General features: G+C 38.4%; 1 protein-coding gene, 1 long non-coding RNA gene and 2 pseudogenes across 2 annotated transcripts; 1 reads left to right on the top strand and 3 right to left on the bottom strand.

The window, feature by feature from the left end:
- Positions 1 to 59,108: 59,108 nt before the first annotated feature.
- LOC137246562 (uncharacterized) lies at positions 59,109 to 60,271 on the bottom strand. The gene is made up of 3 exons (XR_010951557.1): positions 60,009 to 60,271; positions 59,536 to 59,935; positions 59,109 to 59,477 (listed from the first exon to the last, which is right to left on the bottom strand). It is a non-coding gene; the product is annotated as an uncharacterized lncRNA (long non-coding RNA).
- Positions 60,272 to 64,896: 4,625 nt separating this feature from the next.
- On the bottom strand, positions 64,897 to 260,800 carry LOC137245942 (importin-11 pseudogene; annotated as a pseudogene).
- On the top strand, positions 179,461 to 190,469 carry LOC137247289 (DNA-directed RNA polymerase II subunit RPB1-like; annotated as a pseudogene).
- A 1,737-nt stretch (positions 260,801 to 262,537) lies between the features above and the next one.
- On the bottom strand, positions 262,538 to 265,299 carry Impbeta11 (importin beta11). Its single transcript, XM_067772872.1, has one exon. The coding sequence runs from the start codon at positions 264,850 to 264,852 to the stop codon at positions 262,603 to 262,605; it is 2,250 nt and encodes a 749-aa protein (XP_067628973.1). The 5' UTR covers positions 264,853 to 265,299; the 3' UTR covers positions 262,538 to 262,602.
- Between the last annotated feature and the right edge of the window lie 23,059 nt (positions 265,300 to 288,358).

Genomic DNA, 288,358 nt, shown 5'->3' with positions numbered 1-288,358 from the left:
AGTAGGAAAACTAGTCCGTCCGACCAAAAGTATAGCGCTTACGAACTTGAGGTCTTAGCGATAGTCGAGGCTTTAAAAAAGTTAAGAATATATCTGCTGGGATGTAGATTTAAAATCATAACTGATTGCAATGCGTTTGCAATTACAATGCGTAAGGTTGATATTCCTCCAAGGGTAGGAGGTGGGCAATGTTCTTGCAAGAATTCGATCATCAAATCGAACATCGTTCTGGTTCACATATGAAGCATGTAGATGCCCTTAGTAAGGTATATTGCTTACTTATTGAGGATTCGCTGAGACATAGATTGAGGAAGGCGCAGGAAGAAGATAGTTGGACGAAAGCAATTAGAAAAATTTTGGAAAATAACACATATGAAGACTTTTATTTTTATATTGTAACGAATTTACTTGCAAATCCTCTTATTTTCAACATTCTGCTAAGTTCGAATTACTAAACTGTTGAATAAATAACTCCAATATTTAATAATGCAAAACGGCCTTTATTAAAGTACTTCACAATAAATAACACTACTATTGCCCGACAGATAGCGTACTTAATTCAAAACTGATTTTAGCGCCTCTATCTGTCGCTGACTTTTATACTCTTTAATTTCCTCGTTCGCATCTTCTAGGCGCTTCCATTTCCAATCTACTAGTTGGTTATCAGCTATCAAATTTCTCAGCTGTAACTACAATTGCACGATTTTTTAGCTTCTCTCATTACATACTTTCGGGAGTATCTCACATATATGCATGTGGTTGTGCGTTGCTGCTCAGCTGCATATATGTACATATGTGTAGACATAATGATTGATTCGTTTCTGTAGATACATAATGATTGATTTATGGATGTGCATACAAGGCGCTACTTAGCATCGGCTTAGAGATGGCAGTACCCCTCAGTGTTGATAATATTCGTAACACTGCCCTCCACCTAAGTCTGATCGTCCCGATCAGACAAATCTCTCGATCTAACCGCTGCTAGCCTCTCCAAATGAACCACCCTTCTATTTCATGGTTTCCCAATTATTTTTATGCGGTAGATGACATCACTGATCCTTTTCACAACTCTTTACGGGCCTTCCCCACTGCACCGATTTTTGGATGGAACACCTTTCCGCCGGTGGGGGTTGTATAGCAGTACCAAATCTCCCTCCCGGAAACGTTCCGAATTATTTTCCTTATCGTACCTGTGTTTCATCTTACTACTCATTATCCTGGATCGTTCCCTCGCACTCTGTTGTTTGGCCAATGAACTACTTCGTAGAGCTTGCGCTTGACGGATTGGCTTCGCATAATCAGTATCGTTCCCACGTTTCACAACAGTAGTGCGCTCCGGCTTGAAACTACCCTCGCATTTTTTCTGGAAAATTCGCTGCTTCGTTTTTGTGCGTCCATTAGGTTGTGTCAATGCCAGTTTTTCTCTCGCAGGTACTTTTGATTTTGCTTTATTTGGCCCATTTGATCTATCAACTTTTGCCTTTGACTTTCGTGGTCTTTGTTGAGTCTTCTTTACCAGTACTCAATTACTACTGAACCCTTTCTGCAAACTGAAGTTAAGTGGTATATCCTGGTTCTTATAACGCATCACCCTTCTCTGCATATCGATCTTGATGTCATGGTCAACCAAGAAGTCCACTCCCAATATGACTTCATCAACGATCTCCGCCACAACGAATTTGTGTAGAACTGTGACCTTTCCAATCAAGACTTCACATACCACTTCTCCCTGGACTTGGTTATACTCGCCAGTGACCGTACGCAACCTTGCTACAGGTAACGTTTTTACTCTCCTGTTGACCAAGTCAGATCGAATTAAGGAATGAGATGCGCCCATATCTACAGTCAGTACACGTTCTTTGCCATCCACATTCCCTCTGACGGTAAGACTGCTCGATTTTCTACCAATTTGCGACACAGATATCACAGGACATTCATCATACGTCATACTCGCTCTTGCTCATCCCCTCCAGCTTTGTTATTAAGACCACTAGGATCAAGATCGCAGTGACGTGCAATGTGACCGGGCTTCCCGCATTTGAAGCATTTGATAACTTTTTCACTCCGCTTTTGCGATCCTTTCAGCGCCTCCAATATTGCGTCTACCCGCTCTGGCCTTTCTACTTCCACACGGCGTGCTTTGAAAACAGGCTTACGCAGAAGTGACGCTGTTTCCTGAATCAGAGCATGTGATACCGTTTCTGCGAATGTTGGCTTTGGGTTTGCGCATGTAGCTCGCTTTGTTTCGACGTCCCGTATGCCATTTATAAGAATTCATTCATTCATTCATTTATTTAATGCACATATAAGACATGGTATTTTACTTACTTACTTACTTAATTGGCGCTTAACCGTCTAAACGGTTATGGCCGTCCAACAAGGCGCGCCAGTCGCTCCTTCGCTCCGCCAACCGGCGCCAATTGGTCACACCAAGGGAGTTTAAATCGTTTTCCACCTGGTCCTTCCAACGGAGTGGGGGCCGCCCTCTACCTCTGCTTCCATAGGCGGGTTCCGATAGAAACACTTTCTTGGCCGGAGCATCATCTTTCATTCGCATAACATGGCCTAGCCAGCGCAGCCGCTGCGTTTTAATTCGCTGGACTATGTTGATGTCTGCGTATAGCTCGTACAGCTCATCATTAAATCTTCTTCGGTACTCGCCATCGCCAACGCGTAGAGGTCCATAAATCTTTCGAAGAACTTTTCTCTCGAACACTCCCAAAGCCGCTTCATCTGCTGTTGTCATGGTCCATGCTTCTGCCCCATATAGCAGGACGGGTACGATAAGTGACTTGTAGAGTATGATTTTCGTTCGCCGAGAGAGGACTTTACTTTTCAATTGCCTACCTAGTCCAAAGTAGCATTTATTGGCAAGATTGATTCTTCGCTGGATTTCAGTGCTGATGTTGTTGCTAATGTTGATGCTGGTTCCCAAATAAACGAAGTCTTTTACTATTTCGAAATTATGGCTGCCAACAGTAGCGTGGTTGCCAAGGCGCATATGCGCTGACTCTTTGCTCGATGACAGACATGGTATTTTACAGTGTCATATTTGAAATGTTTACTTAATACTAGTTCAAATTTATTACTTATTTATATATTTAATATTAGTTACTGACAGAGCAAGATTCAAAAAGTGAGATGAAGTAAGACAAAATCATAGATATTTTTCATAAGTTCATTAACAAAGGATCTGGTGTGCAGCTAATTTGAAGCGCTTAGGATTTAGTTCTGACTTTACTTTATTAGGCAATGCATTCCACAATTGCACAGCTCTAACGAAAAACATTCTGGATGTCACCGAGTACTTAAAGTGCGGTATAATAAGGTTGCAAGTACGAGTTGACAGCGCAAACAAAAGCTTCGAAAACAGACATTCTGTACATTCGAGTAAATAATTTTATGTATAAAAAATAGTAGACGGCGATCAAAGAACGAAGATAAACTACATTCAAGAATCGTTCTTGAGAAGCTGGAAATATGATCGTATTTCCTTTTAAGAAAAATATATCTGGCGCAATTATTAATTATAAGTTGATATTTCCTCATGGAACCTTTATCAAGGCAACCATATATCAGCTCATGGTACGATATTATTGGCAGTAATAGAGTTTTAACAAGTTTAAGCTTGGTATCTTCACTAATAAAATTGGCCGTTTTCCATAAATGTCTCAATATATAATATAACCTACTAATTGATGAATTTACATGATCAGCGCAAGTAAGATGCTTATTTAATATGAAGCCAAGCGTTTTAACAGTCTTCTCAAATTTTACAACATTCCCATTAAGTATTATTGGAGAAACGTTATCCAAATTATAAGAATAATGAAAAGTGTTTTAGATGCATTAAGACAGAGCTTATTATTGTTAGACCATTGATTTATAGCTTTTAGGTCTTCATTTATTCGACAAACAAGATCCTCCACTAACCCCAGAGGTGCCGAGAGGTATACTTGCGCATCATCAGCATAAAGATGCATAGATACATTTTGACAACATTTCTCTATGTCATTTATATACAAGCTAAATAAAATTGGACCAAGAATAGAGCCCTGAGGTACACCAGATTTCACCGGCAATGAGCTGGATTTACTATCTCTACACACTACCCTCTGATACCTGTTTGTCAAGTAGCTATTTATGAGCCTTGCAGCATCCCAACTGAAACCAAAGTATGTTTGAAGCTTATGAATAAGAATTTTGTGGCAGACAGTGTCAAAAGCCTTGGAGAAATCCAACAGTGCAAGAATTGTCAGGTCACCGTTATCAAAGGAAGGCCGTATATCTTCCATTACCTTAAGCATAGCCGTTGAACAGCTATGAACCCTACGATAACCTGATTGGTTTTGTGAAAGCAGATTTTCTTTTGTCAGATAGTTCATAATTTGGCTCAATAAAAGTTTTTCAAAAATCTTTGATAGACACGGAAGAATACTGATAGGCCGAAAATCAGATGGTTGGGAGGCATTAACTTTTTTCGGAACAGGTACAATATTAGATACTTTCCAAGCATCAGGAAAATTTAAGGAAGTTAGTGAAAAGTTTAGAATATGTGTAAAAGGCGCAATAAAATAAGGTAAAATTAATTTAATGAATCTTAAACTGATCTTATCCTCTCCCGTAGCGTTCTATTTTATTGAAAGAATGGCTTCTATTATTTCAGCCTCAGTTATATTTGAAAAATTAAATATTTGACCAGGATCATTAGAAGAATCCTCACTCGAGTATATATATGGATTATCCCCTTCTGGTAATTTCACAGCAAAGAAGTCATTCATAACATTGGCCTCCCTGGTGATACTAGTAGCTCTATTTCGCAATACTTTGTAAGCCTGACAATGTTCGATTTTAGACGTTTTTTTCCAAAGCGAATGGCTTTTATTTCTTGCGTTTATAGCCTGAAGTACTACGCTATTGAACTATGGCTGTTTATTATTCTTAACCTTAATTTTTCTAAGTGGAACATATTTATCGAACAAGTAATTAACTAAGAACGAAAAATATTCAACTTTATCATTAATATCTGCAGAAAACCAACAGTCGTTCCAAGGAAGTGCAGATGCTTCAGTGGCTAAGCCTCTGATATTTATTTTCTTGAAGTCTCGAAAATTTATGTAGTTTTCTGAAACATTAAATTCTGAGTGCATAACTAAATTATAGCTTAGAAAAATTCAGTCGTGGTCGCTAATACCACTCAGGGAAATTTGGTCAAAATGTAAGACATTACTCATATCAGAAACGCAAAAGACGTCTAGTAAACTTGGTCTACAATGGGGACCAAAACGAGTAGGAAGCTGGTTTACAACTTTAAGCCCTAGGCCTGACATATCTTCAAGCAAGTTTTCGGAACGATCATTTTCAACAAGCAAATCTATATTTAAATCTCCACACTGTAGTATATGTTCGTAAGTGGCACTATATTTATGTATACATTGAAAGAGGTTATTTAAGTCATACGACTTATTTGGATTATACACGCATACAACAAGGCAACGCTCGTAATTATTGTAAAATTCCACCATCAAAAACTCTACAGGATCGGAATTATCTGATTTATTTATTATTTTACACTGCAACGTCCTCTTGTGGTATATCGCAATACCTCCACCTCGCTTACCTTGCTGTCTGTCATTTCTAATCACACAATAGTCAAGAAACTGGTTATCATTATCATTCATGTCATTTTGAAACCAAGTTTCAGTGACACACAGAACATCAACACTCACAGAGCTAAATATGTGGTTCAAATAATCAAGCTTACATTGATTCAGACTTCTAGAGTTGAAATGGCAAAGCTGAAATCCAGGGTGACAATCACTCAAAAGCTTAAATACTATTTTAGTGTTGAGTTCGTTAGAGCCGGCAAATGAACTATTTGAGTTCATAAACATATCTATGCACTTCAAATTGCCAACATAATATAATACATGCTAGAGCAAGAGCATTAAAAAATAAGTATGGCAGCGAAAGAAAAAGAAAAAATGAAAAGTATACATTAAAAAACCTTAGAAAATAATAGTAAATGGTTACACACCTTAGACTAACGTTAAATTCTAAACCAATAAAACAATATATATATTTCATTTTCATTATAAACTTCTTAGTTTCAGGTGCTTAAAAGTGAATCCACTTCCACTATGGTGGTCACCAGTTTAGGCTCTTCATTGGGCTTCAGTCGTACAAGCACTTTTCCACGTATTGAAAACACTGATGCCAAGTGCTTCTTTCTCTTCATTTCCGTCGCATACGACATTACTTCTCTTAATCTCTTTGGTAAACTCTCATGTAAATATATAGATCCGTAGCCAGGTACATCAATATCAAACAGCGCAAGCGATCTCTTATTTTGTTTGCAAAATGCAGCAAAAGAGGTAAAAAATTGGTTTCGCTCACGCGCAGAGTGTAGTTTCACAACAATAGGAATGTTGCTGTTTATATTATTTTGCATTCTGTTTTGCTTTTTCCGTAACCTAAAGGCAGTAATGGTGGTGGACTTAGATTTATTGCTTTACATATCTTGGCAAATAAATCAGGCAAACTCTCTTCGCCAGCATACGGAATACCATTAATTATCATATCAGTGGCGACTGCATTGCTCTCAAGCTCGTTAAGTTGACTACGTGCAGCCACAATTTCACCGCGCAATGTCATAACCTCACTATTCATATTTTCTAGTGCAGTCACCCTACCTTGAATTGTTGTTATGCTCCGCTTAAGGTTAGCAGTCTCCGCAGTCAACTCACCTATTTTCTGCATTACCCTCTCTTCGAAATCGTTTATTGTTTTTTTCATTATTACCGTCAGCTCTTCAATTATTGCGACTCTTTGCTCATCCATTATGCGCTCAAATCTGCCATCCGCGAATGTCGTTTTTGGTGTTTTTACCGGAGATGCTAGCTTACGAGCTGGATTTTTGCGTGAGTTGGACATGATGAAACTTGTTTAATTTTAATTTCACTATATACTGGAATCGCTCGAAAGAGACGGGTGAATCAGATACTGGCAACTGTATACAGGTGTAGCACCAATTTTTGGAAATTATTTGTATGTTTTTTAGTGGAAAAGCGAAAAAATTTTAAGAGCACCACACAAACACGTCTTACTCACTCATTCTTCTGCCAGTAAGCGTTATCAAGCTCTGAATCTTTAGCCTTTCAGTGTATTCCACGGGTGCGACCGCATTTGCCAAATGAGCCAACCTTTCAGCATCCGAAGCAAACTCTTGCAAAGTCTCATTCGCTTTTTGGTGACGGTGTTGCAACTCAAGTTGGAATATCTGTTTTCTATCCTCGCTTGCATAACGTCTCGCGACAGCGACCATCAATGCTTCATAGTTGTTCCGTTCTCCTTCGGGAATCGTCTGTAGGATTTCGGCTGCTGGCCCCTTCAATGCTACGAATAGAGCTGCAACTTTATCTTCAGCATTCCAGTTGTTCACTGCTGTGGTGTTCTCAAACTGAATCTTAAACACCTGGAAAGGAACAGAGCCGTCAAAATATGGAGTTTTTACCTTCGTATTGCTTGCTGAAATAACTGGCCGATTTAATTGCAACTCCTGTATACGACCTCTCAAAGCATCCATCTCGGCTTCGATTTTTTCCTCAAACTGCGTTATTTTCTCGTCCATACGCGCTTCGAGTTTTGATGATATACGCTCCTCTTGCGTTTCGAGTTGTACTGTTATGCATGCCTCTTGTTCTTTCAGTTTTGTTTCCATCTTTGATGTTATTCGTGTCTCTTGGGATTCCATCTGTGATGACATATACGTTTTCTGTTCTTCCAGTTGAGTTTCCATCTTGGATGTTATGCTTGTCTCTTGCGATTCCAGTTGGGATGCCATATATGTCTTCTGTTCTGCCAGTTGAGATGACACTGTCGATGTTTGGGCAGATATTGCAGCTAAAATCATGTTCAAGTCTGTGCTCGTAACTGTCTGTGATGTTTCATTTTTTTCTTCAATTTTTGTTGTCTCATCGACATCAAGATGAAAGACATACTCTTCCACGTTAATTCCTTCTGCTTCCATTGCCTCTCGTAGTCGTGCCTGAAGTTCAAATTTAATGCCGGTTGTATTCAATCCACGGCTCCCCAACTCCTTCAGTTGCTGGATCTTCAATTCACTGAAATTTGCCATGTCCTCGTTGTCCTCTGGAATTTACTCAACAGTTCCTCTTCTGACACCAATTGTAACGAATTTACTTGCAAATCCTCTTATTTGCAACCTTCTGCTAAGTTCGAATCACTAAACTGTTCAATAAATAACTCCAATATTTAATAATGCAAAACGGCCTTTATTAAAGTACTTCACAATAAATAACACTACTATTGCCCGACAGATAGCGTACTTAATTCAAAACTGATTCTAGCGCCTCTATCTGTCGCTGCCGTTTATACTCTTTGATTTCCTCGTTCGCATCTTCTAGGCGCTTCCATTTCCAGAATCTACTAGTTGGCCATCAGCTATCAAATTTCTCAGCTGTAACTACAATTGCACGATTTTATAGCTTCTCTCATTGCATACTTTCGGGAGTATCTCAGATATATGCATGTGGTTGTGCCTTGCTTCTCAGCTGCGTATACGTACATATGTGTAGACATAATGATTGATTCGTAGATACATAATGATTGATTTATGGATGTGCATACAAGGCGCTGCTTAGCATCGGCTTAGAAATGGCAGTACCCCTCAGTGTTGCTAATATTCGTAACAATATGTTTCATGGAATATTGTACAAAGATCCATCGAGAGAGCTCGTTGTTGTGCCAGAACAAATAGAAGAGGAAATAATTAAGTTAGGTCACAGGCAGGGTCATTTTCCTGCACGAGAGACATAAGAATGTATCGAGAAGTTATATTTCATACCGAAACTAGCCCCAAAAGTTGCAAAAGTAATGTCGTGCTGTTTTGAGTGTATTGTGGTTAACAGAAAAGTGGCAAAAAAGATTTCTTATTACCGATTGATAAGGAAGATGAACCACTATGCACTTTGCACATTGATCATGTAGGTCCGATGACGTCGACGAACAAAAATTATAACTATATTCTTATTAAGGTGGATAGGTTTTCGAGGTTTGTTTGATTATATCCAACGAAGGATACAGGTGCTTCAGCAGTCGTAGAAAAATTAAGGAAGCAGGCGTGCGTATTTGGTAGTACAAGGAGGATTATCACAGATAAGGGTTCAGCTTTTACTTCTCATCTATTCAGTGACTATTGCGAAAAAGAAAATATTCAGCATTGCCTTATAGTAACACGTGTTCCTCGTGGGAATGGCCAAGTTGAAAGAATGCATCGCATTATAGTTCCTATGTTGGCTAAACTTTCTCTAGAACATCCAGAACAGTGGTATGAATATGTTGATCAGGTTCAACAGTTTGTTAAGCACGAAATATTCACTGTTTAGAATTCTGGTTGGTATTGACATGCGTATAAACAGTATACCAGATTTTAATGAGTTTATGAAATATGCAGTTGTTGATGATTTAGATCATGAGAGAAATGAAATAAAGAAACAAACTAAGAAAAACATACAAAAACTTCAGCAAGAAAATCGTAACAATTTTAATTTGAAACGTAAGGATGCTGAACAATATAAAAACGATGACTTAGTCGCAATCAAGCGAACTCAGTTCGGTGATAATCTTAAATTAAAAGCAAAATACTTTGGTCCCTATAAAGTTTTGTAAAAGCTTAGTCACGAAAGATATGAAGTAGAGAAAGTAGGAGAGCATGAGGGTCCGGGTTGTACGTCGACAGTGGCGGAGTTCATGAAGAGATGGGGTTCGGCAATAGGGACGAATGCATAGCCAGAACGTCCGAATGTAGGATCATACATTTCGGACAGAAAGGCAACCCGATCTCGACGAATCTACTGAACATAATACCATAGTATTTTAACATGGTAGGTTTTATATTTTATAATGTAACGAATGATTTGAATCTATAAAAAGAGGATTTTGTGTAATTGCGTTTCAGTTTTTAGAATTTCAGGCGAATCTACTGAACATAATACCTTAGTATTTTAACATAGTAGGTTTTGTATTTTATAATGTAACGAATGATTTGAATTTATAAAAGCAGGAATCTGTGTAATTTCGTTTCAGTTTATAAAATTTTGCAAAGCATTTAGATATTAAACTCGTTTCTTTGTAATAAAATATGTAACTAAATATTCACATAAATAAATACTGGCGGCCACCGTGGTGTGATGGTAGCGTCACACCGTAAGCCCTGGGTTCGCACCCCGGGCAAAACAACCTCAAAACTTTAGAAATAAGGTTTTTCAATTAGAAGAAAATTTTTCTAAGCGGGGTCGCCCCTCGGCCGTGTTTGGCAAGCGCTCCGAGTGTATTTCTGCCATGAAAAGCTCTCAGTGAAAACTCATCTGCCTTGCAGATGCCGTTCGGAGTCGGCATAAAACATGTAGGTCCCGTCCGGCCAATTTGTAGGGAAAATCAAGAGGAGCACGACGCAAACTGGAAGAGAAGCTCGGCCTTAGATCTCTTCGGAGGTTATCGCACCTTACATTTATTTTTTTTTTAATATTCAATAAAATAAAATCATTATTCTACACACACACACACATATATATATACATATATATATATATATCCCAGCCAGCATTTTTTGAAAATTTTGATCAAAAAATATTCAAATATCATACCCCAAGATGATTAAAAACGTTCAAATTTAAAAGCATTAGCTGTTCGAAAATTAATGTATCGTCGGGAGAAAAATGTACCATAAATGTGATTATTCTTGAATAATCATTTATAGTTCATATTTCGAAACGCTTTTTGTTCATATTTGATATCATTGTAAAATTGGGCTTTATTTGTTTTAGAGTAATATTTGAATGTTTTTCACAGTCATTTTCTGATCATATTCGTGAACATATTTCAATCATTTTGGTTGAGATTTTTGAATAATTTTTGGAATGCGATTATCATACATTATACCATTAGACAATACAAATAGTTCACAACCTTTGTATTGTCTAATGGTATAATTTGTATTTTCTGGGAAGCCGATGGTGGAGAAATGGTTGGGGACATCTTTTGTTAGGAGCAGTATATACATTATTTCTTGTCTTGAAGAATACAATTTTAATATATTTTTTCTGAACTTCATGATTGAAAAAATGTGTGTATGTGAAAAAAATAAGATCTTCAATGAAAAGTAAAATTTTAACAAGTATAAAATTCATTATTCAGTCAACGATGATTGTCAGAAAAGATTCAGAAAGCTGAATGAAAAATGATTAAATTTTGTGATCACCTAAAGTAGACACATTTGATTCAAATATGATTCCAAAATGTGATTGAAAAACTACATTCAGTTTTTGATCATCAAAAATATTAATATTTGATAATTTCTTTTGTTCAATTGTATGATAACTCATTATTTAGTCAGGAAGAGTAATCAAATTGTATTTATATGTAGGGAAATTCAAAATTTAATCACCTAAATGCTGAGTGGGATATATATATATATATATATATATAGTAAGCTGGGTTGATTTGCATTGACGAAAGTTAACCCATATCGCGCCATCGATTTTTCGATAGATTTTGGGCTCAGGAAAAAAGTTCCACTAAGCATACCCAAAAAAATAATTTTCGAGCCTGCAAAGTTTGAGTTTTTTTACTTTTTTTCTTTGATTTTTAAGCTTTTTTTCATGACCTACTTAAAAAATTTTCATTTGATTTTAAAATATTCATGTATACCCAGTCCGACTCAAAATTGCCCGCTAAAAACTTTGCCGATAACAGTTTTTTAAAAAAAAATATTTTTTGGGTTTTAAGGATTGTTTTGGTGAAAAAATGTATTTTTTCGCCATTTTTTTTTAAGGGTTTCTTCAGAAACGTGCAGAAGTGTTGCCGATTAAAACGAATTTGTCTCATTGTTCCTATCCCACTTAAAATTATGCGAAAAAAGCGTTGGCATTAACAGTTTTTAAAAAAATTTTTTTTTTGGTTTTTGGGTCTTGTTTTGGTCGAAATCGATTTTTTTCATTTTCAAGGCTCCAAATCATTTTTTATGTATATGTGTCCGTTAGACCCACCAATAAGTATACCAAAATGAGCAGGGGACGAGCTAAGTTGATTCAGCCATGTCCGTCTGTCCGTTTGTTTGAACTAGTCCCCCAATTTTTGAGATATTTTGATGAAATTTGGTAAGCAGGCATATTTTGATGGGGGATTTGACATTTGTCGGAATCGACCGGATCAGACCACTATAGCATATACCTCCCATACAATCCATTGTTCAATAAGAGGGTTTTCGCCATTTCTGCCTCATTTTAATAGCTAGCAACATCAAATTTTACCACAAGCTTACGTATTGGGCATAGATTGTTGTCTGAAAAAATCATCAAGATCGGACTAAAAATCGATTTCGACAAAAATGATGAAAATCATCTTACCTGAACAGTCGGTTGTATGGGATATATCGCCCGTTCCAAAGTAAACAGATGTAACTCGAAATTTTCATTTTTTTAGATATTCTGACACATTTTGATAACTGGCAGAGGCCATCTTATGTAACAGTCATTGAGACAAAAATGGCGGAAATAGATTCCTTTGCATCTTTGTATTATAAATTTTCGCAGCTAACCTGTTAATTGTAAACTGATCGAATTCAGCGTTACTCCGGCTATGCTCTTTGAATATGTTTTGATTTTTTAGTGTAAAGTGAATCAAGTCGAAATAAATCTTTAGTTTTCGATAAATTATGGTATAATAAAGTAAAATTTGTATTATACTTCAAAATCTTTCAACATTCATAGCTAAATACTAAGAAACTCAAAACTTAACAAACATCAAGAATTATTTAAATCGATATCCAGCTGTTTTACATTGGGAAGAGGTAAATACAGACAAATCCATAATTTTTAAATAAATATGGTGCTTCATTTCAATTAATAAATTTTATTTATTATAATTTTATAACCGAAAATATAGAAGTTGAAGTGATGGGCGCTCAGCATATTAAAAGCTTGGTTCCTCAATATGAGGTTGATAGTAACTTATCAGAAAACGAGGAAGATCCTAAAGAAATCACAGATGTTTTTAATATCTCTTCTTTATCTAGTACCGCATCTTCTGAAGATGCTGATAACGTAAGTATACGATTTACATAATGCTGTATCTATTGTACAACAGCGTACTTTAAGAACTCAAATACTCGACCTACACGTCAAAAAAGGTCGATTTTAAAATTTCAAGCGTCTCCTGTATACACAGATGAAAGTGATGCCGATCTCAGCGATGCAGATCCAACTTTCCAATGCGCGTTTCGTAGAAATAACTATCTGTTTTATCTATCTTCTTCTTCAGTGAGTTCAGATGAAGTCATTTGCTTCAACTCAAAAAAAAAATCAACTATATATCTCAGCCCTTAAATTGGAAACAGAATAAAATGAAAAGCTATCGTAACAGAGGTAAATCTTATGTATCCAGAGCTCAAAAAATCGTCCCGGCACGTTGTAATCCGGCACACCATGTAATCAAAAATATAGATTTAAATGTTCTGAAAAAATTAGCATCGAAAAATTTTGGGATTTGAGTGACTTATTGAGCAAAGGACTTATTTGCTTTCGTGCATGATCGACGTTAGCCCAAAATATAAGTATTCAAATGCCAAGCAGCCAAGACAAAACAATAAAGCATTTTATTTCCTAGTAGATAATAAGAATATAAGAGTATGCAAAACATTCCTTAAAGCAACTTTAGATATTTCAGAACGTATGATTTATACAGTTCAAGCAAAGTCGAAGGAGCACGTATTGGATCTACAAGATATGAGAGGAAAATCTTGCAGTTCCAAGAACCCTCAACTGACTGAGGATATAACAGCGCATATAAATTCAATTCCTTGGATTGAAGCGCATTACGTCAGAGCCTCCTCGTCTTAAGAGTACATATATGGTAGTAAAACTATACAAGATTAATTTAATGATTTTAGAAGCCAGCAATACGATAATTTAAAAGATCCTGGATCATATCAAAAATACTATGATATTTTTAAAACCAAATTCAATATTGGTCTTCATTACCCCAAAAAGGACCAGTGTGACCTTTGCGTGTCTCGAAATAATAGGAAACTTGATTTAAATGACGAGCTAGAGGAAAAAGATTTAAGCAGGGATGAAAAGCTAAATGATCGTAATAAAGTCAACAATAACTTTAAAGTAGCTGTGTATGATTTAGAGACAGTATTGCAATGTCCGAGAGGATAAACTTCTTCATTTTACTACAAATCAAAATTAAATTGTTACAACTTGACTGTGACAGAACTAACAAGAAAATAATCCAAAGCAGCATATGAAAACGTACATTGTTATTTTTGGTCAGAAAAAGATGCAAAGCGAGGAGCTGTTGGGATAGGCTCATGTGTATGGCATTACTTGAAAGATTTAAGTGATCAAAGCGAAGACCAAATTGATGTGGTATTTTACTCGGATAATTGTTGCGGTCAAAATAAAAACAGATTTATAGCTTTGTATTTCTTTGCTGTACAAAACTTAAAAATTAATAGTATTACACATAAGTTCTTAATCAGAGGTCATACACAAAATGAGGCCGATAGCGTGCACAGCATTATTGAAAGAGAGGTAAAAAAACTTAAATTCTGGCCCTCAAGTAAAGCTTAAATTCAGCATCTCTTTCAAATTAAGATGAAGACATTTTTTAGTTATCTGCTAGTTTAATATTTTGATACGGATTTAAATAATTCTTGATGTTTGTTAAGTTTTGAGTTTCTTAGTATTTAGCTATGAATGTTGAAAAATTTTGAAGTATAATACAAAGTTTACTTTATTATACCATAATTTATCGAAACTTACTTACTTAATTGGCGCTTAACCGTCTTAACGGTTATGGCCGTCCAACAAGGCGCGCCAGTCGCTCCTTCGCTCCGCCAACCGGCGCCAATTGGTCACACCTAGGGAGTTTAAATCGTTTTCCACCTGGTCCTTCCAACGGAGTGGGGGCCGCCCTCTACCTCTGCTTCCATAGGCGGGTTCCGATAGAAACACTTTCTTGGCCGGAGCATCATCTTTCATTCGCATAACATGGCCTAGCCAGCGCAGCCGCTGCGTTTTAATTCGCTGGACTATGTTGATGTCTGCGTATAGCTCGTACAGCTCATCATTAAATCTTCTTCGGTACTCGCCATCGCCAACGCGTAGAGGTCCATAAATCTTTTGAAGAACTTTTCTCTCGAACACTCCCAAAGCCGCTTCATCTGCTGTTGTCATGGTCCATGCTTCTGCCCCATATAGCAGGACGGGTACGATAATTGACTTGTAGAGTATGATTTTCGTTCGCCGAGAGAGGACTTTACTTTTCAATTGCCTACCTAATCCAAAGTAGCATTTATTGGCAAGATTGTTTATTCGCTGGATTTCAGTGCTAATGTTGTTGCTAGTGTTGATGCTGGTTCCCAAATAAACGAAGTCTTTTACTATTTCGAAATTATGGCTGCCAACAGTAGCGTGGTTGCCAAGGCGCATATGCGCTGACTCTTTGCTCGATGACAGCAGGTACTTCGTTTTGTCCTCATTCACCATCATCCATTTATCGAAAACTAAAGATCGCGGGTTCGAATCGAGCTCAAGGCCTAACAATAATTTTTTATCATTATTATTGTTATGATAAATTTTTTCTTAATTGAAAAAATTTTTAAATTAGAATAGAAGAAAGAAAAAATTTAGACAACTGCCAAAGCTCGTTGTATATATCCATTTCGGGAACTGCTAAATTCCTTCATCGGCAACGTTTAGGCGCCGCTGCTATAACCATTCAGCCATCACAGCGGTTTTTTGTTTGTCTTCATTAATCCTACTTCTATTCTGGTTCGTGCCAATTGATATTCACAACACTGCGACATCTGTTGCAGAATGGATGTGAAAATTGGACTTGTTTGATGGCAATGCCGCCATAGTGTCATATTTTATTGACACTTTTTCCCGTGCTCTGGGATGTATTATAACAACAAAAATTGTTAAAACTAAAGATTTATTTCGACTTGATTCACTTTACACTAAAAAATCAAAGCCGGAGTAACGCTGAATTCGATCAGTTTACAATTAACAGGTTAGCTGCGAAAATTTATAATACAAAGATGCAAAGGAATCTAGTTCCGCCATTTTTGTCTCAATGACAATTACATAAGATTGAATATAATGGCCTCTGCCAGTTATCAAAATGTGTCAGAATATCTAAAAAAATGAAAATTTCGAGTTACATCTGTGTACTTTGGAACGGGCGATATATCCCATACAACCGACTGTTCAGGTAAGATGATTTTCATCGTTTTTGTCGAAATCGATTTTTAGTCCGATCTTGATGATTTTTTCAGACAACAATCTATACCTAATACGTAAGCTTGTGGTAAAATTTGATGTTGCTAGCTGTTAAAATGGGGCAGAAATGGCGAAAACCCTCTTATTGAACAATCGATTGTATGGGAGGTATATGCTATAGTGGTCCGATCAGTTCGATTGCGACAAATGTCAAATCCCCCATCAAGATATGCCTGCTTACCAAATTTCATCAAGATATCTCAAAAATTGAGGGACTAGTTTGCGTTCAAACAAACGGACAGACGGACATGGCTAAATCAACTTAGCTCGTCCCCTGATCATTTTTGTATACTTATAGGTGGGTCTAACGGAAAGATATACATAAAAAATGATTTGGATCCTTGAAAATGAAAAAAATCGATTTCGACCAAAACAAGTCCCAAAAACCAAAAAAAAAAAATTTTTTTTTTAAACTGTTAATGCCACCGTTTTTATCGCATAATTTTAAGTGGGATAGGAACTATGAGACAAATTCGTTTTCATCGGCAACACTTTTGCACGTTTCTGAAGAAACCCTTTAAAAATTTTAAATTTTTTCACCAAAACACTCCTCAAAACCCAAAAAATATTTTTTTTTTTTTTCAAAAAACTGTTATCGCCAAAGTTTTTAGCGGACAATTTTGAGCGGGACAGGGTATACATGAAAATTTTAAAATCAAATGAAAATTTTTTAAGTAGGTCATGAAAAACCCCTTAAAAATCAAAGAAAAAAAGTCAACATAACTAAAATTTTGCAGGCTAGAAAATTATTTTTTTGGGTATGCTTAGTGGAACTTTTTTTTCCTGAGCCCAAAACCTATCGAAAAATCGATGGCGCGATATAGGTTAATAAATCGACCCAGCTTAATATATAGCCAAAGCCAATGTGAGATACAAAAACGTGAAATAAATAAGCAACTACTACAAGGCTGTTCGCGAAAAGTCTAAACCCTTGGAGAAATTAGCAAACGACGGAAACTGATAGTATAAAAGCGGCGCAGTCCAAGTGATGTTTAATCAGTTTGATTTTAACGCGCTTCAAATGGACTACGTGAATACATTAAATTGTGAAGATCTACCACCATAATAGTGCTGTTAGCTTGAACTGACCGGTTCGTGAGGACCTCACACAGACTAATAAGTCCGTAGTGTTACTAGAAGTTTGTTTAACGACCAAACTGAAAACCCCTATCAAAAACCAGGCTCCATGTTATGAAATAGCTCGGGCCTCTTGGCAAATATTAGAAGCTTTTCTGGACCAATGCCTCTTGCTACTTCTAGATCTGACAGCTGTATCACTCCTAATAACTGGAGTATTAGCCTGGCAAGTGCAGGGCACGTGCACAAAACGTGCTCGATGGTTTCCTTCTCCAACCCGAACTTCCTAAATCACTGAACAAGCCTAATTTTAAATCATGTGACGCCAGAAGACAGTGTGCAGTCAGAATACCCGTCATGAGTTTACAGCTCTCTCCTTTCAATGATAAGAGTAACTTTGCAAGCCTACTTTGCTATGCGAGATTATTGCCTTAACTGCTGCTTGGCTATCCGCATAAAAGTTGACGTGGCGGGTTAGGTTAGGTAAGGTTGAATTGGACGGTCAATAAAGACATCACATAGACTAAACCATTTCATTTTCGTTATCTTCTATCCCTTTATGACCTTTTCAATGCTTATGTGCTTTCCAGCGCACTACTTGATGAAGTACTGTGTGACTACGGCTATATTTTCTGTAGGATCTATATATTTCTGGATCGAAAACCCGCAGATCCGACCCCTTCCGCTAATTTAGAACCATCGGTATACACTTATATAGCGTGTTCTGCCATTTATGCACCCGGCCCCAACCGTCCGGCTCAATTGTGGTCCCAAGATCTCTTCCGAAGATCAGGCGTGGGACCATATATTCCGTTTGCCCGATATTATCGAACGATGCGCTGCTATGGCTTTGTTGCAGTTGCTAACGTGATATTTTTGGGCATTAGATCTGCAGATAGTATGTGGAGAATGGTCGAGGTAGCTTTAAGGGCTCCCGTTGTGCTAATCATTGATAATCTGCATACCCCCTCAAGTTGTTTGGTATACGTACCTTTTTCTGTGACTGTCCACCAAACAAGGACCCCATAGTAAAATATGGGTTTGACAATTGCCGTAAATACCCAATGAGAGAGTTTGGGTGATAGGCCCCACACGCATACTAGCAACCGCCTGCATGCATAGTGTCGCGAAGGCTTTCTCCCCTCTCTCTTCATCTTGGAGTTCCATGACAACTTACCATCTAACTCATAGATACTTTGTGCTATATTTTTCTTGCAAGGTTACCACTCCAAGCTTAGGCTGAGTCAAATAAAGCACCTTATACTTCCTAGAAAATAATACTAGATAGGATTTTTCGCGTTGGCAGTTAACCCGACTCCAGATGACTTGGCGTGTACATCCCGAAGTGCCTGATCCATCAAAGAGGTGATTGTTGTTGATGAAAGGTCATATGCATATGCCATAAGTTTGACTGGTTCTACGTCGAACCACCTAACCAGTTGGTTGATAAGCAGCGTTCACAGCATTGGTGATCAAACCACCATGCGGCGTACCTCTGTTTACAGATTTTTTTGCCTCGCACATACCCCATTGCGATGTGAATATTCTGCAGTTTACCATGGAACCGATCTCATTTGTTAATGCCGTATGAACTTCCATCGAATTGAGACTGCCCATGATTGTTCGTTTCGGGACGTTCTTGAAGGCTCCGGCAATGTCCAAAAAAACACCTAAAGCATATTACTGGTGTTCCAGGGCTTTCTCTATACTCATGACTACCCTATACGATACGGTATCGACAGATTTTCCGTTGTTGTAAGCAAGCTGTGCTGAAGAGAATAATTCCTCATTCAAATTTCATTTTATATACGCTTCTAGCAATCTCCCAAGGGTTTTGTCCAGAAAAACACCTAAAGCATATTACTGGTGTTCCAGGGCTTTCTCTATACTCATGACTACCCTATACGATACGGTATCGACAGATTTTCCGTTGTTGTAAGCAAGCTGTGCTGAAGAGAATAATTCCTGATTCAAATTTCATTTTATATACGCTTCTAGCAATCTCCCAAGGGTTTTGAGCAGAAAAGATGTCAAACTAAAACGCATGTAGTCTTTCGGGTGCAGATGACTCGTTTTTCCCGCTTTCGATGTAAATACTACTCGTGGCGTTCTCCGGGATTGCGCGACGTTGTTCAGTTTTATGCAACCCTCAAAGATTATTCCAAGCCATTCTATAAACGTTCCACCTGCCAGCTGCAGCATACCAGGGAATATCCCATCTGGACCCGGTGGTTTGAACTTGGCAAAAGTTTTTATTGCCCATTAAATTTTGGTATTTGTAATTAACCCTTGTACCTCTCGCTCCGTATTAGGAGTGCAGATGTTGTTATATAGCTCGTCCGAATCATCTCCTGATGAGAAGTGTGTTCCATGTAGTGCCTCAAGGGACACTTCACTACCGGGTGACCATTCCCCGTGGTCCTTTTTTATCAGTCCCTGGACTGCATCTCCCTTAGATAGAACTTTCCCCAGTCTTACCATTTCACTGTAGAGTTGTATGTTAAAAACCTATTTTAGCTGCCCTCTAAGAAGTGTAATATGTAAAACCAAGGATTAGTTGAAACGCCGATGTGTAGCGTTGAAATGCGATTGTCTTTATTTTAGAATTGTCTTTCCTTTTATATAAAATTATCTATTCTACACATACGTATTTACACTAACACTAATACACTACATTCTTAACATTTACATACTGAGTTAGCATATTAGTTCGACCTAGTTTAACAAATTATAACTGTAGAAATATTTTGGCAGGCGCATTGACGAATTGTCATTGACACACGGTCACGCTATTAACTAATTGGGCAATGCGCCAGAAGAAATGTAAACTGATACAGGTCTTGCTGTCGGCATTAGTACGTGATGTGAACTCCCGCTGCGATGGGGTAAACGAAATGTATTTAGGTCGATATTGTAATGTGAATGCAATATGTGTAGAGCATGCTGCATAGTACTACAAACGTATTGACATAAGGCGGCACCATGCATAATACTACACCATCCACCTTAAAAAAGAAAAAGGCGTGTATGACTTTTTCAGAGTCTTAATGACCCACTTGAGTTTTGCTTGAATTAGAAAAAGATTTTAATTGCTTTTGAGTTATGCTATAACTTATAGCATAGCGGTTACTTGATATGGGAAACAGAGAGTCTGTTTGCATTATTTTCTATTTACATTTGTTTCTAATATGCTGACTTTTTTTTTTACATTGTTTTTTTTTTTTTTTGTTTTTTTTTATGTTTGTATGTTTATAATTATGAGTAATGTTTCGCATCAAGTGTTATCTATTGACATTTGTTTTCCACAGCTGACTTTTAAACGTGTCAACTCACTTAAAAATCCGCTGGTGTTTGCAAATTTATTATTTAATATTTATGAAGTAACGGTAACTTGATGCAAAAATGAATTTCTATATTTATGCAGTGTTTTTTATTGGGTTTATTTGTTTACATTTTTTCGTGTGTGTATATTGACCTTGTTTTTTTTCATATTTGTTGTGTGCTGACTTTTGAATGAGGAGTAAAGTGGAATGCTTTTATTGATTTTTTTTTTTGTTAAATTATGCGAGTTATTAGCATAGTTTTTATATTGGGTTAAGCCTATTCCTAACCGCCTATTCTTTACAAGTCCTAGATTGCAGGCACTGCCTGATAAGTAATTGTCCTAAGTCAATTTTGTAATTAACAATCAGGTTGCTTGTTTTTCTTACGCTACCATTTTTCTATGAAAAGGAGCGCGACATGTCTCATTGTTGCAAATTTATATAGCGCTTCACATATATTTTTATGTGTTCTCTTTGTGACTTTTTCTTCATTTTTGTTGTTCTTATTATTATTATTTTTTTTTTTGTTCTTAGTTTTTGAATATTTCCACTGTCCTAGAATTTCCTATTGCTTCATGACCATCTTTGTCAGGAGCATTCAAAGGAATTACGCAAATTTTGGTTTGCTATTGAACTTAGGTAGTGTTAGTGAGGTTGATTTTACTGTTGTCTGAGACATTTTAATGTTTAAAAGTTTATTTTCAAGCGTTTGTTACTCTTCCTCAAAATCAAATTGAGTTATAAGTAAATATATTTAAATAATAGAATGCTAAAAATAAAATTTCTTAGATACGAGCTTGAACAGGTTTTAATTGCCTACATTTCATTTTATATAATTTTGGAGTATCGTACCTATTGCGACGGTCAATAGTACGATTACGCAGATTAAAACTGCTAGCCAAACATCTGGAATTTTTGGGGTAATTTTTGTGTCTAATTGGTCTGGTTGCTCATATTCAACTATCCTGTTTTCAGGTACTTTATTTTCTGAACTTACTGAATTTTCCTTCCCTATTTCATAAACGGCTAATGCTATCATTATGCCGTGTGCTATCTCAGTCCACCACGACATTTTGAAATTTTCTAATATTATTTTGCCTGCTTCTGCGAGAAAGGGACTAAATTAAATTTTTAATAAAATTTTTGATTTTATTCTTTATCCTATGCATTCCATTTTAATTGTTTATTTAGTTAACATTATTAAAGTCTAAGAATATGTTTGTTCTTAACGGAAAAATTTGTTTAATTTAAAAAATTTTAGCATTTTATTATAATTTATTTTTTTTTTTCAACTTACAAAATATTTAAAAATAAATTGTTATGCCATTTTCAATGATAGCGTTAATATCCTTTTTTTTCTTAAAAAAAAAAATTCTTTAGATTTTAGCATTAAACGTTTTTTCAAAAAGACATTTCAATTTTCTTTGTATTTTCTTTACATTTTTTCGACGTTTTCTTTAAATTTTAGTAAAACATAATTGACTTCAAATTTCAAACTTCCCTTCCATTAAACTAATCCTACTGTGGAATGTTGATTCTAACTTAAACGAAGTTTTTGCTCATGGTTTAGCGTCCCTAAGGCCGCTCAATTGATTCTCAATACACTTATAAACAAGTAAGGAAGGCTAAGTTCGGGTGTAACCGAACATTACATACTCAGCTGAGAGCTTTGGAGACAAAATAAGAGAAAATCACCATTTAGCAAACCGATTTCGCCCATTTTCACAGAAAACAGTTATCGTCATAGAATCTATGTCCCTACCAAATTTCACAAGGATTGGTAAATTTTTGTTCGACTTATGGCATTAAAACTATTCTAGACGAATTAAATGAAAAAGGGCGGAGTTACGCCCATTTTGAAATTTTCTTTTATATTTGTATTTTGTTGCACCTTATCATTACTGGAGTCGAATATTGACATAAGTCACTTTTCTACTGTAAAGATATTAATTTTTTTGTTAAAATTTGACCTAAAAAAAATTTTTTTAAAAGTGGGCGTGTTCGTCGTCCGATTTCGCTAATTTTTATTTAGCGCACATATAGTAATAGGAGTAACGTGCCTACCAAATTTCATCATGATATCTTCAAATTACAGCTTTCAAAACTTTTAAATTACCCTCTTTTAAAAGTGGGCGGTGCCACGCCCATTGCCAAATTTTTCCAAATTTTCTATTTTGCGTCATAAGGTCAACGCACCTACCAAGTTTCATCGCTTTATCCGTCTTTGGTAATGAATTATCGCACTTTTTCGGTCTTTCGAAATTTTCGATATCGAAAAAGTGGGCGTGGTTGTAGTCGGATTTCGTTCATTTTAAATAGTAATCTGAGATGAGCGCCCTGGAACCTACATACTAAATTTCATCAAGATACCTCAAAATTTACTCAAGTTATCGTGTTTACAGACGGACGGACGGACATGGCTAAATGAATTTCTTTTTTCACCCAGATCATTTTGATATATAGAATTCTATATCTATCTCGATTAGTTTATGCCGTTACGGATTACCGTTATGTGAACAAAGTAAATATACTCTGTGAGCTCTGCTCAGCTGAGTATAAAAATTAGTTTTTTCCGCTTGCTGCTGGTGAGGATTGTTTCCAGTCAATTTTTATCCGCTGTGTTGCTAGATGTTCCTTTGTTTGCTAGTATGGCTATGTTTATTCCACTTCGTTTATTCGCCATTCACATTTATTGTTGAGATCATATCTTATTCTTCTATTTTCTTCTGCTACTCGTCCAGTATTTGTATTTTAATATTCCACTCTACTATGCCGCTGGACCTTCAGTCATTAGCTCGATTGTTCCGTCTGTGCCAGGGTTTTTTAACAACTTAGTACCATTTTTGTTGTCTAGATGTCCTGGGTTGTTTACTGCGAAGGCTGGCTTTGCCCGCAAGTATGAATGTTCGCTTACTTTTGAGCGTGTAGATCAATGGAATTGTTACTTTTGCCTTACTGGCAGGACTATTGAACTTTACTTTACTTTTTAGACTTGGCAGGATATCTTCCAGTAGGATCTTTTTAACGTTGCTTGTTCAGCAACTTTTAATGATCGAACTGGCAGGAACTTCCTCCAACTAAATTTTTAGCAGTTTTGCCAATTCCTAATCTAGTCTAGCAGGATATTTTCCTCCAGCAAGATCTTTAGGAGTTTTGTTAATTCCTGATCAAGCTGGCAGGATCGCCTTGTAATATGTAAAAACAAGGATTAGTTGAAACGCCAATGTGTAGCGTTAAAATGTGATTGTCTTTATTTTAGAATTGTCTTTCCTTTCATACAAAATTATCTATTCTACACATACGTATTTACACTAACACTAATACACTACATTGTTAACATTTACATACTGAGTCAGCATATTAGTTCGACCTAGTTTAACAAATTATAACTGTAGAAATATTTTTGCAGACGCATTGACGAATTCTCGTTGACACGCGGTCACGCTATTAACGAATTGGTCAATGCGCCAGTAGAAATGTAAACTGATACAGGGCTTGCTGTCGGCATTAGTAAGTGATGTTGAACGCCCGCTGCGATGAGGTAAACGAAATGTATTTAGGTCGATATTGTAATGTGAATGCAATATGTGTAAAGCATGCTGCATAGTACTACAAACGTATTGACATTAGGCGGCACCATACATAATACTACAGAAGACTTAACTATTTTCTCCATCATTGTGGTTTTGCTTTCCCCTCGAACCTTCTCAGAGGACAAGCTGTGTTATATGCGGGTTTCAGCGCCTTTGATAAGAAGTTGGTGCAATCCTACAACTCCTCTATGGAAGTAACCTCTTTAGACTGCAACAGCCTTCCTATTACACATTTCTGAAATTTGTACCAGTCCGTGAACTAGGGTTTCTAAAGGTTTATCCCTTCTCTACCCTCTTTAGGGGGACGCTGAAGCTAATATATGCATTATCTGAGAAAGATGGCCTGCCAGGGACCCTCCATGCATACCCTGATATATTCTGCTCAGAGCTCAATGTGATATCGAGCACACTTCTTGACGTTTACCCAACATATGTAGGCACCCCTGTTAGTAACGTATTGACCACTCTGTAGAATTTGTTGTTGAGAAGTGACATTTGGTAAACCTATCAAAGTGTCGTTTAAATTGTTAGTAAATGTAGATGTTTTTGTATTATGTTGTGGTGAACGAATCATATTGAATTAAATGAAAAGAGAGTTCACTAACAAACCAGTAAAATAAACTAGTAATTCTATAAAAAGGGAGTTTACAATAATAATAATAATATATATATATATTAGTATACATACATAAACACATATAATATAAATATAACCGTTCACCAGAATACTTGCTGTGAATATTCAGTGTTTTGCTGTTAACGCAATGGCTTTTGATGTTTTAGCTGCTCAACCAGGGAACTCAAAAATAACAGCTGTGTTTATGCAATGGCTTTGTTGAGACTGCGTGTCCTCAATATAGTTGGATGATACAATATTGATGAGTTACGTTGTTAATTATTGTTGTTGTTGTTACTTAACATCGCATTTAATGATAAATGGTACAATTATACACATCAAAGAGCAACAGAAGTAGTGATTCGGATCAGCTTGAAAAACTGCACATTATTCTACAAATTCTTTTTGACACACGTTCAATCCGTATATACGGTCTTGAAGGGAGTTTGTACGATGTAACAAATCTTTTTACTGAGTTGAAATTAATGAAACTTATTGACGAATCTGACTTTCTGCATTAGATATTGGTTCTATATGAGGTAAACGTTCGGGTAACGATATACAAAATTCGTTTTTTTTTTATTGTAATATTTTCTTGGATGCTGTGGCTATATCACTTATGCCTTTTGTATGTATCTTGTATTTTTATTTTTATAAATAATACATAATTTATTGTTTACACTGATAAGTGTTCAGTTGGTTGGGATAGTACTCTATTATAAATATTTGGTATTTTTTTTTTTGCTTTATAACACTGATTTCGCAAATGAACTTATCGATTTCCTCAACATCGTCGCACATTTTTTTAGGAATTTGCTTTTTGAAGTTGTTTTTTTAATTTTTGAATTGCAGTTTTAATAGCTGGTATTTTTTTAAATATATTTTCATTAGTTTGGCCAGCTGCGGCGAGCAAAACTGTGATACAATGGCAGATAATGGCGTAATTGTTCAGTTCTACGTGTCCGAGTGTTTCACCAAAATGTTCATATTTTGTTGATTAAATATTTGCTGTTGAACATAATTGCATTTTCTTTTGAGCGACATAAACCGTCAAATATATAATTAGGCAGATCGCCAGTCTGGTGATTGAAACCACTTTTAATTTTATATATATAGAAACTTTTATTCAATAAAGAATACGCCTAAATGTATGCGTCAATATCTTTTTAAATTTTTCACCATCATGAAAATTTTTGAAATTTGAAAAATCAATATTGAAAATCAAAATATTGATAAAACATTTGAAAATTACAAAGTTCAAAGTAACTATAATACAAAGTTAAATAAAAATAATAAGAACCCTACAATCGTTCCCTCCCCATATGATGTAATGCGTGCCTTCGATTCACGGTGGGCTTCAATATTTCGCACAATACACTTGACAGCCACGCCCACTTTTTCGATATCGAAAATTTCGAAAAATCGAAAAAGTGCGATAATTCATTACCAAATACGGATAAAGGGATGAAACTTGGTAGGTGAGTTGAACTTATGACGCAGAATAGAAAACTAGTAAAATTTTGGACAGTGGGTGTGGCACTTCCCACTTTTAAAAGAAGGTAATTTAGAAGTTTTGCAAGCTGTAATTTGGCAGTCGTTGAAGATATCATGATGAAATTTGGCAGGAACGTTACTCTTATTACTATATGTATGCTTAATAAAAATTAGCAAAATCGGAGAACGACCACGCCCACTTAAAAAAAAAATTTTTTAAGTAAAATTTTAAAAGAAAAGTTAATATCTTTACAGTATATAAGTAAATTATGTCAACATTCAACTCTAGTAATGATATCCGCCCTTTTTCATTTAATTTGTCTAGGATACTTTTAATGCCATATGTCGAACAAAACATTACCAATCCTTATCAAATTCGGTAGAGGCTTAAATTCTAGGACGATAACTGTTTTCTGTAAAAAAAGGCGGAATCGGTTGAAGCCACGCCCAGTTTTTATACACAGTCGACCGTCTGTCCTTCCGCTCGGCCGTTAACACGATAACTTGAGCAAAAATCGATATATCTTTACTAAACTCAGTTCACGTTGTAGCGAACCTCTCCTCACGACGTTGTTCAAATAAGGAAAATTTACCAAGGTTCGATTGGACTGAGGCGAGGTGGCATATCTAGCTATGCTTCAGCTTATCTCAGGAAATTGGGGGTGGGGGTGCTTCAGCCTCTCGCAACGAAGTCGCACAAAAAATATTTAAATATATGCCTACTGTAACAAAGGGGTATTCCACGCGGAATTGCGCCAGCATATTGACAGTGCAAAACAAACAAAGAAAAAAACCAAGTGACTAAGAAAATGAACAAGGCAAGAAAGAAGAACGAGGAACGTTACACCAATCGTCGTTTATGGGGAAGAAAAGCTGGAAGAACTCCCCATGTCTCTACCCACCCGACCTGTTAACCAAAAAAAAAAGTTATGTTCGTCGGTTAACCCTCTTAATACTTACTTCATCTCAGCCACCAATATACCTACATTTCGTCAACGGCCAATAAAACCCTAGAATTCCATCTTTAGCAATTCACAATTTCTCATTTTATTCATAAGAAAATCTTTAACAAAATTTCCCTGCTTCCTTATTACTAGCATTTAATAGTTATCTATCCAAACGAAATACTTTGGATTCAATCAACTTTATCATCATGTTCAAAACAGATAGCCTATTAGTCTAAATATCCCTGAAGATATACGTATTAACAAACAGAAATTCAATATAATTGTATTTGGCTTACTAGAATGTATTTAGAACGTAGGCTAAATATGAGGACGAAGTTGGTTAAGGTTACTACCATAATTATCCTTGTAGTATTTTCCTCAATACACATTTAGCTAACTTGGGTGTGCAAATTGTTGCAACCACGCGATTTTTACATCGACCTACACATGCGATCAAATGCGCATATCAATGTAACGGAAATATCCTGGTTAAAACCCAAGGATTGAAAATTTTAGTTTAAGAGGCTATTGAAAATAATGCCCTCTTGACTTACAAAAAAAAAAAAAAAAACGAATGACATAAAACATGTGCATGCATATGTAAAATAGAATGTGAACGGATTTACTTACATGCTTACTCGGCTACACCATCGATGCGACGTTGGTACCAGCGACGACGAGGATGCAAACGCGATAGGTTTATGCTGTAATCAAACATGCGTGTAGTTGAAGAATCATAATCAATTAGAACCAGAGGTTCTACAGCTAAATAGGTAGACCCGAATTATGCCTGTGTACGTCACATACATACATGTGCATGCACAGCAAACGTTTTGCACACACCCTGATAACTAGAGATGTATGAGGATGCGCTTTATTGCGCCTGAAACTATATCGCGCGAATATCCAAGAAATTGATATAATTTTTACATATGAATTTATATATAAAATTTGAAACTCTTTATCACATTATGATTTATGCACTATTGCTTAACACAATTACTTGACCTTTTTGTATATCAATTTAGGTGCAAGAACCCTAAAATCATCGAAATCACCATAACAGAATGCTATAGCAAATAAACTTCTGCTCAATGAAACTAATCAAACTTTCAATTGTTAGTACATAATTACTAATAGCTATGTACGTCTTAACAGAATTGCACTGAAGCATTAATCATATTTATGTATGTACTAGCAAGAAAAATACGCCTACGGTCCTAAGATAATCTATCAAATCAACATCAATGATATCCCTCCGGGGATATTATAGGTACTTAAAGTCCGATGTTTTGGTCATATCGCAAGTCTGCCTGTATCCATAGAAAAGCTGGTTATCCTTTACCCTCTCAGACGTGTTGATGAAATACCAATAAGTTTCATGTTAAACTCAAGGAGATTCTTATCGCAAATTGACGTTTTAATTAGCTGTTTAAAGGCGGTTGGATGTCAGCCTTTTGTGGCTGCTTTAAATGCACGATCTCTATTCACAGTTTTTATCGGACATTTATGTTTCCATAATTTTGTGCATATGCTATACATGAACGTATATGTATTTTGCAATTTCTCATCTATTGCTTCGTATTTCAAAAAGAAGTGAGTTAGCTGTTGTTGCACTGCACTTTTTATTAAAGTTCGATTAAAGTTTTAATTATATTTATGGCCGGTCGATAAACTAAATATTAAGGTTTTTCTTTTATAGTCTGGTCAATTCCGCGGTAAAGGGCTACTGCCTACACTTCACATTATCTTATCACTCGGGTTTTCTACCGCTTTATTCATAACCGGAGCGACTTTTAATTTCCGATGCTTATCAGGAACTGACTCTGGTTTTTCTAGTCAGCTTCAAATAAGGCTTCATTAATTGTCTAGCATCGATTTATTCTGTGCCAGGTAGCGGTCCACAAGCAAGTTGTTGCTAGACATCGGAATGCAATTTTAAAAGCAAATAAAGGCCATAAGCAAATGTGCAAAAAGTTCACTCGCTCGCTGGATTTAACGGTATCATTATGAACATGTACGTGCATACGTCTGTAAATGCTTATTAGCATCGAGCCTTTAGAGCCTAGCATCGGATTACCGTGCTCATTCGATACTCGAATGTCCCAGTAGGAAATTCTTAGGGTAGTGCGCTACAACGTACTTATCTGAACTCACAATATATTGGTGTAAAAAATGGCCGCAATCCGACTATGACCACGCCCGCTTTTTCGATATCGAAAATTACTAAAAATGAAAAAAATGCCATAATAATATACCAAATACGAAAAAAGGGATTAAACATGGTAATTGGATTGGTCTATTGACGCAAAATATAACTTTAGAAAAAAACTTTGTAAAATGGGTGTGACACCTACCTTATTAAGTAGAAGAAAATGAAAAAGTTCTGCAGGGCGTAATAAAAAGTCCTTGGAATCTTGGCAGGAATACTGTTCGTGGTATTACATATATAAATAAATTAGCGGTACCCGATAGATGATGTTCTGGGTCACCCTGGTCCACATTTTGGTCGATATCTCGAAAACGCCTTCACATATACAACTACCACCACTCCCTTTTAAAACCCTCATTAATACCTTCAATTTGATACCCATATCGTACAAACACATTAGAGAGTCACACCTGGTCCACCTTTATGGCGATATCTCGAAAAGGCGTCCGCCTATAGAACTAACACCCCTCCCTTTTAAAATACACATTATCGCCTTTCGTTTGATACCCATGCCGTACCAACAAATTCTAGAGTCAGCCCTGGTTCACCTTTATGGCGATATCTCGAAAAGGCGTCCACCCATAGAACTAAGGCCCACTCCCTTTTAAAATACTCATTAACACCTTTCGTTTGATACCCATATTGTACAAACGCATTCTAGAGTCACCCCTGGTCCACATTTATGGCGATATCTCGAAAAGGCGTCCATCCATAGAACTAAGGCCCACTCCCTTTTAAAATACTCATTAACACCTTTCATTTGATATCCATATCGTACAAACATATTCTAGAGTCACCCCATGTCCACCTTTATGGCGATATCTCGAAAACGCGTCCACCTATAGAACTTAGGCCCCTCCCTTTTAAAATACTCATTAACACCTTTCATTTGATACCCATATCGTACAAACAAATTCTAGAGTCACCCCTGGTCCACCTTCATGGCGATATCTCGAAAAGGCCGTCTCGAACTTAGGCCGTCCACCTATAGAACTTAGGCCCACTCCCTTTTAAAATACTCATTTACACTTTCATTTGATACCCATATCGAACAAACAAATTCTAGAGTCAGCCCTGGTCCACCGTTATGGCGATATCCCTAAATGGCGTCCATCTATAGAACTATGGCCTACTCCCTCTTAAAATACTCTTTAATACCTTCCATTTGATACACATGTCATACAAACACATTCCAGGGTTACCCTAGGTTCATTTTACTACGAGGTGATTTTCCCTTATTTTGTCTCTATAGCTCTCAACTGAGTATGTAATGTTCGGTTACACCCGAACTTAGCTTTCCTTACTTGTTTAATCTGATTATTGCTATTTTGACTTCATCATAATCGGGTGAAGGAACATTAATTCCATCATCATCGATTGCGGGATAGGGTTCATCATCCTTGGGCTGTATCCATTCAGCAAAGCAGAGAAATATTCCCTCCATAATCTAAGTATTCTCTCGACATCGGCTACCGTACTCGAAATCTTCCGTCTGTCGCCGAATTTTTTGGTAAAATTTGCGGACGTTATTACTGTGGCTAGCAACTCAATCTCCGCACACTCACGGTTTTTTGTCTCTACTTTTTTCTTCCTGTAAAGGCGTCCCTTTAAGCTCGCTTTTAACGTAGCCCTAGGCAGTGTTTTTCCGTTGCAACGCGGCACTCTTCATCGTACCAGTTCTTTTCCCGTAGTCGATGGTAACCAATTTTTTCCTCGGCGGCGCACAGTGTTCCGTGTAGAACAAGCTAGCTGGACAAAAACAAAGTTTTTATTCCAAGAATATTGTAATGAAAAATGAAAGAAAACAACAAAATGACGGGATTTTGCACACATTTGTTTTTTTTCGCTTATTATATCTTGAGTAATTGAAGTAAGTAAGTAGGAGTGGCCGTAATTTGCGTTGATTAATTTACAAAAATAAACATAAAAATAAATGTTTGTGATGAATTCTAAGCTCGAAGGTAAGTTGAATTTTTTAATAGTAATCTTTTCGCAATTAGAATATTTTTAATATATTTAAGATTCCGTTATTAGGAAGAAAAGGTACTTTTTACCTACATTTTTAATTTTAGAAAGGGAAAAGTTATATGTACCCGCGTGTACCCGCGCCAAATTTTACATATGTTGTAGTCCCAAGTCTTTTCTAATAGTCGAAAGAAAAAACAATTGCGAATTCTTTGCACATCTATTTTAAATTTTTTTTTGTAGATTTAGTATTAACCATACCAAGAATGGAGTTTTTTGCAATTTGGTTGAAATATTCGAAAGAATCGAGAAATAAGGAGTTATTGAGTTGTATTTTACTTAAGGCTGATTTAAGAGAAGTAGCTGAGCATTCGATAAGAAATTTAAGCCAACAAATTTCAAAATATTCGTCCAACATTATGAGGAATGGAACAGCTCTGGAAGACATCGGGATCGATTTTGTAATAAAAACTCGGAGTGGCTTTCGGGAACAGATTTCAAGTTTACAATTACGATGGATTCAAGGTTGCCATCAGAGCAACCAGCTTCGCTTTCAGGTAACCCAGGACCCGGAAGACCACAGGAGGACTTTCTGCTTTCCAGTCAAAAGACCAAACGTCGTCGAGTGAACGATCTACTGCAATTCAGAAGTGCTGATGAGTTAGTTTATGCGGCAGAAGTATCAACGCGGATGTCCGGCAACAGGAATATTGCTAATATTATAAAAAGTTCACAAAAAACCACACAAAAAACGACGAACAATGTAACATGTGAGCAAGGTGCAAGATGCTTGAGCAGTGTAGAAGCTTTGGCATACTATGTAGACAGGAAGTCGAAGACTCATGGGTACAAAGCGACTCGGAAGTGGAGTATCAAGGCAGGTCATAAGGTTTATCCATCATTTTATAGTTTAAGAAAAGCTAAGGCAGAATGATACCCAAATCAAAATGGGTGAAACATGTGCTGAAATTAAAGTTCAAGCCGTATTAGATAAAACTGTTGAACGTTTAATTTTAGCAAATCAAGAAGTTCTTGTTAGTTTGTTACCTACATCTGTGTCATTTACTTTAATCAGCAAGTGGGGTTGCGATGGAAGTTCTGGTCATAGTACATATAAGCAAAAATTCACATGCAGTGCTGACACTGATGAGTTTTTGTTTATATTTCTTTCGTTCCTCTTCAGTTACAGGACGAAAAGGGTAACATTGTTTGGCAGAATCCTGGACCTTCTTCTACGATGTATTGTCGTCCAATTAAATTTATTTTCTCTAAGGTAACAAAAGATTTTATTGTTTCTGAAACGAACAAAATTTTAGAGGAGGTAATTGCTTTGTTGCCAACAAAGTACTTTCTCGAAGAATGCGAGGTTTCTGTAAATCACAACATGCTCCTAACAATGATTGACGGAAAAGTTTGCAATGCTTTGACTGAAACTTCTTCCGCACAAAAGTGTTATATCTGTGGTGCCACTCCAAATGATATGAATGATGAGACACGGGTTTTTATGCCTAACCGAGATAATCTTGGTTTTGGCTTGTCTACTCTCCATGCCTGGATAAGATGCTTTAAATGCTTGCTTCACATAAGTTATCGCCTCGAAGTAAAAAAATGGTAACTTAGGAATGAGGCAGATAAAGAGAATGTTAAGCAACGTTCCAACGAAATTCAGAATAAATTTAAAAGTGAACTTGGATTGATATCAACGAAAACCAGGATTCGGCAATATCAATGATGGTAATACTGCTCGAAGGTTTTTCGAAAATTCTGAGGCTAGTGCTGAGATTACGGGATTGGATGTACGCTCATCAAAAGACTCTCCTTCGCGCATTAGCATCTGGGTATAATATCAATATCCAAAGATTTGAGATATTTGCGAGTGAGACTAAAAAACTATACATAGATCTCTATCCGTGGTTTTATATGCCTGCTACAGTTCATAAAATCTTAGTGCATAGTACTGATATTATAAAATCAGCAATTTTACCTATTGGTCAACTTTCTGAAGAAGCACAAGAAGCCCGTAATAAAGATTTGAGACGATTCAAGGATGATAACACACAAAAGCAGTCGCGTGTAGCCACGAATAGAGATCTTATGAATATGTTACTTATAAAATCGGATCCCCTTAGTTAAAAGCTTAAGGAAGACACCCAAGTAAAAATTTAAAAGCCTGACTTCAGAAGTCTTACATTTACTGTCCTCCGATAATGTTGAGGAGTCAATAAATACCCCAGTTGTTTCAAGTTTTCACAGTAATGATGCTCATAACTATTCCACAGGTGACTCATCGAATGACAGTGACGAATATGAATGGTAACATAATTATAAAAGAATACTTACGCTATAACTTTTTCCTTGATCAGTAAGTAGTAAAATAAAGTAAAAAGAAGTAAAATTTTAGAAAAAAATAAGAAAAAAGGCACATATGGCTGAAAAAATATTATACTTGTAATAAATGACCACATATGAAACTGAAAATATCAGAAAATAATTTTGTCCAGCTAGCTTGTTCTACACCATGATTCAATCACAAGAGGTTTGCTCGACAGACACATTTTTTGACAATTGCAGCCATTTTGCTCCCAAATCGAATTGACATCCGTTAACTGTGTTGTTTCTTTGCGAATTTTCGAAAAATATTAGTAGTATAAAATAGGAAGCAATCAGTTTACAAATACCCGATAAGTACTTAACTGCATAATTCCTTAGAACATTTATTTTAATTTTATGATGAATTTATTAACTATGCCATGATCTATAAGTGTTGCTGAACATAGGTTTTATGAAAAGTACGGACACCAAGGGATCGTACACTTTCGTAAACCTATGAACATACGAAACCTAAACCAATTCAAAATTCATCGTTCAACGTCAAAACCTCTATTAAATCAATACACGTAAAAATGTCATTAGTAAATAATGGAGATGCCATAACGAAATGTACTCATTGGGCATGTTAACTTATTCAGGTAAAAGTCTAGAACAGGAGTCTACTGCTAATACGCGTCCAAAAATATCGTGAGAGGTTACCTCGACAAAAATAATCCTAAGGCGAAAAAGAAAACTTGTATCTCTGTCCGGAGATATTTGCAGTTGAAGTTGGCAATTTTCATGTGGTTGTTGTAATGTTTTTGTGCACTGAAAAAGATTTTGTGTACAAAGAGATTTTGCACGCATTTAATTTTGATCCCACCTCATTGGTGGACCGGCCAGGTTAATTTTTTATAAGCCTGGCTGAAGGCCGTCAACGCAACCCGGGGTCATTTTTCGGTTTTTCGTCAGTATCTTTTGAAAGAGCTAAAATTTTTATTTCCGCCTTCGAATTATTGTTATCGAGGTCAATACGCGCCTTTTGACACTTCTCTCGATATTTTTGGGCGCGTATTAAAAGTCGACCTTCTGTTCTATTGATTCCGTATGTTCGGAACATTCGTCTCCTTTTAAGAATTTGGAGAATCGGTTTATATTCGGAATATTATGCATATTCGGACCTCGTGAGGTAGTATCAAATGAACTTATTCCGAATATTCTAAATTAACGGTTTATCCGGAACGCCTCCATGAATATTTAACGGAAAAGAGCTTTCCCAAATTTCGGAATAAAAAGGTGAATACTTTCTGTTTAGCAGGACCGCACAAATGCTTAGCTCTTCTGTCAAAGTCAAGCTAGGAATATAAAGTTCTAAGAATAAGCCATTTTCTTTTATTTTTGTTTTTGTCAGTTCATTGCAGCTGCTGAGTAGCGTATCACCCCATGTCGGCTGCCTGTTCAAACACATGTTATCTCAAAATATTTTTCAAAAATTTCCGAATTCAGGATTTGTCACAAAAACCGCCCTATATTAGAGTTAGATTGAAGAACGCTTCATTTCAGAACGATTTTCATTAACTCCCTCTTATGACAAAATGCATTGAACTTATGCTCATGTAGTTTTGGAAAGAAATTTTGCATTTTTGAATAAAATTCTAACGTACGGTATTCTTCAAACAATTTCTGAAAGAATGACCAAACCAACATAACTTTATCAATTCACGAAATATCCAGTAGAAAATGAATTATTTCCCCAAAAACTTTTGGCATTTACAAATTTATTATCACTACTAATATACTACCAAAGATACTTTTCTACTACAATTTTCACTGAAGGGAATCGAATTAATCCCCGTTCTCCTTACTTCGTAAAAGCAACCCGTCCAGATTTTTCAATGTGGGAGTGTCAAAGATCTGTCATCAGTGAAGAACAAACCTCTAGTAATTGAATCATGGTTCTACACGAAACACTGTGCGGCGGTACGAATTACTCCAGAGATATGCTCACACTGCTCCTGCATTTCGTTGTTGTTTTTTTAACAGTGATTCGCCCCCATTCAATGGCTGCGACAACTCACAAATTGTCATCAAAGTCTTCTAACGCAACTCCAAGGAAACTGGCAGTTTCAACAGGGGCGGGCCATAGGAAGATTGGCGTTAAGAGGCGTAGGTTCCATATTGCAATTGAAAAGATGGTTAGTGTCATGTGGGAAAAAATATTATGTAGGACATACATTACCTATATCGCGGGTGAGGCATGACAAGAGTTTAACCTGTTACAATATCCAGAGCGATGTTGGGCCAGGGTGACTCGTCTCCCTTGGTAGGATGTTGTATATTGATAACAGGGTTCACCGGGTGCGTCCTGGCAAAGGCGTTTACCGATTCTGTGTGGATTTTGTCTAGGGCCTCCTTATGCTTGCCTGGATCAAACTGCGGGGCTAGTTTAAGCAGTTGTTTGCTAGAGTGCCCCGGTTTTTGACAATTTAGCAAAAACTGCCTGTTTAGCATTTCGTTCTGCTCTTTAATGTTGAGCTCTCTGGCCTCACTATGTAGGTGATGCTCAGGGTTCATAAAGAGACATCTCGTGGCTGTTCTGGGTGCAGCATTTTGGCATGCCTGCAGCTTTTTCCAGTGTGTGATTTTAAGACCAGGCGACCAAACTGGTGATGCGGAGCATATGAGCGGCTGGCCAATTCCTTTGTACGTGGCTAGCAACGTTTCTTTATCTTTTCCCCAAGTTCTGCCAGAAAACTACATGAGGATTTTATTGTGGCTTTGTACTTTAGATACGATTTCGGTAGCATGTAGCAATTAACCTTGCCATTTTCCATTGTTCGGGAATGACAAAGAACTTCAAGGACAGGTATTTATTTCGTGAGCGCCAAGATTTTTTAGCATTGGCATGGCTATTCTGTCTGGGTTTGGGTTTGGCCGCTTTTCTTCAACATCTGTGGGAGTTATGGTAATGGGTGACACGTAGTATTTGTGTTTATGTGCCCGTCTGTTTGCACGACGTCTGGCCTTGTCTAGTGAAGGATGCATTAAAAATTGTCGGCAAAAGGCGCATTTCTTCTCCTATAAAGTTTTATTGCCGACAAGGATTTGACGGTTGCCTACAGTTAACCAACACCCGCAGAGAGGGCGCAGTTCTTTAGATGCTCCTCTCATTTACTACATTTGTGTTCATTTGCCAGCCGCATAATATCCAAGTTGAAATTCTTAATATGGGGCTCTCTAGGGGCGAGTTGCCTCAGTAGGTTGCGTTCTCTTGCTAAGTTTGCAGCTTCAGCCGGGAAATGGCGTATGATTTCTGGTAATCTACAGGTCGAAATAAAGCGTACCGATGACTTGTGCTCTCAGGCAGCATTGGTTTTACCCGCACAGAGGCTGGCGCCTACTTTTGCTGCAAGGAGATAGTGATCCGGACATCCTAATCATTGTTAGGTTCTCAGATCGTGCGCATTTAAAACACTGGAGGCATTGTTGCTGTTGTTGTAGCGGTGCTTCGTCCCATCTAATAGGTGCGATCACTCACAAATTGTAATCAATATCTCTTACATGTGTCCAATGAAACTTGAAGTTTCAACTGGATTGGACCAAAGTGAGAGGGGTGCTATAGCCGTTGGTTCCACATTGCAATTAAAGAGATGGTTGGTGATATGTGGGGACACATTGTAAGCAGTACAATCATTATATATGTGGGTAAAAAGGGGTTAGTGCTATATGACTATCCTTTTTACGAAGTTTAAAAAGAATGTTTAATGTTAAATAACGATTTGAGTTACAAAGTTAATTAATAAAATTTACAAATGGTTGAATGTAATATGATACTTAGTTAGTTGCAATATTCAAGATGGTCAACTTTCAAACGCGTCGTTTTGCCGTCGTCAACTAACTATTGCTTCTCGTTTGATCTTTGTTGTTTCTCTTTGTTGCTTCTTCGTGTCGCGTGCAACAAGGTTGCCGAGAAAAGGTCGAGATGTCGTTTAGAAACCCAATCCCACATTCGGCCATCCTGCTGCGCATTCGCCCTCAAATGCACCGTCGTCAGGATCAGAGAAGTTTACCCATGGCTTCATAAATTCGCCGCAAGTCGATTTTTGATTTGGCCCTTCAGTTTTCCCAGATTTTACAACGTCGTAGGTTTCTTTTGGCTTTACCTTTATAACACGGTAGGGACCCAGATATTTAGCTTTTAATTTGAGTCCACCACCAAATTGCGTACGTTTTATTGCCACCAAATCGTCACACAGAGTGACTTTTCACTTTTAGGATGCCAAAATTAATAACAGCCAAACCAATGGAGCAATTCATTTGAAAGTTTGCAGTGTGGTTGCGGATACCTAAATCTGATTAGAGAATAAAAATGGGCGCATTCCGCCCACTTTTTCTCCTTGCCCTCATATAAGGTGAAATTTCACATAATCATATTTTCTACTTTAAAAGCATTTTCCAGTGCGAATTAAAATAAAAATTGTTTGGATTTCTTAACTTTAGCTTAGAGGCTTTTGATTAATATTTGAAAAATCTTATTTTCAAAGAAAAACACAACATAGTGTAACGAATTTGCTTGCAAATCCTCTTATTTGCAATCCTCTGCTAAGTTCGAATCACTAAACTGTTGAATAAATAACTCCAATTTGTAATAATGCAAAATGGCCTTTATTAAAGTACTTCACAATAACAAACTGTGCAACGAATAGCTTGCTTAATAACCACACTGATTGATAGCTCAATGAAACTCTTCTATTCAAAATAACACTGCTATTGCTCGCTAGATATCGTCTTAATCAAAGTGCTTGACAACTCAAATCAAACTGAATTACTTCTTACTCGCCTGCACCGCTTTTATAGTTTACGCTGCATACTTCTAGGCTCTTCGATTTCCAGAAGTTACTAGTTGTTTCGGCTACAAAATTGCCAGCCACAACTACGTGCACAAATTATTGCCCTCTCTTGTGACCACTGAGATAAGATATATGCATGTGTTTGTGCATTGCCGCTCCGCTGCTCGTATACGTACATATGTGTAGACGCAATTATTTATTCGTTTATGTAGATACATAAATATTGAATTATTGATGTGAATGTTTGTAGTTTACAGTCTCTCGCGCGCACATAGGCATATAAGTAGATGCATTTCAGCGAATGTGTGTGTGACATCTCTCTGGGCTGCCTTATATATGTGTATACTTGATTTAATTATTAACGTAAATACTGCTTGGCATGGCCTTAGCATCGCCTTAGTGATGGGATAATTTAGTGATGCTAATATCCGTGACACTGCCCTCCACCTAAGTCTGATCGTCCCGATCAGACAAATCTTTCGATCTAAATGTTGCTAGCCTTTCCAAATGGACCACCTTCATTTTGGTTCGTGGTTTACCGATGGTCTGTATGCGGTACACTACATCGTTGATCCGTTTTACAACTTTGTATGGGCCTTCCCAATTACACTGCAATTTCGGGGACAAACCTTTTTTACGTTGTGGGTTGTATAACAGCACCAAATCTCCTTCCTGAAAACCTTCTGAATTAATTGCTTTATCGTATCTGGCTTTCATCTTGTCACTCATAATCTTTGTTCGTTGCCTTATTAGATCATGTATTTCTCTTAGCTCTTCTTCCAAATCACTAGTGGATTTCCTGACATTTCTCTCCGCATTGGCATCTATCCCAAACTTCAAATCAGCTGGCAGTCTAAGGTCATTGCCAAAAATTACTTTTGCAGGGGTTTGGCCCGTTGTCTCATGCACTGCTGATCGGTAAGCCATCAAGAATAATGGTATGCGGGTATCCCATTCTTTATGGTACTTGTCCACTACTTTCCTTAAGTGCTCCTCCAATGTTCTATTGAATCGTTCTACCATACCATCGGATTGAGGATGCAATGCAGTTGTCCGTGTTTTTCGAATGCCCAATGACTTACACATTTCCTGGAACACAGCTGATTCGAAATTCCTGCCTTGGTCAGAATGTAACTCCATTGGTACACCATACCTTGCAACCCAATTGTTTATAAACACTTCTGCTACCGTTTCCGCTTCTTGATTTGGGATTGGGTATACCTCTGGCCATTTGCTGAAATAATCCATAACTACCAGTACATATTTGTTTCCGCCGTTGCTAGTAGGAAATGGACCGGCGACATCCATAGCGATCCTTTCAAATGGCGCACCTGAGTTATATTGCTTCATCTGGCCATGACTTCGTGTTCTGGGCCCTTTCGCTCTGCTGCAAACTTCGCAGTTCGCAATCCACTCAGTGACCGACTGACGGCAACCAACCCAATAGAATCTCTGTTTAATCTTCTCGAGCGTCTTCGTGATTCCAAGATGACCTCCGCTTGGACCATTATGCAGCTCGCTGAGCACATCAGGAATCCTTTTTCTGGGAACAACTATCAGTTTATTCTTGTATTTACCATCCTCACTCTCCCATACTCGATGAAGGCAACCGGATATTAATTCTAAACTGTTCCACTGTGCCCAATATGACTTCGCAATGGGACTCTCTGCTGACATCTCTTCTCTGTTTGGTCTTTCATTTCGTTCGAGCCCTTGCATAACACGTGACAGATCTGCATCTTCTAGCTGGCACTTTCTTAGCTGTTCCTTGTCCCATTCATCTGTACATGTTATATTCATTAGCCGGACATCTATAATGTCTTCTTTAGCCTCGGCTTTTGAACAGTGCTTGCATTCCAAACTACATGGTCTTCGTGACATTGCATCGGCATTTCCATGGGTACTACCTTTTCGATGCTCAATGGAAAAGTCGTAGCTTTGTAGTCGCTCGATCCACCGTGCCAATTGTCCTTCCGGATTACGGAACTGCAGAAGCCATTTCAACGCTGCGTGATCTGTCCTGACACGGAATCGCTGGCCGTAGAGGTATTTGTGAAAATGTTTAATGCAGTCTACCAATGCCAACAGCTCTCTCCGCGTAACACAGTAGTTCCTCTCTGGTTTTCCAATCGAACGGCTGTAATATGCAACTACCTTCTCCTGTCCATCGACCAGTTGTGATAAAACGCCTCCTATAGCATATCCACTCGCATCTGTATCCAGAATAAATGTTGCTCCTGGAATCGGATATGCTAACATTGGGGCAGTGCACAAACGCTCCTTCAATGTTTGGAAAGCCACTTCTTGCTCCTTCTTCCATTCAAAAGCTTTGTTTTTTCTTGTAAGCTCATGGAGGCTATGGGCTACGCTGGAAAAATTTGGCACAAATCGGCGGTAATATGTGCACAGCCCAAGAAAACTTCTCAATTCATGTAGGTTCTGTGGTCTTGGCCAATCCTTTACAGCCTCTATTTTTTCGTTCGCAGTGCAGATGCCCTCTGTCGTTACCTTGTGACCCAAATAATTGACTTCCTTTTTAAACAGCGCACACTTTTTGGGACTTAACTTCAGACCAGCGCCAGCTATTCTCTGGAAAACTTCCTCCAAGTTCTTAAGATGTTCATCAAAGTTCTTGCCCAATACGATGATGTCGTCCAGGTACACCAAGCATGTTTTCCAATGTAGTCCTTTCAGTACCTGGTCCATGAGTCTCTCAAAAGTAGCTGGTGCATTACAAAGTCCAAAAGGCATCACTGTAAATTGCCAAAGACCATCTCCGACGCTGAAGGCTGTTTTCTCTTTGTCTTCCTCCTTTACCTCCACTTGCCAGTAGCCGCTTTTCAAGTCCAGTGTGGAAAACCATTTCGTACCAGAGAGCGAGTCCAGAGTGTCGTCAATTCTTGGCAATGGGTAGCTATCCTTTTTCGTAACGTCATTCAACTTCCGGTAGTCCACGCAAAACCTCATTTTTCCATCCTTCTTCTTTACAAGTACTACCGGTGAGCTCCAGGGACTAGCTGATGGTTCGATGACGCCGCTGTCGCTCATTTCTTGTATAATTTGACTCACAACTTGCCGCTTCGCCAGTGGAACACTACGTGGAGCTTGACGGATCGGCCTCGCATCTCCAGTGTCAATTTGATGTTTCACAACGTTGGTGCGGCCTGGTTTAGAACCATCCTGGTCAAATATGTTCGCGTACTTTAGGAGCAGTTGTTTTGCCTTACTCTGATATGCTTCCTCTAGCCCCTGCGTCCATGCCGTGATGTCATTTGAAAGATTAGTATTACTAGCTGAAACGTGTTCCTGGAGCTGTTCACAGTTAATAACTACTTCAGCCTCTTGGCATCTTCCCAAAATAGCTTCTTTAGTCAGTTTGAGTGGTGAATTGAACTCATTGAGTACTCTTACCGGAACACGTCCATCTTGTTTTGTCATAGCCAGGGTTTTTCCTACAAGTATGTTCAGTGCTGATTTGTTTGCTGCTTCGACAACCCACAATTTGTTTGTCCCACAATCTCCATCAACCTTTGCCCAGATGACTGCTTCGGATTTTGGTGGTATTCGCTGACTCTCTTCCACCAGCACTCGTTTACTGCTGTAGCCTCTCTCGTAGCCGAAATTAAGTGGTACATCCATGTTCTTATATCGCATCGTCTTGCTTTGCATGTCGATCTTGATGCCCTGGTCGATTAAGAAGTCCACTCCAATTATGATTTCATCAACAATCTCTGCCACTATAAAATTGTGTACTACCGTGACGTTCCCAATTGCGACTTCACATGATACTTCTCCTAGAACCGTGCTGTCTTCTCCAGTGGCTGTACGCAATCTTGCTCCATGCAATGGTGTTATCTTCTTGTTGACTAAATCCGCTCGAATGATGGAATGAGATGCACCCGTATCTACAGTCAGTAAACGTTCCTTTCCATCCACATGTCCTCCGACAGTAAGATTGTTTGACCTTCTTCCAATTTGTGAGATAGAGATTATGGGGCATTCAATTGAGGGAGCCAGCTGTCGCCCCTTGCGGCTGACTCGCTTTAGTTTAACGATTGAGTGGACTTGGAGATTTGCTCATCTCCTTCAGCTCTGCGTTTACGGCCACCCACATTGTTGGAGCTATTGGGACCGGTGCTGCAATGTCGTGCAATATGACCTGGGTTGCCGCACTTGAAACATTTAATAACTCCGGCATTTTTCTGTTGTGATCCCTTCAGTGCTTCCAAAATTGTGTCTACCCATTCTGGCCTTTCTACTTCTACACGATGAGCCTTATATGCTGGTTTACTTAATAGGGAGGCAGTTTCCTGGGTCAATGCATGTGATATCGTTTCAGCAAATGTCAGTTTTGGGTTCGCGTATGTAGCTCGCTTCGTTTCTACGTCTCGTATGCCATTTATAAAACTCTGGATTTTTACCCTCTCGGTGTATTCCACGGGTGCGTCCGCATTTGCGAGATGAGCCAACCTTTCAACATCTGAAGCAAACTCCTGCAATGTCTCATTTGCTTTTTGGTAGCGGTTTTGCAACTCAATTTGGAATATCTGTTTTCTATGCTCGCTTCCGTAACGTCGCTCTACAGCAGCCATCAATGCTTCATAATTGTTCCGCTCTCCTTCGGGAATCGTCTGTAGGATTTCCGCCGCTGGCCCCTTCAATGCCACGAACAATGCAGCAACTTTATCTTCCGCATTCCAGTTGTTCACTGCTGCGGTCTTCTCAAACTGAAGCTTGAAGACCTGGAAAGGAACAGAACCGTCAAACGATGGAGTTTTTACCTTTGTATTACTCGCTGAAGCAGCCGGCCGATTAAGTTGCAATTCCTGTATACGACCTCTCAACGCATCCACCTCCGCCTCAAATTTTTCTTCAAACTGCATTATTTTTTCGTCCATGCGCGCTTCGAGTTTTGATGATATACGCGCCTCTTGTGCTTCTAGTTGTACTGTTATGCGTGTCTCTTGTTCTTTCAGTTGGGTTGCCATATATGTCTTTTGTTCTTCCAGTTGTGATGACATGTTGGTAGATATTTGTGATGACATTTCGAACATTTGTGCCGATATTGCAGCCAATATCATGTTCAGGTCTGTGCTCGCCATTGTCTGCGGTGTTTCATTTTTCTCTTCAATTTTTGTTGTCTCCTCGCCATCAAGATGAAAGACATGCTCTTCCACATCAATTCCTTCTGCTTCCATTGCTTCTCGTAGCCGTGCCTGAAGTTCGAATTTAACGCCGCTTGTATTCAATCCACGGCTCTCCAATTCCTTCTTCAGTTGCGGGATCTTCAATTCACTTAACTTTGCCATGTCCTTGTTGTCCTCTAGAATTTATTCAACAATTCCTCTTCTGACACCAATTGTAACGAATTTGCTTGCAAATCCTCTTATTTGCAATCCTCTGCTAAGTTCGAATCACTAAACTGTTGAATAAATAACTCCAATTTGTAATAATGCAAAATGGCCTTTATAAAAGTACTTCACAATAACAAACTGTGCAACGAATAGCTTGCTTAATAACCACACTGATTGATAGCTCAATGAAACTCTTCTATTCAAAATAACACTGCTATTGCTCGCTAGATATCGTCTTAATCAAAGTGCTTGACAACTCAAATCAAACTGAATTACTTCTTACTCGCCTGCACCGCTTTTATAGTTTACGCTGCATACTTCTAGGCTCTTCGATTTCCAGAAGTTACTAGTTGTTTCGGCTACAAAATTGCCAGCCACAACTACGTGCACAAATTATTGCCCTCTCTTGTGACCACTGAGATAAGATATATGCATGTGTTTGTGCATTGCCGCTCCGCTGCTCGTATACGTACATATGTGTAGACGCAATTATTTATTCGTTTATGTAGATACATAAATATTGAATTATTGATGTGAATGTTTGTAGTTTACAGTCTCTCGCGCGCACATAGGCATATAAGTAAATGCATCTGTGTGTGACATCTCTCTGGGCTGCCTTATATATGTGTATACTTGATTTAATTATTAACGTAAATACTGCTTGGCATGGCCTTAGCATCGCCTTAGTGATGGGATAATTTAGTGATGCTAATATCCGTGACAATAGGTACATATATTTGTAAAAACTGAATCGAAATACATACTTATAAATAAAAAGTGATATTTTAACTGGTATAAAGTTAGACGGTCAATATCGTCGACATGCTCTGGTTCAGATAATAAGCCAATTACTTCACTCGTTAATGCTCGCCGCTTTGACCTAGGGGTTTTCCGCAAACTGTTTATGGGTCTGACGATATCAGCAATCTGTGCAGCAAATCCAAATTACTACAAATTCTTGACTTTTTTGTGGCATATCAATCAAAAGAAATTTGGTCTTGGACAGATTGCACCTCCTTTGCAATTACATATCGTGTTTCTTTTGTAAAAACAGGGCGGCAGTATCTCGTGGAAGATGGAGGAGGATTACTCCAAACTACAACTTTTCGTTTGTTATCCACTATATACATTTGAAGGAGTACTAGTGAAATGAAAAACATACTAGTGTCCGATTTGTTTTCTTCCGAAAATTGTTGTTTATAATTGCATTTGTGCAAGATAAGATACAATCTCCGTAAGCTGTGATCAATTAGGGACTGCAATTCAATTTCAGCATAGGTTTCCGTTACTGTTATGTTTTCAGGATAGCATAAATTCTTTTAAACAGTTATATGAAGGATATATTCTTCTGTTAACTTCTGAAGTGTGCTGCCGGATCAGGGAGTATTCATATGTTGACAGATTTGAGTCAACTATAATCACAATTACTTGGTCTGGTGAAAAACTTCTCTTATTTTCTTCCGATTATCGGGACTTTTTGAGTTCAGTGCCTCTTGATGGTGATGTAGTGGACAACTCCTCAATTATTTTTGCAGAATTTCTTTTCCCTGATGATCGTAATTTCAATTCCGCTGCCATTAACAGTTGACCATTGTCGACATTGTTCATTATTTCCTTAGCTTTTCGTTTTTTTGTGCGCATAGATGACTCAGAGGAGTTTTTTGTTGGCCTCCCCGGCTAACCTAACCACCGGCTTAGGAATATCACGAGAAAAACATGGCTCAACATCAAGCATATAATCTGTAAAATACAGATTTTCTGATAACCATTTAGAGTAGAGAGTAGATCGAAAACAACATACTGTTACGAATATTAGCAAAACTAAGGAGTGCTGCCAGCTCTAAGCCGATCTAAGCAGTGACGTGAATGCACATCAATAATTCAATCATTATGAATCAATAATTGCGTCTACACATATGTACACATTCCGACGAGCAACATTTACATACAAGGCAGCGAGAGATGAGATGTCACACACCGATGAATTTACTTATACGCTTATGTGTGTGCGGGAGACTGTAAACTACAAACACATGCATATACCTTATCTGAGTTGTCACAAGAGAGAGCAATAATTTGTGCACGTAGTTGTGGCTGGCGATTTTGTAGCCGAAACAACTAGTAACTTCTGGAAATCGAAGAGCCTAGAAGTATGCAGCGTAAACTATAAAAGCGGCGCCAGCGAGTAAGAAGTAATTCAGTTTGATTTGAATTGTCAAGCAGTTACGAGTAAGACGATATCTAGCGAGCAATAGCACTATTATTTTGAAAGTCAGTTTCCTTTAAGATATCAGTTTGGTTATTAAGCTATTCGTTGCACCGTTTGAGTGTTATTGTGAAGTACTTAATAAAGGCCATTTTTCCATCATTCAATATTGGAGTTATTTATTCAACAGTTTAGTGATTCGAACTTAGCAGAGGATTGCAAATAAGAGGATTTGCAGAAAATTCGTTACAATTGGTGTCAGAAGAGGAATTGTTGAATAAATTCTAGAGGACAACAAGGACATGGCAAAGTTAAGTGAATTGAAGATCCCGCAACTGAAGAAGGAGTTGGAGAGCCGTGGATTGAATACAAGCGGCGTTAAACTCGAACTTCAGGCACGGCTACGAGAAGTAATGGAAGCAGAAGGAATTGATGTGGAAGAGCATGTCTTTCATCTTGATGACGAGGAGACAACAAAAATTGAAGAGAAGAACGAAACATCGCAGACGGTTACCAGTACAGACTTGAACATGATTTTAGCTGCAATATCTGCTCAAACATCGACAGTGTCATCTCAACTGGCAGAACTGCAGACATATATGGAATCGCAGGAGAACCGTATAACATCCAAGATGGAAGAACAGAAGACATATATGGCATCACAACTAGAATCGCAGGAGACACGCATAACATCGAAGATTGAAGCACAAGAAACGCGTATGGCAGAAATGTCGACACAGATTACATCAAAGATGGAGACACAATTGGAAGAACAGAAGTCATATTTGGCATCTCAACTGGAAGCGCAAGAGGCACGTATATCTGAAATGTCGGCACAAATTTCGGAACAGGTATCAGCGCAGCTGTTTGTGAAACTGGAAGAGCAGGATGCAAAAATTTTACAACTCGAGGACAAAATTGATGCCGAAATAGAAGCGTTAAAAGGTCGTATGGAGCAGTTACAACTAAACCGCCCAGCTGTTTCAGCGAGTAATCCAAAGGTAAAGACACCATCCTTTGACGGTTCTGTTCCTTTTCAGGTCTTTAAGCTACAGTTTGAGAAGACCGCAGCAGTGAACCAATGGAATGCTGAAGATAAAGTTGCAGCTCTGTTCGTGGCACTGAAAGGGCCTGCCGCGGAAATCTTACAGACCATCCCAGAGTACGAGCGGAACCACTACGAAACATTGATGAGCGCTTTAGAGAGACGTTACGGAAGCGAGCATAGGAAACAGATATTCCAAATTGAGTTGCAAAACCGCTACCAAAAAGCAAATGAAACATTGCAGGAGTTTGCTTCAGATATTGAAAGATTGGCTCATCTTGCAAATGCGGACGCACCCGTGGAATACACTGAAAGGGTAAAAATCCAGAGTTTCATAAATGGCATACGGGACGTGGAAACGAAGCGAGCTACATACGCAAACCCAAAGCTGACATTTTCTGAAACGGTATCACATGCATTGACTCAGGAAACGGCCTCACTATTGAGTAAACCAGCATACAAAACTCATCGTGTGGAAGTAGAAAGGCCGGAGTGGGTAGACACAATTTTGGAAGCACTAAGGGGATCTCAACAGAAGAATGCCGGAGTTATTAAATGTTTCAAGTGCGGCAACCCAGGTCACATTGCACGTCATTGCGATCTTGGTCCTAATAGTTCCAACAATGTGGGTGGCCGTAAACGCAAAGCTGGCGGAAATGAGCAAGAGCGTGTCGAAAGTAAAGAACGAAAACTTGCCCCGGCTGTTGAATGTCCTGTGATATCTGTGTCGCAGATTGGAAGGAAATCAAGCAGTCTTACCATCAGAGGGAATGTGGATGGTAAAGAGCGTGTACTGACTGTAGATACGGGGGCATCTCATTCCTTGATTCGATCTGATTTGGTCTACAGGGGAATAAAGTCATTACCTGGAGCGAGGTTGCGTACGGTCACAGGCGAATATAACCAAGTTCAGGGAGAAGTAATATGTGAAGTCCTAATTGGGAAGGTCATGGTTCTACACAAATTCGTTGTGGCGGAGATCGTTGATGAAGTTATATTGGGAGTGGATTTCTTGGTTGACCATGACATCAAGATCGATATGCAGAGAAGGGTGATGCATTATGAGAACCAAGATGTGCCACTTAACTTCAGTTTGGAAAAAGGGTTCAGCAGTAAGCGAGTGCTGGTCGAGGAGATTCGACAGAGACCACGAAAGTCAAGGAAAGTAGATCGAGCAAAGGTTGATGGATCGAATGTGCCAAATAAAGCGAAATTAAAAGTACCTGCGAGGAAAAGACCGGCATCAACAAACCCTAATGGACGCACTAAATTCACTGAAAGAATTTTTCAGAAAGAATGCAAGGATGATTTCAAGCCAGCGCGCACTTTTGTTGGGAAACGTCGGAACGATACTGAGTATGTGAAGCCAATCCGTCAAGAACAAGCTCTACAAAGTAGTTCTTCATTGGCCAAGCAACAGAGTGCGAGAGAACGATCCAGAATAATGAGTAGTAAGATGGAACACAGGTACGACAGGGAAAATAATTCGGAAGGTTTCCGGAATGGAGATTTGGTACTGTTAAACAACCCTCACCGGCGGAAAGGTGTCCCAGCCCAATTTCGGTGCAGTTGGGAAGGCCCGTACAAGATTGTGAAGAAGCTCAGTGATACCATCTACCGCATACAAAGCATTGAGAAACCACGGAGTAGAAGAGTGGTACATTTGGCGATGCTAGCAGCGTTTAGATCGAGAGATTTGTCTGATCGGGACGATCAGACTTAGGTGGAGGGCAGTGTTACGAATATTAGCAAAACTAAGGAGTGCTGCCAGCTCTAAGCCGATCTAAGCAGTGACGTGAATGCACATCAATAATTCAATCATTATGAATCAATAATTGCGTCTACACATATGTACACATTCCAACGAGCAACATTTACATACAAGGCAGCGAGAGATGAGATGTCACACACCGATGAATTTACTTATACGCTTATGTGTGTGCGGGAGACTGTAAACTACAAACACATGCATATACCTTATCTGAGTTGTCACAAGAGAGAGCAATAATTTGTGCACGTAGTTGTGGCTGGCGATTTTGTAGCCGAAACAACTAGTAACTTCTGGAAATCGAAGAGCCTAGAAGTATGCAGCGTAAACTATAAAAGCGGCGCCAGCGAGTAAGAAGTAATTCAGTTTGATTTGAATTGTCAAGCAGTTACGAGTAAGACGATATCTAGCGAGCAATAGCACTATTATTTTGAAAGTCAGTTTCCTTTAAGATATCAGTTTGGTTATTAAGCTATTCGTTGCACCGTTTGAGTGTTATTGTGAAGTACTTAATAAAGGCCATTTTTCCATCATTCAATATTGGAGTTATTTATTCAACAGTTTAGTGATTCGAACTTAGCAGAGGATTGCAAATAAGAGGATTTGCAGAAAATTCGTTACAATACGAATATTATAAGTTAGCTTGATGCTGTATCTTTTTAATTTTGAATGATCCACATCTATTCCAATTATAATCAAAATATGGTTTAGTACCTTTTTTGGTTTTTAGCTTTTTAGCAAAACTTCAAAGAGTGCATTTCGTGAAATAGCCATAACTAGTTGATGATATAAGAAAATTTGGTACAGTGCAGTTGGTTTTACTTCAATGCAGTCCGTCTTTGGTATGATTCATTTTTAGCTTTGTTCGTTATTTATATAGTCTTAGCCCAAGCGTTTTATTATATCACTTGTCATAGGATAAGAAATTGGGTTTTTACGGGAAAATAATACCTGCTAATGCTTAACAAAACTATACTTACCCCTTTCTTTGTTTCAAATATCTACCTAAGATCTCAAACTCCGAGCGAGATTTAGGTAGGTTTATGGGATGTATACATACATATGTATATTCCCGAAGCACTCAATTGCTTAGAAGTATCACCCATAATAGACGACCCTCAGGTAGGCGTGCATACATAACATAAGTTGATGGGATAAGTGCACAACTTGTTAACAATGGGGAAACTCATATGACAAACAATGAAGGCTATTAGTGCACAAGTATCCTTTTTCTGGCTTTTTACCATTTCAGGTATAACTGTCTTTTTTTGGGATCTAGTATTGTACACTTGAATTGAGGACATTCCATTATTAGGTCACTGCGCTTCATACGTGAGTGGGGGCATAGAGACCTTAAGTTGGCGATTACAAAGAAAAACGCAAAATTTTGCAATGGGTTTTTCTTTTATCTGAAACTATATGAAATTCCTTTTAATGTGTATGTATTCGTTTAATGGAATTGGACGGAATCAGGCAAGTTGTATTCTATTGAAAACGAAAAATTTTCTAAGCTTACCAAACTTTTAGTGGCTGTCTAAAAATGTTTTTTTTTAAATGCCTACGTGGCTGAAACTTACCAATGCTGTTACAAACTACCCAAGTATATTAAATAAAATAGTTTGAAGTCAAAACAGTTATCGAAAAATCCACCATGTGGCCACAAAATAGGTCAAAAATTTTGGACTGTGAAATGATTGTTTCAATTATCCAAGTTTCATAATGCTTATATCATGGTGATCGTGGGTTTTTACTTTGTTGTGTATACATTTTCTTAACAGTTGGTTATTAATCTGTTGCATGTCAAAACATTTTTGAGATTGGAGAACATTGTTTTTTGGACTTTTGGCATCCTAAAAGTGAAAAAAATTACACTGTGCGTCAATGCAATACTTGTGGTTTTTTTTTGCATCCAAGGTTGTATGTTCTTTTCCTTTCAGTTTGCATATTCAAAATCTGGGGCCAAATCGTAACATCCGTGGTCGTATAACTCGTCACGTAAAAATATGATTTTCGGATTATGACATACGTGAACGTACTACTTTGATGGTAATTTTGGATCGCAACATACGTGGCGAGTGACTGAACGTACACGTTACGTTCCACTTTCCTTCGAACACAAACTGGCGATCGTATACACACAAATTTCATTTAAGATGTAAGAAAATTGTTAAAATTGATGAATAAATAAAATATAATAACAAATTTAAAACTGTTATTATAAAGAAAGGACGAAATCAAACAAGCTTAATCCAAGCCAAGAGGAAATATTGCGGGAATCATGGCAAGACAACCGCTTTAGTATCGACTTGCTTCAAATTTAACTTCTCCAGAAAGTAACTAAAAGCTTTTTAAGATAAGCGTAATCTCTTTAAGTAACTGCAATAATTATTTTCCACAAAGGTATAATACATAAATTATATGCTTGCGCTTTGTTCGATAAGTCCAAAGGATTACTGCACTCTCTTAACCGCCTTTGGAATATTTTTTCATCGCCTTCGCTATTACTGGAGCTCAAACAAAACAATAAAATTTGATCCATCGCAGTTATTTACTTTTTTTTATATTTTGGCTACCAATTTGACAGTTCAAAATCTATTGTGAGCTAAAAATACAATCCAACCTAATGTGGATAGTAGAATTTATTGCAGGGATGCACCTTAACGTTAAGCTAATCGTTTATCAAAAAATTTCCACCGTTTCCGTTGAAACACTTCGAAATATTATCGATAAAGAAATTATCAAGATAAATTGTATCTCGTTTTTAACCGAAACGAAAAGCATGTAATTTGTTTGTGTAATTCGTTGGTGGTAATGTCAAAAATACTCTGAGGAATGTTCGTACTGTCAAAATTCATTAGAAAAGTTGCAATCAGCTTGGCTAATGCTTTCACCTTTAATGACTCCGCCATCAATCAGCTTTGCCAGCATAGTTTAAAATTAATAATCAACATAAACGATTTGATTTCGTTTTGATGTGACAGAAAACGAAACAAAATCATTTCGTTAATTTGACGTTCTTATCTTAACGAAATGATATCGGTTTGTTGGTTAAGCATGCCTGATTTATTGTGAGTTGAAGATAAATTACGTTCCGTTTGCTATCGTATGTTATAATCCCATTTCGTTTATACGTTTGACGTATCACGTAATTTGCTTTCGTATAGTTGCCGATCCGTGATCGTATGTTACGATTCGGGCCCTGCTTTTTTGCATGTTGCCTAGCCTCATCTCTCGTATCTAGATATTTTTGTCGAATTTCTTATTCTATTAAATTTTTGATATTAACATTGTCTTTGTTCGCATCTTAACACCTGCCAACAACTCGAATGGGGTCATGTCGATGCTTCGATTATATGTGGAGCTAACAACTTGCTGTACCCTGTCAGTGTACGTATACCACTTCCTTGGATCGTCTTTGCTTAGCGTTGATAGAACGCTTGATATAATGCCATTCAATCTCTCCACTTGGCCATTAACACATGGAAGCCCAGTGGTTATTTTGAAATGCTGGATGTTTTCGTTTTCGCAGTATTTTCGAAAATCGTCAGACGTAAATGCCGAACCACGGTCCGAGATAATCTGAACGGGGTTACCAAACGTCATACTCTGTAATTTTAAACGGCTAATTTCTTCATGTGCTGACATTGACTGGGTAGGATATAGCCAAGAAAATTTTGTAAAAGAATCGATAACGGCAAATATGTGTTTGTACGACTTGTTGGTAGACTCCAACGGACCAAGTAAACCTATATGGTGCGTATGAAGCGGTGTTTCATCCTTGTGTAGCAGATGAAGTTCGCCCTCTTGCGTGTCTAACTTTCGGTTTGAAACAATGCAAGCAACACAGTTAGCTATATGCGTGCGTATTTTTTCTTCGAGCTTTGGAATGAAAAACTCTCGACAAATCAGATCTTTAGTTTTTCTCACGGAAAAACTGCCCTTCTCGTGTGCACGCCAAATCACGTCTCGTTGCATACACTTCGGTACTACCACTACCTCAGTGTCGTCGATCAATTTGTGGAGAATACCTCCCTTTTGGAAATAGGCGTTGTACGTCTTCTTTTCTTGAATAATCTCAGTAATAGCTTTTAATTCTTCATCTTGCTGTTGAGCGCGTCGTAATGAGCTTAGTAAATCTACATCACTTCTTCATAACCGGGTAGCGGCTTAAAGCATCTACGTGCCTTATTAGATTACCTTTGGGTTGTTCTGGTAGTCATATTCTTGAAGGAATAGGATCTAAAGCGCTACTCTTGTGCTTAAATCTTTTTTCTCCAACGTTTTCGTAAAGGCATTACAGTCAGTTACGAGTTTAAAATGTAAGCCAAGTAAATACACACGAAATTTTTTCAATGCTTCTATTACAGCTAATATTTCTAGTTTATAGCTTGAGTATTTACGTTCTGTTTTCTTGCTCATGAAATATATAGGATGCAATTGCTAATATGGACTTCAGTCTCATACTGTTAATTGAATATACCTAGTACCGGTTTTTCACTGAGAACTTTCTTCAGTCGGTCGAATACTGCGATTTGCGTCTACGAACTTTTTATCTTGCTTAGTTATATCTGTAAGCGGCTTAGCGATGACAGAAAACCCAGGAACGAACTTTCTAAAATACCCCGCAAGACCTAAAAAGCTTTGCCACTGCTTGATATTTTTTGGTATTGGAAACATAAGTAAAGCGTCAATTTTGGAAGATGGGTAAATTTGTTTACCCTCAATTACGTGACCAAGAAACTCGACACGCTTTTTCAAAAAATTACACATTTTCAGATTGATTACTAGCCCATAGTCTCTACATTGACTTAGTACATTCTCAAGTTACACAAAGCCTCGTCTTCACTTTGCGCAGGGATAATGCTATCATCGATGTAGGATAGTGCGATTCCCTGTCGAGATAAATCACGGAATATTGCATTAACGTGCCTCTGGAACACACCCGGGGAGTTTGTCAAACGGAATGGCACTTTACAAAATTGATATTGGGCATTGTTCGTCACAAATGCCCTATATTTTCGACTAGGTCCGGAAACTGACACGTGAAAAACCCCGTTTTTCAAATCTATGGTACTAAATATTTTAGCATTTTGAAGCCGATCTAACTGATCTTCTATTAACGGCAAATGAAAACGGTCTTTAATAATCACTTTATTAATTTGTCTATAATCTACGCACAACCGATGGCTACCGTCGCGTTTTTTTACCATCACTACAGGACTACTGAATTCAGAGTTAGAGTTTTCGATTATACCGTCCTGTAACCACTGTTCAATTTGTTCATCTACTTTGCAGCGCTCTGAAAGTGGAAGTCTGCGCGGCCTACAAGCTATGGGAGTTTCATCTTTCAACACAATGTTCATCTCTACATTTGTTGATTTGCATTTATTTGGTTTATAATTACTTACCAACAGGCGCACCTTTTGCCTCGCACTTACACTAGCATTTTCATCAATGTTCACCTCATTATCATTAAACTCGATATTAATCATGGAAAACACTTCTTTATTGTTCTCATTATGCTTTCTTATCAAAAGTCCATCACGATTAATATGAATATCAGCTAGTAAACAAAACTCTTCTCGTATCTCCTAACATGCTAGAGAAATACAAAAACTTAGGATGTAACATGTCCATCAAAATCCATTATCTCCACAGCCACCTTGACCAGTTTCCGGAGAATCTTGGTTCCTATAGCGAAGAACAAGGCGAACGGTTTCACCAGGACCTAAAAACTATGGAAGAGAGGTACCAAGGCCGATGGGATCAGCATATGATGGCTGACTACTGCTGGGGAATGCAATGTGATTGTCTTGCCATACCTCATTCACGAAAATCACGTAAACGAAAGTTTTTATGTAAATAAAAAGTTAATAATAAAATAAATAACAAAAAACTGTTTTTTTTTTTCACAGTAAAAATTTAATAAAATAGAATATATTAGGAAGATCTACGCGGATATAAAAAAGTTATATGTCTTTGAAAACAGAATTAATAGGAGATTATTTTAAAATAATTTACATATGCACTGGTTGACAAATTATTCGAGAAAACCGTGATTAAAAATTAAAAAATTTAACAAAAAATGAATCGACCAGGTGCAGTCATAAATTCCTGAAGATGACTTCAGATTTAAGTCGAAATATTGGCAAGACAAACCATTCGACAAATATATATACATTGTTTAAACACATTTGCTTAAACATATGTATACATTGGCCTAGAGCTCAAACATACCTTGAGTATAAAAATTGAATTTTTCACATTATGTTTGCAATTTTTCTGACGTTTATGAAGACATATTAACAACTTGTATACTGATAGAAGCGGCGAAATGTACTATTTTCAACGACATCAAAACTGAGTTGATAGAATAAACAGAAACAAAGTTATTGGGCCATACATGCCTTAACCTCTTAAAAAGGGGTTCTTGACCCTATCTAGAAAACTGTACGTAGCAATAAAAAAGTAAGTATACAGTTTTTATCAGGGTACCGAGTACTGCCAAATTTGGTTACAAGTAGAGCTGCACCAAACCAAAACTCTTATTTTGTTGACCTGTATAATTGATATGATTATCACTGGTTAAAAGGATTTCAAGATTTTTGATTCATAAACACAGTTTGGTATGTGATCAAACAAATTATGTGTTCAACTCCTGCAACGTATTCAGAACATCCAATCTTTTCGGCATATCGGAAATTTGATTGCATGAAAAATGCAGCAAAGTAAGGTGTGTAATAGGCACAAATGCTGGCACTTTAGTTTATTCTTGGCAAACACCAACTCATTAGCACAGTCCTTGAGAAGTTGAAACGATTCAGGCAATTTTTATAGAATAGCGTCGTATGGATTTAATCGGATTGTTGTCGATTTGTAAGTTAACCAAATGTGTCAAGGAGGTCAACGACAATGGCAGATTAGTTATTATTAGTTATTGAATTATTTTTAAAATCAAGCCGTAATATATTTTTTAAACAGCGAAATTTTATCCGGGATTTTCGTAATTTTGTTATCGCGTAAATTGATAGTTATGTAGCTCCTGGCAGGATCGCCACTATATTTGGTGATTAACCAAATATTAAAAATATTAATTTTAGTTTTGAAGTATAAAAATATTATTAATCAAAAATGTTCATTTTGATATCACCAAAATTTTCATTTACAAAAACTATTTCGATAACAAAATATTTAAAATTCAAAGTATAAAATACAAAGTTAATAATTTAACAACAAATAATACACACAATAACGACTGTCCTTTTTACGAAGTTTAAATAGAATGTTTCATGTTTAATTTTGAATGTTTAATGTTAAATAACGAATTGAGTTACAAAGCTAATTAATGAAATTTACAAACGGTTGAATGTAATTATTTATTTATGCAATATTCAAGATGGTCAACTTTCACACGCGTTCTTTTGCCGTCGTTATGGTTTGAGTTCTCGTCGGCAACTAACTATTGCATCTCGCTTGATCTTTGTTGTTTCTTCGTGTCGCGTGCCACAATGTTGCTGAGAAAAGGTCGAGATGTTGTTTAGAAACCCAATCCCCATATATGCCGGCGTTTTTTCCGGATAGGTAAGAGTTTACCCTGTCACAGTATCCAGATCGAGAATCTAGAGCGAGTTCTGTGTATTTATCTTTAAGAACTGGGTTCGCCGAGCAATTCCTGTCATAGAGGTCCGACGCCTTTTTGTGGATATCACTGAGAACCTGTTTGTTTTTTTTTCCTCATACGCACAGTGGCGCCTCAGCCGTTAAAGCATGGCAAAAATCAAAAAAATCATGAAAGCGTTCGCTAAATCTAATACATGTTTCTAATAGAGAATTTTCCAGGGATCAAGAATATACAACTGTTTTTTGACAGAACAGCCGCTCAAAGTTGACCAATTTTCAACATTGGGAAAATTTTTAAATTTTTCTTCTTTTTCGTTGTATTTAAAATGGTTTTGTGAGTAAATAAGGCGGCCGGTTGTCGTTTTCTTGTATAGCAATTAAAGATAATTTAATTTAGTATTGAAACAAAAAAAAATTGTTTTTTTTTTTTTGTTAAAAATAGGCGGATATACCTGTTTTTTCGAAATGCCTATTTTTAGGCCCTTTTTAAAACTTTGATGGAAAAGAAAAATAATGTTAAAATATGTGCTCCGTCAAATTAACAGTAGTTATTTGTGAAATATTCAGTTACCTAAATGCATAAAGTCTACCTGCGTCCAGCTGCAACTTCACTTTTTACATCAAATAAAGTTAAACAACCTTGGGCATAAATACGCGCCTGAGCAGGTATATATAATTCAGTACGGCCGTAAGGTCGTTTTGTTATTGGAACTTGTTAACAACATACATTTTTTTGTTACGAATTGTATACCTGAAATTCGTTTTAATAATTTGAGTAGGTATAGAAAGCTATCCATCATACAATGCACATTATCATTCGTCTTTTGGAGATTAAAGAACTAAGTTTTCTGTTTACTTAAATAAAGTGAATAGTATTTTTAAATATAGTTCACAGATTAATATTTAGTCAGATACACTCGAAGCCAATTCTAATATGTATCTAGAAAACTCGAAACTATTTTCGGTGTTTAAATCTACAAAGTCAAGACGGGACTTCGTTGAGGCTATTATGAGAGAATTAGCGAGTGAAACAAGCATTAAAGAAAAGGAAGGCCTGGAAGAAAAAATTGGTTTACAATACATTATGATAGAAAGAAAATGGAAGGACGTCTATCGTAACAATTCAAAATTTCTAAGTAAGCATGAAAAGTGGCTAGCTGACAAAACTTTTTTGGACGAAGAAACGCCTAGCACGTAACCAATCCAACTAGAGAGAGACCAACAAAACCCATAGGAGAGTGTTCTACCTACACAAGGAAAAGGAAGATGTCTGATACCACAAAAGCTATGGCCACGACTCATCTTTCAGAAGCACTGGCTATTAAATATAAAAAAGACGAAGAAAACGTGAAGTCTCATATAACAGAAGCAGTTGCGGTAGCAAGTCCAGTGCGACTGACGAGGATCAAAAACAGCTTTCCCACACCACCAAATGCGCTACCTAGGAAATACACTCCCGAAGAAGCTTTGGCGCTGTTTATAAATATCGGTTTAACGAAGAAAAAATATATTATATTGTGTAAGTCATTATTGCAATGTAATGCCGATATTTTTCCTGTATACAAAAAATTACTCACGCCAAGAAAGAAGCAGTTCCTCTAAGTCCCAAAACAACCGAATTATCAGCTGAAATTGAGCTACAAAACCTAATGGATCATACGTATACACGACTCCTTCAAAGTTTTACTGAAGAAAAGTTGAAATCACTGCCAAAGGAGCTAACATTGATAACTAAATGGGGCTGTGATGTATCGTCAGGACAAAGCGCATATAAACAAAGAATAAATGTAGACGATGAAACAATTACAGATAGTAATATGTTTATGGCTTCTATTGTTCCATTACGACTAAAAGATGAAGCTTTAGAATATTGGAAAAATCCACGTCCATCATCAACTATATTGTGCCGCCCGATATTATTTAAATACGAGAAGGAGTCTTGAAAATCTTGATGATTCAATAACTGACGAACTAAATTATGAGTATGGAATATCTCCTTTGCATGCTAGGATAAGATGTATGGAATTTGTTTTGAAGCTGGCTTATACACTACCACGACAAGGAGAAGTTTTCGACGACAATACAAAATGTAAGGGGAAACAAAACGGGAGAAAAAAAAATAATTCGGGATGCATTCTATAAAGAGATTGGCCTTAGAGTTGACTGTCCAAAGTATGGATACGGAAATACAAATGATGGTAACTCCTCAAGAAGATTTTTTGAAAACGATGAAGTGACTGCTCGCATAACAGGAGTTGATAGAGATATTGTGAAAAGATTGGGAGTAATTTTAAATATTTTAAACTGCCATGAACCAGTTAATGGAATTTGGAGAATATACATCTAAAACTACGGAGTTGCTGCATCAAAAGTAACCTGAGAAGAAACTTACACCAACGGTACATACAATTTTAGCACATGGAAAAGATTTAATAGAGTACCAGTGCTTACCATTAGGAGAATTGTCTGAAGAAGCTCAAGAATCTAAAAACAAGGATACAGAAGATATAGATGTATGAATACCTGCAAAATATCACGAGTTAGACAAAACGAAGACTTTTTCAACATGTTAGCTATCTCTTCTGATCCAGTCATATCATCTATGAGGTATGTAAGAACACAAAAAGATCTTACAGATGCGTATATCTCAGATTAAGTTCCATTGGCTAGTCAACATCGGTTCGAGAGCGTAGAATTTTCTTGATGGCACAGTCGCGCTTTTCTTTGCTATCATCAAACAACATTGATAACAAGATATTTTCCGAATGCGCATAATATGAATTACCTTTAATTACTTGATTGACAATTTTGCGTAAACGAGGTTCTAGAAATCGTGACCAACCAATGAACTTGAAAAATAATGCACTGCCGTACACGACAGAGCTGTAATACTTGATATTGAAGTACATTGGCACATAACATTTAATTGTAAATTCAACCAGAATTCCTAAATTTGCATCTGGATTTTCCGTTGTCACATATAATCGCAATAATCTATCGGCCTTGGTGAGCTACCGAGAATGTACAATTTTCTCTGGATTGATGTTAGCCAGATCCACCGGAACCACGCCGCTAGAAATTGCATGGGCCATGTCGTATAAGTACTTCGAATCGGTGGAAAATTCAATTTTTTCTGGAGCAGGGGGCATATTTTGCAACTCAATTTTCTGGAAGCCGTCCACCACCTGAAAATATATATTAGCAAAATAATTAAAAATGGTTGACAATTATAATAAATGAGTGATAGCAATAACTCACCGGAAGAGTTTCACAAGTTTCGATTTGACGGCTCAGTTTTCCGGTTGCCGATCTTGGTCCAGTGCTGGTTGATTTATCCAAAGCTTCAAACAAATGCCGAAACGGAAGTTCGTTGAAGTGTAGAAGGCAAACGAACCAATGCAATGGTCTTTTTAACAGCAATTCGAATCGTCGTATAATTCCACCGTGTGGGCCAGTGTTTGTTGGCTCACCGTCCGTGCATATTCCAATTAATGCATCCAGTGATATATTTTTATCGTTGAAAAAACCATTTAATTTGGTTGTTTTGTATTCAGCGGTTTCATGTTCGATTTATCCATGATGAGAGGTTTCCCTTATCTTTAATTTTAAAATCTTGCAAAAGAGCGGTTCCCAATGCTGATGCTACTCTGTCAGGCACACCAAATCTGTCACATACCAAGGCAAAGTTAAAACAATCGTACCTCTCTGTGTATTGTGAACTTGTGCTTCTATCCATATCTTCTTGAACTGGTGGCGGTGCGTATGTTGAATCATCGGGATCTTGGTATGTTGGCATTGATGACATAGACGTTGCTCCTTGCTCTTCAGTTTCCATCATATATGTTAGTCTTCTCTGATTATGTTGATCGTGCACGAACTCTTTGAGGCGTTCGGGAACCCAGCCGCATGCACATAGAGCTGCCTTCAAATCGCATTTACATCTTCCAATGTAAAAAATTGTTTCCAGAGATTTTACATACTCTGTAAATTGTTGTGTTGTAAGTGTTGTTCTTCTCTTGATTTGCTCTTGATACTTGTCAAGCAATTTATTCAATTTATTAAATACACTTTTTTCAGCATTATTTCCATACCAAGTTTTTCCCAAATTCCAATCAACTTATCCTGTACTTGAATAGTGAATGATTTATGGGAAAACTTTTTTGTTCTGTTTTAGCACGTTCGCTTAAGTAAAAATAATATCTCAAGATATCCAGATGGGTTGGTAAATTAAGATCAGTTAAATCAGTAGACACACCAAAAACAGTAACATCATGCTTGGGTATATGACTCATTGGGTTTTCGATAGTTGTTGATGTAGTTGCTTCATCTTGCGGTGTAGAGGATGGTGGATTCATTGTAAACTTTTTGATTTGGAATGCACTTTTTTTCAGCATTATTTCCATACCAAGTTTTTCCCAAATTCCAATCAACTTATCTTGTACTTGAATAGTGAATGATTTATGGGAAAACTTTTTTGTTCTGTTTTAGCACGTTCGCTTAAGTAAAAATAATATCTCAAGATATCCAGATGGGTTGGTAAATTAAGATCAGTTAAATCAGTAGACACAACAAAAACAGTAACATCATGCTTGGGTATATGACTAATTGGGTTTTCGATAGTTGTTGATTTAGTTGCTTCATCTTGCGGTGTAGAGGATGGTGGATTCATTGTAAACTTTTTGATTTGGAATGGGCACTTCACTTATTATTTTTTGTTTTAAATATTTTTTTATCTGAAATTAGCACTTCACAACGACTTAATGCATTCACAAAAACTGTTGCGTTATATATGATCTACGAGACGAGGTAATAAGAATGAAATAGTAATTTCAATTCTACCTGCTGTGTCTTGTGGTGGCTTAAAAAAACAACACAAGCAATTTTACAATCTGCAATTGTGTCACACTGGTACCTTCATTTTTTAAAACGGATGAATAAAAAACCCACACAACTATGTTTACGACATGCAAATGCATCACAGTGATGCCTTGGTTTTAAAAGGGTTGTAAAAACGCTAATTTCTAATAATTTTTTTAATTTCTTTTCTATTACTAAGTTAAATTCATTTTTTCATTTACATATGTTCTGACTAAATAAATTTCTAAAGAGAAATATAAACTCCAAAAAGAAAAAACATAGGCATTTCGCTGATTTTTTCATGTAAAGTGCAAAACCGGCGATTTTTTGAAATGTTTGTATGTTGAACCCCCAGGGGGGTTCCAGGGGGTGTTCCACTGGCATCCGTGGGTCGGGCCTCCAAAGTTAGTGGGGGTCGGTCATAATACATTTGGACTCGATTGGAGCACTCTAAATGGGTCAAAGTGGGATTTTTCAAAATTTGCCCCTACCCAAAAGTTCGACCCAAATTGGGGGACACCAGAATTCATTTTAGAGGTATGGTTCCTTCGGCAAAGTTTCTTATTTTGATCCCTAGAAATCGACCCGGCCTAATGTACAAGTTAATTTTTTATTTAAAAAAAAAGAATTAATTTAGTAATTTATAAATATATACTTTTCGTTATTGCACTAAATTTTATCAAATTTATTTTAACGCTTAGGCATTTCGCCTTCAAACGAGTATTAAATTTTTATAGAAATCAAAACGTCTATCGAGTTTGGTACAAATTGGTAAAGCGGTTACTAAGATCAAACTTTTTAGCATAAATGGGCAGTACCACTCCCTTTTTCCAAAATTCGTTGGCTGTTTAATCTCTAGCTCAAATAAAATTACATTGAACCACTTTCAATAACTTTTAGTTATTGAAAAAATACACATTTGGCTTGTAAATTAAAAAAAAAAAACATGTAAAATTTTACGATGAATTTTGAAGCACCTTGTTATTGTGGCACCAAAAACGGACATTTGAGTTTTATAAGAGTATTGCCATTTAAAAGAAACAATACGTCTATCGATTTTGGTAGTTATTGATTACGTGACTACTTAGATACAACTGTTTATCATAAGTGGGCAGCGCCACGCTATCTTATCAAAATCATTAGTTTATCTTATTTAATGCTTAAATACGTCATTATAAAACAAATATCATTTTATTATTTTTTTATTTTTTACTAAAAACATTTTGTTTTTGCGTTTTTCTAAAAATTTTCGAATTTGGCGAATTTTTTTGAAGTACCCTGTATCTGTGACATTCTGAGCTTTCACACAATAAAACCTCAAATAATTATTCATTTGCATTTTAAAATTTTTAAATATCTTCATTGGTTCAAAAGTTATAATTTTTGCAAAGAAAAAACTCAAAAGGCGCCACTGTGATACGACTGTGTTCTCAGGTGCCGTATTTCCCTTACAGTACCAACAACAACAACATCAGCCTATTAGGAGAAGTTTCTTCTTTCAGTACTTGGCGACAAAGTTTTTCTCCCACCACGAATCCGACGCAAAAACTGCGCTTATTTGCATGGCGACTCCAGTAGATGTCGCAATCTTTAATCTTCTTTCTTCCTTGCATCGTCCATCGCATTGCTTGGATGGAGGTGATGTCGGCTTTTGATTTCATAAGGGCACCAACCAGCCGGGCATCTGCACCAATTAAGGGAGCGGGCATTTCAGGTGCATGCCCTCAAACCATAGTCCTTTAAAAATTTGCGGGGGTCATCAGTAAAGGGTTGTCTTCTTTTCTGTGGCCCTAATTGTTTTTTTCATTGGAGTGTGCTTCTATGTGGCGGGTCATAAGCACAGTGCAAAACCCGGGGGTATTGGCCGCAAGCGACCGGCAGTAGTGAGTCGCTTGAAAGAATAGATCTTGCCATTCCCTGGTGAATGGCGGTCAGAAGCTTTTCCCACTTACGTGGACTTTTATGCGCTGCTACACCTCCTTAATATATTACAGAAGAGAACAGTTCAGCACTCTAAATCTTTACCTTTCTGGATCAGGAAACTAACTCTTTACCTTTCTGGATCAGGAAATAAAGCGATTTAACTCTGAGGTCGTATGTGCAGTTATGGTTATTTGCAATATATTACATGACGCAATAATAATAATAATAAAAAGAAGAAGGGACAGGACTGTCTTCAGCTCTGCCGAAGGCCTCATACCTTTCATGAATGGAGTTGAACAATAATCTGATAAAATTCCAAAAATACATAAAATGTGAAAAATGAGTTGTGTTATATATAATACTGATCTTGACGATCAGACAATAACTTATGCCATATTTGTTTGTGGTAAAATTTCAAGCTTGTAGATGTTAAACTGAAAATAAAAAAATAAAACGAATTTGTGCCTAGACACTCGGATATACCGGGCAACGAGATGGCTGACGAACTTGCCAGAGAGGGCACATCCGTTCCGCTTTCGTCGTCCTGGAAAGGATTGAGCATGCCGATCGCTACCTGTAAGCTCAGTATGAAAGGAATTTTCTTTAGGAAAGGGGGTTGAATCCTGCTATCACACTAAGCCCTTGTGGCCTGAATGGGATGCGAAACACACAAGAAGTCTCCTTCTGCTTGGAAGGGTGGGACATATCTCTGGTGGTCAGACTTATAACCGGCCAAATAGCAATCGGGAGGCATGCACAACGGCTGGGTGCTCTTTATAATGATTACTGCAGGAGCTGTAGAAACGAGGAGGAGTTAGAAACAGTTAAGTCGTTCCCGTGCGATTGTCCTTCGCTTTGGCACAAGAGGGAGAAATTTGTGAGATCTCCCTAATCTGTTAATTTGAACCTAAGAAATTCCAGAGATTTGCTGAATCGACCTGTTGGTTTGAGTAGGGGAGAGATCCACTTGGTATCACAATGGGACTTTTATGGGCCTAAGTGCGGTGGTGGTGCTCGCACCAGTGGCCACTCTAACCTAAATTAACTATTTCTTATACATAGAAATTGTCACCCTGATCATTTCAGTATGCATTTTGTTGGGTCTGTATCTGTTCCTTTAAGGACAATCTTCGAGAATCGGACCAAACTTAGTACTTTATTCATGAAATGTAAAAAATGTTTTCCTTAATTTTCATCCGCATTAAACAAAAAAAAATAATAATAAGTATATCGCATTCGCTACCTTTATTTACAAAGTACCTGTTCCAGTAAGTATTTTTTAGTTTAAGATTAGCATAGAGATATACTTACAAACGTATGTAGCAGCTATTAATTTATTTCTTATCGTAAAAAATTAGTAACTCGCTTCGCTGGCCTTGAATAAAAGGCTATTCATGTATTACATAATATGATTATGTAAGAAATTCACAAGTTATATATATTTTCAGTTAAGTTGAAAATTCAAATTAAGATTAATAAACTGCCCGATCTTTTCCAACACACCTGGATAAACGGACTGCATCAGCTGTTGATAAGAATCTTCACCCATTTGGATACGTAAAGAATTCAATTGCCATTCCAAATATTCTGTTAGCACAATTTTATGCACTGGGTCTTTGAGAGACAATTGTCTGCAACGATCGTAATGATAAGTCTTATAATCGAAACCGTCGAGTATACAGTAACTACTTGTATCCAAATCTCGTTCATCAAGGAAAACCAACGAATCACAAAATTTCATTGGCTTCTCGCCAGCTGGACGGAGTGGTAAATTTTCTACGCTTTCTGCACTATTATCCACTTCCTCGTTTTCTTCTCGCATCACATCCATAAGTGCGTCTCCAATATTTTGCATTATACCTGAAAAACGTTCAACCAATATTGGATTATTGGTAAATACAGATGCAAACGCAAGTGCGAAGAGTTTTCGCTTTTCAATTTCTGTTACCAATGGCATCTTACGTATCCATACATCAAGTATAGTCTCTAATGCATTCGGTAGTTGCAATTCCTGTAAAACTGCGGTAAACACAGATTGACTTATAAGCAACACCCGCGCAACCATCATCAAATACATTGACATTAACATTGGGAACTCTTTATCCAGGTACACTTGTTTAAAAATGTAAGGTAAGGCAGGTCGTACCAGTTCCAATCCAAAAATTGGATCCGATTTTAAACAAGTCTCGAATACCTTAAGCATCAAAGCTACGCCCTCCGGTCGCAAATCGTCAAACATTCGTGTACAAAATTGCACGAAATCCAGGCCATACCTTTCAAGAAATGTTCGTGCGTCTAACAGGATATAAGCTTGGATAAGAATCAACACAATACGCAAATTCTCTGAAGACATTTCTATTATAGGTAACAGATGTTTACATAATGCTAGTAGCTGGGGCGACATAACGGTTGAATTCTCCACAACGGCAACCCAGAGCGCCAAACCTTCTTCGATGAGGTATATATGCGAGGGTTTCTAAAAATAAAATAAGTTAAAAAAAATTAAAATGTGTGTATGGTAAATGTGTAAAGTGGAACCTAGTGCATTCCAAACATACATATTGTGACGAATATTAGTATCACTAAGTGATACTCACATCACTGACCTGATACTAAGTAAATAAAGGCACAACAACACTAAAGTAAGCTGCCACTCTTGCTACATAAACACATTAATCATCATTTACCCACATACATACAAGGCAACGAAGAGATAACTCACACACAGATGTAGTCATCTGCCGAAGTAATACTCACGCAAACACGCATATGGCTATGCAAGAGACTATAAACCAGACATCGGAAAATAATGGCACAATTGTGCAGACTCAATTCACACGTATTCTCATTCTCTTTAGTTTAGTCATAGATTAGATTGATACGAATCTTTTGTTTACGCTCTCATATTTTCGCTCTCGCGAGGGATGTATCTTCTAGTTGTTGCTGGCAACAATCACAGATAAATCCCTCGCGCCAGCTGAAGCGGTTGCCAGAACAAAAAATGTGCCAGCCAAAACGAAATACGTGCCAAAAATTTTGGTAAATTTTAGGTTGACCTACAACTGTAGAATAGCGTTCAAAAATTATGGGAAAAAGGATAAAAATACATGTTTTAGTGTAAGTATTATTAGTTCGAAGGCGGAGGGTAAATGTTATTTCGCATTCAAAAGTTATCACTAAAAATAGGTTTTGTAAATATGAACTCCCGATGCAACCAGTCCATTTTGATCACAGAACCTGGAACGCCAGACATGTAGGATAAGCCCTATCCATTAAATAATATTAACTATTATATCATAGGTCCGATTTACTGAAATTTCAAAAGAATATATGGTTTTCACTGCGAGTTAAATGCGTTACAATATTTGACTAATTAATTTAATCGAAATGTTAGTTTTACTTAGATTTGTTTATATTTAACTCTAACTAGTCGTATTATTGTAAAATAACTTTAAGGAAATAAATATTTTACGACTATCATTTAATAAAATAATCGCCGAAATGTATGTCAAAAATCCCCATTGTCAAATCTATTAATTTTTGTTTGGAGTGGCATCATTGATAAATGTTATAAAAAATGTGCATTTTGACAGCGCTCTCTCGAAACAAAGAGTTGCAAATCCATTCATCTATGGTTTAGTTGTCGCTGAACATTTGGCGCAGTAACCAGCGTTGCCATATATTTTTTATCCAAGTCGTCAAACGCCGCCCAAAAAATTGTGAAAAATCGTCATATATATGGCAACAACCAAAGTTGAGTTAGGACGAAGTTGGGTTATTACCAGGGGACGTACGATTGTATTTGCCGGAAACCAAAATGAGATCGCCGGATTTCATTCAACAATATTAACTTTAAAAGCGCTTTTCTGAAAATTGTCTTGACTGTTATTTTTTGTTCCCACATACAACATATAAAATCGTTATCAATTTATTTCGTTTTATTTTATAAATAACAATAACGCCTTAAAAGATAAATTTTGTATTACATACAAAAGGTACTTGTTTTCAGTCATTTTCATCAGTCATTGCATCAGTAAAAATATTTCTATCGAATGGGTATATCAGTACATCTGAAACCGTTAACTGCAACTTGGTCAGTCTGAACCTTATAATACGCTTTGGAAAAGAGACCAACTAAATCGAATTGAGTAACTTTTCGTCCATTTTCTCTCATAAAACGCTTTAATTTGTTACTGTAATAAGTCTTGAGTGGTCTCATGAATGCTCTGTCTAGCGGTTGCATTTTATGATTGGAATGCGGAGGCAATGATATCATCATCACTCCGTTTTTACGAGCTAAGTTGATCACTTCAATATATATTACTTTAGTGTCCATCTAAAATCAACATTATTGGATCTATTTCTTGGTGTTTGAATACTTAAAATAAATCTTACATTTTCATTACAAAATCGTCCAAGCGTCATTCTAGTTGAAACTCGTCAAAATGACGACGGCGTCGTCAATATGTCAACACTGGCAGTAAAATCGATTATGTTCGTTGCTCGTTATGTTGACGAATGTTATTAGCAAGCAACAAGCAAAGATCGTTTGTTAGTTTTTTCAATGCGCACAAGCGGGAAATATTTAATGTTGACCAACCCTTTTGCGCAAATACAATGTATTTAATTGTATAAACCTTTTCTTGCATTGTGCGCATTAAAAATATAATAAAAAACGATCTGGTCTTGTTGCTTGCTAATAAGCGAATGAACTACGCAAACCGATGCATCAAGTGATGTGCGCGATTATCGCGCACTCACTAACACATCTGCATTTTTATTTTGCCGATGCCTGCAAAGCGAATTCAGTAAAGGTGGTGTTTTCCCAACAGCTGATTGCTTGTTCTTGATAAGTTTCCATACAAAGCCTTGTACAACAATATGTCAGTTAATCGAAATCAATGAAAATTTTCTTTTGACTTCACATTCTTCTGCACGGGGAATTGGTTGAACTCGCTTTGCCACCACCTGGTATGGATTCGTCTTGCGATGCCTGCTATAAACTACAAATATACATGTACATATATAGCTGGTAACCAAGCATGGTGTTCGCTAGTTACTAGACCTTAGAAGAAATGAGTGGACGAGACAACAGAGAGTATAAAGGCAGCGAAAACTAGGTAGTCAGTGATCAGTTTGATTTAAACACGCTATCAGTTGCGAAGTGAAATATAATTGTGAAGTATAATTGTACTACTCCCACAGTAATCTAATAAAGACCATTTTGCATTACTGAATATTGGAGTTATTTATTCGTCAATTTACCGATTCTAACGTTTGCAGAAGGTGTAAAATAAACGGAGTTTCCCCAAAATTCGTTACAATTGGTGTCAGAAGAGGAATTGTTGAATAAATTCCAGATTTTCAGAGTACAACAAGCACATGGCAAAGTGGAGTGAATTGAAGATCCAGCAACTGAAGGAGTTGGAGATCTGTGGATTGAATACAACCGGCAATAAACTCAAACTTCAGGCACGACTACGAGAGGCAATGGAATCAGACGGATTTAACGTGGAAGAGTATGTCTTTCATATTGATGGCGATGAGACAACAAAATTGGAGGAGAAAAATGAAACACCGCAGGCAATGGCGAACACAGACCTGAACATGATATTGGCTGCAATATTGGCACAAAAGTCCGAAATGTCATCACAAATATCCACCAACATGTCATCGCAACTGGAATCGCAGCAGACACGTATAACATCCAATATGGGAACACAACTAGAATCCCAGCAGACACGCATAACATTGAAGATTGAATCACAAGAAACGCGTATTTCAGAAATGTCGACACAGATTACATCAAAGATGGAAACACAACTAAAAGAACAAGAGACATGCATAACAGTACAACTCGAAGCGCAAGAGGCGCGTATATCATCAAAACTCGAAGCGCGTATGGACGAGAAAATAATGCAGTTTGAGGAAAAAATCGAGGCCGAGGCGGATGCTTTGGGAGGTCGTATACAAGAGTTGCAACTAAATCGCCCAGCTGTTTCAGCAAGCAATACGAAGGTAAAAACTCCATCTTTTGACGGCTCTGTTCCTTTGCAGGTATTTAAGCTTCAATTTGAGAAGACGGCAGCAGAGAACAACTGGAATGCGGATGATAAAGTTGCTGCACTGTTCGTGGCATTGAATGGGCCTGCAGCTGAAATCTTACAGACAATTCCAGAGTACGAACGGAACAGCTATGAAACATTGATGAGCGCTCTAGAGAGGCGATGCGGAAGAGAACACAGGGAACAGATACACCAAATAGAGTTGCAAAACCGCTACAAAAATCTAATGAGACTTTGTAAGAGTTTGCTTGGGATGTTGAAAGGTTCGCTCATTTGGCAAATACGGACGTACCCGAATACACCGAGAGGGTAAAAATTCAGAGCTTTATAAATGGCATACGGGACGTGGAAACGAAACAAGCTATATACGCAAACCCAAAGCTAACATTTGTGAAATGGTATCCCATGCACTGACTCAGGAAACAGCGTCACTTTTGAGTAAGCCCGCATACAAAGCTCATCGCGTGCAAGTGGAAAGGCCAGACTGGGTGGACACAAATTTGGAAGCATTAAAAGGAACGCAGCAGAAAAACGATGGTGCCGTCAATGCTTTAAGTGTGGAAAGCCAGGGTACATTGCACGTTATTACAGTACCAACCCTAACAGTTCCAACAATGTGGGTGGCCGTAAACGCAGAGCTGAAGGAGATGCGCAAATCTCCAAATCTACTCAATCGTTAAACTAAAGCGAGTCAGCCGCAAGGAGCGACAGCTGGCCTCCACAATTGAATGCCCCATAATCTCTATCTCGCGAATTGGAAGAAGGTCAAGCAATCTTACTGTCGGAGGACATGTGGATGGAAAGAAACATTTACTGACTATAGACACGGGTGCATCTCATTCCATCGTTCGGTCAGATTTAGTCTAATTGCTTGGAGCAAGATTACGTAGGTACAGCCAAGGGAGAGGACACCCAGGTAATTGGAGAAGTAGCATGTGAAGTAGCAATTGGGAACGTCACGGTACTTCACAATTTTATAGTGACAGAGAATGTTGATGAAATCATAATTGGAGTGGACTTCTTAGTCGACCAAAGCATCCAGATCGATATGCAAAGCAAGACGATGCGATATAAGAACATGGATGTGCCACTTAATTTCGGCTACGAAAGAGACTACAGCAGTAAACGAGTGCTGGTGGAAGAGTCAGCAAATACCACCAAAATCAGAAGAAGTCATCTGGGCCAAGGTTGATGGAGATTGTGGGACAAATTGTGGGTTGTCTAAGCAGCAAACAAATCAACACCGAATGTACTCGTAGGAAAAACCCTGGCTATGACAAAACAAGATGGACGTATTCCGGTAAGAGTACTCAATGAGTTCAAGTCCCCTCAAACTGACCAAAGGAGCTATATAGGAAAGATGACAAGAGGCTGAAATAGTTATTAACTGTGAACAGCTCCAGGAAAACGTTTCAACTAGCAAGATTAATCTTTCAAATGATTTCACGGCATGAACGGAGGGGCTAGAGGAAGACTATCAGAGTAAGGCAAAACAACTGCGCCTAAAGTACGCGAACATATTTGACCAGGATGGTTCTAAACCAGGCCGCACCAAAGTTGTGAAACATCAAATTGACACAGGAGATGCGAGGCCGATCCGTCAAGCTCCTCGTAGTGTTCCACTGGCGAAGCGGGAAGTGAGCCAAATCATACAACAAATGAGCGACAGCGGCGTAATCGAACCATCAGCTAGTCCATGGAGCTCACCGGTGGTACTTGTGAAGAAGAAGGATGGAAAAATGAGGATTTGCGTGGATTACCGGAAGTTGAATGACGTTACGAAAACGGATAGCTACCCATTGCCAAGAATTGACGACACTCTGGACTCGCTATCTACAAAATGGTTTTCCACGCTGGACTTAAAAAGTGGCTACTGGCAAGTGGAGATGAAGAAGGAAGACAAGAAGAAAACAGCCTTCAGCGTCGGTGATGGTCTTTGGCAATTTACGGTGATGCCTTTTGGACTTTGTAATGCACCAACTACTTTCGAGAGACTCTTCAATACTTAAAGTATTTGAAAAATAAAATTTGGTATGTAAGGTCCAAGGCATGGAAATGAAAATATCTAGCATCAATACTCCGGACCATTTTTTGCTCAACGGAATATCATAGAGTAAAATTTTGCGTATGTGCTTTTCCTTGCGTGGAAAAATGTGCTCAAGAACAATTTTTTTGCACGGTTTTTGCAACAATTTTAAAAATAGAAATTTATTTCACAGAAATAAAAAATGTGCTCTTAAAGAGTTTTTAAGTACAAGCAAATTGGTGTTTGATTTGTCGGTAAAAGTCTAGTTGAGGGGTCGACTCCTAATACGCTATCAAAAATATCGAGAGAGGTGTCAAAAGACGCGTATTGACCTCGACAATAATAATGTGAAAAATAAACTCAATTCAGTACAAAAAATAACATAACGTATACAACTCAGATTCAAAAGCTTGATTTCATCAATAGCTTTCTTGGGGAATGTGAGTTGCTAAAGCATGGGGAATGTGAGTTGCACGAGCAGACCATCGTATTTGTGACATGCTGTGCAAGGAGCAATTAGTTTTTTCCTTGAGAATTTCCCATCTCTGAGGGCTTGCGCTATAGATATTATACAATTTCTGTATAATGCCGAAAAATGTGACGACTTCTGCACAACATTCAGCAGCTTGCACTCCACATAAATTTAAACTATGACAAGCACAAGGTGCAAATATTGCCAGGGAGTTATCACTCAGGAGATTACTCTGCGCTCCTTGATAATGACCGCTTATATTACTGCCATTATCATACCCTTACCCACGGCAGTCATCCAAGGGAATATTGTGCTTTTTTAGAGTGCTGCGAATCACCTCAGCGATAGCTTCTCCTGTTTTTGCGTTACAATCGACAAACTCTAAGAAGCGTTCTTGGATTTTCCATTTTCCGGAGTCCCTGTCTAATAGAACATAACGCAATATAAAAACTTACTTACTTACTTACTTACTTAATTGGCGCTTAACCGTCTACACGGTTATGGCCGTCCAACAAGGCGCGCCAGTCACTCCTTCGCTCCGCCAACCGGCGTCAATTGATCACACCTAGGGAGTTTAAATCGTTTTCCACCTGGTCCTTCTTCTTGGCCGAAGCATCATCTTTCATTCGCATAACATGGCCTAGCCAGCGCAGCCGCTGCATTTTAATTCGCTGGACTATGTTGATGTCTGCGTATAGCTCGTACAGCTCATCATTAAATCTTCTTCGGTACTCGCCATCGCCAACGCGTTGAGGTCCATAACTCTTTCGAAGAACTTTTCTCTCGAACACTCCCAAAGCCGCTTCATCTGCTGTTGTCATGGTCCATGCTTCTGCCCCATATAGCAGGGCGGGTACGATAAGTGACTTGTAGAGTATGATTTTCGTTCGCCGAGAGAGGACTTTACTTTTCAATTGCTTACCTAATCCAAAGTAGCATTTATTGGCAAGATTGATTCTTCGCTGGATTTCAGTGCTGATGTTGTTGCTGGTGTTGATGCTGGTTCCCAAATAAACGAAGTCTTTTACTATTTCGAAATTATGGCTGCCAACAGTAGCGTGGTTGCCAAGGCGCATATGCGCTGACTCTTTGCTCGATGACAGCAGGTACTTCGTTTTGTCCTCATTCACCATCAAACCCATCTTTACCGCTTCTTTTTCCAGTTTGGAGTAAGCAGAACTAACAGCGCGGGTGTTTAGGCCGATGATATCAATGTCATCAGCATATGCCAGTAATTGCACGCTTTTATAGTATATTGTTCCAGTGCGGTTAAGTTCTGCAGCTAGTATAATTTTCTCCAGCATCAAATTAAAGAAATCGCACGATAGGGGGTCACCCTGTCTGAAACCTCGTTTAGTTTCGAACGGCTCGGAGAGGTCCTTCCCAATTCTGACTGAGCTGATGGTGTTGCTCAACGTCATTTTGCACAGCCGTATAAGTTTTGCGGGGAAACCAAATTCAGACATAGCGGCATATAGGCAGCTCCTTTTCGTGCTGTCGAAGGCGGCTTTAAAATCAGTCTCCTCAATATGCGCCGAATAAGGGGTTGCATCCACTATTACTGTGTAATACTTGACAGACTTTCCCTCGCCTTCTACCTTTCTAATTACTTGACTTGCACAGATTTCTATGAACTCATTTTGTATTCCATCAGACAAATAATGTGCTTGGAGACGATTCTTTTTCGTTTGAGATTCCCTCACCTTCTCCAAATGGTCATGCAATAGGGGGTCATAATTACTAATCAGTTCCAAAATACCAAGAAAGTTTCTTTTTTTTTTGGATTTCCGATCAATGAATTATCCCCTCTAAATGCCAATCCTTTTTCTCCAAGAAATAAAACAACATCAAGAATTCTACGAAGTATCTCTCTCCAGCGAGCTGCTTCATTTTTAAGGGTTTCCGCTAAAAGAAAATCCACTGAACTTGCATTTCGAATTCTCATTTCATATTGGCGCCACTGTATATGGCAAGTTTTATGATTTTGACTATTTTCATGTTCAGGAATTTTGTTGTGTAACCTCTTCCAACCTTTATCTTTAGAATAACCTGAAGATTTTGTCAAAGCTGATCGGGTATTTTCGGAAATTTTGCTGAAAAGTCGGCATGGAAAACAAAAAAGCGCTTCTTTTGTTGCACTCCAAACGAGCCAATCACGCTTTACTTTTTCTCCGTTTTTTTCAGAGTAGTATTGAGTATGATTTGAAGGAAATGGCGACCACTTAAGACGTTGGGAAGTCGAAATAAAATGTGATTTTAAGTTAGTTGAAGCATTTTTGACAGATAGCGTTTATAAAATAACTTAAAGTCACATTTTATTTCGACTATGATTATGCCCCATAGTATTTGATCGGATGCTTATGATTTTAGTTAAGTGATTTTCAATTTAAAAAAAATTTTTGTAGCAACAAAATATATATGGGTTATTCCATCCCATTTCGACCAATTTTGAACCCGACCCCTTTAGAATTGGCTGACAGTTTTTCTTCTTTTTCTAGCTTACGAAAGACGTTTTTCAGAATTTTTTTAAATTTTTTCATCCAACTCAAAAAAAGTTATGAATTAAAAAAAAAACACCGTTTTTGTTTTCAAAATGCTATAACTTTTTCTAAAATTGACCGTTTGGGATCTTTTTTTTTTAAGTTGTTTTTAAATGTACTTTTCGGAAAAAATACAAACAAATTTTTAAAGTTTTTTTTTTTTAATTTTTCAGACACCATCACACAACCAAGCTCACGATCCGCCACTGTTATACATATTAAAGCTCCCTTCACCACCAGAACGAGATAACAACATAATGGCAACTGGCGCTGGCCCCTCAATAGACGAATTAGTTTCCAAAATTAATAGTAGTTATCTACCCAATATATCTGTTTATTTCACCTCAAGTGATCTTAAACTATTGCCTACCAAGTCCACGGCCACTCTGTTTAAGACATTTAAGGAACAGATGACGCAAATATTGGACATTCACGTCGATGGCATTACGCTACCGACTGTCAGTCACCCAAAAATCTTAGGGGTGACGTTCTATAGCACTCTCACTTTCAAGGCGCATTCCTCCGAAATGGTGTCTAAAGTACAAAGCCACAACAAAATCCTCAAGTTTCTTGTCGGCAGCACAACTTACAAAGCAATTAGTCGACTGCTCATGTGATACGCGTCACCGATTTGGTGGCCTCACTTAAATATAATAGTCAGAAAATGCTGCAGGCGTGCAAAATATTGCACTCAGAACTACCACGGCATGTCTTCTTATGACCCCTGACCACCACCTGCATAGTGAGGCAAAAGAGCCAAACTTAAAAGAGTTGTTGCTGAATTTTTACAAGGCGGGGAATCCCAGCAAATAACTGCTTACTCTAGCCCCGCCTCCCATAGTGATAAGACAACATCTCCGTAAGTACTGCCATGAGATACAGCACCTACAAACTCAGCCGGTTGATCCAGATAAACATAATGAGGCCCTAAGCCTAATCCACACTGAGTCGGTAAATATCTTCGCTTGGTCGCGCCCGGTGAACGCTGTTATCAACATACTGTTGCATAAACTAACTAGTAGGTCTATTGGTGTTTTTAATAACTAGTATGCCATCTGGTATAATGCAGAGACTGACTAGCGTGTTAAATCCCTGCAGTCAAAAGCCAAAGTAGTCAGCAAACATTCTAGTTCATTGACTAGAATTTTGTGGCTAATTCATACTAGTTTTGCTGTACTGTTGTTTTCACGACTGTATTTTGCTGTCAGCACTAATTAATGACATTTAGGACCAAATCACGGCGATTTTTTTTTATTTTCAATTATAACACTGCTAACTTAAAGGTAACATTGTCGTCAACAACAACAACGACAGCAGCAACAGCAAATGTAAAAGTACGATTCGCGGAGCAGTATCAAATATTCGTTGTGAAGGAATGTGTGGTAAATATTACCATCTAACACCAAAATGTGATTGATTGTATGCATAATATGCATAACGTACATTTTAAAAGATATGCAAATGGTAGTGAAGCAAAATCTACAACAACTATCCGAATACAGAAATTAGTTTGATAATGCACTAACGAAAAATTAAAGTGAAATAGAACAATTTTGAAAGCGGTAGAATAGTACCCAGAACATTATGTAACCCAATATCGTTACCAGTTCTTTTATCCGCGATTCTGGCCCAAGTGGCAACGCTGTCATCACCGAAAGATTTGAAAGGTAGTTTTCTTCGCTTTCACGGTGGCCACTTTGCTCCATTTGGACCAAAAATGGTCCCTTCCAACCCCATTTGGTCCGCTGGTCCCTTTTCTTCAATTTTGGTCCTTTTTAGGCAGTAGCCACGATTGGTACTTTTCTTTCTTTTTCACTCAGGTAAAAATTCACAATATTGCCCAAAAATTCGCTACACTTTCGTTAGCCCCCATATAATTTTGAATTTACTTCAATGGAATTCTCACCATAAAAAACAATAAAATGTGCGAACAATAACATTTAACCTAGGATATAATTTATGCCAGGCATTAAAAAGAAAAGTGTTGGCAAAGACATTGTAGTTAATTTTTGATGAAATAACCGACTAATCAAAAAAACTCTTGTTTTATAATAATATTAATAACGGCTAGATATTTCGATCGGTTATACAACACTATGTAAAATATATGAAAATAAAAATTCTAGCATAGCTTATAGCGAGCACTCTGCCGTGAAACTAACACTTTCAAAACTTATACGAAGAAATTCTATGCATTACTTCTCGTTTGGCACGTTGATATTTAAATCTTTCTCACCCAGCTCAATGAGTTTAAGGAATTCCAGGACTATTGTGGTGTTAAGCCACGCAAGGTAATTGAAAACTAAGTCTCTTAGCACAAGAAATATTTTAACTCGAAGACAGGAGGAAGCAAATGCAAAAGAGATTTAATTTCGGAAGAAATGTTTTGTATAAAATTATTCCCGTAGGTGCTAGCAGAACCCCTGAGGCCTGGGACCAAAACTCACCTTACTGAATCTAGGCTCTGATATGAAGTTTAAATGTTAAGGGAAAAAGTAAGCATATATAAAAATAACACTAACAAAACTGCCTAGTTTTATTTATGATTTACTGAGTTTTCCACATACATAGTTCGGCAACACCAGAAAGCAAATATAGAACAGTTTCTTACTAAAACCTAACTGCACTATACATTTTATTACATTGCAATGAACAACACAATGTTAGAACCAAGAGCTTTATGACCAAAACTAGGTTCACAACGTTTGGTTGGTGAAAGATATACGACTGATCCTATGTCAAAATATAGTAAAATTTTAGTAAAATTTTGTATGGAAACGTTCTAAAATTTTGTATTTTATACTAATAAAATAAAACAAAATTTTGGTCATTTTTTTCGATGAATTTTGGTCTCAAATGAAAACATGGTGTGGCAACCGTGTTCGCTTTACCGAAAATGTCTCACTTGTAGATACGAGGTTAACGAATAAACGGGACGATGCGTATATGCATATTATGCATGATAAGTTTCTACATACATAATTTATTCTGTGAAAGTACATAATATAAACAAATATGTATAGCAAGAGGCAATACTTTTTTAATATTATCTTTACTTATTTGCGCTTACAATTCTTTATTTTTCAGTTTTGCCTTTTTCTAAACAACAACTGTTGTGTGGTTATTTCGATGCAACCACCTACTATTGTGGGTAAAAAATTATCCGGCTACTTTCGCGGGTAAAATACCAAAAGGGTGTAAAAGTTGCCACATGATTTCGTTACCGTGGTGAAGAATGTTGTTACCACACTAGAATCGGGGAGTTAGTGAAAGAGTCAAGGCAATGTAAACAGCGCAAGAATTGTGTGAAAAAAGTGTGAAGGACGTTAATAACGTGAAGTAGCTGAAGGCTTCAAGTGAAGAAGCGAGCAATGTGTAACGAACATCAACAGTGTTGAAGTCAAAATATTGTGGCGAATATTAGCATCTCTATGCTGTCAGTAAATAATCACAACGACAAAAACAGCAAGCAGCCGCACTTACATATATACATGCACACATTAAAGCAAGCAGCCACACTTATGTACAAGGCAAAGAAGAATATTCCATACACATAACCAGCAGTTTCCCTGCCAACCAACGTAAACCGCTTTTTGCCATTTTCACCTAAAATTCCAATACACTCATATTTTTCTGAAAGATACTAAACAACACCACCGCACTTTTGCGTGGGTATTTTCAAAAATTCATACTCGCCTAAATGTGGATTATAATTATAACAAGTAAGGAAGGCTAAGTTCGGGTGTAACCGAACATAACATACTCAGTTGAGAGCTATGGAGACAAAATAAGGAAAATCAATCTGGGGTAACCCTGGAATGTGGTTGTATAGCATGTGTATCAAATGAAGGGTATTAAAGAGTATTTTAAGAGAGAGTAGGCCATAGTTCTATGGATGAACGCCATTTAGGGATATCGACATAAAGGTGGACCAGGGCTGACTCTAGAATTTGTTTGTACGATATGGGTATCAAATGAAAGGTGTTACTGAGCATTTTAAGAGGGAGTGGGCCTTAGGTCTATCGGTGGACGCCTTTTCGAGATGTCCCCATTAAGGTGGACCAGGGGTGATTCTATAATGTGTTTGTACGATATGGGTATCAAATGAAAGGTGGTAATGAGTATTTTAAAAGGGAATGGGCTTTAGTTCTATAGGTGAACGCCTTTTCGAGAAATCGCCATAAAGGTGGACCAGGGGTGACTCTAGAATATGTTTGTACGATATGGGTATCAAATGAACGCTGTTAATGAGTATTTTGAAAAGGAGTGATCCTTAGTTCCATAGGTTGACGCCGTTTCGAGATATCGCCATAAAGGTGGACCAGGGGTGTCTCTAGAATGTGTTTGTACGATATGGGAATCAAATGAAAGGTGTTACTGAGCATTTTAAGAGGGAGTGGGCATTAGGTCTATAGGTGGACGCCTTTTCGAGATATCGCCATTAGGGTGGGCCAGGGGTGACTCTAGAATGTTTGTACGGTATGGGTATCAAACGAAAGGTGTTACTGAGCATTTTAAGAGGGAGTGGGCATGAGGTCTATAGGTGGACGCCTTTTCGAGATATCGTCATTAGGGTGGGCCAGGGGTGACTCTAGAATGTGTTTGTACGATATGTGCATCAAACGAAAGGTGTTACTGAGCATTTTAAGAGGGAGTGGGCATTAGGTCTATAGGTGGACGCCCTTTCGAGATATCGCCATTAGGGTGGGCCAGGGGTGACTCCAGAATGTGTTTGTACAATATGGGTATCAAATGAAAGGTGGTAAGGAGTATTTTAAAAGGGAGTAATCCTTAGTTCTATAGGTGGACGCCTTTTCGATATATCGCCATAAAGGTGGACCAAGGGTGACTCTAGAATGTTTGTACGATATGGGTATCAAACGAAAGGTGTTACTGAGCATTTTAAGAGGGAGTGGGCATTAGGTCTATAGGTGGACGCCTTTTCGAGATATCGCCATTAGGGTGGGCCAGGGGTGACTCCAGAATGTGTTTGTACAATATGGGTATCAAATGAAAGGTGGTAAGGAGTATTTTAAAAGGGAGTAATCCTTAGTTCTATAGGTGGACGCCTTTTCGATATATCGCCATAAAGGTGGACCAAGGGTGACTCTAGAATGTTTGTACGATATGGGTATCAAACGAAAGGTGTTACTGAGCATTTTAAGAGGGAGTGGGCATTAGGTGGACGCCTTTTCGAGATATCGCCATTAGGCTGGGCCAGGGTGACTCTAGAATGTGTTTGTACGATATGGGTATCAAATGAAAGGTGGTAATGCGTATTTTAAAAGGGAGTAATCCTTAGTTCTATAGGTGGACGCCTTTTCGAGATATCGCCATAAAGGTGGACCAAGGGTGATTCTAGAATGTTTGTACGGTATGGGTATAAAACGAAAGGTGTTACTTAGCATTTTAAGAGGGAGTGGGCATTAGGTCTATAGGTGGACGCCTTTTCGAGATATCGCCATTAGGGTGGGCCAGGGTGACTCTAGAATGTGTTTGTACGATATGGGTATCAAATGAAAGGTGGTAATGAGTATTTTAAAAGGGAGTAATCCTTAGTTCTATAGGTGGACGCCTTTTCGAGATATCGCCATTAGGGTGGGCCAGGTGTGACTCTAGAATGTGTGTACGATATGGGTATCAAACGAAAGGTGTTACTGAGCATTTTAAGAGGGAGTGGCATTAGGTCTATAGGTGGACGCCTTTTTGAGATATCGCCATTAGGGTGGGACAGGGGTGACTCTAGAATGTTTGTACGATATGGGTATCAAACGAAAGGTGTTACTGAGCATTTTAAGAGGGACTGGACATTAGGTCTATAGGTGGACGCCTTTTCGAGATATCGCCATTAGGGTGGGCCAGGGGTGACTCTAGAATGTTTGTACGATATGGGTATCAAACGAAAGGTTTTACTGAGCATTTTAAGAGGGAGTGGACATTAGGTCTATAGGTGGACGCCTTTTCGAGATATCGCCATTAGGGTGGGCCAGGGTGACTCTAGAATGTGTTAGTACGATATGGGTATCAAATGAAAGGTGGTAGTGAGTATTTTAAAAGGGAGTAATCCTTAGTTCTATAGGTGGACGCCTTTTCGAAATATCGCCATTAGGGTGGGCCAGGTGTGACTCTAGAATGTTTGTACGATATGGGTATCAAACGAAAGGTGTTACTGAGCATTTTAAGAGGGAGTGGGCATTAGGTCTATAGGTGGACGCCTTTTCGAGATATCGCCATTAGGGTGGGCCAGGGGTGACTCTAGAATGTTTGTACGATAGGGGTATCAAATGAAAGCTGTTAATGAGTATTTTGAAAAGGAGTGATCCTTAGTTCCATAGGTTGACGCCGTTTCGAGATATCGCCATAAAGGTGGACCAGGGGTGTCTCTAGGTGTTACTGAGCATTTTAAGAGGGAGTGGGCATTAGGTCTATAGGTGGACGCCTTTTCGAGATATCGCCATTAGGGTGGGCCAGGGGTGACTCTAGAATGTTTGTACGGTATGGGTATCAAACGAAAGGTGTTACTGAGCATTTTAAGAGGGAGTGGGCATGAGGTCTATAGGTGGACGCCTTTTCGAGATATCGTCATTAGGGTGGGCCAGGGGTGACTCTAGAATGTGTTTGTACGATATGTGCATCAAACGAAAGGTGTTACTGAGCATTTTAAGAGGGAGTGGGCATTAGGTCTATAGGTGGACGCCCTTTCGATATATCGCCATTAGGGTGGGCCAGGGGTGACTCTAGAATGTTTGTACGATATGGGTATCAAACGAAAGGTGTTACTGAGCATTTTAAGAGGGAGTGGGCATTAGGTCTATAGGTGGACGCCTTTTCGAGATATCGCCATTAGGGTGGGCCAGGGGTGACTCCAGAATGTGTTTGTACAATATGGGTATCAAATGAAAGGTGGTAAGGAGTATTTTAAAAGGGAGTAATCCTTAGTTCTATAGGTGGACGCCTTTTCGATATATCGCCATAAAGGTGGACCAAGGGTGACTCTAGAATGTTTGTACGATATGGGTATCAAACGAAAGGTGTTACTGAGCATTTTAAGAGGGAGTGGGCATTAGGTCTATAGGTGGACGCCTTTTCGAGATATCGCCATTAGGCTGGGCCAGGGTGACTCTAGAATGTGCTTGTACGATATGGGTATCAAATGAAAGGTGGTAATGAGTATTTTAAAAGGGAGTAATCCTTAGTTCTATAGGTGGACGCCTTTTCGAGATATCGCCATAAAGGTGGACCAAGAGTGATTCTAGAATGTTTGTACGGTATGGGTATAAAACGAAAGGTGTTACTTAGCATTTTAAGAGGGAGTGGGCATTAGGTCTATAGGTGGACGCCTTTTCGAGATATCGCCATTAGGGTGGGCCAGGGTGACTCTAGAATGTGTTTGTACGATATGGGTATCAAATGAAAGGTGGTAATGAGTATTTTAAAAGGGAGTAATCCTTAGTTCTATAGGTGGACGCCTTTTCGAGATATCGCCATTAGGGTGGGCCAGGTGTGACTCTAGAATGTTTGTACGATATGGGTATCAAACGAAAGGTGTTACTGAGAATTTTAAGAGGGAGTGGGCATTAGGTCTATAGGTGGACGCCTTTTTGAGATATCGCCATTAGGGTGGGACAGGGGTGACTCTAGAATGTTTGTACGATATGGGTATCAAACGAAAGGTGTTACTGAGCATTTTAAGAGGGACTGGACATTAGGTCTATAGGTGGACGCCTTTTCGAGATATCGCCATTAGGGTGGGCCAGGGGTGACTCTAGAATGTTTGTACGATATGGGTATCAAACGAAAGGTTTTACTGAGCATTTTAAGAGGGAGTGGACATTAGGTCTATAGGTGGACGCCTTTTCGAGATATCGCCATTAGGGTGGGCCAGGGTGACTCTAGAATGTGTTTGTACGATATGGGTATCAAATGAAAGGTGGTAATGAGTATTTTAAAAGGGAGTAATCCTTAGTTCTATAGGTGGACGCCTTTTCGAAATATCGCCATTAGGGTGGGCCAGGTGTGACTCTAGAATGTTTGTACGATATGGGTATCAAACGAAAGGTGTTACTGAGCATTTTAAGAGGGAGTGGGCATTAGGTCTATAGGTGGACGCCTTTTCGAGATATCGCCATTAGGGTGGGCCAGGGGTGACTCTAGAATGTTTGTACGATATGGGTATCAAACGAAAGGTGTTACTGAGCATTTTAAGAGGGAGTGGACACTAGGTCTATAGGTGGACGCCTTTTCGAGATATCGCCATTAGGGTGGGCCAGGGGTGACTCTAGAATGTTTGTACGATATGGGTATCAAACGAAAGGTGTTACTGAGCATTTTAAGAGGGAGTGGGCATTAGGTCTATAGGTGGACGCCATTTCGAGATATCGCCATTATGGTGGGACAGGGGTGACTCTGGTATGTGTTTGTACGATATGGATATCAAATTAAAGGTATTAATCAGGGTTTTAAAAGCGAGTGGCCCTTAGATGTATATGTGAAGGCGTTCTCGCGATATCGACCAAAATGTGGACCAGGTGATCCAGAAAATCATCTGTCGGGTACTGCTAATTTATTTATATATGCAATACCACTAACAGTATTCCTGCCAAGATTCCAAGGGCTGTTGATTTCGCCTTGTAGAACTTTTTCATTTTCTTCTACTTAATATGGTAGGTGTCACACCCATTTTACAAAGTTTTTTCCAAAGTTATATTTTGCGTCAATAAACCAATCCAGTTACCATGTTTCATCCCTTTTTTCGTATTTGGTATAGAATTATGGCATTTTTTTCATTTTTCGTAATTTTCGATATCGATAAAGTGGGCGTGGTTATGGTCAGATTTCGCCCATTTTTTATACCAAGAAAAAGTGAGCTCAGGTAAGTACGTGGGCTAAGTTTAGTAAAGATATATCGGATTTTGCTCAAGTTATTGTGTTAACGGCCGAGCGGAAGGACAGACGGTGGACTGTGCGTGGCGGAGCCACGCCCATTTTGAAATTTTCTTTTATTTTTGTATTTTGTTGCATCATATCATTACTGGAGTTGAATTTTGACTTAATTTACTTATATACAGTAAAGATATTAAATTTTTTGTTAAAATTTGAATTTAAAAAAATTTTTTTTTAAAAAGTGGGCGTGTTCTTCATCCAATTTTGCTAATTTTTATTTAGCACATATAGAGTAATAGTAGTAACGTTCTTGCCAAATTTCATCATGATATCTTCAACGACTGCCAAATTACAGCTTGCAAAACTTTTAAATTACCTTCTTGTAAAAGTGGGCGGTGCCACGCCCATTGTCCAAAATCTTACTAATTTTCTATTCTGCGTCATAACGTCAACCCATCTACCAAGTTTCGTCGCTTTATCTGTCTTTTGTAATGAATTATCGCACTTTTTCGGTTTTTCGAAATTTTCGATATCGAAAAAGTGGGCGTGGTTATAGTCCGATATCGTTCATTTTAAATATCGATCTGAGATGAGTGCTCAGGAACCTACATACCAAATTTCATCAAGATACCTCAAAATTTACTCAAGTTATCGTGTTAACGGACGGACGGACGGACGGACGGACGGACATGGCTCAATCAAATTTTTTTTCGATCCTGATTATTTTGATATATGGAAGTCTATATCTATCTCGATTCCTTTATATATGTACAACCAACCGTTATCCAATCAAACTTAATATACTCTGTGAGCTCTGCTCAACTGAGTATAAAAAAACTCTAAAATAAATAGACAGCTGTCATGAAAATATTGATATTTACGCAATTTCGCAGAAATGGAAATATTTCTGCACTTTCTTTAAAAATACCGCTTTTTGACTGCAAATATACGTAAATACTTTTGCAACAGTGGGCAACACACATAAGTGAAAGCGTTAGGCATTGGAAGTCGTATGAGCCGAAGAGTATTGTGAGAATGCTATCATGAGAAGACACAGATGGGAGCGGCAGACAGTAGTTATCAGGAGTCGTTTAAGTGCAGTTGTCGAAGCGAAGTTGCTACAAATATGTTGAAAGCCGTCGGTCCTATACTATTCTTCAAGATTGAATTTAGTAATCATTAATTAACGAATCCACATACCTAAAACTCTAACTCTTTAATTTTCATTAAAAAACATACGCATTGTTATCAATAATATTTAATATGTAATCATTTAATGATAAATAAACACTATACTTTTCACATTTAGGGGCTCAACCGAAGCCAAAAATAATAGATATTCAAAGTCGATGAGAGTGTATTCTAAAAAGACCAGTGCGTTACATAATTATTACACGCGATAGCACGCAAATCAAGCTGTAAGTAGAAAAATCGCGAATAACATGACTAAACAAAGTACAGATAAAGTGAAAATGACCGGAGACGAAGACTCCGAAAATTGCTGTAAAGTTGATGGCGCACAGTTATCTGAGTTGGTGCGCTTACTAGCTTCAAAAATGGACGCGGGTTGCAAAAGAGAGAGCAAAATGAATATTCCAATCGAATGCTTTGCTAAAATTGTACCCGAATTCGACGGTAAATCAATGCCAATAAAAAAGTGCCTCGAGATCTTCGAAGCAAATGCAGATGCGTATGGATTGAACGATAAACAAAAATATGTTCAGGCGCGTAATAGAATGTCGGGAACAGAACAGCTTTTACTTGAGTCTGTCGCTGTAAGTGACTTTGAAGCTCTCAAAACAGCACTCTTAAGCGAATTCCAGGTTGAGTATAATAGCGCAGAAATTCTTCGTCAACTGCGTGAAAGGAAAACGACAGAGTCAGAAACATTCCACGAATATGTGTTAAAGATGAAAAAATTAGCAGCATTGATGACGACTCTGTAATTCGCCATATAACGGATGGTTTAAAAGTAAAAGCAGAGTACAAAGTTATGTTATACAGATGCAAGACATTTGCAGAATTAAGAGAAAATTATGACATCATAGAAAGAGCTGCGCGAACATCGTCAGAAGTTCTGTACAAAGCGAATAAGAAAACAGAAACGGCTATTGATGTAAAAAATAAAGCGTTTGCGAAAAAAGAGCACTGTTACAACTGTGGCGCATCTGATCATAAAAGAGCTGAAAAGAGAAACAAAGTGTTTTAAATGCAATAAAAGCGGACACATAGCCAAAAATTTAATCAGAAAGGGGCGAACGAAAGTCCGCATGTAAACAAAATTGCAGGAAAAAGACGTTTGAAAACAATTTTAATAAACAACCAAAACTTTGAATGTTTAGTGGACATAGGAGCAGATGTGACAGATGTGAAAAGAAAGCGCGTGCAAAAAATTGGAAAACGTCGTATTTACGAAAAGCAACTTAACGTTGTACGCTTTAGGTAACAAACAAAGTAAAGCTTTATCATATTTCGTCGGCATAATTGAAGTCGATATACTCAAAATAAAACAAACAGTATTTGTTATGCCAGACAGGAACATTGAACACGAAGTGTTATTGGGATTCCACTTTATGAAAAACTTCTCGCGGTCATCGGATGAAAGGGGGTATACTTTCAATGCCATAATTGGTAAAAATATTAGCAAAGAAGAGCCAGTCACGATTTATGCAATTGATATTAACGAAGCGGAAATCGATGTGCCACCGCAATATGCTGAACAGATTACCAACATGGTAAAGTCGTATAACCCAAGTAACAGCAACATACGTAGTTGTCCGATTACACTCAACATTATCCCAGATTATACAATGTGGAAAAATGAATAGAGTGTTTTGTGAGGTGTCAATGAGTGAACGCATGAATGCTGCTTTATCCAACTATTGTCAGCTTATTTATACTAAATTATTCTACACATATTCTTACATACATATTTACTTTAAGCATACATGCTTACATACCTATATACAACTCGATACAAAATGTGTACCTACACATCTGTGTTGAGCTGTGGCTTCTGTGGGAAATGCAACGACGGCAAATTTGCCTGAATGCAAATTTGGTTTGGTTGTGCGTTGTACACACACAGATGCCTTTTTTTGTGTTGATGAAAATTTAGACTCTTTTTGTTACAGGGTAGCATTTTAACTGATTTACTTATTTGGCATTGAAATTGTTGGCTGTTTACACTACATATCCCTTTTTTTCAGAATGCTTATGCATTTGGGGAATGCATGAGCATTCTATTTTTATTTAGTTAAGTATAAATTAATTCTATATTTTGTATTTTATGTTTGTAGGTTGAAAATTTACTTATTCTATTAATTTAAGTATATTTTTGTGTATTATTATTTTCTTATTATTTATGATATTGCTTTTTCTATGATACTGGGAAATTTTTGCTTATCCTCATTTCCTATTCTAGATGGGATTAAAGTGTCATTAATTTTAGTATCGATATTTTCTACTTTATAGGGTATTAGAGTAAAATTATTGTTTTTATCGATTTTTTCTACCTTACAGCGCCCTTTATATCTATTCTCTAACTTATGACTTGCTTCATTTTTTACTAACACTACATCTCCTATTTTTATTTCCTTATAGTGAATATTTTTATCATAACTAATCTTTTGTTTTTCTTTAGCCTCTTTTACTAATTTAAAGGCTCTATCCTGTGCTATTTGTAACCTATATTTAATTTATGTATCGTAAGCCTCATAATTGTATAATGGGCTTACCGTATTTTCTTTTAAACAACCGTAAGTCTGGGGTTTTTTGACAAAGATCAATTCCAATGGGCAATAGTTATGGACTGTAGATGGGGTAGTATTGTAACAATATGCAAAATATTTAAGATACTCATCCCAGTCATCTTTGTTAATGGATATGTATGAACGCACATATTCATTGAAAGTTCTATGGCTACGTTCAACAGTGCCTAACGTTTGGTGGTGATACGGCGTAGATGTTTTGTGCTAAATATTGAGAAGTTTACATAGTTCTTCAAACAAGCTATTTTTATATTCAGATCCCATATCCGTTATTATTGTTTTCATACTTCCATAAATTAAGATGAAATTTTCGAATATGGCTCTGGCTACTGTTTTTGCATGTTTACTCTGTATAGGAATTGCAACTAAAAGTATTTATTCAAATCACATATCAGAGTGACAGCGTATTCGTTTCCATTTAATGATCTTGGTAAAGCTTCAATTGTATCTATTTGTACTGTTTCGAATGCATTCGGTGGTGTTTCAGTCAAAATCATTGGTTCTTTTAAATTTTTATAAATTTTATTCTTATTACAATTTACGCATTTCTTTATATATTTTCATATATTTCCAGTAATATTTTTGTCTTATTTTATTAGCTGTACGATTGATTCCTGGGTGGCCACCATTAACAGGATCATCGGGATATTTTTGAAGAATCTTTTTAATTTTATCATTTTCCGTCACATGCACAACCTCCGGAGTTAGTGCAATAGTTAAATTTTTTAAAAATTTGGTACCTATTTCTTTAAATGTGTCTACTCGAGTATAATTAAATAATTTGTCTCTTAAGGACTACTGTATTTTCTTAATTTTCAAATTGCCGGCTTTTTCCATAAGCCTGCTAAAGAATTGGCCCAAGTCGATCTTCGCCTCAACAATTTTTTTCTCTATATTTATTTCACTAAAAATTGTCTTTCCTTTTTTGAAATATAATTTCGGAGGATCGAGAACGAGCTGGACTAGTCTTTTTACTTCACATTTGTTAAGCGCTTCGTATATTATAGTGTCACTTTTCTTCTCTTCATTTCTATTACTATTATTACTGGAATTATTTTTAGTTTGCGATCTTGTCGTGACTTTCATTATTTTACATGCTTGTACTGACTTTTCTTTCAAATCATTGATATCTATTCGCGACAGAGCGCCTGCCACGTAATTTTCTTTTCCGGCTATGTACTCCACCCCAAAGTCATACTCTGCCAAATCTAACCTGATTCTAGTTAACTTGGATGGAGGGTTTTTCATTGAGAATAAATACGTTAAAGGTCCGTTTGATCCGTTTTCACTGTGAATTTTCTGCCATAAACATATGGTCTAAAATATATAATGGCCCAATGTATGGCCACCAATTCTTTTTCGATCGTGGCTTTATTTATTTCGCCATTTGTAAATGATCTTGAGGCATAGGCAATGGGTAATTGTTTTCCTTCATATTCTTGGCTTAGCACAGCACCGCAAGCATAACCACTTGCGTCGTTTGTAATAAAGAACTCTCTATCAAAATTGGGATATTGTAGGATATTTGGACTAACTAATGCATTTTTTAGGTAGCTAAAAGATTTCTCGCAGTCGTCTGTCAAATTGAAAATTACATTTTTCTTAATAAGTCTTGTTTGAATCCTGGCATATTCCGCGAAATTTGGTATGAATCTTCTATAATAATTACAAAATGCGACAAATCTTTTTGCTTCATCGGCATTTTTGGGAGTTGGGTAATTTTGAACAATTTTAAATTTATTTGGGTCTGGTAAAATTCCAGTACTTGTGCATTTATGTCCCAGATAAGTAATTTCTTGACTGAAAAATAGACATTTGTCCGGATGTAATTTTAAATTATATTTTCTGCATGTGGAGAATACATCCCGTAAATTTTTAATCATATGTTTTTCGGAGCATCCTAGTACGACTAAGTCGTCCATGTATAAAAATGCTTTTTTTTGTGTTGATGAAAATTTAGACTCTTTTTGTTACAGGGTAGCATATTAACTGATTTACTTATTTGGCATTGAAATTGTTGGCTGTTTACACTACATATCCCTTTTTTTCAGAATGCTTATGCATTTGGGGAATGCATGAGCATTATATTTTTATTTAGTTAAGTATAAATTAATTCTATATTTTGTATTTTATGTTTGTAGGTTGAAAATTTACTTATTCTATTAATTTAAGTCTATTTTTTGTGTATTATTATTTTCTTATTATTTATGATATTGCTTTTTTCTATGATACTGGGAAATTTTTGCTTATCCTCATTTCCTATTCTAGATGGGATTAAAGTGTCATTAATTTTAGTATCGATATTTTCTACTTTATAGGGTATTAGAGTAAAATTATTGTTTTTATCGATTTTTTCTACCTTACAGCGCCCTTTATATCTATTATCTAACTTATGACTTGCTTCATTTTTTACTAACACTACATCTCCTATTTTTATTTCCTTATAGTGAATATTTTTATCTAACTAATCTTTTGTTTTTCTTTAGCCTCTTTTACTAATTTAAAGGATCTATCCTGTGCTATTTGTAACCTATATTTAATTTCTTTATCGTAAGCCTCATAATTGTATAATGGGCTTACCGTATTTTCTTTTAAAAAACCGTAAGTCTGGGGTTTTTGACAAAGATCAATTCCAATGGGCAATAGTTATGGACTGTAGATGGGGTAGTATTGTAACAATATGCAAAATATTTAAGATACTCATCCCAGTCATCTTTGTTAATGGATATGTATGAACGCACATATTCATTGAAAGTTCTATGGCTACGTTCAACAGTGCCTAACGTTTGGTGGTGATACGGCGTAGATGTTTTGTGCTAAATATTGAGAAGTTTACATAGTTCTTCAATCAAGCTATTTTTATATTCAGATCCCATATCCGTTATTATTGTTTTCATACTTCCATAAATTAAAATGAAATTTTCGAATATGGCTCTGGCTACTGTTTTTGCATGTTTACTCTGTATAGGAATTGCAACTAAAAGTATTTATTCAAATCACATATCAGAGTGACAGCGTATTCGTTTCCATTTAATGATCTTGGTAAAGCTTCAATTGTATCTATTTGTACTGTTTCGAATGCCTTCGGTGGTGTTTCCGTCAAAATCATTGGTTCTTTTAAATTTTTATAAATTTTATTCTTATTACAATTTACGCATTTCTTTATATATTTTCATATATTTCCAGTAATATTTTTGTCTTATTTTATTAGCTGTACGATTGATTCCTGGGTGGCCACCATTAACAGGATCATCGGGATATTTTTGAAGAATCTTTTTAATTTTATCATTTTCCGTCACATGCACAACCTCCGGAGTTAGTGCAATAGTTAAATTTTTGAAAACTTTGGTACCTATTTCTTTAAATGTGTCTACTCGAGTATAATTAAACAATTTGTCTCTTAAGGACTACTGTATTTTCTTAATTTTCAAATTGCCGGCTTTTTCCATAAGCCTGCTAAAGAATTGGCCTAAGTCAATCTTCGCCTCAACAATTTGATTCTCTATATTTATTTGACTAAAAATTTTCTTTCCTTTTTTGAAATATAATTTCGGAGGATCGAGAACGAGCTGGACTAGTCTTTTTACTTCACATTTGTTAAGCGCTTCGTATATTATAGTGTCACTTTTCTTCTCTTCATTTCTATTACTATTATTACTGGAATTATTTTTAGTTTGCGATCTTGTCGTGACTTTCATTATTTTACATGCTTGTACTGACTTTTCTTTCAAATCATTGATATCTATTCGCGACAGAGCGCCTGCCTCGTAATTTTCTTTTCCGGCTATGTACTCCACCCCAAAGTCATACTCTTCCAAATCTAACCTGATTCTAGTTAACTTGGATGAAGGGTTTTTCATTGAGAATAAATACGTTAAAGGTCCGTTTGGTCCGTTTTCACTGTGAATTTTCTGCCATAAACATATGGTCTAAAATATAAAATGGCCCAATGTATGGCCACCAATTCTTTTTCGATCGTGGCTTTATTTATTTCGCCATTTGTAAATGATCTTGTGGCATAGGCAATGGGTAATTGTTTTCCTTCATATTCTTGGCTTAGCACAGCACCGCAAGCATAACCACTTGCGTCGTTTGTAATAAAGAACTCTCTATCAAAATTGGGATATTGTAGGATATTTGGACTAATTAATGCATTTTTTAGGTAGCTAAAAGATTTCTCGCAGTCGTCTGTCCAATTGAAAATTACATTTTTCTTAATAAGTCTTGTTTGAATCCTGGCATATTCCGCGAAATTTGGTATGAATCTTCTATAATAATTACAAAATGCGACAAATCTTTTTGCTTCATCGGCATTTTTGGGAGTTGGGTAATTTTGAACAATTTTAAATTTTTTTGGGTCTGGTAAAATTCCAGTACTTGTGCATTTATGTCCCAGATAAGTAATTTCTTGACTGAAAAATAGACATTTGTCCGGATGTAATTTTAAATTATATTTTCTGCATGTGGAGAATACATCCCGTAAATTTTTAATCATATGTTTTTCGGAGCATCCTAGTACGACTAAGTCGTCCATGTATAAAAATGCTTGTGATGGTTTCAGACCTGCGAATGCCAATGTCATCATCCTCTGGAATGAGTTTGGAGCTACTTTGAGGCCATAAGGTAATCTTTTGAAACGATAAGTACCGTTATCCGCTGTAAAGGATGTGATATCTCTTGGGTCTGGGCTGAGTTCTATTTGGTGAAATCCTGAAATTAAATCTAGGCATGAGAAATATTTCGCTCTTCCAAATTGATCCAGAATATCATCTATTCTAGGCAAAGGGAATTTATCAGCTATTAATTTTTTATTTATTTGTCTGAAATCAACAACTAATCTCCACCTTCTTTCTTCTTTGCCCGGGAGGGATTTTTTAGGTACCAATAAAATAGGGCTGTTGTACTCTGAGGTTGAGGGTTCAACAATATCATCTTGAATTAGTTTATTTACTTGTTTATTTATTTCATTCTTATGTGCTTGGGGTAGTCTATAATTTTTAATATACACAGGAGTGTTATCTTTCAGATGCAACTTTTGTTTGTAAAAATTGTTGGTCGTGATCGGTTCTGTTTCTAATGCGAATATATCAACGAATTCTGAGCGTTGTGTGATTTACTAGCGAATGGTGGGAAATTTTTATTCAATCTTTCTAACTTTTCTTTATTATTTGCTTAACAGTGAGGTTTATTTTCAATTATTACACAATGCTCTAAACCTTCTGTTTTGATGTCATAATCTTGAATGATTGCATGTTTATCTGTTGTATTTATTATTCTTATTAAAGCCTGATTTGAGTTTATTATCGTATTGGCTACAAAAATGCCATCAGTCAATTCTTGATGAGGTACTAATAATTCCTTATTGTAGCTATTGATATGAACCTGTCTAATTACTTCGGCTCTTGCGGGTATTGTAATGCTATTGATTGTTGGTTTATTTGTCATTTGTATAACTATATCTTCTGTGTAATCATATGGTCGTAGTATTAGGTTGTCCCTATTTTTATTATAATCTAAAATGCAATTATATTTTTTAATGAAATCGAGTCGCAAAATTCCATCACATGGGATTGGGAAATTGTCTTCTACTATGTGAAATGTGTGTCCTATTAAAAAACTATAATCTGTTAGATCTGCTTTTACTGTTCCAAGTGTGCTTGTTATGCCTCGGCCAATACCTTTTAAATCTGTGATCTGTGAGTTATTTATCTGTGACATTACTGTCAATTTGACCCTTCTTTATTATTGAGATATCCGCTCCTGTTTCTATCAGGAACGTTGAAGTTGACTTATTTAGAGTGGTATTGGAATATATGTAGCTGTTCGGATGCAAGTTGAATGTATATACTTTATTACCGTTAGAATTTACTGTTGGAGTGGAGTTGGCTCGTTTCATGTTGGTTTATATTACGGAGATTGCTCGTGTTACTCTGATTGGATGATCTTGACTGACCTCCAAAATTGTGTCTTGGGAAATTATTATTTTATCTATTACTATTATTATTATTATATCTGTTAGCATTACCATAATATCTTCAGTTTTGGTTACCTCGATAATTATTATTTTGGTAGCTTCTTAGGAACTCACCCCGGTAATTTCCTTGTGAGCGCGTCAGGCTTAACACTGTATTTGGGTTACACGTGACTTCAGTACAGCTATTCGTGAATTTTGAAATAGCCTCGTTCATAGATGTGAACGGTCCTGCTTGCATTATCAGTTTAACTCTTTCGTTAGCCGAGTTCTTACACATGGCCTTTACAGCTAATTGTGTGGCATATTTGGTTGCCACATCAGGTGCAAGGCCGTCAGATATGTAAGCACCCTCCAACGATTTTGTGAATTTTTCGATTTCGGCAGTGTACTGGTTAGCTGTTTTACTGCGCTGTTGGACGTTTAGGAGTTTTACCGTCAAAACTTCTACAGATTCACCTTTAATTGCTGAACTCAACTTTTGCCTTATTGCTAGTATTGAATTTTCAGTGCTCAAAAGGTTTCTAGCTGTTCCCTTTATCATGGAGACTGCTATGGTCTCGTGAGTACCCTTAATTTGTTCTAGGATATCTAGTGCGTCTAAGAAACTATGTAAGTTCTCAGGCTTACCATCAAACTCAGGCAGAATTGACGAAGCCGTTTTTCAGAATTCTACTGTGGTTTGTGCCATTTTGTCTTCTCTTGTTTGGTAGTTTGGTGTCTCTATTAAAATTTCTTTTTGTTCCTGTTTTTGTTCTACTTCTGGTTCTTCTTCTAAATCGGAGGCTGACTCCGGCAGGAATGTGCTAAAGTATATTTCTATTTCCTTCTTGAAACTCGTTGGTACTATGAATTCTATATCATATCTTGCCAATGAGGACACCAATTTGTCTCTAACGCTGGCAAATATTTGATATGCTCGGTCTTTTCGATTGCCGTCTAGTTCACCATTTAACTGTTGTATTGTTTTTCCTATTTTGTTAAATGTTTCAACTATTATTTTAAGATGCTTTACTACTGTTTCTGCCTTTACTTTTGTCTTTTTATTAATACATTTGTAAGATTTTTCTCCTATCGTTTTTTCTTCTATGAGTAGTTTAACGGTATCTTCCCATTTGCCCATTGGGGATGGTAGATAAAAAAGTTAGTTTAAAATGCTTTGGGATGAGTAGAGCTTCAGAATCAAATTAATGCAACTAGCTACGCAGATAAATAGGAGGATCATGGTATCCTAATGCTAATTTATGCTTATTTCTTTGTTTTTCCTTTATTAAATTTTTGTCATTATATTAATCTGTTCCTCCCATAAATTTGACTTCCAACCTATATAACTCTTCAGGTGTTGTTGCTTGTGGGTTCCTAACATTCCATATTGTTGGTTCCCTAGTATCAATAAGTTTCCAATGACTTTTCAACCAAATAGAGTTTTTTCCTCATCTACAATTTTAATTTAATTTTTAAGGTCCTCAAGTGGGCCTTTTACATAAGTTTTAATTTTCCTTGGTCTTTCCATAATTTAAAATCAATAGTTTTACAAAATTTTATTTTATATTTTTTTTCGACACCCTACCGTGGTGTGATGGTAGCGTGCTCCGCCTACCACACCGGATGCCCTGGGTTCAAACCCCGGGCAAAGCAACATCAAAAATTTTAGAAATAAGGTTTTTCAATTAGAAGAAAATTTTGCTAAGCGGGGTCGCCCCTCGGCAGTGTTTGGCAAGCGCTCCGGGTGTATTTCTGCCATGAAAAGCTCTCAGTGAAAACTCATCTGCCTTGCAGATGCCGTTCGGAGTCGGCATAAAATCATGTAGGTCCCGTCCGGCCAATTTGTAGGGAAAATCAAGAGGAGCACGACGCAAATTGGAAGAGAAGCTCGGCCTTAGATCTCTTCGGAGGTTATCGCGCCTTACATTTATTTATTATTTTTTTTTTTAATGTTTATATTACTGGTCTTGGTATTTTATATCCTCTTTTACTATTATTTGAGGCTCTCTTTATTTCCTTCTGTAAGTTCATTTTTTCTTGTACTACTTGTACTCAAGTTTATTTTTTCGTATAGCTTTGCTATGGATCTTCTACCGTTGGCCTGTTTTCCTCCTCTTTTTCTTTTCAGTTTGACCGGCTTTGGGACTTTAGGTTCCTCAATTTTTGAATCCTATTTCTCTTTCTATACTCCTCGATTGTTAGTGGCTAAGGGCCTTGCTTGATTTTCTCGGGTGTTTTCTTTTCACCTCCTTGCAAATTTAAATTTAATTTAACTAATTTATCAAAAATTTGGTCATATTGACTTTGATTTGGTATGTCCTCTTCTGGGAGAAGTAGGAGAAAAAAAAATTTTACAGCAAAAATATAATTTTTGCTTGTCAATAGACAGCCGTTAGGTTGCCGGAATTATGTTTTTGTTGGAAATAAATATTAATGTTAATTATTATAATACAAATCGGAAAGATGGTTGGCAATTTGGAGCACCGCCTTTTTCTTCAGGGTATCCGTTAGTTTCTTCTCAATCCTCTAACAAATGTTATATTCCACTTCGCTTGCCGCATCAGGTGCACTCGGAAAAATGTTTGGTAATTTGGAGCACCGCCTTTTTCTTCAGGGTATCCGTTAATTTCTTCTCAATCCTCTTGCAAATGTTATATTCCTCTTCGCTTTCCGCATCAGGTGCACTCGGAAAAATGTTTGGTAATTTGGAGCACCGCTTAGTACTGTCGGTTTTTTTTTATGATTTGTGTAGTATTTTTGTAGTATGTGTATATATATGTAGCGCTTAGGCTGAATAATCAGCCAGTATTTTCCTAGCCAGAAATGAACTTAAGCTGAAAAATCAGCCACCAGAATCATAGGCAGGATCACCATATACAATGTGGAAAAATGAACAGAGTGTTTTGTAGGCCGGGTCGATTTGTGGGGAGGCAAAAAAATAAGAAACTTTGCCGAAGGAACCATACCTCTAAAACGAATTCTTGTGTCCCCCAATTTGGGTCGAACTTTTGGGCAGGGGCAAATTTTGAAAAATCCCACTTTGACCCATTTAGAGTGCTCCAATCGAATCCAAATGTATGACCTACCCCCACTAACTTTGGAGGCCCGACCCACCGATGCCAGTGGCACACCCCCTGGAACCCCCTGGGGGTTCACCATACAAACATTTCAAAAAATCGCCGTTTTTGCACTTTACATGAAAAAATCAGCGAAATGCCCATGTTTTTTATTTTTGGAGTATATTTTTCTCTTTAGAAATTTATTTAGTCGGAACATATGTAAATGAAAAAATTAATTTAACTTAGTAATAGAAAAGAAATAAAAAAAAATTATTAGAAATTAGCGTTTTTACAACCCTTTTAAAACCAAGGCATCACTGTGATGCATTTGCATGTCGTAAACATAGTTGTGTGGATTTTTTATTCAACCGTTTTAAAAAATGAAGGAATCACTGTGACACAATTGCAGATCGTAAAATTGCTTGCGTTGTTTTTTTTAAGCCACCACAAGACACAGCAGGTAGAATTGAAATTACCATTTCATTCTTATTACCTCGTCTCGTAGACCATATATAACGCAACAGTTTTTGTTAATGCATTAAGTCGTTGTGAAGAACTCAAAGTGTGAAGTGCTAATTTCAGATAAAAAAATATTTCAAAAAAAATAATAAGTGAAGTGACCATTCCAAATCAAAAAGTTTACAATGAATGCACCATCCTCTACACCGCAAGATGAAGCAACTATATCAACAACTATTGAAACCCCAATGAGTCATATACCCAAGCATGATGTTACTGTTTTTGGTGTGTCTACTGATTTAACTGATCTTAATTTACCAAGCCATCTGGATATCTTGAGATATTATTTTTACTTAAGCGAACGTGCTAAAACAGAACAAAAAAAGTCTTCCCATAAATCATTCACTATTCAAGTACAAGATAAGTTGATTGAAATTTGGGAAAAACTTGGTATGGAAATAATGCTGAAAAAAGTGTATTTAATAAATTGAATAAATTGCTTGACAAGTATCAAGAGCAAATCAAGAGAAGAAACAACACCCAACAATTTACAGAGTATGTAAAATCTCTGGAAACAATTTTTTACATTGGAACATGTAAATGCGATTTGAAGGCAGCTCCATGTGCATGCGGCTGGGTTCCCGAACGCCTCAAAGAGTTCATGCACCTTCAGCATAATCAGAGAAGACTAACAATGAATGGATGCATTTATGATGGAAACTGAAGAGCAAGGAGCAACGTCTATGTCATCAATGCCAACATACCAAGATCCTGATGATTCAACATACGCACCGCCACCGGTTCAAGAAGATATGGATAGAAGCAAAAGTTCACAATACACAGAGAGATACGATTGTTTTAACTTTGCCTTGGTATGTGACAGATTTGGTGTGCCTGACAGAGTAGCATCAGCATTGGGAACCGCTCTTTTGCAAGATTTCAAAATTAAAGATAAGCATGGGAAACCTCTCATCATGGATAAATCGAAAGTTCGCAGAGAAAAAGAGAAATGCAGACAAGAAGTGCTTCGCAAACGGTTAGATGATACCAATTTGTTAGCGTTTTCATTCGATTGCAGAAAAGATGATACTTTAACGATAAATAAAATTGATGAGAAGTATCATACTAGGATGGTAAAAGAACCTCATCTTGTTATTTTGAGAGAACCAATTCTGAATTAATTGGTTACGTAAGACTAGAACATGAAACCGCTGAATACAAAACAACCAAATTAAATGGTTTTTTCAACGATAAAAATATATCACTGGATGCATTAATTGGAATATGCACTGACGGTGAGCCAACAAACACTGGCCCACACGGTGGAATTATACGACGATTCGAATTGCTGTTAAAATGACCATTGCATTGGTTCGTTTGCCTTCTACACTTCAACGAACTTCCGTTTCGGCATTTGTTTGAAGCTTTGGATAAATCAACCAGCACTCGACCAAGATCGGCAACCGGAAAACTGAGCCGTCAAATCGAAACTTGTGAAACTCTTCCGGTGAGTTATTGCTATCACTCAGTTATTATAATTGTCAACCATTTTTAATTATTTTGCTATTATATATTTTCAGGTGGTGGACGGCTTCCAGAAAATTGAGTTGCAAAATATGCCCCCTGCTCCAGAAAAAATTGAATTTTCCACCGATTCGAAGTACTTATACGACATGGCCCATGCAATTTCTAGCGGCGTGGTTCCGGTGGATCTGGCTAACATCAAACCAGAGAAAATTGTACATTCTTGGTAGCTCACCAAGGCCGATAGATTATTGCGATTATATGTGACAACGGAAAATCCAGATGCAAATTTAGGAATTCTGGTTGAATTTACAATTAAATGTTATGTGCCATGTACTTCAATATCAAGTATTACAGCTCTGTCGTGTACGGCAGTGCATTATTTTTCAAGTTCATTGGTTGGTCACGATTTCTAGAACCTCGTTTACGCAAAATTGTCAATCAAGTAATTAAAGGTAATTCATATTATGCGCATTCGGAAAATATCTTGTTATCAATGTTGTTTGATGATAGCAAAGAAAAAACTTTAATTGCACAAGTTATACGGAAATAATCAATTTGAATGATATAAATATCGTATTTGAACCACCATTCACGCGAAGCATTCCGTACGATACATTGAAAGAATATTTAAATCAAGATGATCCACCGTTTAATGATCCAAAAATTCCATCACACATACAAGGAACGGAACGACATGTTCAATTGATAGCTAGCGTTTCCAAACGGGTTATACCGGAAAATGTAGAGGCTGTTATGGCGACGACATTAGAGAGCCGTGCGAAATTGCCCAGACTTGAAAGTAAAAAAGACTTCAAACAATAATTTTTTTTAGTTTCTTTTCTATAACTCACTTAAATTAATTTTTTCATTTACATATGTTCTGACTAAATAAATTTCTTAAGAGAAAAAATTGATATTATTATAAATAAATAACAAATATTATTATAAATGAATAAATAAAAATAAAGAAAAAACATAGCCATTTAGCTGATTTTTTCATGTAACGTGCAAAACCGGCGATTTTTTGAAATGTTTGTATGGTGAACCCCCAGGGGGTTCCAGGGGGTGTGCCACTGGCATCGGTGGGTAGGGCCTCCAAAGTTAGTGGGGGTCGGTCATACATTTGGACTCGATTGGAGCACTCTAAATGGGTCAAAGTGGGATTTTTCAAAATTTGCCCCTACCCAAAAGTTCGACCCAAATTGGGGGACACCAGAATTCGTTTTAGAGGTATGGTTCCTTCGGCAAAGTTTCTTATTTTGATCCCTAGAATACGATTTTCACAGAGCAATGAGCGATTTTTAAATCGACCCGCCCTAGTGTTTTGTGAGGTGTCAATGAGTGAATGCATGAATGCTGCTTTATTCAACTATTGTCAGCTTATTTCTACTAAATTATTCTACACATATTCTTACATACATATTTACTTTAGGCATACATACTTACATACCTACATACAACTCGATACAAAATGTGCACCTACACATCTGTGTTGAGCTGTGACTTCTGTGGGAAATGCAACGTCCGCAAATTTGCCTGAATGCAAATTTGGTGTGGTTGTGCGTTGTACACGCACCTGTATTAAATCGTGTGAATGGCTATGCCATCAACAATTAGCAGGTGCCTTTTTTTGTGTTGTGAAAATTTGGACTCTTTTTGTTACAGGGTAGCATATTAACTGATTTACTTATTTGGCATTGACATGGTTGGCTGTTTACACTACAAGATTCATTGGTACCATTTCGCCATGCACCAAGCAGATTGCCTCCTAGCCAACAAGAAGTTGTCTCGGCTCAGGTGAGTGAGTGGATCGAAAAGGGTATAGTGCGACCGTCTACCTCAGAGTATGCCAGCAGAGTTGTGGTAGTAAAGAAAAAAGATGCATCGCACCGAATTTGTGTCGATTATCGTCAATTAAATAATATGGTACTGAAAGATAGTTTCCCATGCCTGTTGTGGATGAGGTCATAGAAACGCTGCAAAATGCAAAGTTCTTTTCAGTAATGGACCTTGAAAATGGATTTTTTCATGCCCCCATCAGTGAAAGTAGTAAAAAATATACCACCTTTGTTACTAAAGAAGGCTTATATGAATTTAATTTCGCACCGTTCGGTTTCTGCCACTCACCCGCTGCGTTCATACGATACGTGAATTACATTTTTCAACCTCTAATTAACGAAAAAGTCATGGAGCTTGTGAGGACCCAAATCCACCGGCTTTGGAGCCCACACATTCGAACCTACAAATATTTATCAAAACTTATTAAAACATGTAAGTTAGCACCAACTAAGTCAACATTCGAGCTGACGCTAATGGAAGGAGCTTAGTCAGCAATACGCAAGTCGATGGCTCAAAATACTTAATAATAATTTTGAAGCAAACAGGAAAAGGCCCAGACGCCTGATTAGCAAAAACACAAATATTGTGAACGACATCCGGATTTGAATTGGGAACAACATCCGCCACGCGCCGAACGAAATAATGCTGGCACAGGTAGAATTAAGTTATATTTAGAACTAATTTACCATTTCAAGTCAGTCAGTTGTAAGCAGTTAGTTGTAAACGTTGAGTTTTAATTAGTGAGTAAGAAAGTTAGGTCTTACGACCAATAATTAAATTAGTGAATAAATAATAATAAAGGTCTTGAGACCCAAAAAAAATTATTTTTTTAGTACCTTTAACAAAGGATACAATAATTGGCGCCCGAACTAAAAGGATTGGCTTGGTAAACTTATAGTGTTGGAAAATCGGTATAAAGCTTAATAAAGTGCCGCGAAGGAAACTGTTATCTAAAAAAATTCCAAAAGTGCCACCAGTATAGCACTAACTTTCAAAAAGTGTCACAATACAAAAAGTGCCACAATAGAAAGAAAACCGGTCGAAAAGTAACTTTCAATAATTACCACAAATAATAAAGTGCTACGAAAAGAAAAACTATCCCAGTTTGTGTTACTAAACGATACCTATAAAAAAGAGGCGTGAAAGGGGTAGTGAAAACTTACAAACTTCCCGGACGCCCCGATGATACCAGCCAAGGAGCCACCCCCAGCAACAATGTATAAGCCAGTGTACCACGAGTACCGCCAGGAAAAGGGAAGAATACACACTTATCGAGATGGAGCTGAAATTAATGTAAGAAAATATATATTTAAGAAAAATATTTAAAACAAAAAATTCAAATCTACTAAATTTTGAAATTTCATCTTAAAAACGCATATTTGAAAAATTTAGAAAGTAATGAGCGAAAAAAATTTTTTTAAGGAAAAAGAAAAATATTGAAAACTAAGTAACTTTCAAAAACATTTACAGTAATTAAAAATTATAAAAAATAAGAGAAGTAAATTACTGCATAAAAACTACAATTACGAAATTCGAATACTTATTGTGAAAGTCACTCAAAAATTTAAATAATTTAGAATTTAATAACTTAGATATTTCATTTTAAAAGTGAAAGTGCGGAAATAAAATAAAAAAAGAAAAAATTTAGGAAAATCCTTTTCAAGACAATCTTAATTTGTTTTGTGATTTAAGAAGTCCAGGAAATCAAATCCCTTACCGAAAGAAAAAACAAAATCAAAAATTTCTCACAATGTCAAACCCAAACAATTTGATTATACCCTCAATGCTTGGAGCTAACCCTCCTGCTGCACCACCAGCACCACCAAGCCCTAATAACAAAATTTCACCAGACTTGGCCAATATGATAAAAAGCATGATATCCCTAGCCATAGAGGCAAGCGTGCCTAATATAGTACAGAGTGTCCTTAACAACACAACAAATCCTATCATAACTGATCAAACTATAGACGCCCAATTCCAAAATAATATGGGTGAAATGGATAAGATTCCAGATGTTGTACGTTCATTGAGAGAATTCTCAGGAAATGCCTCAGAGTTTAGCTCCTCGAAAAAGAGTGTTGAAAGAATTTTGAGAATTTATGAACCCTCAAAGGGCACACCTAGATATTTCGGCATTTTGAATGCCATTAGGAATAAGATAATTGGAAATGCAGGCATAGCCTTAGAATCGTACAACACCCCTTTTGATTAGACAGCAATTTCCCGCTGCCTAACTACCCTCTACGCCGACAAACGAGACATAGGTACTTTAAGAGTACCAAATGACATGTCTCATACAAGGACGAATGTCCATTAATGAGTTCTACCAGAAGGTATACGGACACCTATCACTACTTTTAAATAAAATAGGATCTATGGAGATAGGTGAAGAAGCTGTTCGCTTGTTAACTGAGAATTACCGAGCTAAGGCCCTCGACACCTTCGTCAGAGGACTTTCGGGTGATCTCCCCAGGTTACTTGGCATAAAGGAACCAAAGAGTTTACCAGAAGCCTTACACCTTTGCCTGAAGCTTGAAAACCAGGGCATACCATGCGAACAACCAGATGTCTAACTCCCGTCAACAAAGCTTTAATTCTCCGAATCCACGACAGCAGCCCTTCACGGTAAAATACCCCCAGCCGCAATCTTACCAACAACTCCAACCACAATCAAGGTTTTATCCCAAACTAGCACACCTATCTCAACCCATATCAAATCCCCTTCCACAAAACTATCATCAACAAAATTTGAATATTCCCAACTATCAGCTATACGCCAACCAAAACCCAAACCAGATAAATAGATACCAACCACAGAAACCTTTTAACCAACAACACCACGCTCCTCCAAGACCACCTAAACCACCTCAACGCATGGACGTAGACGAAAGCGTCAGGACAAGAGCGGTAAATTATATGAACCGCCCTAAAGCTCAAGAAGTGGGCAAACCGCCACCTAATACATCAATGATAAACCATCCCTCTATCAAAGTTCAAAGGAACTTTCACATAAACACCGACGGAGCGACGGATAGCCAACACTACCATAACCAACACTACCAGGTCCAATACTACCAAGACCAATACAACGAAGATCCAAACGACCACAATCAGAACACAACCTTTAGCAACGAAAAGGAAGAACCGCAGGATCTGAGTGATGTACATTTTTTAGATAGAACAGCTCTTCGTCACCCTACTTTAGATGCAGGACGAAGAGCGGCGAAATTTTAAACATTTTAGTGGATCCAGATCCAGTATCTAACAAAAATTATATCCAGTCCAGCTTAGTAACAAAATCAATAGCAAACGACACCCCTTTTTTGCAAATTCTGTCGGGGGAAAAACCAAAATTACCCACCACACATATCTCTTAGAAAACTACAAGCTTAAATTCTTCTTGCTACCCACTCTCAAAACCTTTCATGCAATACTAGGCAATGACAGCCTAAAGGAACTCTCAGCGGTCATACATACAAAAGAAGATTTTATGGTTATAGCAAACATAAAAAAATCTTTTTAAGACAATACAGTGTACAAAACGTTAACACAATACAAATTCGGGACCAACACATGACCACGGTAGAAAAAAACGAAATTAGACAATTAGCACAGAAACACCGTAATTTATTTTCAGAGCCAAACGAAAAATAAACTTATACAACAAAAGTAGTTGCCGAAATTCGCACAAATTCTGATACACCAATATAATCAAAATCATACCCATATCCTATGAGCCTTAAGCAGGAAGTTGAAACTGAGGTAAACAAACTGCTAGAGGACGGAATAATACGCAAATCAAGATCCCCATAAAACTCACCCGTCTGGGTCGTGCCTAAAAAGGACGATGCCTCAGGGGAAAAAAAAATTTCGAATGGTCATTGATTACAGGAAACTTAATCAAGTAACAATCGCAGATAGGTATGCTATACCCGAGATAAACGAGGTACTTTCCCAATTAGGAAAGAATCGAATTTTTTCAGTGATTGACTTAAAAAGCGGTTTCCATCAAATTCCTCTTAAGGAATCTGACGTGGAAAAAACAGCTTTTTCAGTGAACAACTGGAAATACGAGTTCACGAGACTTCCTTTTGGCTTAAAGAACGCCCCTGCCATCTTTCAACGGACACTGGACGACATACTTAGGGAACACATAGGTAGAATTTGCTATGTATACATAAAATAAATAAATGTAAGGCGCGATAACCTCCGAAGAGATCTAAGGCCGAGCTTCTCTTCCAATTTGCGTCGTGCTCCTCTTGATTTTTCCCTACAAATTGACCGGACGGGACCTACATGTTTTATGCCGACTCCGAACGGCATCTGCAAAGCAGATGAGTTTTCACTGAGAGCTTTTCATGGCAGAAATACACCCGGAGTGCTTGCCAGACACTGCCGAGGGGCGACCCCGCTTAGAAAAAATTTCTTCTAATTGAAAAATCTTATTTCTAAAATTTTGATGTTGCTTTGCCCGGGAGTTGAACCCAGGGCATACGGTGTGATAGGCGGAGCACGCTACCATCACACCACGGTGGCCGCCAGTATACATAGGCGATATAATTATATTTAGCGAGGACGAAAAAACGCCTGCTGAACATTTTGACACAATTTTCGAAACTCTGAACAAGGCAAACATGAAAGTCCAGATTGACAAATGCGACTTTTTCAAAAAGAAAGTCGAATTCCTGGGATTTGTCGTCTCTTCTGACGGAATCTCTACAAACCCAGCCAAAGTACAGTCAATAACAGATTTCCCCTACCCCAAAACAATTAAAGACTTACGCTCATTCTTGGGTTTATCAGGATATTATAGAAGATTCATCCAATATTATGCTAAACTAGCAAAACCACTGACATCCCTGCTTCGAGGAGAGGAAGGAAGAATGTCTAAAAGCAGTTCAAGGAAAATTCTAATAAATTTGAATGAAAAGGCAAAAGAAGCATTCAATAAAATTACAGCCACCCTCACATCCAAAGATGTTATCCTACAATACCCCGATTACAGTAAAGGTTTCGACTTAACTACAGATGCCTCACAATACGCCATAGGCGCAGTTTTGGGACAGAATGGCAAACCGATCACATTTATTTCAACAAACATTAAACAAAGCTGAAGAAAATTATGCAGTAAATGAAAAGGAAATGCTTGCAATAATTTGGGCTTTAAATTCCTTCCTCCTAGAGGAGTATAACTATGAAATACAATGTAAACCAGGAAAGGCCAATGTAGTTGCAGATACATTATCAAGGCCATTTGAGCTAAGTTCTTTATCAGTCGCGACGCACTCAGACGAGAGTTCATCGCACAACCTAATCCCAGCAGTAGAAGGACCCATAAATGCCTTCAAAAACCAAATTTGGATCTCGCTAGGAGATGAAGACAGCTATCAGTTTAAAATACCATTCCCGACCTATCATAGACACTTAATTTGTAAACCCCACCTTTCAACCGACGATTTAACTGCACTACTAAAACGTTACCTAAATCCTTCAGTGATAAACGGCTTATTTACCTCTGAAGAAATAATTGGAAAATTCAGGAAATATATCCCCTTCATTTTTTCAATTACAAAATTCGCTATACCCAAACAAAAGAATAAGATTTAGTAAACGAGGATGTTCAAAATGAGGAAATATTAAAAAAACACACACGAGCACATCGCTTCCCAAGGCAGTCGGTTCTATGTACCGGAGCGACTCGGGATTTTTCCCGACCAAGAACTGTCATTTCAGTGTGACCCCATCTAATTTGTTTCGTCCCTCCCACAAATTGTCATCCTCCCAGCAGCTCCTTGCAGCAGGACTGCTCCATATTCTCTTACTCCGGGAAGGCATCGAATCCAATCCGGGTCCGTCTCCTGACCCCGGTCCTGAGATATGGTTTTGCTGCATCTGCGGGAAAAGAATCTTTTTAGGACGGTCATACTCTGTTCAGTGTGTCTCGTGCAAGGGATGGTTGCATCGGACAGGTTGTTCTGGGCTTGATCCCAAAACCCGACGTCCACGTAACTTTTATAAATCTTTTGTGGCTCCTTGCTGTTCACAGAGCGAATCGTAACATCAAGAGGATGATAGCACAATTCACTGGGAAGGAGCATAAGACATGGGATGAGTTGTTGCCCGAGATGACACTAGCACTGAATACGAGCGCATACGAGTCAACAGGCTACAGTCCAGCATTCGTAGTACAGGGTAGGGAACCGAGGATCCCCAACGCCCTCTACGATGAGCAAACATTTGGCACAGGCGAGGAGAAGGTGGCTCTCAGTGAAAAGATGGCGAAAATGCGAGAGGTATACCTGATGGCACGTCGTAGACAACAGCAAGCATCAGCGGAGCAGACAAGGCATATAATTTACGTAGGAGACAATGGCAACCGGCGGTGGGCGACTTGGTACTAGTAAGAGAGCATCAGCTGTCCAAGGCAGAGGACAATTTTGCAGCAAAGTTAGCACCAAGATACAGTGGGCCTCATCGTGTAACAAACTTCGTATCGCCCGTAATCGTCGAGCTAGACAAGGTGCATAAAGGCAAAAGGAGAACGGCACACATAAGCGAGCTAAAAGCATACCATCAAGCGACAGTCGAAGAAGAAGCAAGTCCAGAAACAGAAAGAAGAATACGTTCACCCCGCGAACGTGGTAAGTCCAAAGCGCCCCACCAAGCCCCGAATGGGGGCTTCACCGAAGTTCCCATCGGGGAACAAACGAGACGACCGACGACGATAGCAACAACATAACAGGCACCATCAACAGCATCGTGTAGTAGAACCTCGAACCAACATTCCACCGAGATATCCACCGAGGAACACACAGAGCAACTGGCCGTAGTAAGAGCAACGCCACGCGCGTCAACATCGCAAACAGTCCAGGTCGCGGAAGATCAGACGTGTGGTTCACTAGCACTCGCCAATTCAGGTGCAAATGATTTCGGAATCGAACGCGCAGACATAATCAACAACCAACAGGTGGTAGATGGAGACCGGAGTGGGTGGCACACAGCACGAGCGCAAGCCCCAACCCTAGACAACGGGATCCTAACGGCGATGAACTACGCCAACCACATAGCCAGCCAATGCTATAACCTGATGACCGAATTCCGCATAACATTTCATTTTAGAACAAGACTCAGGTCGCGAGAGATTACCCTATAAATAACGCAAGCATTGACCGCTACGAGAAATTGAATTTTACAATGGTGACAGTAAGTCACATTACGGCAGGTGAGGAGAGAGCGTGAGGACCCAAATCCACCAGCTTTGGGGCCCACACATGCAAAACCAAATTTCTTCAAATTTTACAATATTCAAATTCAAATTTACCGACATTTTTTCAAATTTTACAATATTCCAATTTACCGACATAATGTTTTTTTTTTTTAAATACCCTAATGTACATATACGTATAACTTTGAATTTACATTCGTATATCGGTACATCATCATTCCGCAGCAGCAGGACCACACAGACAGTGAAAACCAAAGCACATAAAGAGATTCAAATATCCTGCAACAACAAGACACCGTATACAGAAAATCACGATGAGCGCTGCGGGGAATAATACCGTTAGACGATCCGCGAGGACTCCTATAAAAAGGGAGCACAACGCCGAAAATAGATCAAAAGTTTCTAAACATGAATAAAAGCGACAACGCAAGTTATACCACAGAGAGTGCTAAGGACGGTTCACTCCATTCCCGAATCCGGCGGGATCTAAGCCAGCACGACCACCATACGACGGGCCAAGTTCCAACAGGAGAAGAGGCTACCTACAACGAAAGCGAAAGTAGCTACCATACGACGGGCCCAGTGCCACTAGAAGAGGAGGAAGTTGCATACGACGGCGAGACCCACAGCCAGGGCACGGAAACGTTCGGTTATCTCAGGGGCAACGAGGACGGCCCGATACTTAGCCCGAGGTACGAGACGGTGTCAGAGTGCGAGTCGGCAGGATCACTTGTCGACATGGATAACGAGATCCAGAGCCCGACATATAGCACCGAGTACGGATACGAACCCGAGGAGTGTGCCGTGGTCCGGGACCCTACCCCAATTCCAATTTCCTCAGACAGCGAGGAAGACGGCGACGAACCACCACCGAAGCAACAGGGCGAATTCTCCATACGCCAAACCGACGAAGAGGTACAAGGCCGGGGGTTTGTCGAATACCAGCGGCACATCACCCTCCGAATGCGGGTATACGACGCCAACGCAAGTACGGAGCCCCCGACCAAGTGGAGGATCTTAGAGGCGGTAATGGGACCACCAACGAACGACAACGAAGACGACGACGAAATATTAAGCCGTTTGACCAACGAGGTCAACGACGGCAACACAAGCGAAGGTGAGGAAGTACTCACCGCTCGAAAAGACATCAGCGGAGGCGACAGAGACATGGGCCAACCGAACCGGAGTCGAACCCCTCCCCGAGGAATTAGCGAGAGACATCAGGGAGCACGTACAGGTAGTACGGACGAAGAGGCGGAAGAGGACGTTCCATCGTAACATAGACGGTCACACGTACCGAGTATGATCACTAGGACCGGCCTGGTAACAGTAACCCTGCTTACGGCAGGTGAGTGGAGAGTGTGAGGACCCAAATCCACCGGCTTTGGAGCCCACACATTCGAACCTACAAATATTTATCAAAACTTATTAAAACATGTATAAATCCTATGTGAATTACAAACTATACATAATTTTTTCGAAACGCCCTAATGTATATTACAATGAATTTATACATATAGCATGTAAAACATACAAAACTGAATTATATAAATTGAATTTACACATACAAAATAATCATTTTTTGAATCACCCTAATATACATATAAACATTCATGACCACATCTAATTTCTTCGTTTAAATAATTGTCTCTGCCCGCATACGGTAAATATTTTGGCTGAAAATTATAATTTTCACAGATATCCCATAACCGGCTGGAATTCTAAATAACGCTGGGAATACAGCAATGCAATAAGCAACACACATAAGCTCCCATTGCAAGAACATCAAAAACGTAGAAACATACGTATACCAAGCCATTGCGACCAAGCACAGCAGGCATTGAAGCGAACCGTCAGGGCGGACATCGCACAAAGAGGAAACGAAAAAAATGCAATGTACTAGAAAGACCACGTTAGCATACCAACAACACAGCGTGGTAACTAGACACTTGCAAGTTACCTACAAAGGGCAACCAACTCGTTGACAACAACAAGGCACAATAAGCAGGCAGCAGAGAGAAATCAAAAGTAACTATGCTAGCTAACTGGAGATGCGTACCAATGAACTCACATGTTAGGCGGCAGTACAAGGGGAATTATTACATACGCAATTTAGAGATAAATACTTATAATGCGATATATGGGTAGAATAATACAGCTAAATGTAAGATACCTTAAGTAAATACATATAATAAGTAAAATTTATTGTTGCAGGATAACTGTCCACCTGCGGTGTATAAAAGGGCGACAAATTTTGCGAATTAAGGTAGTAGCCAGCTAGGTGAATGGGACTCCTGGGATTTTTCCATCTCACGAGTTCTTTATTTTAGCAACTTTGGGGGTTTTTCCAACCCCATCATTAGAGGGATTGTGGTGGTTTTTCCACCTCCGCAACCTTCAGGAAGAGCAGGGTATTCTTAAGCTATATACTCGGTGGGGGTTTTACCCACTCCACCGACTGGGAGGAAGTGGTGGTTCTCCACCTCTGCTTTCTTTACGAGTAGTCTGAGATTTTTAGTTTAAGCGTAGTCCCGGTGGGGGTTTTCCCAACCCCATCGGCGTAGAACCGACGGTGGTTTCCCACTTCCGTCGCTATAGCTTTAAGGGAAGTTTTGATATTTCGGAATAAAGAATTTATAACGTTTTTTTTAACAACAGACGGGATCTTTCTCTTTAAAAGGAGACGATAGGGATTCTCCTCTATTCCCATAGGGATCCTGGACGAACTGAGCATACCCCGGCGCAAGGAAAAGTCCGTCACAAATGGCGCCCGAGCAGGGACTCTGAATACATAGACTCATGGTAAACAAGTAACAACACCAGGATAACCACACAGAGGATTTCAAGACACAAACCACAGAGGATTGCGAGACACAAAACATCCATAGGAAAGGCACGGAGAGAAAGCAAAATAACTAGCAGGCATGGTGAAGGTAACTTGGGTGTATTACCTCAATCGTGAGGAACTTCTCAAATACGCATCCGAGTTTGGGCTGGAAGACAGCGGAACGGTGGAAGAGCTACGCAAGCGCCTAGCAGGCTTCATCCAGACGAAAGGTACCGACACAAGATTCCAGGAACGATTCACAGAATTAGCCCTACAGCACGTCCGACCAGTAATCACGGTAAGACCACCAACTCCGATAGAAAACGCAGAGCAAACATCGCCAAGCGGCAACGCACAGGAAACGTCAATGAAACAACCAGGCACGAAGAGGGGTCACAAACACCGCCATACGCGATGTACCAACCAGCATCACATACAAATATAATGGATCGAGTACGTAAGTGGGGTCTGAAATATGACGGTGGTAAGGACCCGCTATGTTTTATTGAACGGGTGGAGGAGCTGGCCGACAGTTACGAAGTTGGTCGCGATTCCATCCCACGAGCGTTACCTGAGTTGCTGAAGGACAAGGCCTTGGTGTGGTACCGGAACAACAACAGGCAGTGGCAAGAGTGGGAAGCCTTCAAGAAGGACTTTCTAAAATTTTTCCTCAGCTCGAGGTATTTCGAGAAGCTAGATGACGAGATCCGTCAGGTACCCAACGCGCAGGTGAGCAGTTTAAAGATTACGTTTTATCGTTACAGGCACTCATGCGTCACGCTGATTACAACGGCGAGCAGAAGCTGAACCGGATTTATAGAAATTGTCGACCAGAGTACCAGCTTTACATCAAACGGAGCGAGTTCACCAGCCTAGAGGAATTGGTAAGCATGGCCGAGGATTACGAGAACATCATACCGGAGAAAGAACCGCTGAGGCCAGCGGCGAAACCGTTTTTGCCGCGACGGCCAGCCGAGCATTATCACTATATGCACGAAGATGAGAAGCAAGGAGATCGGAGAACGAAGGCGCAACGACAAGCGAGCACGCCAGAGCATGCGACGACACCACACCAAGGGCCCATCGATCCACGGAACGCATGCAGGCGATGCGGAGAAAGCGCACATGGGTGTCGAAACGAACGAAGGGATTTCTGCTGGCAGTTGGGCCGAGTAGGTATACTAACGCGTGTCTGCTGTCGTGGGCAGCAGGGAAACGGGCAGAGACCCCATTGGTATCGAGGGGTGGCGTCTCAACAAACCCAACCTCGTACTCAGTAAGTACATTTAGGCAGACCCAAGGGCGAATCTTGGCTGCAGTAACACTGGATGGAGAAGAAGTCATGGCGCCAGTAGATACGGCGGCGACACGAAGTTTCATCAGCGAGAAAACAGCGGCGAAAATAGACGCACGGAGGTTCAAGAAGATACAAACACGAGTAGTGATGGGCGATGGCAGCGCAGCATGGATAGCGGAGGCAGTAAACGCAGAGGTAAAACTGGGGGATCAAGTGCATCAGAGTTGTTAGTTCTGCCTGGGTTAATCGACAGCATGGTAATCGGGACAGACTACCTGGCAAAGGCTAAATTTGAGCTGAGGTGTGGCAACGAAACAATGAAGTTACGAGCAGAAGAGAGAGCGCAGGAGATGGTAACGTGTACAACCATGATGGAGGACGAAGGTAGCGCAAGTATCGAGAAAAACGTTAGGAGTGACGTTGCGGTGAGTACGTTTCTAAAGCGTGAATTACAGATTTCCGAAGAGATGACAGGAGTATCCAACATTGCGAGATGACCGTCCAATCAAACAGCGGTATTTCCCTAAGAACCCAAAGATACAGGAGATCATAAACAAGGAGGTAGACGAGCTGATAGAGAAGGGTTGCATCGAACCATCTCACAGCCCACACAGTGCACCAATAGTTCTAGCCCGGAAGAAGAACGGCAAATGGAGACTCTGCGTTTACTATCGGCAGCTCAACGCTCGCTCAGTGCCAGATGCGTACCCACTCCCAAGAATGCAGCGTATCTTAGATAGGCTATGTAGTGCGCGTTTTATCAGCAGTCTGGACCTCAAAAATGGTTATTGGCAAATCCCGATGGAAGAAGATAGCAAGAAGTATACAGCATTTACCGTGCCCGGCCGAGGGTTGTATCAATGGAAAGTGATGCCGTTCGGTCTACATTCCGCTCCGGCTACGTTTCAGCGAGCACTCGACCGTGTTATTGGCCCAGAGTTGGAACCAAATGCGTTTGCCTACCTGGATGATATCATCATCACCAGCACAACCTTGGAAGAGCACATAAAGCACCTAGGAGAAGTATTTCGGCGGCTACGGAGGGCGAATCTGAAGATCAACCCACAAAAATGTGAATTTTTTAAGAAAAGTTTGAAATATCTAGGACACGTCGTCAGCGAGGAAGGAATACACACGGACCCCGACAAAGTTGCGACTATCAAGGAGCTGACACCACCACACAACATACGAGAGCTAAGGCGATTTCTGGGGATAGTTTCTTGGTACCGGAGGTTCGTACCCGACTTTTCGCAAGTCGCGCACACACTGACGTCAATGTTGAAGAAGGGAAGTAGATGGAAATGGTCCGAAGAACAACAGGCGTCATTCGAAGCGTTGAAGAATGCGCTAATGCAAGCACCGGCACTAGCTTGCCCAGATTTTACGAAAAGATTTCGATTACAGACGGACGCGAGCGACTATGGTCTCGAAGCAGTTCTCACACAGGGGTTGGATGACGAAGAGCGAGTAATAGCGTATGCTAGCCGCCGGTTGAATAAAGCCGAGTCGAACTACTCACCAACTGAGAAGGAATGTTTAGCAATCGTGTGGGCAATAAGGAAAATGAGACCATATTTAGAAGGATACAATTTCACGGTTATCACCGATCACCTGGCTTTGAAATGGTTGAACGCGATCGAAAGTCCGTCAGGCCGGATCGCTAGATGGGCGCTCGAGTTACAGCAGTATTCGTTCGACGTGCAGTATAGGAAGGGCAAGATGAACGTGGTCGCAGATGCACTGTCGAGGCAGCCACTGGAGGAACAGCTGGGTAGCCTTACGACACATGAAGAAAGTTTGAGTTGAAGTGGTACACGTCAAAGATGGCTGAAGTAACGAGGACACCAGAGAAGTTTCCCGAATACGTCATAAAGGAAGGAAGACTATACAGACGAATTGGAAGTCAAATGGATGCTGAGGATGCGGTACCATGGAAGTTATGCGTGCCGACATTGGAGAGGCGAAGAGTGCTTAACGAGATTCACGACACACCAAGCGCTGGACACATGGGGATACGGAAATCCATCGCGCGTGCAATGATGCGATATTACTGGCCTGGGATGTTCAGGGACGTACGGAAGTACGTGCAACAATGCCACGCATGCCAAGTCTACAAACCCAGCCAGCAACAAGCTGCAGGTAAGATACTCACGCAGATTTCAGATGAACCTTTTGCTACCGTTTGTGCAGATTTCGTTGTACCACTCCCTCGTTCGAAGCACGGTAATACGATGGCATTAGTTTTCGTGGACAAATTCTCGAAATGGGTAGAGATCATAGCAATACGGAAGGCGACGACGGAGAACGTGATCAGAGGTATGAGGGAGAGGATTATGGCCCGATTTGGCGCGTCAAAAATTCTAATCACAGACAATGGAGCACAGTTCACAAGCAGGAATTTCAAGAAGTTTTTACAAGAAGCTGGCATAAAGCACCAGCTAACGGCACCATACACACCGCAAGAGAACCCAACGGAGAGAGCGAATCGTAACATCAAGAGGATGATAGCACAATTCACTGGGAAGGAGCATAAGACATGGGATGAGTTGTTGTCCGAGATGACACTAGCACTGAATACGAGCGTATACGAGTCAACAGGCTACAGTCCAGCATTCGTAGTACAGGGTAGGGAACCGAGGATCCCCAACGCCCTCTACGATGAGCAAACATTTGGCACAGGCGAGGAGAAGGTGGCTCTCAGTGAAAAGATGGCGAAAATGCGAGAGGTATACCTGATGGCACGTCGTAGACAACAGCAAGCATCAGCGGAGCAGACAAGGCATATAATTTACGTAGGAGACAATGGCAACCGGCGGTGGGCGACTTGGTACTAGTAAAAGAGCATCAGCTGTCCAAGGCAGGGGACAATTTTGCAGCAAAGTTAGCACCAAGATACAGTGGGCCTCATCGTGTAACAAACTTCGTATCGCCCGTAATCGTCGAGCTAGACAAGGTGCATAACGGCAAAAGGAGAACGGCACACATAAGCGAGCTAAAAGCATACCATCAAGCGACAGTCGAAGAAGAAGCAAGTCCAGAAACAGAAAGAAGAATACGTTCACCCCGCGAACGTGGTAAGTCAAAAACGCCCCGCCAAGCCACGATTGGGGGCTTCACCGAAGTTCCCATCGGGGAACAAACGAGATGACAGACGACGATAGCAACAACATAACAGGCACCATCAACAGCATCGTGTAGTAGAACCTCGAACCAACATTCCACCGAGATATCCACCGAGGAACACACAGAGCAACTGGCCGTAGTAAGAGCAACGCCACGCGCGTCAACATCGCAAACAGTCCAGGTCGCGGAAGATCAGACGGATTACAGCACGGTAGCGACGTGTGGTTCACTAGCACCCGCCAATTTAGGTGCAAACGTTTTCGGAATCGAACGCGCAGACATAATCAACAACCAACAGGTGGTAGATGGAGACCGGAGTGGGTGGCACACAGCACGTGCGCAAGCCCCAACCCTAGACAACGGGATCCTGACGGCGATGAACTACGCCAACCACATAGCCAGCCAATGCTATAACCTGATGACCGAATTCCGCATAACATTTCATTTTAGAACAAGACCCAGGTCGCGAGAGATTACCCTAAAAATAACGCAAGCATTGACCGCTACGAGAAATTGAATTTTACAATGGTGACAGTAAGTCACATTACGGCAGGTGAGGCGAGAGCGTGAGGACCCAAATCCACCAGCTTTGGGGCCCACACATGCAAAACCAAATTTCTTCAAATTTTGCAATATTCAAATTCAAATTTACCGAAATTTTTTCAAATTTTACAATATTCCAATTTACCGACATACTTTTTTTTTGAAAATACCCTAATGTACATATACGTATAACTTTGAATTTACATTCGTATATTGGTACATCATCATTCCGCAGCAGCAGGACCACACAGACAGTGAAAACCAAAGCACATAAAGAGATTCAAATATCCTGCAACAACAAGACACCGTATACAGAAAATCACGATGAGCGCTGCCGGGAATAATACCGTTAGACGATCCGCGAGGACTCCTATAAAAAGGGAGCATAACGCCGAAAATAGATCAAAAGTTTCTAAACATGCGTTTGAGCGACTGTCGTAGTCGCCAACAGCCAACCCTTCTATTTAATAGAAATTAGGCTTAAGGAAACCTAAACATGAATTTACCTGAATTTTATATTGAATTTATTGATATATGTACCTTTTACGTATAAGTACGCATTCTGAATTATTTGCACGTACAAATACGTAATATCATATATTACGTACATATTTATTAAATTTAAGAATTTGAAATGTTTGTATTTTACGCTAACGCGCGAGCGTATTTCACCTCTCTGGCAACCCCAACAATGGGTTGACAGATGTGACTATGTACGTACATACATACAATGTTTTGACATTTTGCTTTTTACATTTTATTATATTTCGAAATTTTTTAACCACTCGGTGTGTCATAAAATTTATTTGTGCATTTTAAAAAAGGAATAAACTCTTCCGACAAAACGGAAATAACTCTGGAAATTGTGTGTCCCTTTATATCGAAAGTTTTCGATTGATATTTTGAATTATTGACTTAGCTTTACCCGTGTGGCAGAAAAATATAATTGCGTGTTTCGTGATATTTCAATTGAGGACTACGCTCATCAGCCTAATATCGCCATCACCGCCGCCTCCGCAGAAGCCAATCCAACAAAAGGTAAAATTTATCATACCACCCCCCTAAACAGTGGTCCTTCGACGCCACTAAGGAAACCAGCGCAATAAAAACGCAAGTACCTTCGCCCTTTTTGTAAACCGTGAGTATTAGATGAGATATAATACAACCCAATCACGGAAAAAATACATATAAAAAAAGAAAATTAAGGCAAATTTCATTTTCGAGGATTATTATTTCCCGCCAATAATCCTCATTTCCCGCCAAATTTTCTCAAGTTCCCACCAAATTGGCACATACCATTTCGTATATATATATATATATATATATATATAGACATATAGCAATAACCCCATATTGCAAAGCTCAGTACGGTATATGTGCAAAGCAAAATAAGAAAAACTCAGTAGTTAGCTACAGTGGGCACACTTGCTAAAAGCACCCCTTATATTTTAATGCGACAAAGCTCTTAATAATTTTAAATTTCCTCATTTTAAATTAAAATATCTCTTGTCGTTAATTAAATATATTGCACAACCTCTGCTAACTTCTGATTTTTCCCAATTTAAATTAATACAAAACGCAAAAAATATTTTCAAATCTCCATACTTGCGTATACATACATACGGATATACAAAAGAAAGAAAACGACATAAACGGTGAAATAAAATATCGTGCACAGTGGTACAAGAGTGGTGCAGTGCGTATTATAGCACTTTTCTCGCATTAAATTTGCACGCTATAAATTCTCAATCCCCATTAAGAATTTCGATAAGCTACTAATTTCTCTCTCCTCAAAGCCCCTACAGTCCAACAAATCGAAGCTAAATAAGACTCCTCTAAGTCACACAAAAAAAAAATAAAAATACACATTTTTAGATAATCTCATACGTATCAAAATTATAATAATTTACCCCCGAGATACTTTTAATACGTATATATACATATATCTCACATAATTTTTCCCACGTATATTTAAACCACCCTCATATACATATATTAAATATAGTGCAAACGCAGCACAGTGGTAAAATTTTCTCAGTCTCACCCTCAAATAAATTTAACTTAAAAACTTTTTTTGGTTTTGAAAAGTATTCTCTCTTGCTATTTAACGTGAATATTTAAACGTAACTACCTCACATAGTTAAAAGCAAATACTCTCTCTTCAAAAGAAAAAAAAAAGTTTTCTCTCTGAAGTTAAATTTTTTGTTAATTCTCAACTCTAAGCATCATAAAACAAAGCTCGAAAATGAGTGACGATGAAACCAAAAAAGGTGGCTCCAAAACCCAAGGAGTTAAAAAATTTAAAATCTCGTCTGCCCCCAAAAAATTTACATCCGAAACGGACAATTTTTTGGAATATTGTGCTCGGTTTAGGTCGACGTCGCTCCAAGACAACACGGAGTCCTCACTCAAAGTAAAAAACTCAAACATAGACAAATTTTGGAATAGAGTCCAAACCGTCTTCGATAAGATTGTCGAAACCCCAGATCAGGACCTGCCCGAAGATTTTCCAACATCTGCTAATATCATATACAGGTCCTGTCTCATAGCATACGAAGACACAAAAGCCCAGATCGAAGACCAGCTTCAATTGCTTAAACAAGCAAATGCTCCCGCTACCCCTACCGTCACAACAGGTCCACCCGATAACTCCGGTATTTCGCTAAAAATCCCTCCCTGCGATACCGAAATATTTTATGGTGGTTATGAAAAATGGCCCTCATTTCGTGACATGTTCACAGCCGTTTATATTAACCATCCGAAACTCTCCCAAGCGCAAAAATTGTATCACCTCAGATACAAAACCCCAGGAATGGCAGCTCAAATAGTCAACCAATTTCCCTTGACTGATGACAACTTTGCCTTAGCGTGGGAAGCCCTAAAGGCCCGATACGAGAACAGACGTGTTCTCGTAGATAATCAAATACGGGCCCTAATGAACTTAAAAACGATCACTACGGAAAACAGTGAAGACATTCAAAGGTTGCAATCGTCGGTAAATAATTGCCTTCAAGTTCTCGCCACGCAACAAGTCTCCACAGATAACTGGGACCCCATACTTATTTATCTCGTGACCTCTAAACTCCCTGAAAATACAGTCACGTTATGGGAGCAGTCTCTGACTTCAAGAAGAGAACTTCCTAACTGGTCCCAAATGGACCAGTTCCTCACAACTCGATATGAAGTCGTAGAGCGAGTCGATCAATGGCGACCAAATAAATTTAAAGCCACCCCACAAGCTAGGCCATCATTTAAACCCCAGCAGTCGCATCCCTTTCAAAATAGATCGACCTCCCACACCCAATCTCATATGACAGAGCAGCGAACAATGTACAAGTGCGCTATGTGTAAAACCTCATCTCACCCCCTTATAAGTTGCTTCAAATTTAAGAAGCTGTCGACCTCTGATCGCAGAAGGTTTGTGAGAGAAAACAATATGTGTTTCAATTGCCTCTCTCAGTCACACATATTGAAAGACTGTTCCAGTACTCAAACTTGCAATCAATGTCAAGATCGGCACAACTCAGTTCTTCACGAAGACACATCTCAAGTGCCGAAAAGACAACCCTCACGATTGCAAAGGACAGCCTCACAAGCCACCACCACGAATTCCACAGTCTCACCCGGTAATACTCCCGATCAAGCCAATGCTCTGGATGAAAGCCCTTCATGCTCGCAGAAAAGCCAAGTGCAATCGTTTTATTCCGAAAACGATTGTGAAATAATTTTACCCACGGCTATCGTTCCCGTAGAGCATAAAGGAGAAATTTTTAAACTACGAGCTCTTGTGGATCAGGGATCTGAACGAACCTTTATCTCTACCAGAGCCCAAGATAGACTCAAGCTCCCATTCAAACCCTCTAGATTTGAAATATCAGGGATGGGCGGCAAGGTAGTTCAGACCTCAAACAAATTGTGCTCTCTGACTTTGGTATCACCCGATTTTGAAATCAGAATAAGTGCAGAGGCAATAGTATTACCCCGGCTAACAAAAATGCTCCCCTCGCTTAAGCTCACTAGCGAGCTTCAAGCAAAATGGGCACACCTCAACCTCGCAGACTCGAACTGTCACTCTCCCTCGCAAATAGATCTCGTCCTAGGCAGTGATGTAATACCGCAAATCATCCAAAATGGCGTTGAGAAACTTTCCCCCCATCTTCTAGCGCAGAAAACCATTTTTGGATGGATTCTGAGCGGTAGAGCTCCTGTGATGGTAAACGCTTTCTGCATGCAAGTGTCAGAAGTGTCGAACGAAGATCTTAACTCTCTATTGCGTAAATTCTGGGAATTGCAGGAAGTTCCCACCAAACCCCAAATAATCCCAGAAGACGAGTTTTGCGAAAATTTCTATGCAGCCACAACCTCACGCGATGATAACGGTCGTTATATCGTAAGGCTGCCGTTTAAACCCAGCTTCCCAGAGTCAATCTCATTATCCCACTCTCGGTCTTCAGCTCTAAGCCAGTTTCTTGGAATGGAGAGAAGTCTGCAGAAGAAAAGAGATTTAAAGACTCAATATGATAGTGTTCTAGAAGAATACCTCACCCTCGATCATATGGAGGAAACCGGCTCCTATGAAAAATTTGACGGAGGAAAATGCCTCTCATTTTATCTTCCTCATCACGCAGTTGTCAAACCCGAGAAGAAGACATCAAAGGTGCGGGTCGTGTTTAACGCCTCAAAGAAGTCGGCATCTGGACATGCGCTCAACGACGTTCTTTATACCGGCCCTACCCTCCAGCCCGATCTGATGCTTCTGATTCTCAAGTGGCGTACCTACCAATTTGTTTTTAACGGAGACGTAGAAAAAATGTATCGTCAAATCATAATGCATGAAGACGACAGAGACTATCAGAGGATCGTCTTTCGCTCATCTCCGAGCGACCCCATAAAAGACTATCGTCTGAAAACAGTCACATTTGGTGTGAACTGTGCCCCCTACCTCGCCATACGTACTCTTCACCAACTGGCCAAAGATGTAGAGGAAACGTTCCCCAAAGCCGTCCCTGTCTTGACGAAAGAAACATACGTAGATGACATTCTCTCTGGCAGCCATGAAATTCTCTCTGCTGAAACATCTCTCTCCCAAGTCATCCAAGTGTTAGCGTCAGCAGGATTTCCATTACGGAAAATAACGGCCAATCACCCCAGTATAATTAAAAACATCAAAGAAGAGGACTTGCTAGATACCAATCTTTTGGAATTCGAGAAAGCAAGCAACACCAAAACTCTCGGCATACAGTGGAACGCTCTGACCGACACGTTTTCGTATACAGTGGACTCAATACCCCTCTCGTCCGCTAATACAAAACGACAAATTCTCTCCTCGGTCGCAAAACTTTTTGACCCCGCAGGGTGGCTTACGCCGATTATGATTCAGGCCAAGATTTTACTGCAAGAGCTATGGATAGACGGAACTGGCTGGGACGAACCAGTGAAGCCCCTCCGCTTCATTAAATGGACGCAGTTCGCAAAAAATTTACCCAACATCTCAGATATAAAGATACCTCGATGGGTTGACTACATCCCGAACCAGCAGGTTGAACTGCATGGTTTCTGCGATGCGTCAGAAAAGGCATATTGCGCCACTATATATTTGCGAACAACCCACGGTGCCACCACGTCGTCCCACCTTCTGGTCGCTAAAGGCAAGGTTGCCCCTCTTCGCACTACCAGTCTTCCAAGACTAGAACTATGTGCAGCTCTACTCCTTGCCCGACTAATCGCCGTCGTACAATCCCATCTCGAGCTCTCTCTTAAAAATCTTTACATGTGGTCTGACTCGGAAATTGTGTTAGCATGGCTCGAAAAGCCTCCACACGCTTGGAAAACTTTCGTATCCAATCGAACAGCTGAAATTATGGATCTCGTCGGAACCGCCTCCTGGAAGCATGTAGGCAGTCGCGACAATCCAGCAGATATGGGCACACGAGGATGCAAACCCATGGACTTGGCAAATTCTTCGCTGTGGTGGAATGGCCCTGCGTGGCTGACCCAGCCCCCCGAAGCTTGGCCAAACCCATCTACCCGCAGCATCAACCCGCCTGAAATGCGCCGAGTCGAAGTACTACACTCAGCTGAAGATGACCCCGATGTATTGGATCGATTTTCCTCTTTTCCTCGCGCCCTCAGGGTCATGGCATATGCCTTCAGGTTCATTAATAATCTCAAGGACCGAATTCGAGGCATTAAACCCGCTTACACTCCCTCTCTGTCTCATGAAGATATCCGCAAAACGAAAAATAAACTTGTGACGTTAACGCAAACCCGATATTTTCCTCGCGAAAGAGCATGCTTAGGAAATGCAAAACCCATTGATAAAAGAAGCTCTCTACTAACCCTCAACCCATACCTCGATGAAAACGGGCTCCTCAGGGTTCATGGTAGACTAGTTCATTCGACGTTGACTTACAATGAAAAACATCCCGTTATTATCCCAGAAAAATCAAGATTCGCTGTCCTCTATATACAGTACCTCCATGAACTTCTTCTCCATGCCGAAATACGTCTAATGCAGCAATGCCTCAGACAGGATCTCTATATTCCACGACTTAAACCCCTCATAAAGAGATGCATACATCAGTGCAAAACTTGTACCCTCCACAAGCAGCAAATGCGATCGCAAATCATGGCAGCTTTGCCCCCGGAACGATGCACATATGCTCCGCCTTTCACCACTACCGGTGTCGACTTTGCGGGGCCTTTTCAAATAAAAGCCTCCTTGCTAAGGTCTCACACCTTACTGAAAGGCTACGTGGCCGTTTTTGTCTGTTTCGTGACAAAAGCTGTCCACCTTGAGCTGTGCTCGGACCTAACAACAAATGCCTTTCTCGCAGCATTCGCTCGCTTCGTCGGACGTCGTGGATATCCTGCCACAATGATGAGTGACAACGGCAAAACGGAGCTAAAAGAGCGACGGAAAAAGAGTTCGTTGACTTCATGAAAACTGCCTCTCAAGAAGTAATCGCAAAATACTCTCCCCAGGGCATTAATTGGAAATTCATTCCGCCCGGAGCTCACCACATGGGCGGCTTGTGGGAGTCTGCAGTGAAGAGTTTCCAACTGCACTTCAAGCGGACTGCAGGAGCCCACAAGTTCACATTTGAAGAATTTACCACCCTCTTGGTTAGAATTGAAGCCGTATTAAACTCTCGTCCTATCTCACCTTTATCCCAAGATCCCACAGAGTTTACCGCGCTGACCCCCGGCCACTTTCTCCGAGGTAGCCCCCTCCTCGCTATCCCTGAAGTGGATCACGCGGATTTATCTCTTATAAACCGATGGGACAGGGTAAAAAGCTTACATCATCAATTCAGCAAAAGGTGGAAGGAAGACTACCTAAAGGATCTCCAGAAAAGGCAGAAGTGGAAAAATCCACAACCCCAACCCAAGGTCGGTGAGTGTGTCTGCATTCACGACGACTCACTTCCCCCGACTGAATGGCGCCTTGGACGTATTGAAAAAGTATATCCCGGACCTGACGGCCATATACGTGTTGTTGACGTTCGTACTCAAACCGGCACCCTCACACGACCACTTGTCAAGCTCTGTTTCCTCCCTCAGATTGAAAGCCCACCCTCTCGGGCAAACCCGGAGAATTCGTAGCTACTCTCAAACCACCTCTGACCACTCTTACCACATCACCGTCTCCAATAGTCGTATTTCGCAACATAATGCCAACTGAAACTCCCTGCCTTAACATTTCTCTCACCTAAAAGGCATTTATAACTGTACTTCCAGATCGCTATGGATCGCACTCAACCGGCATCCCGGAGGTCATTGAGATCGGAGATCATCGTTCCGAACCACGCCGGCGAGTCCCGAATCTCGCCACTGCTAGTGGACTATAGACGATGCCGGATTTGCACACGTCAGCACGCCCTCCGAAATTGTGCTATATTTAAGAAAATGACGCCGCCACAACGATGGATACTCGCGAGGGCGCATAAATTCTGTTTGAATTGTTTGGCGCTATCGCATGCAACAGATGAATGCAGTTCGTATGATCGCTGTCGAACTTGCGGATTAAGGCACCACTCTCTGCTGCATCGGCGGGATGCAACCCCGAGCATCCCACGTCATACCCAGGCACCCCGGCCTGGTCGGCAAGTAGTACCACCTGAGGTAGCCTCTGCCCCCACCGTGCGACCCCGTTCTCGCCCAGCTGTCTCTCGTTCTCGTCCAGCTACCGACGCACCATCGCCAGCATCTACTGCCGCTCGACGCACCATTCGGTGCACTGCTCAAGGGCTGCAGACTGCCACTTTCAGGGGAAAGGTGTCAGACCTCCTCGTACGCGATGCTTTACGGACTCTTCAAGAGCTGCAAGAGGCTCTAGCCGCTGAACGCGCCTAGGGCGGGGACGATGTTTGAGCGACTGTCGTAGTCGCCAACAGCCAACCCTTCTATTTAATAGAAATTAGGCTTAAGGAAACCTAAACATGAATTTACCTGAATTTTATATTGAATTTATTGATATATGTACCTTTTACGTATAAGTACGCATTCTGAATTATTTGCACGTACAAATACGTAATATCATATATTACGTACATATTTATTAAATTTAAGAATTTGAAATGTTTGTATTTTACGCTAACGCGCGAGCGTATTTCACCTCTCTGGCAACCCCAACAATGGGTTGACAGATGTGACTATGTACGTACATACATACAATGTTTTGACATTTTGCTTTTTACATTTTATTATATTTCGAAATCTTTTAACCACTCGGTGTGTCATAAAATTTATTTGTGCATTTTAAAAAAGGAATAAACTCTTCCGACAAAACGGAAATAACTCTGGAAATTGTGTGTCCCTTTATATCGAAAGTTTTCGATTGATATTTTGAATTATTGACTTAGCTTTACCCGTGTGGCAGAAAAATATAATTGCGTGTTTCGTGATATCTCAATTGAGGACTACGCTCATCAGCCTAATATCGCCATCACCGCCGCCTCCGCAGAAGCCAAATCCAACAAAAGGTAAAATTTATCATACCACCCCCCTAAACAACATGAATAAAAGCGACAACGCAAGTTATACCACAGAGAGTGTTAAGGACGGTTCACTCCGTTCCCGAATCCGGCGGGATCTAAGCCAGCACGACCACCATACGACGGGCCAAGTTCCAACAGGAGAAGAGGCTACCTACAACGAAAGCGAAAGTAGCTACCATACGACGGGCCCAGTGCCACTAGAAGAGAAGTTGCATACGACGGCGAGACCCACAGCCAGGGCACGGAAACGTTCGGTTATCTCAGGGGCAACGAGGACGGCCCGATACTTAGCCCGAGGTACGAGACGGTGTCAGAGTGCGAGTCGGCAGGATCACTTGTCGACATGGGTAACGAGATCCAGAGCCCGACATATAGCACCGAGTACGGATACGAACCCGAGGAGTGTGCCGTGGTCCGGGACCCTACCCCAATTCCAATTTCCTCAGACTGCGAGGAAGACGGCGACGAACCACCACCGAAGCTACAGGGCGAATTCTCCATACGCCAAAACGACGAAGAGGTACAAGGCCGGGGGTTTGTCGAATACCAGCGGCACATCACCCTCCGAATGCGGGTATACGCCAACGCAAGTACGGAGCCCCCACCAAGTGGAGGATCTTAGAGGCGGTAATGGGACCACCAACGAACGACAACGACGATGACGACGAAATATTAAGCCGTTTGACCAACGAGGTCAACGACGGCAACACAAGCGAAGGTGAGGAAGTACTAACCGAAATCGAGAGGTGGCTCGAAGACATCAGCGGAGGCGACAGAGACATGGGCCAACCGAACCGGAGTCGAACCCCTCCCCGAGGAATTAGCGAGAGACATCAGGGAGCACGTACAGGTAGTACGGACGAAGCGGCGGAAGAGGACGTTCCATCGGAACATAGACGGTCACACGTACCGAGTATGATCACTAGGACCGGCCTGGTAACAGTAACCCTGCTTACGGCAGGTGAGGGGAGAGTGTGAGGACCCAAATCCACCGGCTTTGGAGCCCACACATTCGAACCTACAAATATTTATAAAAACTTATTAAAACATGTATAAATCCTATGTGAATTACAAACTATACATAATTTTTTCGAAACGCCCTAATGTATATTACAATGAATTTATACATATAGCATGTAAAACATACAAAACTGAATTATATAAATTGAATTTACCCATACAAAATAATCATTTTTTGAATCACCCTAATATACATATAAACATTCATGACCACATCTAATTTCTTCGTTTAAATAATTGTCTCTGCCCGCATACGGTAAATATTTTGGCTGAAAATTATAATTTTCACAGATATCCCATAACCGGCTGGAATTCTAAATAACGCTGGGAATACAGCAATGCAATAAGCAACACACATAAGCTCCCATTGCAAGAACACCAAAAACGTAGAAACATACGTATACCAAGCCATTGCGACCAAGCACAGCAGGCATTGATCAGGCACAGATCAGGGCGGACATCGCACAAAGAGGAAACGAAAAAAATGCAATGTACTAGAAAGACGTCACGTTAGCATACCAACAACACAGCGTGGGTACTAGACACTTGCAAGTTACCTACGAAGGGCAACCAACTCGTTGACAACAACAAGGCACAATAAGCAGGCAGCAGAGGGAAATCAAAAGTAACTATGCTAGCTAACTGGAGATGCGTACCAATGAACTCACATGTTAGGGGGCAGTACAAGGGGAATTATTACATACGCAATTTAGAGATAAATACTTATAATGCGATATATGGGTAGAATAATACAGCTAAATGTAAGATACCTTAAGTAAATACATATAATAAGTAAAATTTATTGTTGCAGGATAATTGTCCACCTGCGCGTGGACAAGTATAAAAGGGCGACAATTTTTGCGAATTAAGGTAGTAGCCAGCTAGGTGAATGGGACTCCTGGGATTTTTCCATCTCACGAGTTCTTTATTTTAGCAACTTTGGGGGTTTTTCCAACCCCATCATTAGAGGGATTGTGGTGGTTTTTCCACCTCCGCAACCTTCAGGAAGAGCAGGGTATTCTTAAGCTATATACTCGGTGGGGGTTTTACCCACTCCACCGACTGGGAGGAAGTGGTGGTTCTCCACCTCTGCTTTCTTTACGAGTAGTCTGAGATTTTTAGTTTAAGCGTAGTCCCGGTGGGGGTTTTCCCAACCCCATCGGCGTAGAACCGACGGTGGTTTCCCACCTCCGTCGCTATAGCTTTAAGGGAGGTTTTGATATTTTGGAATAAAGAATTTATAACGTTTTTTTTAACAACAAACGGGATCTTTCTCTTTAAAAGGAGACGATAGGGATTCTCCTCTATTCCCACAGGGATCCTGGACGGACTGAGCATACCCCGGCGCAAGGAAAAGTCTGTCACAAGCTTTACATGGACGATATAGTAGTCGATAGTAATACGGCGGACGCAGGCATTCAAAAGTTAGACAAAGTGCTGGAAAAAAGTAAAGTACTACGGCTTAAAAATTAAATGGAAGTTCGATTTCTTAAAGTGTCGAATCGATTTTTTGGCGCATACAATCGAAGCTGGCAAAATATATCCAGGTAGAGAAAAAGTTGAAGCAGTAAGATACCAACTAACGTCAAAGCAGTGCAGTAATTTTTGGGGCTCACTGGCTATTTTAGAAAATTTGTTCCCAACTACGCCCGCCAGGCACGGTCACTAACAGAGCTGGTGAAAAATAACGTACCATTTAAAGTTGGGCGAACAGAACTAGGGGCCATTGAATTTCTTAAGCGCGCATTAACTGAAGCACCTGTTTTACAATTATAGGATAGATACGCAGAAACAGAGCTGCATACCGACGCCTCAAAATATGGCTTTGGGGCAATGCTGCTACAGAAAAGTGAAAACAAGTGGCATCCGGTATTTTACTGGAGCAAAAAAACAAGCGAAAGTGAAGCCAAATTACATAGTTACGTTTTAGAGGTAAAAGCAGCATACTTAGCGCTAAAGAAGTTTCGATTTTATATGTTAGGCAAAGAGTTTGTATTGATCACTGATTGCGCTGCGTTTAAATACACCAAAACAAAACAGGAAATTCCTCGCGATGTGACTCAATGTATTTTGTATATGCAAGATTTCAATGTTAAAATTGAACATAGGGCAGGCAGTAGCCTCAAGCACGTCGACGCGATAAGTCGATACACCTGTGATGTTCTGATTGTGAGAACAGAAGTAACAGCCCGGTTACAGAAAGCACAGCAACAAGATTAATACATAAAAGCCATTCGAGAGTTGCTAAATAAAGGTCAGTATGATAATTTTAAATCAAAGGGAGACATAATTTACAAAGTAGTAGATGGCAATGAACTGTTAGTAGTCTCGAAGCAAATGGAAGTCGAAGTAATACGAAATGCCCACCAGGTTGGTCACTACGCAGCACAGAAAACGATGCACAATATTCAACAGTTCTACTATATACCGCACTTGGAGAATAAAGTAACGCGCCTAATAAACAATTGTATAACGTGTATTATACACAACAAGAAGATGGGTAAAAAAGAGGGCACAACGAAGCAGTACAAGCATATATTCTCCATGGTCCACAGTTTTTCTAAGTTTGTCTGTTTATTCCCAATGAAGTCTACAGGTAGCGATAAAGTTGTTAGAAATTCAAAAAGTTGGTCGGATACGTTTGGATACCCTGTGTGTATCATTAGTGGCATTCACGTCCCATGTTTTTGCGGATTTTTGCAAAACGAACATTATTGAACACACGTACGTAGCACGAGGCAGCGGCCAAATTGAACGTCTCAATCGATCGATCTTGTCTATTATTTCAAAGTTGTCAGCTGGAGATCCACCTAAATGGTACAAAATGGTTGATAGTGTACAGAAAGCAATAAACTCCCACGTAAGTGCCAGTACGAAACGAACATCATTTGAGTTGTTGTTGTCTTGCCACAAATTGTGTCCTCTTTATCGCTACGAGGTCATCAAGTTTGTACATGTGTTCTTGCTTTCGCTTTTTATCGTAGTTTGCCTTATATTTTTCGGCTCCTGCTTCAATTTGACGCTTTGCATCGTTACGCATCCTCTGTCGGTCTTCATCAAATGTAGCCATGAACTCTTTATCTAGCGCTTCAACTATATCGGCACTAAATTCATTTTTCATCTTAGTGCCGATATAGTTGAAGCGCTAGATAAAGAGTTCATGGCTACATTTGATGAAGACCGACAGAGGATGCGTAACGATGCAAAGCGTCAAATTGAAGCAGGAGCCGAAAAATATAAGGCAAACTACGATAAAAAGCGAAAGCAAGAACACATGTACAAACTTGATGACCTCGTAGCGATAAAGAGGACACAATTTGTGGCAAGACGAAAACTGGCTAGCGAGTACTTAGGGCCATACAAGGTAATAAAGGTTAAGCGCAATGGGCGCTACGATGTGCAGAAAGCAGCAAACGTTGAATGGCCTACAAAAACGTCGACAGCAGTTGATTTTATGAAGTTGTGGTGTAATACTGAAGGTGAGGAAGAACTTTCTTCTGGGTCAGAAGAACTGTCGGATGGCCGAATGTAAAGTGAGCACCACACATAAGTGAAAGCGTTGGGCATTGGAAGTCGTGTGAGCCGAAGAGTATTGTGAGAATGCTATCATGAGAAGACACAGATTATTATTATTATTATTATTTTATTTATTACGGCCAAAAAAGCCTAATTCATTGTATAGTACAATTTACAAAATTCATAATTGTTTCTTAAAACTATTTCATTAAAAAGAAATGAGTAAATTTATTGTTTAACTAGTATTAAATATTTAAATTTTTACAATATAGAAATAGTTTTTCTTTAAACTTAACACCGTTTTCGCAGTCTTTTATCTCTGCTGGTAGTTCATTATACATTTTATAGCCTACATATTCTAAGGTCTTTTTTGCGAACTCGATTCTTACTTTGGACAGTCTTAAATTTCTGCTACTCCTAGTTCCATTGTTATGGATCTCATGATTGTACTGTATCCTATCACTCTGATAATTTGGTAACATTCCCTGTGTTATGTAATGTATAAACTTCAAAGAGTAATAACAGATTAATTGCTTAATACTAAGCCAATTTAACATAGGAAGCATAATACTTTTTGATGTTCTATAAGAGCATTTTAGTATCAAACGCATTGCTTTGTTTTGCTGTATTTGGAGCTTATTAATTAACGTATCATTTGTTACTAGTAGTATTGATGGGCAGTAAATAAAATGTGGTTCTACAATTGATCTATATACTAATATTTTATGATGTTGGCTAATATGCTTACATGTTCGATACATAAATCCTATTTTCTGTGCAATTTTCTTCTCTAAATGATTCATGTGTTCTGTGAAACTTAGTTTCTCATCAATTATTACACCTAGGTACTTCATTTGACCTACTCTTTCAATTGCATTGGTTTTTATTTTCAGACTAGACTGGATTAAGTTATTATGGTTCTTGTTAAATATCATATACTTAGTTTTATCAATATTAAGTTTTAGCTTTCTACTGCGTAGCCACTTAAATAAATTATTTAAGTCTTCTTGTATTTTCATGACAGCGCAATCTACATTTTTGTCACTAATGCTAACTAATGCATCATCCGCAAAAAGACTTATTTTACAATTTCTCAAGCAAGTTTTTATATCATTGATGTAAATTATAAACAATATCGGAGCAAGTACTGAGCCTTGTGGCAGCCCAATGTTAACATCAACAACCGATGAAACTGCGTCTCCAATTACCGTCCTCTGCTTTCTGTTACTGAGGTAACTACGAAACCATTCCAAAGCTTTTCCCTTGATCCCAATTTTATCCATTAACTTCAGCAATTCATTTCGATCGATTGTTTCAAACGCCCTCTTTAAGTCTAAGAAGCAAGATACTACTACCTTTTTATCAGCAACAGCCTCTTTCCACTCTGCAATTACCATATTCAATGCTGTTTAGCAGGAGTGGCCTTTCCTGAAACCTGATTGCTCTGGTATGATTATATTATGATCGTCTAGGTATGCTACTAGTTGCTTTTTCACCACTGTTTCCATAATTTTTTCATCAATAGGTAGGGTATTAATCGGACGCAGCTCGTCAGGTTTCATTGTATTTTTTACTTTTGCCACTGGTATTATTGTGGATATCTTCCAGCAGCTGGGAACAATGCCACTATCAAACGATTCGTTTATAATGTCCTTATATAAGTGTGCAATGTACACCATAGAGTCCTTGATAACACCCTCTGACAATAGGTTTTTACCGTCATATTTGTTTTTAAATGATTTTGTTATGTTCATTATATCTTCTAACTCGATACTGGTGAGCTCAAATGTTGCTACCGAGTTGGTTGTTTCACTTTCATCAACAAGTTCAATTGTTTCAATACTATCATTGATTTGAATTATGCTCTGAACAAAGTAACAATTCAAGACATTAGCTATATCGTTGCTATTTTCTAGACATTCACCGTTAAATACTATTTTTTTAATATGCTCTTTATTATCTGCAAGTTCCAGAGCATCTTTCAAACATTTCCACATGGATTTCATATTTCCTTTATTAATAATCACTTGATCTTCCATGTATTTCTTCTTTTTAAGTATTATAGTTTTTTTATATATTTTTTTAACGGCATTATAATCACCCCAGTGACCTGTGCTAATCGCAATTTTATATAATTCAAATTTTCTTTTATGTAGTACTGTTAGTTCACGGTCGTACCACTTATTTCGCAATTTTATATTGATCCTCTTCTCGTACGTCAACGTTTGCATGGCTTCAGACAAGATATCATTCAAAGCCTGAACCCTATTTTCTAACACTATATTTGATATAGAACTTATATCACATATCCGCAGCAGATTTATCATGTTCTCCGCGCTGTAGTTCTCCCAACAGACGGCATTAGCATATTTTCTCATTCTGCAATATTTTGAAGTAGGTATCTGAAAGCAGATTTTCTCATGATCAGATATTTTATATTCGCTGGCACATTCAATTTTGATCTGGTCATTATTGGCAAATAGTAGGTAAATTTTTGTAGCTGAGTGCTCCGTTACTCTCGTATTAAAATCAATTTTTTGTACCATGGCCATTTGTGCAAACACACTTCTAAGCTGGTTAGAGTACGTGGATGGTATATTCATGTTTATATTAAAGTCCCCAATAATTAGATTATTATCCGAATCTGGGAGCGGCATTCAGATGGGAGCGGCATTCAGTAGTTATCAGGAGTCGTTTAAGTGCAGTTGTCGAAGCGAAGTTGCTACAAATACGTTGAAAGCCGTCGGTCCTATACTATTCGTCAAGATTGAATTTAGTAATCATTAATTTACGTATCCACATACCTAAAACTCTAACCCTTTCATTTTCATTAGAAAACATACGCATTGTTATCATTAATATTTAATTTGTAATCATTTAATGATAAATAAACACTAATCTTTTAACATTTATTTATTGGTTTTTAGATAACTAACAATAATTTTTTTTTCTATTTTAGGAGGTTTTCCAATGGAGGTGCTTGCAAGTTTACTTGCGAATGTTGGAGCTATTTGAGGTGCATCGTGATGTGGGCCTGCAACCTACAGCTGCATCTTGAACATTAATAGGGCATTTCGTTGTAAGAAACTAGCTTAATGAAAGTGAAGTGCAATTGCATTGTACCTTACACAGGGGAGCTGCAATTTTTGATGCCTCCAAATTGTGTGCGATTGCAGAAGTACTAAATTGCACCTCGAAATCATGTCATGTACATATGTAGGTTAGACTGGGTCGATTTATTAACCGATATCGCGCCATCGATTTTTCGATAGGATTTGGGCTCAGGAAAAAAGTTCCACTGCGTTTTTTTCCTGAGCCCAAATCCTATCGAAAAATCGATGGCGCGATATGGGTTAACTTTCGTTCATACAAATCGACCCAGGTTAATGTAGGTACTTATGTATGTATGTATGTACATGCTTAAATGCAGCCATTCTTTTGGATTGATTGTTTCTTTGTTGTAGGGTATCGTGCGACCTGAAAGATTCCGTCAATGGAAATGTGGACCCGCCGATGTTCCAGATTATATATCATCTTTAAACTTGAGCAAATCATCCAAAAATGCCGGGAGAGATGTCGACGCGTCTTGGCATCAACAATAATAGTCTGAAGGCGGAAAATAAAAATATCAAGTCGTTTAAAAGAGATTAACGAAAACCCGAAAAATTTAACTGCAAATATCTCCCGACAGATATAAAATTTTGATTTTCCGCCTTCGGATATTGTTGTCGAGATTAATACGCGACCGTCTTTTGCCTCCTCTCTCCATCTTTTTAGACGCGTATATAGCAGTCGACCCCTGTTCTAGACTTTTACATCGTTTTATTTCATTTCATCCTATTTCACTCCTTTAGTTGAAATTTATTTCATTTCATATCATTTCATTTCATTTCTTTGTTCTCTTTGTTTCATTTAATGCCATGTCATTTCATTTTATATTATTTAATTTCAATTAATTTCTTTCATTTCATTTCGTTTCACTTCATAATCTATTTTATTTAGTTTCATTTTATATAGTTTCATATTATTTCGCTTTATTTTTTTATACTCAGTTGAGCAGAGCTCACAGAGTATATTAACTTTGATTGGATAACGGTTGGTTGTACAGGTATAAAGGAATCGAGATAGATATAGACTTCGATATATCAAAATCATCAGTATCGAAAAAAAATTTGATTGAGCCATGTCCGTCCGTCAGCCCGCCTGCCCGTTAACACGATAACTTGAGTAAATTTTGAGGTATCTTGATGAAATTTGGTATGTAGGTTCCTGGGCACCCATCTCAGTTCGCTATTTAAAATGAACGATATCGGACTATAACCACGCCCACTTTTTCGATATCGAAAATTTCGAAACTTGGTAGGGTTGACATTAGGACGCAGAATAGAAAATTAGTAAAATTTTGGACAATGGGCGTGGCACCGCCCACTTTTAAAAGAAGGTAATTTAAAAGTTTAGCAATCTGTAATTTGGCAGTCGTTGAAGATATCATGATGAAATTTGGCGGGAACGTTACCCCTATTACTATATATGTGCTAAATAAAAAGTAGCAAAATCGGATGAAGAACACGCCCACTTAAAAAAAATGTTTTAAGAGTAAAATTTTACGAAAAAATTCAATATCTTTACAGTAACATATAAGTAAATTATGTCAAGATTCAACTCCAGTAATGATATGGTGAAACAAAATACAAAAATGAAAGAAAATTTCAAAATGGCCGTGGCTCCGCCCTTTTTCATTTAGTTTGTCTAGAATACTTTTAGTGCCATAAGTCGAACAAAAATTTAATAATCCTTCCGAAATTTGGTAGGGGCATGGATTCTGTGACGGTATCTGTTTTCTGTGAAAATGGGCGAAATCGGTTGAAGCCACGCCCAGTTTTTTAACACAGTAGACCGTATGTCCTTCCGCTCAGCCGTTAACACGATGACTTGAGCAAAAACCGATATATCTTTACTAAACTTAGTCCACGTACTTATCTGAACTCACTTTATCTTGGTATAAAAAACGGCCGAAATCCGACTTTTTCGATATCGAAAATTGCGAAAAATGAAAAAAATGCCATAATTCTATACCAAAAAAGGGATGAAACATGGTAATTTGATTGGTTTATTGACGCAAAATATAACTTTAGAAAAAACTTTATAAAATGGGTGTGACACCTACCATATTAAGTAGAAGAAAATGAAAAAGTTCTGCAGGGCGAAATCAAAAGCCCTTGGAAACTTTGCAGGAATACTGTTCGTGGTATTACATATATAACTAAATTAGCGGTATTAATTGATGTTGAATTTTACAAGGCCAAAAACAAAAAGTATCGCTGTGACAAATGCAGCACTCTGCACAGAAAAACACTGCATGCAATTACAACGCCAATCCGAGCAGAATGCAACAACAGACCACAAGTGCACCTAATGTGAGTAAGAAACAAGCCAGTGCTGCCGAGAATGCGGGAAAACAAGCGAATAAAGATGGGAAAGTAGAACAGATATCAGGTGAGCTGCATAAACAAACAAACAAGCAAGCAGAATTTGTTTATTTGCATGAACAAGATAAAGCAACATGTGATATTGAAAATAATACTAAAGTAACTCTTCAGCTTCTATACGAAGAGATACTTAACCTAAATCAAATAAACATTTCGCACCTAAATACCATAGAACAACTCAAAGAAGAAAACACGAAGTTGAGCAAGAGGGTAGATAAGCTTGAGAGCAGGTTAAATTTTAAAGAACAATTGAAACTGGAAAACGCAATTGAAGTTGTTGGCGTGCCGAAAGTCACCAACGAAAATGCAAGAGAATGCATACAGAAAGTTTTCAGGGATGCATTAAATGTGCAGGTGTCGGATAATGAGATCGATGAAGTTAGCGTCAAGCGTATCAATGCGCGGTCAACACATTCACCTAATAACAACACCGGAAACGTAGTTAGAGTTAAGTTCAATACTTTAGAAACTAAGAAAAAAATCATGGTGTCCAAACGTACTGCTAGAAAGAAGCTGAATTCGTCGCTGTTTTCTGATGCTTGAAATAATAATAATAATAATAATATTTATATTAATAAAAAAGGACGTGTGGCACTCGGGGACTGCCGCGGTAAAGCTATTGCATATTACCAACTTATGCAATTATAATATTTATGCAACATTTTGTTTTCTTTGATATTAATTCAAGTTTTGTCTTGATATTAATTCAAGTTAACCTTTTTAAGCGTGGTGACCGATAAGAAAACAAATTTTTTACTTTTATTGAATAAATGAGAAGTTAATATATAACTTTCACTTTAACTTTAACTTTATTTTTAACTTTAACTTTCACTTTAACTTTAACATTCACTTTAACTTTAACTTTAACATTCACTTTAACTTTAGCTTTAACTGTAACTTTAAATTTAACTTTAACTTTAACGTTAACCTTAACTTTAACTTTAACTTTGACTTTAACTTTAACTTTAACTTTAGCTTTGACTTTAACTTTAACTTTCATTTTAACTTTAACTTTAACTTTATTTTTAACTTTAACTTTCGCTTTAACTTTAACATTCACTTTAACTTTAGCCTTAACTTTTACTTTTACTTTAACTTTAACTTTAACTTTAATTTTAACTTTAACCTTAACTTTAACTTTAACCTTAACTTTAACTTTAACTTTGACTTTAACTTTAACTATAACTTTAACTTTAACTTCAACTTTAACTTTAACCTTAACTTTAACTTTAACCTTAACTTCAACTTTAACTTTTTTACTTTTACTTTAACTTTAACTTTAACTTTAACCTTAAAGCACAACAGCTTTCCAAGCGGATGAAGTTGGAAGTACTTGGCATGGACTGTCTCACAACTGAAACAGAAATCCAAGACACAATAAGGAGGGAGGTCGGAAAAGAAGAAATCACTAGACCTCTCCGTGTCTCTGTGTTCGCATCAAACCAAAGAGAACAGAAAATGGCGGTCGTCGAAGTGGATGAGAATATTGGCAACGCCCTACTCAAAAAAGGTAAAATTCCTATCTGATGGATACAGTGCCGAATCAGACAGCGAGCAGAAGTACAACGCTGCTTTAGGTGTCTCGGCTACGGACACCGGAAGGCTGAATGCAAGGGTCCAGACAGGAGTAACGCCTGCTGGAAGTGTGGGCAAAGCGGCCACAAAGCTTCGGCCTGTACCGCAGCTCCAAAATGTTACCTGTGTAATACACAGAAGCTCGATCATGTCCCTGGATCTGGAGCATGCAGCATTTTCAGAGCGGCACTCGCTGATGCAAAGGCCAAAGTCTCAATTCAATAGTGATTAGTTTTATCCAAGGCAACCTAAACCGGAGCAGACTTGCTGATGAGCTACTACAACAGTTGGTCTTAGACCATAAAGCTAACTGCGTTATCATCAGCGAACCCTATAGAGCCCGAAATGATTGGAATATAGACAACACCGGCTCCGCCGCAATCTGGATGACAGATGCAAACGCCAATATTGTGAACCGTGTTGCCGGACAAGGCTACGTCCGCCTAACTACGAATAATACCACAATAGTAAGCTGCTACTTGTCCCCGAATGATCCCATTCAAACGTTCAGGGACAAGCTTGAACTTATTGAAGACGACCCGAGGGACTTAACTAGTAACCTGGTTGTGGCGGGAGACTTTAACGCAAGAGCCGTCGAATGGGGAATGCCGCAGACTAACACCCGTGGAAGGTTAGTTCTTGGGATGGCAACCAGACTCGGTTTGAACGTGTTTAACACTGGTACGACCCCTACATACCGACGGCCAGGCTTTGGATACTCGATCCCGATGTAACACTAGTGTCAGAAAGCCTGCTGCTGACCGCTGCTGGATGGAGAGTCATAGAGGATCTGACTGGCAGCGATCACAACTACATCACTTTCCACCTAAACGATTCCGGTCAGAGGCAGATTCCGAATGGGCCACGTAGAACAAAAGCATGGGACGCATCCAAGGTCGACTCTGCCACGTTCTCCGCATCGGTACTGGGGGACGCCCGACGGATAATCAACAACTCCAGTCCGACGGAAGAGACGGTTGAAAAGACAATGAGCTGTCTTCGCCACGCTTGCAACCTCTCTATGCCACGGAGGGGAGTGTGGAGGGGTAAAAAGCAGGTATACTGGTGGAATAGCGAAATCGCGGAGCTGCGGAAAATATGCCACAGGATGCGAAGGCTAGCAACTCGCGCGCGCGGCAGGCCTGAGGCTCTAGAAAAGTCGGAAGCGTACAAAGGAGCGAAGAAAGCTCTTAGTGCTGCCATTAAGCAAAGCAAGCTTAAGTGCTGGAAAGCGCTTTGCGAGGAAGTGGATCGAGACGCCTGGGAGCAGGGATATAAGATCGTAATGAAGAAGTGCCGTCCGCCAAACCAGCTGATGGACGAGAACCAAATAAGGAACATTGTGGATGGCCTGTTTCCCACCCAACTGCCTAGGGAGGGCGGATACGTTACCCATGAAGATCGCAACGTGGAACCATTCCAAGAAGAAGAGCTTAAAACTGCCGTGCGAACTATGAAACCTAGGAAAGCATCTGGGCCCGACGGAATACCCGCGGAGGCAATTAGACTAGCTGCAAATAACTGCCCAGAACTTATGTTGCACATGTACAACAAATGTCTCGAAGAAAGAACTTTCCCCACCATATGGAAGACAGCACGACTGGTTCTCATTCCAAAAGGGAAAGGAGATCCCAACTCTCCATCATCCTACCGTCCCCTATGTATGTTGGACACAGCAGGGAAATTGATGGAGTCTCCTGAAGCAACGCCTCACCAGAGCGTTACAGGACGCCGGAGGACTGTCGCCCAGACAGCATGGTTTTCGGAGGGGGCACTCCACAATCGATGCCATAGCAGAAGTTATAGACGCAGTCAAGAAAGCTGAGACAGCGTGCCACAGAGCAAGACCTATAGTGTTGCTGGTCACGCTGGACGTCAAAAAAGCTTTTAACTCAGCTAGGTGGGAGGACATGCTTGAGGCACTAGAAAGCACTTTCAAAGTACCGCAATATTTGTTACAAATTTTAAGGGACTACCTAAGAGAGAGGTATCTAATATATGGAAGTACTCACGGTCAAAAAAAGGTAAAAATAACAGGTGGAGCAGCCCAGGGTTCGGTACTAGGTCCCGATCTCTGGAATATACCTTACGACAGTCTTCTTCGATTAGACATGCCAGAAAGCACCTTCCTCGTTGCCTTTGCAAACGACGTGGCAGCTGAGATAACAGCACCAAGCTGCGAGCTGGCACAGCTAAAATTAAACCAGGTCATGCGTAATGTAAATAGGTGGATGGCTGAGCACGGTCTCCAGTTAGCAACAGCCAAAACGGAGATCGTCATCCTCACAAAGAGACGTATTCCCACTACCAGGAACATGATGGTTGGGGACCAGCCAATAGAAACACTCGCTTCAACGAAATATCTGGGAGTGAGGATAGACAGCAAACTCAACTTCTCGGATCACATACGAGGGGCCTGCGAAAGAGCTGCGCGCATAATAGCGCAGTTGAGTAGATTAATGGCAAACACAGGTGGCCCAAAGCCATGCACACGGAAGTTGCTTGCATCAGCCTCGGATTCTATACTCTTATATGGTGCAGAAATCTGGGCGAACGCAATGAAATACCGGAAGAACCGAGTCGCCCTCACCTCGGTCCAACGCAGAGGGGCGCTGCGAATATCTTCGGCTTACCGCACGGTATCAGCTGAAGCTGTCCTGGTCGTTGCGGGAACCATACCGATATATCTTCTCGTTGAGGAAAGAAAAACAATATATGACAACGTATCGCAAGCAAGTAGAGCTGCTGCTGCCATGCAGGCGCGAGAAGAATCGATCCGACGCTGGCAAGATCAGTGGAGCAACAGCATCGTAGGAAAGTGGACTAGGGAACTAATCCCTGAACTGAATCCATGGTTGAAGCGACCGCACGGAGAGGTAGACTTTTACCTGACCCAGTTTCTAACGGGACACGGTTACTTCCGCAAATACCTACACAGAATGGGTAAGGTTGATAGCCCGAACTGCCTGTACTGTGGGAAAATAGACGATGTACGCCACACCTTCTTCGAATGCAGGTACTTCTCCCATCAGCGAAGGAGGGTAGAAGAGGTACTTGGCGACCTATCCCCGGGCAGTGTCATTAATAACATGATCTGTCGAAGAGACAGATGGGATACGGTCAGCACATATGTGAGGCATATACTTACCAGTAAACGAGAAGACGGATGCCTAGCCCATTAGCGTGAGAGTAGCCATAGAGCTCACGTAGCGCGCACCCGTACCCGAAGTAATGCTAAACGCGGTCCCAGGTACGGGGATTTGCGCGGGCCGTGGGAGGTTAGGTTTTAGTGGGTAGGCCTTCATGGAAGGGAGTCCTACACTCGGAGAGTCTCGCAGTGAGGTTTAAATATCCCGGTCAGTGCATAAAGCATTTCCTCCTTCCACGAAATACAAAAAAAAAAAAAAACTTTAACTTTAACTTTGACTTTAACTTTAACTATAACTTTAACTTCAACTTTAACTTTAACTTTAACCTTAACCTTAACCTTAACTTTAACTTTAACTTTAACTTTAACCTTAACTTTAACTTTAAGTTTAACCTTAACTTTAACTTTAACTTTGACTTTAACTTTAACTATAACCTTAAATTTAACTTTAACTTTAACTTCAACTTCAACTTTAACTTTAACTTCAACTTTAACTTTAACCTTAAATTTAACTTTAACTTTAACCTTAACTTCAACTTTAACTTTAACCTTAACTTTAACTTTGACTTTAACTTTCACTTTAACTTTAACTTTATTTTTAACTTTAACTTCAACTTTCGCTTAAATTTAACATTCACTTTAACTTTAACTTTAACTCTAACTTTAACTTTAACTTTAACTGTAACTTTAACTTTAAATTTAACTTTAACTTTAACCTTAACTTTAATTTTAACTTTGACTTTAACTTTAACTTTAACTTCAACTTTAACCTTAACTTTAACTTTAACTTTAACTTTGACTTTAACTTTAACTTTAACTATAACTTTAACTTTAACTTTAACTTTAACTTTAACTTTAACTTTAACTTCAACTTTAACTTTAACTTTAATTTAAACTTTAACTTTAAATTTAATTTTAACTTTAACTTTAACCTTAACTTTAACTTTAACTTTAACCTTAACTTCAACTTTAACTTTAACCTTAACTTTAACTTTGACTTTAACTTTCACTTTAACTTTAACTATAACTTTAACTTTATTTTTAACTTTAACTTCAACTTTCGCTTAAATTTAACATTCACTTTAACTTTAACTTTAACTTTAACTGTAACTTTAACTTTAACTCTAACTTTAACTTTAATTTTAACTGTAACTTTAACTTTAAATTTAACTTTAACTTTAAACTTAACTTTAACTTTGACTTTAACTTTAACTTTTACTTTTGCTTTAACTTTAACCTTAACTTTAACTTTAACTTTGACTTTAACTTTAACTATAACTTTAACTTTAACTTTAACTTTAACATCAACTTTAACTTTAACTTTAACTTTAACTTTAACTTCAACTTTAACTTTAACCTTAACTTTAACTTTAACCTTAACTTCAACTTTAACTTTAACCTTAACTTTAACTTTGACTTTAACTTTCACTTTAACTTTAACTATAACTTTAACTTTATTTTTAACTTTAACTTCAACTTTCGCTTAAATTTAACATTCACTTTAACTTTAACTTTAACTTTAACTTTAACTCTAACTTTAACTTTAAATGTAACTTTAACTTTAACTTTAACCTTAACTTTAACTTTAACTTTGACTTTAACTTTAACTTCAACTTTAACTTTAACTTTCGCTTTAACTTTAACATTCACTTTAACTTTAACTTTAACTCTAACTCTAACTCTAACTTTAACTTTAACTTTAACTTTAACCTTAACTTTAACTTTAACTTTCACTTTAACTTTAACTTTATTTTTAACTTTAACTTTCGCTTTAACTTTAACATTCACTTTAACTTTAACTTTAACTTTATGATCCGGGGTGGGCGTGAGCTTAGCACCTGCTAACAAGCCAACCTAATATAAACGCACGCAAGTCATTTTCTGTCAAAAATGTCTCATGCACATACAACTTGTATGAGAGCAACTCAAATTGAATTTGCTGCGTGAAAACCTAACTCGATTTCCAATTTTTGTTCTGCGTGACATTTAGATTTGACGTTTGCACACATGCTTTACATTGTCGCAACGCATGCTTATTTATATATATATATATAGATTTAGCCTTTTTTCTGCCTTTAGCCTCGAAATTTTGGTTTTAGCTTCGTGACTTTTTTCTAGCCTTTTTTACTCCGAATGTATTTTTAATAATTTCTAAAATAAAATAATTTCAATAGTGCCTGTGAACACCTAATACCTAATAATATGAGTTCTCTACAAAAGATTAATCCTTTTTCTGCTGAAAATTCGTTGAAAGTTTCAAAGCCAGATGTATTTTCTTACTTTGAAAAAGAGAAGTATTGTTATTCTTCAAGTCAAATAGCATTAATAGAGCTGCAGTGGCGAAAACTTATAACTATACAATGGAAACATGTAGGGTAGAAGGGGAAGGCTTCGACATGAGGGAGGCTTCGACTTTTTCAAATTTGGCCGCCGTTATTACTGCCATTGTTCTTATTCCACCAATAAACAGTAACCAAATTGAGTGTGACGCTGTCATGAAAGCTATTCAGTGCTTGTTCAACGGCGATAGTATGCAGACGAGATTTTTTATTTTTGAAAAGTGTTGATGTAAAAATTGCTGGTAAGTATTCGCGTGTATAGTGTACAATATAGAATATATAACATCAGTTTTCTGCCCATTAATATTGCAATAAAATTAAGATTTATTGCTTTTAAAGACTTTTTCAATAACACTAAGATGTATATTTTGGAGCGAAAAATCTGAAATAAGTGCACGGGGGAGGGTTCGACAATATGTTTTGAGTGGCTTCGACAAAGTTTTTACTTAGCAAGTAATATTTTACAGCCATCAAGTTGCCAAATATCTACAAAAGAAAGTTCCCTGAAAAGATCATCAACGAAGACAAAATGAAAAAAGCCATCGAGGAGATAAAACAAAAGAAAGAAACCCCATCAAGCGCTGCTCGGAAATACAACTTGAAGCGGACAACACTAATATCTCGAATTTCAAAAGAGCAAACAAATATGGGAACTGTTAAAGATTTTCAGTCGAAGTTTTCTTCCAATCAAGTACTTACAGCTGCCCAGGAAAAATACTTAACGGTTTACTTCAAGAAATGTTCAAATCTTCATCATGGATTGACGTATGACTTGGCTAGACGATTCGTTTTTGTTTTTGTTATTATGTTCACTGACAAAACAAATTTATTTTACACTGGTCTAGTCGTGGAAGTTGAAAATTCGACATGCGTCGCGAAATTCCTCAGACATCAAAATAAAACGCAATATTTCTATGAACCGATTGTAGAAGACAGACACTTGGTTTCAAAGCAGGATATAATAAGTATATTGCCCACAACTGCACATCCACCAGGAAATTCACGTGCGCAAAGCTAGTTTACTTTTAACTTTGATTTTTCAAATTTAGATGTTCGTTAAAAGTGCAGTTATACTTTATTTTTCGCTTAAATTTTTTTATGTTTTTGTTCGAAAAATTTGTTACTGTATTGAAATAAATAACATCAAATATGAATTAAAAATCGTATTTAGAGTTTTTTCCAACATCCTTTTTTTATTATGCTGGTTAAATTGCTATATTTGATAAATGTCGAAATCTCCCACCCAATGTCGAAGACACCCAGATGACTGACGAAGCCTCCCCGAAAAAGGGAGGTTTCGTCATATTTTTTGTTTTTGGTTATGTGATTATAACTTAGAAAAAAAGCATGTGGAATATTAACCACAAATCCGAAGTGTCATAAACATACATGGCATCAGTAATTATGAAAGGAGTTATCTATTTCTCATTCTAGTTTCTCTAAAAAAATCATTTTCTCTTAACCTGTCGAAGCCTCCCCCCTCTACCCTACACTCCACCATGGAATTTTGGTCGGAAGTCCGAGAACATAAAAATGCATTAAACGAACCTCCCTTTTTAGAACTTGTCGAATTCATATTTAGTTTTTTAGTATTACCACTCAGTAACGCGGAGGTTGAAAGAATTTTTAGTGGCATGAAAATTCTGAAAACTAAATTAAGAAACAAACTAAAAATTAAAATGCTTAATGCGCTGCTTAATATTAGATGCTCGTTAAAACGCTCATCTAAATGTTGTAATGATTTTGAAATTACCGATGATCTCATATCTATGGTAAATAGCCAAACTTTATACGCAGACTTAAGCTCTTCTGATTCTTCAGACGGGGAATATTTTATATATATGTGGTACCCTGTACCATACCTAAAATTCCATAACTATTCATTTTGTTATCGTACCATATACTTTCATTTTCTTTCTTTTCTATTCGACATCTCATCGCAACCGGTTGTAATTTGGCTAAGATCATTCTAATTGATATTTCATTAAAGTTATAATTGTATTTGAAGCATAAAATCATTCGGTTTATTCATTTGGCATATTCCTGACATTGGTAAGATATAAGCAAACAACGATTTTGCCAAGCCGCTAAAACTGGTGACCCCGACGTGATCATTTGCATTCACGCGTGGCATACACGCGATTTCAACCAACTTTGAGGTTAGCTACTTTCGACAAAATGACGGACAGCGGTTCGCCACCATCTGAAATCGGAGTTAATTCGCCACCTCCACCTGTCTCAGGCACAATAGAAAACACTGTTGCAGCTGTATACGCCAGACTCCCGGTACCACCAATGAATTGCTCCAACATAGAAGCCTGGTTCACTACCATGGACTTCTGGTTCACTGCATCAGGTATCACTACCGACAGGCAAAAAACTGCAACTATGCTGGCAGCACTCGACCCAAATGTAATTGGCCAATTAAGCGACGTTATTGCATCAATACCTACTAGTGATCGCTTCGATTTCATCAAACAAAAAATAATTGCACATTTTGCTGACAGCGAACAACGACGTCTCAACCGCCTGTTATCAGATTTGCCACTCGGCGACAAAAAGCCATCCGAGCTTTTTTATGAAATGAAACGTGTCGCAGGTAACTCGGTCAGCGAAGCTGCACTCAAAAGCCTCTGGACAAAGCGATTGCCAGACGTCGCACAGCCGGTAATAGCTGCATTTTCCGGAACTGTCACCGATTTCACCAAAATTGCTGATTCAATAGTGGATGCCATCGCCCCCAACAACATCAACCGTATTAAATCAGTTCAGCCAAACGAAATCGGTGAACTACGCATAGCTATAGTTGAATTAGGCAAGAAATTTGAACGATTTACGACGCGTTCCCGCTCCCGCTCGCGGAGTGGCAGGCAAAGCCGTTTTGCGCAAAGGTCAAACAGCCGTAGCAACTCACACGCTAATACACAAGGTGCCGCCAACTCATCCAATCAAGACTGTTGGTACCATCAAAAGTACGGCCGCAATGCCCGCAAATGCAGAAGCCCTTGCCGTCACAAGAATCGTTCCGTTCAATCAGTCGACACAACATCCACGTCAGCCTGACTACCACAGGCTGCGGCAGATGGTAACGAAAGGTGCGAAGTGCTTCGCTTCCAAGTCCACGATCAACATTCGAATAAAACATTTCTCGTAGACACTGGAGCCGATGTATCCGTTCTGCCTCTCACTGCTAAAACATATGATGTCCGCCCAACAGCAACAAAGTTATATGCCGCAAACGGTTCTGCAATCAAAGTTATAGGGGAGAAAAGAGTACACGTCGACCTAGGCCTGCGTCGAGATTTTCAGTGGTCGTTCATTATTGCTGATGTAACAGCGCCTATCATTGGCGCGGATTTCATACGCTATTACGACCTTTTGGTAGACCTGCGCCGCAATCGACTCATCGATAACACCACGAATTTGTACTCCCCTGTAACAGCAACAACTACACTTAAAACTGCGGAAATTAGGACTTACGATTCAACATGCCCATTTGCTGCAATACTCGCAGAGTTTTCCGATACAACCAAGTTGGCTCCTCACGGTGCTTCGACAAGATCTACGACCTGTCACAGGATAATAACAACTGGTCAACCCGTTTTCGCCCGACCACGACGTCTTCCGCCCGAGAAGCTAGCTTCAGCACGAAAAGAGTTCGAGTACCTAATGAAAGTCGGTGTCTGTCGCCCATCGAGCAGTAATTGGTCAAGCCCGCTGCACTTGGTTAAGAAAGCCGACGGTACATGGAGACCATGTGGTGATTACAGGGCACTCAATGCACAGACAGTGCCGGACCGTTACCCACTCCCTTATCTCACCGATTTCACTAGCACTCTACGAGGTAAGTCAATATTTTCTAAAATTGACCTCCAGCGAGCTTTTCATCAGGTACCCATTCACGAAGACGATATTGCTAAAACCGCCATCACAACACCCTTCGGGCTGTTCGAGTTCAAATTTATGACATTTGGAGTCTGCAACGCTGCGCAGATGTTCCAACGACTAATCAACGAAGTGTTACGAGATATTGATTGCGCGTTCCCGTATATCGACGATATTTGTATCGCTTCAACGTCCATCGAACAACATCGCAACGACATACGCACTGTTCTTCAACGCCTTCGAGAATATAATCTTGCCATTAACACGGCCAAGTGTGAGTTCGGCAAAAGCGAACTTAAATTTTTGGGACACTTAGTCAACGCGCAAGGAATTCATCCTCTTCCGGAGAGGGTTGTTGTTATTCGTGAATTCCCAAAACCTACTGTAGCTAAGCAACTGAAAAGTTTCCTCGCGATGTTGAATTTCTACAGAAAATTTCTGCCGAACGCCGTTTCATACCAGCACCACCTCCAAAGACTAATAACTGCAAATACGAAAAACGATCGTACTCCGTTAATTTGGAATCAAGAAGCAGAAGACGCCTTCAGCCGATGCAAGTCAGAACTAGCAAACGCAGCGCTCCTCGCACACCCGGTACCCGACGCCGAACTTGCGCTTTACGTCGACGCATCAGATACTGCAGTAGGTGCTGCATTACACCAAAACGTAAATGGCGAACTCCAACCACTTGGGTTTTATTCCAAAAAACTCACGTCAGCACAGCAAAGGTATAGTACGTACGACCGTGAATTAGCCGCAGTGTACCAAGGCATGTGTCATTTTCGATATATGATCGAAGGGCGCAAGTGTTACGTCGTTACCGATCACCGTCCCTTGGTATTCGCCTTCCGACAAAATTCAGAAAAAGCTTCACCTCGACGAGTACGACAGCTCGATTTTATCGGACAATTCACCACCGACATTCGCCACACACCAGGGAGTCAGAATGCTACAGCCGACTTACTATCTCGCATTGAAGCAATCGATGGAGTTATTGACTACACCAAGGTTGCTGAAGCTCAGAAAACCGACACTCAACTTCAACAGTGGATTAAAGAACCAGGTACGCATAAAAATTCGTTAACTCTTAAGTTTTTCCCGATTCCCAACAGTGACCGCCAGCTGGTATGCGACACTTCAACAACGACAGTTCGTCCTTATATAACGAAAGAGTTTCGAAAGGCCATACTTACAAAGGCGCATGGTTTATCGCATCCAGGCGTACGGGCAACGACTAAACTGATCACTTCTAAATTCGTCTGGCCAGGTATCCGAAAAGATATAGCGTCCTTCGTGAGCTGTTGCCAAGCGTGTCAGCGGTCCAAAGTACATCGTCACACGAAGACAGCACCAGCAAGGTACGAGCCCCCACAAGAACGATTTTCCCACATAAATATTGATATCGTTGGTCCCTTTCCGCTATGTGAGGGACAGCGCTTTTGTCTCACGATCATCGACCGATACACTCGATGGCCAGAAGCCGTCCCCATGGCAGACATCTGCGCCGAATCAGTCGCCAAAGCTCTGCTTTCGCAGTGGATTTCACGTTTTGGTGTTCCAGCACGCATAACATCCGACCGTGGTAGACAATTCGAGTCAGCCGTATTCGCCAAACTGATCAGTACTATTGGAGCAAGTCATTTGAGAACAACGCCTTATCACCCTCAGTCCAATGGCATCATCGAGAGATGGCACAGATGTTTCAAATCGGCTATTTTGTGCCATGAACCAGCCAAGTGGGTGCTTCATTTACCAGCGAATTTACTCGGTCTACGAGTCGCGTTCAAACCAGACATAAATGCTTCTCCTGTCATGTTGGTATACGGGTCAACACTACGCATCCCAGGTGAATTTTTTCAAGAGGTAAAATCGAAAGAAGTCACCAGCGAAGCCATAACGCAATTTCGATCTTCAATTGAAAGGCTACGCTCAACACAGATGACGCACCATTCAAAGCCACACCCTTTCGTAACCACCGCTTTGCAGACGGCTACTCACGTATTCGTGCGAAACGACTCAGTGCGGCCCTCGTTAACACACCCGTACGATGGACCATATCTCGTCATTAAACGAAGCCCAAAATTTTTCAAAATAGTTGTACGAGGGCGAACCACAAACATAAGCGTCGATCGGTTAAAACCAGCATTTCTTGCCAACGTCGACAACGATGACACCGCGCCAAGACAAGTAATACAACAGGAGGTATCACAATCCGCAGCAACAAGCACTACACGCACGGGTAGACACGTTAGTATTCCTCTGCGATACCGATGACGCATCTAGAGGGGGAGTACTGTGGTACCCTGTACCATACCTAAAATTCCATAACTATTCATTTTGTTATCGTACCATATACTTTCATTTTCTTTCTTTTCTATTCGACATCTCATCGCAACCGGTAGTAATTTGGCTAAGATCATTCTAATTGATATTTCATTAAAGTTATAATTGTATTTGAAGCAAAAAATCATTCGGTTTATTCATTTGGCATATTCCTGACATTGGTAAGATATAAGCAAACAACGATTTTGCCAAGCCGCTAAATATATAATTAGTTTGTAATATATATTTTTTATGTATATACACATATGCAATCATTTAAAGTAATTCCATGTGCTATTCAAGGAAAATGTGCCTGATATGTTTTGAAACAAGAAGTTATGTTTATAAGTTGTTATTTACAAATGTGTAAATTAAAATATAAAAAAAAAATTTTATGAATTAACCAAAAAATGTCTGGCCTTTTTTTAGCTTCTTTTTTTTCTAAATTTAGCTTTTTCTAACCTTTTTTTTTTGCCAATCTAGCTTCTTTTTTGTTCATCACCTGGCAACACTGAGCACAATGGCTACTTCGTGAAAATCAACGACAGCTCTTTTAGTTTGATTTCGATGGTCGTACGGTGAGGAAGTGTCGCACGCGCGCTTAAAACAGAGTACCAAAGAGTACGTGTGACACATGTTCACCGTTCAAGCATTGAAATAATTGATTTTGGTTTCCTGCTCGCTACGCGTTCGTGTTTACTAACACATTCTCAATTTGGTAACCGTGTAAATGTAGTGGTGCCCACCGCTGTTTATGATAGAGATCCAATTCTATGTATTTGGCCTGTTGCTAACACCGAACCTTTACGAGCCTTTTCGAATCTTTTTTGACAAATATCCGTTACGGTTTTTTTGATTTATTCGCCAAGCCCGCGATAAAATCTATGCAATAGCTTAACAGTTTTACTGGGTATTACAGAGCTTTGTTCTTAGCGGCCAGTAAATTTAAAAAAGAAAAGCATTATAAATATTTATGGTTTAGCAACTCCAGGATATTAATGAAAAAATGAAAATGGTAGTGCGGTGAATATAAGAACGTTTAATGATCTATCTGAAACTTAAATTTAATATTAGTAATAAAAGTTTTGTAAAGATACATAAAGTATGAATTCAAGATCCGCTCTTACAAACAACAGCCCTACTATAAACATTATTAGTAATTCTCGTCTACTAGCATCAGAGGCCAGTACTTTTACTGCTGTGCACCAGAATGTAAGAAGTCTAAGGCGGAATTTTGACTCCCTCGTTTGCCACCTTGAATCCCTTGTTAGCCTTCCCGATATTATATTCGTTTCAGAAATTTTGATTTTTTCTTATGAAACTAATGATTACAACATAAATAATTACAATTTTTATGCAAATACAAATGATTCCTATTCTGCAGGTGGTGTTGGAGTATTTATAAATAATAAATATGAGTGTGTAGTAAAATGTCTCAGCCTGTCAAGCGCCGATGTCATTAAAATATCGTTGATATTGAGCAATATACCGCTTACTTTTGTATGTGTATATAGGTTTCATTCGAATAACTTTAAACTTTTTCAAGATGAGTTTTCTGTTCTTTTTAGCGAAGAAAAAGAAACTAATTTATTTTTTCTAGGAGATTTCTATCTTGATCTACTTAGTCAAAATGCTATACTGGACTACCTTGCCCTTTTGGCAAGCCATGGATTAATTTCTATAATTGAAGAGCCTACCCGCCCAGATTCAGGCAGATGCATTGATCATGTATATGGAAGGATTAATTATACGGCAAACGTTGAGTTTACCGGAATAAACCTTGAGTTTGGCATCTCTGATCACTGCATGACTGGTTGTCAACTTAAGGACCTTAATGCGAGTTGAAGAGTTGACAATTGCGAATCGCCATCAGCTATCAAGAAATTAAATTTAAGAATTCTTAAAGAATCACTTCGACATGAACACTGGGAAGATGTTTTTTATGAAGATGACGTTACGAAAGCATATAGCCTATTTCTAAATACACTTACGAGTTACATAAACCTTTCCAGTCTTTCTTTTTTCCCGAAAAAATCCACTCTAAGCTTTGGGTTACTAATGCATTAATTAAGAGGATACAACTAAGGAATAAATTACGCAGAAAATGCAACAGCCAACCAACAAAAACTGAACTTCGGAATCGTTCACGTCGCTTATCAAATAAAATTAATAAAAGCATCCGTTGAAGGCGCGACAAATATTTCCAGGTTAGTATTGTCAGCACAAGGTGACACTAGAAAAGAATGGGACGCTGTTAATAGAATTATGAACAGGAAGTTAAAAGCTAAGCATGAACCACTTGTGTTGAGCTTGAATGGTGAAGACGTCTCGAAACCTCTGGAAGTTTGTAAGTGTTGGAACATCCTCTGCTACAACGAGTAACTCAATGCCTTGCATGCGTCATTCTGACCCAATGTTCTTAGGTTTCCCACCTCCCAGTAATAGCTTTTTTTTTGATCCCATTTCAGGTTCCGAAATACTTAGTATAATCAATTCATTGAACAAATCCGGCTCAAGTGGTTGTGATAATATATCAAATCGAACGTTGAAAAGTATATCCCTTTATATTGTCGACATTTTTAAATATTTATTTAATTTGAGTATAGCCTCTGGAGTTTTTCCAGAAGACTTAAAATGTGCCACTGTAATACCGCTCTTAAAAAGGAAATAAAAAAGACCAAAATAATTACAGGCCTATATCTCTGCTATCTTCTATTTCAAAAGTGTTGGAGAAGGCAGTCAAAAGCAGAATATTAGCCTATCTAGAGAAAATAAATTACTTTAGCACAATGCAATTTGGTTTTAGATCCCGTCTTTCTACAGAAAATGCTCTCTTAGAGTTTTGTGCATTTATTTATAAGGCAATTGACGATAGGAAAATTTGTGCAAGTCTTTTTGTGGACATCACAAATGCATTTGATATGGTGGACCACAATATTCTAATCAAGAAGCTTAATTCCGCTAGTTTTCGAGGTAACATCCTCAGTTGGTTTGAATCCTACCTTACAAATAGAGTTCCAAAAGTAAGAGTTGGTAATAATCTAAGTACACCGAGGCTTATAACACTAGGAGTACCCCAGGGCTCGGTTCTTGGACCAGTTTTGTTTTTAATCTACATTAACTCTATATTTTCGTAAATTGGTAAAGTTACAGCCTTTGCTGATGACCTTGCCACCGCATACTCCTTTAACCTTTTTGCTGATATAAATTATAATGTTTATTTGTTAAGATATTGGTTTGCAAGCCATAAACTCGTGGTAAGCAGCAAAACTAAGGTAATGTATTTTAGTCTTTGCGGTAAAGAAATATCAAGATCCGAAATAATCTTTCATGCGTTAAATTGCATGCGTCACAGGTTGTGCTCAACAAATTGTACTCAGCCGAACTCTTCTGTAATGTTTGACCAGATAGCAAGATGCGGCAAGAAATGCTTCGAGATCGAAATTGTTCCTAATTTCAAATATCTGGGTATTATAATAGATCAAAATCTAAGTTGGTCATTGCATATCTCTGCTGTCAAGCAATATATGCTATCAGCCGTACGTTCTTTCTATACTTTGCACCTCCAGTTTTTTTATATTCAATAGTTATATTAAGCTCACTTAAAGATATTTCCCTTTTCTTTGGTTTTGTTCTTTTTTATATACATATGTATATGTTCTTGTATTATCAGTATGCGCCCCACAAGCATCTATAATAAAAAATGAAGGATATGGCATTTCCACTGTTCTTAAAACTAACATTTAATGCCATTAACTATTTTCTTATTGTTATTATTTTAGTAATATTTTTATGAAAATTGTTAACTATTATAAGAAAATAATGAATAAACAAACAAACAACAAACGCCTTCACATATACAACTAAGGGCCACTCCATTTTAAAACCCTAATTAGTGCCTTTAATTTGATACCCATATCATTCAAACACATTATAGAGTCAGCCCTGGTCCACCTTTATGACGATATTTCGAAAAGGCGTCCACATATAGAACTAAGGCCCACTCCCTTTTAAAATACTCATTACCACCTTTCAGTTGATACCCATATCGTACAAACACATTCTACAGTCACCCCTGCTACACCTTTATGGCGATATCTCGAAAAGGCATCCACCTATAGAACTAAGGCCCACTCCCTTTTAAAATACTCCTTAACACCTTTCATTTGATATCCATATCGTACAAACAAATTGTAGAGTCACCCCTGGTCCACCTTTATGGCAATGTAGCATTATGCCCCTTTTTATGCCAATGCATTTCAGCATGTGCATCATGACCTCCTATGCGAATGCATTCTTATGCATATTTAAAAACCGACCACACACAGTCATATTGCACTCATTACAATGTTGACCCACATAAATTACATATGTTCACCCCAACACAGCGGGAGTTCAGCGTCATATGAATGCCGACCACAACAAACATATCCATTTGCATTTGTTTGTAAACCCTTGCTCAATGAGTCACACTGACAAGCACACGTGCCGTTCAGAATACCCGATCGCCAGTGTCTGTTTGTCAATGTGACATCATAACAAATATTTGCTGACTTGGCACATATGAAATAGAATGTAGTTATTTCTAGTATGTAAGTATATATATAATATTTGTAATAGTATTGTAAGACCGTTTACTATAAAAGAGAAAGTATTTCAGTAATAAATACAATCATATTCTGACGCTCAACCTTAGCGTTTAATTTCAATTCATATGGTAATAGGTCATGACGATCCTGCCAGTACAGATCAAAATTGGCACAACTGCTAAAAAAGATCTGACTGCCCACAGAGCGCCTGACCATTTTTTTAAAAAAAAAGTTTATTAAAAACCGGATAAAGGACAACACAAACAGAGATTGGAATTTTAACAAGGCACCACTTGCCTTTTCGTTCGGATTTTTTCACCAGAGGACCAATTAATAAAAAGATCAATATTATGCATACAACGGAAAGGATTTGGTAATAGTTCATGGTAAAAACAGAACACTAAATATTGGCATTGGTGACCAGCGAGCAGAAGAAGAAGTGGCATACAATTTGGCATTGAAAGTTGGACACGATTGCACTGAAATTTGGACATGATTGGCGGAAAGCAGAATAACATAAGTATTTAAGTATATAATCAATTGAGCGGCCTTTATGGACGCTAAGCCATTAGCAAAAACGAAAGTTTTTTTAACATCAATAGGATTTGCACGTTAAAAAAAAAAAAACAAAAAAAAAAATTTGGAAAAATTTAAAAATGAATATAGAGAAAATTCCCATTACAAATGAAAATAAAATTTTTTTCAGTAAATGGGAATGCTTAGGACGTTTTTATAAAGCTTCTTAAATACTTTGTTAGTAATAAATTAAAATGCAAAGGGACTCCTCAGACTTCCCCCTCCCATGGTGGGACGAGAATACCCTACACACTAGAGACCTACAAAAGGAATTATAAGGACTAAAGAAACTGTGGCAAATAATAGGAATGACTAGGGAACCCACTAAAGAAGACATAATAAACCACACAACCAAGGTGGGGGAAATAATGCGAATGATTAGAAATGTGTTCCCCGAAAACGCTAACAATTAAGTTATAATGGCGTTTGATTTTTTTTTTTTTGACTATGAATAAATAAAAATATTTTTAAATATTTTGTAAAAGAAAATAAGCTATACTAAGCTAATAAATTATAAAATTTTTTGAAATATTAAAAAATTTTAACCTAAGTAAAAATATTTTAAGAAATATTTTAGACTAACAATTTTTACAATAAAAAGTTATAAAAAAAATAAAATATTTAACATTTTATTAAAATTAGAGAAGTTTCAAAATGTCTTGGTGGGCAAAAATAGCCCAAGGCATTATGATAGCCATAGCTGGCTACGAAGTAGGAAAAGGAAACTCTGAACCATCAGAGAATAGGATAGTCAAGTATGAACCACCAATAGGATCAGATACGAAAAACGTTCCAAACATCCCGTATGTTTGGTAAGCAGTCCTAATTTGTACATTCAGGCTATTGGTCATCACATTAGCTATGATGCTCAAAAACTACATGAAGCATAAATATAGGCAATTAAAACCCATTCAAGATCGCATCTAAGAAATTTCATTTTCAACATTCTATTATTTAAAAAATTTTATTTAAATTTAAAACCCAATTTAAGGAAGAGCAACAAACTTTTGAAAATAAACTTTTAAACATTAAAATGACCCAGACAACAGCAAAAGCAGCTTCGTTAACACTGCCTAAGTTCAATAGCAAATCAAAATGTACATAATTTCTTTCAATACTCTTGATATCTTTGAAGACAAAGACAGTCATGAAGCAATAGAAAAATTCTAGGACAGTGGAAATAAGCAAAACCTAAGAACGAAAAAAAAATACAAAAAATTTTAAAACCAGCCCATAATAACAAAAAAAAATTTGAAGAAAAAGTCACAAAGAGAACCTATAAAAATAATGTGAAGCGCTATATAAATTTGCAATAATAAGACATGTCGCGTTAGAAAGAATTACAAGCCACCTGATTGTAGGTGATAAAATTGACTTAGGACAATTCCTCATCACACATGCTGTACAAATGCCGCCAATCTAGGACTTGTAAAGAATAAAAAACACAGTTGTCCCGAGGGACAAATTGGTGGAAAATAATTGAATATTTACTCGAGTAGGCAAATTTAATATGATAATAAGTGGTACCCAAGTTCTCAAAGATCAAATAATCGCACTAACCCAAGAGGTTGTGCATGTGACAATCCCGGTAAAAATAAAAATAATTCTTCATAAAAGTCATGACGATTCTGTCTTGGTGGCCGCCACAGAAATCGCATGACAAATAAGATCAAAGATATAGCTGGAAAATAGGGAAAATATCGAAAACATAAAAAGAACAATTAAAGATACGAAAAATTTTTGCATCCAATGTACCTTTATTTTACCCATAAATTGAACTTCTATCAATATATAGCTGTCTTGCTCTTCCACCAACTACAGCTACTAAATTTTCCGAATAATTCGCTACACATTTTTTATTGGTTCTAAGTTTAATATGACCCAAATGAAATAAAATAGCAATGAAAATCTTCGTTTAATAGAAACAGTAAAGAAATCTAATTATGATAAAAATAGCTACAGTAAGGAAATGAAAATAGGAGGTTTATTGTTAGTTAGAGAAGAAGCAGCTCATAAGTTAGATAATAGATATAAAAGAAATTATAAGGTAAAAAGTATTGATAAAAATAACAATTATACATTAATACCCAATAGAATAGGAAATAGTGATAGGACAAGTAAAATAAAAGAGATAGTAGTCCATAAAAATTGGTTTAAACCTGTACAAAACGTATAAGCACTCCACTTTACTCAAAATTATGAACATACACATACGAATCCAAAACCCCCAAGTCAGAATAACAATGTAAAATTAAAGCAAAAAACACAAATAAAAACAGCATGATACACTTTTATGGCAATAGGATGACCGTATGTAGTTAGGCGCCAAACTATATACGTTCCTCCCTTAAAAGCATATGGAAGTGTTCACATGAACGAAAGAAAACACAAAATGCATGTTTAAAAAAAAACATATATATAAATACAACAACATGTTACATTGAAAAGAAAGCACAAAATCACACATGAAAAGCTCTCAGTGAAAAATCATCTGCTTTGCAGATGCCGTTCGGAGTCGGCATAAAACATGTAGGTCCCGTCCGACCAAATTGTAGGGAAAATCAAGAGCAGCACGACGCAAATTGGAAGAGAAGCTCGGCCTTAGATCTCTTCGGAGGTTATCGCACCTTACATTTTTTTTATTTATATTTATTATCGAATGTTTTGGGCAGTGTCAGTATATGATTACCCAAGTTTTTATCCCAGCGGGTTAGTGGGTCAGAATATACCCGCGGTAGGTATGCCTGTCGTAAGAGGCGACTAAAATATCAGATTCAAGGGGTTGTGTAGCGCAACCTTTTCAGGTTGCCAGCGCAATATATAGCTTATCCAAACCCAATTGTCAACCTCACCTTCGAGCGGCGAATCCCATTTCACTAACAGGCGAGGCTCTGGCGACCCAAGCTTCTCATGGAACATGGGGGTGGGGAGGGAGGGGTGGCCTGAAGGTTTAATGTGGCCATATAAATCGTTCCCGAGATGGTCGGGCTAGCACCTTAATGGAGCTGTGTTACCGGAGCGTACCGGATCTGTATCCGGCAAAGGAATGCTTATAACTTTTGTATTAGTTCATCGATTTTGTTGAAACAGAGCTTAGAGAGAAAAAAACAAATCTGCAAAAACTAAAAAGTTTTCGAGATCCTTCCTCGCAAAGTACAATTTTTTTATATTTTTACAAACAAAATGGGAAAAATCCGTCTTGGTTGTTCGTTATCTTTGAATCTGCAGGGCCTAGCAAAAAGTGTGCACAGTATGCACAGTTTATAGAATTTTTATTACCTTTTAAAACCTTCAAACCGTTTTGGAATTGCTCCATTCGTTCTTGAGATATATATGATTAAGTGGACCCAATTTTTTTTTTTTTTTGAAAAAAAAACCGTTATTCGTAAATATCTCAAAAACGTTACCATAGAATTAAAAATACCCTTGATTTTCGAAATCAGAGGGTGATTTTACATAGGAATTTCATAATGGCGTCTCTGGTGCATTTTGGCTGTAAACCAGTGATATTAAACCAAGTAAATGTATTTTGGTGTTAACAACATTGAATTTTTAGGGCACAATATTTCTAGTTCTGGAATAAGGTCATCCGATGAGAAATTTACGTAATTTTGAACGTCCAAAAACTATTAAACAGGCACCAAAATTTATAGGAATGGTAAACTATTACCATAGGTATATTCCAAATCTTGCACAGTACACGAATATAATATATGATTTAATTAATAGAACAAACAAAAAACGCGATAAAACATTAATATGGGACGACACATCAACTAAAGGCTTTGAATGTATTAAAGAAAAGTTTGCATCTAAGGTATTATTAAATCATTTTAATAAAGGTGCAAAACTTTCTTTAAATGTTGATGCCTCTAATACGGCAATTGTTGGTGTCATACAACAAAATTTTAATAGTACATCTGAGCCATTAGGTTTTTATTCGAAAAAGCTTTCTCCATCAGAGACGAAATATAGCGCATTCGATCAAGAATTACTAGCCATTTATTTAAATATCAAGCATTTTAGATACCTTTTAGAAGGGCGTGCAGAGGTCTGCGCTGAAATTTGTGCCGACATTTCGGATATTCGCGCCTCTTGTGCTTCAATCTTGGATGTACGGTATACGGTTCTCCTGCGATTTCAGTTGGGATGTTATACGTGTCTCCTGCGATTCCATTTTTGTCGATATCTGTGATAACAAAGGCAATATCGCATTATTCTCGCCGCTTGCGACTGGTTTCGATCTTCCGTTCTTCTCTTTTTTGTTAACGTCTCGTCCCCATCAGGGTGAAAGGACATACTGGTCCACATTAATTCCTTCCGACTCCATAACCTCAGCAGTTCGGTGTTATTACCGGTTGTAGTCAACCCACGGTTCTCCAACTTCTTTTTCAATGTGTGTATCTGTACTTTATCTTTTTCTTCTAGCCATATGCGTGTGTATGTGTGAGTAACAACTTCTGCTCTTAGCTGTCGGCTACATATATGTATGTGAAATAATATCTCTGCTTCAACCCTACCAACCATGATGGGATAAAATATTGACGCTACACAAAAAATTGGATAATAGGTTGCATAATTTTGTTCGGCGAGGCGCCGATATTACATGTAAGCTGTCAGTCTGCAACGACTGCATACTTTTAGGTGCAAATGACAGCTTTGAACAGCAATGTGCAGTGTTGTCAGACCGTCCTTTAAAACATACAAAACCCATTTTCCTAATACCCAAAAATTCCAAGTGCTCCAAAAGTTTCCACAAAAATGCTTAAAATTTTTTATTCAATATTTTTTGTGCAAACAATTCCCAACAAAATGTTCCAAACCTTTTTTACATTTTTTCATTTACAAATTTCATATAAATTTGATATAATTTACATTTTAAATAAAAACAAATTTAAATAAAATAACAATAGAATAAAATGAAATAAAATTGAAAACGATACAAAAAATAACATAAAATAAATTAAAATAAATAGGATTAAATAAAGTAAAATGAAACAAAACAAAATAAAATAAAAAAATAAAAGAAGATTTAATTAGAGTAAATAAATTTAAAAAAAATAAATAAAGTAAACACAAAAATAAGTTGGAATGAAACTAAGAGAATGAAATGGAATAAAATTAAATAAAGTAAAGTGGCATAAAAAATGGAGTGGAACGAATTAAAAGAAAAATAAATTCAATGAAATGAAATGGAGTGAAGTAAGATGAAACAAAATAAAATGAAACGGAAAGTGAAATGAAACAGAAGAAAATGAACTGAAACGAAAAAATATGAAACTATATGAAATTAAACGGAATAAAATGAAATAGAATAAAATGAAATTATATTGAAAAGAAACAAAGAAATATGAAACTATATGAAATGAAACCGAATGATATAAAATGAAATGAAAAAATATAAATCATATGGAAATGAAAAGAAATAAAACGAAATGATATGAAACTATATGAAATGGAACTAAAAAAATAGAATTTTAATATTTTGTTTGCGGCCCAACAGTGGAATAATTACCATCTTTTTATTTCTTACTGGAACCCACAATAGGTCAAATAGCCTAAAAACAAAATATTAAAATTTATTAAAATTGACCGGAATAACCCTAATACTTAAAAAAATAGAAATTATGAAGTGAAACGAAATGAAAGGGAATGAAATGCTAGAAATTAATTGAAATTAAATAAGATAACATGAAATGACGTGGAATTAAGTGAAATCAAACGAAATGAAATTTGGGGAACGAAATAAAATGAAATAAAGTTCAATTAAATCGAATGCTATGAAATAAAATAGAACAAAATGAAGTAAAACGCAATGTAGTAAATGAAATGAAATTAGGTTGAAGAATATGAAGTAAAATGAAACGAAATGAAATGCAAAAAAAGTTAAATGAAATGAAGTAATATAAAGTGAAAGGATATGAAACGAGATTCAATGAACTTAAAAGTATGGAAGTTAGATGAAACGAAATGAAATAAAATGAAACGAAATAGAATAAAATAAAATGAAGTCTACCACAACTTAATCAAGGCCAAATAAATAACAATAAAATGAGACCTGTCTGCTGGACCATAGACGGGTTGATGATGATTGCATCCAATCCTCTCCTGCACCGATTTGGCCAATAACCTGCTACAAATAAATAATCAAATTAAACATGCAATTACCATAACATGTGCTAATAGAAACATGGTTTCACTTTCGCATGTATGTGCATACATTATTGTGGTGGGAGCTTAAAAATTTGTCTGCACTTACCCGCTCAAATGGCAACGTTTTAATGACACCAAGAGTGCAACTCTCCCTTATAGTGTACATAACATTTATCTTTGTATACCACTAATCTGCATAAGTACTTACATGGGTCCACCATGTTGTGTTAAGTCCACAAGCTACAAACGTTGGACTCAGGACCATGAACCTGGAATATCCACTATATGCAGCATATTACCTGAATGCATTTCCAATGAAAAGCCTGTAAAAATAGAAAATTTATTATTAGAATGCTGTTAACAATTGTTGAAGCAGGACTTACCGTCATTTTCAGCCGATTTCCACAGTTTTTTCGGGAAAAATGCAGAAAATTTGTTCATTTCTTAAAATTGTTAGACAAATAAATTAATTATTGACAGCTGATTTATCTCCCTGTTTTGACCTTTTTCAATTGTTCTCTTCATATTTTTAGGCGCATATGAAGTTTGGAAAATATCCCAAAGCCTTCGGGGAGTAACCTTATCGCTATAACAACAACAACAGGGACGCTAACCGCTTTTTGCCATTTTCACCTCGAATTCCAACACCATCTCACATTTTTCTAAAAAAAATACTAACACCATCACATAATTGAACTTTATTTCATTTTATTTCGTTCCCCAAATTTCATTTCGTTTGATTTCACTTAATTCCACGTCATTTCATGTTATCTTATTTAATTTCAATTAATTTCTAGCATTTCATTCCCTTTCATTTCGTTTCACTTCATAATTTCTATTTTTTTAGTTCCATTTCATATAGTTTCATATCATTTCGTTTTATTTCTTTTCATTTCCATATGATTTATATTTTTTCATTTCATTTTATATCATTCCGTTTCATTTCATATAGTTTCATATTTCTTTGTTTCTTTTCCATATAATTTCATTTTATTCTATTTCATTTTATTCCGTTTAATTTCATATAGTTTCATATTTTTTCGTTTCAGTTCATTTTCTTCTGTTTCATTTCACTTTCCGTTTCATTTTATTTTGTTTCATCTTACTTCACTCCATTTCATTTCATTGAATTTATTTTTCTTTTAATTCGTTCCACTCCATTTTTTTATGCCACTTTACTTTATTTAATTTTATTCCATTTCATTCTCTTAGTTTCATTCCAACTTATTTTTGTGTTTACTTTATTTATTTATTTTTTAATTTATTTACTCCAATTAAATCTTCTTTTATTTTTTTATTTTATTTTGTTTTGTTTCATTTTACTTTATTTAATTCTATTTGTTTTAATTTATTTTATGTTATTTTTTGTATCGTTTTCAATTTTATTTCATTTTATTCTATTGTTATTTTATTTAAATTTGTTTTTATTTAAAATGTAAATTATATCAAATTTATATGAAATTTGTAAATGAAAAAGTGTATAAAAAGTATGGAACATTTTTTGGGAATTGTTTGCACAAAAAATATTGAATAAAAAATTTTAAGCATTTTTGTGGAAACTTTTGGAGCATTTGGAATTTTTGGGTATTAGGAAAATGGGTTTTGTATGTTTTAAAGGACGGTCTGACAACACTGCACATTGCTGTTCAAAGCTGTCATTTGCACCTAAAAGTATGCAGTCGTTGCAGACTGACAGCTTACATGTAATATCGGCGCCTCGCCGAACAAAATTATGCAACCTATTATCCAATTTTTTGTGTAGCGTCAATATATGATTACCCAAATTTTTATCCCATCATGGTTGGTAGGGTTGAAGCAGAGATATTATTTCACATACATATATGTAGCCGACAGCTAAGAGCAGAAGTTGTTACTCACACATACACACGCATATAGCTAGAAGAAAAAGATAAAGTACAGATACACACATTGAAAAAGAAGTTGGAGAACCGTGGGTTGACTACAACCGGTAATAACACCGAACTGCTGAGGTTATGGAGTCGGAAGTACTTAATGTGGACCAGTATGTCCTTTCACCCTGATGGGACGAGACGTTAACAAAAAAGAGAAGAACGGAAGACCGAAACCAGTCTCAATATCCGAAATGTCGGCACAAATTTCAGCGCAGATCTCTGCACGCCCTTCTAAAAGGTATCTAAAATGCTTGATATTTAAATAAATGGCTAGTAATTCTCGATCGAATGCGCTATATTTCGTCTCTGATGGAGAAAGCTTTTTCGAATAAAAACCTAATGGCTCAGATGTACTATTAAAATTTTGTTGTATGACACCAACAATTGCCGTATTAGAGGCATCAACATTTAAAGAAAGTTTTGCACCTTTATTAAAATGATTTAATAATACCTTAGATGCAAACTTTTCTTTAATACATTCAAGCCTTTAGTTGATGTATCGTCCCATATTAATGTTTTATCGCGTTTTTTGTTTGTTGTATTAATTAAATCATATATTATATTCGTGTACTCTGCAAGATTTTAAATATACATATGGTAATAGTTTACCATTCCTATAAATTTTTGTGCCTGTTTAATAGTTTTTGGACGTTCAAAATTGCGTAAATTTCTCATCGGATGGCCTGATTCCAGAACTAGAAATATTGTGCCCTAAAAATTCAATGTTGTTAACACCAAAAATACATTTACTTGGTTTAATATCACTGGTTTACAGCCAAAATGCACCAGAGACGCCATTATGAAATTCCTATGTAAAATCACCCTCTGATTTCGAAAATCAAGGGTATTTTTAATTCTATGGTAACGTTTTTGAGATATTTACGAATAACGGTTTTTTTTTTCAAAAAAAATTGGGTCCACTTAATCATATAGAGGGTTGAAGGAGGAAACGATCGAGCACGTTCTGTGCTCGTGCCCTGCACTTGCCAGGCTAAGACTCCAGCTATTAGGAGTGATACAGCTGTCAGATCTAGAAGCAGCAAGTGGATTAAGTTCTAGGAAGCTTCTAGTATTTGCCAAGAGGACGGAGTTATTTTATAACATAGGTCCTGGTTTTTGATAGGGTTTTTGAGTTTGGTCGTTAAAACAAACTTCTGGTAACACTACGGACTCAATCAGTATATGTGAGGTCCTCATGGACCGGCCAGTCCAACCTAACCTAACCTAACCTAATCATATATATCTCAAGAACGAATTGAGCAATTCCAAAACGGTTTGAAGCTTTTAAAAGGTCATAAAAAGTGCATACAACACCTTTTGCTAGACCCTGCAGATTCAAAGATAACGAACAATCATTACGAATTTTTTCCATTTTGTTTGTAAAAATATAAAAAAAATTTTACTTTGCGAGGAAGGATCGCGAAAACTTTTTATTTTTTGCAGATTTGTTTTTTCCCCTTTAAGCTCTGTTTTATTACAAAAAAAATAAGCTTTCATTCAACAAAATCGATGGACTAATACAAAAGCTATAAGCATTCATGTAAATATTCCCATTTAATACTTAAGTACCCTACTGGTACATATGTGTGAGTATTCGTATATCAGTTAGTTAGTTTTTGCAAATTTTTTTGTTTTCTCTCTAAGCTCTGTTTTATTACAAAAAAATAAGCTTTCATTCAACAAAATCGATGGACTAATACAAAATTTATAAGCATTCAAGTAAACATATCCATTTAATACTTAAGTACCCTACTGGTACATATGTGCTAGTATTCGTATATCAGCTAGTTAGCGTTATTAACACATATGTACCAGTAGGGTACTTAAGTATTAAATGGATATATTTAATTTAATGCTTATAACTTTTGTATTAGTTCATCGATTTTGTTGAAACAGAGCTTAGAGAGAAAAAAACAAATCTGCAAAAAATAAAGTTTTCGAGATCTTTCCTCGCAAAGTACAATTTTTTTTATATTTTTACAAACAAAATGGGAAAAATCCGTAATGATTGTTCGTTATCTTTGAATCTGCAGGGCCTAGCAAAAAGTGTTGTATGCACAGTTTATAGAATTTTTATTACCTTTTAAAAGCTTCAAACCGTTTTGGAATTGCTCAATTCGTTCTTGAGATATATATGATTAAGTGGACCCATTTTTTTTTTTTTTTTTTTTTTTTTTGAAAAACCGTTATTTGTAAATATCTCAAAAACGTTACCATAGAATTAAAAATAACCTTGATTTTCGAAATCAGGGGGTGATTTTATATAGGAAGTTCATAATAACGTCTCCGGTGAAGAAAAAAAATTGGAATCTGTGATCCAGTGTATTTAACCCATACTAGTCGTTCGAAAAGTACACGTAGATGTGTTAAATGTTCTTCTTCATTTTCTGGAAGGTTTCTGAAGAATTTCTTAATCCGAAAGGCATACGCAAAAACTCGAACATACCGAAAGGTGTTGTTATTGCCGTTTTGAAAATATCTTCTTTGGGCATGGTATCTGATGGTATGCTTTCACTAAATCAATTTTGAAAAATATATTTTTGTTTCGAATATTCATATTGAAATCGTGTATATGAGGTAAATGATAACAATCAGGTACTGTAATAACATTCTTACTTACTTACTTACTTAATTGGCGCTTAACCGCCTAAACGGTTATGGCCGTCCAACAAGGCGCGCCAGCCGCTCCTTCGCTCCGCCAACTGGCGTCAATTGGTCACACCAAGGCAGTTTAAATCGTTTTCCACCTGGCCCTTCCAACGGAGTGGGGGCCGCCCTCTACCTCTGCTTCCATAGGCGGGTTCCGATAGAAAGCCTTTCTTGGCCGGAGCATCATCTTTCATTCGCATAACATGGCCTAGCCAGCGCAGCCGCTGCGTTTTAATTCGCTGGACTATGTTAATGTCTGTGTATAGCTCGTAAAGCTTATTATTAAATCTTCTTCGGTACTCGCCATCGCCAACGCGTAGAGGTCCATAAATATTTCGAAGAACTTTTCTCTCGAACACTCCCAAAGCCGCTTCATCTGCTGTTGTCATGGTCCATGCTTCTGCCCCATATAGCAGGACGGGTACGATAAGTGACTTGTAGAGTATGATTTTCGTTCGCCGAAAGAGGACTTTACTTTTCAATTGCCTACCTAGTCCACAGTAGCATTTATTGGCAATATTGATTCTTCGCTGGATTTCAGTGACGATGTTTGTTGCTAGTGTTGATGCTGGTTGCCGAATAAACGAAGTCTTTTACTATTTCGAAATTATGGCTGCGAACAGTAGCGTGGTTGCCAAGGCGCGTATGTAATAACATTCAATCTACGGAAATCACCACAAGGACGCCAGTCGTTAACATTCTTTTTTGGTACTAAATGCAATGGAGATGCTACTGAGGAATTTGAGGGTCTACAAATTCCAGTGTTTAGTAGAAAATCGAACTCGGTTTTGACCACTAAATTTAATTGGATCCAAGCGCCTGGGCTTAGAAAAAGGAAGGTTTCGTTCAGCAACAAGTCTGTGGACCGTAGTATGCTTAACTAGCTTCGAGTAAATTGGTTCAGCTATCAATGATGGAAAACTTTTTAATAATTTTGCTTATTTGTTATCTACAGAGAAAATTTTCGGACGAGGAACATTACAGAAATATGAGATCGTGTCCACTGAAAGATTTATCAATGGGCAACTAAACGTTTATTTTTGATATCAATAAGCAGGCCATATTTACATAAAAAATCAGCACCAATTATTGGTTTCGCTATGTCAGCTATTAAAAATATAAAAGGAAATTCGCGTCTCAAACCTAAATTTATATTCAAAATCTTTTTTCCATATGTCGAAATTGTAGAACCATTAGCTGCTGTTAAAATAATATCGGATTTATTTTTCCTTAAAAATTTTGAAACAGGCAAAACTGAAAATAGAATAAGAAAATTAAGTTTATTATCCCTATCATATATAAACAAGCGACGAGTAGATACTTCAAAATGTCCATTGTTTGTCGCTGCAACAACAGACGAAGTTAGTTTGTTGAACTATTATTCTTTGAAAAAGCACAAGGTTGTTCACATTTTTTAGCCTTGTTACCGAATCTATAATGATACCATCATACTCAATTCTGATTATCGCGAGAATTTGATCTATCCCTTAATGGACTTCTTAATCTACTTCTACTAGTCGAACAAGATCTTGAAAAAATTTGGTGTATTTCTTTCTTAATTTCTGATAATTCCAAAGATAATTTTTCAAAATTTTTGCACATTATACTAATCGTTTGAACCAAATTACATATTAATGCATTTTCGCTTTTTGAATTTTGAAAATTATTGATAGAAGCAATGTCGTTTTTATTGATAACCTCCCATACGTTATCAGCTAATTTCAGTAATTCATTTATGTTAATTAAAATTACATTTAAATTCTTTGGTAGTTTTCTCATCCAAAGTTTCTTAAGAACTTTTTGGCTGAAGTTAGGTCCAGAGAGTATTGCTAAATACCGATAAAATTCAAATGGTTTGCGATCTCCCATCACAGAATTTGATAAAACTCCATCTAATTTGGCATTCTCACTTAAAGAATGTCGTTCAATCAAAATCTGCTTTATGCAGAGAATTTATTTATCTCAGGAGGATTTTGAACGAAATCTAAAATTGTCATAATAACATCCTGAAGAAGTGCAATTATGACGTATTCATATTTTGTCACTTCCTGAGTTATATTCTTCCTATTGAATTGAATTTCGGTATGGATGAACCATGCCTCTGGGCAATTCGTCCAAAATTGGGGAAGCTTAAGAGAGGTTGCAAAAATTGCATTACTGTTTTGATTCGCATATGGATTTATAAATTAGTTTTGAAAATTATCATTTTGCAAATCGATAAGCGAATCGTTCTGCCGATGTGTTGGTGTAGATGTATGTGTGCTGTGTGGTGGAGAGTGAAACATAACTATTTAAAACGAAATAATTAAAACAAATAAAATATAATTGTTGTTATATCGGCCTACTGATTTGTAAGATCGCGGGTTCGAATCGAGCTCAAGGCCTAACAATAATTATTTTATCATTATTATTGTTATGATAGATTTTTTCTTAATTGAAAGAAATTGTTAAATTAGAATAGATGAAAGAAAAAATTTTAGGCAAGTGCCAAAGCTCGTTGTATAGATCCATTTCGGGAACTGCTAAATTCCTTCATCGGCAACGTTTAGCAGTTTCCGAAATGGATCTATACAACGAGCTTTGGCAGTTGTCTAAAAATTTTTTCTTTCTTCTATTCTAATTTAAAAATTTTTTCAATTAAGAAAAAATTTATCATAACAATAATAATGATAAAATAATTATTGTTAGGCTTGAGCTCGATTCGAACCCGCGATCGTACAAATAAAATATATATATATATACCTATACCTATATGATTTTAATAAATAAAATACAATTTTACTCGCTCCTTTCAACGTCGCACAAAATTCCTCTTTCTTCTCACTTCTAAATTGCCGTCTTCTCTTCCTGATTAATTTCGATCTGTTATTTACTTAATGAATTTTTTATAGATTAATGCTTATAATGCGTAGGATCACAATTTCGGTTGGATGAGCGCTCGTCCGCATTAAATTTAACTTTTTATTGGTATAGTAGATCTTTACTCACTGCGTTACTAATAACCTCTTAATAGAACAATAGTATGTAATGAAGATGCGGTTCCTAAAAATGGAAATTTGCAATGGCTTTTGTTGGTGATACATGGTGTAGATGTTAGGCAATGAATTTTATTTGTATGTTAGGCAATATCTTCTGTTGGTTATATTCACTCAAATTTAAGAATTTGTGAGCTTCGAATGAAATTGATCGGACAAACGTAAAATCTCCAGTAAGCGCAGAAATTCGCACAAGTTGTCTCCTCATGCTGATTAACAACTTTGTATATGTATATATTAATATATGATATATATATGTATATTCATATATGAACAATTATTTTATCATGATGGTGCTTAAATACGAGGCTTTAAAAGGGATGGAGGCTCTGATTGATTGACAGTAAAGAGATAAAATAGTGAATACTGTCGCTCTCCCTCTTTTTCTTTTAATCGTGTTCCAAATCAGCACTTGTATAAGTCTAGTACCGTTATTATAATCGGGTTTACACTTTAACCTAAAATTAAATCAATTATAAGCACGTCGTTGTTATTTGGCTAACTTAATATATTTAGCAATAGTTTATTATTCTAACACTTGCAAATTACAATTTCTTCACCTCTTGCGGAAAATGCAACATTAATAGCAACGTAAAAAGGAAAAAACGAAATTTTTTTACTAGTCTCCTTCACAAATTTTTTTGTTTCTACTTTTAAGTTCTGCTTCTTTAATTAGTAGGTCGCCAGTGTGATGATTTCCATAAATAATTAAAAATTATTAAGTTAGTCTTATAAAAATCGATGTGTTTTATTAATGAAAATTTTTGAAATATAGAAATTGAAAACAAATATTTAAATGACTTGATAAATATTAAAACAATTCAAAGTAAAAACAGAAGTTGAGTTGTATTAAAGTTAAAACATTAAAACTAATATAATAAAAGTACCCTACATCAGGTTTTTTGTGATTTCCAAAATGTTATATATATAAAAAGTGGGCGTGGTTATCATCCGATTTCGGTGAAGAAATCTCAATATTTACTCAAGTTATCGTGTTAACGGACAGACGGACGGACGGACGGACATGGCTCAATCAAATTTTTTTTCGATACTGATGACTTTGATATATGGAAGTCTATATCTATCTCGTTTCCTTTATACCTGCCCAACCATATGTTATCCAATCAATGTTATAATACCCTGTGCACAAGTACAGCTGGGTAAAAAAGCAATAGCAGTGCGAAGGTGAAAAAAACACACAAAACAAAAGCAATGCTAATAGCGGTAATGCTAGTATTGGTGTGTTGGCCGCGGAAATCAGTGCACTCAAAACTGCTGATTGTTCTTATGTTATCAACCCGAACAACAACAATAATATTGTGATGAATATTAGCATCACTAAGTGATACTCACATCCCTAAGGTTATTAAATAAAGGCACAACAACAATAAAGCAAGCAACCACTCCTGTGTACGTAAACAAATAAATCATCATTTACTTACTCACTTACATACAAGGCAACGGAGAGATTCGCACAAACACATGTAATCATCAGCCGAAATAATACTCACATTTACAACACGCATATGGTTACAAACTACAAATATACCTGTATATGGTTGATAATCAAGCATGAAGTTCGAGAAATTACTAGACCTTAGTAGAAATATGCGAATGAAGCAACGGAGAGCATAAAAGCAGAGCAGCTGAGTAGTCAATAATCAGTTTTGATTTAAGCACGCTTCCAAGATGGAAGCACAGTAGGTACGCATTTCAGAAATGTCGTCGCAAATGTCATCTGAACTGGAGTCGTAGGAGACACACATAACATCGAAGATCGAAGCACAAGAAACGCGTATTTCAGAAATGTCGACACAGATTACATCAAAGATGGAAACGCAACTGAAAGAACAAGAGACACGCATAACAGTATAACTCGAAGCACAAGAGGCGCGAATATCATCAAAACTCGAAGCGCGTATGAGCGAGAAAATAACGCAGTTTGAGGAAAAAATCGAGGCCGAGGTAGATGCTTTGAGAGGTCGTATACAGGAGTTGCAACTAAATCGCCAGCTGTTTCAGCAAGCAATACGAAGGTAAAAACTCCATCTTTTGACGGCTCTGTTCCTTTCCAGGTATTAAAGCTTCAATTGAGAAGACGGCAGCAGAGAACAACTGAAATGCGGATGATAAAGTTGCTGCACTGCTCGTGGCATTGAATGGCCTGCAGCTGAAATCTTACAGACGATTCCCGAGGGAGAGCGGAACAACTACGAAACTTTGATGAGTGCTCTAGAGAGGCAATACGGTAGCGAACACAGGAAGCAGATATACCAAAAGGGTTGCAAAACCTCTACCAAAAAGCTAATGGGACTTTGCAGGAGTTTGCGTCAGATGTCGAAAGGCTTACACATTTGGCGAATGCCGACGCAACCGTGGAATACACCGAAAGGGTAAAAATTCAGAGCTTTATAAATAGCATACGGGACGTCGAAACGAAGCGAGCCACATACGCAAACCCAAAGCCAACATTCGCAGAAACGGTATCACAGACTCAGGAAACTGCCTCACTATTGAATAAACCAGCATACAAAGCTCATCGTGTGGAAGTGGAAAGGCCAGATTGGATAGACACAATTTTGGAAGCACTGAAGGGATCACAACAGAAAAATGCCGGAATTATGAAATGTTGCAAGTGCGGCAACCCAGGTCACATTGCACGTCATTGCAGCACCGGTCCCAATAGTTCCAACAATGTGGGGGGCCGTAAACGCAGAGCTGAAGGAGATGAGCAAATCTCCAAGTCCACTCAATCGTTAACTAAAGCGAGTCAGCAGCAAGGGGCGACAGCTGCTCCATAATCTCTATCTCGCAAATTGGAAGAAGGTCAAACAATCTTACTGTCGGAGGACATGTGGATGGAAAGGAACGTTTACTGACTGTAGATACGGTTGCATTTCATTCCATCATTCGAGCGGATTTAGTCAAAAAGAAGATAAGACCATTGCATGTAGCAAGATTGCGTACAGCCACTGGAGTAGACGCCACGGTTCTAGGAGAAGTAGCATGTGAAGTCGCAATTTGGAACGTCAGGGTGGTACACAATTTTATAGTGGCAGAGATTGATGATGAAATGATAATTGGAGTGGACTTCTTAATCGACCAAGGCATCAAGATCGATATGCAAAGCAAGATGATGCGGTATAAGAACATGGATGTGCCACTTAATTTCGGCTACGAGAGAGGCTACAGCAGTAAACGAGTGTTGGTGGAAAAGAGTCAGCAAATACCACCAAAATCAGAAGCAGTCATCTGGGCAAAGGTTGATGGAGAATGTGGGACAAACAAATTGTGGGTTGTTGAAGAAGCAAACAAATCAACACCGAATGTACTTGTAGGAAAAACCCTGGCTATAACAAAACAAGATGGACGTATTCCGGTAAGAGTACTCAATGAGTTCAAGTTACCACTCAAACTGACGAAGATATTGGGAAGATGCCAAGAGGCTGAGGTAGTTATTAACTGTGAACAGCTCCAGGAAAACGTTTCAGCAAGCAAGATGAATATTTCAAATGACATCACGGCATGGACGGAGGGACTAGAGGAAGACTATCAAAGGAAAGCAAAACAATTGCTTGTTTTGCGTGGACTACCGCAAGTTGAACGGCGTTATGAAAAAGGATAGCTACCCATTGCCAAGAATTGACGATACTCTGGAGTCGCTATCTGGTGCGAAATGGTTTTCCACACTGGACTTGAAAAGCGGCTACTGGCAAGTGGAGGTGAAGGAGGAAGACAAAGCCTTCAGTGTCGGTGATGGTCTTTGGCAATTTACAGTGATGCATTTTGGACTTTGTAATGCACCAGCTACTTTTGAGAGACTCATGGACCAGGTACTGAAAGGACTACATTGGAAAACATGCTTGGTGTACCTGGACGACATCATCGTATTGGGTAAGAACTTTGGTGAACATCTTAAGAACTTGGAGGAAGTTTTCCAGAGAATATCTGGCGCTGGTCTGAAACTAAGTCCCAAAAAGTGTTCGCTGTTTAAAAAGGAAGTGCATTATTTGGGTCACAAGGTAACGACAGAGGGCATCTGCACTGCGAATGAAAAGATAGAAGCTGTAAAGGATTGGCCAAGACCACAGAACTTGCATGAATCAAGAAGTTTCCTTGGGCTGGGCAAATATTACCGTTGGTTTGTACCAAACGTTGCCAGCGTAGCCCATAGCCTCCACGACCTTACAAGAAAAAATAAAGCGTTTGAATGGAAGAAGTGGCTTTCCAAACATTGAAAGAGCGTTTGTGCACTGCCCCCAACGTTGGCATATCAGAGTCCAGGAGCAACGTTTATTCTAGATACAGATGCGAGTGGATATGCTATAGGAGGCGTCTAATCACAACTGGTTGATGGACAGGAGAAGGTAGTTGCATATTACAGAGAGCTGTTGGCATTGGTAGACTGCATTAAACATTTTCACAAGTACCTCTACGGGCAGCGATTCCGCGTCAGGACAGATTACGCAGCGTTGAAATGGCTCCTGCAGTTCCATCATCCGGAAGGTCAATTGGCACGGTGGATCGAGCGACTCCAAAGCTATGACTTTTCCTTTGAGCATCGAAAGGTAGTACCTATGAAAATGCTGATGCAATGTCACGAAGATCATGTAGTTTGGAATGCAAACACAGTTCAAAAGGATTCCTGACTTGCTCAGCGAGCTGCATAATGGTCCAAGCGGAGGTCATCTTGGAATCACGACGCTAGAGAAAATTAAGGAGAGATTCTATTGGGTTGGTTGCCGTCAGTCGGTCACCGAGTGGATTGCCAACTGCGAGGTTTGCAGCAGAGCGAAAGGGCTCACAACACAAAGTCACGGTCAGATGAAGCGGTATATTTCAGGTGCTCCATTTGAAAGGATCGCCATGGATGTCGCAGGTCTATTTCCTACTAGCAACCGCGGAAACAAATACGTACTGGTGGGTATGGATTATTTCAGTAAATGGCCAGAGGTAGCAGAAGTGGTTACAAACGATTGGGTTGCAAGGTATGGTGTACCAATGGAGTTACATTCTGACCAAGGCAGGAATTTTGAATCAGCGGTGTTTCAAGAAATATGTAAGAAATTGGGCATTCGAAAAACACCGACAACTGCATTGCGTCCTCAGTCCGATGGTATGGTAGAACGATTCAATAGAACCTTGGAGGAGCACTTAAGGAGAGTAGTCAACAAGTTCCATAAAGAGTGGGATACACACATATCATTATTCTTGATGGCTTACCGATCGGCAGTGCATGAGACAACGGGCCAAACTCCTGCAAAGGTAATTTTTGGCAATGGCCTTGGACTGCCAGCTGATTTGAAGTTTGGGATAGATGCCGATGCGGAGAGAAGTGTCAAGAAATCCACTGGTGTCTTGGAAGAAGAGATGAGAGAAACACACGATCTTGTAAGGCAACGAACAAAGATTATGAGTGACAAGATGAAAGCCAGATACGAAAAGCAATTAATTCGGAAGGTTTTCAGGAAGGAGATTTGGTGCTGTTATACAACCCACAACGAAAAAAAGGTTTGTCCCCGAAATTGCAGTGTAATTGGTAAGGCCCATACAAAGTTGTAAAACGGATCAACGATGTAGTTTACCGCATACAAACATTTGGCAAACCAAGAACCAAAATGAAAGATGTTCATTTGGAAAGGCTGGCAGCGTTTAGATCAGGAAATTTGTCTGATCGGGACGATCAGATTAAGGTGAAGGGCAGTGTGACGAATATTAGCATCACTAAGTGATACTCACATCCCTAAGGTTATTAAATAAAGCCACAACAACAATAAAGCAAGCTGCCACTCCTGTGTACGTAAACAAATCAATCATCATTTACTCACATACATACCAGGCAACGGAAAGATACGCACAAACACGTGTTATCATCAGCCGAAATAGTGTAGCATTATGCATGGCGCCCTCTTATGTCAATACGTTTGTAGCATTATGCATCATGCTCTCCTACGCCAATGCACTTTTTATGCAGACCACACACAGTCATATTGCAGTCACAATACAATATCGACCTATGTACATACGTTATGATAACCCCAACACAGCGGAAGTTCAACATCACATACAATTGCCGACTGCAAGAACTATATCCGATTACATTTAACTGGCGCATTGACCAATCTCTTAATGGCGTGACCGAACGCCAATGACAGTTTGTCAATATGCCTGCCAAAATATCTGCACAATAACAAATTTCTAAAATTAGGACGAATAATATGCTGACACAAAATATGTGTGTCAAGGATGTACATACCTTTAGCTTGTAAGTATTAATGTAATTATGTATGTGCAAAATAGAAAATTTTGTATAAATAGTAAGGCATTTCTACAATAAAGGCAATAACTTTTTGATGCTACACTTCGGCGTTCTTCATTATTTATTTTAAAGATTACATGGCGATCCTGCCAGTTCGATCTGCAATAAGCATAAAATCTGCTGACCAAGCAAAAATTGCTTAAAAGATTTAGCTGCTCAGAGATCCTGCCAAGGATTTTTTTTTTTCGAAAAGTATAAAAATTAATAACCTTGCCATCCTGCCAAAAGTTGAATTTTAAAATACGCTGAAGGATCCTGAAATAATAAAATAAGCAAATACAAAGAATTACAACTGACATTCCAGCACGAATACAATAGAATCAAATCAAATATCAGCATGTTATCAACAAAATGACGAAGGGCATTACAAAACAGATGTTCATGGAGAAAAAACAATACTACTAATGCATAAATAGAGTGGAACAGTATCCCAGACTGGCAGCAAAACAGGATTGGTAGCAAGAGGATCAAATATTATTTAGAATACGATAAGTATAGAGTTTAGAACAAATTGAGCGGCCTTATGGACTCTAAACCATTAGCAAAAACTTTTGTTTTTGCTTTGAATTTTTTTTTTAATTAGGACTAGGTGAATTAAGTCAAAAAATTTAAGTAAAATGAAAAGACTAAATGTTAAAATTTAAAGAAAAATGTATTGAAAAAAAGAATTTATTAAAAATTAAAATTCAAAATGTCAGTTAGTTAAACCAGTAAATTGGAATGCTTGGTCCTCATACAACTCCTTAAATTGCAAGAATTTTTTGAAAAAAAAAAAGATTTATTTAAATTTTTACTATTGCAAATTTTTACTATGGAAATTAAAAAAAAGCCACAACTATTTCCATATTTGAGTTAATAGTAATTGAGTAAATTAAAATGCAGAGGGACTTTTCGAAATTCCCCCTCCAATGGTGGGAAGAAAATACTCAAAAAACTAGGGAGGAATAAAGTTTTAGATATTTTTTTAAAATTAGTTAAATAAAAATGAAATAAAATCGCCTAGGAATAGATTTTTAGATATTTTTTTTAAAATTAGTTAAAAGAAAAAAAACTATACTAAATTTTTGAAATGTTAAATATTTTAACCTAAATAAAAATATTTTTAAGAAATTTAAAAATTTTAGAGTAATAATTTTTATAATACAAAAGTTAAAAATAAAATGGATAAAGAAAGAAACCTTATTTACTGAAACAGGAAAGTAATTACATAAGTTTCAAAATGTCTTGGTGGGCAAAAATAACCCAAGCCATTATGATAGCCATAGCTACGAAATAGGCAAAGGAAACTCTGAAACGTCAGAGAATAGAATTGTAAAATATGAGCCACCAGACCAAGTGGACACAAAAACCACTCAAAACATCACAGACATTTGGCTAGGTGCTCTAATATGCACAATAGGGCTGATAATTGTGCAGTTTATGGTACCCACCGAAATTTGGGCCTTTTTTTCGAGTGAGATATCAAAAGACGCGTATTCACATCTAGATTAAGAATCCGAAAGCGGATGTTAACTTTTTTTATCCGTTTAAAAGTGATCCGCGAAAACCAGGTTTGTGTGATACATATTGCTCCCGCACGCTTACAATATTTTAAGCGCACACATCACTTTACTTTTTATATTAAGTATATTAACATAATCTAACTTGCACGAATTAACGAAAAATTATGTTAAATTTCACTAATTTACTTATAAAATATCAAAACCAATATTGCAACAAATTACTGTCGAAATGAAAACACATGAAAGTGAACAGTGTTGCCAGCTCAGCAACGCTGGTGATTACTTTTGTTGTTCTCTGTTAGGATTAATACATGGCGGTGGCGGCTTAACATAAATTTAAATAAACATACAATTACATTGTTTTTGTAATTTACTGAATATGTTGCAATTTAATATATTAAAATAGAAGAGAATACGTCTTCAATTTATCGAAATAAAGAGATGCTGGCAAATATTTGGAATTTTTATTTTGGAAAAAGTGTAGAATACATACATTTGTCAAAAAAAAAAAATAAAAAAATCGGACTTTATAGAAATTTTTATGCTGATTCCAACGGTATATTTCTTTTTTAGTGCAAATGAAAGGTTTGGGGGTAATTCCATGTCAAAAGGCGAAATTATGAATTTTTCAAATCAAAATATCTCCGAAACTAGTGGATTGATTTCAAAAATTAAAAAATCGAAAAATAACTTATAAAAATACCTTTCATCTGATGTATACATATCTTTAACTTTTCTAGTCTTTATTTACCAAAAATTTGAAAACTTTTTTTGGTGGCGATGCACAGTAATTCTGCGTAGAATACTTTTCTGCATAGGCGGCCTTCGGCCGCGCTTATAAAAAATCACCCTGGGCTACGCCATGCCAAGTCCGGGTGTGTGGTATAACCGTGGCTACCGCCACGGTGATGTCCTTCTGCGTAGTACACCCTTCTGCGTAGGCGGCCTATGGCCGCGCTTTAAAAAAATTACCCTTAGACGATCCAACACCGGCTACGCCATGCACAGTAATTCTGCGTACAACATTGACGGGTTTGTTTGGAGGTGAGTTTTTATTTTAGTTTTATTGTTGCCGGTGTCGGATCGGTTAAGGGTAATTTTTTTAAAGGTGTTCTACGCAGAATTACTGTGCATGGCGTACCCGGTGTTGCATCGGTTAAGGGTAATTTTTTTAAAGGTGTTCTACGCAGAATTACTGCGCATGGCGTAGCCGGTGTTGGATCGGCTAAGGGTTATTTTTACAAAGTGCGGCCGAAGGCCGCCTACGCAGAAGAGTGTACTACGCAGAAGGACATCACCAGCGTTTTTGAGCTGGCAACACTATTCACTTTCATGTGTTTTCATTTCGACAGAAATTTGTTGCAATATTTGTTTTGATATTTTATAAGTAAATTAGTGAAATTTAACATAATTTTTTCGTTAATTCGTGCAAGTTAGATTATGTTAATATACTAAATATAAAAAGTAAAGTGATGTGTGCGCTTAAAAGATTGTAAACGTGCGGGAACAATATGTATCACACGAACCTGTTTTTCGCGGATAACTTTTAAACGGGTAAAAAAAGTTAACTTCCGCTAATTCGGATTCCTAATCTAGACGTGAATACGTGTCTTTTGATACCTCACCCGAAAATTTTGGCCCAAATTTCGGTGGATACCATAAACTGCACTACTACCATAGGGCTATTAATCATTGCAATAACCGCTATATGAAAATATATGAAATTTAAATATAGACAATTGAATAACAACAGCGCGTCTAAAAATTTTTGTTCCTTCTGCCCAAATTTTCAAACTCAAAGCTGAGGAAGAGCAAAAAATAATTCAAGTAAACCCCAAATAGTAAACTACAAAATGTCGCAATCGACAGTAAAGGCAGCACCACTAGCCCTACCCCAATTGAACAGCAATTCAAGAATTTGCATAATTTTACAATTCACAATAGTAGTTTCTAGGGAAGTATGCAAAATATTAAAATACTAAAAAAACCAGCTAATAAGAACAACAAAAAATGAAGAAAAAGTCACAAAGAGAACATATAAAAATATACAAAGCGCTATATAAATTTGCAGCAAAAAGACATGTCGTGCTCCTTTTCATAGAAGAATGGTAGCGTAAGAAAAACAAGCAACCTGATTGTTAGTGATAAGAATGACTTAGGGCAATTGCTTATCAGGCTGTGCCTGCAATCTAGGACTTGTAAAGAATAAAAAACACAGTTGTCCTGAGGGACAAATTGGTGAAAAATACTTGAATATATACTGCAGTAGGCGCATTTATAAATTAAAAAGGTATCCGAGTTCTCAAAGATCAAATAATTCCATTAACTCTAGAAGTTATGCAAGTATTTGTCACTTCCGGTAAAAAATTAAATAATTCTTCATTAATATCATGACGATTCTGTCTTGGTGGCCGCCGCAGAAATTGTATGACACACATAAGATCAAAAATATATTGCCGGAAAATAGGAAAAATATGAAAAAGATGAAAAGAAAATTCAAGGATAGAAAAAATTTGTTGCATCCACTGTACCTTCCTTCTACTCACTAGCTGAACTACTACTTCTAATACATAACTACCTTGCTCTTCCATCAATTACACCCCCTAAATTCTGCGTATAGTTCATTAAAAATGTCTCACTTTATGGCCCGGTTTCACCAACTCGACTTAACTTAGTTAAGTCATATTTTTTAATTTTTCTGTTTCACCACCAATGCTTAACTAAATCGCAAATTAGCCTACCTGTCAGCTGGCTTATTCTCGACTTTCAACAGTGTTGCTGTAGTACAAATTTTGAGTCGAATTAAATGGCACTATTTATACTTATTTCATTATGCAAATATAGCAACCCCGCTATTGTTGACATCTGCAATTTCTTTGAAGTGGCTTATTTTATTTGTATTCTCGGTGGAAAATTTATAAAAAATTTAATGGATCTTCGAGATTCTGGCGAAAGTGAGTGCGACTTTGAAGCTCTGTAGGTAATCGTGCTGCGACGAAAAAGAAAAATTAAAGAGCGTCCTGACTTTTTTCTTCATTATGACGATGTTGACTTTCGCGAACGATTTCGTATGTGCAAAGATGCTGCTTGGTTTGTTTTTTCTTTAATAAAAGACAAAATTTATCTTGGAGCACGGTAAGTTTACATCATATTTTATAAATGTTGCCCTAAATTACTTCTTCGTTTACAGCAACAACGCAATGCAGCCACATCAAATGTTTTTCATCGCACTCCGGTTCTATGCTTCAGGATCTTTTCAGCAAATTGTGTCAGACCTTTCCGGAGTTTCAAAAGCAAGTGCCTCACGCGCAATTGCGCTAGTTTCCTACCATCTAGCATCCTTGCGACCAGATTTTGTGAAATTTCCTCAAACGGAACAGGAGCGCTTGGAAACACAGGCTGCTTTTAAAGAAAAGGCAAATTTTCCGCGTGTAATTGGGGCAATGGACCGCACCCATGTTAAAATCAATTCCCCAGGTGAATATGCGTCAATAGTAATTGGAAAACAATATCTCTATATTAATTTATAAACGCTTCCCAAGGCAGCCGGTTCTGTCCGGCTGTCATTTCAGTGTAATCCCATTTAATCTGTTGCGTCCCTCCCACAAATTGTCATCCTCCCAGCAGATCCTTGCAGCGGAGTAAAAATCTAGTTGTGGGGTCGACTGCTAATACGCTACCAAAAATATCGAGAGAGGTATCAAAAGACGCGTATTAATCTCGAAAATAATAATCCGAAGGCGGAAAATAAAAATGTTATCTCAGTTCGCAGATATTTGCAGTTGAAGTTGGCGATTTTCATGTGGTTGTTGTAATGTTGGTGTACCCACAAAAAAAATTGTGAACATAAGTGTTTTGCGCGGACGATAACCACGGACAATAACCACGCCCACTTGTTCAAAATTGAAAATTTATAAAAATGGAAAAAATGAGATAATTCAATAACAAGGTAGTGAAATTTGCTAGGTGGATTTGTTTTATGACGCAAAACATAAATTCCCAAAAAGATTGGTATATGGGCATGGCAAAACCCACATTTAGAAGAAGAAAATTTGGAAGTTTAAAAAGCCGTAAATTAAAAGCCGTTAAAGATATTATATTTGCTTTGCAAATGAACAAGAGTGCCTGAAAGCCACTCCTACTTCAGCGTTTCAATTGCATAGCTGGGTATGTAATGTTTGGTTTCACCCGAACTTAGACCTTCTTACTTGCTTTTTAGTTTTGATTTTGCTCTGAAAAGTGTTAACACTGCACTAAATTTTTTTGTGTGAAGTTATCATAAATAATAGCTTAAGAGAAAAGTTAATAATTAATAATTATTTCAACTGAATTTTTTCTGTTTTTCACAACAAAAAGTGAAACTGTATCCTATAGTTGCAGAGAGGTCATCTTTTGCATCGTGCTCCTTTTTAGTTTTTCCTACAAATTGGCGGGACGGGACCTACTTGTTTTATGCCGACCCCGAACGGTATCTGCGAGGCAGATGAGTTTTCACTGAGAGCTTTTCATGGCAGAAATACACTCGGATTTGCATGTGGTCGTTGTAATGTTGTCGTCTCCAAACCGGTGTTGGACCCACCCAGGGTAATTTTTTATAAGTGCGGCCGTAGGCCGCCAATGCATAGGTGTTCTGCGCAAAAATACGATGGATCTCACCCCCGGTTTCGGAGGGAACAGCGGGTCATTTTCGGTTTTTCGTTAATATTTTTTGACCGAGTTAAAATTTTTATTTTCCGCCTTCGAATTATTAATACTGATGTCAAGACGCGTCGTTTGACACCTCTTTCGATATTTTTGGACGCGTATTAGCAGTCGACCCCTCATATAGATTGTTACCTGCATCGGGACTGCGCCATACTCTCCTGCTCCGGGAAGGTATCGAATCCTAAGGGCGCCCCGTAGTCTACGCCTCAGCGCCCCTCACTACCTTCCAGCAGCTCTGCTGCTCAACAAGCCATGCCCCACGGCGCCACCAGCTCATACGGCCGCTTCCACTCATGCAATGCCGAGCATCAGCACCCGCCCCCGTCTTCTGCTCCCCTCTTGGAACCAACGCCTTTAACAACCCTCTCATTAGGGCCCATCCCTGTTGAAAAAGCAAGTTTCCTTGGACTCCCGTTAGAGGACATTGATGACAATTTGTGATAGGTCGCACCTTATGGATGGGGCGAAGCACTGCTACAACAACAACAACAAAATTAATTTATATACAGGTGGTGATGATGGTGAAGTCTTTCGAAATAGAAAAGGGTTTTTTTCTTTCAATGTGCAGACAATATGCGACAGCAAAATGAATATATTGGATATTGTAGCTCGATGGCCAGGATCTGTGCATGATTCAAGGATTTTTCGGAATTCGCGCATTTCCTATCGGCTTGAAAATAGGGAGTTCCAGAATGGCCTAATTGTTGTTGATAGTGGCTATGAAAACTCGAGCGTCGTGTTGACACCTCTTTCAAATTGTACAAATAGAGCAGAAAATTTATATAATGAGTCGCATATCAGAACACGTAATTGCGTCGAGCGCTCATATGGTGTGTGGAAACGTAGATTTCCTATGCTATCAATGGGCATTCGAATGAAAGTCACTAGAGTTCCTTACATCATTGTAGGAACAGCAGTATTGCATAATGTTTGCATTCGCTTTAATGATAAATCCGCACCACAACTTTCACCTGAAGTTAACGATGCTGTAATTAATGTTTTAACAGTCCCGCCAAATCGCTCAAATGAAGGGCGATCTCGAAATGACCATACCAGAGGAACAATAATTGATACATATTTTGCTCGGCTATAACTTCACAATAATAAGGCAATATTAAAGTATATTTTGCTTGCCTAGCATATTCATATATCCTTTAATGCGAAACAAAATTTTTAATACATATTTTCAATGGCCATGAGCGAACATATTTAGTGGAAGAGAAAATTCTGCATCCAAATGTAACCCGTCAGGGTGATATCGATATTTTCCAGCATAATGGTTACCGAACCAAATTTAGTACTACGCGCCAACATTTCGAAAACTAAAAAACTTCCAGCAACAGATTGATAACAACACTATATTCGATGGCATTGCGGCCAATCACAAACAGCAGCAGCTCGATAATGAAAACACCTTTAAAGTCAACAAAAGCCTTTGATATTCCTAAAGGAGAACGTAAGTAGAAATACATTTCTGTATTTTCTTTTTAAAATAAATTGTATTATTTCTTCACAGATCCATTCTATTAAAGCTAACTGGAAAACACCAACGCTACCACGTGAACTCAGTTCTTTCATGGCAGATATGTCTACTAAAAGCTACTAAAAGCGATTAAAGCACGTTTGAAGGGTAAGGAAGGGCGTATACGTGGTAATTTGATGGGTAAACGATTTCTCAGCACGTACTGTCATAACACCAGATCCAAATTTGCGTATCGATCAAGTCGGTGAGCCACGTGCAATTGCACAAAATTTAACATTTTCAGAATTGGTTACACCATTCAATATCGATCGAATGCAAGAGTTAGTAAATATCCTTTCGCTAAATATATTTTACGTGATTATGGTAAGCGTATAGATTTGCGTTTCCATCCTTAACCTTCAGATTTGCATTTACAATGTGGCTATAAAGTCGAAAGACATTTACGCGATGATGATTTAGTTATTTTCAATCGTCAACCTAAACTATATAAAATGAGTATGATGGGACATCGTGTCAAAGTGCTGCCTTGGTCAACATTCCGTATGAATTTGTCATGCACATCACCATATAATGCTGATTTTGATAGTGATGAATATACATATAAATTAAAATTGCTGGCCGTTTCTACGGTAATATTCAGGCTGTTATTAACAATTGGTTGTTATTGGAAGGTCACAGTATCGACATTGGTGATACAATTGGTGATCCTCAAACTTATAATGCAGATGGCAATTAAGAAAGCCAAAGATTATGTCATTAACGGTATTCAAAAAGCGCACAACATGGAGTTGGACCAACACATGGTGCGTTATCTCACGTGCAATGCATTTTCTTTTTATCTCTTAAACTTATTTTTCACTTACAGGTAATACTTTGCGTCAAACTTTCGAAAATCAAGTCAATCGTATACCAAAATATGCTCGTGACAAAACTGGTGGTTCTCCTAAGAAATCGCCTACCGGGTATAATAATTTAAAGGCTATGGTGGTGTCGGGTTCTAAAGGTTCCAATATTAATATCTCACAGGCCATTGCTTGTGTGGGTCAATAGAACGTTGAGGGTAAACGTATACAATATGGTTTTCGCAAACGTACTTTGCCACATTCCATTACGATTACGGTCCTGAGTCACATGGTTTCGTAGAAAATTCATTACCTTGCCGGCTTGACGCCATCAGAATTCTATTTTCACGCTATGGGTGGTCGTGAAGGTCTTATCGATACTGCTGTAAAAACTGCTGAAACTGGTTAAACGTCGTTTAATTAAGGCTATGGAGTCTGTTATGGTTAACTATGATGGCACAGTACGTAACTCTGTAGGTCAACTGATTCAGTTGCGTTATGGCGAAGATGGTTTGGCTGGTGAAACAATAGAATTTCAAAATCTACCTACCGTTAAGCTATCGAATAAAGCATTAGAAAAAAGATTCAAATTTGATTGGTCAAATGAACGTTATATGCGTAAAGTTTTTACAGATGATGTAAAAGATTTTTTTTTTTTTTTTTAATAATGTTTATTTATTTAATATTCATGAGCTTAGATACTAAAATAAACAATAGTTTCAGTTGTCTTGTTTAATATAGTTATACAATGACCTTAAAGGCCGTGGTTAAATAAAACACAAGGTTTAAAATTCCATTGGTTTTTTCAATTTGTCAATATTTCGGCTTCAGTCTGAAGCCATCTTCAGGACTGTAAGTAAACACAAATGTATAAAAAGGGGGCATTCATTTCAGATACATGGTATCAACTAGGTATACATATAAACGAGACACAACTTACACTTGTGGTTATTCTTTATCGACTGATCATATGTTCGGAAAACAAAAGTAAAATAAACATCAAAAATGTATACAATTTTAAAGTACAGTAAGTGTAAACTAAAATATGCACAAACAAATATATAGGGATACAAACAATAGAACAACGAATATGTCGTCATCCAACATTATGATTTGTTGATCCCAAGTATGCTGCTAGCGGAATAATTTCTGTACGCTGTTTCTTTCATGTGCGCCGTGAGACTTGCATTTTGTGTTGTTGCTTAAGCAATAAATTAAATTGCGATATGCATATGCGCATTGGTCTGTGTCACTTTTAAAATTAATTCTCTTATCATTAGGCGTGTTCATAATGTGGAGCATTTCCATGGTGAAGCGCTTATTATATTGTTTCTCTATGTCCAATATAGTAACATTCTGGAAATCGGGATAGTGGCCCGTATCCTTAGAGTGGGCCGTTAAGGCCGTTTTATTTTCCGAAGCGTTGTTCCTAAGTTTAATATTGGACTTATGGCCGGAAATCCTTGTCTTTAATTTTAATTTTGTTGTCCCCACATATACCTTCTCGCATAAGTGAGACCCGTCACCGTTGCATGAGATTCTGTATATTAGGTTGGATTTCTCATCCTTTGGAATTCTGTCCTTTGTATTACTGTAAATTTATTTCAATGTATTGTTGTATGTGAACGCTATTTTGACCTTTTCTTTGTCATATAAGTCCGATCTCTTGATCCTCTCTGCTATTCTTGGGACATAGGTTATCGCTTTGTATATTTTGTTATTTGCTTCTTCGGGTTTACGTTCATTACGTGCTCTGGTATAGAAATTTCGGACCAGTTTATTGACCAAGCTACTTGGAAACTCATTATCCTCTAGAGTTTTTTTGATGATCGTGATATTCTTCTTGTGGTACATTCTGTCGCTTATTGTAAGTACCCGTCTTATGAAACTTTTGGCGGTATTTATTATTGTACTTTTTTCGTGTTTTGAATAATAGTTAATTAGTCTTCCCGAAGCTGTGGGTTTTCTGTACCAGTCAATATATAATTTGTTGTTTCTCCTATTGATTAACGTGTCCAAGTACGGTAGTTGACCATCTTTCTCAACCTCTATTGTAAATTTAATGCTTCTGATGTAGCTGTTGAGTTCAGTGAGAATGTTTCCAATTTCTTCAGTTTTTACAATGGCAAATAAGTCATCTACATACTTTGTAAGTAGGCGTGGTTTGCTAGTAGTTTCACTTTCGAATCTTGTTAGCAGCTCCTCCATGACAATGTCAGCTATGACTGGGGGGGGGGGGGGGGGGGGGCTGGTGAGCCCATGGGCATTCCTGTACGTTGTTCGTATATTTTTTCATTGTATTTAAAATATCGATTCTCTTTTATGCAAAATTTCCCCAGAATTCCAAAGGATGAGAAATCCAACCTAATATACAGAATCCCATGCAACGGTGACGGGTCTCACTTATGCGAGAAGGTATATGTGGGGACAACAAAATTAAAATTAAAGACAAGGATTTCCGGCCATAAGTCCAATATTAAACTTAGGAACAACGCTTCGGAAAATAAAATGGCCTTAACGGCCCACTGTAAGGATACGGGCCACTATCCCGATTTCCAGAATGTTACTATATTGGACATAGAGAAACAATATAATAAGCGCTTCACCATGGAAATGCTCCACATTATGAACACGCCTAATGATAAGAGAATTAATTTTAAAAGTGACACAGACCAATGCGCATATGCATATCGCAATTTATTGCTTAAGCAACAACACAAAATGCAAGTCTCACGGCGCACATGAAAGAAAGCAGCGTACAGAAATTATTCCGCTAGCAGCATACTTGGGATCAACAAATCATAATGTTGGATGACGACATATTCGTTGTTCTATTGTTTGTATCCCTATATATTTGTTTGTGCATATTTTAGTTTACACTTACTGTACTTTAAAATTGTATACATTTTTGATGTTTATTTTACTTTTGTTTTCCGAACATATGATCAGTCGATAAAGAATAACCACAAGTGTAAGTTGTGTCTCCTTTATATGTATACCTAGTTGCATAACGTAAATTTTAATGACCATGTATCTGAAATGAATGCCTCCTTTTTATACATTTGCGTTTACTTACAGTCCTGAAGATGGCTTCAGACTGAAGCCGAAATATTGACAAATTAAAAAAACCAATGAAATTTTAAACATTGTGTTTTATTTAACCACGGCCTTTAAGCTCATTATTATTAACATAATGTAAACGCATAAGGCTATAAAAATTACCAAAAAAGTTATACAATGACTCTAGACGAGTTCTCATGTACTTGACGGTCTTCATATTGATATAATATAACATTTTATTAATTTATACAATTTAAATGTTACTGCTTTAACTTGAAGCTTTTTAGGTCCTTTATAATTATATTGCAAAGAAAAAACATGTAAAAACAATGCCTGATTAGCTATTTATGGGAAAAGATAAAATGATAAAATGATAAAATCAGGTAAGGTAAAGTTATGTCGGATGTCCGGCATGAGTTAGTGTTTGTGGTTATATATTGTTTAGCCACCAGCATTGCTTTATGATGGCAGCTGCTTCTAATTTGTCTCTGACAGAAACGTATGTATCAAAACGTTTGTTTTCTGCGTTAAGTGTTATTGAGGTCACTGCTTTTACGTTGGCTCTTCTAAAAATATGTTAAATGATCGGTATGTGATCTTGATTTTGTATAAATCCATTCCTGTCAAGGTAAAGGAATGATCCATTTTTTACAGTTAACGAAAAGTATTCTTCGCTTTCGTAAAAGGGTGCACTTATCAAGGTGTTATTGGCCTTGTCGAGACAGCGTATTATGTGTCTTCTTGTCAGATTTATTATATGACAGTCAATTCTAGGTACTTTCGCTATACTATAAACCTTCGCATTTGATACGTATTTGGTATAGTTACTGCTTGCTGATCTATACAAGGAGGTGCAAGATCTCAGAATTTTCCGTTCAAATTTTCTCATTCTTTCCATGTATGATGGTGACATGTTATACCAAATCGGACATCCGTACGTAAGTATAGGTCTTAAAAGTGATTGATACATGATCGTTTTTAGCCTGTTATCCAAAAATTTAGAGGAGAACATTTTTTTATAAGCATGGAGCGCCCTAGTGGTTTTCTTTATTTGGTGGTTAATGTGGTCGTTATAATACAAAAATTTATCTAGATATATGCCGAGATATTTAACTCTATCGGATTGTTTAATTATACAGTTAGATTCGTTAGACAAAATTTTGAATCTTTTCCAGTATTTTTTAATATTTGAGTTGCATTTTTTGATAGGGGGGCGAAACAGAACAGTTTCACATTTGTTGGCGTTTACTTTGAGTTGCCAATCTATTGTATATTCTTCAACAGTATTATATTTGATTTGCAGATTTGTGTTTATATTAGCAATAGAACTGTCTGAGTGATAAATTACAACATCATCGGCAAAGGCTATAATGTTGTCTATTTTATCCAGCAAGTCTAGTATGTAGATGTTAAACAGAAGAGGGGCATTTACAGTACCTTGCTGTAGGCCATTTATTATATTAAATCCTCGTGTATTTTTTATACCGTTTGTATATACCGAGAATTTTCTATTAGAAAGCATATTATAAATTAATATTATTAACTGAAGGGGAAATTTATAACCAATGAGTTTTGTTATAAGTCCTTTTATCCACACGTTATCGAAAGCCTTTTCTATGTCCAGGAAGCAAGCTCCTGTGACGTGTTTTTTATTCCAGTTCCAGTTTATTTCGGAAACGAGAACGCTGATGGCATGAGTAGCCCATATTTAAAACCAAATTGTTTGGGGCTTATTAAGTCATTGTTTTCAATAATTCTATTGATATTTATATTTATTACTGCCTCGAATACTTTACTAATGTTTGGAAGCAAACTGATCGGACGAAGATTTTTAAGACTGTTTTTGTCTTTGTTCTTTTTGGGTATAACTATTGGCGGTTTTCCAAATGGGTGGGAAGTATTCATTGTTCAACATATTGTTGAAAAGCGTACAATATTCTAGAATTATGTCTGTTGGAAGATTTTTTAGGATGATATTTGGTATTTGATGTAAACCTGATTAGTAAGAATGAAGAATCTTTCGGTTTGTTCTTCGGTAAGGTTATTTGCCCTTTTTTCTGCTCTAAATGTTGTTTTGGTTACCCCGATGCTATCAAATAAAGTTTTAGTCTTTAAAAACTCATTGAAGCATTCTCCAACCTGTGAATGGATTAGATTGTCAGGATTGTTTTCTTTTAAAGAGTGAATTGATTCAAGATGAACGCCAATTATATCAACTATATCTTTGTTATTTTTGATAATGTAGCCGTTAGTTGTGAGGTTCTTCTCAATTAAGTTACAATCTAGTCCCGCTTCTTGTATGAGTGGGGATGAAGTAAAGGGAATACAAAGGTGACTGATGGTCTCACTCTGATTTGGAAGAAATGATTTTTTAATGGAAGACATTTTAGAGGGATCGTCAGTCTTGATATAAGATAGTTTGAGTTCGAGTTGCTTATTTATATGAATTTTGATGTTGTCCTGAATTAGCTTCTTTATTAGTTTTAGTTTAGCTTTTTCTTGTTGTATAGCACTATAGGAGCAATGTACTTGTAGGCGGTTATAATTTTTTATAATGGTAAGGGTTCTACTTTTTTCTAAAAGTAGAGATTTTAAAATGGGTGTGTTTGCCAGTGTGTTAGTGATGCTGCCAGATCTTCTTTTTGGCACATTCCTTTCTATGGCGGTTAGAATTATTTTGTTTAGTTTGTCTAAGTGATGGTCGATTTCAACGTTTTTCAAGTTCCTATTGTCTGGTGTCCGAGCTTGGTTTTGCAGTTCTGAACTTAGGGTGTTTTTGAATTTTTTCCAGTTGGGTTTTTATAATCCAACGTTTTTATAACGGAGTTATCCAGCAATGTAAAGAAGCTCGTGCTGTCTCTGCGAGCAATTATTTCTATGGCGTTATGGTCGCTGTCATAGTTAAAGCATCTTAGACAGTTAACCGTGTCGTTGTCTTTTTGTATGTCTAATCTCTTAGCGGCAATACAGATGTCTAAAAACGAGTTAGATCTAAAGTATGAAGGAGATACGGAAGCGTACAGGTTGCATCGGTATTTTATCTCATTTGACATAAGCCAATTTCTAAGTGATTTGCCTTTAGGATTTTCTTGTGCATTTCCCCAGTCCGTATGCTTACTATTAAGGTCCCCTGCTAGTATGTAGTAGTGATTAGGTTGTTCAAGATTTAGAGCTTCGAAAACTGTATTTAGTTCCGTTTTAAATGCGTCGTTATTATTCCCCGCCGGATAATATGCTGCTATTATATATAAAATGTTATTTGGAGGCATGTGTATTTTTATTATGCAAGTTTCTAAGACTGTTAACCTATCAATTTTATGATTAAAAACTTTCGTAAACTTTATGTTATCTTTGATAAGTATCGCTGTTCCACCACCTCTCATGCCTACCGACCTATCTTTCCTTGTTAAGTTGTACCCAAGAAACTTTAATTTGTGCTTCGGGTTTAGCTTAGTTTCATTGAGTAATAATATATCTGGATTTCTCACCTTTAAAAATTTACCAAAGTCTAGTCTTCTGCTTAAATTTATAAGGGAGTTAACATTAAGAGAAATAATGTTTAAATTATATTTATTCAAAGTTTGTAAGGGCCTAACACTCATACAGAGTCCATTAAGCCACAAATTGCATCGACTCTGGCAGTCTGCAATTCTAATTGTTTCTGAAGGTTTGTAATTTGTTTACTTAGAGATAATATTGTATTTTTAGTTCTACTAGAAATGAGTTTTGTAGGTTTTGGTTATTGGGAGTGTCAAAATTGACCTGCGCTACTCTAGCTGCGTTTGCATAGCTTATATTAGGATTAGTAAAATTAGAGTTGGTTGTGTGGGTAGCTTTAGCCGTAGCTAAACTTTGTTTTCTCAATCTCATTTTCTGCTGTAGCTCTTTATAACGCTCACAGCCTTTGTAGGATGCTGGGTGTCCATGCTTCTTGCATAGTACGCAGTAAGGATTTGGTTTTTCTGCAGAGTCTCGTCCAGGAGAAGGGCATTCTTTGCTGTTGTGTAGCCCACTACATTTCACCTACCTGGCTGCCATATTGCAATTGGCAGCGCTATGGAAACAGTTTTGGCAATTCCTACATTGTGGAATCTCGGATCTGCGTAAATGTTCCCATTTGATACAATGGTATAGTATACATTTAATGGCCTTTAATTCATTCACGTTGCTGTCGGCGCTTACTTGAACCATGAATATAGGTAGCGTTATGTTTTTCTCTGTCGATTTTTTGGTAGTAAATTGACTTACTTTAAGTATTTTAAGGTTATTATTTTGATATTGACAAAGGTCATTAAAAATTTCTTCACATTTGGTATTGCCATTCAAGCCTTTCAGCGAGTATGTTTTAGTTTTTAAACATTTGGGTGTGTATGAATAGTATTTCACATTGGCTTTTTCAAGAACTCCGCGAACTCTTTTATAGTCTTCGAGATTTGTTAAGTAAATTGATATTTTATTTTGGTTGTGTTCTTTTATTTTAAAATTTTTTATCTTCAAACCATCTTTGATCAGCTCAATTATTTGTTTTGATTCTACATCAAATGTATTAATAGGTGAAATGTTTTTAATATTGCTTTTGTTTTTTGAATTTGTAATTGTTTTTGCTTCATTTTTGTTATTTACACTTGCAGGTGCAGCTTCGGCTGCACTAGTTGATGGGTTACAGTCGTTGTTTTGAGTATCAGCTCGTGTTTCTTCGCTGTTTTTGTTTAATTTGGTGGTATACACATATTGTTGAAATTTTTGGAATGCATCATTACACTCTTCCAGATCTTCATCTAGTATTGCATAGTAATTGTTTTTGCAATTTTTTGACATCGTGTTTTCTGTCACACTATCATTTCTTCTTTTTCTTGATAAGTCATTATTTGCAGTATTTATTATTTTATTTAGCAAAGAGTCAAGCGCATTGCGCTCGCACATAATTATGCCTCACTATTTCCGCCAGTTTTAAACCACTATTGCAACTTTTGAAACAATGATTACGATATTAAATAAATTAAATTTTCTATTTTTGCACAAGGCAACGAGAAGAACTATATCCGAATACGTGTTGTTCGCTACGTAGTCACGATCAAACTCCTGTTGTAAAAGAGTTGAGCGAAAGCGGTAATGCATTGATGCATTGCCCGAATTGGAAATTGAATGGGATCAATTGTGTCGCGATCGTGAAGCGCTGCGTGAAATTTTCCCCAATTGTTATTCGAAGGTAAAACACATTGTTTACTTTTTAATTAAGCAAAAACTTATGTTATAACTTATTTTAATTGAGTAGGTCGTATTACCGTGTAATTTGCAACGCATGATTTGGAATGTACCGAAAATCTTGCATATTAACAAACGCATGCCAACCGATCTGTCGCCTTTGTGCGTTATTAATGGCGTGCATGATTTATTACAACGTTGTGTTATTGTGGTCGGTAATGATCGTTTGGCAAAACAGGCTAATGAGAATGCTACGCTATGTTTCAATGTTTGGTACGTTCGACGCTCTGCACGAAATATGTAGCAGAAGAGTTTCGTTTATCGACTGAAGCGTCTGAATGGTTGATTGGAGAGATTGAAACACGTTTTCAGCAAGCACAAGCGAATCCTGGTGAAATGGTGGGCGCTTTAGCTGCACATAGTTTGGGTGAACCTGCTACACAAGTGCGTAATTATGGTGTGTTGATAAATATTTGTCTTACTTATTTTTTATTTGTATTGTAGATGACACTCAACACTTTCCATTTTGCTGGTGTATCATCGATGAACGTAACATTTCAAAATAAACTAAAGGCTTCCTCACTAACTGTTTTCTTCAGAGGCGGTGCTGCACGATATGCTGAGAAAGCAAAGAATGTGCTGTGCCGTTTAGAACACACCACATTGCGTAAAGTAACAGCTAACACGGCCATTTACTATGATCCCGATCCACAGCGAACTGCGATTTCAGAGGATCAAGAATTCGTGAATGTTTACTATGAAATGCCCGATTTTGACCCAACTCGCATTTCGCCATGGCTATTACGTATTGAATTGGATCGTAAACGTACATATAGCAGATAAGAAATTAACCAAGGCACAAATTGCTGAAAGGATTAATGCTATTTTTGGTAACTGATTTGAATTGTATTTTGTATTTCCAATGACGATAATGCAGATAAATTAGTACTTCGCATACGTATTATTTATTTATTTATTTACAGTCTTGTATACTTAGTTTCTTAAATTACATCTATGAGATCTCTTTATGTTATTGCTAATTGATTTTTGTTTTTACATCATTAAATTATCTAAAAGGCATTTTTTTGATTTTTTAAATTGATTTGATATTTGAAGTTAATTATTTTGTCAAGTTATGACGGGTCGTCTCCAATAGTTGTCCATGTCGTTGGACTTTTAATATAAAGGTAAAATAGTTAAACTACTTCTATCTCATTTTATGCTTTAAAGTTTCGAACTTTAAGTTTTAACTGTGGTCTTTAATGATATCACAACGAACCTTTCATGATTTCCAAGTGAGCTTTTCCTACATTGAGCATCTGCAACCTAACTAAACTCAATTCACCAATTTAAAATAAAAAACCAAGTATAATTAACGTGATGGCGCGACTTTCACGCGTTATTTAATTTTTTAAGTTCTAATTTAACTTTTTGTAATTTAAAATTTAATATCTCCATTTCAACCGCTTGCCGCTCCCTGCATTGGAGAATATCGAGCTCATGCCTCTCACGCATAAACTTCATTTGAAGCTCCACCCTCTCTTCTTCCTTCTTCGCCAAAGATACCTCTGCCTGCAATTTGGCTTCTGTCCATTTACTTTTAATTGAAGCCAAATGCTCCCAGGACGTGACTTTAGCATTTTTGTCACACTGTTTTTGAGGTGTCCACAGTGGTGTGCTCGTCTTCTTCCGCAGTGTGGCAGGACCGGGTACAGGCGTTTCTACATTCGGCTGTGGAAGTTCCTCGTTTTTATCCGCTGGAAAAGTCTAAATCAGTACTCAAACAACTACATAAAAATTTTAGGCAATTTACCATAAATATCTTCATTAAGGGCATCTGAATCGGCAGTATTCGGAATACCCTCCATCTCTTTCCCATTTAACATGGACAACATCCTCTCCTCCACACCTGACAAAGTCTGCGGTGTAGCAGGACCCCCGCCAGTTCCATAAACCGCCCTACGCTCTTCAGCTGCCTTGTTTTTTGCAGCAAATTTAATATTTTTATATTTTTTTTAGTTCTTTGCTTTCACGATAAATTTCGTTACTTGCGTTGAACTCCTGCGCAATTTTCTCCCAAGCATCGTCTTTATCTTTCAAGCAGATGCAATCGGTTTTTTTTCCTTCGATTATTCCCGCATATTTACCACACATTTCCAATAATTTGTTGGTTTCAGATGCATTAAAAGTGCATTTCCGCGACATATTGCAATTTTATTTTTAAAGAAATTAAAAAATTATCAAAACCAACTGACACCGTAACTGACAATACTTCAAATTCAGTGGGTGGCGTGTAATTAAAACGTAGCCAAAAATACTACTATGTATAAAACAGCTGATAAGGTTGTTATATGTCAAATGGTTTTAGTAACTAAGTTGGTGAAACCGAAAAAAAACTAAGCCGCAAATCTGGGCTAACTTAAGTTGCAACTAAGTTTTAGCCTAAGTCGAGTTGGTGACATCGGCCCTATATGTTCTTAGTTTAGCAGAACTCAATAAACAATAAAAAGCGTTGTTTTATAAAAATAGTTGATATAAGAATCATTCATCTTTAGTTATTAGAAATACTCGTTAAAGAAATAATTATAAATTTATTAGCCCGGGTCCATTTAAGAAAACATCGCTTTTTAGAGAGGTCATAATTTTAGGAAAAATAATTTCACTTTAACCACCAGTAGAATAGAAAATATTAATAGGAAAATATTTTTATTTTAACTTATCTACAAAATTAGGAAGTAATAGTCCATAAGAATAGGCTTAAGCCAATATAAAACATCTGGTAGCAACTCACATAATTTAAAAAAAAACAAAAAAAAACAGTTTCAACAAATCATTCCACTTTACTCGTCAAGCACAAACAAAAAAATCAAATGTCAACACATTATACTCAAACGAAAAAACAGATACAAGAATCACCATAACAGGTTCAAATGTAAAGAATGAAAAATAAAACCGTTTAAAAAAAGAACATAATTAACTCATAATTCGTATTAAGTACTCGAAAGTCAGCATACAACACATATGAAAAAAAAGAGAAAAGAAAAAGAAAACAAGGTCAATATGCACACATGACAAAATAAATAATAAAAACATATGTAAAGCAAACAAATAAATTTAAAAAAACTACATAAACACACAAATTCATTTTGGCATCAAGTTACCGTTACTTCATAAATGTTAAAGAATAAATTGTAAACACAAGCGGATTTTAAGTGGGTCGACATAATTAAAACTCGGGTGTAAAACGAATTTCAATAAGTAACACTTGATGCGAAACTTTACTCATAATTATAAATATACAAATATACAAAAAAAACACACAAAATAGTATAAAAAATGTAAACAACACTAGTCAGCATATTATAAACAATCGTAAACTAATGTAAACAAACAAAAACGGCATAAATAAACTCACCACTGTCAATATCAAATTACCGCTATGCAATAAATTATAATAGAATACAAAATCAATTAAAATCTTTTTTCTAACTCAAGCAAAATTCAAGTGGGTCATTAAGTCTCTGATATAGTCATATACAATTGTCTCCAATTATATAGGTGGATGGTGTAGCATTATGCATGGTGCCCTCTTATGTCAATACGTTTGTAGCATTATGCATCATGCTCTCCTACGCCAATACACTTTTTATGCAGACCACACCCAGTCATATTGCAGTCACATTACAATATCGACCTAAATACGTTACGATAACCCCAACACAGCGGCAGTTCAACATCACATACAATTGCCGACAGCAAGACCCATATCCGATTACATTTAACTGGCGCATTGACCAATTTGTTAATAGCGTGACCGAGCGTCAATGACAGTTTGTCAATGTGCCTCCCAAAATATCTAAATAACAAATTTCTAAAATTAGGTCAAATAATATGCTGACACAAAATATATGTATCAAGAATGTATATACCTTTTGCTTGTAAGCATTAATGTAATTATGTATGTGTCAAATAGAAAATTCTGTATAAATAGTAAGGCATTTCTACAATAAAGGCAATCACTTTTTAACAATAGCATATGGTTACAAAACTACAAGTATACCTGTATATGGTTGGTAACCAAGCATGAAGTTGGAGAAATTACTAGACCTTAGAAGAAATATGCGAATGAAGCAACGGAGAGTATAAAAGCAGAGCAAGCTGAGTAGTCAGTGTAATCAGTTTTGATTTAAGCACGCTATTGGTTGTGAAGTATAAGTGTTATTGTTAAGTACTTTCAAAGTAGTTCAATAAAAACCGTTTTGTATTATTGAATATTGGAGTTATTTATTCAACAGTTTACCGATGCGAACGTTAGCAGAAGGTTTGTAATAAGCGGAATTTCCCCAAATGCGTTACAATATTAATTCTCGGGCTTCTGGCGATCTTTTTTTCATTTTCGCCTGTGCCAAGTGTTTCACACTCTCTCTTTCAACTCCCTATTCCTGCTATTGAGGAACTTTGTCAACAACTCAATTCTGGTAATGATTCGACTGCTGTAACAAACACTGCGCTCACAGCCTCTATATCATCTTCTGATTTCTCTGCCTCTACAAATTCTGCTGCTACCGGCATCGCTTGCCTGAAGCAAAACGAAGCTGCTATTACTGCTGTCAGTGCATGTGAACTATATACTGCGCGTCACACAAATAGTGGCAGTCAACGAAAAGCTAATGATGTTGTTTCCAATAACAAATGCTGTAATGCCGCTGCTACTACTGAAGCTTGTGCAACCCCCAATCATGTTGCCGCTGAATCGGTAGCTGTAGAACCTGGTGATCCTAGGGAGGTAACTGCCGCTCCACCTCGTAGGTGCATTTTTGTATCACGGCTCCACGTATCGCTGACGGAAGCTGATATTTCTAACGTTTGCTCCAAGCTTAATGTTGCACTTAACAGCAACATTCGTGTTTATAATTTTAATTTTAAGTCTGCGAGGGAAATTTCTTCTTTCAAAATCTCAGTTCCGGAAAAATTTTTTTATAGGCTACTTAATTCTACTTTCTGGCCGTTACATTTTCTGGTACATTTGTTTACTACATAGAAAGTCGAACCGAGACCGCGCTGCTTTAAATAACTCAAAAAACTTGCCAGGCAACACTCCAAAAATGGTACAAACTTAAATTACGATTTATCAAACGCAAATAATATCACACTTAATATTTTTGATCAGAACGTTAGGGGGTTGAACACCAAACTAACTGAAATTTTTCTACATAGTCATGACGTACTCGTATTAACCGAGACTTGGTTAAAACCAACAGTATTTAATGCCGAAGTTTTATCGAGTTCGTTTGAAATTTTTAGAAAAGACCGACTGGCCAGAGATGGTGGAAGTGTGTTAACTGCCGTTCACACTAGGTTTTCCGCGGAGGAAGTACACTTTGCTGATTACGAGGGTGCTGAGTTGCTTTGCGTAAGAGTAAAACTTTCCTCAACCTACAAATATTTTGTATCAAGTTACATTCCCCCGCAATCTGACATTTCTTTATATTTGAAATATTCCTTAATAGTGAAATCTGTGTTCAGTACTGTCAGGGCCCGTGATTCTGTCATTGTACTTGGCGATTTTAATCTGCCATATGTGACGTGGAATCTTATAGAAGTGATGGTTGTTCCTACTTCTTCTCGTGCTATCTTCTACGAGTTCCTAAATGAATTAGCGGATGTGTGGGTTTTTTCAAGTGAACATTATTCAGAATAAATTTGGTAAATGCTTGGATTTAATTTTCACAGACGATTCATCAAGTTGTTTTGCAAAAGGATGTGATCCCTTTGCCCTTCCCGAAGATGTATATCATACAGCTCTTGCGATATTTACGGAATCTCACAATCTATCTGAGCTTACCTCCAATGTAGTGCGAAAGAACCCTCGCCGATTTCTGTTTAGAAAGGCTAATTGTTCTAAAATAATACTCGAAGTTTCGAAAATAAATTGGCCTGAGTACGATGGGGATATTGATGAGAGTATATCTCATTTTAATAATGTTTTATACGGAATATTCCAAAAATGCATGCCTATGTCCGAAACCACTGTAATTGCATCATCGGCTTGGAGCACTAAAGAACTGAAACGCCTGAAAAATGAAAAGACACGTTCATTCAACCGATACAAACAATCTGGATCAATGGCTGTCCATGCCGCCTACTCAATTTTACGTTACAAGTATAACACGTTAAATAGAAGTTGTTACAAGAACTATATCAGTAGGATTCAGAGCCAAATTTTTGACAATCCTAAGACGTTTTACAGCTTGGTGAATTCGAAAAGGAAGATAAAAGGGTTTCCTTCTACAATGAAGCTAAATGATGAGATTTCCAACGATAGCTTCGAAATTGCTAATATGTTTGCGGATTTCTTCGAATCTAATTATTCAATCACCTCTGATTACCCGCCGTCGAATTATCCTTTCAGATTGTCTCCCCTGAATTCCCAAGCAACCCATATATATGTACTGATGATGTTTTAACTCATTTGGAAAATCTCAAAATTTCTTACTCTAGTGGTCCGGATCAAATTCCGTCAGTTGTGCTGAAATCTTATGCTCGGTACTTATATAGACCTCTTGCCTGTTTGTTCAAAGCCGCCCTGAAGCAAGAGATATTTCCCAAGAAGTGGAAAGAATCATTCATAACACCACTGCATAAAAATGGAAGTAGAACGTGTGTTATAAATTATAGAGGAATAGCTAAGCCCAACAATATTCCTAAGCTACCTGAATCAATTATAACAGAACAACTTGAAGATACTCTACATTAGTTGACTTTTCACAACATGGCTTTTGCAAGGGTAAGTCTACGGTATCCAATTTGTTGAGTTTACAACCTTTATATCCAACAGTTTTAAGACTAATTGTGAAGTTGATGTTATTTATACTGATTTTAGTAAGGCATTTGATAAATTTTCGCATTCCATACTTTTATTCAAACTTGATCGGTTCGGATTTCCTCCATTGTTCCTCTCTTGGGTTTCTTCTTATTTGAAAAACAAAGTTATATTTAATAATTGCTGGTCTCGGTTCATAAACGTAACTTCTGGTGTTCCACAACGCAGCCTTGGTCCAGTTTTGTTAAAAAAAAAATGTAAGGCGCGATTACCTCCGAAGAGATTTTAGGCCGAGCTTCTCTTCCAATTTGCATCGTGCTCCTTTTTAATTTTTCCTACAAATTGGCCGGACGGGACCTACTTGTTTTATACCGACTCCGAACGGGATCTGCGAGGCAGATGAGTTTTCACTGAGAGCTTTTCATGGCAGAAATACACTCGGAGTGCTTGCCAAACACTGCCGAGGGGCGACCCCGCTTAGAAAAATTTTCTTCTAATTGAAAAACCTTATTTCTAAAATTTTGATGTTGCTTTGCCCGGGGTATGAACCCAGGGCATTCGGTGTGGTAGGCGGAGCACGCTACCATCACACCACGATGGCCGGCAGTCCAGTTTTGTTGCTGTTGATTATTAATGACCATCCAAGTGTTTTGAAGTTGTTGTTGTTGTAGCAGTGTTCGCCCCATCCAATAGGTGTGACCGATCACAAATTGTCATCAATATCCTCTAAAGGGAGTCCAAGGAAACTTGCTGTTTCAACAGGGGTGGACCATAATGATAGGGGTGTTAGAGGCGTTGGTTCCACATTACAACTGAAGAGATGGTTGGTGTCAGGCGGGGACACATTGCAAGCAGGACATACATTTTGTATGTCGAGGTTGATTCTGGATAGGTAAAAGTTTAACCTGTTACAGCATCCAGATCGAAGTTGAGCTAGAGTGACTCGCGTTTCCCTAGGAAGTGTGCGTTCCTCTTCTGCAAGTTTCGGGTTCTTTGAGTACAGGATTCACCGACCAATTCCCGACATAGAGGTCCGACGCCTGTTTGCGGAGTTCACTGAGGGCCTGCTTGTGTTTTTGGCTTCATACGGCGGTGTTCTTCGGTGCCGTATTTCCTCATAATGCTTACGGAGATTACTCCTTAAGCCCCTGGGCGGTGTTGGCTCATCAATCAGATGTCTGTTGGGATGCCCAGGTTTCTGGGTATTCAACAGGAACTGTTTGGTTAGCATTTCATATCTCTCCCTGGTGGGGAGTATTCTCGCCTCATTATGTAGATGGTGTTCTGGGAACATAAGAAGACAGCCCGTGGCGATTCTGAGGGCAGTATTTTGGCAGGCCTGTTGTTGTTGTTGTTGTAGCAATGTTTGGCAGGCCTGTAGCTTCTTCCAGTGAGTAGTCTTTAGGCTTGGCGACCATATCGGGGACGCGTAGCATGCAATCGGCTGGCCAATTGCCTTGTAAGTGGTAATGAGCGTTTCTTTATGTTTTGCCAAAATACTGCCAGCAAGAGATTTGGGGATTACATCGCGGCTCTGGAGTTTCCGTACAATTGCGGCTGCATGCTCACCAAAATGTAGATTCTGATCGAACTTCACACCCAAGATTTTGGGGTGTAAGACAGTAGCGTAGTGACATTGGCGTGGATGTTCAAAAAAAAAAAACATTTGTAAATAAGGTCGCTAATGATTTAGTCCGTGGCAAATTCAGGTTTCGCGAGGCGAAGAAACTGGAGAGATCCGGGAGATAGCTGTTTATTGTGTTACATAGCTCATCGATCTGTGGGCTTGGGCCTGTGGCCATTATTGTGCAGTCATCGGCGTAGGAAACGATAGTCACTCCTTCTGGTGGTGAAGGTAGCTTTGATATGTAGAAGTTAAACAAAAGTGGGGATGGGACACCACCCTGTGGCACCCCTTGTTTAATTCTTCTTGGTTTGGATGTTATGTTCCTGAATTGCACCGATGCTTTCCGACCGGTCAGATAATTTGCGGTCCGCCTTTTAAGACTTGGGGGAAGGGCAGACCCTTCCAAGTCTTGCAGTAACGTGCCATGGTTGACCGTATCAAAAGCTTTTGACAGGTCTAACACAACGAGTACGGACAGTTGGGGGTTTTGATTTAATCCGCAATATTAAATTTTTTAAACATTAGTAATAGCATTTTTTACTTTATAAAAATTCCCTCTTTTGCTGAGTACGGTATGATTCTCGAGTTGAGCCACTGGTTAGAAACAACTCTTGAGATTTTAGGAGTATGCCTAGTTATCAACATGAGCTCTAAACCACGACAGTGTAGGGAGCTTCGAGCCAGTTACCTTACGTGCTGAAAGTCAGCTAACTTCAGACCCAGAAGAAGTTGCTAACAAATTTAATACATACTTTACCTCGATTGGTAATTCAAGTTCAACCCTTTCTGATTCTCAGTTTGCAGCCAATCTACCCTATGTCAAGTTGCAACTAACAGTATCTTTTTTAACCCCATATCCAGCTTCGAAATCGCTAAAATTATAAAAACATTGACCAACTCTAGCCCCTGCGGCGATGACGGTATTTCAAATAGTTTATTAAAAAAATATCGCTCAATATAGTAGATATACTGAAGCCTTTATTCAATAAAAGTACAACTCAGGGTGTTTTTCCTGATGATCTTAAATGTGCCATTGTAATCCCGATCTTCAAGAAAGGGGATAAGAGGGACGCACGTAACTACAGGCCCATATCTCTACTCCCAACGATTTCCAAAGTATTTAAAAAGGCGGTTAAAAATAGAATTATGAACTTTCTGGTTGGATCGAACTTTTTCAGCCCCAAGCAGTTCGGATTTCGTTCCAAACTTTCAACAGAGGACGCTCTGCTAGATTTCTGCTCAAAGGTGTACAAAGCTCTAGATAGAAAAAATAACTGTGCTGGTTTAGTCGCCGACATAACAAAAGCTTTTGATATGGTAGACAGGGATATACTTCTGGACAAAATCCATCGTGCAGGTTTTCGTGGTTTTATGTATAAATGGTTTACATCCTATCTTTAAAATAGAATACAAAAAGTTAAAGTGGGTAGTTACTACAGTAGCCTGCAGGACGTTAATTTGGGCGTACTCCAAGGCTCTGTACTTGGCCTGGTACTGTTCCTGGTTTATATTAATTCAATTTTTTCAATTCCATTCCATTGAAAACGACTGCCTTTGCAGATAATCTTGCCATTGCGTATAGTACAACGAGCTACTTCGAATTAATCTATATATATTAAAATCTAATTCTGTGTGTATGTTCGCTATGAAAACGTATTTCCCACACTTCAATTATCACCAAATTTCGGCTGTAGGTTCCTTCGTTTTTGTTTTTTTTTTTTTGGCTATGCAAACGAACTATCAAAAGGGACGTGGTGTAGCATTATACGTCACACACTGTATTGTATCATTATATGCCACACCTACTGTAACATACTTGCGGCTTTACGCATAACAAATTCAAATATATTTTAGTAATAATCATATTACAATTATTGAACTAACCCAGACGGCACGGAATGCCGAATATGAGACACATATCACAGTTAATAAATTATACATATAAACACACAACACATTGCAATATACATACAAACATTCAACTAATTGTGGGAAAATACCAAAATATTCAAACTGATCTGCTGACGCTGCAAATTGTACAAAACTACATGTATGGAGTTATGCATACAAAACTACATGTATACAAAGACTGTATACAAACGTACATGTATGCATAACCCATTTCCTATGTACTTATTTTTAGTTATTAGTATTAAGATATTTATGAATGTATAGGTTAAGTAAATTAGTATAAAAGACAATAATTTATTCAATAAAGAGGAGAGACTTAATGTCGCACAATCAAACGTGCAACGTCTTTCAATTACGAATATTTCATGGCGATCCTGCCAGGAGGAACAAAAATCAGCACAACTGCTAAAACGTTCTGACTGGAGAAGATCCTGCCAGCTTGATCTTAACTTAGCTGAAAATTTGCTCATAAGCAAAATTCGCTAGATCTTGCCTGGACAGAGATCCTGCCATCTCACAAACAGCTCACTAACTGCCAAGAATTTGAAAAGAAAGGACTAAAGATCCTGCCAAACTAAACTAGTCCTGAACGTAACAAGATACAAAGAAAGAAGATATTTTACGCTACAAACGGGATTCAAAAAATTGTTTGCTAACATCATCAGGAGCTGAACAAATTAAAACCAAAATCATCAGTTATGAAAATTGGAGCAAATCAGAATCGAAGGATGACTGGTCAAGTAAACGCATAAGCGAAGTGGAATAAAAAGGCAATAAGGAGAAATCTTCAGCAACAGCAAATTAACGGCAAACTACATCCAGACCGACAAGGAGTTATAAATATTTAAGTATACATTTTTAAAATCAATTGAGCGGCCTCAGGGACGCTAAACCATTAGCAAAAACGAAAGTTTTTGCTTAGGATTTTTTTTTTCTCTCTTTAAGTGGGAAATAAAATTAATTGAAAATTCTTTTTTAAACATTGAAGAAATTTCCTTTAAAATATATAGAAAAACTGCACTATTTAATTTTGAAAAAAAAAGTGTGTAGAAACAATTTCTTTTGAAAAAACAAAAAAATAAAATAAAAAATATAACTTTAAAAGTAAAAGAAAAGTAAATTGGAATATTTAGGACAATTCTATAACCTCTAGAGAAATCCCATAGAACATTTTAATAAAATTTAAAAATTTAAATTACTCTGTCCATTACTATTAAAATGCAAAGAAACTCCTCAGACCTTCCTCTCTATTGGTGGGATGAAAATACCCGACACACTAGGGACCTACCCAAAGAACTAGAGAGTTTAAAGAAATTTTGGAAGACAATAGGTATGGAACGGGAACCCACAATTGAGGACATTATAAACCCCACTACCAGGGTGGAAGAAATAATGCGAATGATGAGGAAAGTGTTCCCCAACAATTCCAAATGTTAGGTAGCACCTGAAAAAAAATTTTATAAAACAAAAATATCTAACTTCCTATTAAAACCTTCAAGATGTCTTGGTGGACAAAAATAGCCCAAGGCATTATGGTAGCCATAGCTGGCTACGAAATAGGAAAAGAAAGCTCTGAAACAAGAGATAACAAAATAATCAAGTATGAGCCATCAACTAGGGTAGATACAGAAAGTACTCCGAACATCCCGGATGTTTGGTTAGCAATTATAGGTTGCGTATTCATGCTATTAATCATCACAATAGCCATGATGCTCAAAAACTATATGAAGCACAAATTTAGGCAGGTAAAACCCGCCACAACTCATATCTAACCCATTACCAGTACCAAACCAAAACTGAGGAAGAGCGATAAATTCAAACCCAAAATGTCACAATCGACAGTAAAGGCAACCCTGCCTAAAGCGAACAGCAAATCAAAAAAAATTAGCATAATTCCTTTGATGGCTCCTGACAAAAATAGTCATGAAGCCATAGGAAAGTCTAGGACAGTGAAAGTAAGCAAAACCTAATGAAAAAAAAATAAAAATATATACCAATAATTTTTCTACCCAGCCAATATTAACAACTAAAATGAAGAAAAGTCACAAAGAGAACCTATATTAAATATATATGTTAAAGCGCTATATAAATTTGCAATAAGACATGTCGCGCTAGTTTTCATCTTAGGATAGAAAAATGGTAGCGTAGGAAATACAAGAAACCTGATTGTAGATGATAAAATTGACTTAGGACAATTACTTATCAGGCTGTACACACGTTGTACAAATGCCGCCAATACAGGACTTGGTATTTATATGAAAAACACAGTTGTCCTCAGGGACAAATTGGTGAAAAATAATTGATTATTTACTTGAGTAGGCAAATGTAAAACAATAATTGATAGTTCTCTAAAATATAATATATGCATTAACCAAAGAGGTTGTGCACGTGACAAATCCCGGTATAAAAATAAAAATTAATTCTTCATAAAAGTTATGACGATTCTGTACTGGTGGCCGCCGCAGAAATCGCATGACAAATAAGATCAAATAAATTGCTGGAAAAATAAGAAAAATAAATTAAAAGATAGAATAATTTTGCATCCACTATACCTTCTTTCCATTAACCAGCTAAACTACTACAACAAATACAAATTACCTCGCTCTTCCACCAGCTACAGCTACAAAATTTTCCGAATAAATAAATGTAACCCTAATAAAATAATATAACAATGAAAAGGTGTTAAAATATGTATATAAATATGAAGTGTTTCAGCCATAAAAACAACGTTTATAGAAATCATAATCTTAGGAAAATTCCGATAAAATAGTAATAGGAAATATTTTTACGCTAAATAGAATTGAATAGCAGTAAGAAATAGTCTTATTTCAAAATCCCCAATAGATTAGAAAATATTAATAGCAAGGTTTCTTCTTCTCTAACCTTAGGTAAATAAATAATAAAAATTATTTCTATATTTTAAAAATATTTTTATTTGCCTTCAAATATTATAATTTATTAAATTTTAATGAGCTCGAGGTAGTTTAAAAAATTGAAACACAGTTTATATTTTTATATTTCAATTTTATTTGGTCGATATTTCGATCTCATTCTGAGATCGTCCTCAGGAAACAATTGAATATGTTTTAGTCGGTAAAACATATTCAATTGTTTCCTGAGGATGATCTCAGAATGAGATCGAAATATCGACCAAATAAAATTGAAATATAAAAATATAAACTGTGTTTCAATTTTTTAAACTGCCTCGAGCTCATTAAAATTTAATAAATTATAATTATTTCTATAGGAAACTGATTTGCATAAATCAATAAGTAATGGTAGAATAAATAATGGTAGGAACTATAAAAATAATTTAGAAATTAATAATAATAGCAATTATTATTAAGGAATTAATTTCTCTTGGAAATAATATAAAAATAAATATTCCAATTTACTCGATTTGTAGGAACATGCCGATTTTTAAGTGAGTCGACGCTCTTAAAGACCGGCTGTGCAAAACAAATTTTAAAATTCTTTACATGAAAAATAATTATTACATTTAAAATTTTGAAAAAATAAGTAAAATTTAAAAAAAAAAAAAAAATATTTTCTATATCTAAAAGTCTAAAATGTTGAAAAAAAATGGACTTATACAAAACAAAAAATATACGTAAACAATAATTATAACAATAAAAATAGCAAGGTCAACAGATCAAAAGCAAAGCAAACAACCTCTTTCACTACAATAAAATATCAAAACAATTGAAAATATGACAAAAAGTCTTATAAAATTGTTCACAAAACAATTATATAACACTTTCTTTTCTAAGGTGGATGGTGTAGCATTATACGTCACACACTGTATTGTATCATTATATGCCACACCTACTGTAACATACTTGCGGCTTTACGCATAACAAATTCAAATATATTTTAGGAATAATCATATTACAATTATTGAACTAACCCAGACGGCACGGAATGCCGAATATGAGACACATATCACAGTTAATAAATTATACATATAAACACACAACCCATTGTAATATACATACAAACATTCAACTAATTGTGGGAAAATACCAAAATATTCAAACTGATCTGCTGACGCTGCAAATTGTACAAAACTATATGTATGGAGTTATGCATACAAAACTACATGTATACAAAGACTGTATACAAACGTACATGTATGCATAACCCATTTCCTATGTACTTATTTTTAGTTATTAGTATTAAGATATTTATGAATGTATAGGTTAAGTAAATTAGTATAAAAGACAATAATTTATTCAATAAAGAGGAGAAACTTAATGTCGCACAATCAAACGTGCAACGTCTTTCAATTACGAATATTTCAGTGGCACCTTCCCTACAAATGGGATTTTTCAGAACTATGGCTGCCGTACAAACTTAAGTTATTTTAACACCTAAAGTTTGACTGTATTGTAGAGTTTGGCTGTTATGCTTTTTGGACGTTTAGTAATCTGCCGCAGTTAAAAAAAAAATTTTGTTTCAGTCTATCTACATCTACAAAAATCAAATTCTGTGTGTGAGTTCCCTATGAAAACGTATTTCCCATACTTCAATCATCACCAAATTTTGGCTGTAGGTTCCTTCGATCAAGACGAAAGTTTTTCATATTTCAGAATTAAGAATTTTAAATTTAAATGTTTTTGTTTTTTGGCTATGCGAACGAACTATCTTAGCTCCTAAAAATAATCATGTTAACAAAATTAATGATCGTATTCAAAACCAATTTCCTGGTGAAGTGACGAAATATAAATCGATCGACACAGTTACAGATGAAGATAAAATTGTGAATTAGCCAACTGAATTTCTAAACTCCTTAGAACCAAAAGAAATGCCTGCGCATATATCAATTTTGAAAATTGGCTCACCAATCATGCTTCTTCGGAATTTAAACCCACCAAAATTGTGCAATGGAACCAGACTTTGCGTTTAGAAATTAAGGCCGAATGTAATCGAAGCAACAATCATCAGCGGTTAAAGCAAAGGTGAAGATGTGCTCATAGCGCTTCCCAAGTCAGTCGGTTCCATGTACCGGAGCGACTCGGGATTTTTCCCGACCAAGGACTGTCATTTCAGTGTGACCCCATCTAATTTGTTTCGTCCCTCCCACAAATTGTCATCCTCCCAGCAGCTCCTTGCAGCAGGACTGCTCCATATTCTCTTACTCCGGGAAGGCATCGAATCCAATCCGGGTCCGTCTCCTGGCCCGGTCCTGAGAAATGGTTTTGCTGCATCTGCCGGAAAAGAATCTTTTTAGGACGGTCATACTCTGTTCAGTGTGTCTCGTGCAAGGGATGGTTGCATCGGAAGGTTGTTCTGGGCTTGATCCCAAAACCCGACGTCCACGTAACTTTTATAAATCTTTTGTGGCTCCTTGCTGTTCACGCCCAAGGGCGTCCCGTAGTCTACGCCTAAGCGCCCCCACAACCTTCCAGCAGCCCCGCTGCTCAGCAAGCCACAACAAGTACCCGCTGCTGCACGCGCCCCACGGCGCCAACAACTCAAACAGCTGATACCACTCATAACTACTACCTTCGTAGTAGAGCTGGTAGCAATGCTGAGCATCAGCCCCTGCCCCCGTCTTCTCCCCCCTCTTTTCCGGCAGCAACGTACAGGTCAGGGAAACAGACTCGTAGTCCCTACCTCCGTTTGCACCGTCTGCCAGCACAGAATATATAGGTTTGCGACATCCGCCCAATGTAGCTCCTGCCTTGGGTGGGGCCACTTTCCTAGACGTTCTGGTCTCCGCGACGGCAACCCCCCGACGGGTTTCATCGCGCCATGTTGCCAGGTTGCAAACCCAAATCATCCGGGTACCCCAATGCTTGCCCAAGGACGCCCAGCCCCAGGGCCACAACAGCAATTGCGTCCTGGCCTTCCACAACCCAGGCGTAGTCACCCGTCACTTACCCCCCGACTGGCGACGTCTCCCCTTATGCACTTCAGAATTCTGCAGTTAAACTGTAATGGACTAACTGGGAAGATTACGGAGATGGTCGATTTCATGAAGCGGCACAACATCCGCATTGCTGCGATTCAAGAGACTAAACTCACAGCAAGATCTGCATTGCAGACCTGCTCTGGGTATAATGTCCACAGGAAAGACCGCGAGAGGGGAAATGGAGGCGGTCTCGCGTTTATCATACACCACTCTGTGCAATATTATATATTTGATCCTGGCATCGACCGCAGGGACAATGTCTTAGAACGTCAAGGCCTATCTGTCCGGTCAGGCGATGCAAACCTAGAAATCATCAACATCTACATCCCTCCTGCCACCTGTTGCCCCAGTAGATATCGCCCTAATATCAGAGCCTTACTCACTGACAACAATCGCATTATCTTAGGCGAGTTCAATGCCCATCACGATCTATGGCATTCAAACTTGCGGGCGGACAGTAGGGGTGAGATTTTGGCGGATCAGATAGAAGAAACGACGTTCTGCACAATAAAAGGAGACGCCCCACGCGTATGGTGGGAAGCTGTCACAGCTCGCCAGATATCTCAATCGTGAGCGCAGAACTCGTAAACTGCGTCAACTGGCAGCCGATGATAGCATTGGCATCCGACCACCTGCCCATACTTATTTCGCTTCAGCGTACCGCCGACTTCATCGCCACTGAAAAACGCACTTTCATAAACTTAAAAAAAGGAAAGTGGGAAGAATATAAATCCTTTACAGACAGCCGCTTTGCTGCCCTCCCTATCCCGACTGATGCCCGCCAAGGGGAGCGTGCCTTCCGTAAGGTCATTAAATCCGCCTCGGCATATTTCATTCCCGCCGGAAGAATTCCCGAAATCAGGCCCCACTTCCCGGCCGCAAACTTAGCGAGAGAACGTGACCTTATAAGACAGCTTGATCCAGGCGACCCCCAAATAAGGGATATAAACCAACGCATCAGATTGCTTGTGGATGAACAAAAGCGGGCGAAATGGGAGGAGCACCTAAGAGGTTGTAACCTCTCTACCGGTGTGGGTAAACTTTGGTCCAGCGTAAAGTCCCTATCGAATCCGACTAAGCACAAAGACAAAGTTTCCATCGCCTTTGGCGACAAAGTGCTGTCGGATGCGAAAAATGCGCGGGCGCTTTCTTCCGACAATATATAATGCATCCTACGGTCGACAAAGATAGACGGAGAGCCAATAGACACGCACATAAACACAAATTCAGCGCGTCACCAATCGCCATCACCGCTAAAGAGGTTGAGGACGCCATTGGTCGTGCTAAACAATCCAAAGCAGTGGGCCCAGACGGCATAGCCATGCCGATGCTTAAAAGCCTAGGGAAAGAGGGTTTCAAATATTTAGCGCATGTCTTCAACCTGTCTCTTTCCACCTTTGTCATACCTGAGAAATGGAAAATGGCCAAGGTGGTCCCGCTACTAAAGCCTGGGAAACCAGCTAACATAGGTGAGCCGTATCGTCCGATATCTCTCCTATCGCCAGTGGCAAGGACGCTTGAAGCCATTTTGCTCCCTTATTTCCAAGCAAATTTGCAGCTAGCCCCTCATCAGCATGGCTTCAGAAAACTCCATAGCACTACCACCGCGCTAAATGCCATTAGCACCCAGATAGATTTCGGTTTAAATCAATACCCCCACCATAGAACAGTACTCGTAGCGCTAGACCTATCAAAAGCTTTTGATACGGTCAACCATGGCTCGTTACTGCAAGACCTGGTCTACCCTTCCCCCATGTCTTAAAAGGTGGACCGCAAATTGTCTGGGTGGTCGGCAGGCATCGGTGCAATTTAGGAACGAAACATCAAAACCAAGGAGAATTAAACAAGGGGTGCCACAGGGTGGTGTCCTATCCCCACTTTTGTTTAATTTCTACATATCTAAGCTACCTTCACCACCGGAAGGAGTCACAATCGTTTCCTGCGCCGATGACTGCACAATAATGGCCACAGGCCCAGGCCCAAAGATCGATGCGCTATGCAATAAAATAAACGGCTACCTCCCTGATCTCTCCAGTTTTTTCGCCTCGCGAAACCTGACATTATCACCGACTAAATCTTCCGCGACCTTATTTACAACATGGACTTCCCAAATGTCGACCATTTTGAACATCCACGTCGATGGCACTACGCTACCGACTGTCCTACACCCCAAAATCTTGGGTGTGACGTTTGATCAGGATCTACATTTTGGTGAGCACGCAGCCGCAATTGTTCCGAGAATTCAGAGCCGTAACAAAATCCTCAAATCCCTCGCTGGCAGTACTTGGGGAAAAGATAAGCAAACGCTCATGACTACATACAAAGCAATTAGCCAGCCGATTACGTGCTGCGCGTCACCCATATGGTCGCCAAGCCTAAAAATCACCCACTGGAAGAAACTACAGGCCTGCCAAAATACTGCTCTCAGAATCGCCACGGGCTGTCTTCTTATGTCCCCAGAACACCATCTGCATAATGAGGCGAGAATACTCCCCATCAGGGAGAGAAATGAGATGCTGACCAGACAGTTCCTGTTGAATACCCAGAAACCTGGGCATCCCAACAGACATCTGATTGATGAACCAGCACCGCCTAGGAGCTTAGGGAGTCATCTCCGTAAGCATTTTGAGGAAATACGGCACCTGAGAACCCAGCCGTATGAAGTGAAAAAACACAAGCAGGTCCTTGGTGAACTCCATAAACAGGCGTCGGACCGGTGCCGGGAATTGCCCGGTGAATCCAGTACTTAACGAAAATTATCCAAAACTCGCGGAAGAGGAACGCATACTCCCCAGGGAAACGCGTGTCACTCTTGCTCAACTTCGTTCTGGATACTGTAACAGGTTAAACTCTTACCTATCCAGAATCAACCCCGACATACAAAATGTATGCCCCGCTTGCAATGTGTCCCCACATGACACCAACCATCTATTCAATTGTAATGTGGAACCAACGCCTCTAACACCCCTTTCCTTATGGTCCACCCCTGTTGAAACGGCAAGTTTCCTTGGACTCACGTTAGAGGATATTGGTGACAGTTTGTGATCGGTCGCGGCTATTAGGTGGGGCGAGCATTGCTACAACAACAACAACAACATGTGCTCATAGCACGGATCCCAATGATTCCTACAGATTTGCCATTCAATTTTAAGCGCTTACAGTTTCCTGTACGCCTTGCTTTTGCAATTACAATCAACAAAGCACAAGGACAATCGCTTACTGTTGCAGGATTAAATTTAGAGAGTCCGTGCTTTTCCCATGGCCAGCAACATGTTGCTTGCTATATAATATTGTGTACCCACATGAATTACAATAAGATACAATAATAAAATATTTTAAACGAAAAGTTTACCAAATATGTGTACAAAATTCAATTCAATTTACAGAACAATAAACTAAATTATCAACAAACAAAACAGAAAAAATAACATTCATTCGATCTCGGGCGTTACAACGTACGCCGGGTTAAGCTAGTATGTGATACTAGCCACGATGTACATCTGCTGAGGACTTGGCTTGCTTCACACAAGCTACTTGTAAGTAATAAAACGAAGTTGATGTATATTAGCCATGACCCAAAGAATTTGAGGCTTGTGATCTTTTTTTTTTTTATTAAGCAGAATGCGTACGTTTTAACATGCATCATATGGCGTGCACTTTGAATGCCGCGAAAAGTTCACACGCAACCAATGTTAAATGCAGTGATAACTGCTTCAGGATTGATGCTGTTGAAAATTTCAAATACCTAGGTATTACAATCGATAATCGTTTAAATTGGTCTGAACAAATTCAGAAACTAAAACATTACTTTCTGTACACTACCCGTCACTTCTATCGTCTCAAAAAGTGTTGCACTAAGTCCACTCTAAAAGCTGCTTACTATGGTCTAGTCCAATCAAAACTTCAATATGGGACTACCTGCTGGGGTGGCGCCTCGGCTAGTAAGTTGTCACCCATTGTAACACGCTAAAAGGGAATTATAAGACTTATATATGGCGCAAACTACAGGTCTCACGCTATGATATCTTTTAGGGGACTAGATATACTACTACCAAGTCGCCATCTATATTTATTTAAAGTCCTAAAAACTTTCTTTATTAGATCGGGGTACTAGAAAGTTATCCTTCTGAATTCTACAACCTTAGGAGTAATCTGCTTCCTTCGGTACAAATCCCATGCTAGGACATCTCACTTCAAAAGCTTTTATACATACACGTCGTGCAAAATGTTCAACTCTCTCCCTGTTTGTACAGGTTATAGGAAATCTTAACCTATTTCAAATGAAAATAAAAATGTTTCTGATTAGTTTTAGCCAATACGATCTAGAAGCCTTGCTGAGGACGTTCTTGTAAACCATATCTAATTTCTGTATCTATATCAATTGTTTCTCTATCGTAACCTTAACTAATTATCTGAATTATTCTGAACTTCTTCTATAATATTATTAATAATTATACACCCCACACTAAAAAAGAATTTTACAAGTGAACTGTCATTTAATACTATTTTAAAATTTTATAAAAATGCCATGTCATTTTTTTAATAAATAAATAAATAAAAAAAAATAATGGTACTCAAGCCCAAATGCTTGTTGGGTATATTCGACGCCATTTCGAACGAACTGAAATAAATGATAGGTTAACTAGAGTTTAACCCTGCTAGATCAGCCGCTTAAGCTCAGGTTAAACTTCAGTTAAATTAGACTGAAATACTGCAGAATAAGTTTAAGCGTAGTTTAACTGACAAACTGAGTTGAACTTGTACTGAAAAACCGGGCCTTAATCTTTTTAATTTTGATTCCTTTTTTATAATACTTTGAAACTGTATTATATTCCTAAAATTCACCAGAGGATCTGGCTTGTGAGTGCAATTGAACTTTTAATTTGTTAGTTTCGGTCAGCTCATGTTCGATTATGTCTTTTATGCAATTTAGGAACGAAACATCAAAACCAAGGAGAATTAAACAAGGGGTGCCACAGGGTGGTGTCCTATCCCCACTTTTGTTTAATTTCTACATATCTAAGCTACCTTCACCACCGGAAGGAGTCACAATCGTTTCCTGCGCCGATGACTGCACAATAATGGCCACAGGCCCAGGCCCAAAGATCGATGCGCTATGCAATAAAATAAACGGCTACCTCCCTGATCTCTCCAGTTTTTTCGCCTCGCGAAACCTGGCATTATCACCGACTAAATCTTCCGCGACCTTATTTACAACATGGACTTCCCAAATGTCGACCATTTTGAACATCCACGTCGATGGCACTACGCTACCGACTGTCCTACACCCCAAAATCTTGGGTGTGACGTTTGATCAGGATCTACATTTTGGTGAGCACGCAGCCGCAATTGTTCCGAGAATTCAGAGCCGTAACAAAATCCTCAAATCCCTCGCTGGCAGTACTTGGGGAAAAGATAAGCAAACGCTCATGACTACATACAAAGCAATTAGCCAGCCGATTACGTGCTGCGCGTCACCCATATGGTCGCCAAGCCTAAAAATCACCCACTGGAAGAAACTACAGGCCTGCCAAAATACTGCTCTCAGAATCGCCACGGGCTGTCTTGTTATGTCCCCAGAACACCATCTGCATAATGAGGCGAGAATACTCCCCATCAGGGAGAGAAATGAGATGCTGACCAGACAGTTCCTGTTGAATACCCAGAAACCTGGGCATCCCAACAGACATCTGATTGATGAACCAGCACCGCCTAGGAGCTTAGGGAGTCTTCTCCGTAAGCATTTTGAGGAAATACGGCACCTGAGAACCCAGCCGTATGAAGTGAAAAAACACAAGCAGGTCCTTGGTGAACTCCATAAACAGGCGTCGGACCGGTGCCGGGAATTGCCCGGTGAATCCAGTACTTAACGAAAATTATCCAAAACTCGCGGAAGAGGAACGCATACTCCCCAGGGAAACGCGTGTCACTCTTGCTCAACTTCGTTCTGGATACTGTAACAGGTTAAACTCTTACCTATCCAGAATCAACCCCGACATACAAAATGTATGCCCCGCTTGCAATGTGTCCCCACATGACACCAACCATCTCTTCAATTGTAATGTGGAACCAACGCCTCTAACACCCCTTTCCTTATGGTCCACCCCTGTTGAAACGGCAAGTTTCCTTGGACTCACGTTAGAGGATATTGGTGACAGTTTGTGATCGGTCGCGGCTATTAGGTGGGGCGAGCATTGCTACAACAACAACAACAACATGTGCTCATAGCACGGATCCCAATGATTCCTACAGATTTGCCATTCAATTTTAAGCGCTTCCTGTACGCCTTGCTTTTGCAATTACAATCAACAAAGCACAAGGACAATCGCTTACTGTTGCAGGATTAAATTTAGAGAGTCCGTGCTTTTCCCATGGCCAGCAACATGTTGCTTGCTATATAATATTGTGTACCCACATGAATTACAATAAGATACAATAATAAAATATTTTAAACGAAAAGTTTACCAAATATGTGTACAAAATTCAATTCAATTTACAGAACAATAAACTAAATTATCAACAAACAAAACAGAAAAAATAACATTCATTCGATCTCGGGCGTTACAACGTACGCCGGGTTAAGCTAGTATGTGATACTAGCCACGATGTACATCTGCTGCGGACTTGGCTTGCTTCACACAAGCTACTTGTAAGTAATAAAACGAAGTTGATGTATATTAGCCATGACCCAAAGAATTTGAGGCTTGTGATCTTTTTTTTTTTTATTAAGCAGAATGCGTACGTTTTAACATGCATCATATGGCGTGCACTTTGAATGCCGCGAAAAGTTCACACGCAACCAATGTTAAATGCAGTGATAACTGCTTCAGGATTGATGCTGTTGAAAATTTCAAATACCTAGGTATTACAATCGATAATCGTTTAAATTGGTCTGAACAAATTCAGAAACTAAAACATTACTTTCTGTACACTACCCGTCACTTCTATCGTCTCAAAAAGTGTTGCACTAAGTCCACTCTAAAAGCTGCTTACTATGGTCTAGTCCAATCAAAACTTCAATATGGGACTACCTGCTGGGGTGGCGCCTCGGCTAGTAAGTTGTCACCCATTGTAACACGCTAAAAGGGAATTATAAGACTTATATATGGCGCAAACTACAGGTCTCACGCTATGATATCTTTTAGGGGACTAGATATACTACTACCAAGTCGCCATCTATATTTATTTAAAGTCCTAAAAACTTTCTTTATTAGATCGGGGTACTAGAAAGTTATCCTTCTGAATTCTACAACCTTAGGAGTAATCTGCTTCCTTCGGTAAAAATCCCATGCTAGGACATCTCACTTCAAAAGCTTTTATACATACACGTCGTGCAAAATGTTCAACTCTCTCCCTGTTTGTACAGGTTATAGGAAATCTTAACCTATTTCAAATGAAAATAAAAATGTTTCTGATTAGTTTTAGCCAATACGATCTAGAAGCCTTGCTGAGGACGTTCTTGTAAACCATATCTAATTTCTGTATCTATATCAATTGTTTCTCTATCGTAACCTTAACTAATTATCTGAATTATTCTGAACTTCTTCTATAATATTATTAATAATTATACACCCCACACTAAAAAAGAATTTTACAAGTGAACTGGCATTTAATACTATTTTAAAATTTAATATAAAAATGCCATGTCATTTTTTTAATAAATAAATAAATAAAAAAAAATAATGGTACTCAAGCCCAAATGCTTGTTGGGTATATTCGACGCCATTTCGAACGAACTGAAATAAATGATAGGTTAACTAGAGTTTAACCCTGCTAGATCAGCCGCTTAAGCTCAGGTTAAACTTCAGTTAAATTAGACTGAAATACTGCAGAATAAGTTTAAGCGTAGTTTAACTGACAAACTGAGTTGAACTTGTACTGAAAAACCGGGCCTTAATCTTTTTAATTTTGATTCCTTTTTTATAATACTTTGAAACTGTATTATATTCCTAAAATTCACCAGAGGATCTGGCTTGTGAGTGCAATTGAACTTTTAATTTGTTAGTTTCGGTCAGCTCATGTTCGATTATGTCTTAACTTCACTGTTCTGTCTTGTTATGATGTTAGTAAACCCATGCAGTGTGATAAGCAGGTATTTATATATTCAACCGAGTCATTGATATGCATATTTTTTAATACCCTGTAATCATAGTTTCTTAATAGGTAAATGAGGTTATCCGCAGTATAATTCTTCCAACACATTCTGGGTATCACTCTGCGCAGAGGATTTGAATTACTCACTTTGATAGCAAATGAAATGGTTTTATGATCAGAAATTATGTGATTTCCAAGATTAGTGCAAGACAGTACATCAGCATTTGCATATAATAGATCTATTCTCGTTTGGGACCTCTCAGCAATCCTTGTATTAAAATTTACCATTTGCTTCATCGTGCTACGTGAAAATACCTCATTGAGCTTAGAACTAGTTGCTGTATAAACATTCATGGAGCGCGAGGTCATACGGCCGCTCCTACTCATAACTACAATCTCCGTAGTAGAGACGGTGGCAATGCCGAGCATCAGCCCCTGCCCGTCTTCTTCTCCCCCTCTTTCCGGCACTAGCAATCGTGTAGGTCAGGGAAACAGACACTTAGTCCCTACCACCTTTTGCACCGTTTGACAGCACAGAATATATGTATATGTTTGCGACATCTGCCCAATGCAGCCCCTGTTGTTGTTGTTGATGTTGATGATGTTGTTGTTGTTGTAGCGATAAGGTTGCTCCCCGAATGCTTTGGGGAGTGTTATTGATGTGATAGTACTTTGCCGGATACAGATCCGGTATGCTCCGGTAACACAGCACCATTAAGGTGCTAGCCCGACCATCTCGGGAACGATTTCTATGGCCACATTAAACCTTCAGGCCATGCCCCCCCCCCCCCCCCCCAAGTTCCATGAGGAGCTTGGGGTCGCCAGAGCCTCGTCTGTTAGTGAAACAGGATTCGCTACGGATAGGTGAGGTTGACAATTGGGTTTGGAGAAGCTGTATATTGCGCTGGCAACCTGAAGGGTTGCGCTACACAGCCCCTTGAATCTGGTATTTTAGTCGCCTCTTACGACAGGCATTCCTACCGCGGGTATATTCTGATCCCCTAACCCGCTGGGGGACCCTAACCCTCTGGGAGACGGTCTTCGACGGTGCCACTTTCCTAGATGTTCGGGTCTCAGCGACGGCAACCCCCCGACGGGTTTCATCGCGCCATGCTGCCAGGCCGCAAACTCAACTACACCGTGTACATGTTTACCCAGGGACGTCCTGCCCAGGGCCACAACAGCAATTGCGTCCTGGCCTCCCTCAACTCAGGCGTAGTCACGCAACACTTACCCCTAGAGTGACGACGTCTCCGCCGTTGCACTTCAGAACTCTGGAGTTAAACTTTAATGGATTTACTGGGAAGATCACGGAGATAGTTGATTTCTTGAAGCGGCATAACATCCGCCTCGCTGCGATTCAAGAGACCAAACTCACAGCAAGATCTGCTTTGCAGACCTGCTCTGGGTATAACGTCCACAGAAAAGATCGTGAGAGCGGAAATGGAGGCGGTCTCGTGTTTATCATACACCACTCAGTGCAATATAATCTATTCGATGGGCCGCAGGGATAGTGTCCTAGAAAGGTCATGGATATGTCCGGTCAGGCGATCAGAATATAGAAATAATCAACATCTACATCCCTCCTTTCACCTGTTGCCCCAGTGGATACAGCCCTGATATCAGAGCACTACTCACTGGCGATAATCGCATTATCTTAGGCAATTTCAATGCCCATCACGATCTGTGGGATTCTAACCTACAGGCGGACAGCAGGGGTGAGATGTTGGCCGACCAAATAGAGGAAACGACGTTCTGCACAGTAAACGCAGACGCACTCGTATGGTAGGAAGCTGTCACAGTTCGCCAGATCTATCCATCGTAAGCGTAGGACTAGAAAACTGCGCCTACTGGCAACCGATGGTTACATTGGCATCTGACCACCTGCCTATACTCCTTTCGCCCGAGCGATCCACCGACTTCATATTTACCGAGAACCGCACTTTCATCCACTTTACAAATCAAAGAGAACGTGACGTTATAAGACAGCACGACCCCGGCTCCTACCCCCAGCGGGTTAGGGGGTCAGAATATACCCGCAGTAGGTATGCCTGTCGTGATACCGGAGCGTACCGGATCTGTATCCGGCAAAGGACCATCACATCGCAACACTCCCCAAAGCCTTCGGGGAGCAACCTTATCGCTACAACAACAACAACCCCGGCTCCTCATGGAACTTGGGGGTGGGGAGGGACGGATGGACTGAAGGTTTAATGCGGCCATATAAATCGTTCCCGAGATGGTCGGGCTAGCACCTTAATGGTGCTGTGTTACCGGAGCGTACCGGATCTGTATCCGGCAAAGGACCATCACATCGATAACACTCCCAAAGCCTTCGGGGAGCAACCTTATCGGTACAACAACAACAACAACAACCCCGGCGATCCCCAAATAAGGGATATAAACCAACGCATCAGATTGCTTGTGGATGAACACAAGCGAGCGAAATGGGAGGAGCATTTAAAGAACTGTAACCCCTCTGCCGGTGTGGGTAAGTTTTGGTCCACCCTAAAGTCTCTGTCGAATCCGTCTAAGCACAATGACAAAATCTCAATCGCCTTTGGCGATAAAGTGCTGTCGGATGCGAAAAATATCTCCACGATATTTCTAGTTTTTTCATCTAGCGCAACCTGGCATTATCACCAACAAAATCCACGCCACTGTGATTACTACATCGATGGTGCCTCGCTACCGACTGTCAGTCACCCAAAGACCTTAGGGGTGACATTCCATAATACTCTGACTTTCAAAGCGCATGCCACCGAAATTGTATTTAAAGTAAAAATCCGCACCAAAATCCTCAAGTCGCTTGCCGGCAGCCCCTGAGGAAAGGATAAAGAAACGTTGCTAACCACGTACAAAGCAACTGGCCGGCCGCTTATAAACTACGCGTCAACAGTTTGGTCGCCTGGTCTTAAAAACACATACTGGAAAAGGTTGCAGGCCTGTCAAAATGCCGTAATCAGTGGGATGTCTCCTTATGACCCCCGAACGCCACCTACATAGTGAGGCCAAAGAGCTCAACATTAAAGAGCACAACGAAATGCTGATCAGGCAGTTTTTGGTAAACTATCACAAACCAGGACATCCTAGCAAGGAACTGCTTGATCTAGCCCCGCTTTCAAGGGAACATCTGCATAAACACTATGACGAGATCCGGTACCTGCCAACACAGCCGTTTCATCCATACAAGCATAAGAAGGCTCTAAGCCTGATCCACTCAGAATCGGTGAACCCTGTTATTAATATACAATATCCTACCCTTGCAGAAAAGGAAATCACACTACCAAGGGAGACGCGAGTCACCCTGGCCCAACTTCGTTCTGGATACTGTAACAGGAGTAAACTCTTACTTGTCCAGAATCAACCCCGACATACGTAATGTATATCCTGCATGCGATGTGTTCCTGTTAACAGTAAAACAATATCACCCCACATATTGTACTTACATATGTATTCTAAAACGGTGCTATGTTTACTGTATACATTTATGTTGCTGAAGTATGAATTCTAATAAACAAGTTAGTTCACATATTTAACTCAAACGAATCGGTCGTGTTCTCTTCTTTTATTTACGTACACTACATCTCACATTAGGTTATGGGCCCAGCGAAGGCTAAAATAGTGTAGTAGTATTGCAGCCTGTACGTGTCAAAAGAACTGTGTTTTTTTTTTTTTAACGTAATAAAAAAGGAGAGAAAATTTTTTTTTATTGGAGACGTTTTATGGACATTAAATTGTAGAACTTCTACTGAAAATTCGATCGTGTATATAAATTTGTTTGTGAGTTAACACTTAAAAGATGAGCAACAGTGATCTCGATAAAATGTTTCGCTTAAAAGATGAAAAAGATTGGGTTTTGTGGAAATTTCAAATCACTGTTGTCGAAAAACCACCCGTAGCGACAAACAAGACTATCAGTCAAAACTTGATATTTTCAACAAAAAAGATGTTAAAGCGCAGCGGGCAATATCGTCAACGATTGAAAGAGAAGCGTTATTGCATATAGTCAATTGCAAAATTGCCGAAGAAATGTGGTCAAAATTGAAAAGTGTATATGAGCAAAAATCAGAGTCAAGCATTCACTTTCTGTATCAAAAATTGTATGACATGTATAAAGAACCAAATGAAAATATTGTTACATACATTTCGCGGTTGCAAGAGTTAGCACAGCAATTGGCAGATATAGGCGAAAAGATATTAGACAAAAATTTAATGATTAATTCGTTACGATCGTCACTGAACCACTTTCATAGTGCATGGCAGGCGACAGAGGATGGAAAGAAGACAATGAAGTTTGTGCTCGGTTGCAAATCGAAGAGTCGCGAATTACAGAAAATGAAAGAAATTGTGCTGATAGTGCTTTTGTGGCAAAACGTGTTTTATGTGTGGCTCTAACTCACATTGGCGCAAGGACTGTCCGAACACAAAGGGCAAATGCCTTAAATCAGAGGCGCTGATATGTGGTGCATTGTTGTCCAGCGAAGAAAGAGATGTATGGTATTCAGATATTGCGGCGACAGAACACATGTCAGGGCGGCGTGAGTGGTTAAAAACTTTTGTTGAGTTTGATGTACCGTATGCAGTTCGTATTGGTAACGGTGAAACAATATTTGCACTAGGTCAAGGTGATATTGACGTGTTGGTGTTTGATGGAACTAAGTGGCGGGACAAGCATTTGAAAGACGTATGGTTCGTGCCAAAACTATTCGTGAACCTTTTCTCGCAAGACCGATGTCTTAACAAAGGCTGTATTAGGCATGCTACGGATGAAAAGTGTGTGTTTAAGCGAGGTGGCCATACTATCGCCATGGGAATCAGGCAAACAATTATGTACCGAATGATGATACGTACGAAGTATGTATAGCAATATGCAAATACAGTGGTGAAACAAAATATTCGCTTAAGGCACGAGCGCCTAGCACATCAGAACATTGCGCAAGTAAAACGTTTTTTAAATATAAACGGCACTGAATATATTGATGAGAAGAATTTCCAATGCGAGGCTTGCATTATGGGCAAGCATCATCGTTCGCCATGTACACGTAGAGATAGCATTAGTTTTAGCTGCGGTGAGATTGTACATACAGATGTGTGCGGAAAAATGCATATTGTTTCACTTGGTGGTGCACGATATTTTCTTTTGCTTAAAGACGACTATTCTCATTACCGCTTTGTATATTTTCTAAATCACAAGTCCGAAGTTCCAAGTAAAGTTATTTCTTTTATAAAAATTGTTCAAGCGCAAACTAAGCATAAAGTGAAAATGATCTATAGTGATAATGGAACCGAGTATGTTAACACCGAATTCAAATCTCTCTTCGAGAAAGAAGGTATTAATCATAAAACTACCTTGGCTTATACGCCTGAGCAAAATAGTGCATGTGAACGAGAAAACCGAACCATCGTCGAAGCGGCGCGCGCTATGCTACATTCGCATAACTTGAATTTGCGATTACGGGCGGAAGCCGTGAATACTGCCTGTTAGTATTGGCTCTGCGAATGAAAATGCAGATCAGAACGATGACACAGTGCAAGCAGTAAGTAGCGACGATGAATCAAACTACGATACAGACGAAGGTAATGCTGGCGAAGGTGGTCAAGGAAAAGATGGGAGCAATATATGTAATATTACACAACGAAACGTTGTTGAGCCGAAACTGAGATCGGGAGTGCTGATATGTAGTGGGCATTGGGCTGATATTTGCTATTCTTTGTTGACAGTGGCAGATGAACCAAAATTCTACCAAGAAGCAATCAAATCGAAAGATAGTGATAAATTCATCAGAGCAATGGATCAGGAGTATGATTCGCTCATAAAGAATCACAGTTGGATGGTGGTTGATCCACCAGAAAATTAATTATGCGGAAACATTCAGTCCTGTTGTAAGATTTTCTTCGATTCGTGCTATTTTGGCTTTAGCAGCGAATCGTGGAATGAAAATTGTGCAGTTAGATGTGAAAACCGCATTTCTGTATGGCGATTTAAAAGAAGACGTATACATGAAACAGCCAGTTGGATACGAAGAGGGAACCGAAAGAGTGTGCAAACTAATTAAAAGTTTGTACGGATTGAAACAAGCATCCAGGTGCTGGAATGAAAAGTCTACACGATTCATAAAAATGTTTAAATTTGAAGCGCGTAAGGTTGATGCCTGTGTTTTCGTTCGAAGAGAAGGCGATGAGGTTGCAATATTAACTATTTACGTCGATGATGGTTTAATAAGTTGGACAAGTGAAGAGAGCATCAAACCAGTTATTGATTTCTTATCATATCACTTTGAAATAATAATTGGAATAGCAAACTACTTCTTGGGATTCGAAATCAATCATAGTTCAAATGGATAAATTCATTTGTGTCAACGTGCATATGCACGAAAGGTTGTAAATCGGTTTGGTCTTCAAATGTCGTTTCGACACCAGCCGATAACTCGCAACGTTTAGAAATTTGAATTAAACCAACACCAGTTAAGTTTCCATATCGCGAGGCCGTGGGTTGCCTGATGTATCTAAGCATGGGTACAAGGCCGAAAATCACATACGCCGTTTCATTGGTCAGTCGTTTTATGGAGAACCCTTCAGCCGAACATGTTACTGCTGTGAAACGAATTATAAGATACATCAAAGAAACGACCGACTATGGTATATTTTTAACAAAGTCTAACAATTTTAGTTTATATGCTTTCAGTGACTCAGATTTTGCGATGGATCTAGCAACTCGGAAATCGACTTCGGGTCAATGTTTTATGTTGGGTCAAGGAGTAATAAGTTGGAACTCTGAGTTAAAAAAATGCCTTGCGCAATCTACTGCAGAGGCAGAGTACATAGCGGCATCAGAAGCAACACGCGAGCTAGTGTGGCTGACGAGGCTCATGAAGGTGTTAGATGAACGTTTTCATAATGATATTCCGGCATTGTATGTTGACAATCAAAGTGCAGTAAAACTTGTGAATAATCCGGTATATCATAAACGCACGAAACATATAGATATTCGTTATCATTATATTCGTTATAAATTTGAAAGAAATAAAAATGAAATAAAGTCAGTCAGTTCAGAGAACCAGTTGGCCGATATTTTTACAAAGGCCCTACCTAAAACTCGCTTTGAGATTTTAAGAAACAAGTTGAAAACAGTAAAATTAAACTGTTAATGTAGCTTGTTTCATTTTCTGAAAATATTCATTTTTAAATTCTTGCATTTGTTTTAATTGTTTTTTGTATAAATTAAAAATCGTAATTAAAAGATGGGAGTATTAACAGTAAAACAATATCACCCCACATATTGTACTTATGTATTCTAAAACGGTACTATGTTTACTGTATACATTTATGTTGCTGAAGTATGAATTCTAATAAACAAGTTAGTTCACATATTTAACTCAAACGAATCGGTCGTGTCTTCTTCTTTTATTTACGTACAGTACATCTCACATTAGTTCCCATATGACACCAACCATCTTTTCAATTGTAATGTGGAACCTACCACTCTAACACCAATCTCCCTATGGCCCGCCCCTGTTAAAACTGCCAGTTTCCTTGGACTCTCGTTAGAGAACTTTGATGGCAATGAAATTTGAGTGGTCGTTCCCATTGAATGGGGCGAAGCACTGTTATCACAACAACAACAGGATTTTATTGCGACTTTGTACTTTATATACAATTTCGATGGCATGCGTCTTGAAGGTGAGAGTTGTAGTAGCAGTGCTTGTTTTTGTTGTTGTTGTAGCATTAAGGTTGCTCCCCGAAGGCTTTGGGGAGTGTTATCGATGTGATGGTCCTTTGCCCGATACAGATCCGGTACGCTCCGTTAACACAGAACCATTAAGGTGCTAGCCCAACCATCTCGGGAAAGATTTATGTGGCCAAATTAAACCTTCAGACCATTCCCTCCCTCCCCACCCCAAGTTCCATGAAGAGCTTGGGGTCGCCAGAGCCTCGTCTGTTAGTGTAACAGGATTCGCCGCGGATAGGTGAGGTTGACAATTGGGTTTGGAGAAGCTATATATTGCGCTGGCAACCTGAAGGGTTGCGCTACACAGCCCCTTGAATCTAGTATTTTAGTCGCCTCTTACGACAGGCATACCTACCGCGGGTATATTCTGACCCCCTAACACGCTGGGGGTGTAGCAGTGCTTCGTCCCATCCAATAGGCGCGACCGATCAGAAATTGTCATCAACATCCTCTAATGCGAGTCCAAGGAAACTTGCAGTTTCAACAGGTGTGAACCATAGTGAGAGAGGTGTTAGAGGCGTTGGTTCCACATTGCAGTTGAAGAGATGGTTGGTGTCAGGTGGGGACACATTGCAAGCAGGACATTATGCCCCCCTTTCAGGTTGCCAGCACAATATATAGCTTATCCAAACCCAATTGTCAACCTCACCTATCCGTGGCGAATCCTGTTTCATTAACAACCGAGGCTCTGGCGACCACGAACTCCTCGTGGATCTTGGGGTGGTAGGGCGGTATGGCGTGGATGGTCGCATGTGGTGGGGGTTGGGGTCATAACACATGGTCGGGCTTGGTATCGGAACGTACCGGATCTGCATCCGGGGAAGGACCTGTAACAGCAGCCTTATGATCTCACCCTGTTTCCCACTTGGTGCAACCTTGTTGTCTATTGTGAATGGACAACAGGTGTTGAAACAAGTTGGAAACGGGGAGGTCGGCTCAAAAAGAAAGGCGGTCATCATTATTGTAATGTTGAACGAAAGAAAGGACTCGTGAACTAAGTGCGCAGACTAAAACTTTTAGAATTAAATTTTGGTTAGGCTTTTTTGACCAATGTATTTTAGATGCAAAATAAAAACTTTATTTCATCTTTCTACCCGACGTTTCGCTAGTCTCTCTAGCTTCTTCAGGGGGATATCTGTTTATTTAGGAAAAACAACAAAAACATTAAAGCATGTGGTAAAAACTGAAATGAAAACTAATATTACATCACATTTTTATATACACATGAATACATGATAAATATCACAAATCACAAATAATCAAAACTTTTAATTTAATTTAATTGTGCGAACATAAAAGACAGTACAAACTAAATAAAACTAAGTCTAGTGCTAAAGTACTGAAAACTATCTAATATCAAACTAAAACTAACTAAATAAAGAAACTTATACTAAAAATAGTGCGTTTGGTTTTTTGATAAGTGCGTGTGTGTATTAGAGTGCGCACAAGAACAATTTTTTTTGGAGAAGTTCCGAAATGGAACTTCACATGGCGACCGTTTATTCGTTGTAGGGAAGAAATGGAGCTTCTCGAGTGGCACTCAAGGAAGCCACGTTCACATGGCGACCGTGAGGCAACGTGCCAAATCGGATACAAGATGGGCACCAGGCCACCTGCAAAGGCCACTAATTGGGCATGTCACTAATAGGTGGAAAAATTTCAATTTTTACTAAAACAAAATGCAAAAACTACAAAAATATAAAATACAAAATTCTACAAAAAATATAAAAAACAAAAATCTACAAAAATATATAAAACACAAAAACCTACAAACAAGAACATATAAAACATAAAAATCTACAAAAAAAAATTTTTTTTCAACACTACAAATATTTCATCATATAACATCAAAAAGAAACTGTATCACGTCATAACGGGATAAGGCAAATCACGCCACCCCGAAACACAAACGAAGGCACCATAATTAGCGGCACATCGGAAAAATAGCAGCAGTACAAGAAAGTGGAACGGGGAAAACTAGCAGCAGCGAAGGGACGACGGCAGCAGCAGAACGCCAGCAGAGGAGACAGCGTACGACGAGGTTTGCAGTATTTATGTATGTATATATGAAATGTAATATGTAGTTGTTTTCGAAATGTATACATATAATTTTTTCATAAATATTTCTCGCCAAAATACTTAAAATTCTTTAAAATTCAGTCGCAAAGCTAATTGCAATATTTTTTGTTTCCTCAATTTTGCCAATTATAATATTTCCATAAACAATAGGTTTAAATTTTCATACTTAAGAAATGCGATATGTTTTGGCATATGTACATATGACATTTTAGTTTGCAATACCGCTTGGAATATAATCAGTCTAAATCAAACTTGTATACATATGTATAACTCGCAAATTTGCTTTTCAACCAATGCAATTACTAACATTCGGGCAAATACATACTTTTAATATTGTTCAAATTTGAAGCGAAATGAAGATTCAAAAATTTATTTGTTAATTAAAGTAGTTTCTGATATTCTCACATACATTTTGAATATTTTTTTGCATCAATTTAAATTATCAACTATTTTCAAAATTTTTTGACACAAATCGAAAAAGTGAAATTGGTAATACATATATATTTTTTTTATAAAATATACCAAACACAATATGTTTAGAACAATAAATTTTAATATAGTGTGTATGTATATGCATATATTACATAAATTGTGGCTAAAAGCGAAGCATTTAAAAAAGAAAGGCGGATGCATATACATAGTACATTGTGTGAAAATTTAAGTAATTTTGAATATATCCAATACTTTTGAAATACTTTAACAAACTTTAAAAATTCAATACATTGAAAACGTTATTACCCAATACAAAAAAAAAAAAAACAAACAAACAAAAAATAACAATTTTAAACAAAAAAAAACAAACAAAACATTTTTGGTGAAACGGTGCGGCCGACACGTTAAATAATGATGAAAATTTAATAAATTTTTACAATTATATACTCAACATTTTGCTGTGTAGCGGTGCGGCCGACACGTTAAATATTAAAATTAACATTTTTTGTGCAACGGTGCGGCCGTCACGTTAAACAATTGTAATAAATATATTCCGGTTAACATCAATATCGTCTTACGCCAATTGGAAAAATAGATCAATCTTCTCTCTTGTATACCGTATATGGTAGCACATCCGGAACAAAACAAGAAAAAAAATTTTAAGCCAAAATTTAATGGATGGTTCACGAGGAATATTCTTAACTCAAGTTCAAACAATTCCAACAAATTTATGCCAAAATTCAATGCACAGTGCAAATAAGGCGGTTCCAATCCAGATTATAAAATCATTTAAAATTTTTTTTTTCTCCATTAAAATTTTTTCACATTCATAACACAAACTTGCCACTTTCTCTAATTTAACTTAAGTGATAAAATCATTTCAAATTCCCTTTCAATTCAAATTCGCCCAAATTCATAACTCAAATATTCAACTTTTTCTTAATTCAAATTAGATTACCAAATCATTTCAACTTTTTCATTCAAATTTGTTAATACACAAACATCTCAAGCTCTCACATCATCATGCCGAAAATATTTCATTACAAAAAACCACAGAAGTTGCTTTCGATAACCCAGTCGTTACATCAAACAATTCTTTAGGGCTTTTAACTACTTTCTCAAATTCCAACCAATCTCGTACTAATTTTCTAGAACCAACAATAATGGCTACACCAGAGCAAAAGAGACAGTTTATTGGGTCGTGGGCGCCCTTATTTAGGGAAAACTATAACGGTGACCCCTTAGCGCTAGACTCCTTCATAGATAACATTGAACTAGTAGAAGGCTGTATAGATCTAGATCTTATGCCAACTTTCATTTTATTGGTTAAATGGAAGCTCGAAGGGAAAGCAAGAGAAGCAATTCTGACAAATATAACATCTATTCAAGATATTAAAGATGCGCTTAAAAGTCGAATAAAGTCAGACAATTCAAAAGTCGTTGCAGGGAAAATAGCTTCACTAAAAGTTACGAACAATAATTTAACCGAGTTTACTAAACGAGTAGAGGAATTATCTGATGCTTTAGAGAGGTCTCTAATTATTGAGGGCATATTAAAAGTCAAAGCGCACGAGATGGCAGTCGAACAGTCAGTAAACGTTTGTAGGCTAAATACGCGCTCAGACTTAGTCAAAGCAATTCTGCCATCAACCTCTTTTAGTGACGCAAAAGACGTCGTAGCAAAAATGATAGTCGAACAAAACAACCAGGCTACAGAGAGACAGGTATTAGCTTTTCGATCAAGGTTCAACAATCAAACCAACTTTCGCAATAACAATAGAGGCAATAACTACTACAACAACAATAATAGATACAACAACAATAGTAATTTCAATAGGTTCAATAACAATAATAATTTCAATAGATACAACAACAATAACAACAGTAGATACAATAATAACATTAAAAATAGGCAAAACAACAACTATAGGCAACACAACGACAATCGAAACAATAGTAATTCGCGTAACACTAGCAACAGTCAAAATAGGTTGGAAAACAGAACCAATACTAACGCCGGAAGTTCAAATACGCGAAATAATGCAAACGTTCGCTCTTTAAACCTGGACGCCCTTCAACAGCGAACACTGAGGGACGAGGAGATAAACGAATAAATATTAAAAATATTTTTTGTCTAAACCTAAATTACTCAGATTTTATCGAAACTTAGGTTTGGGAGTTAAAACTCCCCCATGGCCAAATCTAAGTTGCAATGATTTTGCAAAAATTTTCAAAATAGTTTATAAATTTGGCATTGAATCTTGACTCATAATTTTTGACAAAATTAGTTACAATAATTTTACGGAAGAAGAAATTGGTGAAAGTTGAAAAAATAAGGTTGGCCAATACATAAGTTCGGCACTTTGAATTGCACTTGGAGCTTTCCGAAATTACAAAGTTGTGTAGCATATGTTCGTTAGGCATTTTTCAAAAAATTGTACTGATAACAAAAAATGTTCATTTTGTGAAAACAGTGAGCAGTTTCAATTAACAAGTACTGTAAACAGTACTATTCAGGGCCTGGTTAACTAGGTTTTGTTGAATCAGAATTATGATTAATCAAAATATGATTTAATCGGTTCATCGCACGTCCCTAATTTGTACCAGTACAATTGATGTCATGGCCAAATGATGCTAAGGTTGCGTCAAGTGACCAGCTGACTTCTACTTTTTTTATGAGTTTTGACAGAATTTATTCAATTGCCATATAAATTTGACATCGAATAAGCAAATTACAAGTGTATGTGTGTATGTTTGTCGACCTGCCATCACCTGATAATGATTTCACCATGATTGATACACACGACTGGAATGTGTGTATACATGCTAAACGGGGAATCCCCTATTTAATTTTTATAATAAACAACAAAGCTTGCTTGTGATGTTTTTTAATTTTGTCCCTTTAATGGAAAATTCAATCGTGCATGGTTAGTGTTGAACAAATCGGAGTGCAAAATATATTACACTTTCATTCCAGCTTTTTTTCCTAACACGCTTAATATTGCATTTGTTGTTAAGTTTTCGTAACATAAAATCAAAGTAACTGAAGCCCATTTAAAGATGGATATTCGTCGCTTCTTATGTAAGAGACCGAAACTCGAAAATGCCGATATAAGTATACAAAAAAATTTGACGTTTACGTTTATGCAAATGTGGCGGGTAAATTATTTATTTTTCTTATCGTTATTAATTAGTTGGACAGTCGTTGTGAAGCTACAGTGAGTTCTACATCAAATCCTACAGTTCCCATTCATAAATATGATATTGGATATTTTGTAAATAAATCAGCTGCTGATGGCATAGACTCAATTGTTGGGCTCCAAGACAAGATATGGGTTCCTTGCGATACCTTCAAGTTTCCTTCATCCGGACCACGAAATTTAAAATTCCAACCAGCTTGGTTGCAGAAATACGCATGGTTAGCTTATTCAGCCAAAGAGGATGGGACCTTCTGTAAATGCTGTGTGCTTTTTTCTGTAAAGGAAGGAGTTGGTGGAAATCAGGCATTGGGACAGTTAGTATTGAAACCTTTCAAAAACTGGAAAAAAGCACTTGAGATCTTTAATCATCACCAGAATTCTGAACATCACAAAACATCCCAATCATTGAAAAGATCATTTTATGTGGTTGGCAAGGTTTGGCACTTCGCGGAACTCAAGACACAGGCAAAATTTCATTAGTAGAGCCTTTGATAAACGATGGGAATTTCCGTGCTCTGTTGAGATATCGAGCCAAAAGTGACATCGCATTCCAAACACTGTTGGAAAACGTACCAAAAAATGCGTCGTATATAAGTAATCGCATTCAAAATGAACTGATCGCTATTTGCTACTTGCAGATTCAACAACATATCATATGTGAAGTAAATAAATCACAAGCTTTCTCAGTGTTAGCGGATAAAACTTCAGACATAGCTGGAATTGAACAAATGTCTCTTTGCGTTAAATATTTGCATCAGGATGAAGGAGCATTTAAAATTTGTGAAGATTTCACTCCCGTTGACGATTTTACTGGAAAAGGATTATCTAAAACGATACTTCATTTTCTCGAAACTTCCGGTATTGATCTCACTTATTTTTGTGGACAAGGCTATGATGGAGCAAATTCCATGAGCGGTGAATTTCACGGTGCCCAATCTTACATCAAAAATAAATATCCTTTGGCTCACTATTCTCATTGCGCTTCTAATAGCTACAATTTGGCTGTTAATGACGCGTGTAAAATACCTCAAATTCAGAACTCTTTCGGCACAATAAGGAGCTTCTACAAATTTTTTAAATATCCAAAGAGACAACTTGCTTTTCAGAAAATAATTGAATCTGATGAAAATGTTCTACGTAAGAAGAAACTTAAGAGCCTTTGCGAGACAAGATGGGTACAGCAGCATGAGGCAGTTGCAACGTATCTCTATATGCAGCCAACAGTCATTGAAACTTTGGAGGAAATTTCAACTACTTGGAGGGGCGAGGCCTCATCTGAAGCCTTCCAGTTACTCTCGGCTATCAAAACTCTAGCTTTTCAAGTAAGACCATCAAATAGTTAGTCCGAATAAATAATATCAAATAATATAGCTATATAAATAAACAAACATTAGGCCTGTTCATTAACAAATAAAATTGTTACTGGAACTTACTAATTTTTTGGTTTTTATAAGAGAAATGACAGAAATTCGTAGCTTCCAGTAACGATTTTTTGTTTTATATTTAACAAATTAATGAAATTGCTGGAGAAACAAAAAATATATTTTACATACATAGTATGTAGTTTTTTCTAAGATGTAATCTAAGATGTAACGATTCTAATTTGTATGTATTTCAACAGCAAAATTGTTCTTTTAATTTTTCAGGTCACTTTGCATGTACTTCAGTCCACCCATGCAATTACTTTGCCTTTAAGTCGGGTTCTTCAAACCGTAAATCAGGATCTGGGAGAAGCATTGGAATTAGCAGATGCTGCTAGAACTGTATTCAAGACAAGGCGACACAACGCAGTGGAAGATTTCAAGAAAATATTCGAAGCTGTCGTTGCGATCTGCGCAACATATGAAATCCCGGTCCAAAAACCAAGATTCGCTGGAAAGCAAACACATCGATGTAACAATGTTACCGACACGGTAGAAGATTTCTATCGAATAAGAACATATATTTCATACATGGATCTATTCGTCACACATCTCAAAGATCGGTTCTTATATCAGCGCAATATTCTGTGTAATTTTGCTTGCCTTTTCTCCAAAAGAATGCAAAATTTTGAGGAAGCGGCTTGCACAGAACTGTTTAAATCATACGAGACTATATTACATGATATATTCCCGGAAGCGTGGATAAGAGAAGTTCAGCTGTGGAGGGAACGTATTGCATCTATGGATATTCAAAATCCACTAGAAGCTCTTGACATTTGTAAAATAGATGCTTTTCCAAATGTTCATCAAGTGCTTCGTATCATGGCCGCTTTACCTGTTACCACAGCAACAAATGAACGTTCTTTTTCGACGCTGCGACGATTAAAATCTTACTTGAGGTCAACAATGAAAGAAGATCGTCTTAATGGACTCGCGTCCTTGAATATACCTCGCAATGTGAATGTGGACATAAATTCAATATTGACAGAATTCTTTTCCGTACCTCGAAGAGTCGCAATGTTAAACGGACTTTAATTATAGCCATGTATTCATAAAAGTGCGAATAATATACCACCGTTACACCAATTCTCTATCAAATACAGAAAAATTTGTACAACCAAAAAAAATTTCTGGGGTATAATTTTAGGCATCAGAGTATGCAGTTTCAGAAAAGTTAGAGAACATTTAAATTTATGATGTATGGGTCTGGGTATCTGTTTCAGCAAATATGTTTATCTTAGCGAAAAATGTATGCGAATGCAAACCAAAATTATTCGCAGCGGGAAGAAATTAACAGACAAGTTACAAAATTACTAGAAAATGATTTAATCGAAGAAAGCTATTCTAACTACAACAATCCTTTTATCCTAGTTCCTAAAAAGAAAATAAATGGCAAAAAAGCATACAGAATGTGCGTTGACTTTCGCGCAGTTAACAAGAAGCTAATAGCAGACAAATTTCCATGAGCACGAATCGATGATATTTTAGACAATCTTGGCAGAGCCAAATTTTTCTCAACCTTAGACCTTTTTTGGTTTGAACATTGCACCAAATTCGTTTTCTAGGATGATGACCATCGCATTTTCAGGAATACCACCTAATGTAGCTTTTCTTTATGTAGATGACATTATAGTCATCGGCTGTAGCGAATCCCATCACATTCAAAATTTGTCTAAAGTATTCAATACTTGTAGATCATTCAACCTTAAACTCAATCCAAATAAATGTAATTTTCTAAGACCAGAAGTAACATTCCTAGGACACAAATGCTCAGCTGAAGGTTTGTCACCAGACGAATCTAAAATAGAAGCAATTCGTAACTATACTAAGCCAACAGACAAGGACGCTGTAAGAAGGTTTGTAGCTTTTGCCAACTACTACAGACGCTTTATTCCAAACTTTGCATCTCTGGCAGCACCTCTGAATAGACTGAATAGAAAAAGAGTAGAATTTAACTGGGACGAAGCATGCGATAAAGCTTTTGATACACTAAGAGCATCCCTAATGTCACCAAAGATATTACAATACCCAGAATTTTCCAAACAGTTTACCATTACAGTAGACGCTTCTAAGACGGCGATTTACCCATATGTTATGCGTCAAAATCTTTTAATGAGGCAGAACAAAAGAAAGCCATCATTGAGTTGGAATTATTAGCCATTTATTTTGCCATTAAACAATTCAGACCATACGTTTATGGAAATCACTTTATTGTAAAATTAGATCACAGGCCTTTAGTCTATCTATTCACTATGAAAGACCCATCTTCAAAACTTTCTAGAATTAGACTTGAGTTGGCAGAATACAATTTCACAATAGAGTACATAAAGAGAAAATCAAATGTAGGAGCTGATGCACTTTCTTGTATAACCATTGGCGAAATAAAAGAATCAACCAAAAATATATTTGCCGTTCAGACTAGGAATATGAGTAAGAAAAAAGATAAATGTAGTTCTATCGAAAATATAGACTTATGTGAAAATACACAAACATTAAACGTGTATGATAAATTCACTCATAACTTTTCAAAAAAAATTCCTCGTATTAGATCAGAAATATTTCATGATAAAAACAATAAACAATTTCTAAGAATATGCGCGCATATAAAGCATAAAAGAACAATTTTACTTGATTTTGAATTTTCTAACGAAATAAAGAATTTCGATACTTTACTTTCGAGGCTAGAAAAAGAAGCCGGAAAACTTAATATTAAGGAAATAGAATGGCCAAAAAACGATTTAATTTTCAAATGCATTACAATTACAAATTTTAAAGAAAGAGGAAATAAGCTTTTACAATTTTTAAAAATTATTTTAATGGACCCAATTGAAACAATAACTGATCAGGAAGAAAAATCAAAATTATTAGCAATTTATCACAATGATCCCATCACTGGAGGTCACTGTGGAACGAAAAAATTATACGCCAAATTACGAAACAAATTTTACTGGAAAAACATGACAAAAGACATAGCTAGTTATGTTAGGAAATGCGAAAAATGTCTTTTGAACAAAGTCAAAATAGGAAATAAAGAAGAACTCGTTCTAACTCCTACTCCTCTTAAACCTTTTGACATAGTCGTAATTGATACCATAGGCCCATTGCCAGAATCGAGATATGGAAATAAGTTCGCATTTACCAAATTTGCGATCTGACAAAATACTTAGTTACAATATCAATACCTGATAAAAGTACAAAACCCATCGCGTCAGCACTATTCTAAGGCTTCATTTTAATATACGGTGGTATGAAATCCATTAAATCAGATTTAGGCTCTGAATTCAAAAATGAAATTTTTGCAAATTTAACCAGTTTATTAAATACTCATCACAACTTTTCTACACCATATCATCATGAAACCGTAGGAACTGTCGAAAGAAACCATAAAGTTTTAACGAGTTCCTACGTGCGTACTTAAATGAGTCCTTTGATGATTGGGATACATATTTGAAATATTTTACGTTTTGGCATAACACAACGCCAAATACGGTATTTGTTTAGGCCCAATGCCTAACTTTCACTTGATTGACGGCGCCCCTCCCTAATGTTTTAATAATATTTCCAGCCACCCACACTCACGCCGCATTTCTGTGCATGCATGCACATGCATGCGGTTCACCCACATGCATGTGTGTGTGTGCAGGTTGTCAGCACCCATGCACGTATACGTAAGGGTGGTTGTGTGTGTGGCTTTTTCCCCTCCTTAATACCAGAGGACCTTTTTGCCGGCTTAGCGGTTGTCATCAACGGCACAACCGGCCTCTTTCTCGATCAACCGCCTAACGATACGCATCGTCCAAGGATCATCACCGCTATCATTTGTACGTCAAGGTAAAATCATTATCATCTTTGTACATTCCCTTTCAATTTAATTAAATACAATATTATAACGAGGAAATCCTCTTTGTGTTCTCTTTTATTGTACTTCTGAGTGAACCTTCCCGAGATCGACCCTTGTGCGCCTACCCACTGCCGGTTCCAGACGCACTCAGGCCGAACAGTATTCGATAATAAACTTACTCCCTTTGAACTAATTTTTGGTAAAAAGGCCATTGTGCCATCTGAATTGAAGAACGAAACAATCGAACCCATTTATAATATCGAAAATTATTCAAAAGAAGTAAAGTACCATAAGTAGGCCTCAGGTACAAATAAATGTAAGTAACTAAATTAACTAAGATAACTTACAAAAAAAAACCCAAACAAAAATATATAAACTACTAATATTCAGATAAGTAAATATGTAGGTTAAAATACAAATAAACGTAATTAGTTAAATTAGCCAAGTTAACCTAGGTATATCTGCCGCAAAAGTTCAAAATGTTTCTCATTTTTCTTCCAATCGGGATGAATGTAAAATAAACCCAAAAAAAAGTTGAAGCCGACAAACCTGATCAACTTGTCGACTTCAACCTTTTTTTCGAAAAGGGGGATGGTGTAACAGCAGCCTTATGATATCACCCTGTTTCCCACTTGGTGCAACCCTGCTGTCTATTGTGAATGGACAACAGGTGTTGAAACAAGTTGGAAACGGGGAGGTCGGCTCAAAAAGAAAGGCGGCCATCATTTTTGTAATGTTGAACGAAAGAAAGGACTCGTGAACTAAGTGCGCAGACTAAAACTTTTAATTTAATTTAATTGTGCGAACATAAAAGACAGTACAAACTAAATAAAACTAAGTCTAGTGCTAAAGTATTGAAAACTATCTAATATCAAACTAAAACTAACTAAATAAAGAAACTTATACTAAAAATAGTGCGTTTGGTTTTTTGATAAGTGCGTGGGTGTATTAGAGTGCGCACAAGAACAATTTTTGTTGGAGAAGTTCCAAAATGGAACTTCACAGACCATCAGCAACAACAATCCCCACTTTAGAATTCATTAGATAACACCTTCCACGCTTCCCAAGGCAGCCGGTTCTATGTACCGGAGCGCCTCGGGATTTTCCCGACCACGGGCTGTCATTTCAGTGTAACTCCATTTAATTTGTTGCGTCCTTTGTCGCACCTCTTGAATGGGGCGAAGCATTGCTACAACAACAACATAATACTCCCCAAGACCTTCGGGGAGTGTCCCTATCGCTACAACAACAACAACGTTTCAATGTCCATAACGATCTGGTGGCGTTATAACCTACAGGCGTGAGATGTTGGCGGACCAAATAGAGGTAACGACGTTCTGCACAATAAACGGAGACAAAGTTAGACGACGGGCCAACAGACGCGCACACATACATAAATACAGCGCGTGCCCAATTATCATCACCGCCAAAGAGGTTGTGGATGTCATCGTTCATGCTAAACAATCTAAAGCAGTGTGCCCAGACGGCACAGCCATGCCAATGCTTAAAAACCTGGGCAAAGAGGGATTTAATTATCTAGCACAGTCTTTTAAACCCTAACGTTTGCCAGCTGACGTTAACGTTTGGCCCTTTCAGCAATTTGAAAATCAGTCTAACAACACTTAGCTCTTATAGCGACTTATAGTCGCTCAACCCTGAACGAAGTACCTATCCAGTTGACAGAGCGGGTAAATCACTGAAAATTTATTTCCAAATATAGGCGGCATGCGCACAAAGGCGATAGATGTCTGATGAGGACATCATCCCGAATGGATGTTTACGTTCTTGGCTTAGTGAGGATTTCTTCTATGAAGAGTTTTTCGATCCAATGCTCTTTGTAACTTATCGCAAAGTTTTGATCGCAGTAAAAAGAGGCTTACGTGCTTCAGTCTTTGAATTACTTCACCGCGATTCCCTAATCGATCAGCTGTGTGTCCGAATCTCTGGCTCTTCGTGCTATACGCTCATCTGCTGTTCATACATACCGCCAAACAGTTGTGACAGTTTATATAATGCTCACATCGAAAACATTGTCAACCTTTGGGAAACTAATGCTGATGCTAATTTTTGTATTCTTGGCGACTATAATATGCCGGGCATCACATGGCTGAATTTACAGAATAATGGCATTTTAACTCCTACAAATGTTACGCGCTTACATGAATTTAATCTCATTGATAGTTTTTTAAGTTGTGATCTTATCCAAATTAATAATTTATTTAACGCTCTTTCTAGGTTGCTTGATCTTGTGTTTGTGGACGAAAATTTAATATTTGAACTCTCTGAGAGTACTCTCCCATTATGCGCGTCCGATAAGCATCATGTTCCGCTTGCTATCTTTATTCAATACTTTGACGCGATTCCTGCTTCTACTCTCGCGGACAATCTTTCTTTAAACTTCCGGCCAACTAATTTTGAGGAGTTTAACAATGCTTTCCTCGCAGGAAAAATGTATTTACCACTCAGGACGTCAGCGCTTGCTACGATACCTTCCTGTATAAGTTGTGTGAGATTTTTAATATCAAGGTGCCTCCTCTTGGGCCAAAACTATATAAACTGCCTTGGTACAACAAAGCTCTAAAAAATCTAAAAAAATAAGTGAAATAATCAATTGTTTTTGAGTGAAATAAGTATAACAAGTTGTATAGGGCTAATACTATGGATACTTTCCTCAAAGAGCAATATACAACTAGTGTGAAACAGTTTAACGTTCTCGATAAATTTCTGTATAACTAGTATATGGGAATGCCCGAAACGGATCTAAAAGAAAATCCTAAGGCCTTTTGGGATTTTATTAGCTTCAAACGTGGCTCTTCTAATATTCCCACCTGCATGCACTTTAATGGCAAGGGCGCGCGGTCTCTGGATGTTTCTGTTGAACTCTTCGCTGAATTCTTTAAATCTAATTTTGAAGATGCTGCTGCTGTTCCAAATCTGCTCTCGGCTGTCACTGGAAGATTAGATTTTGGATCGCTCACGATGTCCAATACCGATGTTGGCAATGCTATGTTAGCACTAAAGCCCTCGCTGAAATGCGACAGTGATGGCAACGTATCTTTATGTTCACCTCTTTGCTACATCTTTAATTTGTCTCTTTCATCTGGCATTTTTATTGATAGATGGAAATGTGCTTCGATAACACCGATTTTCAAAACCGGGATTAAAAACGATGTTTCAAATTATAGGCCCATTGCTAAACTTACTGTTTGTTCGAAACTTTTCGAAAAAATAATAAAAGATAAACTATCCTTTATAGTCAAACGCATTGTTGAACCCAAACAACATGGTTTTTCTGCCGGACGCTCTACTGTCACTAACTTGGCGTCTTTCTCGGATTTCTGTATATCCGCATTCAAAGATGGATCTCAAGTTCATGCTATATACACGGACTTCTCGAAGGCCTTCGACAAAGTCTCTCACCAGATTCTCTTATATAAGCTTGAGTGTATTGGCTTTCACTCTGTGTTTTCAAGGTGGTTGAAATCCTACCTAACGAATAGACTCTTGTGTGTTAAAATCGAAAATGTTAAGTCCCACTCATTTATCGCAACATCTGGAGTGCCTCAGGGCAGTATTCTTGGTCCACTCCTGTTTGTGCTTTTCATAACTGATATTGGTTCCTGCTTCAAAAACTCCAGTTTTCTGCTATTTGCTGATGATCTTAAATTTTTCCGTAGAATCAATGCCCCTTCAGATTGCTGCCTTCTGCAAAGTGGCCTTAATAATGTGAATGATTGGTGTCGCTCCAATAATCTTTTCTTATATGTTAAAAAATGTTTTAGTATGTCTTTCTCAAAATCCATGAGCTCCTGTTTTTCGTTGTACTCTATTTCAGGCATCCAGTTGGCGTCAATTAACGAACATGTTGATCTAGGCGTTGCCTTTGACTCAAATTTCACATTCACCAATCACATATGTTATGTGCTTCCAATGGCCTACAAGAACCTTGCTTTTCTTCGCAGATATGCAAGGGACTTTACAGATCCGTATACTAAGGAAGCCCTATATATATCGTTAGTGCGCTGCAAACTAGAATATGCTTCCAATATCGGGAACCCCATCTACAGCAATCATTCTGCCAGAATAGAAAGAGTTCAAAGAAAGTTTGTCCGTTTTGCTTTGAACTCCATACATTTTGATAACCCACTGCCTTCTTATTCTTCTCGTTGTCAACTGATCAATCTGCAATCACTTGAAGCGAGGAGAACGGTGCACTTGGTTATGTTTGTGTACGACTTAATTGTGGGCTCTTTGGACTGTGGGACTCTTCTTGCGAAAATATCGTTTAATGTGCCGCAAAAAAATCTGCGCGCATACATGCCTTTTTATTTGAGTTCTTGTAGAGCAAATTACTTTAAATTTAGCCCAATTTAGCGCGCCCTTACAGAATTAAATAGCTCTCAACTAGATTAAATATTGATTTTTCTGAGTCCAGAGATACATTGTTGTTGTTGTTGCAGCAGTGCTTCGCCCCACCTAACAGCCGCGACCGATCACAAATTGTCAGCAATATCCTCTAACGGGACTCCAAGGAAACTTGCTGTATCAACAGGGGTGGCCCATAATGAAAGGGGTGTTAGAGGCCTTGGTTCCACATTACAATTAAAGAGATGGTTCGTGTCATGTGGGGACACATTGCTAGCGGGGCATACATTTTGTGTGTCGGGGTTGATTCTGGATAGGTAAGAGTTTAACATGTTACAGTATCCAGAACGAAGTTGAGCCAGAGTGACACGCGTTTCCCTGGGGAGTATGCGTTCCTCTTCCACAAGTTTTGGGTAGTTTTCTTTGAGTACTGGATTCACCGGGCAATTCCTGACATAAAGGTCCGACGCCTGTTTGTGGAGTTCACCAAGGACCTGCTTGTGTTTTTTTGCTTCATACGGCTGGGTTCTCAGGTGCCGTATTTCCTCAAAATGCTTACGGAGATGACTCCTTAAGCCCCTAGGCGGTGTTGGCCCATCAATCAGATGTCTGTTTGGATGCCCAGGTTTCTGGGTATTCAACAGTAACTGTTTGGTTAGCATGTAATTTCTCTCCCTGGTGGGGAGTATTCTCGCCTCATTATGTAGATGGTGTTCTGGGGACATAAGAAGACAGCCCGTGGCGATTCTGAGAGCAGTATTTTGGCAGGCCTGTAGCTTCTTCCAGTGGGTAATTTTTAGGCTTGGCGACCATATGGGTGACGCGTAGCACGTAAACGGCTGGCCAATTGCTTTGTATGTAGTAATGAGCGTTTCTTTATCTTTTCCCCAGGTACTGCCAGCAAGGGATTTGAGGATTTTATTACGGCTCTGGATTTTCGGACCAATTGCGGCTGCGTGCTCACCAAAATTTAGATCCTGATCAAACGTCACACCCAAGATTTTGGGGTGTAGGACAGTCGGTAGCGTAGTGCCATCGACGTGGATGTTCAAAATGGTCGACATTTGGGACGTCCATGTTGTAAATAAGGTCGCGGAAGATTTAGTCAGTGATAATGCCAGGTTTCGCGAGGCGAAAAAACTGGAGAGATCAGGGAGGTAGCCGTTTATTCTGTTGCAGAGCTCATCGATCTGTGGGCCTGGGCTTGTGGCGATTATTGTGCAGTCATCGGCGTATGAAACGATAGTGACTCCTTCTGGTGGTGAAGGTAGCTTAGATATGTAGAAATTAAACAAAAGTGGGGATAGGACACCACCCTGTGGCACCCCTTCTTTAATTCTTCTTGGTTTTGATGTTTCGTTTCTAAATTGCACCGATGCCTGCCGACCACCCAGATAATTTGCGGTCCACCTTTTAAGACATGGGGGAAGGGTAGACCCTTCCAGGTCTTGCAGTAACGTGCCATGGTTGACCGTATCAAAACCTTTTGATAGGTCTAGCGCTACGATTACTGTTCTATGGCCCCACCATACACCATACACCAACTTAGTTTTGATTTAAACCGCAATTTATCTGCGTGCTGATGGCATTTAGCGCGGTGGTGGTGCTTTGGAGTTTTTTGAAGCCATGCTGATGACAGGCTAGCTGCAAATTTGCTTGGAAGTAGGGGAGCAAAATGGTTTCAAGGGTCTTTGCTACTGGCGATAGGAGATATGTCGGACGATACGACTCTCCTATGTTAGCTGGTTTCCCAGGCTTTAGTAGCGGGACCACCTTGGCCATTTTCCATTTTTCGGGTATGACAAAGGTGGAAAGAGACAGGTTGAAGACATGCGCTAAGTATTTGAAACCCTCTTTCCCTAGGCTTTTAAGCATCGGCATGGCTATGCCGTCTGGGCCCACTGCTTTGGATGGGTCTCTGGAGGTGATGGTAATTGGTGACGCGCTGAATTTATGTTTATGTGCGTGTCTGTTGGCCCTCCGTCTATCTTTGTCGGCCGTAGAATACATTACATATTGACGGCAGAAAGCGCTCGCGCATTTTTTCGAATCGGACAGCACTTTATCGCCGAAGGCGATGGAAACGTTGTCATTGTGCTTAGACGGATTCGATAGGGACTTTACGGTGGACCAAAGTTTACCCACACCGGCAGAGAGGTTACAACCTCTTAGGTGCTCCTCCCATTTCGCCCGCTTGTGTTCATCCACAAGCAATCTGATGCGTTGGTTTATATCCCTTATTTGGGGGTCGCCTGGGTCGAGCTGTCTTATAAGGTCCCGTTCTCTCTCTAAATTTGCGGCCTCCGCCGGGAAGTGGGGCCGAATTTCGGGAATTCTCCCGGCGGGAATGAAACGTGCCGAGGCGGATTCAATGACCTTGCAGAAAGTACGCTCCCCTTGGCGGGCATCAGTCGGGATAGGGAGGGCAGCAAAGAGGTTGTCTGTAAAAGATTTGTATTCGTCCCACTTTCCTTTTTTAAAGTTTATGAAAGTGCGTTTTTCTGTAACGATGAAGTCGGCGGTACGCTCGAACGAAATAAGTATAGGCAGGTGGTCGGATGCCAGTGTTACCATCGGCTGCCAGTTGACGCAGTTTACGAGTTCTGCGCTCACGATTGTGCAGAACGTCGTGTCTTCTATTTGATCCGCCAACATCTCTCCCCTACTGTCCGCCCGCAAGTTTGAATGCCATAGATCGTGATGGGCATTAAAGTCGCCTAAGATAATGCGATTGTTGCCAGTGAGTAAGGCGCTAATATTAGTGAGTAAGGCGCTAATTTCGCTTCCCAAGGCAGTCGGTTCTATGTACCGGAACGACTCGGGATTTTTCCCGACCAAGGACAGCCATTTCAGTGTAACCCCATTTAATTTGTTGCGTCCCTCCCACAAATTGTCATCCTCCCAGCGGCTCCTTGCAGCGGGACAGCTCCATATTCTCTTGCTCCGGGAAGGTATCGAATCCAATCCGGGTCCGTCTCCTGACCCCGGTCCTGAGAAATGGTTTTGCTGCATCTGCCGGAAAAGAATCTTTTTAGGACGGTCACACTCTGTTCAGTGTGTCTCGTGTAAGGGATGGTTGCATCGGACAGGTTGTTCTGGACTTGATCCCAAAACCCGACGTCCACGTAACTTTTATAAATCTTTTGTGGCTACTTGCTGTTCACGTCCAAGGGCGTCCCGTAGTCTACGCCTTAGCGCCCCCCCCCCCCCCCACTACCTTCCAGCAGCCCAGCTGCTCAGCAAGCCACAACTAGTACCCGCTGCTGCTCCCGCCCCGCGGCGCCAACAACTCAAACAGCTGCTACCACTCATAACTACTATCTTCGTAGTAGAGTCGGTAGCAATGCTGAGCATCAGCCCCTGCCCCGTCTTCTCCCCCCTCTTTTCCGGCAGCAATCGTGTAGGTCAGGGAAACAGACTCTTAGTCCCTAACCCCGTTTGCACCGTTTGCCAGTACAGAATATATATGTTTGCGACATCCGCCCATTGCAGCTCCTGCCTTGGGCGGTGCCACTTTCCTAGATGTTCTGGTCTCCGCGACGGCAACCCCCCGACGGGTTTCATTGCGCCATGTTGCCAGGTCGCAAACCCCAATCTACCGGGTATCCCAATGCTTGCCCAAGGACTCCCAGTCCCAGGGCCACAACAGCAGTTGCGTCCTGGCCTTCCTCAACCCAGGCGTAGTCACCCGTCACTTACCCCCAGAGTGGCGACGTCTCCCACTATGCACTTCAGAATTCTGCAGTTAAACTGTAATGGACTAACTGGCAAGATCACGGAGATAGTCGGTTTCATGAAGCGGCACAACATCCGCATTGCTGCGATTCAAGATACTAAACTCACAGCAAGATCTGCACTGCAAACCTGTTCTGGGTATAATGTCCACAGAAAAGATCGCATGAGCGGAAATGGAGGCGGCCTCGCGTTTATCATACACCACTCTGTGCAATATCATATATTTGATCCTGGCATCGACCGCAGGGACAATGTCTTAGAACGTCAAGGCCTATCTGTCTGGTCAGGCGATGCAAACCTAGAAATCATCAACATCTACATCCCTCCTGCCACCTGTTCCCCATTGGATACCAGAGATACATTCAAGGCTTCCATTGACTTACTCTTTACATAATGTTGTACCTATTGTATATGTCTAATGTTTATATTTATTTTTAATATGTTATTGTATCTAGTCTGTAAGATTTTTGATCATAGACTGAATTAATAAACTAAACTACAAACTTGTCCCTTTCCACCTTTGTCATCCCCGAACAGTAGAAAACGGCCAAGGTGGCCCCTCTACTAAAGCCCGGGAAACCAGATAACATAGGAGATTCCTATCGTCCGATATCACTACTATCGCCAGTAGCTAATACACTTGAAACCATTCTGCTTCCCTACTTTAATGCAAATTTGCAACTAGCCAATCATCAGCATGGCTTCCGAAAATTAAATAGCACAACCACCGCGCTAAATGCCATTAGTACTCAGATAAATTGCGGATTAAATCAAAACCCCCAACATAAGACAGTACTCGTTGCGTTAGACCTGTCAAAAGATTTTGATATGGTCAACCATGGCACGTTACTGCAAAACCTGGAAGGGTCTGCCCTTCTCCCAAGTCTTAGAAGGTGGACCGCAAATTATCTGACCGGTCGGCAAGCATCGGTGCAATTCAGAAACATAACATCCAAACCAAGAAGAATTAAACAAGAGGTACCACAGAGTGGTGTCCCATCCCCACTTTTGTTTAACTTCTACATATCAAAGCTACCTTCACCACCAGAAGGAGTCACTATCGTTTCCTACGCCGATGACTGCACAATAATGGCCACAGGCCCAGGGCCACAGATCGATGAGTTTTTTGTGACAAAATAAACAGCTATCTCCCTGATCTCTCCAGTTTCTTCGCCTCGCGAAACCAAACATTTTCACCGACTAAATCTTCGGCGACTTTATTTAGAACATAGACGCACCAAATGACGACCATATTGAACATCCACGTCGATGGAACCACGCTACCGACTGTCTTACACCCCAAAATCTTGGGTGTGACGTTCGATCAGGATCTACATATTGGAGAGCATACAGCCGCAATTGCACCAAAATCCAGAGCCGTAATAAAATCCTCAAATCTCTTGCCGACAATACTTGGGGTCATTACCACTTACAAAGCAATTGGCCAGCCGATTGCATGCTACATGTCCCCGATATGGTCGCCAAGCCTAAAGGCATGCCAAATTACCGCCCACAGAACCGCTACGGGCTGTCTTCTTATGTCCCCAGAACACCATCTACATAATGAGGCGAGAATACTCCCCATTAGGGAGAGAAATGAAATGCTAACCAAACAGTTTCTGTTGAATACCCAGAAACCTGGGCATCCCAACAGACATCTGATTGATGAGGCTACACCGCCCAGGGTTTTAAGGGGTGTTCTCCGTAAGCATTATACAGCACTTGAGAACACAGCAGTATGAACCTAAAAAGCTCAAGCAGGTCCTCAGTGAAATCCACAAACAGGCGTCAGACCTCTATGCCAGGAATTGACCGGTGATTCCAGTACTTAAAGAACAATACGAACGAACTGTTGACGTGTAAAGACGTGTTTTTGCTCGCTCCGTGTTCTTGATACTTTTGTTTTGTACTTTTGGATTTTTGCCTGTTTTTTACATATTAAAGAACTAACGGATGCTTTCTGCGGTAAAAGCGAAAAGCTATTCTCAAAAAAAGATAGCCTAATTGTACCATGCAGTGGATTTTGTAGAAAAATCTTTCATCGCGCCTGTTGCGAATCCATATCGGAATTTGATGTGGATCGGTTTATAAAGAACCGCAATATTATGTATATGTGTGGCGAGTGCTTGAATGCACATAATAAGTTGAATAAAGCCTACGATACCATCCTAGTTTCCCTCAAATCTGGATTTCAATCTATTCTTACCACATTTTAATTCAGATTTAAGGATTTGTGCACACAAATTGACGAAATTAAGGCTGAAATTAAGGCAAATAAACAATCAATAAACAAGACCACCTACACCAACAACACCAACAACGCCAACAGTAATTCGAAGTGCTTTGAAACAATAGTTGAGGGAATGAATACACTGAATGATGATGTGAGTTCGCTCAGTGCCGCGCATGCATTGAACAGATATAGCTACAATTGCGCGCATATACCACAAGCTTTGACGGTGACTGGCCCTCTCACTCCAACGCCCACTCAGCCATACACATTGTGCCAATGTTTCGCTGCTCGCTCCCCTCACTCTAGTGCACTTGCAGTTAACAGTGGCCCCGTGCCGTCAATTATACCTGTGAGCGCTGCTCCTAAATTCGATATAATTGGCAATGCAACCAAGACTGCTGTTAAGACCGTCACTATTACCAGTGGCTCTTCAATACCTGTTGTTTCTGCTGTTAACGCTATTCCTACGGCTACTGATGCTGATGTCGAAATTGTCGCTGTTAATGATATTAATGATGGTGCTGTTAACAACACTGCTGTTGCCAGCCCTACTAATTTGGGCGGTGACTCTTCTCTTCCCGTTGCTGAGCAATTGCATAGTTCTGCGAACAACCATAACATTACTGGTACCTGTACTGCTAGTCAAAATCTTAATCCATTGGCTAATGCACATACTCCTCGGAGGGAGGTAACTGCCGTTCCCCCTCGTAAGACTATCTTCGTTTCAAGGCTGCATGCTTCGTTGTCGGAAGCAGATATCGCTAATTATGTTTGTAGTAAGCTTGGTGTTGCACCAACTAGCAGCATTAATGTATACAAGTTCAATTCCAAATATGACAGAGATATATCATCGTTCAAAGTTTCGGTTCCTGACTTATACTTTGATAAAATGCTGGATTCTTCGTTTTGGCCGGTTCATTATGTGGTGCACCTGTATACCAAGAAGCCGAGCAGCCACCCTGTTAATGATTCCAAAGCTGTAGTAGTGTCACAATGAGTAATGCTGCTGTTCGTAATTTAAACTTTAACACTATCTCTTCTTTAATGAGGAATACTCTAAATATTTTTTATCAGAACGTTAGGGGGTTAAACACCAAACTAGCAGACACGTTCCTTCCAAGCCATGATTGTCTTCATGATGTTCTGGTTTTCACTGAAACTTGGTTGAAACCGACTGTTTTTAATTCTGAAATTTTATCTGATCCTTTTGAGATTTTCAGAAAGGACCGGCTGGATAGAATTGGTGGGGGAGTCTTGATTGCTGGTAACACTAGGTTTTCTGCGGAGGTGGTGCATTTCGCCAACTCTGACGATGTCGAGTTGCTATGCGTGCGTGTTAATCTGTCTTCAATGTATATATACCTTGTAACAAGTTACATTCCACCACAATCTCATATTTCCTTATATTTGAAGCATTCGTCCATAGTTCAATCAGTGGTTTCTATGACCAGGTCTTCGGATTCTGTGGTGTTGCTTGGTGACTTTAATCTGCCTTGGGTGTCTTGGAGTCGCATTGATGGTTTTCTGGTTCCTGCATCTTCCCGTGCTATCTTTTATGATTTTTTAAACGATCTAGCTGATGCCGGACTTTATCAATTGAACAATGTTCACAACAAATTTGGTAAATGTTTGGACTTGATATTTGTAGATGACACTTCGAGGTGTTCTGTAAATAGATGTGATCCGTTTGCTTTGCCTGAAGATGTCTATCATCCTGCTCTTATTTTGTATTTTGAATCTCACGATCCTCCTGAGCATAGGTCCAAAGTTGCGTGTGAGACTCCTCGCCGGTTTCTATTCAGGAAAGCCAATTGGTCCGAGCTAATCAGCGAATTTTCAAAAATAACCTGGCCTGAGTACGACGGGGATGTTGAAGTGAGCGTATCTCACTTTAACAATGTGCTTCGCGATATTTTTCATAAATGCATACCTTTATCGGATACCTCGACAGCTTCATCAACTGCTTGGTGCACCAAAGAACTAAAACATCTGAAAAACCAACAGACGCGTTTGTTCAAGCCATACAAACTGTCTGGTACGAGAACTGCCTATGCTGCTTACTCTATATTACGTCATAAATATAACACTCTAAACAGCAGTTGCTATTGTAACGAATTTACTTGCAAATCCTCTTATTTGCAATCCTCTGCTAAGTTCGAATCACTAAACTGTTGAATAAATAACTCCAATTTGCAATAATGCAAAATGGCCTTTATTTAAAGTACTTCACAATAACACTCAAACTGCAACGAATAGCTTGCTTAATAACCAAACTGATTGATAGCTCAAATGAAACTCACTATTCAAAATAATACTGCTCTTGGAGTATCTCAGATATATGCATGTGTTTGTGCATTGACTCTCCGCTGCTCGTATACGTACATGGTACATATGTGTAGACGCAATTATTGTTTCGTTTATGTAGATACATAATGATTGAATTATTGATGTGAATTCACGTCACTGCTTAGCATCGGCTTAGAGATAGCAGCACCCCTTAGTTTTGCTAATATTCGTAACACTGCCCTCCGTCCCGATCAGACAAATATCTCGATCTAAACGCTGCTAGCATCGCCAAATGTACCACTCTTCTATTTCGAGATTTCCCAATTGCTTGTATGCGGTAGACGACATCACTGATCGTCTTTACAACTCTGTACGGGCCTTCCCAACTGCACCGATATTTGGATGGAACACCTTTCCGCCGGTAAGGGTTGTATAGCAGTACCAAATCTCCCTCCCGGAAACCTTCCAAATTATTTTCCTTGTCGTACCTGTGTTTCATCTTACTACTCATTATCCTGGATCGTTCCCTCGCACTCTGTTGCTTGGCCAATGAACTACTTCGTAGAGCTTACGCTTGACGGATTGCCTTCGCATAATCAGTATCGTTCCCACATTTCACAACAGTAGTGCGCTTCGGCTTGAAACTACCCTCGCATTCTTTCTCGGAAATTCGTTGCTTCGTTTTCCTGCGTCTTTTAGGTTTTGTCAATGCCAGTGTTTCTCTCGCAGGTACTTTTGGTTTTGCTTTATTTGGCCCATTCGACCTATTAACCTTTGCCTTTGACTTCCGTGGTTTTTGTCGAGTCTTCTCCACCAGTACTCGATTAATACTGAATCCTTTCCGCAAACTGGAGTTAAGTGGTATATCCTGGTTCTCATAACGCATCACCCTTCTCTGCATATCGATCTTGATGTCATGGTCAACCCACTCCCAATATGACTTCTTCAACGATCTTCGCCACAACGAATTTGTGTAGAACCGTGACCTTTCCAATCAAGACTTCACATATCACTTCTCCCTGAACTTGGTTATACTCGCCAGTGACCGTACGCAACTTTGCTCCAGGTAACGGTTTTATTCTCCTGTTGAACAAGTCAGATCGGACCAAGGAATGAGATGCGCCCGTATCTACAGTCAGTACACGTTCTTTACCATCCACATTCTACATCTTACTCGCTCTTGCTCATCTCCTCCAGCTTTGCGTTTACGGCCACCCACATTGTTGGAACTATTAGGACCAAGATCGCAATGACATGCAATGTGACCTGGGTTGCCGCACTTGAAACATTTAATAACTCCGGCATTTTTCTGTTGTGATCCCTTCAGTGCTTCCAAAATTGTGTCTACCCAATCTGGTCTTTCCACTTCCACACGATGAGCTTTGTATGCTCGTTTACTCAATAGTGAGGCCGTTTCCTGAGTGAATACATGTGATACCGTTTCAGCAAATGTCAGCTTTGGGTTTGCGTATGTAGCTCGCTTCGTTTCCACGTCCCGTATGCCATTTATAAAACTCTGGATTTTTACCCCCTCGGTGTATTCCACGGGTGCGTCCGCATTTGCGAGATGATCCAACCTTTCAACATCCGAGACAAATTCCTGCAAAGTCTCATTCGCTCTTTGGTGACGGTTTTGCAACTCAATTTGGAATATCTGTTTCCTATGCTGCTTCCATAACGTCGTTCTACAGCAGCCATCAATGCTTCATAACTGTTCCGTTCGTACTCTGGAATCGTCTGTAAGATTTCCGCTGCGGGCCCTTTCAATGCCACGAACAGTGCAGCAACTTTATCTTCCGCATTCCAGTTGTTCACTGCTGCGGTCTTCTCAAACTGTAGCTTGAAGACCTGGAAAGGAACAGAACCGTCAAATGATGGTGTTTTTACCTTTGGATTGCTTGCTGAAACAGCTGGGCGGTTTACTTGCAACTGCTCCATACGACCTTTTAACGCTTCTATTTCGGCATCATTTTGTCCTCGAGTTGTAAAATTTTTGCATCCTGCTCTTCCAGTTTCACAAAGAGCTGCGATGATACCTGTTCCGAAATTTGTGCCGACATTTCAGATATACGTGCCTCTTGCGCTTCCAGTTGAGATGCCAAATATGTCTTCTGTTCTTCCAATTGTGATGTTATACGGGTTTCCTGCGATTCCAGTTGGGATACCATATACGTTTTCTGTTCTTCCAGTTGTGAAGAAATTTGTGTTTCCTGTGCTTCAATCTTCGATGTAATCTGTGTCATTTCTGAAATACGCGTCTCTTGTGCTTCCATCTTGGATGTTAAACGTGTCTCCTGCGATTCCAGCTGAGATGCCACTGTCGATATTTGAGCAGTTATTGCAGCCAATATCAGGTTCAAGTCTGTGCTCGTAACTGTCTGTGATATTTTTTGTTTTTCTCTTCAATTTTTGTTGTTGTCTCGTCCCCATCAGGATAAAAGACATACTCGTCCACATCAATTCCTTCTGCTTCCATTGCCTCTCGTAGCCGTGCCTGAAGTTCCAGTTTAACGCCGCTTGTATTCAATCCACGGCTCTCCAACTCCTTCCTCAGTTGCTGGATCTTCAATTCACTGAATTTTGCCATTTCCTTGTTGTCCTTTGGAATTTATTCAACAATCCCACTTCTGACACCAATTGCAACGAATTTACTTGCAAATCCTCTTATTTACAATCCTCTGCTAAGTTCGAATCACTAAACCGTTGAATAAATAACTCCAATTTGTAATAATGCAAAATGACCTTTATTTAAAGTACTTCACAATATTACTCAAACTGTGCAACGAATAGCTTGCTTAATAACCAAACTGATTGATAGCTCAAATGAAACTCTACTATTCAAAATAATACTGCTCTTGCTCGCTAGATAGCGTCTTAGTCGAAACTGCTTGACAACTCAAAACAAACTGAATTCCAGTGCCTCTACAATTGCCGCCTTTTATACTCTTTGATTTCAACCTTCGCATCTTCTAGGCGCTTCCAGAATCTACTAGTCCAGCAGCTCTCAAACTTCTCAGCTGTAACTCCAATTGCACAATTTTATAGTCGCGGGTTCGAATCGAGCTCAAGGCCTAACAATAATTTTTTATCATTATTAAAATCAGTAGGCCGATATAACAACAAAAATTGACAATTTTATAGTTTTTCTCATTGCATACTTATAGGAGTATCTCAGATATATGCTTGTGTTTGTGCATTGACTCTCCGCTGCTCGTATACGTACATGGTACATATGTGTAGACGCAATTATTGTTTCGTTTATGTAGATACATAATGATTGAATTATTGATGTGAATTCACGTCACTGCTTAGCATCGGCTTAGAGATAGCAGCACCCCTTAGTTTTGCTAATATTCGTAACACTATAAAGAGTATATTAGTAGGATTAGGAGTAAAATTTTTTGTAACCCTAAGGCGTTTTACAGTTTCATTAACTCGAAAAGACTAAAGGATTTCCTTCTACAATGAAGCTTAACGATCATACTTCGAGCGATAATGCCATAATTGCTAATATGTTTGCGGATTATTTAAAATCTAGCTAACTATTCGAATTCATTCGATTCGGTGCCGTCAGATTATACATCTAGTTTGTCCCCACTGAATTCAGCATTAGTTCCTTTTATTTATGCTGATGATGTTCTTTGGCATCTGGAAAATCTGAAAAACATACATTGCTGGACCTGATCAAATTCCGCCGGTTGTGCTAAAAACTTGTGCACAATACCTATATCGACCTCTTGCTTGCTTATTTAATGTCTCCCGGAAGCAAGGGTTGTTTCCTATGAAGTGGAAAGAGTCATTTATAATTCCTCTCCATAAGAGTGGCAGCAGATCTTGTGTCACAAATTACAGAGGAATAGCTAAACGCAATGCCATTCCCAAGCTGTTCGAAGCCATTGTCACAAAGCAACTAGCGTTCAGTCTATCTTCGGTTATTGACTTATCACAGCACGGATTTTGTAAGGGAAAGTCAACAGTGTCTAACCTTCTAGAGTTCACGACCCTTGTATCCAATAGCTTTAAATCTAACTGCGAAATGGATGTTATTTACACAGATTTTAGTAAGGCGTTTGATAAAGTATCCCATTCTCTGCTCTTACACAAACTCGACCGGTTAGGTTTTCCTGCTTTACTTCTCTCTTGAGTTTCTTCTTATTTAAATAAACGCAAACAGTTATTTTTAACAACTGTTGGTCCAAATTCATCAATGTAACTTCTGGTGTTCCACAAGGTAGTCACCTTGGGCCTGTGTTATTTCTACTATTCATTAACGACCTACCAAGTGTTTTGAAGCACTGTAAGCCGTTGATGTATGCGGATGACGTGAAACTTATTATGCTGTGGCGTTCCAAAATGGAAACCGCCGTATCGTGTCCGCCTCGCGGCGTTACCTTTTCAACGCTCCTTCTTTTGGGAGGACGCCGCCTCCAAATTGTTGCCACTTTTAAGGTTTCAATAATTATACTAACAGAGGGGGCTTTCCCCGCCAGGGCATCAAATATATTTATTACTTTCAATAAAATGAAAGAACTCAAAATGTTTATTTCTTAGTTTTAATTTTATTCGCGAAAGTTTGTACTATACACAATGTCGGTCAAAATTGGAATTGCCGCTCGTATTTGTTATAAATTTTAAAATGTTTTTGTTATATAGTTGAAAATTTGTATTAATTCCGTTTTTATTAGATTCGAAATTATTTTATTAGAAAAATTTTATTACCTCCGTTTTGTTATAAATTTAGAAAAATGTTCTATTAGAAAAATTGTTACCTCTGTTTTTGTTATAATTTGAAAATATTTTATTAGAAATCTTATTACTTCCGTTTTTGTTATATAAATTTGGGACATTTTATTAGAAAAATTGTATTACCTCCGTTTTGTTATAAATTTTGAAAATGTTCTATTAGAAAAATTGTTACCTCTGTTTTTGTTATAATTTTAAAATATTTTGTTAGAAATCTTTTTATTACTTCCGTTTTTGTTAAATAAATTTAAGTTATTTTATTAGAAAAATTTTATTAGAAAAATTTTATTAACTTTGTATTGTTATCAAGTTGAAATTATTTTGTTAGCGTTTTATTTAATGTTTTAAAATTTTCTTTTTCACTGTACCACCACTTTTTTCACTCTACTCACCGTCGCTGCCAAATTAAAAATGACCGAGGCTCCAGCCTCACGGTCGCCATGTGGCGTTCCAAAATGGAAACCGCCGTATCGTGTCCGCCTCGCGGCGTTACCTTTTCAACGCTCCTTCTTTTGGGAGGACGTCGCCTCCAAATTGTTGCCACTTTTAAGGTTTCAATAATTATACTAACAGAGGGGGCTTTTCCCGCCAGGGCATCAAATATATTTATTACTTTCAATAAAATGAAAGAACTCAAAATGTTTATTTCTTAGTTTTAATTTTATTCGCGAAAGTTTGTACTATACACAATGTCGGTCAAAATTGGAATTGCCGCTCGTATTTTATTATTTCTCTTTTTTTCTTTCTTTGTGTGACGTTGGCTGCAGTTGTACTTGCCATGCGTGTTGCCACTGCGTGCGCCTGTCAAGTACAACTAAAGCCCCAACCACATAGGATACTTTACTATATTTCACTATGTCACTAAACCTTGCGAAGTGTAAGTTCATGTGTTTTAAACGAAAAACCTTTAATTCCCATGAGTATGTGATTTGAGATTATGTTATTAAGCAAGTTACCAACTTCACTGACCTAGGTGTTACAATGGACCCTAAGCTTGACTTTAGGTTACATATAGAAACTTGCGTTAATAGGGCTAAAGGTACTTTGGCGTTCGTGAAAAGGTGGTCTAAAGAATTTAATGATCCATACGTTACTAAAACTCTTTTTACATCATTGGTGAGGCCAATATTAGAATATGCTTCGATAATCTAGAGCCCACGTTATCAAATTCACTGCGATAAACTGAAATCGGTCCAAAAACAGTTTTTGCTTTTTGCTTTGAAACAATTGCCTTGGGACACGTCAAGGAATCTTTCACCGTACTGCAGCTGGTTAAAACTATTACAGTTGCCTACATTACTGACCGTAGAGAGATGCTTTATGTCTTATTTATAGTAAAATTCTTAAGAGGGATGATAGCTAGCCCATTTCTGCTTAGCGAAATTAAGTTCAACGTGCCAGTCGGACCGTCTAGATATTTTCAACAACTGCATATAAGTACATGCAGAACGAACTTTGAAATGCATGACCCACTTCTTGGTATTTGTCATCATTTCAATAATCACTGCAAAAATTTAGATACATGCGATCCGATTTTCATGATTAAAAAGTACCTACTTACTATCTTAAATATGTAAGGTGTAACCCCCTATACCTCTGTGTGTCTTTGCATTTGAATGATTTAATACATAAGTATACAGTATATTTTTGTAATTATGATATATTTAAGTTGCCAAGCCTTTTGTTTGTTTTTATACTATACTTTCTTTAGTCTGATTAATTGTTAAATTTGTAGACTAATAAATAAATAAATAAATACCCAAAACTAGCAGAGGAGGAACGTACTCTCCCTAGGGAAACGCGCGTCACTCTAGCTCATCTTCGATCTGGGTACTGTAACAGGTTAAACTTTTAACTATCCAGAATCAACAGCAACATAAAAAATGCATGTCCTGCTTGCAATGTGTCCCCAAAGAACATCAACCATCTCTTCAACTGTATTGTGGAACCAACTCCTCTTACATCCCTCTCATTATGGTCCACACCTGTTGAAATAGCAAGTTTCCTTGGACTCCCGTTAGAGGACATTGACGACAATTTGTGATTGGTCGCACCTATTGGATGGGGCGAAGCACTGCTACAACAAAAACCAACATACCTCAGCGAATGAGGCGCAAATACTCCCCATCAGGGAGAGAAATGAGATGCTAACCAAACAGTTCCTGTTGAATACCCAGAAACCTGGGCATCCCAACAGGTATCTGATTGATGAGCCAACACCGCCTAGGGGCTCAAGGAGTGAGGAAATACGGCACCCGAGAACTCAGCCGTATGAAGCCAAAAAACACAAGCAGGTCCTCAGTGAACTCCACAAACAGGCGTCGAACCTTTAAGCCGGGAATTGCCCGGTGAATCCAGTACTCAAAGAACCGCTTGCAATGTGTCCCCACATGACACCAACCATCGCCTCTAACACCCCTGTTGAAACAGCAACTTTCCTTGGACACCCGTTAGAGGATATTGATGACAATTTGTGATCGGCCGCACCCATTGGATGGGGCGAAGCACTGCTACAAAAACAACAACAACATACCTCAGCGAAAAGCTTATATACGTAAATAATACACATTCATACGTAATCAGAGAAAACAATAATTTTAGATTACCTCTTTTCAAAACAGAAGTGGACAAGCAAAATATATTTTACAAAGGCCTGAAATATTTCAATAAACTTCCTAATCACATAAAAAGTAGTAATAGCTGAAACACATTTTAAAAAAAGTTTACTGGAGCACTGTAAAACCCTTCCGAAAAGATAAAGCCTTTTCTTTTTATTTTTTACATGACATATACGGTACGGGAGCGGGAAAAGGGAATGGTAAAGCTGCACGAGTCACTGCCAATAAAGCCATAAGATCGGCTAAAGTACATTTCTACGAAAATAAATTCAGCACCGCTTTAAATTCAAAAGAAACTTGGAATAGGATCAAGAAAATTGGAATTGGCAAATCCAAGGCCGATCTCTCTGTCCCCCCTGATGTAGATGTTAACGATATCAATGATAGTTTTTTAAAGTTACCTCCCTCTGCTGCTAATGTATGTATTGACAACTACGGTGATCGTGTAAATGTTGATGCTGTTGTTGTTGTTGTTGTAGCGATAAGGTTGCTCCCCGAAGGCTTTGGGGAGTGTTATCGATGTGATGGTCCTTTGCCGGATACAGATCCGGTACGCTCCGGTACCACAGCACCATTAAGGTGCTGGCCCGACCATCTCGGGAACGATTTATGTGACCACATTAAACCTTCAGGCCATCCCCTCCCTCCCCAACCCCAAGTTCCATAAGGAGCTTAGGGTCGCCAGAGCCTCGTCTGTTAGTGAAACAGGATTCGCCGCGGATAGGTGAGGTTGACAATTGGGTTTGGAGAAGCTATATGTTGCGCCCCCCTCGAGTTTGTTCGTGTTGATGACTGTGATGTTTTGAAAGCCATACTTTCCGTGAAGTCCACCGCTATAGGCTTAGACGGAATATGTGCAAAATTTGTGAAAATTATTCTACCCGTAATCCTGCCCCATATAACCTATTTAATAAACTCTATCCTAACCACCTCTGTCTTTCCAAAATGTTGGAAAGCTGTTAAAGTTATACCCATTGCCAAACAAAACAAAGAGTACAGGCCGATAGCCATACTGCCTTTTCTGTCGAAGGTCGTTGAGAGTATCCTACATGGGCAGATCGCCACATATGTGCATGCAAATAAACTTTTAACGGACCATCAGTCCGGTTTCAGACCAAAAAAGAGCTGTACTACGGCACTTATTTCTGTGGTAGAAGATATACGGGAGCGCATAGATGATAACTTTACGCCTTTCCTAACCCTTCTTGACCACTCTAAAGCCTTTGAATCTGTTGACCATACCCTACTATGTAAAAAGCTGGAAAACATGTTTAATTTTTCCAGTCATGCAACCAACCTAATCAGATCTTATCTAGACGGCAGAACGCAGACAGTATGTGTAGATAATAGAAAGTCAAACTTGTTAGACGTTTCGCGTGGTGTACCCCAAGGGTCAATCCTTGGCCCTTTGTTGTTTGTTTTGTACATTAATGACCTGCCTCGTGTTCTTAAGTATTGTGACGTCCACATCTATGCTGACGATGTTCAATTGTATACGTGCTGTCCTGTCGATTGTATGAGTTTATGTATAAGTAACTTGAATCAAGACCTTAGTCAAATAGGTGTATGGGCTTCCATGAATGGTTTATTTCTAAATCCTAGAAAGTCGAAGTGCATTGTTATCCGTAGAAAGCCGCTAGCTACAAATAGCTTAAACAATATTATGTTTGAAAATTCTGTTATAGAATATGTTGACACGGCAAGAAATCTTGGCATAGTTTTTAACAAAACATTGTCCTGGAGAGACCATATTTTTATAACCGTAGGAAAAGTGTACGGTGCTCCGTACACTGTGGTTGACACAGTATTTCACTCCGCTACATATTCGACTTTTTTTTATCCAAAGCGTACTTAATACCTACGCTCCTCTACGGCTGTGAGATTTTTTCTAACTGTGACGTTGTGAGTAAAAAGAAGCTTAATGTTGCCTACAATAACATTGCTAGATACGTTTACGGGCTGAATAGACTTGATCACGTTTCCTGTTATTCTGCAAAGTTGCTAAACATTTCTTTTGACAATCTTTTAAAGTTTAGAACACTTATTACCTTGCATAAGATAATCTACACGAAGGAGCCTTATTACCTATATCGAAGACTTCAATTCCTTCATTCTACGAGGACAATGGTTCTTGCACATGTTAAACACCGTATGCTAATTTCTGAACGCCAATTCTTCGTTACTTCGATCCGTCTTTGGAACTCCCTTCCAGCCAGAATAAGACAAATAAGTAATGCACTGCATTTCAAAAAAGAATTAATTTTGTTCTTCAATTGACTCACCTCTCCTTCTTCAATTGACTTTCTTTACTGATCTTCTATCCGTTTTTCTTGCCACCTCCTATTTCCTCAAAGGATAGAACCTAATATTATTACTGTACTACCTACCCTTGCATGTCCCCTCTATTCTTATTTCTGTTCTGTGTCCCTAAAATTTATTGTAACCATTAAGTCTTATTTTACAAATTATCTATTGTTTATCTAAGTTATTGAAAATTTTTTTTGAATTTTCGCCTTTGTTCTGTCACTGTTCTGACTAGCACTATAAAATAATTTTGTCAAATTGTTGTGTTAGGAAAAAATTTAATAAAATACAAATAATAGCGGAAGCATCAAAATACAATGCAGCCGGCCCTAAGCAAAAGAAAATCGGTAGCCAACTGTAAATCCAAACCGTTCCAACAACTTATTTCGCTGGAATTCAGTACTTTCAGCCGATATTTACTGTTGCTGATCGGAATCACTTGTATTCCGACAGCATCAATATAACAACAACATGTGTAACGAAAATAAGGCCAAACAAAAGTTGGAACAGGGGGGATTTGAAACACGTCCTTTTCAACCTTCCATTATATGTTGAGCTGTGCTGATCGGAATCTTCATGCATTCCGACAGCGTCATTACTAAACAAAGTTTAGGGGTGATTGGATACACATTATTTCCAACATCCTAATACATGTTTAACTGTGTTGATCGGAGACTAATACATTCCGGCAGCTTAAAATACCAACATAAACGAAAAATATGTTCCAAATTTTGTTGCCTTATGCTGAGAGCACTGGAGGATTGGAAACGCGTCCATTCCAACCTCCCTTAAAATAGTGGCTCCCAGACTCGTCCCTTTGGCATGCTAGTAAATATGCAGATTGGAATCATATGGCTTCCGACAGCATATTCAATAGAACTAAGTGATTGTAATATTGAATTGTATTTAGTAGTTTAAGTTTTAGGTCTAAAAATCCGTAATAATAAATAAATTAAATTGAATTAAATTAAAAGAATTATTTTCCGGCAAACGCATCAAAACCATTTCTCAGGACCGGGGTCAGGTGTAGGACCCAGATTGAGTTCGATACCTTCCCGGAGCAGGAGAGTCTGGCGTTGTCCCGATGCAAGGACCTGCTGGGAGGATGACAATTCGTTGGAGGGACGCAACAAATTAAATGGGGTTACACTGAAATGACAGCCCTTGGTCGGGAAAAATCCCCCGAGTCGCTCCGGTATATAGAACCGGCTGAATTGGGAAGTGTAGCCCTGTCAAAACTTATAGTTTTGTTCGTCTCCTGTTAGATGACTTTGATGACAATGAAATGTGAGTGTTCGCACCCGTCAATCGTATCAATCGTGTAGGTCAGGGAAACAGACTCTTAGTCCCTACCTCCGTTTGCACCGTTTGCCAGTACAGGATATATATGTTTGCGACATCCGCCCAATGCAGCTCCTGCCTTGGGTGGTGCCACTTTCCTACATGTTCTGGTCTCCGCGACGGCAACCCCCCGACGGGTTTCATCGCGCCATGTTGCCAGGTCGCAAACCCAAATCATCCGGGTACCCCAATGCTTGCCCAAGGACGCCCAGTCCCAGCGCCACAACAGCAATTGCGTTCTGGCCATCCACAACCCAGGCGTAGTCACCCGTCCCTTACCCCCAGATTGGCGGCGTCTCCCCTTATCCTCTTCAGAATTCTGCAGTTAAACTGTAATGAACTAACTGGGAAGATTACGGAGATAGCGATTGGAGATTCAAGGGGTTGTGTAGCGCAATATATAGCTTCTCCAACCCAATTGTCAACCTCACCTTCGAGCGGCGAATCCCGTTTCACTAACAGACGAGGCTCTGGCGACCCCAAGCTCGTCATGGAACTTGGGGGTGGGGAGGGAGGGATGGCCTGAAGGTTTAATGTCGCCATATAAATCGTTCCCGAGATGGTCGGGCCAGCACCTTAATGGTGCTGTGTTACCGGAGCGTATCGGATCTGTATCAGACAAAGGACCATCACATCGATAACACTCCCCAAAGCCTTCGGGGAGTAACCTAATCGCTACAACAACAACAACATAACGGAGATAGTCGATTTCATGAAGCGGCACAACATCCGCATAGCTGCGATTCAAGAGACTAAACTCACAGCAAGATCTGCATTGCAGACCTGCTCTGGGTATAATGTCCACAGGAAAGACCGCGAGAGCGGAAATGGAGGCGGCCTCGCGTTTATCATACACCACTGTGCAATATTATATATTTGATCCTGATGTCTTAGAACGTCTGTCCGGTCAGGCGATGCAAACCTAGAAATCATCAACATCTACATCCCTCCTGCCACCTGTTGCCCCAGTGGATACCGCCCTAATATTAGAGTCTTACTCACTGGCATCAATCGCATTATCTTAGGCGATTTCAATGCCCATCACGATCTATGGCACTCAAATATGCGGGCGGACAGTAGGGGTGAGATGTTGGTGGATCAAATAGAAGAAACGACGTTCTGCACAATAAACGGAGACGCCCCCACTCGTATGGTAGGAAGCTGTCACAGTTCGCATGATATCTCAATCGTGAGCGCAGAACTCGTAAACTGCGTCAACTGGCAGCCGATGGTAACATTGGCATCCGACCACCTGCCTATACTTATTTCGCTCGAGCGTACCGCCGACTTCATCGTCACCGAAAAACGCACTTTCATAAACTGCAAAAAAGGAAAGTGGGAAGAATATAAATCCTTTACAGACAACCGCTTTGCTGCCTCCCTATCCCGACTGATGTCCGCCAAGAGGAGCGTGCCTTCCGTAAGGTCATTGAATCCGCCTCGGCACGTTTCATTCCCGCCGGGAGAATTCCCGAAATCCGGCCCCACTTCCCGGCGGAGGCCGCAAACTTAGCTTGAGAACGTGACCTTATAAGACAGCTTGATCCAGGCGACCCCCAAATAAGGGATATAAACCAACGCATCAGATTGCTTGTGGACGAACACAAGCGGGCGAAATGGGAGGAGCACCTAAGAGGTTGTAACCTCTCTACCGGTGTGGGTAAACTATGGTCCACCGTAAAGTCCCTATCGAATCCGACTAAGCAAAAAGACAAAGTTTCCATCGCCTTTGGCGACAAAGTGCTGTCGGATGCGAAAAAATGTGCGAGCGCTTTCTGCCGACAATATATAATGCATCCCACGGTCGACAAAGATAGACGGAGAGCCAATAGACACGCACATAAACACAAATACAGCGCGTCACCAATCACCATCACCGCTAAAGAGGTTGAGGACGCCATTGGTCGCGCTGAACCACCCAAAGCAGGGGGTCAGACGGCATAGCCATGCCGATGCTTTAAAGCCTAGGGAAAGAGGGTTTCAAATATTTAGCGCATGTCTTCAAGCTGTCTCTTTCCACCTTTGTCCCGCCACTAAAGCCTGGGAAACCAGCTAATATAGGAGAGTCGTATCGTCCGATATCTCTCCTATCGCCAGTAGCAAAGACGCTTGAACCCATTTTGCTCCCTTATTTCCAAGCAAATTTGCAGCTAGCCTCTCATCAGCATGGCTTTAGAAAACTCCATAGCACTAGCACCGCGCTAAATGCCATTAGCACCCAGATAAATTGCGGTTTAAATCAATACCCCCACCATAGAACAGTACTCGTAGCGCTAGACCTATCAAAAGCTTTTGATACGGTCAACCATGGCTCGTTACTGCAAGACCTGGAAGGGTCTACCCTTCCCCCATGTCTTAAAAGGTGGACCGCAAATTATCTGGGTGGTCGGCAGGCATCGGGGAAAGATAAAGAAACGCTCATGACTACATACAAAGCAATTAGCCTGCCGATTACGTGCTACGCGTCACCGATATGGTCGCCAAGCCTAAAAATTACCCACTGGAAGAAGCTACAGGCCTGCCAAAATACTGCTCTCAGAATTGCCACGGGCTGTCTTCTTATGTCCCCAGAACACCATCTGCATAATGAGGCGAGAATACTCCCCATCAGGGAGAGATGTGAGATGCTGACCAAACAGTTCCTGTTGAATACCCAGAAACCCCAGCGGGTTCGGGGATCAGAATATACCCACAGTAGGTATGCCTGTCGTAAGAGGCAACTAAAATACCAGATTCAAGGGGCTGTGTAGCGCAAACATTCAGGTTGCCAGCGCAATATATAGCTTCTCCAAACCCAATTGTCAACCTCACCTATCCGCGGCGAATCCTGTTTCACTAACAGACGAGGCTCTGGCGACCCCAAGCTCCTCATGGAACTTGGGGGTAGGGAGGGAGGGAATGGCCTGAAGGTTTAATGTGGCCACATATATCGTTCCCGAGATGGTCTGGTTAATGGTGCTATGGTACGGGAACGTACCGGATTTGTATCCGGCAAAGGACCATCACATCGATAACACTCCCCAAAGACTTCGGGGAGCAACCTTATCGCTACAACAACAACAACAATACCCAGAAACCGGAGCATTCCAACAGACATCTGATTGATGAACCAGCACCGCCTAGGGGCTTAAGGAGTCATCTCCGTAAGCATTTTGAGGAAATACAGCACCTGAGAACCCAGTCGTATGAAGCGAAAAAACACAAGCAGGTCCTTGGTGAACTCCACAAACAGGCGTCGGACCTTTATGTCAGGAATTGCCCGGTGAATCCAGTACTCAAAGAAAAGTACCCAAAACTTGTGGAAGAGGAACGCATACTCCCCAGGGAAACGCGTGCCACTCTTGCTCAACTTCGTTCTGGATACTGTAACAGGTTAAACCCTTACCTATCCAGAATCAACCCCGACATACAAAATGTATGCCCCGATAGCAATGTGTCCCCACATGACACGAACCATCTCTTTAATTGTAATGTGGAACCAACGTCTCTAACACCCCTTTCCTTATGGTCCACCCCTGTTGAAACGGCAAGTTTCCTTAGACTCCCGTTAGAGGATATTGATGACAATCGCCGCGGCTTGTAGGTGGGGTGAAGCATTGCTACAACAACAGCAATAACAGTGTTCGCACCATTGAATGGGGCGAAGCATTGTTAACACAAAACAAAACCAGTGATTCTATTTCTAGAAACGATACTGCATAATGTTCGGTAATCCCAATACTTATACACTCCTTTTTTTTCTTAACTTGTTCAAAAATTTTACTAAAATTCGTTTGTATATGCATGTGTAATATTACCTGAAGGTCAGTGCTAAGCTGTATAACATTGTATAGAAATGGTTTCATAGATTCTGGTATATCACGTGATGCTTTGGCTATCTGCTGCAGCGTACAAATTATAGCACATCTTAACATGTTGTAATCTTCACTTTCCTTCCATAAAATTGGCAAATATGATATAAGGTTATCTGCTTGCGGTTCAATGTGATCGCTCATTTTCTCCACAATACAAGACATTATTGTCAGTACATTCATTTTAGTGTCACATTCTCTCGCCTCCCCCAACAGCACAAACAATGCGTTGAACGCTGGTTCCAGATAGCAAAGAAAAGCTTCTGGCGCAAACTCGAAGTCACCAATCAATGTGGATAGCGTTCGAGATGCTGCTAGACGTATAGACATATCCTCAGTTGGTCGAAGTAAATGTAAGCATGCTTCGTATGCCAATGGACGCAGATCTCGTGAAAATTTTACTGCCGACCATTCCGCAACCAACCAAATAATACGACGACGAAGTATACGAAATCTGTCACTTTCTATTCGCAGTTCGGACAATAGTTGATTACTAAACCATGAATCAAAGTCGATATCATTGAAAAAATGAAATGAAGCCAATCCTGTGGCATTATATATGGCATCTTTTAAAAGTATATCTTTAAGATCAGATATGGGAGACAAAACGATTTGCTGAGCTTTGCGAATATACTTGACTACCTCGGAAGTCATTTGTGTCTGATATTGGCTAAAGCATGTGAGGAAAAATGATTCAATGCAAGGTCGGAGAGCATACTTCCAGCTCTCCCCACTATCATCTTGTGCAAACGCCTCGGGATCCTCAACCCACTGGTCAAGCTCCATTTAATTTTAATTTAATTTAGACGGAGAGCCAATAGACACGCACATAAACACAAATACAGCGCGTCACCAATCACCATCACCGCTAAAGAGGTTGAGGACGCCATTGGTCGCGCTGAACCACCCAAAGCAGGGGGCCAGACGGCATAGCCATGCCGATGCTTTAAAGCCTAGGGAAAGAGGGTTTCAAATATTTAGCGCATGTCTTCAAGCTGTCTCTTTCCACCTTTGTCCCGCCACTAAAGCCTGGGAAACCAGCTAATATAGGAGAGTCGTATCGTCCGATATCTCTCCTATCGCCAGTAGCAAAGACGCTTGAACCCATTTTGCTCCCTTATTTCCAAGCAAATTTGCAGCTAGCCTCTCATCAGCATGGCTTTAGAAAACTCCATAGCACTAGCACCGCGCTAAATGCCATTAGCACCCAGATAAATTGCGGTTTAAATCAATACCCCCACCATAGAACAGTACTCGTAGCGCTAGACCTATCAAAAGCTTTTGATACGGTCAACCATGGCTCGTTACTGCAAGACCTGGAAGGGTCTACCCTTCCCCCATGTCTTAAAAGGTGGACCGCAAATTATCTGGGTGGTCGGCAGGCATCGGGGAAAGATAAAGAAACGCTCATGACTACATACAAAGCAATTAGCCTGCCGATTACGTGCTACGCGTCACCGATATGGTCGCCAAGCCTAAAAATTACCCACTGGAAGAAGCTACAGGCCTGCCAAAATACTGCTCTCAGAATTGCCACGGGCTGTCTTCTTATGTCCCCAGAACACCATCTGCATAATGAGGCGAGAATACTCCCCATCAGGGAGAGATGTGAGATGCTGACCAAACAGTTCCTGTTGAATACCCAGAAACCCCAGCGGGTTCGGGGATCAGAATATACCCACAGTAGGTATGCCTGTCGTAAGAGGCAACTAAAATACCAGATTCAAGGGGCTGTGTAGCGCAAACATTCAGGTTGCCAGCGCAATATATAGCTTCTCCAAACCCAATTGTCAACCTCACCTATCCGCGGCGAATCCTGTTTCACTAACAGACGAGGCTCTGGCGACCCCAAGCTCCTCATGGAACTTGGGGGTAGGGAGGGAGGGAATGGCCTGAAGGTTTAATGTGGCCACATATATCGTTCCCGAGATGGTCTGGTTAATGGTGCTATGGTACGGGAACGTACCGGATTTGTATCCGGCAAAGGACCATCACATCGATAACACTCCCCAAAGACTTCGGGGAGCAACCTTATCGCTACAACAACAACAACAATACCCAGAAACCGGAGCATTCCAACAGACATCTGATTGATGAACCAGCACCGCCTAGGGGCTTAAGGAGTCATCTCCGTAAGCATTTTGAGGAAATACAGCACCTGAGAACCCAGTCGTATGAAGCGAAAAAACACAAGCAGGTCCTTGGTGAACTCCACAAACAGGCGTCGGACCTTTATGTCAGGAATTGCCCGGTGAATCCAGTACTCAAAGAAAAGTACCCAAAACTTGTGGAAGAGGAACGCATACTCCCCAGGGAAACGCGTGCCACTCTTGCTCAACTTCGTTCTGGATACTGTAACAGGTTAAACCCTTACCTATCCAGAATCAACCCCGACATACAAAATGTATGCCCCGATAGCAATGTGTCCCCACATGACACGAACCATCTCTTTAATTGTAATGTGGAACCAACGTCTCTAACACCCCTTTCCTTATGGTCCACCCCTGTTGAAACGGCAAGTTTCCTTAGACTCCCGTTAGAGGATATTGATGACAATCGCCGCGGCTTGTAGGTGGGGTGAAGCATTGCTACAACAACAGCAATAACAGTGTTCGCACCATTGAATGGGGCGAAGCATTGTTAACACAAAACAAAACCAGTGATTCTATTTCTAGAAACGATACTGCATAATGTTCGGTAATCCCAATACTTATACACTCCTTTTTTTTCTTAACTTGTTCAAAAATTTTACTAAAATTCGTTTGTATATGCATGTGTAATATTACCTGAAGGTCAGTGCTAAGCTGTATAACATTGTATAGAAATGGTTTCATAGATTCTGGTATATCACGTGATGCTTTGGCTATCTGCTGCAGCGTACAAATTATAGCACATCTTAACATGTTGTAATCTTCACTTTCCTTCCATAAAATTGGCAAATATGATATAAGGTTATCTGCTTGCGGTTCAATGTGATCGCTCATTTTCTCCACAATACAAGACATTATTGTCAGTACATTCATTTTAGTGTCACATTCTCTCGCCTCCCCCAACAGCACAAACAATGCGTTGAACGCTGGTTCCAGATAGCAAAGAAAAGCTTCTGGCGCAAACTCGAAGTCACCAATCAATGTGGATAGCGTTCGAGATGCTGCTAGACGTATAGACATATCCTCAGTTGGTCGAAGTAAATGTAAGCATGCTTCGTATGCCAATGGACGCAGATCTCGTGAAAATTTTACTGCCGACCATTCCGCAACCAACCAAATAATACGACGACGAAGTATACGAAATCTGTCACTTTCTATTCGCAGTTCGGACAATAGTTGATTACTAAACCATGAATCAAAGTCGATATCATTGAAAAAATGAAATGAAGCCAATCCTGTGGCATTATATATGGCATCTTTTAAAAGTATATCTTTAAGATCAGATATGGGAGACAAAACGATTTGCTGAGCTTTGCGAATATACTTGACTACCTCGGAAGTCATTTGTGTCTGATATTGGCTAAAGCATGTGAGGAAAAATGATTCAATGCAAGGTCGGAGAGCATACTTCCAGCTCTCCCCACTATCATCTTGTGCAAACGCCTCGGGATCCTCAACCCACTGGTCAAGCTCCATTTGCGTTAACAAAAAGTAATGAGTTATAATTTTATCGCAAATATAACACAGTCGCTCATTTATGAAAAAATTCGAGAGTGCTATATGTGGAGCAGGATTAGGCTCAGCCACTAGTAGGTCACCAGTAGTTGCAGCGTTCGCATAAGCACTGCACATCATAATTCCTTTCATAAGGTTAATGCAGTGTATTGCAAAATTGCTGAAATTTATTACGTTTTCAGTAAATATTAAACGTGCACGTTCATGGAAGACATGATCAAAGCTAAAATCTAAAGCTATGGGAACAAAACGTGCAAACGATGAAGGGTGCATATCTTGAAATTCATTCAGTGTTTTAATCTGTTTTAGTATAAACTTCTCTAACAAACGTATTATCTGTTCTTCAGCTCCAAGATGCTGCAGTTCATATCGACATTCCAAACATTGTTTCAGACGCGTAAATAGTTCTTCCACATACCGCATACAGTATTCAATTTTAAAAGGTCTTGGAAAACCATAAACAGCTAGCTTCCGCAAAATACGTAAACAGAGCAATGCACGTTCTAGTGTAGATATTGCACTCATAGACGCAGTTTTGAGTTGTTGAAAAAAGTTAGTTGTGAAAGCATCCCATAACTCTTGCATATACACGAATAGATTTCCAGCAAGATCTTCGAAAACTTTCTTTTCCGCCATCATTCGACGTGACGCCAGCGCCTTTACGACATTATGGAATACAAGCAAAACCCGCTGTTGTTCGCCGTCATTACTATCAGTTTGAGCGCACATTTGTAACTGCTTAACTAATTGTGGAATCAGCTCTGGCCAATCTCGAGGACAATCGATACGGGCAATACGCGCTATAAGAACAGCAATTTGTAAAGCAACTTGAGGCACGGGTTCCGAACTAAAATTTTTCAAAAGTATATTACGAATCTCCAACTTCTCCTCATTAGGAAGTTCATGCTTCATATTACGCCTCCAATATTTATTAATACCGTTTTTCAAATATACTGCTGCCATCCAACGGACATTTAAATCAATATGTGAAGATTGTGAATCGCCTTCGTTGCCAGCATGCATAACAGAAAAGCGTGCCAGGGTTAGAAAAAAACCTGGTTGCAGTTCCCATTCTAACAGCTGTGCCTCCGCTTTTCGAACCACGTCATGATTTGAATCTGTGGCAGCACGCAGGGTTTGACACACTAATATCTCCGGCGAAGGCACCTCCATATTTATCGTTTGTGGGTTGGGCAATTTATACGATCATAAACATATAAAATATACGTCGACAGCTTATTAATAATACATGGGTTGCGATAATCAGGTAAGTGCAAACGAAAATGAATTATAAACTCGAAAACTTTTTACATGGCGATGGTTAATTCTTTAGCCAAATTGATTTTGCCTCTCATTATTTCTTAATAGCGGTGACTAGTGGTGGAACATCGGGTTTCTATCGATACATCAATGTTTTTAATTGCCGTCATCCGGTGGCAAAATACTGAGCCAGATAAATAATTTTGCATGTAAATGCAGCAACAACGATTTGAGCCAGATAAATCCAGATAGAAGTCTGGTTCAATTTGTGAGCCAGATAATTTGTTAATTACTTCTTTTTAGGTTGGCAGAGCGGCCTTTAATAAACCTACTTTTTCAAAAATAGATGTCGCTGCTTAGCCTTTCGCCGTATGAGTAAAATGAAAAACAGCGCGACATCAGCCTATCACAATTCACGTGTGCGTAAATTTCACATCTGTCATGTCATCATCATGTCCGCAAGTTCCCAACGACAGCCTATAATCATGAAAAAGGACTCAAACTGGGACACCTGGTACAGAACAAAAGAACATACAGCAGATACCATTATGCATGTGAAACAGATACATAATTCTCAACGGAATTTTTTGTATGCGAGAACAGTTCATCCGATTTAATCATGTTGTCACTACCATAGCGGAATGATACAAGGTGACAGCATGGTGATAGACCTACAAACATAAATAAAAATTCCATGTACTTTGTTTTTGTAAATTCGATGGAGAAATGTCAAAATCGTGCGGCACCGGAAGTTGATATATCAAATCAAATAAAAAAAGGGTATAATCAGCTGTTCCATGCTGCCACCTTGTATCGTTGCGCCATGGTCACTACTGAGTGTCATATGACAATCAAATGATTATCACGGCTGTTTTGTTATTTTTTAAATTCCGCCATTTTCAACCGACGAAAACCATATAAAAAATAAGTTTAAAAAATGAAAAAGAGAGCATTTCAAAGCTCCATGCTAAAAGAAAAAAAAATCGAAAATAATATTAAAAAATACCAAAAGCTGTCGGAATGTGTGGGGCGCACTAAAAAAATTGATACGCGAAAAATAATAGTGGTTAGTGGTGATTCATTTTTAAATGTGTTTCCGCATGAGGAAAGCGCTCTTCTGTTGTTTTGTTATTTTCTGAATTTAAATTGAACATTCTGAACTCGAATTCTTATAAAACTATTTATTTTAAACAAATAAGAAACACATATGCTTTTATCACGTACAAAATTAAAAACGTAATGAAATAAAGTAAATAAAAAGCAAAAAGCATTGTTTCATTTTTGGCGGAATATAATAATGGTTATTTATGATAGTATAACAGTCAAACTTGATATCTACAGTAAACTATCATTTATGACACTTTTTGATAGTTAGGGTGTCAGCACTGATCCAGGAAAATGAATGAGAGTGAGCAGTACGGCTATATACTTAATCAGTAGGCCATGTTGGTGTATAAGAAGGAGACAACAACTCACACGTACACAGTTGTTTACATCACATTTGCGCAAGTCCCCTTAAGTTTGTGATAGAAAGTTTGTATGAGGCGCTGATCGTTAGGTTGACATTGCTGACAATCAGATGATAGTCATATGATAGTCAGTATTCTTGTAGGGAACATAATCTAGCTTGCACGAATTAACGAAAAAATTATGTTAAATTTCACTAATTTACTTATAAAATATCAAAACAAATATTGCAACAAATTTCTGTTGAAATGAAAACACATGAAAGTGAACAGTGTTGCCAGCTCTGCAACGTTGATGATAACTTTTGTTGTTCTCTGTTAGGATTAATACAAGGCGATGACGGCTCAACATAAATTTAAATAAACATACAATTACATTGTTTTTGTAATTTACTGAATATGTTGCAATTTAATATATTACAATAGAAGAGAATACGTCTTCAATTTATCGAAAAAAAGAGATGCTGGCAAATATTTGGAATTTTCATTTTAGAACAAGTGCAGAATACATACATTTGTCAAAAAAAAAAATAAAAAATCGGACTTTATAGATATTTTTATGCTGATTCCAACGGTATATTTCTTTGTTGGTGCAAATGAAAGGTTTGGGGGTAATTCCATGTCAAAAGGCGAAATTATGAATTTTTCAAATCAAAATATCTCATCTGATGTATATATGTATATCTTTAACTTTTCTAGTCTTTATTTACCAAAAATTTGAAAAAGCCCTTTTTTCGTGGCCATGCACAGTAATTCTGCGTAGAACACCTTTCTGCATAGTCGGCCTTCGGCCGCGCTTATAAAAAATAACCCTGGGCTACGTCATGCCAAGTCCGGGTGTGTGGTGATGTCCTTCTGCGTAGTATACCCTTCTGCGTAGGCGCCCTTCGGCCGCAATTGAAAAAATAACCCTTAGCCGATCCAACACCGGCTACGGCATGCACAGTAATTAAGCGTAGAACATTGACGGGTTTGTTTGGAGTTGAGTTTTTATTTTTGTTTAGTTGTTGCCGGTATCGGATCGGTTAAGGGTAATTTTTTAAAGGTGTTCTACGCAGAATTACTGTGCATGGCGTAGCCGGTGTTAGATCGTCTAAGGGTAATTTTTTCAAGTGCGGCCGAAGTCCGCCGGGTGTACTACACAGAAGGACATCACCGTGGCGGTAGCCACGGTTATACCACACACCCGGACTTGGCATGGCGTAGCCCAGGGTGATTTTTTATAAGCGCGGCCGAAGGCCGCCTAGGCAGAAAAGTATTCTACGCAGAATTACTGTGCATCGCCACCAAAAAAAGTTTTCAAATTTTTGGTAAATAAAGACTAGAAAAGTTAAAGATATGTATACATCAGATGAAAGGTATTTTTATAAGTTATTTTTCGATTTTTTAATTTTTGAAATCCATCCACTAGTTTCGGAGATATTTTGATTTGAAAAATTCATAATTTCTCCATTTGACATGGAATTACCCCCAAACCTTTCATTTGCAGAAATATACCGTTGGAATCAGGATAAAAATCTCTATAAAGTGCGATTTTTTATTTTTTTTTTTTTTGACAAATGTATGTATTCTGCACTTGTTCCAAAATGAAAATTCCAAATATTTGCCAGCTTCTCTTTACTTCGATAAATTGAAGACGTATTCTCTTCTATTTTAATATATTAAATTGCAACATAATCAGTAAATTACAAAAACAATATAAAATGTATGTTTATTTAAATTTATGTTGAGCAGAGAACAGCAAAGTAATGTTGTTGTTGTTGTAGCAATGCTCGCCCCACCTAATAGCCGCGACCGATCACAAATTGTCATCAATATCCTCTAACGGGAGTCCAAGGAAACTTGCCGTTTCAACAGGGGTGGACCATAAGGAAAGGGGTGTTAGAGGCGTTGGTTCCACATTACAATTAAAGAGATGGTTGGTGTCATGTGGGGACACATTGCAAGCGGGGCATACATTTTGTATGCCGGTGTTGATTCTGGATAGGTAAGAGTTTAACCTGTTACAGTATCCAGAACGAAGTTGAGCAAGAGTGACACGCGTTTCCCTGGGGAGTATGCGTTCCTCTTCCGCGAGTTCTGGATATTTTTCTTCAAGTACTGGATTCACCGGGCAATTCCCGACATAAAGGTCCGACGCCTGTCTATGGAGTTCACCAAGGACCTGCTTGTGTTTTTCCGCTTCATACGGCTGGGTTCTCAGGTGCCGTATTTCCTCAAAATGCTAACGGAGATGACTCTTTAGGCCCCTAGGCGGTGCTGGTTCGTCAATCAGATGTCTGTTGGGATGCCCAGGTTTCTGGGTATTCAACAGAAACTGTTTGGTCAGCATCTCATTTCTCTCCCTGATGGGGAGTATTCTCGCCTCATTATGCAGATGGTGTTCTGGGGACATAAGAAGACAGCCCGTGGCGATTCTGAGAGCAGTATTTTGGCAGGCCTGTAGTTTCTTCCAGTGGGTGGTTTTTAGGCTTGGCGACCATATGGGTGACGCGTAGCACGTAATTGGCTGGCTAATTGCTTTGTATGTGGTCAAGAGCGTTTCTTTATCTTTTCCCCAGGTACTGCTAGCAAGGGATTTGAGGATTTTATTACGGCTCTGAATTCTTGGAACAATTGCGGTTGCGTGCGCACCAAAATGTAGATCCTGATCAAACGTCACACCCAAGATTTTGGGGTGTAGGACAGTCGGTAGCGTAGTGCCATCGACGTGGATGTTCAATATGGTCGACATTTGGAGCGTCCATGTTGTAAATAAGGTCGCGGAAGATTTAGTCGGTGACAATGCCAGGTTTCGCGAGGCGAAAAAACTGGAGAGATCAGGGAGATAGCCGTTTATTTTATCGCATAGCTCATCGATCTCTGGGCCTGGGCCTGTGGCCATTATTGTGCAGTCATCGGCGTAGGAAACGATTGTGACTCCTTCCGGTGGTGAAGGTAGCTTAGATATGTAGAAATTAAACAAAAGTGGGGATAGGACACCACCCTGTGGCACCCCTTGTTTAATTCTCCTTTGTTTTGATGTTTCGTTTCTGAATTGCATCGATGCCTGCCGACCACCCAGATAATTTGCGGTCCACCTTTTAAGACATGGGGGAAGGGTAGACCCTTCCAGGTCTTGCAGTAACGAGCCATGGTTGACCGTATCAAAAGCTTTTGATAGGTCTAGCGCTACGAGTACTGTTCTATGGTGGGGGTATTGATTCAAACCGCAATTTATCTGGGTGCTAATGACATTTAGCGCGGAGGTAGTGCTATGTAGTTTTCTGAAGCCATGCTGGTGAGGGGCTAGCTGCAAATGTGCTTGGAAATAAGGGAGCAAAATGGCTTCAAGCGTCTTTGCCACTGGTGATAGGAGAGATATCGGACGATATGACTCACCTACGTTGGCTGGTTTCCCAGGCTTTCGTAGCGGGACCACCTTGGCCATTTTCCATTTCTCGGGTATGACAAAGGTGGAAAGAGACAGGATGAAGACATGCGCTAAATATTTGAAACCCTCTTTCCCTAGATTTTTAAGCATCGGCATGGCTATGCCGTCTGGGCCCACTGCTTTGGATGGTTTAGCGCGACCAATGGCGTCCTCAACCTCTCTAGCGGTGATGGTGATTGGTGACGCGCTGAATTTGTGTTTATGTGCGTGTCTATTGGCTCTCCGTCTATCTTTGTCGACCGTAGGATGCATTATATATTGTCGGCAGAAAGCGCTCGCGCATTTTTTCGCATCCGACAGCACCATATCGCCAAAGGCGATGGAAACTTTGTCTTTGTGCTTAGTCGGATTCGATAGGGACTTTACGGTGGACCAAAGTTTACCTACACCGGTAGAGAGGTTACAACTTCTTAGGTGCTCTTCCCATTTCGCCCAGTGTGACCCCAACAGCAAAGTAATCACCAGCGTTGCTGAGCTGGCAACACTGTTCACTTTCACGTTTTTTCTTTTCGACAGAAATTTGTTGCAGTATTTGTTTTGATATTTTATAAGTAAATTAGTGAAATTTAACATAATTATTTCGTTAATTCGTGCAAGTTAGATTATGTTAATAGGGGGACTCATGAAAGCATATAAACTTATAAGGTGTAAAATTATATCCATTTACATACACTGTTATATGAACGCACCTAGTAATATTCTTGATAAGCTTGATTGTTTATCAGCTGTATTATTGCCAAACAAAATTTTTATGATTGTTATACAAATTAAAAAATGCCAAGATTCAGTAAAAAGTCAAAACTAAAACGTATTTACTTGCTGATGTTGGAGATTTCTGATGAAATTGCCTGCTGTAATGTCTGCAAGGTTACATTCCTTTGAGTTTACCGCGTTTACACAATGAAATGTGCGCGTAAATTTATACAAAGTGTGAAAATGATTTTTCATACAAAATTTTACAGCTCGTTTACGTACTAGATAAATTTATACGTTTACACACTTTATAAGGCATTTATAAGGTTACATGAGTCCCCCTAATATACTAACGTAATAGTCTAGTTGAGGGGTCGACTGCTAATACGCTACCAAAAATATCGAGGGAGGTGTCAAACGACGCGTCTTGACATCAGTATTAATATTACGAAGGCGGAAAATAAAAATTTTAACTCGTTCAAAAGATATTAACGAAAAACCGAAAAAAGACCCGTGGGTACCTCCGAAACCGGGGGTGGGATCCATAGTATTTTTGCGCAGAACACCTTTCTGCGTTGGCGGCCTTCAGCCGCGCTTATAAAAAAAAAATCTGGGCTACGCCATTGTAGTGCCACAGTAAAATGCATTAAAATAAATTGTAGATGGCAACCCTCTTTAGAAATGTGCAAGATGCAACCATACATCAGATGCACTTGGCATCACTAAAATTGTTAGAGTCGAGCAGCTTGGAGAGTTTCTGATTGGTTGAAACTGCCGTTGTTCGACGCAATGATTAATTTCGACGCCATCATTAATTTCGTAGCTAAGCAACGTAAGAAAAATATGCCAACCCGCAGAGTTGCGTTAGCGGCAGTTTAGAGTCAGAGTAAAGTATTGAAATGAACCGGCAACGATTAACACGCGCACTTTAAACTCGGGAAAACTAAAAAAAAGCTGTAAAAGAAAATGAGTAAAAAGTACAGTGTTAAAATCTTAGTTATACTAATAAGGAACTAAAAGTGTCGAGAACGAAAAGTTTCAATAAAGAAAAGCAATATACACTGAAACCAAACGAATTTTAATTATTTTCAAAAATACAAAGACAGAAAGATAAATTAAAGTTAAAGTAAGTGCGTGTGTAGTGTGCGAGCGTGTTAGAACGCTAGTTTTCCCCGGATCCCAAATGGATCCTCCACATGGCGACCGTGAGCCGAAGCCCTGTAAATGCGGCGAGTGGCCGGAAGGCGGCACGCCTCCCAACAGGCGTGGGAATTGAAAAAAAACCCACTTAAAATTTAAAATTTGAAATTTAAAAAAAAAAAAAAATTTTTATAATTAACAAAAAACCCATACATACAAAGTTACAAAATCAAAAATTTACCAAAAAAAGTTTAAAACCAAAAAAAAAATTTACAAAAAAAGTATAAAACATTAAAAACTATTACAAAAAATACAAAACATTTAAAAAATTCTTACAAAAAAAAAAAAAAAAAACATTAAATACCATTACAAAAAAAATTTTAAAAATTTGGAAAAAGATAAAAAAAAATACAAAATATACAAAAACCCTCCAAAAAATTTAAAAACATCAAAAATCTACAAACAAAAAATACAAAAATTTAAAAGCCATTTACAAAAAATACAAGTTTGAATATTCTACAAAGATATAAAATCAACAACAGCACAAAAAGTTCAAAATCAAAACAATAATCCAAAATTTAAAATCAGAAAATCAACAAAAAAATATTAACACATTTAAAAATTCGCAAAAAAAAAGAAAAATTTTTTTATGAAATCAACAAAAATGGTACATGGCAGTGGCGGTGGTTTTTGGCAGTGGCTAGTGAGTGAAAATGATAAATCTTTATATTGACTGAAATAAGAACATTTAGGAGAAAAAATGTACACGCATAATATAAAAACTTAATAAAAAACGGAAATAATAAGAAAATTTCGGTATTAATAATAAAACAAAAACTAATCGGCAGCAGAAGTAATAAAAGAAATTAGAAAGAAACTGGAAAGCAAAAAAAGAAATGATGATGAAATTTTGAACTATAAAATAAAAAAACCGAATCTGTACCAAAAAACTAGTGCAAAAACGGCATTAGCCACGCCACCTTCATAACGGCAAACCACCATACATCGAAAAACCGAATAGCGGAAGGCTAGTGACGCCATCAGGAACAGCAAGTGCAGCGGCAGAATATCAGGTGGCAGCAGCAGAACAGCAAGCGCAGCAGCAATACATCAAACGCAGCATAAAAACAGCAAACGGTAAAACGCAGAGGCATTTTGGTATGGAAATTTTTTCTTAATTTTTATACTCACTTTTATACTATTTAAACTCATTTTATAAAAACTACTTAAAATTACTTTTTTCAATTTCTGAACGTTACAAAACCAATTTTCATACCATTTTCTAAAAAAAAAAAAAAAAACAATTTTCAATTCATTAATTTTTCCAATTTTCGAAAATTACTTATAATACTTATTACAAAAAATAATTTTTTGCATTATATCTAAACTTTCTATATACATACATACAGTACATCCAAATTTATTAAAATATACATACATAAATATATGTGTAAACTGATATGGTAGGCACTGTGGGACAGAGTCGGACAAAAACTGCATTAAAAACTTCATTAGATCTTTTCGTTATTCAAACAATTGTGATTCAATAAATTTTCATAAAAGTTTTCATTAGCTTGGTCCCACTCTGCCCTACAGTGAGCTCCATCAATAAACGTTAAAAAAAAAAAAACAATTTTTTTTACTTTTCTAAAGCGGTGCGTCCGTGGTAAAAATATGACATAAATTTTTTTTAAACCCTGGTGCGTCCGAGGACATTTATAATACAATTTTGGAAAGATGCGGTGCGCCCGTATCTATAAAAATAAAAACAAGACAATTTTGATAAAAGCGGTGCGTCCGTTTAAAGCCTGTACAAAAATATTTGCCATTCTATAATCTTTGCATTTAAATTCAAATAAAATTATAATTTTTGACATACATTTCAAATTAAATCATTTTTTTCACATTCTGTACAATTAAAATTCTTACATTTCAATAAATATACTCGTAAACAATATTCAACATCTTTTAAATTGCATGTGAATTCCAATTCCCACTTCCCGTTTGGCATGAAAATTTTTCAGCTAATTCCAATCATTGGATTTGGATTTGCGGACAACAAAAGCGTAAAGTAAATATTTTTTAACCTTTCTTTTCATTAACTAATCACTAACTTTAGTATTTCAATAAAATTCACTAACTACAGTTTTTTTGCTATAAGTATTCGCTAACCAATTGTATAATTATAACTAAAATCTAAAAGCTTTCAAAAATACATACTTTCACAAATTTCTTTTAAAATAGTTTCATAAATTCCCTTTAAGAATACTTTCATAATTTTCTTTTGAGCTCAACTCAACCCGTTCCAATTTAATTTCCTTTAAATTCAATTTCTATTCAATCTTCATAAACAAATTCCACATATCTTGCAACAAAAATTTTAATATATTGTCTATTCGTTTCAACGCGTATGGACCTAAGAAGCGGGAAGGTTGTTTCTAAAGATTCCCATCCGAGTTCAAGTTCCAAAAATTCAGAGCAAAATTTAGATTCCGAAAACTCAGAGCAAGATATAGATTCCAATAATTCAGATTCTGATTCATCTTCAAGTGCATCGTCAACTGATACCTTAACAAGTGAACATAATTATAAATTATCCCTGAGTGCAGACTTTTAGGATTTGCTGATCAACCTGTAATTCCAAATTCTAGTTTTTCTATTCTAACTCCGGTTCTTAACGTTACAACCATGGCCACAATCGAGGAGAAAAAATCGTTTATTAATACTTGTGCCTCGATTATGCGAGACAACTACAGTGGAGACCCGTTAGCACTTGGCTCGTTTATAAATAAAGTTGAATTAATGGAAGTATTCTCTAACGAAAACTTAACTCCTACTTTTATTGCATTTTTAAAATCCAAGCTCGAAGGCAAAGCTCGCGAAGCCCTACCAACGCATATAGAATCAGTCAACCAAATTAAAGAAGCGCTATGTAGTGAAATTAGGCCAGACAACTCAAAAGTTGTCGCGGGAAAAATTGCAGCCTTAAGAGTAACCAATAACAATTTTTCAGAATTTTCAAAGCAGGTAGAAGAGCTTTCTGACTCGTTAGAGCGCTGTCTAATCATTGAAGGTATGACGAAGGCAAAAGCCCATGAGATGGCAGTTGAACAAACCATTAGCGTTTGTAGATTAAACAGTAGGTCAGATATAGTGAAATCAATCCTTGCGTCAACAACCTTCAAAGATTCAAAGGACGTTGTAGCGAAAATGATTATAGAGCGAGAACAGGAAGTTAAAGAGCGCCAGGTATTAGCGTTTCGTTCACGTCCGATAAGATATAGTAATTTCCGTGGAAATTCTAGAGGTAACAGTAATTTCAGATATAACAACAATAGTAATTTTAGATTTACCGGTAATGCAAATAGGCAACACAGTAATACAAATTTCCGACATAACAATTATAACAGAGGCAATCATCGCAATTACAATAGAGGCAATAGCAATTCCATCAATAACAATAATAATCGGTCCGGAAATAACAGAAATTCCAATAATCAGGGTTCAAATTCTAGAAACTCAGCCAATTTTCGTTCTTTAAATGCCGAAGCCCCTCAGGCGCGAACACTGAGGGAGCAGGAGCAATTCGACTAAATACTTCTCAGTCAATATATTGTCTAAATTTAAATTTTTCCGATTTCGTCGAAGTCGCTTGTAGCGATTCTCATAAAATATGTTCTTTTCTTGTAGATCCACAGGCAGACATTTCATTAATAAAAATTTCCAGTTTGGCAAACGATGTAGAAGTAGACGATAGTAACGTAATAAATATAACAGGCGTAACAACAGACACGGTAACGATACTAGGAACAGTTAATACAAGTATAATCGCATCAAATACATTTTTTCCTCTGACTCTTCACGTTGTCAATGACAACTTTAATATTCCTTCGGACGGTATAATAGGGAAAGACTTTCTAAAAACGACAAATGCATAATCAATTATGCTAATGACACAATTACATTCGGACAAGGACAGAAAATGTAAATATTTCAATTTTGCATAGCACTTCAACAAATACTCTTGTAATTCCACCAAGATGCGAAGTTTTTCGTATTTTTAGTTTGAAAAATTCGACAAGTCCAGTTTTTGTTGATTCTCAGGAACTTTGTAACGGCGTTTTCACAGCAAAATGTATCGTTGATACAAAAAATCCAATAATAAAAGTTATCAACACCACTGATGAGGTCAAGTACGTAAAAGATTTCAATATTCAAACTGAAGACATTAAAAACTTCAATGTCTATCGAATAAATGATACACCTATCGATTCAAAACGTATAGAAGAGCTTAAATCAATTTTGGCAAAACAAATGCCTTCTTACGCTAAAAAGAAATTACTTGATTTATGTTTGAAATATTCTGATATTTTTGCGTTAAAAACCGACTTAATGACGCTTAATAATTTCTACGAACAAAAACTTAGATTAACTGACAAAACCCCTGTGTATATTAAAAATTACCGTTTGCCATACACACAACGCGAAGAAATCAATAAGCAAGTCGAAAACCTATTACAGAATGATTTAATCGAACCTTGCTTTTCAAATTATAACAGTCCTTTAATTTTGGTACCGAAAAAAGATCCTACAGGCAAAAAATCGTATCGCATGTGCGTAGATTTCAGAGCAGTCAATAAAAAGCGTATAGCCGATAAATTTCCACTAGCACGCGTTGATGACATACTCGACAATCTTGGCAGAACCAAATACTTTTCAACTCTAGATCTTTTTTCTGGTTTTCACCAAATACCCCTTCACCCTAAATCTAGAGATGTACCTTCTTTCAGTACAGATCGAGGAGCTTTTCGTTGGAAAGTTTTACCTTTCGGGTTAAATATTGCACCAAACTCTTTTTCGCATATGATGTCAATAGCATTTTCAGTAATTTCTCGAAATCAGGCTTTTATGTATATTGACGACGTTATCGTCATTGGTTGTAGTGAGACACACCACCTTAAAAATTTAGAAAAAGTTTTCGAAACCTGTAGAAAGTTTAATTTAAAACTGAACCCGAACAAATGCAATTTCCAAATTTTGCGTCACTGGCAGCGCCTTTAAATCGTTTAAATCGAAAAAAAGTTGAATTTGTTTGGGACGAAGCGTGCGAAAACGCTTTCGAAAAAGTAAAACTAGCATTAATGTCTCCTCAACTACTACAATACCCTGACTTCACAAAAGAATTTATAATTACAGTAGATGCTTCTAAGAGTGGGTGTGGTGCTATATTAAGCCAAAAGCACGGTGATAACGATTTACCAATTTGTTTCGCGTCAAAATCTTTTAATAAAGCAGAACAGAAAAAAGCAATTATCGAATTAGAACTCCTAGCAATACATTTCGCTATAAAGCATTTTCGTCCATATGTTTACGGTACAAATTTCACAGTAAAATCCGATCATAGACCACTAGTTTATCTTTTTAACAAGAAAGACCCTTCCTCTAAACTTTCTAGAATTCGATTAGAACTGTCAGAATATAAATTTACGATTGAATATATAAAAGGAAAATCTAACGTTGTGGCTGATGCTCTTTCACGCATTAGTATAGACGAAATAAAAGAATCTACAAAGCATGTTTTAGCAGTCCAAACGCGATCACAAACCAAACAAAAGGAATTACAAAATAAACACGATAACTTTACTGATACTTTTTGCAAAACGCTTAAAGTACAAGTTTATGACAACTTCTCATACAATTTTTCAAAAAAGATACCGCGAATAAAGTCGACTATACAACTTAATAAGAATAATGAAATCTCTAATATACAAATTTATGCGCATTTAAAACATAAAAAACTAAATTTACTTAATTTCGTGAATGCTAACGGAAAAACAAATCTAGATGAGTTATTTTCGGGGCTTGAAAAATCAGCCGGCAGTCACAATATTAAGCAGTTAGAATGGCCAAAAAATTATATATTTTTCAAAGAATTTTCAATTACAAATTTTAAAAGCAGCGGTAATAAAATTTTAAAATCATTGCAAATAATATTAACAGACCCTGTAGAAACTGTAACAGAAACAGAGCAAAAACAAAAACTTATGACAATTTATCATGAGGACCCTTTGTTAGGCGGTCATTGCGGTACAAAACGATTATATTCCAAATTAAGAACAAAATACTATTGAAAAAATATGACTCGTGACATAGCTAAATTTGTCAAAAATTGCAATAAATGCCTTTTAAATAAAGTAAAACCAAAAACAAAGGAAAATCTTGTGTTGACTCCAACACCCTGCAAATCCTTTGACATAGTAATTGTCGATACAATAGGTCCACTTCCGGAATCCAAATATGGTAACAAGTTCGCTGTTACTATGATTTGTGACTTTTCTAAATACCTGGTAACAGTAGCTGTACCAGATAAATCAGCAAAAACTATTGCTTGCGCTATTTTTGAAACGTTTATATTAACATATGGTACAATGAAAGCTATTAGATCCGATTTAGGAACGGAATATAAAAACGAATTATTCTCTGAATTGACAAAACTTTTAAAGATTGATCATGATTTCTCAACAGCTTACCATCACGAAACTGTTGGTACTGCTGAAAGAAATCATAGAGTCTTTAACGAATACTTGCGTGCATACCTAAATGAAACGTATTCAGATTGGGATACATATTTAAAATACTTTACATTTTTACACAATACTACAAGTAGTTCGGTTTTTGATAATAAATTTACTCCCTTTGAATTAATATTTGGCAGAAAAACTACAATGCCACATGAATTGCAAAAAGAGCAAATTGATCCGATCTATAACGTAGAAAATTACGCAAAAGAGCTTAAGTTTAGAATGCAAAAATCGCATAAAATGGCAAAAAATTTGATTAATAAGCATAAGATTAGAAATAAAGATGTATACGATAAAACGGCTAAGCCTTTAGAAATTAAAATTAATGGTAGAGTTTTAGTAGAAACAGAACCTAGAAATAAACATAAAAATATATATCAAGGTCCCTACATAGTAAAGAATATTGATGGGCCAAATGTAACTATTTGTGAGATAAGTAAGGAAAACGAAAAAATTGTACATAAAAATAGAGTACAAAAAATTAATTAAATTTAGTCTGTACTTATTCCTATAAATATAACTAAATAATCTTTAAGAGATAAATCTATTTTAGGAATACGCCAATGAAGGCTAGAGAAAACAATTTTTTTAAGGTACCAAATAAATATAAATTTAATAACGTAGATCCTACAATAAGAATAGAGGCAAAAAAAAACCGGTTCATTTCAAACTATAAATCAAATATTTTAAAACTTACTTTGTTACATATCTCATTTCCTTTAAAAATTAAAATTTTAATTCTCTAAAAAAAAAAAAAAAGTTGCACTGTTCTGAACGAACGAATCCCGGGTTAACACCGTTCATTCAAAACATTACAACAAATTACTAAAACCCAAAGAAGAATGTGGCAAGATTAATTACTAATCTTACCAAATTCTTCTTTTCTAAAGGGGGAAGATGTAGTGCCACAGTAAAATGCATTAAAATAAATTTTAGATGGCAACCCTCTTTAGAAATGTGCAAGATGCAACCATACATCAGATGCACTTGGCATCACTAAAATTGTTAGAGTCGAGCAACTTGGAGAGTTTCTGATTGGTTGAAACTGCCGTTGTTCGACGCCATGATTAATTTCGACGCCATCATTAATTTCGTTGCTAAGCAACGTAAGAAAAATATGCCAAGCCGCAGAGTTGCGTTAGCGGCAGTTTAGAGTCAGAGTAAAGTATTGAAATGAACCGGCAACGATTAACACGCGACTTTAAACTCGGGAAAACAAAAAAAAAGCTGTAAAAGAAAAAGAGTAAAAAGTACAGTGTTAAAATCTTAGTTATACTAATAAGGAACTAAAAGTGTCGAGAATGAAAAGTTTCAATAAAGAAAAGCAATATACACTGAAACCAAACGAATTTTAATTATTTTCAAAAATACAAAGAATAAATAAAAAAAATAAATGTAAGGCGCGATAACCTCCGAAGAGATCTGAGGCCGAGCTTCTCTTCCAATTTGCGTCGTGCTCCTCTTGATTTTCCCTACAAATTGGCCGGACGGGACCTACATGATTTTATGCCGACTCCGAACGGCATCTGCAAGGCAGATGAGTTTTCACTGAGAGCTTTTCATGGCAGAAATACACCCGGAGCGCTTGCCAAACACTGCCGAGGGGCGACCCCGCTTAGAAAAATTTTCTTCTAATTGAAAAACCTTATTTCTAAAATTTTTGATGTTGCTTTGCCCGGGGTTTGAACCCAGGGCATCCGGCGTGGTAGGCGGAGCACGCTACCATCACACCACATAAGACAGAAAGATAAATTAAAGTTAAAGTAAGTGCGTGTGTAGTGTGCGAGCGTGTTAGAACGCTAGTTTTCCCCGGATCCCAAATGGATCCTCCACACCATGCCAAGTCCGGGTGTGTGCTATAACCGTGGCGGTAGCCACACAATTTTTTTTGTGGGGACAAACATAACAACAACCACATGAAAATCGCCAACTTCAACTGCAAATATCTCCGGACATAGATATTTTTTGACGCGTATTAGCAGTCGACCCCTCAACTAGACTATTACCAAAAAGTAAAGTGATGTGTGCGCTTAAAATATTGTAAACGTGCGGGAACAATATGTATCACACAAGCCTGTTTTTCGCGGATAACTTTTAAACGGGTAAAAAAAGTTAACTTCCGCTTTCGCATTCTTAATCTAGACGTGAATACGCGTCTTTTGATACCTCACTCGAAAATTTTGGCCCAAATTTCGGTGGGTACCATAAACTGCGCTACTACCAAAATTTAGCTCCGTCCGGAGATATTTGTAGTTGAAGTTGGCGATTTCCATGTGGTTGTTGTTGTGTTTGGTACCCACAAAAAATATTGTGAACATAAGTGTTTTGTGCGGATATAGTTTTGGTCTCCAAACCTGTTTTGGAACCACCCAGGGTAATGTTTTTAAAAGCGCGGCCGAAGGTCGCCAACGCAGAAAGGTGCCCTTCTCAAAAATACTATGGATCCCACGCCCGGTTTCGGATGTACCCGCAGGTTTTTTCGGTTTTTCGTTAATATCTTTTGAACGAGTTAAAATTTTAATTTTCCGCCTTCGGATTATTAATACTGATGTCAAGACGCGTCGTTTGACACCTCTCTCGATATTTTTGGACGCGTATTAGCAGTCGCCCCTCAACTAGACTATTACCCATGGTTTAATTATTTATTATTGAATCATGGAAAAACTCGAATATACAGGGGCTGTATATAGGGGCCCTATTCGCTAACTGTGAGTTTTAAAGTGTACACAAGAAATTGTGTAACTTTGAATTTCTGATTCTGCAAAACAAAACTGTGAACAAAAAACTCACTGATAAAAACTTCGTGAGTTTTCTTTGCAGCCAGTGTACACTGTTGTGACATTCACTGTTACAGAATGACTTTTTTGTTTTCATGGCGTTTGATAAATATTTTCTCACTAGGGGGACTCATGTAACCGTATAAATGCCTTATAAAGTGTGTAAACGTATAAATTTATCTAGTGCGTAAATGAACTGTCAAATTTTGTATGAAAAATGATTTACACAATTTGTATAAATTTACGCGCACATTTCATTGTGTAAACGCGGTAAACTCAAAGGAATGCAACCTTGCAGACATTACAGCAGGCATTTTCATCAGAAATCTCCAACATCAGCAAGTCATTTACTAGAATATCTTAGTAAAGACGTTTTAGTTTTGATTTCTCCTTAATCTTAGCATTTTTCAATTTGTATAACAATCAAAAAATTTTTAACAATCAAGTTTATCAATAGTATTTCTAGGTGCGTTCATATAACAGCGTGTGTAAATGGATATAATTTTACACCTTATAAGTTTATATGCTTTCATGAGTCCCCCTACTGACATAAGATTTTTACATTCAGCGTTCATTCAGCGAAACAATGCGCAGAATAATTAAAGCCGTGGTTTCCAGTGAACAAGAGTTAACCCTGAGATGAGGGTAATTTAATACGACAGCATGACACCCTCAATACACGTTAAAAAATATGGGAGGAGTATTGCAAGACACGCGGGTTAGGTGGTCAGAATATAATCACGGTAGGTATGCCTGTCGTAAGAGGCGCCTAGGCAAGATGCACATGAGGCGTAGCTTCACAGACGCGTATAAGATACGACATGTAGCTACGGTTTCTGTAAGCCTCAATATCTGCACACGAAGCTACTTTCGAGCGTCGCTACAAAAAGCAAACAATTTTTGAAAAAATAAGAAATTAAATTTCTTCAGGTATATCCGTCCCCGAAACCGAAAGAAAATAGGTATTGTAATTTCTACACTCGATGGTTAATAAAACAGCAGAAATGTCAGGATTAATTATATTAGTACTTTATTTTTCGGTCTTCAATCTAATAATAAACCGGAAGTCCACCATTTTCTCTTTCTTTACAGTGATGTATTTTTGCTTATTCTATTAATTAGTTCCCACGGTTGTATTTTTTGCTTATTCTGTTACATTAGTTGACACGGTTGCATTTATGATCTTACAACTCGGCCAACCAGAAACTGTATCGACCTCGATACATTATCTTAATTTCTATTTTTACTGTCGTACATTTCCTAATCTGATACAATTCGCTATTTGTGTTCAGAATTACAGCTCGCACTGCATTGACCTTGATACATTATAACTTAATTTCTATCTTCACTTTCGTACATTTCTTAATTTAATACCTAATCTAATACAATTCGCTATTTGCGTTCAGAGTTACAGCTCGACCAATCTGACACTGTAATCGACTTCGATACAATATAACTTAATTTCTAACAAATATTAGTCTGATTGCTCTACATCTCCATCGGGTGATTGAGGCCAGCTTTTAATTCGGTAGGCTTCAACTACTCCATTATAAGGCAACTGTGTGAGCTGGCAGTTATCAATATCCCGTAAAACATACCTATCATGACCGACCACCTTGTGTATTACATATGGACCTTTGTATACGGGAATAAATTTTTTATTACTTCCGCAAGTAGTATCAACGTTTCCAATTCAAAACTGTGGTATTTCGATTCCGCGCTCGATGCGGTTTTAGAAAAATAGGATATTGGATGGAATTTATTATCTTCCTGGTTATATACTACTGGCGTCACAGTATAACTCAGTTTCCTTGGTAGGGCTATAAATGGCTAGAACAGGGTTCTTAACTAGTCCAGACTTCAGCTCCAGAAAAGCTTCATGGCATTTTTCATCAAAATCAAATTGGGTATTCCTTTTAAGTAAATTCTGCAGGGGCTTAGCTATTACATATTTACTCATATTAAGTTTCAATCTTCGTAATGAAATTCGTTCCAGTACTGGTTTTAAAAGTTTGATGTGCTCGTCATACCCCTCGGTGGCAACAACTATATTGTCCATATAAATGATAACTTTTTTTCCGTCTATCAATTCTCGGAAGATGTTGTTGATGAATCGTTGAAATACCGCTGGAGCAATTTTTAACCCAAACGGCATTTTCAAATATTCAAATTCTCCGTGAGGGGTTACGAAAGATGTAAATGGTATGGACTCAGGAGCCATATGAACCTGATGAAACCTGCTTTTTAAATCCAATACCGAAAAATATTGTTTATTCTGTAAGTACTCAATACAGTCATCGATCAGTGGTAGCGGATAATTATCTCTAATGCAAGGTGCACACGAGACTACGCGTCATAGAGGCGTACAAGATATTTCATATAGCTACAATTTCTCTACGCCTCAAGATCTGCACACGAAGCTATTTTTGAGCGTCGCTACAAAAAGTAAACAATTATTGAAAAAAATAAAAAATTTAATTTCTTCAGCTATATCCGTCCCCGAAACCAAAAAAAAATAGGTATTAAACGTTGTTTGCATCGCCGTGCCTTTGTAAATTATGAAAGGCAATTTTAAACCACCGCGGACTAAAGGAAGGGGTGATTTCTAATTTCAAACACTTTTTAGCCTTTTAAACGCTTCAACAATGTCTAACCAAGGTGTTGTGGTGTTTAATACTCTTTTTCGCGTTGGTAATATACCTTTCACGCACTTTTATTAACTAAAGTAACATTTTTTAACTAATTACACAAATTTGCATACAAAAAAATGTAAACAAACATCTTGTTCTTCCTTTTTTCAAGCGCACGTACGCTCAACGACCAAAATTGCTGTACGTTTAGCTACACGAAAATTTCATGCTTTGTCGCTTTCATGCAGCTGACGCCGCGTATGCAGCTCTCCATTCAAATACATGTGTTCGGCATCAAAGCGTACAAATTTCGCCTGCAGCGTCTATGACGCGTAGCCTCGTGTGCACCTTGCCTAAGAGTTAATTTGTTAAGTGTCCTATAGTCTACTCACATTCGATTTTTCCCGTTCTTTTTCTTGACCAGCACAATGGCGGAAGCATAAGGTGAATCACTAGGTCGTATAATGTTTTCTTTCAGAAGTTCATCTAAAATATTTCATACTTCGGTACGTTCAAGATAAGACAGCCGACGAGGAGCGCAATGGAAAGGAACATCAGTTTTCAATCGTATTTTCATTTCATACTTAAGTGGTTTTTCCAAAACATTACGATTGAAATTAGTATTATTTATAACTTGCTTCAGTTCAGTACTTTATTCATTTGTTAGTATATTGTTTATATCATTTTCATTTCCGTTATAAGAAACGTCGATATGAAATATGTCAGGGACACAAGCGGAAGTGGAGTAAAAATTCAGTTATCGGCGGTAACACTTTCGGAAAAATACTCATCCTTAGCGGCACTTTGTTGCATTATAATAGAGACTGCTTTGGAATCAGCTAAAGCTTGAAGAATTTTGGGCATTTTTAATTTATTTTGGGTCGTACATCTAAAATTTCGATTGATTTTTTCTTAACATTCGTCAACTTGATATTATATATACGTAGGCGTACCAAAATAATTGGTACAAACATATCATCGTCTGGTATGATATTCAATTCAATTTTATTCACTTTTTTATTAAATTTAATATAACAAAATATTTTTTGTATTATTTTTAACTCTTTTCCTCCAATGGCTTTAAATTTTGAGGAGCATCTTGCCATCCGGTTCTCCACCAATTGTTTTGGAACGTATGACTCTCTTATAAAACTAATACTATGTTCAACAGAAAAATAAATTGAGACAATTTCGATTTAAATTGAGTGGTGTTCATATAACTCAATTTAGCTTACACAATAGTAATTTGATAGCTGGTTGGCTCATCTGTACAGCAACAACATACCTTCGTTCAAACTGTCAAAATGTGCATGTTGGTATTAGGCGAATGGAATGGAATTCAAACATAAAATTTTAAAATTTTTGTGTGTTGTAAGAAAATGTGCTCATCAATGTTTTGATTTAATTTTGAGTTTGCCATCTTTTGATAATCCCTACTCTAGTGAAATGAAAAAAATCAAATCAGCTGATGAGATGAGCCAACCATATAGTTGAGCCATGCGTAACTGACGTTTAAATCTACTCAATTAACACACTTTACAAGGTTGCATTTGCAGCTTGAAACAATTTATTACGCAATTTGTTTTAAATTGACAATTTATTACATGATAAATTGCGTAATAAATTGCCCAAATGGTATAAATTGCGAATTTGGTGTGTGTTTGTACATAGTATAGCCGGATTGCCGGTATCAAACAAAGAAAAAACTGTTTCAGATATTGACTTCTCACCTAATTCGAATTTAATACTTACAAAATTAAAAGCATTTACGGCATCATCGGATGAGTGAGTATTGACGTCTTCACCTATGGCTGCAACTTCGTTACGTGATTTTAAAATTTTGTCTGGATTTTGGCACGAGCGATGATCATGGCCCATACGCCAGCAGCGGAAGCAAGAACCAATCGGTCGTAGCGGGTACGGGCATTAAGGCTTAATATGCCCAACCCTGGAACAATTGAAGCATTTTTGTAGTGGTTTCTGGTCATTTGACGTTTTTGCTGCATTCGTACATTTTGTTCCCACTCCTGGTTCTACTGTGAAATATTTTCTTTGAGAACGGCTCACTAATGCCTTCAACTTATCAAGTGTTTTGGCCGGTAACAGTAGATGTGCATTTGGCAATACATTGCCTATGCCGTCTATTATGAATTCGACTATTTCTGTTTCGGATATGTTTGCCCGTTTTTCTATTGCCTGCATCAATAGAACGTAGCGATATAATGACTCGCTATTTTTGTCCCACTTGCGTCTTGCCTGCATTTTATAAACTTCGTTCCTCTGTATCGGCACATAAAATTCCATCGTAAGGGCCTTTTTAACTCGGCATAGCTTAACGCTTTGGTGGTGGTAAGGAAAACTTTGGCTGTTCCCACCAGGCAGCGACGAAGAGCCAGCAATTTAAATCGTTCGTCTACTCTTGACGACTCCATTACTTCTTCGATGTCTTGAAGAAAATGTCCTACCGTCACTGATATATCATTACCACTGAACTTGGAAATAGCATGCTCTATGTCGGCAAAATCCAGTCTACGTTGCTGTTGTACCCCAGTACCAGCTCTTAGCTCGTCGATTTCCTTCATTAATTTTAACATCTCCATACGTTTTCGTAGCGCCACCAGTTCGTCATCCACACCTATGGTCGTAGCTCTTACGTCAATTGGGGCCGAGTTTGATAGGGTGGCAGCAAAAACATCGTGAACAGCAGGTGTTGAATTGAATTCAACCAAAAAATCGGTAGTAGAGGCAGTTGAAACGGCATTGGCGTCAGATCAGACGGTAGCTGCGGCAGAACAGACGGCAATGGCGGCAGCAAAAACATCGCGAACGGCAGGTGTTTAATTGAATTCAACCAAAACATAGGTAGTAGAGGCAGTTGGAACGGCAGTGGCGGCAGTATGAACGGCAGTGGCAACAGAGCAGACGGTAGCGGTGGCAGGATAGACGGAAGTGGCGGCAGCAAAAACATCGTGAACGGCAGGTGTTGAATTCAATTCAACCAAAACATCGGTAGTAGAGGCAGTTGAAACGGCATTGGCGTCAGAGCAGACGGTAGCTGCGGCAGAACAGACGGCAATGGCGGCAGCAAAAACATCGCGAACGGCAGGTGTTTACTTGAATTCAACCAAAACATCGGTAGTAGAGGCAGTTGGAACGGCAGTGGCGGCAGTATGAACGGCGGTGACGGCAGTGGCGGCAGAGCAGACGGTAGCGGCAGTATGAACGACGATAACGGCAGTGGCGGCAGAGGAATTAATAGAAACGGCAGCGTTTATCTCAATCATTTCGTCCGGAATGTTCTCCAATATATTTGTGCTCGGAGTGGTATTCATCGTATTTGCGGAGCTATTATCTCCCACGCCAACTATATTTTGCAGTAATCTGCGTAATTGTATAATGTTGGCAGTAGGAGGGAAATCCACATTATTTTCAATTAAAACTCGCGTGGTTCCTTAACACACCTGTTAACAACCTTCGATGGTTAATAAAACAGCATAAATGTCAGGATTAATTATATTATACTGTTTTCACACAGACGGCTTATTGAATAATAAAGGCAGTTTTCTACATTAAGACGCTTATTGAGCTCAATCTTCCCTACAAAATTCGAATCTATAATTATTTCATTAGTAGCTAATCGAATGCCTAATGAAGTCAAAAGCACAATGCAACTCTGTTGGCAGCGTTCCCCTTCCGTTTCCGCTTCTTAATTTTTGGTGTGTTCAGTGCTTAAAAATGTAATTTGTCAAAGTAAATGACATTGTCTACATGGCGGAACGATACAAGGTGGCCGCATCGAACAGCTGATTATAACCTTTTTTATTTGATTTGATACATCAACTACCGGTGCAGTACGATTTTGACATTTGTCCATCGAATTTACAAGTACATGGAATTTTTTATGTTTGTAGGTATGTCACCATGCTGACACCTTGTATCGTTCCGCCATGATTGTCTGTCATATAGCATTGTCATTTTATTCGCTTGACATTTCATCCTTCATACTAATCGAGCAGTTACTTCTGTGTGAAAGCAAAAAATTTACGATTTCATTAGAAGGTGAAATGAGATCATTAAGCATCTGTGTGAAAACAGTATTAGTACTTTATTTTTCGGTATTCAATCTAATAATAAACCGGAAGTCCACCATCTTCTCTTTCTTTACAGTGATGTATTTTTGCTTATTCTATTAATTAGTTCCCATGGTTGTATTTTTTGCTTATTCTGTTACATTAGTTGAAATTGTTGCATTTATGATCTTACAGTATTAAAAGTTGTTTGCAACCCCGTGCCTTTGTAAATTATGAAAGGCAACTTTACACCACCGCCCCTCGCGAAGGGCAAACATCTTGCCGCGATGCGAGGGCTTAGTCGCTGACCACGGGACTATGCCACCCAGTAGGATGCAGGTTCACATGGATCTCCATGGCTGCGGTGGCCTAGTCCTGGGGTGAGCGATGACCAAGATCTGTCCCCTCCCAATCCAGGGTGTTATGCGGCACCGTGCCCATTGGATGGTTTGCAGCCGGGAGGTTAATCTGGCTGTATTTGTACGGAGCCTCTCTGACACCGGGCCGCCTCAGAGAGTAAAAATGGTCTTACCGCGGTAAGGGGCTCTGCCGCGGCGGACGACACTTTTCCCCTTTCAATAAGGTGACCCTAAGCTGGCCTCGTCTAGCAAGGGGTCGTACGAACAAGA

The sequence above is a fragment of the Eurosta solidaginis genome, chromosome 3 (assembly GCF_040869045.1).
Source record: "Eurosta solidaginis isolate ZX-2024a chromosome 3, ASM4086904v1, whole genome shotgun sequence".
Lineage (NCBI taxonomy): Eukaryota > Metazoa > Arthropoda > Insecta > Diptera > Tephritidae > Eurosta > Eurosta solidaginis.
The sequence above is the reverse complement of the archived record's forward strand: the minus strand, read 5'-3'. Positions and strand labels throughout refer to the sequence as shown.

What these genes read in the sequence shown, in the direction of transcription:
- Impbeta11 (XM_067772872.1), bottom strand. Translation starts at nt 264,852, where the DNA reads ATGGAGGTGCCTTCGCCGGAGATATTAGTGTGTCAAACCCTGCGTGCT.